Here is a 243,793-nt window from a genome sequence, read left to right as displayed (position 1 = left end):
TTATTATTATTATTCGACACGCCCCTACACACACACACACACACACACACACACATACACACCCCAGTGCTTGGAACATAGTAAGCACTTTAACATACCATCATCATCATCATCATTATTATTATTATTATTATTATTATTATTATTAGACACGCCCCTACACACACACACACACACACACACACACACACCAGTTCTTGGCACATAGTAAGCGCTTAACATACCATCATTATTATTATCATTATTATTATTGGGCACGCCCCTAAACACAGACACACACACACACACACACCAGTGCTTGACACATAGTAAGCGCTTAACATACCATCATCATTACTATTATTATTATTATTATTGTTGGGCACGCCCTTACACACACACACACCCACACACACACACCAGTGCTTGGCACATAGTAAGTGCTTAACGTACCATCATTATTATTATTGGACACGCCCCTAAACACAGACACACACACACACACACACACACACCAGTGCTTGCCACATAGTAAGCACTTAACATACCATTATTATTATTGTTATTGGGCATGCCCCTACACAGACACACACACACACACACACACACACACACACACACACACACACACACACCAGTGCTTGCCAAATAGTAGGCGCTCAATACCATCATTATCCATTCATTCAATCGGTTTGAGCGCTTGCTGTGTGCAGAGCACCGTACTAAACGCATCATTATTATTATTATCATTATTATCCGACACGCCCCTACAGACACAACAGTGCTGGGCACATAGCACTTAACAAATACCGTTATTATTATTATTATTCTAGCCTGTGAGCCCGCTGTTGGGTAGGGACCGTCTCTCTGTGTTGCCAACTTGGACTTCCCAAGCGCTTAGTACAGTGCTCTGCACACAGTAGGCGCTCAATAAATACGACTGAATGAGTGAATGAATGAATGAATGAATGAATGAATATTCTCGGCGAAGGCGAGAGCCCCCATCGGCCGCCGGCGGAGTGTGAGCGCGCGCGCGCGCGGCCGCTAGGGGGCAGCAGCAACGGCGGGCCGGGCGAGCGCCGTGCGCACGCGCGCGCCCTTGGTGGGCGGGGCGGCGGCGCAGCGGATTGTGGGAGTTGTAGTGCGGAGGCCCAATCGTGGTGCGCCTGCGGGCCGCGGGCGGGACTTCAACTCCCGGCAGGCCCCGCGGAGCGTTTGGGACGTTCGGAGCGTTTTTGGACCGTTTTTGGAGCGTTTGGAGCGTCCGGACCGTTGGCCGCGGCGGCCGATGCGAAACTGGCTGGTGCTGCTGGGCCCGGCTCTGCTCGGGGCCGCGCTGCATCTCTGGCTGCGGCCCCGACCCGCACCCCCAGGTGAGGCCTCGAGCAATCCGTCAATCAATCAATCAATCAATCAGTCGTATTTATTGAGCGCCTACCGTGTGCAGAGCACTGGACTAAGCGCTTGGGAAGTCCAAGTGGGCAACATCTAGAGACAGTCCCTACCCAACAGCGGGCTCACAGTCTAGAAAGGGGAGACAGGAACAAAACCAAACATATTCACAAAATAAATAGAATAGATAGGTACATGTAAAATAAATAGATAGAGTAATAACTATGTACAAACATATCTACAGGGGCTGTGGGGGAGGGAAGGAGGTAATCAATATCAATCAATCGTATTTATTGAGCGCCTACTGTGTGCAGAGCACTGGACTAAGCGCTTGGGAAGTCCAAGTTGGCAACAAGGAGAGACGGTCCCTACCTGACAGCGGGCTCACAGTCTAGAAGGGGGAGACAGACAACAAAACCAAGCATTTTAACAAGATAAAACAAATAGAATCAATCAGTCGTATTTCTTGAGCGCCTACTGAGCACTGCACTAAGCACTTGGGAAGTCCAAGTTGGCAACATCTAGAGACGGCCCCTACCCAGCAGCGGGCTCACAGTCTAGAAGGGGGAAACAGACAACAAAACAAAACAAATTAACAAGATAAAATAAATAGAATCAATCGATCGATCGTATTTATTGAGCGCTTACTGTGTGCAGAACACTAAACTAAGCGCTTGGGAAGTCCAAGTTGGCAACATCTAGAGACAGTCCCTACCCAACAGCGGGCTCACAGTCTAGAAGGGGGAGACAGACAATAGAACAAGACATATTAACAAAATAAAATAAATAGAATAGATATGTACATGTAAAGTATAGAAATAAATAGAGTAATAACCATGTACAAATATATATACAGGTGCTGTGGGGAAGGGAAGGAGGTAAGACGGGGGGGGGGGGTTGGAGAGGGGGACGAGGGGGAGAGGAAGGAAGGGGCTCAGTCTGGGAAGGCCTCTTGGAGGAGGTGAGCAATCAATCATTCGTATTTATTGAGCGCTTACCGTGTGCAGAGCACTGTACTGAGCGCTTGGGAAGTCCAAGTTGGCAACATTTAGAGCCGGTCCCTACCCAACAGCGGGCTCACAGTCTAGAAGGGGGAGACAGACAACAAAACCAAACATATTCACAAAATAAAATAAATAGAAAAGATATGTACATGTAAAATAAATAAATAGAGTAATAACTATGTACAAACATATTTACTATGTGCAAAGCACTGTTCTAAGCACTGGGGAGTTTACAAGGTGATCAGGTTGTCCCACGTAGTGCTTGGCATGTAGTAAATACAGCACTTAGAACAGTGATTTGCACATAGTAAGCACTTAATAAATGCCATTATTATTATTACTTAATGTTAAAAAAAAGAGACCCGAGTTGTAATCCCAGGTCTGACGCTGGCCACCTGCTTCACCTAGAGTAACTTCTCCGGACCTCAGTTTCCTTCTCTGAAAAATGGGGTGAAACAAGAAGCAGCGTGGTTCAGTGAAAAGAGCCCGGGCTTTGGAGTCGGAGGTCATGGGTTCAAATCCCAGCTCCGTCAATTGTCAGCTGGGTGACTGGGCAAGTCACTTCACTTCTCTCATCCTCAGTGACCTCATCAGTAAAATGGGGATGAAGACTGTGAGCCCCCCATGGGACAACCTGATCACCTTGTAACCTCCCCAGCACTTAGAACAGTGCTGCGCACATAGTAAGCGCTTAACAAATCCCATCATTATTATTATGAGAAGCAGCGTGGCTCAGTGGAAAGAGCCCCGGCTTTGGAGTCAGAGGTCATGGGTTCAAATCCTGGCTCCGCCCACTCTCAGCTGCGTGACTTTGGGCAAGTCACTTCACTTCTCTGGGCCTCAGTTACCTCATCTGGAAAATGGGGATTAAAACTGTGAGCCCCCTGTGGGACAACCTGATCACCTTGGAACCTCCCCAGCACTTAGAACGGTGCTTTGCACATAGTAAGCGCTTAATAAATGCCATTATTATTATTATTATTATTACTATACTAAGCACTGGGGTAGATATAAATTAATCGGATTGGACACAGTCCCTGTCCATCAAGGAGCTGGTGGCTCAGTGGAAAGAGCCCGGGCTTTGGAGTCAGAGGTCATGGGTTCGAATCCCGGCTCCACCACGCGTCTGCTGTGTGACCTTGGGCAAGTCACTTCACTTCTCTGGGCCTCAGTTCCCTCATCTGTAAAACAGGGGTGAAGACTGTAAGCCCCATGTGGGACAATTTGATTACCTTGTATCCACCCCAGCGCTTAGAACAGTGCTTGGCACGTAGTAAGCGCTTAACAAATACCAACATTATTATTACTAAATCCCCGTTTTACAGATGAGGTAACTGTGGCCCAGAGAATGAATAAATGCTATTTTAAGAAAATAAAAGAGATGACGAGCCCCGCGGGGCGGGGACCGCGTCTGCCCTGCCAATCTTCCAGCTCACCTCAGGGCTTAAGCGCGGAGTATTTATTTATTTATTTAGATAAACATATCTATTCTATTTATTTTATTTTGTTAGTACGTTTGGTTTTGTTCTCTGTCTCCCCCTTTTAGACCGTGAGCCCACTGTTGGGTAGGGACTGTCTCTAGATGTTGCCAATTTGTACTTCCCAAGCGCTTAGTCCAGTGCTCCGCACACAGTAAGCGCTCAATAAATACGATTGATGATGATGAGGAGGAGGAGTAAGGGTTGTGAAGAAATGGCAGGACGGTAGATACCGTCGTCTAGACCGTGAGCCCACTGTTGGGTAGGGACCGTCTCGATACGTCGTCAACTTGGGCTTCCCAATAATAATAATAGTAATAATTTATTAAGCGCTTACTATGTGCAAAGCACTGTTCTTAAGCGCTCAGTAATAATAATAATGGCATTTGTTAAGCGCTTACTATGTGCGAAGCACTGTTCTTAAGCGCTCAGTAATAATAATAATAATAATGGCATTTGTTAAGCGCTTACTATGTGCGAAGCACTGTTCTAAGCGCTGGGGGGGGGGGGATACAAGGTGATGAGGTTGTCCCACGCGGGGCTCACAGTCTTAATCCCCATTTTCCAGATGAGGGAACTGAGGCTCAGAGAAGGTCACCCAGCTGAGAAGTGGCGGAGCCGGGATTCGAACCCCCCAAGCCCGGGCTCTTCCCACTGAGCCACGCTGCTTCCGTACAGTTCAGTTCAGTACCGTTCAGTACAGTGCTCCGCACACAGTAAGCGCTCAGTAAAGACGATGGAGTGAACGGATGGAAACCAGGGCGGGAGAGGCGAGCGTCAGTCCCGCGTTCCCGCGGTCCGTGTCGTCGGCAGGTGGGCCGGCCGAGGCGCGGCGGGGGGCGTCCAGCCAAGTGGACGTCGTGGTGGGCGTGCTGTCCGCCCGGCACCACCGCGACCTGCGCGCCGTCATCAGGGACACCTGGCTCAACCACCTGAACCACCACCCGGCCTTCCATCGGCGGTAAGTGGCGTCACCTTCTCCTCACCGCTCTGCCCTCGTCATCATCATCAGTCGTATTTATTGAGCGCTTACGGTGTGCAGGGCACCGGACTAAGCGCTTGGGAAGTCCAAGTTGGCAACGTATAGAGACGGTCCCTACCCAACAGCGGGCTCACGGTCTAAAGGACTAAAACGCCCTTCAGTCATTCGCCCCTTCCGTCGTATTTATTGAGCGCTTCCCCTGTGCTGAGCGCTGGGAAAGTCCAAGTCGGCGACATCGAGAGCCGGTCCCTGCCCCACAGCGGACTCACGGGCTAGAAGGGGAAGCCGGACCACGGAGCAAAACGTAGTCAGAAAATAAAATAAATCGAAGAAATATGTACAGATAAATAGAGTAATAAATACGTACATACATGTATACGTAGTACAGTGCTCTGCACATAGTATGCTCAATAAATACGATTGATGATGATTGATGATATACATATATACAGATGTTGTGTATGTACAAGTAAAATAAATAGAGTAATAAATACATACAAACATATACAGATGTGGGGAGGGAAAATAAAATAAATAGAGTAATAAATACGTACAAACATATATACAGATGTGGGGAGGGGAAGGAGGGGGCTCAGTGTGGGAAGGCCTCCTGGAGGTGGTGCGCGCTCAGTAATAATAATAATAATAATAATGGTATTTGTCCCCCCTCCATCCCACCGTCTTACCTCCTTCCCTTCCCCACAGCACCTGTATATATGGATATATGTTTGTACATATTTATTACTCTATTTATTAGAGAAGCAGCGTGGCTCAGTGGAAAGAGCACGGGCTTTGGAGTCAGAGGTCATGGGTTCGAATGCCGCTCCGCCACATCTCTGCTGTGTGACCTTGGGCAAGTCACTTCTCTGAGCCTCAGTTCCCTCATCTGTAAAATGGGGATTAAGACTGTGAGCCCCACGTGGGACAACCTGATTACCTTGTATCTACCCCAGTGCTTAGAACAGTGCTTTGCACATAGTAAGTGCTTAACAGGCGCCATCATTATTATTATTATTTATTTATTTATTTTACTTGTACATATCTATTCTATTATATGTTTGTTTTTGTTCTGTCTCCCCCTTCTCAACTGTGAGCCCACTGTTGGGTAGGGGCTGTCTCTATATGTTGCCAACTTGTACTTCCCAAGCGCTTAGTACAGTGCTCTGCACACAGTAAGCGCTCAATAAATACGATTGATTGAATGAGGTAAGGTGGGGGGGGATGGAGAGGGGGAGGAGGGGGAGAGTCCAGTGCTCTGCACACAGTAAGCGCTCAATAAATACGATTGAATGAATGAATGAACCCCCCCCCCAAAAAAAAGAAGCGCGTGGTTAATATTTAATCGATCTCTCAGCGTGCTTGTGAAGTTCATCATTGGGGCGCACGGCTGTGAGGTGCCCGTGGAAGACCGAGAGGACCCTTATTCCTGCCGCCTGCTGAACATCACCGACCCAGGTGAGACCCCCCCACGGCACCCCCGCAGGGGCCGCCCTCCCCCCGTCGCTTCCCATGTTGCCAACTTGGACTTCCCAAGCGCTTAGTCCAGTGCTCTGCACACAGTAAGCGCTCAATAAATACGATGGATTGATGCTCCCCGGACGGGGCCGACCCATCCAACCCGTCCCGCGCCCGCTGGCGCTCAGAAAGCGGCGCCTGGCCCTCTCCCTCCGGGAGAACGGCGAGGAAGCGACGGCCGGGCCGGGCCGGGCGGCCGACCAGAGAAGCAGCGTGGCCCAGTGGGAAGCGCCTGGGCTTTGAAGTCAGAGGTCCTGGGTTCAAATCCCAGCTCCGCCACTTGTCCGCTGGGTGACTTTAGGCAAGTCACTTCACTTCTCTGGGCCTCAGTGACCTCATCTGGAAAATGGGGATGAAGACCGTGAGCCCCCCGTGGGACAACCTGACTGAGCCCCTTCCTTCCTCTCCCCCTCGTCCCCCTCTCCATCCCCCCCATCTTACCTCCTTCCCTTCCCCACAGCACCTGTATATATGGATATATGTTTGTACAGATTTATTACTCTATTTATTTATTTTACTTGTACATGTCTATTCTATTTATTTTATTTTGTTAGTATGTTTGGTTTTGTTCTCTGTCTCCCCCTTTTAGACTGTGAGCCCACTGTTGGGTAGGGACTGTCTCTATATGTTGCCAGCTTGTAATCAATCAATCAATCAATCAGTCGTATTTCTTGAGCGCTTACTATGTGCAGAGCACTGTACTAAGCGCTTGGCAAGTACAAATTGGCAATACATAGAGACAGTCCCTACCCAACAGTGGGCTCACAGTCTAAAAGGCTGTACTTGTACTTCCCAAGCGCTTAGTACAGTGCTCTGCACATAGTAAGCGCTCAATAAATACGATCGATGATGATGATGATGACAACCTGATCACCTTGTAACCTCCCCAGCGCTTAGAACAGTGCTTTGCACACCGTAAGCGCTTGATAAATGCTATCATTATTATTATTATTCTTTCCACCCCCGACCTCAGCCTGTCCGTCGCCCCGCCGGGTGGAGCGAAAGTTTTCCGGCGCATCCCGGGAGGATGAATCTCCCGGAAACGGCTGTGCCCGAGTGGCACGCGTGCGTGCGCGTGTGTGTGTGTGAGAGTATTCTCCCCGACTCCCGCCACGTACCCAAAATCCTGGCGTTTTCAGCCAGTTTATGTGGAAATGAGCTGAAACGCACCGAAAATATTCCGCGGGCCCGAATAGGCCTGGACCGTCGATATCTCCGCCCAAGCTCCACGCTCGTAGAGGAGCAGCGTGGCTCAGTGGAAAGAGCCCGGGCTTTGGCCTCAGAGGTCGTGGGTTCAAATCCCGGCTCCGCCAGACTCACGGTCTCAATTGCCCCTGCCTCAGTGGATGTAGAATGGGCCTGGCTTGGGTTCGGATCCGAACTTCACCAATTGTCAGCTGGGTGGCCCCAAGTAAATCAATTAACTTTTCGACTGTGAGCCCACTGTTGGGTAGGGACCGTCTCTAGATGTTGCCAATCTGGACTTCCCAAGCGCTTAGTCCAGTGCTCTGCACGTAGTAAGCGCTCAATAAATACGATTGATGATAATTCACTTCTCTGTGCCTCAGTTTCTCATCTGCAAAATGGGAATTGAGACAGAAAGCGAGCCCTTGTGTGGAACGGGGACTGTATCCAGCCCAATGAACCTGCATGTACCCTGGAGCATAGTATGCACTTAGCAAAGACCATAAAAAAAGGGTTCTTAACACGCTCCTGGATTTAAGCAAGGGACTACCTCAGCCTGAGCCGGGATTTGGGCCAGTCACTTCCCTTCTCCGGGCCTCAGTTCCCTCATCTGTCAAATGGGGATGAAGCCTGGGAACCCCCGTGGGACAACCTTGTAGCCCCCCCCCGCTCCCCAGCGCTTTGCACATAGCGCTTAATAAATGCCATCGTTATTTTAGAGGTGGTTAATTGGGCGCCTTCCCTCGGGCGGCCTCCCGCCAGTTTTGAACCAGGAAATCGAGGCCTTCGGCCTCCCCGAAGAAACCGCGTCGGAGGAGCGGGGGGACCGTGTGGTGAGCGTCAGCTTCCGCGTCCTCTACCCCATCGTCATCAGCAGCCTGGGGGTCTTCTACGACGCCGGGGAGGCCGGGTTCCGGAGGAATATCACCGTCAAGTTGTACCAGGCCGAGCAGGAGGTGAGGCCCGTCGGCTGGCGTGGCGCGGGCCGGGAGGGGGGTCCCCGTCGGGGCTCAGGTAGAGACTCAATCGTATTTATTGAGCGCTTACTGGGTGCAGAGCACTGGACTAAGCGCTTGGGAAGTACGAGTTGGCAACATATAGAGACGGTCCCTACCCAACAGTGGGCTAGAGACTCGGCGGCCGCGGGGCCCCGGAGGATGCCCACCGACCCCAAGCCGGGAGCCCTTCACTGGGAAGCAGCGCGACTCAGTGGAAAGAGCCCAGGCTTTGGAGTCAGAGGTCACGGGTTCAAATCCCGGCCCCGCCACTTGTCAGCTGGGTGACTTTGGCCAAGTCCCTTCTCCGCTCCCTCATCTGTCAAATGGGGATGAAGACTGTGAGCCCCCCGTGGGACAACCCGATCACCTTGGAACCTCCCCAGCGCTTAGAACGGCGCTTTGCACGTAGTAAGCGCTTAATAAATGCCATCGTCATTACTATTATTATTATACAGTGATCCAAATCCTCCAAGAAATCCTGCTGCTGAGCTGAAGTTTGGGCAAGTCACTTAACTTCTCTGTGCCTCAGTTTCCTCACCTGTAAAATGAGGATTAAGACTGTGAGCCCCCTGGGGGACACCCTGATCACCTTGTTACCTCCCCAGCGCTTAGAACGGTGCTCTGCACATAGTAAGCGCTTAATAAATGCCATCATTATTATTATTATTATTTTTATTCTCTGTTCCCTCATCTGGAAAGTGGGGATGAAAACTGTGAGCCCCCCGTGGGACAACCTCATCACCTTCTAACCTCTGCAGCGCTTAGAATGGTGCTTTGCACATAGTAAGCGCTTAATAAATGCCATTATTATAATTATAATTATTATTATTATTATTATTATTATTATTATTCTCTGTTCCCTCATCTGGAAAGTGGGGGTGAAGACTGGGAGCCCCCCGTGGGACAACCTCATCACCTTGTAACCTCCACAGCGCTTAGAACGGTGCTTTGCACATAGTAAGCGCTTAATAAATGCCATCATTATCATTATTATTATTATTATTCTCTGTTCCCTCATCTGGAAAGTGGGGATGAAGACTGGGAGCCCCCCGTGGGACAACCTCATCACCTTGTAACCTCCACAGCGCTTAGAACAGTGCTTTGCACGTAGTAAGCGCTTAATAAATGCCATTATTATTATTATTATTCTCTGTTCCCTCATCTGGAAAGTTTGGATGAAGATTGTGAGCCCCCCGTGGGACAACCTCATCACCTTGTAACCTCCCCAGTGCTTAGAACAATGCTTGGCACATAGTAAGTGCTTAATAAATGCCATTATTATTATTATTATTATTATTATTCTCTGTTCCCTCATCTGGAAAGTGGGGATGAAGACTGGGAGCCCCCCGTGGGACAACCTCATCACCTTGTAACCTCCACAGTGCTTAGAACAGTGCTTTGCACGTAGTAAGCGCTTAATAAATGCCATTATTACTACTATTATTCTCTGTTCCCTCATCTGGAAAGTTTAGATGAAGACTGTGAGCCCCCCGTGGGACAACCTCATCACCTTGTAACCTCCCCAGCGCTTAGAACAGTGCTTTGCACATAGTAAGCGCTTAATAAACGCCATCACCATCATCATTATTGGAGACTGGGAGCCCCCCGTGGGACAACCTGATCACTTTGTAACCTCCCCAGCGCTTAGGATGGTACTTTGCACATAGTAAGTGCTTAATAAATGCCATCATCCTTACTATTATTATTAACTGCAGGGCCCACAGTGGTATTTAGTGAGCGCTTGCCGAGTTCAGAGCACTTGGGAGAGTTAGCAGACGCATTTTCCTGCCCGCAAAAAGCTTACGGTGCAGAGGATGATACCGGGAGAGGTTCCTGGGTTGGGGTGGCTGGGGGGGCCTCCCCTCCCGGCTCCCCCCGACCCGCGGCCGCGTTTGACTTGTGAGCCCGCTGTTGGGTAGGGACCGTCTCTATATGTTGCCAACTTGTCCTTTCCAAGCGCTTAGTCCAGTGCTCTGCACACAGTGAGCGCTCAATAAATAGGATTGATTGATTGGGGTTGTCCACACAGGAGGCTCTGCTCAGCGCCCGCTTCAGCCCTCCCAGCTGCGGCGTCCAGGTGAACCGGCTGTGGTACAAGCCCGTGGAGCAGTTCATCCTGCCCGAGGTACGTCCCGCTCCCGTGGCTTCTCCCGCGGCCCGGAACCGGGGGAAGCGCAGATCCCGGGAAGGGTGGTGCTCCCGGGAGGGTCACCCCCAGCCCGAGGCCCATCGGCCGTCGTCCCGCCAGTAGCCGAGGGCCCGAAGCGCTCTGTCGGAGGCGGGCGGCCGGTTGGGCCGGGATTCTCCCGGCGACCCGCTCCCTTAGCTCGGTAGAGTCCTTACTGCGGGATCAAGGTACATTTGGAAGAATGTACTCATCATCATCATCATCAATCGTATTTATTGAGCGCTTACTGTGTGCAGAGCACTGGACTAAGCGTTTGGGAAGTACAAGTTGGCAACATATCAACCTGTATGTATACACAAAGCACTGTTCTAAGCGCTGGGGGGGGATACAAGGTGATCGGGTTGTCCCACAGGGGGCTCTCAGTCTTAATCCTCCTCATCATCATCATCAATCGTATTTATTGAGCGCTTACTATGTGCAGAGCACTGTACTAAGCGCTTGGGAAGTACAAATTGGATTTTACAGATGAGGGAACTGAGGCCTAGAGAATAGTAATAATAATAATGATGGCATTTATTAAGCGTTTACTGTGTGCAAAGCACTGTTCTAAGCGCTGGGGAGGATACAAGGTGATCAGGTTGTCCCCTGGAGGGCTCACAGTCTTCCCCATTTTGCAGATGAGGGAACTGAGGCCCAGAGAATAATAATAATAATAATAATGATGGCATTTAAGCGTTTACTGTGTGCAAAGCCCTGTTCTAAGCGTTGGGGAGGATACAAGGTGATCAGGTTGTCCCCTGGAGGGCTCACAATCTTCCCCATTTTACAGATGAGGGAACTGAGGGACAGAGAGGTGAGGTAACTTGCCCAGAGTCACACAGCTGACAATTTGCGGAGCTGGGATTTGAACCCATGACCTCTGACTCCAAATAATAATGATGATGGCATTTATCAAGCGCTTACTGTGTGCAAAGCACTGTTCTAAGCGTTGGGGAGGATACAAGGTGATCAGGTTGTCTCACTTGGGGCTCACAGTCTTCATCCCCATTTTACAGATGAGGGAACTGAGGCCCAGAGAAGCTAAGTGACTTGCCCAAAGTCACACAGCTGACATGTGGCTGATATATACCTGTATACGTGTTTGTACGTATTTATTACTCTATTTGTACATATTTATTCTATTTATTTTATTTTGTTAATGTGTTTTGTTTCATTGTCCGTCTCCCCCTTCTAGCCCGTGAGCCCGCTGTCGGGTAGGGACTGTCTCTATATGTTGCCGACTTGGACTTCCCAAGCGCTTAGTACAGTGCTGTGCACACAGGAAGTGCTCAATAAATACAATTGAATGAATGAATGAATGATAATATAATATATAACATAATATATGATAATGATAATGTAATATGTGATCATAATATAATATATGATAATGTAATATATACTATATTGTAATAATATATAATATATAATAATATAATATATTGTAATATATAATAATGGTGATGATATATAATAATAATATATATATTGTGGAGGACACTCTCCTCTTCCCCCCCGCAGCCCACAATCTCCCTAACAATATTCTAACCGAAACACGGAGTAAACATCTGCATTGTGGAAGAACTTAGCGTGCTTACCCTTCGAGGACTTAGAAACCCGCGGGAAAAAGGAAAGGCTAAAAAAAAGAACCAGCCCCTCGGGTATTTGATTTATTAAGAGACGTGTATTTGCGCCAAGTACGCAATAGCTTCGTCCAACCGATCGGTTTCGTTAGAGGTCTTAAGAACTTAGTGTGCTTACCCTTCGAGGACTTAGAGACCAGCGGGAAAAAAGAAAGGCTAAAAAAAAAGAACCAGCCCCTCGGGTATTTGATTTATTAAGAGACGTGTATTTGCTCCAAGTCCACAATAGCTTCGTCCAACCGATCCGTTTCGTTAGCGGCCTTTAGAAAACCCAGCGTCATTTCAGATCTTCCCTCGGGCCGTCGTCCTTATTGTGAGCGAAATGTACAAAGGGAGCGCTTCAAACAAGATGAGCAACACGTGTTGTTCCGTTTTAATTTATCTGCTGCCAGGAAGCCTTAACTGCGTGTGATATTATTTATTTATTTATTTTACTTGTCCATACCTATTCTATTTATTTTATTTTGTTAGTATGTTTGGTTTTGTCTCCCCCCTTTTAGACCGTGAGCCCACTGTTGGGTAGGGACTGTCTCTAGACGTTGCCAATTTGGACTCCCCAAGCGCTTAGTCCAGTGCTCTGCACACAGTAAGCGCTCAATAAATACGACTGATGGATTGATTAATGCTGTTCCGTTTTAATTTATCTGCTGCCAGGAAGCCTTAACTGCATGTGATATTATTTATTTATTTATTTTACTTGTCCATACCTATTCTATTTATTTTATTTTGTTAGTATGTTTGGTTTTGTTTCCCCCCTTTTAGACCGTGAGCCCACTGTTGGGTAGGGACTGTCTCTAGACGTTGCCAATTTGGACTCCCCAAGCGCTTAGTCCAGTGCTCTGCACCCAGTAAGCGCTCAATAAATACGACTGATTGATTGATTAATGCTGTTCCGTTTTAATTTATCTGCTGCCAGGAAGCCTTAACTGCGTGTGATTTTATTTATTTATTTATTTTACTTGTCCATATCTATTCTATTTATTTTATTTTGTTAGTATGTTTGGTTTTGTCTCCCCCTTTTAGACTGTGAGCCCACTGTTGGGTAGGGACTTGTCTCTAGATGTTGCCAATTTGGACTCCCCAAGCGCTTAGTCCAGTGCTCTGCACACAGTAAGCGCTCAATAAATACGATTGATTGATTAATGCTGTTCCGTTTTAATTTATCTGCTGCCAGGAAGCCTTAACTGCGTGTGATATTATTTATTTATTAATTTAACTTGTCCATACCTATTCATTTTATTTTGTTAGTAAGTTTGGTTTTGTCTCCCCCCTTTTAGACCGTGAGCCCACCGTTGGGTAGGGACTGTCTCTAGATGTTGCCAATTTGTACTCCCCAAGCGCTTAGTCCAGTGCTCTGCACACAGTAAGCGCTCAATAAATACGATTGATTGATTGATTAATGCTGTTCCGTTTTAATTTATCTGCTGCCAGGAAGCCTTAACTGCGTGTGATATTATTTATTTATTTATTTTACTGGTCCGTATCTATTCTATTTATTTTCTTTTGTTAGTATGTTTGGTTTTGTCTCCCCCGTTTTAGACCGTGAGCCCACTGTTGGGTAGGGACCGTCTCTAGATGTTGCCAATTTGGACTCCCCAAGCGCTTAGTCCAGTGCTCTGCACACAGTAAGCGCTCGATAAATGCGACTGATTGATTGATTAATGCTGTTCCGTTTTAATTTATCTGCTGCCAGGAAGCCTTAACTGCGTGTGATATTATTTATTTATTAATTTTACTTGTCCATATCTATTCTATTTATTTTATTTTGTTAGTATGTTTGGTTTTGTCTCCCCCCTTTTAGACTGTGAGCCCACTGTTGGGTAGGGACTGTCTCTAGACGTTGCCAATTTGGACTCCCCAAGCACTTAGTCCAGTGCTCTGCACACAGTAAGCGCTCAATAAATACGACTGATGGATTGATTAATGCTGTTCCGTTTTAATTTATCTGCTGCCAGGAAGCCTTAACTGCGTGTGATATTATTTATTTATTTATTTTACTTGTCCATACCTATTCTATTTATTTTATTTTGTTAGTATGTTTGGTTTTGTCTCCCCCGTTTTAGACCGTGAGCCCACTGTTGGGTAGGGACTGTCTCTAGATGTTGCCAATTTGGACTCCCCAAGCGCTTAGTCCAGTGCTCTGCACACAGTAAGCGCTCAACAAATACGATTGATTGATTGATTGATTAACCCGATGAAGAGAAATCCTGACTCGAAAGGTAGTCGCCGTCTTCGAGAGCTAAAGCAACGGAGCGATACCCCCGTTTCTTCTTTCAAACAGAGTTTCGAGGGCATAATTGTGTGGGAGAGCCAGGACCTGCGTGGCCTCGTGTCTAAAAACCTTCACAGAGTGACCGTGAACGATGGGGGAGGCGTGCTCAGGGTCAACACAGTAAGTCATCTTTTCGGGAGATTTTTGCCGATTTTTAACTTGCTCGTGCTGGTATTTATAATACTAATAATAATAACAATAATGTACTTATTATTGGTACTTATGAGAAGCAGCGTGGCTCAGTGGAAAGAGCCCGGGCTTTGGAGTCAGAGGTCATGGGTTCAAATCCCGGCTCTGCCACTTGTCAGCTGTGTGACTTTGGGCAAGTCACTTCTCTGGGCCTCAGTTCCCTCATCTGGAAAATGGGGATGAAGACCGTGAGCCCCACATGGGACAACCTGATCACCTTGTAACCTCTCCAGCGCTTAGAACAGTGCTTTGCACATAGTAAGCGCTTAATAAATGCCATTATTATTATTATTATTATTATTATTACTTGTTAAGCACTTACTGTGTGCCAAGCACTGTTCCAGAACCTGCGATAGATACAACTTAATCAGGTTGGACACAGTCCCTGGCCCACGTGGGGCCCACAATCTCCATCCCCATTTTCCAGATGAGGGAACTGAGGCCCCAGGGAAGTGAATTAATACTATAATTATTATATTATAATTAATCGTTATAATTATTAATATATTCATTATTTATTTATTGTTCCTATTTATTATTAAGCATGAGCTACGGGGCCAAGCACTGTCAAACACTGGAGTAGAATCAAGTGAATCAGACCATTCATTCATTCATTCAATTGTATTTATTGAGCGCTTTCTGTGTGCATTCATTCATTCAATCGTATTTATTGAGCGCTTACTCTGTGCAGAGCGCTGTACTAAGCGCTTGGGAAGTCCAAGTTGGCAACATATAGAGACGGCCCCTACCCAACAGTGGGTCACAGGGGCCTCCAGTCTAAGAGGGCGGGAGAAGCGGGGATCCTTCCCTCATTTTACAGATAAGGAAACAGGCTCAGAGAGGCTCAGTGATTTGCCCGCAGTCACACAGCAGATAAACCAATCAGTCAGGGACACTTGAGTGCGTTGCCCGTAGTAAGCGCTTAACAAATACCATCATTAAGTGCGTACCATCTCTGTCTCCCCCTTCTAGACTGTGAGCCCGCCGTTGGGTAGGGACCGTCTCTAGATGTTGCCAACTTGGACATCCCAAGCGCTTAGGACAGTGCTCGGCACACAGTAAGCGCTCAATAAATACGATTGATCGGCGGTGCACTGTACTGAACGTTTGGGAGAGTCCAACGCGACGGGGTAACGGACACATTCCCTGCCCACAACAAGCCCGCGCGGGGACTGGAGTCCAGCACGCCTGACTGTCAGCAGCCCAGGCTTTGAATTCGCCCTCGGACGGCTTCGGCAAGATGAGGTCCCGTGCCCGCTCCCCACAGCCCGGAGGGGCGGGAATGTGAGCTGGCAAGGTGTCGCTCAGGAAGCGTATCCACTGTATCCCTCCCTGTTGCCTCCCAAGGCTCCCGCCAAGTTGGTGGGCGACAACCAAACAGTAGTTTGGGGCCCGCGGCCTCATCCCCCGTGGTTTTTTCTCCCCCACAGGCCGGGGAAGGGGCTTTGCCGCACGAATTCCTGGAAGGCGTGGAGGGCGTAGCGGGCGGTTTCATCTACACCATTCAGGGTAGGTTCATGGCGATAGGTGGGCCTGCTTTGCCCCGGGGAGGTGGAGGGCCGTGGTCTTTTGGGGACCCCAGAGGGGACGACAAACAGGCGTCGCTCGCTTCTTTCTCCTGCTGTGGCCGGGCTGAGGCGAGGAGGCCGAGGGACGAGGCCAGCTTCCCCCGCCGCTTCCCCTCCGGCCACGCAGAAAGCGGAGCGTGATTCGGAACGATTCCTTGGCGCCCCGAAGAGAAAGGCCCCGGCCGAAACGCCGACAGCGGGCTCACAGTCTAGAAGGGGGAGACGGAGAACAAAACCAAACACAGTCACAAAATAAAATACGTAGAAAAGATATGTACATGTAAAATAAATAGAGTAATAACTATGTACGAACATATTTACTATGTGCAAAGCACTGTTCTAAGCGCTGGGGAGTTTACAAGGCGATCAGGTTGCCCCACGTAGTGCCTGGCATGTAGTAAATACAGCGCTTAGAACAGTGATTTGCACACAGTAAACACTTAATAAACGCCACTATTATTATTACTTCACAACGTTAAAAAAAAAAGAGACCCGAGTTGTAATCCCAGGTCTGCCGCTGGCCACCTGCTTCACCTGGAGTAACTTCTCCGGACCTCAGTTTCCTTCTCTGAAAAATGGGGTGAAACGAGAAGCAGCGTGGCTCTGTGAAAAGTGCCCGGGCTTTGGAGTCGGAGGTCATGGGTTCAAATGCCGGCTCTGCCAGTTGTCAGCTGGGTGACTTTGGGCAAGTCACTTCACTTCTCTCATCCTCAGTGACCTCATCAGTAAAATGGGGATGAAGACTGAGCCCCCCATGGGACAACCTGATCACCTTGTAACCTCCCCAGCGCTTAGAACAGTGCTTTGCACCTAGTAAGCGCTTAATAAATGCCATTATTATTATTATTATTACTATGTGCCAAGCTCTTAACAGATCCCATCATTATTATTATGAGAAGCAGCGTGGCTCAGTGGAAAGAGCCCCGGCTTTGGAGTCAGAGGTCACGGGTTCAAATCCCGGCCTTAAGGACGGCGTCCGTTTCGGAGGGAGTCGGTTGGCGTCGGGGTGGAGGTGGGGAGAGGACGGCTGAGGCAGTCCCCGTCCTCTGGGAGACTCGGGGGAGAGAAATGCCCCCGGCGGAATCGGCCTCGACGCCGTGGGCGGACGGACCGGCCGTTGAGCGTCACCGTGGGGCCCAGCGTGGAACGGGGTGGCGGGAAGAGGCGAGGGACATTCCCGTTTTCAAGCACCCTGAGGGGCGGCTGGCGCCGGAGGGGCCTGTCCGAGGGAGCCGAAGAAGTAGTTCCCCCCCAACCCGGACTCGCTTCACCACAACCGGACCGGAGCCGTCAGGGGACGGTCCGCGAGGCGGGCCGGCGGCTTCCCAGGGAGCTCGGCCGTGTCCTTTGCAGACGGGGACGCCCTCCTGCAGAACCTCCGCACGCGGCCGGAGAGGTTCCTCCGCCACGTCGCCGGGCTCCGGGAGGAGGACGCCCTGTTGAGGGCAGAGAGCGCCGCGTACGGCGACATCGTGTTCGTGGACATCGTCGACACCTACAGAAACGTGCCCGCGAAGCTGCTCCACTTCTACAGGTGGTGAGTGAGACGGGGTGGGGCTCCGGCCCCCTCCCCTCGTCCTCCTCCTCTCCGAGGGGGCTCTCCCAGGCGGCGGCCGGGCGGCCGGGGGCCCGCTTGGGCTTGGTTTCCTACCTGTTCGGCCAACAGGACCGTTCAGACGGCCAGCTTCGACCTGTTACTGAAGACGGACGACGACTGCTACATAGACTTGGAGGCCGTGTTCAACAGGATCGCCCACAAGCATCTGCGGCGGCCAAATCTCTGGTGGGGAAAGTGAGTCGGGGTCGTGGTGGGGTAATAATAATAATTACGGCATTTGTCAAGAAGTGCTTTACTATGTGCACAGCACCGTTGTAAGCGCTGGGGAGGATACAAGGTGATCAGGTTGTCCCACTTGGGGCTCACAGTCTTAATCCCCACTTTACAGACGAGGGAACTGAGGCACAGAGAATCAATCAATCAATCAATCAATCGTATTTATTGAGCGCTTACTATGTGCAGAGCACTGTACTAAGCGCTTGGGAAGTACAAATTGGCAACACATAGAGACAGTCCCTACCCAACAGTGGGCTCACAGTCTAAAAGGGGGAGACAGAGAACAGAATCAAACATACCAACAAAATAAAATAAATAGGATAGAAATGTACAAGTAAAATAAATAAATAAATAAATAAATAAATAAATAAATAAATAAATAGAGTAATAAATATGTACAACCTTGCCCTAGCAGCGGAGCCGGGGTTAGAACCCGTATCTCCCCTTCGCCTCTCACGCGCATCGGCGGACGCGTTTCCTTTGGCGTGACCGCGAGGGCACGCGTCGGCCCCCTCTTCCCACCGGGACGTAACGGGATCGTCCGGCCGCCCTCCAGTTTCAGGCTGAACTGGGCGGTTGACCGGACGGGGAAGTGGCAGGAACTTGAATATCCCAGTCCCGCTTACCCGGCCTTCGCCTGCGGCTCCGGCTACGTGATCTCCAGAGACATCGTCCAGTGGCTGGCCGCCAACGCCGAGAGGCTGAAGACTTACCAGGTAACGAGCGGGGGCTTCCGGAGGGCGGGCCCCCGCTCGCTCCCCCGTCGCAGCTGGCGGCCGAGGAGCCGACGACTCCTCTCACCGAACGATTTGTTAGGCGTTTACGGCGCGCCGGGCAACCCCGTGCGGTCTCCTTTCCAGGGGAGCGGGGGCCGAGGGGGGTTTTTGCGTCGGACGCTTGGGGGATGCCGGTCGAGCTTCCTCCCTCCTTCCCGTCACTTCCCATTCCGGCGTGGCCCAGTGGGAAGAGCCCGGGCTTTGGAGTCAAAGGTCGTGGGCTCGAATCCCGGCTCCGCCCCATGTCTGCTGTGTGACCTTGGGCAAGTCACTTCTCTGAGCCTCAGTTCCCTCATCTGTAAAATGGGGATTAAAACTGTGAGCCCCACGTGGGACAACTTGGTCACCTTGTATCCCCCCAGCGCTTAGAACGGTGCTTTGCACATAGTAAGCGCTTAACAAATGCCATCATCATCATCATCATGTCTGCTGTGTGACCTTGGGCAAGTCACTTCTCTGAGCCTCAGTTCCCTCATCTGTAAAATGGGGATTAAAACTGTGAGCCCCACGTGGGACAACTTGATCACCTTGTATCCCCCCAGCGCTTAGAACGGTGCTGTGCACATAGTAAGCGCTTAACAAATGCCATCATCACCCTCCTCCTACTCCTTTAGCCCGAACAAGGGCTCAAAAGAGCAGTAAAGGTTGGGGAGGAGGGGGGTCCCCGGCCCCACAAGTGGGGTCTGGGGGCTTCTCTGCCCGCGCTGATTTTGCCGTCTGATGTTGTGCCTCCGTGGCCAGGGGGAGGACGTGAGCATGGGCATCTGGATGGCAGCCCTGGGCCCAAAGAGATTCCAGGTGAGCCGCTGCCGCGGGGACGGGGCCCCGAGACCACCCCCGGCTGGCGGAGGGAGGGTCTCCCGCTTGGTGGCTTTCCTCGGGAAGAAGCCGAGACGGAGGGTCGGGGCCCCCTCGGCTGCAGCCGTCGCTTTGGAAGATAACTTCCAGCGGGGGTCCATTTTGGCCCAGTTAGTGGGCCTCCGACCCAACGTGGTAGGGCGACTTTTTTAATTGGGTCTCCGCTCTCTTTTAACCCACGGCAAACCGTTTCTCTTTCCCGGCCTCGTCGCAGGCCTTCCCCCCCCCCCCCGACTCCACTTGGCCTTCCGCGAGCCGCCCCCGTTGGGGCAGCCGAGCTTAGGGCGGGTGGGGCTTCTCTGTCCCCCTGTTCCCCGCCAGGACGGCCTGTGGCTCTGTGAGAAGACCTGCGAACCGGGCATGCTGTCCTCCCCTCAGTACAGCCCCCGGGAACTGGCCGAGCTGTGGAGGCTCAAGGAGTCGTGCGGAGATCCCTGTCGGTGCGGGGCCGGGTGACCCCCACCGCGGGTCGGCGGCCCGCTTGGCGCCCGAGCGGACGTCCCCTCGTTCGGGCCGATGGCTACGGCGGCGTCCTGGCTTTTCTCCTGGCTTGGCGCTAGTTTGCAAACGCCAAACGGTTTTCTCTCCCACGCGACCTTAACGAGCCACTCGCACGCGGTGACTGCCGGCAGAGTCGAGGGGCGCGGGGGGACTCCGGTCGGCGACGCGGAAATGCACTCAACGCAAGCGCGGGCCCCGGGAGGGGCGGGCGGCCCTGAGCTCGATTTCACCCCAAGCGCGTCCGCGGGCCGAGTGAAGTAAGGACTCGCCTGAGGCGGGGTTGGAAGTGGGGAATAACCCTCAAAGGTGACCTCTGGGGAAGGCGAGGTCAAGGCGGGAGGAAAAGTGAACAGAACCGAACTCCTCCTCTGTGCGGACGGGGCCGGGGGCCGCGGCCGGCCACGCGCACCGGGCTCCCGGCCGCGTGACGGGGAGAGGCCGAGCCGCACCGTATACCAAAAAATCCCGGCAGGTAGCAAGCTTTTATTAAAGCAGCGAGGCCCCCCCCCGCGACACACGTTCGGAGGCGGGTGGCGAAAGTCACCGGGGGCACGGCCGCGCGTCCCGATCCGGGGGCGCGGGTTCCTCGACGGGCCTGTTACCACCGCACTAGTAAACGGTCTCCGTTTTCCACAGAGTAGAACTGTAAGGGCTGCTGGTCACTTTCTAGTTGGATTTCTCGGCCTTCCATCTAGAGAGACGGAGGCAGGCGCTTAACGCGTGCGGTTCCTCGGCGGAGCCCGGCCCCTCCGCGCCCAACTTAGGCGTTGGGGAGCGGCCACTGGGTACCAGTTGCCAGCCTCACGGTGGAGGAGAGGTGTTCATTTCAGTGCCCGGTCTGCCGTCCCTCACGGGCTTAACCGAATCCCCGCCGTACCAAATGTGGGTTCTTCCCCTACCTTGGGACTTTCATAAGAGAGCCTCAGTTCCGATCCGGGGACTTTGAAGAGGCGGGACAGCAACCCTTTCACTTTCTGAACCGTCATGGAATCTGTGAAGCGGCAAGAAAAAACCTTTTGGTTTCAAGTCTCGGCCAGGGCAGCAGCAGGTGCTCCCATCAGTGGTGTTTTTTACAGTGAAAATATTCTTCAAGTATCGCTACCGTACGCAAGCGTGGGTTTGGTTCTGGGTTTTTGTTTTTTTGTTTTTTAAACCGCAAACCACCACCGTGGCTCGACGTCTGCCGCGGTCCCCGGCAGCGCCGGGCGACCTGCGTCGGACTGGTGGGAGAAAAGCTTATCTGGGACGCGAGACGTTTCCGAAAAGTTAGTCCGGACGTCGGTCGGGGCGGGGAAACCGATCCGATGTCGTGACCTAAGTGACCTTTTGAGATTTTGAATACGTATCAGCCGGGGGTGGGGGAAAGAGAGGCCCAGGGAGGTCTTTTTCTGGCACAGAAGGGTCAGTTCGACCTCAGACCCGCACCGTAGCGAGTCCCCCAGCCAACTAGTTCCGCCCCGATGACGGAAGGGCTAGCCGTGCGTGGGACGTGCCGAACGAGCCCAGGGGAGCCCCGGGAAAGACGGGGTTTGCTCCAGAAACGGCCGTTCCAAAGAGGGAGAAGAGCCTGGGAAGGACGAGCCTGGTGGCACCGCAATAGGGTGGTGGTCCTGCGATATCATCACAAGGTGGGCAAACCCTATTTTTCTACCCAGAGGTCATTTTTGTACAGACCGGTCTGTGGTTTTTATGCAACTTGTGATAATAAATGTGCTCTCTATTTTAGAATAGCCACGGGCTGGTCACTTGCATCCGATTCCAACTCACTTCCCTGCGGGGGGTTGGTCGGGGGCGGCGGGAGTCGGGTGGGGGGTCTTAACTACGTCCACCGCTACAGCCAGGCCGGCCAGTCACACCCCGGGGGGCTGGACATTCGCTTGGCCTGGGTTTAAGGCCAAGGGAAAAAAGCGGTGGGCCCCGGCCTAGAGAAGCAGCATCGTTTAGCGGATTGTACACGGGCCCGGGGATCGGAAGGTCATGGGTGCTAATCCCGGCTCCACCACCTACCTGCTGTGTGACCTCAGGCAAGTCACTTCACTTCTCTAGGCCTCAGTTCCCTCGTCTGTAAAAGGGGGATCGAGCCCCGCGTGGGACGGGGACTGTGTTCGAACCTGAGTAGCTTCTACCTTCCCCGTTCTAGACCGTGAGCCCGCTGTCGGGTAGGGACCGTCTCTATATATTGCCAACTTGCTCTGCCCACAGTAAGCGCTCAATAAATACGATCTTTTAGACTGTGAGTCCACTGTTGGGTAGGGACTGTCTCTATATGTTGCCAACTTGGACTTCCCAAGCGCTTAGTACAGTGCTCTGCACATAGTAAGCGCTCAATAAATACGATTGATGATGATGATACAATCGAATGAATGAATATCGACCCCAGCGCTTAGCACGGCGCCTGGCACGCTTTAAGGGCTTATCAAATGCCACCATTCGTGTTATCGTTGGGCTCCGTTTGGAAGAGCGTCCTCGGTGAGCGGCGGAGGGCTGGGCCCGGGACCCTGGCCGTTCTCCTCGCGGAGAGGCCGGGAACCGCCGCCTCGTTGACCGATCACCTTGTATCCCCCCCCGGCGCTTAGAACAGTGCTTTGCACATAGTAAGCGCTTAACAAATGCCATTATTGTTGTTGTTGTTGTGAAGTGGTGGGGTGGGGAGCGGGGAAGGGGCTTCCTTACCCGGGAGTTGCTTCTGGATGAGTTTTTGAGCCGGTCGGTCGGGACACTTTATGGTCAGAGCTGCAGGAGAGAGGAACAGGAGTCACCGGGCAGAGTCTCGGGCCCGAGCACCGTTGCCCGGGGGAAGCCCGTTTGGCCCGCGACCCTAAGGTGGGGGGCCCGCAGCTCTTTCCTCGCCAACAGAGGAAAAGACAGGAGAGAGAGAGAGGGGCGGCGGGCGGGTGGGGACGGGCCGACGTCTAGCTCGGGCTTCCGGTGCCCGCCGGACGCCTTCCGTTCGTTTTCGAACTTCTTCCGACAGTCAAGCTCCGCTCCCTCCCAGCTCTGCCACCTGTCTGCTCTGTGACCTTGAGCGAGTCACTTCACTTCTCTGGGCCTCAGTTCCCTCATCTGTAAAGTGGGGATTGAGACTGAGCCCCTTCCTTCCTCTCGCCCTCGCCCCCCTCTCCATCCCCCCCATCTTACCTCCTTCCCTTCCCCACAGCACCTGTATATATGTATACATGTTTGTACATATTGCTTGTACATATCTATTCTATTTATTTTGTTAGTATGTTTGGTTTTGTTCTCTCTCTCCCCCTTTTAGACAGTGAGCCCACTGTTGGGTAGGGACTGTCTCTAGTTGTTGCCGATTTGGACTTCCCAAGCGCTCAGTCCAGTGCTCTGCACATAGTAAGCGCTCGATAAATACGATTGATGATGATGATTGATGACATCCCGATTACCCTGTATCCCCCCGCAGTGCTTCGGACATAGTAAGCGCTTAACAAATGCCATCATTATTATTATTATCATCCAGGAACAGCCACCTTGGGTTTCAGAAGACTTCCCAAGCCCCCCCCCGCCCACCCCTGTCCCATCTAGAGCCCCTTCCAGACTCCAGAGAAGGCGGCCTGGACAGCTGCCGGAGCAGGGAAGCCTCCCACGCACTTTGAATCCCCTTCACCGCTCGGCTTTAGTCAGAACGAGCCGAAGGGAGCCCAAGGGCGGCCGCCCCGACCCGGTGCCGGCGAGCGGCACGCCCCGGGGAGCGAAAGCCTTACTTAGCAACTGGTTTTTCAGCATGAACGGCTGTTGGACTTTCAGCTCCCCGTCTTCGGGCGGCCCGTATCCTGGAGAAGGAGAAAGGCGGACGAAAAGCAGGTGAGGCCACGGGTAAGAGAGAGGAAATCGGCGGCTGGGGCTGCCCGGAGCCAAGGTTTGGTCTGGTCTGCTCTCGCTACCGCTTAATGCCCAGACGGAGGGGCGCCGGGGGAATCGCCAGGCCTCAGTGGGAGCGGGAGGTGGGCTGGGTGCTCGCGGGTGGCGAGGACAAGTCATCGAGGGGGTAAAGGGGCGGCAGGCAGCCTAAGGGGGATCCGTTGGCCCGGGGTAGCCCCAGAGCGGGCACACTAGACCCACCGCCCAAGGGCCACGTGCTGGCAGGAGGTAGTGGGGAGGTCACGCGCGGCTCCGTACTGCCCCTCCGGCAGGGAGACTGGCTGGGGGCGACCGGGCTCTGATAACAATAATAATAAGAAGGATGGCATGTGTTAAGCGCTTACTATGTGCCAAGCACATAGGAACATCCCCCTTCTAGCCTGTGAGCCCGCCGTTGGGTAGGGACCGCCTCTAGATGTTGCCAACTTGGACTTCCCAAGCACTTAGCACGGTGCTCTGCACACAGTGAGCGCTCAGTAAATACGATTGAACGAGTGAAAGCACTTTTCTAAGCGCTGGGGGGATACAAGGTGATCAAGTCGTCCCACGTGGGGCTCACAGTCTTAATCCCCATTTTCCAGATGAGGGAACTGGGGCTCAGGGAAGTGAAGTGACTTGCCCAAGGTCACACAGCAGATGTGGCGGAGCTGGGGTTCGAACCCACGACCTCTGACTCCCAAGCCCGGGCTCTTTCCACTGAGCCACGCTGCTTTTCTAAATAATAATGGCATTTGTTAAGTGCTTACTGTGTGCAAAGCACCGTTCTAAGCGCTGGGGAGGTTACAAGGTGGATCTGGTTGTCCCACGGGGGGCTCACAGTCTTTCATTCATTCATTCAATCGTATTTATTGAGCGCTTACTGTGTGCAGAGCACTGTACTAAGCGCTTGGGAAGTCCAAGTTGGCAACATATAGAGACAGTCCCTCCCCAACAGCGGGCTCGCAGTCTAGAAGTCTTAATTCCCATTTTCCAGATGGGGTAACTGAGGCCCAGAGAAGTGAAGTGGCTCGCCCAAAGTCACCCAGCTGACGATTGGCGGAGCCGGGGCTGGAACCCCTGACCTCTGACCCCCAAGCCCGGGCTCTTTCCACCGAGCCACGCTGCTTCTATAATAATAATAATGGCATTTATTAAGCGCTTACTATGTGCAAAGCACTGTTCTAAGCGCTGGGGGGGGGGATACAAGGTGATCATGTTGTCCCACGTGGGGCTCCCAGTCTTCATCCCCGTTTTACAGATGAGGGAACTGAGGCTCGGAGAAGTGAAGTGACTTGCCCCAGGTCGCACAGCTGGCAATTGGCGGAGCCGGGATTCGAACCCGTGACCTCGGACTCCAAAGCCCGGGCTCCTTCCACTGAGCCGCGCTGCTTCTCTCATGGCCTACTCACTCCGGCAGAGGAGTTGGTATCGGGGGTGGGCGGCCAGGAACTCGGCGCTGGGCTTGTCTAGCTCGGGCTGCTGGTGCCCGCCGGACGCCTTCCAGTCGTTTCCGAACTTCTTCCGATAGTCAAGCTCCGCTCCCTGCCGTTCCTCGGGCAAGATCTGACGGTGCGGGAGGTGGAAAATCAATCAATCGATCGTATTTATTGAGCGCTTACCGTGTGCAGAGCACTGCGCTAAGCGCTTAAAGCACTGTTCTAAGCGCCGGGGTGTGGGGGGGGGAAGCAGCGTGGCTCAGTGGAAAGAGCCCGGGCTTTGGGTCAGAGGTCATGGGTTGGAACGTGTCTGCTGTGTGACCTTGGGCAAGTCACTTCTCTGAGCCTCAGTTCCCTCATCTGGAAAATGGGATTAAGACTGTGAGCCCCACGTGGGACAACCTGATCGCCTTGTATCCCCCCCCAGCGCTTAGAACAGTGCTTTGCACATAGTAAGCGCTTAACAAATGCCAACATTATTATTACAATTATTCTTTTAGACTGTGAGCCCACTGTTGGGTAGGGACTGCCTCTATATGTTGCCAATTTGTACTTCCCAAGCGCTTAGTACAGTGCTCTGCACATAGTAAGCGCTCAATAAATATGATTGATGATGATGATGATGATGATTACAAGGTGATCAGGCTGTCCCGCGCGGGGCTCCCAGTCATCACCCCCATTTTCCAGGTGAGGTCACTGAGGCTCTGGGAAGCGAAGCGACTTGCCCGAGCGGAGCCGGGATTGGAACCCGTGACCTCCGACTCCAAAGGCCGGCGCTTAGTCCAGTGCTCTGCACAGAGTAAGCGCTCAATAAATACGATTGATGAACGAATTGAGCCCCGTTGCTTCTCTGGAGGAAAGACAGCGGAGGCCGGGGGGCCGCCGGATGCCCCGTCGAGCCCCAAACCCGGGCCGAACGAGCGAAGGGGGGGGGGGGTGGGGGGCGTCTCCCCCAGTCCGCTCACCTCGCACTTGTTGAGCACCTTGAGGCGGCCGATCTTGGCGATGATGAGCTGGCGCACGGTCCGCGGCTCCTCGCTTCCTTCCGTCAGAGGGGTCCGGGTGCACGTCAGGGACTGCAGCCTCCCCAGTTTGTCCAGCTCGTCGATGAACGACCACTGGGCCGGCCCGCACCGGGGCACGGACAGCCGTGTCGGGATGCGGGGCGGCCGGCCGGGCGCGAGGGGAGGGTAATACGTTGCCCCCCAAACCGCCCGCGCCCCACCCCGGACAACAAAGCGCTCCACTCCAGCCTGTTGCCAACTTGCGCTTCCCAAGCGCTTAGTACAGTGCTCTGCACCCAGGAAGCGCTGTCTTCCTGTGAGAATGGGTTCCGTGTGTTTACCATCAAGCGCTCAGTACAGTGCTCTGCACATAGTAAGCGCTCAATAAATCTCTATATGTTGCCAATTTGTACTTCCCAAGCGCTTAGTACAGTGCTCTGCACATAGTAAGCGCTCAATAAATACAATTGATGATGATGATACGATTGATGATGGAGGAGAGTAGTAATATTACAATAATAATTGTACTTGTTAAGCCCTTACTATGTACCAAACACTGTTCTATTTTCTGGGGGTAGATACAAGTTAATTCCCAGACTGAGCCCCCTCCTTTTTCTCCCCCTTCTACCATCCCTCCCATCTTACCTCCTTCCCTTCCCCACAGCACCTGTCTATATGTATATATGTTTGTACAGATTTATTACTCTATTTATTTATTTTACTTGTACCTATCTATTCTATTTATTTTCTTTTGTTAGTACGTTTGGTTTTGTTCTCTGTCTCCCCCCTTTTAGACTGTGAGCCCACTGTTGGGTAGGGACTGTCTCTAGATGTTGCCAACTTGGACTTCCCAAGCGCTTAGTACAGTGCTCTGCACCCGGTAAGCGCTCAATAAATACGATTGATGATGATGATGATGATGATCCCCCCCGCCTTACCTCCTTCCCCTCTCCACAGCACCTGTATATATGTATATATGATTGTGCATATTTATTACGCTGTTTATTTTACTTGTACATATCTATTCTATTTATTTTATTTTGTTAGTATGTTTGGTTTTGTTCTCTGTCTCCCCCTTCTAGACTGGGAGCCCGCTGTTGGGTAGGGACCGTCTCGAGATGTTGCCAACTTGGACTTCCCAAGCGCTTAGTACAGTGCTCTGCACACAGTAAGCGCTCATAAATACGATTGACTGACTGAATGAATGAATACAATTGAATGAATGACTCCGGAGGACTCTAGGTAGGGGGGGCGACGTCAGCTGACTCGACAGCCCCCGCAGATGCCGGATCTTCCCCGGGTCCGGCTGGGAAACTTGCCAGTGGGGAGGGAGAGGGAGAACGGGGAGGGGCTGGATAATAATTATTATTATAATTATTATTGTAATTATTATTATATATAATATTATTATTACGGTAATAATAAAATAATATATTATACGATGGTGTATTATATTTTAATAGTAATATTATTATTACTATGATGATATTACAATTATCATAGTAATAATAATAATAATAATGTTGGTATTTGTTAAGAGCTTACTATGTGCAAAGCACTGTTCTAAGCGCTGGGGGGAACACAAGGAAATGAGGTTGTCCCATGTGGGGCTCCCAGTCTTAATCCCCATTTTACAGCTGAGGGAACTGAGGCCCAGAGAAGTGAAGTGACTTGCCCAAGGTCACACAGCAGACGTGGGGGAGGCGGGATTCGAACCCACGACCTCTGACTCCCAAGCCCACACTCTTCCGACTGAGCCACGCTGCTTTACGGTGGCCTGTATTAAGCGCTTACTCCGTGCAAAGCATTCATTCAGTCGTATTTATTGATTAGCGCGATAAATCGTATTATTGCAGGCGCTGGGGAGGCTACAAGGTGATGAGGTTGTCCCACGTGGGGCTCGCAGTCTTAATCCCCATTTTGCAGATGAGGTAACTGAGGCCCAGAGAAGTGACTTGCCCGAAGTCACCCAGCTGACAAGTGGAGGGGCCGGGATTTGAACCCGCAACCTCCGACTCCAAAGCCCGGGCTCTTTCCACTGAGCCGCGCTGCTTCCTCTCTGAAACCCGGGACGCCGGCTCGCTCGGTTGTCGGGGCCATTGCCGCCCCGCACCCGGGCACCCCGCTGCACACCTGTGCCATCGGGCCACTTCAATCAATCAGTCGTATTTATTGAGCGCTTACTGGGTGCAGAGCACTGTACTAAGCGCTTGGGAAGTCCAAGTTGGCAACATATGGAGACGGTCCCTACCCGACAGCGGGCTCGCAGTCTAAAAGGGGGCTCCCGCTTGCCACCCGCCCACCGCGACGACGGAGCTGCTCTGCAAGGACCACTCACCTGGGTTATCCGGTTGCCGCTGACGACCAGGTACTGCAGGGAGGGGAACATGGCGGTGCGGCCCCCTGGGGGAGGCGGATCCGTTAACGGGCCGGACGAGAATCAATCAATCAATCAATCAATCGTATTTATTGAGCGCTTACTGTGTGCAGAGCACTGGACTGAGCGCTTGGGAAGCCCAAGTTGGCAACATCTAGAGACGGTCCCTACCCACCAGCGGGCTCCCAGTCTAAACGGGGGAGACGGAGAACGAAACCAAACATACTAACAGAATAAAATAACTAGAATAGAGAAGCAGCGTGGCTCAGTGAAAAGAGCCCGGGCTTTGGAGTCAGAGGTCACGGGTTCAGATTCCGGCTCCGCCAGCTGTCAGCTGGGTGACTTCGGGCAAGTCACTTCACTTCTCTGGGCCTCAGTTCCCTCATCGGTAAAATGGGGATTAAAACAGGGACAACCTGATCACCTTGTATCTCCCCAGCGCTTAGAACGAGTGCTTTGCGCATAGTAAGCGCTTAACAAATACCATCATCATTATTATTATATGTACAATTAAATTAAAATAAATAAACTCACACCCGAAACGCGGCCGGCGTGGGCGGAGATCACGTACCGATTCCGGCGTCGGGAAAGTGAAGGGAGGACAGGCCTGTGTTGGACAAGAGCAGCTGTTCCAGCCTGAAATGTGGAAAGGGAGATTGGGCACTTTGCCTTAGTTTCCTCATCTCTTCTAGACTGTGAGCCCGCTGTCGGGTAGGGACCGTCTCTCTATGTTGCCAACTTGGACTTCCCAAGCGCTTAGTCCAGTGCTCTGCACACAGTGAGCGCTCAATAAATACGATGGAATGAATGAATCTGCAAAATGGGGATGAAACACCCGTTCTCCCTTCCTTCCTCCCGCCCTGGGAGCCCCTTGCGGGACGGAGACTGCGTCTGACCTAATTACCCCGCATCCACCTCTACTGCCCGGTACAATGCTTAGCATAGATCAAGCACTTAACATTACGGTGACAAAAATAATTATGATTAATCAATCAGTCAATCAATCGTATTTATTGAGCGCTTACTGTGTGCAGAGCACTGGACTAAGCGCTTGGGAAGTCCAAGTTGGCAACATATAGAGACAGTCCCTACCCAACAGTGGGCTCACAGTCTAGAAGGGGGAGACAGAGAACAAAACCAAACATACTAACAAAATAAAATAAATAGAATAGATATGTACAAGTAAAATAAATAAATAGGGTAATAAATATGTACAGACATATATACATCTATACAGGTGCTGTGGGGAAGGGAAGGAGGTAAGATGAGGGGGATGGAGAGGGGGACGAGGGCGAGAGGAAGGAAGGGGGATAATAATGATGATAATTGTGGAACCTGTATAATAATAATAATAATGATGGCATTTATTAAGCGCTTACTACGTGCCAAGCACTGTTCTAAGTGCTGGAGAGGTTACAAGGTGATCAGGTTGTCCCACGGGGGGCTCACAGTCTTCATCCCCATTTTCCAGATGAGGGAACTGAGGCACAGAGAAGTGAAGTGACTCGCCCAAAGTCACACAACTGACAGTTGGCAGAGACGGGATTTATTAAGCGCTTACTATGTGCAAAGCAGTGTTCTAAGTGCTGGAGAGGTTACAAGGTGATCAGGTTGTCCCAGGTGGGGCTCACAGTCTTCATCCCCATTTTCCAGATGAGGTAACTGAGGCCCAGAGAAGTGAAGTGACTTGCCCAAAGTCACACAACTGACAATTGGTGGAGCCGGGATTTATTAAGCCCTTACTATGTGCAAAGCACTGTTCTAATAATAATAATAATAATGATGGCATTTACTAAGCGCTTACTATGTGCAAAGCACTGTTCTAAGCGCTGGAGAGGTTACAAGGTGAGCAGGTTGTTCCATGTGGGGCGCCCAGTCTTCATCCCCATTTTCCAGATGAGGTAACTGAGGCACAGAGAAGTGAAGTGACTTGCCCAAAGTCACACAGCTGACGATTGGCGGAGCCAGGATTTGAACCCATGACCTGACTCCCAAGCCCGGGCTCTTTCCACTGAGCCACGCTGCTTCTCTATTTAAAGCACTTACTGTACGTTAAGAACTGTTCTAATACGAGATAATTGGGTGGGACACTGCCCCTGGCCCACGTGGGGTTCATAATGCCATCATAATGCCATCATTATTATTGTAATTATCTGTAAAATGGAGATTAACACTGTGAGCCCCATGAGGGACAACCTGATCACCTTGTAACCTCTCCGGCGCTTAGAACAGTGCTTTGCACATAGTAAGCGCTTAATAAATGCCATCATCATTATTATTATCATCTGTAAAATGGAGATCAACACTGTGAGCCCCATGTGGGACAACCTGACCACCTTGTAATCTCTCCGGCGCTTAGAACAGTGCTTTGCGCATAGTAAGCGCTTAATAAATGCCATCATTATTATTATTATTATCTGTAAAATGGAGATTAACACTGTGAGCCCCCAGTGGGACAACCTGGTCACCCTGTAATCTCTCCGGCGCTTAGAACAGTGCTTTGCGCATAGTAAGCGCTTAATAAATGCCATCATCATTATTATTATTATCTGTGAAATGGAGATTAACACTGTGAGCCCCCATGTGGGACAACCTGACCACCTTGTAACCTCTCCAGCGCTTAGAACAGTGCTTTGCACATAGTAAGCGCTTAATAAATGCCATCATTATTATTATTATTATCTGTAAAATGGAGATTAGCACTGTGAGCCCCATGTGGGACAACCTGACCACCTTGTAACCTCTCCAGTGCTTAGAATAGTGCTTTGCACATAGTAAGCGCTTAATAAATGCCATCATTATTATTATCTGTAAAATGGAGATTAACACGGTGAGCCCCATGTGGCTTATCCAACCCAATTAGCCTGTATCTACCCCAGCGTTTAGTACAGTGTCTGGCACTGTCTCCCCCTTTTAGACTCCCCCTTTTAGACTGCGAGCCCACTGTTGGGTAGGGACTGTCTCTATATGTTGCCAATTTGTACTTCCCAAGCGCTTAGTACAGTGCTCTGCACATAGTAAGTGCTCAACAAATACGATTGATGATGATGATGGCCATCTCTATATGTTGCCAACTTGTACTTCCCAAGTGCTTAGTCCAGTGCTCTGCACATGGTAAGCGCTCAATAAATACGATTGATTGATTGATTGGCATATAGTAAAGCGCTTAAATACCATTTTTTTTTTTTTTTAAAAAAAGGCCCACATCACTCTGTACTCTGGATTAATCGCTCAATCTGTCATCTTGCTGGGTTCCCGGTGTCTCCATCTCCCGCTCCCTTTCTCAGGCTCCTTGGATTTCCCGGTTCCCGCTCGCTCCGTTTCATCCCAAGCCGGCAGAGGACATTTTAAACCGCCATCTCGGGCTGCCAGAGGGAGCCGAGAAGCCGGCCGGGGAAATGCCCCTCCGTTCTTCGAGTCGCACGGGCATCGCGGACGCCGTCCCATGCGGAGGGGCCCGGGCTGCCCCCGACTCAGCCGGCGCTTACCCGGGGAGGGAGGCGAGGAACCGCAGGTGATTTTCATCGACGAGCGGGTTGTCGGACAAGTCGAGCAGCCACAGCGTCTGCAGCACGTCGGGGGGTCTACGGGGTGGGGGGAGACAACGGGGTGCCGCCCTCCTTCAGGCCACGGGTCACCCGAGGCGGTGGCAAAGGTGGCATTCGCCTCGGAGCGGTCAGGGGAAGCTCTCGGGAGCCCCGCCGGATGACTGGGCACGATGGCGTTGGGGCGGCGCGTGGAGGTTGGCACCGAGGGCTCAGGGCTTGGCCGCGGTTACCAGGCCCCCACCCCGCCCGGCGGGCAACGGGCCGGGCGCTTCCCCCCGTGGCCGTGCTCCGTCCGGCCCGGGCCCCGACGGCCCGCTGCCCGAGGACGGAGGAGCAAGCGTGGCGGGGCGAGATGGGCGTCCGACGACGGGGGCCGCCTCGCGTCCCCCCCTCGCCCCTCACCTGGAGGTAACGGCGAGGTCGTTGGCGGCGAGGTACAGCTCCTCCAGCACTGGCCAGCCCGAAGCACACCGCATGGCCTGGTGACAAAGGACAGGCCCCCTCAGGCCCCAGGGCCCCGCCCCGGCCGCCGGCGTCCGCCCAAAGCCACCGTCTCAAGTCCTTCCGCCTCGCCGGTCGGGGAGCGAGGCGGAATGGAGAATCTCTGGCCGAGGCTGCCCTCTCCGTCCCACGGGAGGCTTTAGATGCCCACAGGTGAGCGGGCGAGACGGCAGAGCCATTATGAGGACGGGACACGTGTGAATGAAACCCCCATCTTACCTCCTTCCCTTCCCCACAGCACCTGTATATATGTATATATGGTTGTACATATTTATTACTCCATTTTACTTGTACATATCTATCCTATTTATTTTATTTTGTTGGTATGTTTGGTTTCGTTCTCTGTCTCCCCCTTTTAGACTGTGAGCCCCCTGTTGGGTAGGGACTGTCTCTATGTGTTGCCAATTTGTACTTCCCAAGCGCTTAGTACAGTGCTCTGCACACAGTAAGCGCTCAATAAATACGATTGATGATGCTGAGGAGGGCACCCTGAGGCTCGGGGTGGAGTGCCAGCCTCCTGAGCGGCCTGGGACGGGCACAGCCCCCTACTGTGGTCTGGTCTGTACGGAAGCACTGAGGGTCCCCATTCATCATCAGTCGTATTTATTGAGTGCTTACTGCGTGCAGAGCACTGTACTAAGCGCTTGGGAAGTACAAGTTCAACTTCCAGTTGCCCGCCTTCTTCCTCCGAGGCGAGAGTCGGGACTCACCGTGGGCCGCTTCCTGCCAGGGGTCCCCGACTCTCCTGCTTCCCAGTTTTCCCACCACCGCGGCAGGAAGAGGAAGGCGCTCCGGGGCACCGTGCTTAGCACGTAACTTGCTCCCATGAGGTCACTCCCCGGGGTTCAAGAGGAGGCCCAAGGAGCTTCACTCTGCTGCTCTCTTTGAAGCAACGGGCCTCCATCCTGACCGGCGAGAAGAGTAGCCGCTGCGGGGCTGGGGACGGCGGGGAACCTCTCAACGCCCCCTCTCCTTGCTTCTCCCCAAGGCTGTTCCATACTGGACTTTCTCCGTTTCCACTCTAAGCACCAGTGACACCGTGGCCGCATCGGACTACGCCCGCCTCCTGATGATACCACTCCCGCGATCCCTCGGGAACGTCACCCCGGTTCTCCCATCTGCCGGCTGACCCCACCTGATACCTGGAGTCTAACACCGAGCAGAGAGAGGGGGGCTGAACTGGTGACCTCACTTGGTTTCACTTCACTGGACACGTGAACGGGCACCCCCGGACTTCAGCTGCCGGCTCCCCCAAGGAACTCAACGAACTCGGTTCCGTACTCAACGGGACAAGGAGCGAAGAACGTTACCTCGGCCCAGGTTATCCCCGTCCGATTGAGAACTAAGACCTTCAGCGCAGAAAACGTCCCGGGGGACGGCCGTGCATCGTCGGGGGGGAATCTCAGTTTGTTTTCACTGCCCGGAAAGAAGACACAGAACCGTCATCCCGTGGGCAAGCCCGCGGTCTGCTGCCCTGCCCTGTCAAATCACTGACTGACCGCTTTGGTTAAGACTCTGGTGGGCCCCGGGTACGAGGCTCGGCAGGAGAGTTTCGACCCCCCCTTGCCAACCCTTAGGCTTCAGGAACGGACTCCCGAGCCTGGCGGTCTCGGACCACGCTGACAGGGCTGTCTCCGACCCGCCCGGGCCCCATCTGCCCGGGTTTCGGGGAACGGGACTCGAACTCACGGACAGCCGCGCCCGCACTGAAAAATCCCATCCCTTCCCCGATGGCTCGGGCTAGAGATCGGTGCCGCCGCAGCGGGGAGCTGCCTTTTCCGAAATACGGCTCCTGGGATTTTCCCAAATCCACAGGCATCACGACAGCAGCCCGATAACCTGGGATTGACCCCAGCTGACGCTCAGCCCACGGTAATAAGCGCTGACTGGGTGTCACGATTCCCAAGAAGCAAAATCGTCATACGCAGGAGAACCCGGGGTGAATTGCCTGGCGGGTTGAACCACGTGCCTTAAAGGTAAACGTTCATCCTGGTATACCCCCCTCTCCTTCCAGGGGCAGCCTAGGAACATCCTCCACTTAGCCAGTGAGCCCAGGAGGAGAGGAGAGGCCGGCTCCAGTTCCAAGCTTACCTGAGATTGAGAACCTCCAGGTCCGTGAGTTGGTCGGCAATGCGTGTCACTTCGCCCCAGGATGACAGCAGGTTTCTGGACAGATCGATCTTGCTAATGTCTGAGGGTGGGCGTTAAGGATCCTGAAGAGCCAGGAGGCCCGAGCCGTGTGTTTAGTAGGTGAAAGGACCCCGGGGAGCCCCGTCTGCGTGGGACGGAACCCGTGAGAAAGGGCTGAAACTATCGGAAAAAGCTTCGGTGTTCGGTCGGGAGCCAGCGTAACCTGGAAGAAAGAGTCCAGGGCTGGAAGGCGCGTTCTGGCTCGGTCGCTTGCTCGTGTCGCTCGTCTTGACCGAGTCTCGGTTTCTTCGACCGAAAACAGGGATGAAATACCTGTTGTCTCTCCCTCTTGGAGTCTGTCGGGGACAGGGGCTACATCTGACCTTGCCTCCGCCCCAGTGAGCCCCGGATACCACCACCACCACCATCATCGCTTTTATCGTAATCGCAAATGGTCACTGAGCTGAGTAGGAGTCCCGCATCACCCTTCAGGGTCCATCCCCTCAGAAGGGGGTCAGGTTGTACTTCCCAAGCGCTTAGTACAGTGCTCTGCACACAGTACGCACTCAGTAAATACGATTGAGAGCTTCCGAAAGCGCGTCGGCCCATCTCCCGTTCACGGCACCTGGCGCTGTCGTCTCGGTGGCCCGTTTTCCGAGCCTCTCCAAGCTTCTACTGGGAAAGAGCGGCTCCCTTCTGCAGTGCGCTGCACCGGGATGGTTCATCTCCTGGCTGTGCGTACCACGTCCTTCCGGCCGTGAGACGCCGTCGGCCGCTGGGAGGGTCGCGGAAAGCGCCGGCCCCACTCGGTCGGTCGGTCGAGCGTTTTTATTGAGCACCGAACAACAAAGTTGTGCTCCGGTGCTCTGTCCAGTGGCAGCCCCCTCTCCCCCCACACACCAGGAGGAAGAGGAGGAGAATGGAGGCGACAGCCCCCGAAAGGAGGAGAATTGGGTCAGAAGGCATTTAAAAGCCGTAAACCTACTTACTTGGGCATTATTTGCACTTTTGATTCAACTGTTCCGGGAAGAACGTACAGGAAGAAGCGCGTTAAACTCCCCCCCCAACAAACCTCCATTTCCCCATTAGTTCTGAAAGGCCAAAGCAGAGCTAGAGCTCAATAATGTCTCATTGCAAGTGCCTATAAAAAAAGGATACTAGGACACATCTTTGTGATTTCTCCTTTTGGGCCCGCACAACTCACTGCATAGCCACACACAGAGACCTCCTGCAATCTGTTCAGCTGACTGCAGGAAACACAAGATTCGTTACAATTCCTGGGTAACGGGCACGGTGCTCGGATCAGTCCATCCCTTACCGTCCTCTTTCACGGGAGTAGCCGGGGAGGGGAGACGAGCCCGCCTCCGGGCCAAAATGACCCCCGACCTAATTTCACAGGTGGGGAAGGGGGAGAACCGGGAGGAGACTCGATCGATCGGGGGTATTTACTGAGCGTGCGGCCAGAAGATGAGTTAACCCTTAACCAGGGTCCCAAAGAACGGCTTGGCTGTGGGGCTGGGGATAAAGGTGGGCTGCCTCAAGGTCACCAGCCCGAGAAGAGCGCGATCGCTTAGTGCGCCGATCACGTGCCGCTTCTCTGTTTCGCACTTGCGAAGCGCTCAGAACAGCGCACTGCATCCCGTGGGCCCTCCGTCAATATTGCTCCTACTTTATCTCCGCTTGAAAATGCAGTTTATTGGGTGAACGCCAGTGAAAAGCCAAGAAGAAGCCTCAAAATGTACCCCCTTAACTCAACCGGGGTCCGTCTAAAACATCCGGGATAAAATGCCTGCGCTTCCTCGTCGGCTCCCGCTGATCCGGGAATTTGTACAAGGGTCCGGGAGCGCCGAATTATAGAAATCCGTTCTCCCTGGGCTCTTCCCCCTCACCTTTGTCGTTTTTTAACAGACTCGAAGCCGATTGTTTCCACGGGTCTGTTTCCGATGACCAGGGCCTGTTCTCTTCCGACATCCTCCTCTTCGTCCTCCAGGACATACCGGTTCTTAATGGCCGTGAGAAAGTCTACCCCAAAATTTGCCTTATTCGGACGGATAAAGGACCCGCCTGTAGGGTTCCTGGAAAAAAAAAAAAAATTCAAAAGCCGAATGAGAAATATGACGTTATTTCACCTTTCGTGCCCCGGACAACGCTGTGAGGATTGGCGGCACGGGGAGGATAATTTAGGAAAGCGAGAGTCAACGTTAGACCCCGGTGGATAAAAGAGTGCTCTTGAAGTTTGGAGCAACTGAATATTCAAATAGCTAATAATAACAGCCCTAAAAGTGGTATCTGTTAAGCGCTTACTGTGTGCCAGGCACTGTACTAAGCGCTGGGGTGGATACAAGCAAATCGGGTTGGTATCCTGCTATTTTCATCCATTTTCCTCTGGCGGTAAGGGGGATACCGGCCGTCGCTGAGGAAGCTTTCCGACTGAAGAGTTCCGTTGGGCACAATACAGTGTCAACGAGTTCGGCGCGAATCAGTACATCTTCTTGACTAATTATTAAGTTGCACACCGTTGTGATCTTTGTAACTTGAACGGCGGGATAACTGGGGGACCAGAGTGCTTTCTTCACAAATTCCAAACCTTCTCAAAATTCGCCCAGGTGGCATCTTGCGCCTCTGAAGATTTTCGTTCCTTAGACCGTGGCTCTGCCAAACAGTTCTGAAAACTGGAGCGGGTCCTGATTATCCTCCCTCTACCCCAGCGCTCAGCGCAGTGCTCGGCCCGTGATCGGCGCTGAGTAAAAACAGCCCAGCCATGGTTGGGAAGGGAAAGCCGTATATGAAATCTGAAATATTTACAGGACTGTATATCTACACCAAAAGGGCTTATGATTTCTGCCTAAATCAGAGATCCACCCTGCGTCTAAATATCTACAATATGCCCTTCTCCCAAAACAATGGGGACTTTCTTAATAATGATGGCATTTTATTCATTCATTCACTCAATCGTATTTATTGAGCGCTTACTGTGTGCAGAGCACTGTACTAAGCACAGCGCTTACTATGTACCAAGCACTGTTGTAATGCTGGAGAGGTTACAAGGTGATCAGGTTGTCCCACAGGGGGCTCACAGTCTTAATCCCCATTTTACAGATGAGGGAACTGAGGCACAGAGAAGTTGACTGACTTGCCCAAAGTCACACAGCTGACAATAGGCACAGCCGGGATTTGAACCCGCGAACTCTGACTCCAAAGCCCGGGCTCTTTCCACCGAGCCACGCTGCTTCTCTCCTTGCACAGATGACAAAGGTAGTTCAGAACCTGGGATTACCTGCATTTAAAATATACGGTTCCTTCGTGGCTACCGTCATGCTTTCCTCTTTGAGGGTTGTCCCACTCTACTCCTAACCAGACGCCTAGGAGAAAAGAAAAACGGGCTCATAAACAACGACACCGATTCTTTCTTTCCCTTCCTTCCATTAAGAAAGGTCACAGCCCTGTTTCTTGTGAGGACAAGACTGCCCCGAGGTAACGATTGAGAAGCGGACCCAAAAGCAAATTTAGCTTAAACACCTAAAGGCACAGCGGATTGGCTCGAATATCAAACTGAGTGCGCAGCAGTCCATCGATGGTATTAAGTGCTTACTATTAGTACAGTGCTCTGCACACAGTAAGCGCTCAATAAATACAATTGAATTTAGTCTTTTAGACTGTGAGCCCACTGTTGGGTAGGGACTGTCTCTATGTGTTGCCAATTTGTACTTCCCAAGTGCTTAGTACAGTGCTCTGCACATAGTAAGCGCTCAATAAATACGATTGATTGATTGATTGATTGAATGAATGTGTAGCGCACTGTACTACGCACTTGGAAGAGTACAATACAATGGAATTTGGAAGACGCGTTCCCTGCCCGGAACGAGCTTACAGCTTGGAGCAACTGTACTGAGCGCTTGGGAGCGTTTAACAAAAGGAAGGCTCACTTCTCCCACCTCCAAGGACCTTACAACTGACGGGGGGAGATAGACTCTTGGCTTTTTTATAAAATGAAGCCGCTAATGCTTCCCCCCTCCCGCGCCAACCCGTCACCTCCTCTAGGCTCCCTTCTCCCAGATATTCCTCCTCCCTCCCAACGGTCTCCTGAGAATCTCCCATCTGGTCTTCAAATCCAACCCCTCTACCTGTGACTTCACCCTCATCCTCTCTCACCTCTTAAAAAGGGTTGTTCAATCAGTCAATCAATCAGTCGTGTTTATTGAGCGCTTACTTTGTGCAGAGCACTGTACTAAGCACTTGGGAAGTACAAATTGGCAACATATAGAGACAGTCCTTACCCAACAGTGGGCTCACAGTCTAAAAGTTCCCACTTCAACCTCTCCCCACCAGCCCTGACTCCTTCCTCTCTACTTCCAAACATGCCCAAGTCTTCCTTTCCACTTGAGAAAAAACAACTCAGGGTCCCCTCCCAGCCTCCCACCTCCTTTTTCCATCTACGCTCCTTATTTGGGCTTCACCCTGGAATAGCCTTTAATGGTATGCTGGGCTGACAGGGCAAGCAATGCGTAAAAGTGCTTACAAAACTGTTAAAATAAGCAAATTGATACTATAAAATGATACATTGACACACACATATATACACATATGTGCTAACGAGGGTGTACAAGTACTTGCAGAACTGTTGAAATGAGTCAACTGATATATAAAGTAATATATACGTGCTAAAGAGAGTACAGATGTACTTGCAAAACTGTTTAAGTAAATTGATAAAGTAATATATATGTGTGCTAAGGAGAGTGTAGATGTACTTGCAAAACTGTTGAAATAAGTAAATCGATATATAAAGGAATATATATATATATGTGCTAAGGAGAGTGTACAAGTACTTACAAAACTGTTGAAATAAGTAAATCGATTATATAAAGTAATATATATATGTGTGCTAAGGAGAGTGTACAGGTACTTACAAAACTGTTGAAATAAGTATATCGATATATAAAGTAACATATATATGTGCTAAGGACAGTGCAGATGTACTTGCAAAACTGCTGAAATAAGTAAATCGATCTATAAAGGAATATATATATATATATATATGTGCTAAGGAGAGTGTACAAGTACTTACAAAACTGTTGAAATAAGTAAATCGATATATAAAGTAATATATATATGTGTGCTAAGGAGAGTGTACAAGTACTTACAAAACTGTTGAAATAAGTAAATCGATAAAGGAGAGTGTACAAGTACTTACAAAACTGTTGAAATAAGTAAATCGATCTATAAAGTAATATATATATATATATATATGTGCTAAGGAGAGTGTACAAGTACTTAGAAAACTGTTGAAATAAGTAAATCGAGATATATATATACATATATATATGTATATATATATGCTAAGGAGAGTGTACAAGTACTTAGAAAACTGTTGAAATAAGTAAATCGATATATAAAGTAATATATATATGTGTGCTAAGGAGAGTGTACAAGTACTTACAAAACTGTTGAAATAAGTAAATCGATATATAAAGTAATATATATATGTGTGCTAAGGAGAGTGTACAAGTACTTACAAAACTGTTGAAATAAGTAAATCGATATATAAAGTAATATATATGTATATATGTGCTAAGGAGGGTGTTAAAAAGTTCACCCCTGTAGAGAAGGCTGAAAAGATACAGCCCTTTGGGGATGGGAGGAAGGGATGGATCCCTTTTAGACTGTGAGCCCACTGTTGGGTAGGGACTGTCTCTATATGTTGCCAACTTGTACTTCCCAAGCGCTTAGTACAGTGCTCTGCACACAGTAAGTGCTCAATAAATACGATTGATTGATTGATTGATCTGGGAGGGATCAGGCGGAAAGAACCACTGGGATCTGGTGGCAGGCTGAAAAGTGAGAATTAGAAGACGGGATTCCGGACCGCAGGGAGTTTACAGTCTGTCAGGGGAAGCACCCTCAAAATAAATCAGGAGGAGGAAAACAACGGAGAGATACAATTACCTCTCCATTTTTGTAAGAAGGACTTTTGTGATACTGTTCTTGACAAATTTTGGAGACTTACATATTTTTGAACTATGGGAATAATAATAATAATAAAGATGGCATTTATTAAGCGCTTACTACGTGCAAAGCACTGTTCTAGGGGCTGGGGAGGTTACAAGGTGATCAGGTTGTCCCACGGGGGCGGGGGTGCTCACAATCTTATTCCCCATTTTACAGATGAGGGAACTGAGGCCCAGAGCAGTGAAGTGACCTGCCCAAAGTCACCCAGCTGACAATTGGCAGAGCCGGAATTCGAACCCATGAACTCTGACTCCAAAGCCCGGGCTCTTTCCACTGAGCCACGTATTGATAAGTTTTCAGCTGGGCAACCTAGCTTCCACAAAGACCAGTGAAAGGTTGTGGGCCCAAGATATCTGTGAGCCCGCTGTTGGGTCGGGACTGTCTCTATATGTTGCCAAATTGTACTTCCCAAGCGCTTAGTACAGTGCCCTGCACACAGTAAGCGCTCAATAAATACGACTGAATGAATGATGAATCTGGCTTCAGCCCTGCCCGCACAGGCAGAAACATCTTCTGCCCCCCAGAAAGCCTCACCTCCCTTCCTTTCTTTCCAATTTCTCCTTCTGATCCCAACTCCTGCCTTTTCCCTCCTCTGGCAGCCATTATTCCAGCACATTCCACCATCGCGGTGTTTTACAAGAAAATGGCAAATGAGTGGGGTCCAAAGTCCAGAGTTTTATAGCGTTTTGACAACCTGATCACCTTGTATCCCCCCCAGCGCTTAGAACAGTGCTTTGCACACAGTAAGCGTTAATACATTTCATTATTATTATTATTATTATCATCCTCCCTCTTACTGGAGCACTTTGGCATTTTCACACCTGTCTGTCAGTGAATTCTGTTTATCGAGTGCTTACCGTGCGCAGAGCACTGCACTGGGCGCTTGGGAGAGTCCAATATAACGGACACATTCCCTGCCTACGACAAGCTTACAGTCTAGAGGGGGAGGCAGGCATTAATACAAATAAATACATTATGATATGTACGTTAAGTGCTGTGGCCAGACTGAGCCCCTTCCTTCCTCTCCCCCTCTCCATCCCCCCCATCTTACCTCCTTCCCTTCCCCAAAGCACCTGTATATATGTTTGTACATATTTATTACTCTATTTATTTACTTTACTTGTAGATGTCTATTCTATTTATTTTATTTTGTTAGTATGTTTGGTTTTGTTCTCTGTCTCCCCCCTTTAGACTGTGAGCCCACTGTTGGGTAGGGACTGTCTCTATATGTTGCCAACTTGGACTTCCCAAGCGCTAAGTACAGCGCTCTGCACACAGTAAGCGCTCAATAAATACGATTGATGATGATGACGATTTATTACTCTATTTATTTACTTTACTTGTAGATATCTATTCTATTTATTTTATTTTGTTAGTATGTTTGGTTTCGTTCTCTGTCTCCCCCTTTTAGACTGTGAGCCCACTGTTGGGTAGGGACTGTCTCTGTATGTTGCCAACTTGTACTTCCCAAGCGCTTAGTACAGCGCTCTGCACACAGTAAGCGCTCAATAAATATGATTGATTGATTGATTGTGGGGCTGCGATGGAGAATGAACCAACGGAGCAGGTCGGGGGACGCAGAAGGGAGTGGAAGGAAAGGAAAAGCCCTTCTCCCTCCGCTTGGTAAGTTATTTTGTGTCTCTCTTCCTGGTCGGATTGGAAGCCACTTGAGGACAGGGATCTTAACTTTTTCTCCCGTTGTCTCCCAAGCGCTTGGTTTGGCGTCCTGCACATGGATCGATTACGAGGCTCCCGTTGAAACACTACCTGCCGTGGGAGGGACGCTGCCGACGTAGCGCACGGTTGCAAGATCTCCGCTGACATCGATTCGTCGGCCCACAGCGTCGGCGGGTAGCGAGTCGCTCATGGCCAAGGTACCGGCATCCAAAACGTCGAAGGACCTAGGAGGAAAACGGCACTGGTGGAAGGGTTCTGCTGAATGCCTGACAAGTTCATTCATTCCATCGTATTTATTGAGCGCTGCCTGTGTGCAGAGCACTGGACTAAGCGCTTGGGAAGTCCAAGTCGGCAACATCTAGACTGTGAGCCCGCTGTTGGGTAGGGACCGTCTCTCTATGTTGCCAGCTTGGACTTCCCAAGCGCTTAGTCCAGTGCTCTGCACACAGTAAGCGCTCAATAAATACGACTGAATGAATGAATACAAACAGGACCGAATGGTCAGGGCCCGGCTCTGGTCCTCAACATCCGGGGCTCTGCGAGGCCCAGCCTGTTGTCAAGGCTGAGGGAAGAAGGGGCACCTCTCCCCCAAACACACAATCACACACACCCCAATCTATATGTTGCCAATTTGTACTTCCCAAGCGCTTAGTCCAGTGCTCTGCACACAGTAAGCGCTCAATAAATACGACTGAATGAATGAATACAAACAGGACCAAATGGTCAGGGCCCGGCTCTGGCCCTCAACATCCGGGGCACCTCTCCCCCAAACACACAGTCACACACACCCCAATCTATATGTTGCCAACTTGGACTTCCCAAGCGCTTAGTCCAGTGCTCTGCACACAGTAAGCACTCAATAAATACGACTGAATGAATGAATGAATACAAACAGGACCGAATGGTCAGGGCCCGGCTTTGGCCCTCAACATCCGGGGCTTAGCGAGGCCCAGCCTGTTGTCAAGGCTGAGGGAAGAAGGGGCACCTCTCCCCCAAACACACAATCACACACACCCCAATCCATATGTTGCCAACTTGGACTTCCCAAGCGCTTAGTCCAGTGCTCTGCACACAGTAAGCGCTCAATAAATATGACTGAATGAATGAATACAAACAGGACCGAATGGTCAGGGCCGGCTCTGGCCCTCAACATCCGGGGCACCTCTCCCCCAAACACACAGTCACACACACCCCAATCTATATGTTGCCAACTTGGACTTCCCAAGCGCTTAGTCCAGTGCTCTGCACACAGTAAGCGCTCAATAAATACGACTGAATGAATGAATACAAACAGGACCGAATGGTCAGGGCCCGGCTTTGGCCCTCAACATCCGGGGCTTAGCGAGGCCCAGCCTGTTGTCAAGGCTGAGGGAAGAAGGGGCACCTCTCCCCCAAGCACACAATCACACACACCCCAATCTATATGTTGCCAACTTGGACTTTCCAAGCGCTTAGTACAGTGCTCTGCACACAGTAAGCGCTCAATAAATACGCCTGAATGAATGACTACAAACAGGACCGAATGGTCAGGGCCCGGCTCTGGCCCTCAACATCCGGGGCTTAGCGAGGCCCAGCCTGTTGTCAAGGCTAAGGGAAGAAGGGGCACCTCTCCCACAAAAACACAATCACACACAGACACACACAATCACACACTAAGGGTGCGGACCCCTTGTATGATGAGGAGAAAGGATGGTGTCTCCTCACAATTTCCCTCCTTCTCCTCCTCTTCCTCCTCAGCTGCTCGACGGCCAAGCGCTCCAGGCCCCGGGGGCGCCAACTGCGCAGGCGCCGGCGAGCGGGGCGTTGTGGGTAATGTAGTTCGGCCCGACTCGGAGGCCCTGCTTTTGCGCACGGCCCGCGCCGCCTGCCCGTCGGTTGCTATGGAAACCGGAGGCGGAGGGATGGAGAGGCAGGAAGAGGCCTACGTCCTCCCTCCGCACATCCGCCAAGCTAGCTCTCTTCCTCCCTTCATTCATTCATTCAATCGTATTTGTTGAGCGCTTACTGTGTGCAGAGCACTGAACTAAGCGCTTGGTAAGTCCAAGTTGGCAACATCTAGAGACGGTCCCTACCCAACAGTGGACTCACAGCCTAGAAGGGGGAGACCCTTCAAAGCCCTACTGAGAGCTCACCTCCTCCAGGAGGCCTTCCCACACTGAGCCCCCTCCTTCCTCTCCCCCTTCTCCCCCTCCCCATCCCCCTGCCTTACCTCCTTCCCCTCCGCACAGCATCTATATGTATATAATAATAATAATGATGGCATTTGTTAAGTGCTTACTATGTGCAGAGCACTGTTCTAAGCGCTGGGGTAGATACAAGGTGATCACGTTGTCCCACGTGGGGCTCACAATCTTAATCCCCATTTTACTGATGAGGGAACTGAGGCACAGAGAAGTTAAGTGACTTGCCCAAGGTCACACAGCAGACATGTGGCAGAGCTGGGATTCGAACCCATGACCTCTGACTCCAAACCCCGGGCTCTTTCCACTGAGCCACGCTGTACGGATTCATTACTCTATTTATTTTATTTTGTGAATACTTTTTGTTTTGTTGTCTGTCTCCCCCTTCTAGACTGTGAGTCCGCTGTCGGGTAGGGACCATCTCTATATGTTGCCAACTTGTACTTCCCAAGCGCTTAGTACAGTGCTCTGCACACAGTAAGTGCTCAATAAAGATCACAAGGCAGACAAGTGGCAGAGCGGGATTAGAACCCAGGTCCTTCCTACTCCCAGGCCTGGATTCTATCCACTACTTGTACATATTGACTCTTCTATTTATTTTATTTTGTTACTATGTGTTGTTTTGTTGTCTGTCTCCCCCTTCTAGACTGTGAGCCCGCTGCTGGGTAGGGACTGTCTCTAGATATTGCCAACTTGGACTTTCCAAGCGCTTAGTCCAGTGTGCTGCACACAGTAAGCGCTCAATAAATATGACTGAATGAATGAATGAAATACGATTGAGTGAATGAAATGCGATTGAAAGAATGAATGAAATACAATTCAATGAATGAATGAATGAATGAAGTATGATTAATGAATGAATGAATGAAGTATGATTAATGAATGAATGAATGAAGTATGATTGAATGAATGAATGAAATACGATTGAATGAATGAATGAAGTATGATTGAATGAATGAATGAATGAAGTATGATTGAATGAATGAATGAAATACGATTGAATGAATGAATGAAGTATGATCGAATGAATGAATGAATGAATGAAATACGATCGAATGAATGAACGAATGAAATACGATTGAATGAATGAATGAAATACGATTGAATGAATGAATGAATGAAATACGAATGAATGAATGAAATACGATCGAATGAATGAATGAATGAAATACGTTGAATGAATGCGCTTGCGCGGCGCGGCCTGCTTTTGCACACGGCCCGCGCCGCCTGCCCGCCGGTTGCTATGGAAACCGGAGGAAGCGGCGAAGGGATGGAGCGGCAGGAAGAGGGCGCCGTGTGCGCCTGCGCGGCGCGGCCTAGGACGCGCGGGCCAGAGAGGCGCCTCCTTCACTCCATCATTTTGTGAGCGTCTACTACGAGTGGGGCGCGCAATTTAAGCCCTCGGGTGAGTACAATGGAGGCTAAAAGACCCTGGCCCTGCCCGCGAGGCGTGGCTAAGTGGAAAGAGCCCGGGCTTTGGACTCAGAGGTCATGAGTTTCAAGACTCTCTCCCCCTTCCCATCTGACTTACCCCCTTTCCCTCTTATTGAAGGCACACCTCCTCCGAGAAATCTTCCCTCACTAAGCCCTCATTTCCTCTTCTCCCATTCCCTTCTGCATCACCCTTGCACTTGGATTGGCAACCTTTACGATGATGGTATTTGTCAAGTGCTCATGGGTTCAAATCCTGACTCCACCAATTGTCAGCTGCGTGACTTTGGGCAAGTCATTTCACTTCTCTGTGCCTCAGTGACCTCATCTGTAAAATGGGGACGAAGACTGTGAGCCCCCCATGGGACACCCTGATCACCTTGTAACCTCCCCAGTGCTTAGAACAGTGCTTTGCACATAGTAAGCGCTTAATAAATGCCATTATTATTATTATTAAGTGCTGCAGCTCCTTGTCAGGGAAGCAGCGTGGCACAGTGGATAGAGCACGCGTCTGGGAGGAGGTCATGGGTTCTAATTCGACTCCGCCGTGGGGCCTGGGGCATGTCAGTTAACTTCTCCAGGCCTCAGTTACCTCATCTGTAAAGTGGAGATTAAGGCTGTGAGCCCCATGCGGGACAGGGGCTATGCCCAGTCCCATTACCTTGTATCCACCCCAGCACATAGTAAGCGCTTAACAAATACCATCATTATCACTATTAATAATAATGATAGTATTTACTAAGCGCTTACTAATCAATCAATCAATCAATTGTATTTATTGAGCGCTTACTGTGTGCAGAGCACTGTACTAAGCGCTTGGGAAGTACAAGTTGGCAACATATAAAGACAGTCCCTACCCAACAGTGGGCTCACACTCTAAAAGTGGGCTCACAGCCTACTATGTGCAAAGCACTGTTCTAAGCGCTGGGGTGGTTAACAAGGTGATCAGGTTGTCCCACGGGGGGCTCACAGTCTTCATCCCCATTTTACAGATGAGGGAACTGAGGCCCAGAGAAGTGAAGTGACTCACCCAAAGTCACCCAGCTGACAATGGGTGGAGCCGGGACTTGAACCCATGACCCCTGACTCCAAAGCCCAGGCTCTTTCCACTGAGCCACGCTGCTTCTCCTATTGAATTATTTCCACTCTCTTTGAATACTGCTATCTTTTTTTTATGCTCCCAACTCGTTCCAGTGCTCGTGCAACTGACCTTTTTTTCTTTTACGGTATTTGGTGGGCACTTACTATGTGCCAAGGATGGTACTAAGCGCTGGGAAAGATCCAAGTTAGCCCCGATTACAAACTTCCACTGCAACATAGTCTCCTTTTCCATTCTTCGGGAAGCTCAAGGCTTTTGAAAACGGCGGGGAGGAGAGGAAGAGAAAAGCTGGGGACAAAAATCAATCAATCAATTGTATTTATTGAGCGCTTACTGTGTGCAGAGCACTGTACTAGGCACTTGGGAAGTACAAGTTGGCAACACAAATACCAAGAAGGGCGAGGATCTAGGTTTTCTGCTAAAAAAAAAAAAGATTAACTTTCCCAACTTGTTCGAGGCGTAAAAAGAAAAGGTTAAAAATGTTCAGGATGACATTTCTACTCTTAATACGCGTTTGACTGTTGATAGGAAATTATAAAGCAGGTATAGTAATAGGCAAGATGAATAAATTCGGGCCGGAAATGTTTTTGTGGCCGATTACGGTTGATTGATTGATTAGCTAAACTGCTGAGAAGGCAATGAGATCCGAAATTGATACATCATCCGGAAGGACTGAAAAAAGTCAAGGATTTAGAACAGAGAAATCGACTCTGAGAACTTAGTCCAGTGCTCTGCACACGGTAAGCGCTCAATAAATACGATTGATTGATTGATTGAGAACTGAGGGCTTTTGATCCTTTTTTCGGACGGCTTTCGGAAAGAATATTTATCTAGACGGAGTGTGGAATTGGTCTCTCTGTAGCTGAGAAGTGAGGAGATAATTTCCGTGAAGTCGTTCGGCGGATGCTATCCATCAGTGGACGCGTCCTTTGGAATTGATTGTGAAAACCTTAATTCCTGCCCGTTGTTGGGTGGGGATTGTCTGTATCTCTTGCCGAATTGTACTTTCCCAGCGCTTAGTACAGCAGTAAGCGCTCAGTAAATATGGATGAATGAACCACAAATGAATTGGATATCGGACCCCTTATTACAGTGCTGTTGTTTTGTACTCTCCCAAGCGCTCAATAGAGTGTCTGCCCACAGTAAGTGCTCGATAGATGATGATGATGATGGCATTTATTAAGGGCTTACTACGTGCAAAGCACCATTCTAAGCACTGGCGAGGTTACAAGGTGATCAGGTTGTCCCACGGGGAGCTCACAGTCTTAATCCCCATTTTACAGACGAGGGATCTGAGGCCCAGAGAAGTTAAGTGACTTGCCCAAAGTCACACAGCTAAGTGGCGGAGCCGGGATTTGAACCCATGATCTCTGACTCCAGAGCCCGTGCTCTTTCCACTGAGCCACGCTGCTTCTCATAAATGCTACTGATAGACCGATTTGTACTTCTGAGTAAAGAACAGAGGGTCGTAGCTGTGGGCAGGGAATGTGTCTACCAACTCTGTTGCACTGTGCTCTCCCAAGCGCTTAGTACAGTGCTCTGCTACACAGGAAGTGCTCAATTAATTCAGTTGATTGCTGCAGATAGCTTAAATTAGAGCAGGTGCTTGAGACCCCTGTGTTCTGTATTAAGCGGGTGAATACCTTTTATTAAGTTGTATATATGTATATATGTATATATATGTATGTATATATGTATATATATATATGTATATATGTCACCTGTATATATGTATATATGGTTGTACATATTTATTACTCTATTTATTGATTTATTTATTTTACTTGTACATTTCTATCCTATTTATTTTATTTTGTTGGTATGTTTGGTTCTGTTCTCTCTCTCCCCCTTTTAGACTGTGAGCCCACTGTTGGGTAGGGACTGTCTCTATGTGTTGCCAATTTGTACTTCCCAAGCGCTTAGTACAGTGCTCTGCACATAGTAAGCGCTCAATAAATACGATTGATTGATTGATTGATTGATTAAGTTAAAGAACGTCGGATTGATTCTCCCATATTTTGCAGCATGAACCTTTTAAAGATTGTGTGGGCAAGGGAAAAATCTTAGGGGGAAATGGAATTATTTCAAACGCTTGATACAGTGCTCTCCACTTAGTAGGCGCTCAATAAGTACTGTTGACTGACTGACTGAATTCCCGCCTGATGTAAATCACCTCTTCTTCCCAATACCTTTATTCTACCCCATTGTCTGATTCAATTAATCCTTCACCTGAGAGAAAATTCGACTCGCTATTTATTTTCCCGTTCCATGGGTTATCGTGCTCCATTCTTCATCCAGCGCTTAGAACAGTGCTTTGCACATAGTAAGCGCTTAACAAATACCATTATTATTATTATTATTCATCGTTTTTTAAGTTTCTTTAAATAAATCTCCCCAAGTCCAACCACTTTGGGAGGTTTGCGTGGATTATTTTCATTTGTTTCCTGAATCCTTAGGGCCACCTTGATTTTTAAATCTCCCAAGCAGTGCTACTGCCACCCCCTCGGTCTGCCCGTCATCATCAATCGTATTTATTGAGCGCTTACTGTGTGCAGAGCACTGTACTAAGCGCTTGAAGGGCCGTCTACCTCAGCGAGGGGCAGGAGGCCGGGCCCCCGATTCCGGGGTAGTTTTGGCCGCAGCTGGGGTCTTGAAGCCACCGACGGGCTCTAGATCTGCCCTTGCTGTTGCCCCGCAACTCCCTGGCTCCTTGTTCCATCAGAGAAACGGAGCCTGGGCTTTGGAGTCAGAAGTCATGGGTTCAAATCCCGGCTCCGCCAATTGTCAGCTGGGTGACTTTGGGCGAGTCACTTCACTTCTCCGGGCCTCAGTTCCCTCATCTGGAAAATGGGGATGAAGACTGTGAGCCCCAAGTGGGACAACCTGATCACCCTGTATCCTCCCCAGCACTTAGAACAGTGCTTTGCACATAGTAAGCGCTATCCCCCCCCGCCTTACCTCCTTCCCTTCCCCACAGCACCTGTATATATGTATATATGTTTGTACGTATTTTTTTACTCTATTTAATTTATTTGTACCTATCTATTCTATTTATTTTATTTTGTTAGTATGTTTGGTTTTGTTCTCCGTCTCCCCCTTTTAGACTGTGAGCCCACTGTTGGGTAGGGACTGTCTCTATATGTTGCCAATTTGTACTTCCCAAGTGCTTAGTACAGTGCTCTGCACATAGTAAGCGCTCAATAAATACGATTGATGATGATATGTTTGTACGGATTTATTACTCTATTTTACTTGTACATATCTATTCTATTTATTTTAATATGTTTTGTTTTGTTCTCTGTCTCCCCCTTCTAGACTGTGAGCCCGCTGTTGGGTAGGGACCGTCCCTCTATGCTGCCAACTCGGACTTCCCAAGCGCTTAGTCCAGTGCTCTGCACACAGTAAGCGCTCAATAAATACGATTGATTGATTATTAGTATCAGCCACGGGGCCGGTTTCCTATTTTCAGAGGCGGGGCCTTGGTTTCTACCGGCTGGACGGAGAGCGATTCTAGGTTCGGGGGACGGGGACCGGAGAGATTGCTGGGAGTCCAAAGTCAGACCGAGGGGCTTATTATCCGAGGTCGGACCCTCTGGATCTTTGTGCTTTCTTAATTAACAGCCATCTTGGGGCACGCTGACATTTGGCCGAAATCCCACTCCGAAATCCCCCAATCCCAAAGCTCTGGGGTTGCAGAAGCGATGGGCGACGGCGCAGCCAATTTGACCCGGCAGCCTGGGAGTCGAAACCCACGATCTAGGCTCAGCTCCGTTGCCTGACCCCCGTGCAACCGTCCGTGAGCTATCATCATCATCATCATCAATCGTATTTATTGAGCGCTTACTGTGTGCAGAGCACTGGACTAAGCGCTTGGGAAGTCCAAATTGGCAACATCTAGAGACAGTCCCTGCCCAACAGTGGGCTCACAGTCTAAAAGGGGGAGACAGAGAACTATCCCTCTGTGCCTCAGTTTCCTCATCTGAAAGTGCGGCCAACGTTCCTGTTCTTCCTTTCAGAATGTGAGGCCCGGGTGGAATAGAAACGGTGTCTGCTTTGTTTACCTTTATTGTAATATCATCATCATCATCATCAATCGCATTTATTGAGCGCTTACTATCCGTCTCCCCCACTAAACTGTAAGCTCCTTGAGGGCGGGAATCACGTCTACCAACTCCACTGCTCTCTCCCAAATGCTCAGTTCAGTGCTCTGCGTCCAGTAAGTGTCCATCGATTGGTTATCTCTCTACCCCAGTATCTAACAAAATGACTGTGAGCCCACTGTTGGGTAGGGACCGCCTCTATATGTTGCCAACTTGTACTTCCCAAGCGCTTAGTACAGTGCTCTGCACACGGTAAGCGCTCAATAAATATGATTGATGACGATTGATGATGCTTGACCGATAGTAAGCATTCGGTTATTGATTCAATGGTATTTGAACGCTTACTCTGTATGGAGCACTGTGCTAATGATGATGATGATGGCATTTATTAAGCGCTTACTACGTGCAAAGCACTGTTCTAAGCGCTGGGGGAAATCCAAGGTGATCAGGTTGTCCCACGGGGGGCTCCCAGTCTTCATCCCCATTTTACAGATGAGGGAACTGAGGCCCAGAGAAGTGAAGCGACTTGCGCAAAGTCACACAGCTGACAAGTGGCGGAGCGGGGATTTGAACCCATGACCTCTGACTCCAAAGCCCAGGCTCTTTCCATTCATTCAATCGTATTTATTGAGCGCTTACTGTGTGCAGAGCACTGTACTAAGCGCTTGGGAAGTACAAGAGAAGCAGCGTGGCTCAGTGGAAAGAGCACGGGCCTTGGACTCAGAGGTCATGGGTTCGAATCCCGACACCGCCCACTGTTGGGTAGGGACTGTCTCTATATGTTGCCAATTTGTACTTCCCAAGCGCTTAGTACAGTGCTCTGCACATAGTAAGCGCTCAATAAATACGATTGATGATGATGTCTGCTGTGTGACCTTGGGCAAATCACTTCACTCCTCTGAGCCTCAGTTACCCCATCTCTAAAATGGGGTTTAAGACCACACTGCTTCTCTAAGCGCTTGGGAGAGTACGTATAAGAATAAACAGACACGTTCCCTGCCCACAGCGAGCTTACGGTCTAGAGGGGGGTTTATATAAGTGCTCTGTATATACCATCTTTCGCATGGTAATTGTTGAGCACTTAGAATACATCAAGCACTGGGGCAGATGCGAGTTTTATTAGGTGGGACGCAGTTCGTGTCCCGTATGGGGCTCACGGTCTAAATTGGAGGGAGGAAATGGGGAAAATCCCCATTTTACAGATGAGGCAGTGGAGGCCCAGAGAGGTGAAGTGACTTGCCCAAGCCCACAGAGCAAACAGCCTGCAGGGCTGGGATTTGAACCCAGATCCCCCCGACTCCAGGCCCGTGCCCTTTCCCCCCACACCACGCCGCTTCTCTTATTTTTACTTCCGTGTGCACTCAAAGCTAATTCCAGTTCCGGCCGGGCAAAGAACACGCCGACCAAGCATCCAAGCTGGGAACTGACGGTGACAACCGGGACTTTAATTGTGATTTCTGCAAAGCTGTGGAAGCCGAGGCCATTAGCCAGATACCGTGGGAAATCAGCAAGCTTTTAAAAAACGTGGATTCAGTCTACGAGCCTCAGCTTCCGTAACGTGGCTACCGCTACGAGTAGACACAGAGTGGGAGAGAGGGCGTGCCCAAGGATGACGATTCCCCCGACATCGGTCGTCTAACTGCTTCGTTGTTATAACAACGGACGGTTCGGACACCTTAGGGCCACTTAGGTGGTTTCTGACTTTGCTTGGTGGGGACGGGGAGGGAGCGGGGCTGCCGTTTTCCCCGGATCCGATGGGTCCGATTCTACTCTATCGTCCTCTCCCACGGTAGGCGCTCAATGAATAGCCCCCCGCCCGCCGATCAGAACCGTTTACGGGCCAGAGCGGAGGTCGACGAAGGAGCCCCGCCGCCGCCCGCGTCGGGAGCAGGCTAGTTTCCGTCGTCCTCTCGGAACATCTCGCTCAGGTGCCGGATCAGAGCCACCAGCTCCGGGTTCCCGCCGAGGGCCTCGATTTGTTTATAAGCCTCCGATTCCAGCGCCTTCAGCGTCTGCCGGGTGTACTCGAAGGAGCCCGCGTCCTCCAGGTAGTGGACGCAGTACTTTTTGATGTCTACGTTTTCCGTCCTTTGGCGCAGGATGTTCTGCACCTGGGTGCTCTCCGGGCGGGACCAGATGGCGTGGATGGTGGGGAACGAGAACTTGCCCTCCGTCAGGTCTTCGCAGAAGCTTTTGTTCTCGCTGTACTCCTTGGAGTGGAGGTTGGCGTAGTCGTCTCGGATTTGGAAGAAGAGGCCGAGGGTGTCGAGGAGCGGCTTCAGGTCCTCTTTGTAGCTGGAGAACAGCTGCATGAGCCCCACCGCCAAGCCGAAGAGGCCGCCCGTCTTCTGCAGCACCATGGCCCTGTACTCCTCTTCGGTGGGGCACGTGTAATTATCCCGCCAGTAAATATCCAGCCCTTGGCCCTGGTGGAGTTCCAGGAGCTGGCGCGTGAAGAGTCTCACGGCGTCGGGGTGGTTGAGCGTCAGGACCTTCTCGAGGCCCAGGAAATAGACGTAGTTGGCGGAATTGATCACGGACGGGATGCCGTAGATGCTGTGGGCCACGGGGAAGCCCCGGCGTAGCTTGGAGTTGTCTTCGATGTCGTCGATGAGTAAGCTGGCGTTGTGCAACATCTCCGTCACTTCGATGATCACCTGTTGGGAAGAAAGGGAACGCCGGGCACGGCGCGGCGCCGTGTTTTGAACTTCCCGTCGGCTCGCGACGCGTCCCCCGCCCACAGGTGAGAACGGACGTCTAGCCGGAGTATCGAGGGCCCGGGTGGCTACTGGAGAAGCGTAACGAAGGAAGGCACGGTCGGGGCTTCGAAGAGCCACTCCACACTGGAGCTAGGTGCTAAGCACGGGGGTAGATATTTAGACTGTAAGCCCCATCTAGGTTCTAACATATCCACCCTAATAATAATAATAATGATGGCGTTTATTAAGCACTTGCTATGTGCAAAGCACTGTTCTGAGCGCTGGGGCGGTTACAAGGTGATCAGGTTGTCCCACGGGGGGCTCACGGTCTTAATCCCCATTTTACAGATGAGGTATCTGAGGCACCGAGAAGTTCATTCATTCATTCATTCAGTCGTATTTATTGAGCACCTGCCGTGTGCAGAGCACTGTACTAAGCGCTTGGGCAGTACAAGTTGGCAACATAGTGACTTGCCCAAAGTCACACAGCTGACAGTTGGCGGTGCCGGGGTTTGAACCCATGACCTCTGACTCCAAAGCCACTGAGCCACGCTGCTTTTATAGGCAGCTGGAGCGGAGAGCGATATTTGGAATTTGTGGAGCCGAGGACTGAACGTAGAAAACCATAGAGCTCTTCACAGCCGTTCCCACGAGCACCACAATACCTGTTTCTTGTCTTCTGGAACATTCAGCCAGTGATCGAAGGCCTGGGAAAGTTTGGTTCTCACTTGTTTTCCTGAAATGACATTATGAAATTCCTCCATCAGCTAAGAATCATTTTATTTCCCCCCCTCCAAAAGTCCTGAAACAAGTGTTTATAATCTGTCGGTTCTTCAGCAGCGCTTCTCACCGCAGACACGTCCCATTTTGCAGTCGGACCATTTTGGCTTACCGTTCATTGTCCAACAGTGGATTCCTTGGCTGGTGATCGGTAAATAATACTGTTACGATCCCCGCCTACGGGGATTTGCGATAGAGGAGGAAAGGGATCAAACAGAAAAGAAAACAACCCAAACTTTCAATCCTCAAACCTCTTTCCACCATCTTCAGTAACAACGGGTTCCCCCAAGTTCTATCATCATCATCATCATCAATCGTATTTATTGAGCGCTTACTATGTGCAGAGCACTGTACTAAGCGCTTGGGAAGTCCAAATTGGCAACATCTAGAGACAGTCCCTACCCAACAGTGGGCTCACAGTCTAAAAGCGGGAGACAGAGAACAAAACCAAACATACTAACAAAATAAAACAGAATAGATATGTAGAAATAAATTAAATAGAGTAAAAAAATATGTACAAACATATATACAGGTGCTGTGGGGAAGGGAGGGAGGTAAGATGGGGGGATGGAGAGGGGGACAAGTTCTAGATCCTGGGAGGCCTTGTTTCCTTCTTCACTGCCCCTCTGCTGCTGTAGGGTGTGAGGATTAGGCTGAGTTCGAGAGGATGTGGGTTTGGGATGGAGAGGGGCCCGAGGGCTAGTGGGAAGAGCCCGGGCTTGGGAATCGGAGATCCCGCGTTCCCATCCCAGCTCTGCCGCTCGCTTCCTGGGTGGGATTCTCTGGGCCTCATCTGTAAAGCTGGTTCTGTTCTCCCGCCTACGTAGACTGTGGAAAATCTCACGTGGGACCGGGACTGCACCCGACCCGACTGCATTGCGTCTAACAAATTGCTTAACAAATACCGTTATTATCATCACCCTCTTTGGGCAAGTCGCTTCTCTGAACCTCAGTTCCCTCATCTGCAAAATGGGGGAACTGAGGTTCAGCGAAGTTCAGGGTAATCAGGGTTGTCCCACGTGGGGCTTACAGTCTTCATCCTCATCTGCAAAACGGGGGAACTGAGGTTCAGCGAAGTTCAGGGTAATCAAGGTTGTCCCACGTCATCATCATCAGCATCAATCGTATTTATTGAGCGCTTACTGTGTGCAGAGCACTGTACTAAGCGCTTGGGAAGTACAAGCTGGCAACATATAGAGATGGTCCCTACCCAACAGTGGGCTCACAGTCTAAAAGGGGGAGACAGAGAACAAAACCAAATGTACTAACAAAATAAAATAAATAGAATAGATAGGTACAAGTAAAATAGAGTAATAAATATGTACAAACATATTTACATATATACAGGTGCTGTGGGGAAGGGAAGGAGGTAAGATGGGGTGATGGAGAGGGGGAACAACCTTGATTACCCTGTATCCCCCCCAGCGCTTAAAACAGTGCACATAGTAAGCGCTTAACAAATACCAACGTTATTATTATTATTATTATCTACACCCTCTCAAGTTTTCCTCTGGAAACACTCAATCATATTTATTGAGCGCTTACTGTGTGCAGAGCACTGTACTATAACTATAACTTTTAGACTGTGAGCCCACTGTTGGGTAGGGACTGTCTCTATATGTTGCCAATTTGTACTTCCCAAGCGCTTAGTACAGTGCTCTGCACATAGTAAGCGCTCAATAAATACGATTGATGATGATGATGATAACTAAACAGCGACTCTAAACTTGGTTTCTTTTTAATCAGCCAAAAAACAAAAGCCGCCACCAATTTTCTATTTGCACTTATTGTTTTACTCCGGCGGCGTTCCCGATCAAAGGCGAGGAGAAAGTTCAAAAGAGCATTCCCGGTCCTTTTCAATAATAGCTTCTTTTTTTTTTTTGGCCCGTCATCTGCTTTAATCACAGTTTTCTTTAGTCGTAATTAGGCTGCCCTGGAAAGGTTATTAACGAAAAGGACAGAGGGAGAGTCCCAGCTGGGCCCTCGGCTTGCTCCGCAGAACTTGGCTGAGCAAAACACTCTTGACGGCCGCACGTGTTTGGAAGAAAAACAAGCCCCGCTCCCAAAATGCCAGCTCCCCTGCCGCTTCCGTACTGAAAAAGTTCCGTACTGAAAAGTTCTCCCCCTTTTAATAATAATAATAATGATGGCATTTATTAAGCGCTTACTATGTGCAAAGCACTGTTCTAAGCGCTGGGGAAGTTACAAGGTGATCAGGTTGTCCCATGGGGGCTCCCAGTCTTCATCCCCATTTTACAGATGAGGGGACTGAGGCCCAGAGAAGTTAAGTGACTGGCCCAGAGTCACACAGCTGACACTTGGTGGAGCCGGAATTTGAACCCATGACCTCTGACTCCAAAGCCCGGGCTCTTTTCCACTAAGCCACGCTGCTTCTCTTTTAGACTGTGAGCCCACTGTTGGGTAGGGACCGTCTCTATATGTTGCCAACTTGGACTTCCCAAGCGCTTAGTACAGTGCTCTGCACACAGTAAGCGCTCAATAAATACGATTGATTGATTGATTGATTGAAGGCTTGTACGCTGTGCTTGTGGCTCCGTTGCCGAGCCGTTTCTGCCCGGCTTCCAGGAGAAAATGCCCAGTTTGGGCCCTAAGGGATCAATTCCACCGTATCTGAGAAGAAAAGTAGAGGGCACGCAACCTGCCAAGCCAATCTGGAGGGAGCGGGGAGCCGGGTGGATCTGGGTTCCAATTCTGCCTCCTCCGCTCGTCTGCGGTGTGACCCTGGGAAAAGCCACCTGGCTTCCCCGGGCCTCAGTCACCTCATCTGTAAAATGGGGGTGAAGACTGTGAAGTCATGGAGAAAGGGACGTTGGGTAGGGACTGTCTCTATGTGTTGCCAATTTGTACTTCCCAAGCGCTTAGTACAGTGCTCTGCACATAGTAAGCGCTCAATAAATACGATTGATGGTGATGATTACGTATAGATCCGTGCGCCGTCAACCGAAGTTGCCGTTTGTGGAGTGACCAAGCTGTTGGATGGTATTTAAAGACTGGGTCCAAATGATGTTTACTACCCTAGAGAAGCAGCGTGGCTCAGTGGAAAGAACCCGGGCTTTGGAGTCAGAGGTCATGGGTTCAAATCCCGGCTCCGCCAATTGTCAGCTGGGTGACTTTGGGAAAGTCACTTAACTTCTCTGGGCCTCGGTTACCTCCTCTGGAAAATGGGGATTAAGACTATGAGCCCCCCGTGGGACAGCCTGATCACCTTGTAACCACCCTAGCGCTTAGAACAGTGCTTTGCACATAGTAAGCGCCTAACAAATACCATTATTATTATTATTATTATTATTATTATTATTATTATTATTATTATTACCCTAAGTGCCAAATTCTGCTTCATTGGTATTACTAGTAAATTGAACATTCGCCCCAACCTTTCTCAAAGCAATTTTTTTCCGAGGTCATAAGTGAGAGTGGGGGGTCATCTGAGGACACTAATGGGGTCACAGAGAGTTCATAGGGTCATCTGAGGACACGAGTGGGGTCACAGAGAGTTCACGGGGTCATTTGAGGTGAAATTGGACATTGAGCTGCTTCCTGAAAATTTTCCCAATTTAATAAGTGAAAGGGGGGGGGGGGGGCATCTGAGGACACAAATGGGGTCACGGAGAGTTCATGGGGTCATCTGAGGACACGAGTGGGGTCACAGAGAGGTCATGGGGGTCATCTGAGGTGAAATTGGACATTGAGCTGCTTCCTGAAAATTTTCCCAATTTACTAAGTGAAAGTGGGGTCATCCGAGGACACAAATGGGGTCACGGAGAGTTCATGGGGTCATCTGATGACATGAGTGGGGTCACGGAGAGTTCATGGGTCATTTGAGGTCAAATGGGACATTAAATGGGTTTCTGAAATTTTTCTCAATTTCAAAAGTAAAAATGGGGTCATCTGAGGACACAAATGAGGTCATGGAGAGTTTGTGGGGTCATCTGAGGACACGAGTGGGGTCACGGAGAGTTCACGGGGTCATTTGAGGTCAAACGGGACATTAAATGGGTCTCTGAAATTTTTCTCAATTTCAAAAGTAAAAATGGGGTCGTCTGAGGACACAAATGAGGTCATGGAGAGTTCATGGGTCATCTGAGGACACAAGTGGGGTCACGGAGAGTTCATGGTGTCATTATTTATTTTACTTGTACATATTTACTATTCTATTTATTTTGTTAATGATGTGCATCTAGCTTTATTTCTATTTATTCTGATGACTTGACACCTGTCCACGTTTTGTTTCGTTGTCTGTCTCCCCCTCCTAGACTGTGAGCCTCTCTATGTGTTGCCGACTTGTACTTCCCAAGCGCTTAGCACAGTGCTCTGCGCACAGTAAGCGCTCAATAAATACGATTGAACAAATACCAAAAAAACCCCCAAAAGACCTCCCTCATCCCCCCGAATGTCTGCGCGTAGGTGCTACACTGGGGCTTCTCCACCCGAGGAGTTTGCAGTGTGACTCCAAAGGTCCGCGCGGTCTCTGCTAAAAGTGGGATTTCCCCAGCAGCCGACCGGGATTTACCCCTAAACCCGGATGGGACGGTGAAGAAACTCCATTCCCTTTGGCAGACGCCCAAGGAGATTCCAAAACCAGCCCTGCCAGCTCCGGGAATCTAGGAACTGCTCTCTTTCCCTTGTCAGTGAGGCAAGTAGGAAAATACGGGAGTATCCGGGATTTTCCATCACTGACGTCAACCCCCCCCGCTCCCCCCAACTTCATTAGTGAGGCCGAGTGTCCTGTGTAAACAAGAAATTCTGCTTCCGATCTCGCTTCCATTTCCCTGTGAGGCAAACAATGTAGATTATTTTGTGGCGAACTGTTAGTAATTGTGGGGTTACTATTTAACTGCTGTTTCGCCAACGAGATTTAGCCCTGGAGATGAATGAACTGTGTCAGATATTAAAAATAGCCTTCAGATGAGGGTAGTGTACAAAAAAGATGAAAAAAAAAAAAGACCCCAGCAGCCAGTAGCATCTAGAACAGCTTGTTTTGGTTTAGACTTCTAAAAATAAAGGCTGCATTTTTGAGGAACTGACCGAAGGCCCTCCTTCTATCAATCAATCGTATTTATTGAGCGCTTACTGTGAGCAGAGCGCTGTACTAAGCGCTTGGGAAGTACAAGTTGGCAACATATAGAGACAGTCCCTACCCAACAGTGGGCTCACAGTCTAGACATAAAGCTACAGCGTGGCTCAGTGGAAAGAGCCCGGGCTTTGGAGTCAGAGGTCGTGGGTTCAAATCCCGGCTCCGCCAATTGTCAGCTGGGTGACTTTGGGCAAGTCACTTCTCTGGGCCTCAGTGACCTCATCTGTAAAATGGGGGTTAAGGCTGTGAGCCCCCTGTGGGACAACCTGATCACCTTGTAACCTCCCCAGCGCTTAGAACAGTGCTTTGCACATAGTAAGCGCTTAATAAATACGATTGATGATGATGATGATGATGATGATAAATGCCATCGTCATTATTACTGTTATTATTACAAAACAATGTAGGTGTTGAGCTAGTAATTTTTAAGAACCAGGAATCATCCAGCTTTGACAAAACGGTCAGAAGAAAAGGGTAAGAGAGCACCCAGCTCATAATCGCTACTTGTAAATATGTTTAATAATAATAATAATAATAATGTATTTATTAAGCGCTTACTATGTGCAAAGCACTGTTCTAAGCACTGGGGAGGTTGCAAGGTGATCAGGTTGCCCCACGGGGGGCTCACAGTCTTCATCCTCATTTTCCAGATGAGGTCACTGAGGCCCAGAGAAGTGAAGTGACTTGCCCAAAGTCATAAAACTGACAATTGGCAGAGCTGGGTTTATTAAGCGCTTACTATGTGCAAAGCACTGTTATAATAATAATAATAATAATAATAATAATAATAATAATGGCATTTATTAAGCACGCACTATGTGCAAAGCACTGTTCTAAGCACTGGGGAGGTTACAAGGTGATCAGGTTGTCCCACGTGGGGCTCACCGTCTTAATCCCCATTTTACAGATGAGGGAACTGAGGCACAGAGAAGTGAAGTGATTTTCCCAAAGTCATAAAACTGACAATTGGCAGAGCTGGTTTTATTAAGCGCTTACTATGTGCAAAGCACTGTTTTAAAAATAATAATAATAATAATAATGGCATTTATTAAGCGCTTACTATGTGCAAAGCACCGTTGTAAGCGCTGTGGAGGTTACAAGGTGGTCAGGTTCTCCCATGGGGGGCTCACAGTCTTAATCCCCATTTTCCAGATGAGGTCACTGAGGCTTAGAGAAGTGAAGTGACTTGCCCAAAGTCACACAACTGACAATTGGCAGAGCCGGGTTTATTAAGCGCTTACTATGTGCAAAGCACTGTTTTAATAATAATAATGATAATAATGGCATTTGTTAAGCGCTTACTATGTGCAAAGCACCGTTCTAAGCGCTGGGGAGGTTACAAGGTGATCAGGTTGTCCCACGGGGGGCTCACAGTCTTCATCCCCATTTTCCAGATGAGGTCACTGAGGCTCAGAGAAGTGAATTGACTTGCCCGAAGTCACACAGCTGACAAGTGGCGGAGCCGGGATTTGAACCCATGACCTCCGACTCCAAAGCCCTTATTCTTTCCACTGAGCCACGCTGTTCAATGCCTGTCTCCCTTTAGGCACCTTCTGGGCAGCGAGTGTGTCCGATTTTCGTTCTGAACTGCCCAAGGGCTTGGTACGGGACACTGGACTCAGTAGGTGCTCAACAAGTGCTATTTCTAGGACGCTCTTTCCCATTGTACAGGACAACCATCACACTTGCCCCGATCTCTAGCAGCAAAAGTAAGATGCAGGAGCCCAGCTGGATCTGTGCAGGACACCTGGGCAGCGCTGAGCGGGAATCGGCGGGTTCTAACCCCAGCTCTTCCACCTGCCTGCTGAGTGACCTCGGGCAAGTCACTTCACTGTGCCTCAGTTCCCTCATCTGCGGAATGGGGATTCAGTACGCGTCTGCCCTCCTACTTCGACTGTGATCCCCTCCCGGGGCCTTATTATCTAAGGAGAAGCAGCGTAGCTCATTCATTCATTCAGTCGCATTTGTTAAGCGCTTACTGTGTGCAGAGCACTGTACTAAGCGCTTGGGAAGTACAAGTTGGCAACGTATTTCAGCATTTCATCATCATCATCATCAATCGTATTTATTGAGCGCTTACTATGTGCAGAGCACTGTACTAAGCGCTTGGGAAGTATAAATTGGCAACATCTAGAGACAGTCCCTACCCAACAGTGGGCTCACAGTCTAAAAGGGGGAGACAGAGAACAAAACCAAACATACTAACAAAATAAAATAAATATATTAATTTCAGTAGCGGTCCTGATTGGGTGAGGTGGACGCCACTCTCCAGAAGACAAGGAACGATGAGCGTGTGAAGGGATCGGGGCAATAGAATAATACACAGAAAGGATGAATTAAGGCCCAAGAAATAGCGTGGCCTAATAGAAACACCACCGGCCTGGGAGTCCGGGGATCTGGGTCCTAATCCCAGCTTCACCCCTTACGTGCTGTGGGCGTTCCAGATCTTACCCCATCTTTGAATATTTCATTTATACTCATGCCAATCGTTCCTCACTCCCCTGAGATGAGGGTAACAGTGAACTTTAAACACTTACTATCAATGCCTGTATATACGTATATATGTTTGTACGTATTTATTACTCTATGAATTTTACTTGTCCATATTTATTCTACTTATTTTACTTTGTTAATAGGTTTTGTTTTGTTCTCTGTCTCCCCCTTCTAGACTGTGAGCCCGCTGTTGGGTAGGGACCGTCTCTAGATGTTGCCGACTTGGATTTCCCAAGCGCTTAGTACAGCGCTCTGCACACAGTAAGTGCTCAATAAATACGATTGAATGAATGAATGAATATGGGTGCTCAATAAATACGATTGAATGAATATAGAGACGGTCCCTACCCAACAGCGGGCTCACAGTCTGGAAGGGGGAGCCAGACGGACAACAAAACAAAACGCTCAGTGGAAAGAGCCCGGGCTTCGGAGGCAGAGGTCATGGGTTCAAATCCCGGCTCTGCCAACTGTCAGCTGGGTGACTTGGGGCAAGTCACTTCATCACCATCATCATCAATCGTATTCATCGAGCGCTTACTGTGTGCAGAGCACTGTACTAAGCACTTCACTTCTCTGGGCCTCAGTCTGGCAAATGGGGATTAAGACTGTGAGCCCCCCGTGGGACAACCTGATCCATCCATCATCATCAATCAATCAATCAATCGTATTTATTGAGCGCTTACTATGTGCAGAGCACTGTACTAAGTGCTTGGGAAGTACAAATTGGCATCACATAGAGACAGTCCCTACCCAACAGTGGGCTCACAGTCTAAAAGGGGGAGACAGAGAACAGAACCAAACATACCAACAAAATAAGTAGGATAGAAATGTACAAGTAAAATAAATAAATAAATAAATAAATAAATAGAGTAATAAATATGTACAACCATATATACATATATATCAATCGTATTTATTGAGCGCTTACTGTGTGCAGAGCACTGGACTAAGCGCTTGGGAAGTCCAAGTTGGCAACATATAGAGACGGTCCCTACCCAACAGTGGGCTCACAGTCTAAAAGATCACCTGATCACCTTGTAACCTCCCCAGCGCTTAGAACAGTGCTTGGCACATAGTCAGCGCTTAATAAATGCCATTATTATTATCATTATTATTATTATTATCTCAATCCCAGCGCTTGGCACGGAGTTAAGTGCTTGAATATCACAACTACTGTTCTAATTATTAGCCTCAGAGGCTCTGCCAGCATGGTCATCATAGGCAATTCTTTTGGGGGGGCGGGGAAAAAGAAAGGGGGGCTTTGGGAGTGTTTTGCATTCGGGTCCCCCCTCTCCTTGGGACCCCAGACCGCAGCCCCCCAACACAAAGCACAACGCACAAAGCCCGACTGGTCAGCCAGCTGATGACAGTCGCCGAAAATATGTTTGTACATATTTATTACTCTATTTATTTTACTTGTACATATCTATTCTATTTATTTTATTTTGTTAGTATGTTTGGTTTTTGTCTCCCCCTTTTAGACTGTGAGCCCACTGTTGGGTAGGGACAGTCTCTAGATGTTGCCCACTTGGACTTCCCAAGCGCTTAGTACAGCGCCCTGCACACAGTCAGCGCGCAATAAATACGACTGATCGACGGATTGATTGATTGATTGAAAACCGGCTCCGTGCGGGAGGTAAGGTGCTACGGCGGGAGGTACCTGGTAACTGAAGTAAGTACTTGTAGGGCTCTAGGAGAATTCGTTCTGACGCTTCTTGGGTGACTTCCATTCTTCCTAGAGTGCCAAAAAGCCGATCTGTTAAAAGAAGGACACCTGGTTAGACACCCGAACCAGGACGGGAGCTGGGTGGGAAGTAGGTGGGAAAATAAATGAAAGAACTTTTCAGGAGCGAGAGACATCTTGCGACCTTCTAAAGGTAACCCTGGGGGTCATCTAAAAGAAAAAAAAAAACCCCAGCTGCCATCATCATCATCAATCGTATTTATTGAGCGCTTACTATGTGCAGAGCACTGTACTAAGCGCTTGGGAAGTACAAATTGGCAACACATAGAGACAGTCCCTACCCGACAGTGGGCTCACAGTCTAAAAGGGGGATGCCATGAAAACATCGATCTGGCTAAGTGTGTTCTCTATTCATTCAATCGTATTTATTGAGCGCTTACTTCTTTAGGCTAGAATCCCCCCCATCTTACCTCCTTCCCTTCCCCACAGCACCTGTATATATGTATATATGTTTGTACATATTTATTACTCTATTTATTTATTTATTTATTTTATTTGTACATGTCTATTCATTTTATTTTGTTAGTATGTTTGGTTTTGTTCTCTGTCTCCCCCTTTTAGACTGTGAGCCCACTGTTGGGTAGGGACTGTCTCTATATGTTGCCAATTTGTACTTCCCAAGCGCTTAGTACAGTGCTCTGCACATAGTAAGCGCTCAATAAATACGATTGATGATTGATGGTGATGATTTATTTATTTATTTTACTTGTACATATCTATTCTATTTATTTTATTTTGTTAGTATGTTTGGTTTTTGTCTCCCCCTTTTAGACTGTGAGCCCACTGTTGGGTAGGGACTGTCTCTATATGTTGCCAGTTTGTACTTCCCAAGCACTTAGTACAGTGCTCTGCACACAGTAAGCGCTCAATAAATACGATTGATTGATTGATCAAATGACACCTGGATTTTTTTTTTTTTTTTTTGCTGAATCCGGCTTTTTTGCTTCCTAGGACTTTATTCATAGCCAAATCAATCATCTTCAAGATTAAACAGGGCTTTTCAAACATGTCGCTCCACAAAAGCTGCTCTTCCACTACCAAAAAATTGAATTAGGCTTACTAAGAATTAAGTGTATTATCTATGTAACAAATTGACCGACACAGTTGCCCCCACGTGCTCGGGAAAGAAAAGGAAGTATCTTTTTAAATAAGAAAAACCAATGCTAATAATGCACCGCAGTGTTTCCTCCTCCTAATTCAGATTCTCCAGTGTGAATCACGGAATTGTTTAAGTGCAATTATTTTATTTAATCACACTGCACTTCAGCAGTGGTTTTTGTTGTCCTTTTGCGTTTCCACATTTTCTCCCATGTGCTTTATCTTTATAAAGGTGGTTTATTTTTCCTTATTAACTTTTTTCTGTCCTTGGCTGCAATCCTTGGTCTCCCCCAGATACCCAACTCAACCGGCTTTCTTACAGGAATAAGTTTCGGGCTAAGAAATTAAGCTTTGTTTGTCCCTGAGCTTCCAGATTTCCCTTGCCCATGGATCATGTCTTCAAAATCTCTAGATTTGTTGTATATCTAACTAGAGCAGTAGTGAAGCTGCATGGCTTAGTGGAAAGCTATATATATATATATACATACATATATGTGTATATATGTATATATGTTTGTACATATTTATTACTCTATTTATTTTACTTGTACATATCTATTCTATTTATTTTATTTTGTTAGTATGTTTGGTTTTGTTCTCTGTCTCCCCCTTTTAGACTGTGAGCCCACTGTTGGGTAGGGACTGTCTCTATATGTTGCCAACTTGGACTTCCCAAGCACTTAGTACAGTGCTCTGCACACAGTAAGCGCTCAATAAATACGATTGATTGCTTGATTGATTGATTGAAAGAGCCCGGGCTGGGGAATCAGAGGTTGCGGGTTCTAATCCCGGCTCCGCCACTTATCAGCTGTGTGACTTTGGGCAAGTCACTTCACTTCTCTGTGCCTCAGTTCCCTCATCTGTAAGACGGGAATTAAGACTGTGAGCCCCACATGGGACAACCTGATCACCTTGTATCTACCCCTGTGCTTAGAACAGTGCTTGGCACGTAGTAAGCGCTTAACAAATGCCATTATTATTTATTATTATTATTATTATTAGCATTCCCTGTTTTTCAAGCAAGGATGTTTGACAGCCAGCTATTTTTTTCTGATCAATCGTATTTATTTATTTCTGATCCTCTCCATTTTGACCACTAACTTGTCCCTTCATACTAACCTCAAGTATCTGCATCTCTATTGTTTTCCCACAAGGCATCTACCCCCATTCCTTTTCCCTCAGGACTATTCCCTTTGGCAGCTTAGTCTTATCTGGAAAATGGGGATTGAAACTGTGAGCCGCCCGTGGGACAACCTGATCACCTTGTAACCTCCCTAGCGCTTGGAACAGTGCTTTGCACATAGTAAGCGCTTAACAAATACCATCATTATTATTATTATTATATATTTGTACATATTTATTACTCTATTTTATTTGTACATATTTATTCTATTTATTTTATTTTGTTAATATGTTTTGTTGTTTGTCTCCCCCTTCTAGACTGTGAGCCCACTGTTGGGTAGGGACCGTCTCTAGATGTTGCCAACTTGTACTTCCTAAGCGCTTAGTCCAGTGCTCTGCACACAGTAAGTGCTCAATAAATACGATTGATTGAATGAATGAATTTCCTTGTTTCATCCAGTCCTGACTCCTCCCCTACCTACATATTATATATGTAACAAATTGACCGATACAGTTGCCCCCACGTGCTCGGGAAAGGAAAGGAAGTATCTTTTTAAATAAGAAAAACCAATGCTAATAATGCACTGCATTGTTTCAATCAATCAATCAATCGTATTTATTGAGCGTTTACTGTGTGCAGAGTGTTTCCTCTTCCTAATTCAGATTCCCCAGTGTGAATCACGGAATCACGAAAGAGAAGCGGCGAGGCTCAGTGGAAAGAGCCCGGGCTTTGGAGTCAGAGGTCATGGGTTCAAATCCCGGCTCTGCCAACTGTCAGCTGTGGGACTTTGGGCAAGTCACTTCACTTCTCTGAGCCTCAGTTCCCTCATCTGCAAAAATGGGGATTAAGACTGTGAGCCCCATGTGGGACAACTTGATCACACTGTATCCCCCCCCAGCGCTTAGAACAGTGCTTTGCACATAGTAAGCGCTTAACAAATGCCATCATCATCATTATACAGTTTCCCTGTGTGAATAATGGATCGAAGGTTTTGTTCTCTGCCTCTAAACCATCATCAGTGGTGTCTAATGAGCACTGACTGTGTGCTGAACATTGAGTAAGCACTTGGGAGAGTATCACGCAACAGAATAATAATAATAATAATAATAACAATAACAATAATAATAATGATGATGGCATTTGCGTGGCTCAGTGGAAAGAGCATGGGCTTTGGAGTCAGAGGTCGTGGGTTCGAATCCTGACTCCGCCACATGTCTGCTGTGTGACCTTGGGCAAGTCACTTCACTTCTCTGAGCCTCAGTTCCCTCATCTGTAAAATGGGGATTGACTGTGAGCCCCATGTGGGACAACTTGATCACGCTGTATCCCCCCCAGCGCTTAGAACAGTGCTTTGCACATAGGAAGCGCTTAACAAATGCCATCATCATCATTATACAGTTTCCCTGTGTGAATAATGGATCGAAGGTTTTGTTCTCTGCCTCTAAACCATCATCAGTGGTGTCTAATGAGCACTGACTGTGTGCCGAACATTGAGTAAGCACTTGGGAGAGTATCACGCAACAGAATAATAATAATAATAATGATAATAATAATAATAATGATGGCATTTGCATGGCTCACTGGAAAGAGCATGGGCTTTGGAGTCAGAGGTCGTGGGTTCGAATCCTGACTCCACCACAAGTCTGCTGTGTGACCTTGGGCAAGTCACTTCACTTCTCTGAGCCTCAGTTCCCTCATCTGTAAAATGGGGATTGACTGTGAGCCCCATGTGGGACAACTTGATCACGCTGTATCCCCCCCAGCGCTTAGAACAGTGCTTTGCACATAGGAAGCGCTTAACAAATGCCATCATCATCATTATACAGTTTCCCTGTGTGAATAATGGATCGAAGGTTTTGTTCTCTGCCTCTAAACCATCGTCAGTGGTGTCTAATGAGCACTGACTGTGTGCCGAACAGTGAGTAAGCACTTGGGAGAGTATCACGCAACAGAATAATAATAATAATGATAATAATAATAATGATGGCATTTGCGTGGCTCAGTGGAAAGAGCATGGGCTTTGGAGTCAGAGGTCGTGGGTTCGAATCCCAGCTCCGCCACGTCTGCTGTGTGATCTTAGGCAAGTCACTTCACTTCTCTGCGCCTCAGTTCCCTCATCTGTAAAATGGGGATTGACTGTGAGCCCCACGTGGGACAGCCTGATCACGTTATATCCCCCCAGCGCCTAGAACAGTGCTTTGCGCATAGTAAGCGCTTAACAAATAAGTACTGGGGAGGTTACAAGGTAATCTGGTTGTCCCATGGGGGCTCACAGTCTTCATCCCCATTTTCCCGATGAGGGAACTGAGGCCCAGAGAAGTGAAGTGACTTGCCCAAAGTCCCACAGCTGACAATTGGCGGAGCCGGGATTTGAACCCACGACCACTGACTCCAAAGCCCGGGCCCTTTCCACTGAGCCACGCTGCTTCGACGGTCTTCGTCGAGCGCTTACCGTGTGCCGGTCCCTGTCCTAAGCGCCGGGGTAGATGGGAAGTGATGGAGTTGGGCCCAATCCCTGTCCCCCATTTTCCAGATGAGGGGACTGAGGCTTGGCCCAGGGTCACGGGCACTGGAGCCAACGGTAATTAAGGAAGGTTTTCCGAGCACTCGGCCCACAGTAGGCCCTTAATAATAATGATAATAATAATAATAATAATAATAATAATAATAATAATAATAATGGCATTTATTGGCATTTTTTAAGCACTTACTATGTGCAAAGCCCACAGTAGGCCCTCAATAATAATAATAATAATAATGGCATTTATTAAGCGCTTCCTATGTTCAAAGCACCGTTCTAAGCGCTGGGGAGGTTACAAGGTGATCAGGTTAGCGTGGCTCAGTGGAAAGAGCCCATGCTTGGGAGTCCGAGGTCATGGGTTCCAATCCCGGCTCTGCCACATGTGCGCTGGGTGACTTTGGGCAAGTCACTTCACTTCTCTGAGCCTCAGTTTCCTCATCTGTCAAATGGGGATTAAGACTGTGAGCCCCGTGTGGGTCCAACTGATCACCTTGTATCCCCCCCCCAGCGCTTAGAACAGTGCTTTGCACATAGTAAGCGCTTAACAAATGCCGTCATTAATTAATCAGGTTGTCCCACGCGGGGCTCCCAGTCTTCATCCCCATTTTACAGCTGAGGGAACCGAGGCACAGAGAAGCAGCGTGGCTCAGTGGAAAGAGCCCGGGCTTTGGAGTCAGAGGTCATGGGTTCAAATCTACCAATTGTCAGCTGGGTGACTTTGGGCAAGTCACTTCACTTCTCTGAGCCTCAGTTCCCTCATCTGTCAAATGGGGATGAAGACTGTGAGCCCCCCGTGGGACAGCCTTGATCATCTTGGAACCTCCCCAGTGCTGAGCACGGTGCTTGGCACATAGTAAGTGCTTAATAAATGTCATTGTTATTATTATTATTATTATTGTTGTTAGGTGACTGACCCAAAGTCACAAGAAATCACAATTGTCCACTGTGTGACTTTGGGCAAGTCACTTCACTTCCCTGGCCCTCAGTTCCCTCATCTGTCAAATGGGGATGAAGACCGGGAGCCCCCCGTGGAACCTCCCCAGCGCTTAGAGCGGTGCTTTGCACATAGTAGGCGCTTAATAAATGCCATTATTATCATTATTATTATTCTCTGGGCCTCAGTTCCCTCATCTGTCCAATGGGGATGAAGACTATGGAACCTCCTCAGCGCTTAGAGCGGTGCTTTGCACACAGTAGGCGCTTCATAAATGCCATTATTATCATTATTATTACTCTCTGGGCCTCAGTTCCCTCGTCTGTCAAATGGGGATGGAGACTATGGAACCTCCCCAGCGCTTAGAGCGGTGCTTTGCACATAGTAGGCGCTTAATAAATGCCATTATTATCATTATTATTATTCTCTGGGCCTCAGTTCCCTCATCTGTCAAATGGGGATGAAGACCGGGCACCCCTGTGGAACCTCCCCAGCACTTAGAGCGGTGCTTTGTACATAGTAGGCGCTTAATAAATGCCAGTATTATTATTATTATTATTATTCTCTGGGCCTCAGTTCCCTCATCTGTCAAATGGGGATGAAGACCGGGAGCCCCCTGTGGAACCTCCCCAGCGCTTAGAGCGGTGCTTTGTACATAGTAGGCGCTTAATAAATGCCAGTATTATTATTATTATTATTATTCTCTGGGCCTCAGTTCCCTCATCTGTCAAATGGGGATGAAGACCGGGAGCCCCCTGTGGAACCTCCCCAGCGCTTAGAGCGGTGCTTTGCACATAGTCGGTGCTTAATAAATACCATCATTATTATTATTATTATTATTCTCTGGGCCTCAGTTCCCTCATCTGTCAAATGGGGATGAAGACTATGGAACCTCCTCAGCGCTTAGCGTGGTGCTTTGCACACAGTAGGCGCTTCATAAATGCCATTATTATCATTATTGTATTCTCTGGGCCTCAGTTCCCTCATCTGTCAAATGGGGATGAAGACCGTGAGCCCCCCGTGGAACCTCCCCAGCGCTTAGAGTGGTGTTTTGCACATAGCAGGCGCTTCATAAATGCCATCATTATTATTATTATTATTCTGTGGGCCTCAGTTCCCTCATCTGTCAAATGGGAATGAAGACCGGGGGCCCCCCGTGGAACCTCCTCAGGCTTAGAGCGGTGCTTTGCACACAGTAGGCGCTTCATAAATTCCATTATTATTATTATTATTATTCTCTGGGCCTCAGTTCCCTCATCCGTCAAATGGGGATGAAGACTATGGAACCTCCCCAGCGCTTACAGCGGTGCTTTGCACATAGTAGGCGCTTCATAAATGCCATTATTATCATTATTATTACTCTCTGGGCCTCAGTTCCCTCGTCTGTCAAATGGGGATGGAGACTATGGAACCTCCCCAGCGCTTAGAGCGGTGCTTTGCACATAGTAGGCGCTTCATAAATGCCATTATTATTATTCTCTGGGCCTCAGTTCCCTCATCTGTCAAATGGGGATGGAGACTATGGAACCTCCCCAGCTCTTAGAGCGGTGCTTTGCACATAGTAGGCGCTTCATAAATGCCATTATTATTATTATTAATAATAATAATAAAGTAGGCCCGAATGAAAGGCTCCACCTTAAGTCGCGCCCCTGAGGCGAGCCGGTCCTTCCCCCCCGCCTCCATCATCACCAAGGTTCAACATCCGGGTCTTTGTCCTCTGATGAAGATAGTAATAATGATGGCATTTATTAAGCGCCTACTATGTGCAAAGCACTGTTCTAAGCGCCCACTATGTGCAAGGCCCCGTTTGCCACCTCCTCCTCCTCCCTCAGGCGCCCCCCCCCCCCTCACCATCCGGGTCCTTCGCTGGCCGCCGCCGCCGCCGCCGGTTCCCGATGGCAACCCGCCCCCCCCCCGCGGCTCCGCCTTGTTGGTTTCGCCCAAAGCCCCGCCCTTTTCAGCCGCCGGCGACGCCGCATTACTCGGGGCCGCGAAAATGCGCCATCCCCATCGCACTGCGCAGGCGCGGCCCCCCCACCGACTCCGCGGCCGCGCGGGGCATCTCGGGAGTTGAAGTCCGGGCGCCTGTAGGCGGCGCCCGGCTCGAGCGGGGGCCGGACTCCATTTCCCGGCGGGCGCTGCGGCGCCACTTTCTGTTTCCATGGGAGGGGAGGGAGGGGGGGGAAGATGGCGGCGGGGTTGGCGTGCCGGGAGCCAATGGGGGGCGGGCCCGGGGGGGCGGCGGCCAATCAGAGGGCGGCTGGCGGCCGGGGAGGGGAGGGGGAAGGGGAGGGCGATGGTTGCCCGTCAGGCGAGTGCGGAGTGAGGCGCTGAGGCGGGCCGGCCCTGAGGGAGCTGGCCGGGCCCCGACGGCCGCCCGCCCGTCCCCGTTGTCCGTCCCGTCGTGTCCGGCCTCCTCCGGCCCGTCCGTGACCCCCCCCGCAACCCCACGGCCACGGGAGCCCGGACCCCAGACAAAGGTACCAGACGCCTTCGCGGCAGCCTCGGCCTCCTCCTCGGCCTTGTCGTCGTGTGGTGCCGCTGGAGCCTGAGGAGGACCACCACCACCACCACCACCACCACCACCACCACCGCGACGACGGGGCCGAGGGGGGAGGACGGGGCCTCTACAGATCTGCTGTTTTATTTTTATTTGATTTGGTTGATATGTTTGGTTCGGCCGATGTTGCCAACTTGGACTTCCCAAGCGCTTAGTCCGGCGCTCTGCACACCGTAAGCGTTCAGTAAAGACGAATGAATGAGTGAATGAATGAGTGAAAGGAGGGAGGACGGGGCTTGTACATAGGTATTATTCTATTTATTTTATTGGGTTAATATGTTTTGTTTTGTCGTGTGGCTCCCCCTTCTAGACTGTGAGCCCGCTGTTGGGGAGGGCCCGGCTCTAGATGTTGCCGACTTGGGCTTCCCAAGCGCTTAGTACGGTGCTGTGCACGCAGGAAGCGCTCAGTAAAGACGATTGAATGAATGAATGAATAACCGTCTCTATATGTTGCCAACTTGGACTTCCCAAGCGCTTAGTCCAGTGCTGTGCACACTGTAAGCGTTCAATAAAGACGAATGAATGAATGAATGACTGTCTCTATATGTTGCCAACTTGGACTTCCCAAGCGCTTAGTCCGGTGCTCTGCACACTGTAAGCGTTCAATAAAGACGAATGAATGAATGAATGAATGAAAGGAGGGAGGACGGGGCTTCTACATGTGTACTATTTATTTTTGTTAATATGTTTTGTTTGGTCGTGTGTGGCTCCCCCTTCTAGAGTGGGAGCCCGCTGTTGGGGAGGGCCCGGCTCTAGATGTTGCCCACTTGGGCTTCCCAAGCGCTTAGTACGGTGCTGTGCACGCAGGAAGCGCTCAGTAAATACGATTGAATGAATGAATGAATAACCGTCTCTATATGTTGCCAACTTGGACTTCCCAAGCGCTTAGTCCAGTGCTGTGCACACTGTAAGCGCTTAGTAAATACGATTGAATGAATCAATGACTGTCTCTATATGTTGCCAACTTGGACTTCCCAAGCGCTTAGTCCGGTGCTCTGCACAGTGTAAGCGCTCAGTAAAGACGATTGAATGAATGAAAGGAGGGAGGACGGGGCTAGTACCTATGTATTTTCTATTTATTTTATTTTGTTAGTTAATTTGTTTTGTTTGGTCGTGTGGCTCCCCCTTCTAGAGTGGGAGCCCTCTGTTGGGGTGGGACCGGCTCTAGATGTTGCCCACTTGGGCTTCCCAAGCGCTTAGTACGGTGCTCTGCACGCTGTAAGCGTTCAATAAAGACGAATGAATGAATGAGTGAATGAATGAATGAAAGGAGGGAGGACGGGGCTTCTGCATGTGTACTATTTATTTTTGTTAATATGTTTTGTCGTGTGGCTCCTCCTTCTAGAGTGGGAGCCCGCAGTTGGGGAGAGCCCGGCTGTAGATGTTGCCCACTTGGGCTTCCCAAGCGCTTAGTACGGTGCTGTGCACGCTGTAAGCGCTCAGTAAATACGATTGAATGAATGAATGGATAACCGTCTCTATATGTTGCCAACTTGGACTTCCCAAGCGCTTAGTACAGTGCTGTGCACACTGTAAGCGCTTAGTAAATACGATTGAATGAATCAATGACTGTCTCTATATGTTGCCAACTTGGACTTCCCAAGCGCTTAGTCCGGTGCTCTGCACAGTGTAAGCGCTCAGTAAAGACGATTGAATGAATGAAAGGAGGGAGGACGGGGCTTGTACCTATGTATTTTCTATTTATTTTATTTTGTTAGTTAATATGTTTTGTTTGGTCGTGTGGCTCCCCCTTCTAGAGTGGGAGCCCTCTGTTGGGGTGGGACCGGCTCTAGATGTTGCCCACTTGGGCTTCCCAAGCGCTTAGTACGGTGCTCTGCACGCTGTAAGCGTTCAATAAAGACGAATGAATGAATGAGTGAATGAATGAATGAAAGGAGGGAGGACGGGGCTTCTGCATGTGTACTGTTTATTTTTGTTAATATGTTTTGTCGTGTGGCTCCTCCTTCTAGAGTGGGAGCCCGCAGTTGGGGAGGGCCCGGCTCTAGATGTTGCCCATTTGGGCTTCCCAAGCGCTTAGTACGGTGCTGTGCACGCTGTAAGCGCTCAGTAAATACGATTGAATGAATGAGTGAATGAATGAATGAATGAAAGGAGGGAGGACGGGGCTTCTACAGATGTACTGTTTTGTTTTATTTGGTTAATATGTTTTGTTTGGTCATGTGTGGCTTCCCCTTCTAGAGTGGGAGCCCGCTGTTGGGGAGGGCCCGGCTCTAGATGTTGCCCACTTGGGCTTCCCAAGCGCTTAGTACGGTGCTGTGCACGCAGGAAGCGCTCAGTAAATACGATTGACTGAATGAATGAATAACCGTCTCTACATGTTGCTAACTTGCGCTCAGTACAGTGCTCTGCACATTGTAAGCGCTCAGTAAAGACGAATGAATGAATGACCGTCTCTATATGTTGCCAAGTTGCGCTTAGTCCAGTGCTCTGCACACTGTAAGTGCTCAATAAAGACGAATGAATGAATGAATGAAAGGAGGGAGGACGGGGCTTGTACATATGTATTTTCTGTTTATTTTGTTTTGTTTTGTCGTGTGGCTCCCCCTTTTAGACTTTGAGCCCGCTGTTGGGGAGGGACCGGCTCTAGATGTTGCCCACTTGGGCTTCCCAAGCGCTTAGTACGGTGCTGTGCACGCAGGAAGCGCTCAGTAAATACGATTGAATGAATGACTGAATGAATGAATGAAAGGAGGGAGGACGGGGCTTCTACAGATGTACTGTTTTGTTTTATTTGGTTAATCTGTTTTGTTTGGTCGTATGGCTCCCCCTTCTAGAGTGGGAGCCCGCCGTCGCGTAGGGACCGGCTCTAGATGTTGCCCATTTGGGCTTCCCAAGCGCTTAGTACGGTGCTGTGCACGCTGTAAGCGCTCAGTAAATACGATTGAATGAATGAATGAATAACCGTCTCTGTATGTTGCCAACTTGGGCTTAGTACAGTGCTCTGCACACTGTAAGCGCTCAATAAGGATGATTGAATGAATGGCCGTCTCTATATGTTGCCAGCTTGCGCTTAGTCCAGTGCTCTGCACACTGTAAGCGCTCAATAAAGACGATTGAATGAATGAATGAAAGGAGGGAGGACGGGGCTTGTACAGATGTACTATTCTATTTTATTTGGTTAATATGTTTGGTTTGGTCGTGTGGCTCCCCCTTCTAGACTTTGAGCCCGCTGTTGGGGAGGGACCGGCTCTGGATGTTGTCCACTTGGGCTTCCCAAGCGCTTAGTACGGTGCTGTGCACACTGTAAGCGCTCAGTAAATACGATTGAATGAATGAATGAACGAATGAACGAAAGGAGGGAGGACGGGGCTTGTACATGTGTACTGTTTATTTTTGTTAATATGTTTTGCCGTGTGGCTCCCCCTTCTAGAGTGGGAGCCCGCCGTTGGGGAGGGACCGGCTCTAGATGTTGCCAACTTGGACTTCCCAAGCGCTGAGTCCAGTGCTTTGCACACAATAAGCGCTCAGTAAATACGATTGAATGAATGAGTGAATGAAAGGCAGGAGGACGGGGCTTGTACATATGTACTATTCTTTTTATTTTATTTTGTTAATATGTTTTGTTTTGCCATCTGGCTCCCCCTTCTAGACCAGGAGCCCGCTGTTGGGTAGGGATCGGGTCTAGATGTTGCTGACTTGGGCTTCCCAAGTGCTTAGTACAGTGCTCTGCACGCAGTAAGCTCTCAATAAATATGAATGAAAGGAGGGAGGACAGGGCTTCGTCCCCAACGTTGCCCCCCCCCCCCCCCCCCCAAGCAGGACCGGCCACCTGGGCTCCTGACAGAAATGGTGTCCTCGGGAGGGGGGTGCCCCCCCCATAAAAATGGGGGAGCACGGGGGGCCGGCTGACCAGACTTTTGTTTCCCTCAGGTGCAGGGGAAGCCGGCCTTTGCCTGGGCAGAGCACACCCAACGTCGTCATGAAGGTAAAAGACATTATCGTCATCATAAATTTAAAAAGGGGGGAGGGATCATCTGCACGGGGGTCGAGGTGCCCCCTCTGGGTGCCCCCCAGAGGAAGGGAATTGGGGGGACCCCCCTCTTGGTTGGGGAAAGGTACGGAATTGAGGGGACCACGTCCCCTCGGTTGGGGAAAGATGTGGAGAATTGGGGGGATTTCTCCCCCTCGGTTGTGGAAAGATGTGGAGAATTGGGGGGATTCCCCCGTCGGTTGGGGAAAGATGCAGAGAATTGGGAGGACCACCCACCCTCTTGGTTGGGGAAATATGTGGAGAATTGGGTGTCCACCCCCCTTGGTTGGGGAATGATGTGGAGAATTGGGGGGGATTCTCCCTGTCGGTTGCGGAAAGATGTGGAGAATTGGGGGGATCCCCCCTCGGGTGTGGAAAGATGCAGAGAATTGGGGGACCCCCCCTCGGTTGGTGAAAGATGCGGAGAATTGGGGGGACCCCCCTTCGGTTGGGGAAAGATGCGGAGAATTGTGGGGACCACCCCCCTCGGGTGTGGAAAGATGCAGGGAATTGGGGGGACCCCCCTCGCATGTGGAAAGATGCAGGGAATTGGGGGGACCTCTCGGTTGGGGAAAGATGCGGAGAATTGGGGGGACCCCCTCGGTTGGGGAAAGATGCAGAGAATTGGGGGGACTACTCGGTTGGGGAAAGATGCGGAGAATTGGGGGGATCGCTCCCCTCGGTTGGGGAAAGATGCAGGTAATTTGGGGGACCCCCCTTGGTTGGGGAAAGATGCTGTTGTGTGGGAAACTCCAAACCCGGGGTGTTTGGGAGTTTTGGAGTTGCTTATTGTGCGGGATCGTGGGCCGATGGCAGGGCCCCCTGAGGATTGTGGCTGTCTGCGTAGGGACCTCAACGGTTGTTTTTATCCCCCCTCCCCCTTTCCAACAGCGGCCTAAACCATTACGTCCTTGCAAGTGTCAAAGCGGATGAAATATTTGGAAGTTAAGGCCGGCGGCGAGGGTATCAATCGGTATCGATTTAAAGCCAATTTTCTGTAGGGGGGGATCGAATCGTGAAGCAACCGTTGTCAATTCCCCCCCCCCCCCCCCCCCCGCCAAAGAATCTCTATTGATTAACAATAGTCTCTCGGAGGTGCCGAGACCTCTGCGTCCCCCTGGATTTCGAGAGACTTTGGAGAGATTTCTAGATGTGAGCCCGTTGTTGGCGGGGGAGCTTCTCTATATGTTGCCGATTTGTACTTCCCAAGCGCCTAGTCCAGTGCTCCGCACACTGTAAGCGCTCAATAAATACGATGGAATGACTGAATGAATGTGGTCCGGACAGCTGCCTCCTCCTCGGTCGTTGTGTTTTTCAAGCGTCCGCATTTTCAGTCAACAGCGAGGTCGCTTTCCACCAGGCTTTCTGATTGAAAACCTGGGAACTCATCATCCTCGGTGACCGATGCGACTCGGGCAGGACTTTAACCCGCGACAGATATCTGCGGATAAGTAAAATGGAGAGGGAGGCCAAAAAAAGAAAGGAACCGTAACAGACCGGTTGTACGGGGTGAAAAGAGAGCCGCGAAAGCCGGCTCCTTCGCCTTTGCGGTTCGGCAGAGATGTTTTCCGACTGCTGCCGCGGATTTGGGGGCCCACCTGCTCGAAATGGAAAAGGGAGTTTGAATTCCGGCACGTCAGGGATTCAACCGGTGGTACCGGGCTGCTAATCGTCGTTCCAGGCTGAAGATATTCAGCCGTGGTCCAGTAACTCCGCCGCTTCCATTTGCTTCTCATAACGCAGCCCACTCTGGTGCTTTGGCACGTGACGCTGAATTGCCAGCTGCTCCGGGCGAGTGATTCTGAACTGGCCGTACTTGTTTCGGTTCTGTTGGAAAGGCATCCGGTCGGTCTGCAACTTTTTGCATTAGAAGGGCAGTGCACGGATACTGGGGAAAGTGAAAGTCTGCGGCCACGGAGTTCTGATGATTGCCTAGCACGTTGAAATGGAAATGTGAAGTCTCCGTCTTTTTAATAATAATAATAATGATGGTATTGGTCTTGGAATGCTGTGTCCTTGAGTGGAAAGATGTTTTACATCCTCCCCCCCCTAAACTGCCATTCCTCCTCCTCCTCCTCCTAATCCAATTTAAAAAAAATGTCCAGTAGCATTGATGGCTTTTGAACAGCGCTTAGAACAGTGCTTTGCACATAGTAAGCACTTAATAAATGCCATCATTATTATTATTTTGAAGTGGGCCGCCTTTTCAGCCTAGGATGCGATTGGTTCAAATCCCAGTCGGGGTTGTACAAAAGAGGAAATTAAATTCATTGGGAATGCTGTACGGTAGACCTCCAGAAGAACAACTTGTCTTTACTTCATTCCGTGTACATAGACCTGATGAAATATGTAACTCAGACCCCTGATTTTTTTTTTCAATGGTCTGAGCGATTTATTTCGGGTTATTCAGGCCAGAACGCGAACAAATTACCAAAATGTATTTGAAAACTGACTATTCTAATTTTATTTTCTCGGCGGCCATCCTCCAAATTAGAAATCTCCCCAAAACGTTGGTGTTTTTTATGGAACATTTTCACCGAATTCAGTGTATGAAGAACTCTAAGTCGTCATTACCTGGGCTCAGCGTGCGTTGGCTTAGTCACCGGCCAAAAAAAAAAGGATACCCTTTCCGAAGTTCTCTTCCTGCCTGTATTTGGACCATCTGTTTGTTTTCGTTCGTCTTTTCCCCAAATGCTTCCTACTGCTGCATTTGCTAATTACAGAGCGGATTCAGAGGGGCAGTCTGCTCGGGACCGTCTCTATATGTTGCCAACTTGTACTTCCCAAGCGCTTAGTCCAGTGCTCTGCACACAGTAAGCGCTCAATAAATGCAATTGAGTGAATGAATGAGTGAATTTTTGTAGTCCCCGTTGAGAGGAGCCCGCCCCGCACGCGTTGCTCCTGACGGGAGACTCCGGGGTCGCCAGTAGCGGGGCTACTTGCTGGCCGTCGGGAGTCTCTGACCAGTCGGTCTCTCCGGGCCCTTTCCCCCGAGCCGGGGGAAGCAGGGAGAGAGATCCGGCCAACGGAAAGTGGACGGTGGAAGGAGCGGGTTGCCGGTCGGGGCTTGCTTGGACCCCTCTAGACTGTGAGCTCGTTGCGGGCAGGGAACGCGTCTGTTGTATTGTTCGATTGCAACAGTAATAATAATAATGGCATTTATTAAGCGCTTACTATGTGCAAAGCACTGCTCCAAGCGCTGGGGAGGTTACAAGGTGATCAGGTTGTCCCACGGGGGGGGTTCACAGTCTTAACCCCCATTTTACAGATGAGGTCACTGAGGCCCAGAGAAGTGAAGTGACTGCCCAAAGTCACCCAGTTGGCGGAGCCGGGATTTGAACCCACAACCTCTGACTCCAAAGCCCGGGCTGTTTGCACTGAGCCACGCTGCTTCCCAAGCGCTAAGTCCGGCGCTCAGCACACAGTCAGTGCTCAATAAATACGATTGGCTGACTGACCCGACAAGGGGGCTGGGGACAGGTCAGCAATCAATCAATCAATCAATCAATCAATCGTATTTATTGAGCGCTTACTGTGTGCAGAGCACTGGACTAAGCGCTTGGGAAGTCCAAGTTGGCAACATACAGAGACAGTCCCTACCCAACAGTGGGCTCACAGTCTAAAAGGGGGAGACAGAGAACAGAACCAAACATAGCAACAAAATAAAAAGGATGGGGGCCCACTGTTGGGTAGGGACCGTCTCTATATGTTGCCAACTTGTGCTTCCCAAGCGCTTAGTACAGTGCTCTGCACACAGTAAGCGCTCAATAAATACAATTGAATGCATGATGGGGGCCCTACTTTCCAGGGGCCTTGGCCAGCAGGCCTACAGCCTTCCTCCCCAAGTTTCCCGGACATCCCTTAAACCGGATGGGGCTTTGCGACGAGTTAGACCGTCGGACTGTCATAAACATAGTAAGCGTGGCGTACGGTTCATTCAGTCATATTTATTCAAATACATACGATATTCAGTCGTATGTATTGTATTGTAGTAGCAGCGTGGCTCAGTGGAAAGAGCACGGGCTTTGGAGTCAGAGGTCACGGGTTCGAATCCCAGCTCCACCACATGTCTGCTGTGTGACCTTGGGCAAGTCAGTTAACTTCTCTGAGCCTCAGTTACCTCATCTGTAAAATGGGGATGATTACTGTGAGCCCCACGTGGGACAACCTGATCACCTTGGAACCTCCCTGGTGCTTAGAACAGTGCTGTGCACATAGTAAGCGCTTAATAAATGCCATTATTATTATTATTATTGAGCACTTACTGTGCGCAGAGCACTGTACTAAGCGCTTGGGAAGTACAGGTTGGCAGCATATGAACAACACCACATGTTGCTGGCAACAACATATCCCGGCTGTTCCCGGGAACCAGTCCCCGTCTTAATGTTCTCAAATTGTGGAACTTTTCCCGTCCCCCAGTTTGCTCCCGGTTGAAACGCCTCATTCCACAAAAACAGGTCAGAGTTACAATGGAGGTGTGTTCCTTCCGTCCGCTTCTCTAATTTTTGTGGTGCGTCAGTGATGTCTTCAGGTGTTTGAAAATGTCGTGTCACTCGTTGATCGATAGCGAGATCGTATACGAGAGATTGTACTGTCCTCCGGCTGTAACGACGCAAGGTCATAAGGTGAGAGAGTTATCGGACATTAAAGTTGAAAGAAAAGAGCCGAGTGAAGCGGAGACATGAGTTAGGGAAATGCTTTTGTGTTTTCGACTTCCAAAACACTTTTAAGAGGCCTTTAGCTGTCTTTTCCGTTGAAAGTAGGAGCAGGCTCCTAGGAATAATCCCAGGAGTTCCCTAAGGGAATGAAGTCCTAATACAATAACAATAATAATGGTATTTATTAAGCGCTTACTATGTGCAAAGCACTCGTTCGAAGCACTGGGGAGGTTACACGGTGATCGGGTTGTCCCTCGTGGGGCTCACAGTCTTAATCCCCATTTTACAGATGAGGGAACTGAGGCCCAGAGAAGTGAAGTGACTTGCCCAGAGTCCCACAGCTGACAATTGGCGGAGCTGGGATTTGAACCCATGACCTCTGACTCCAAAGCCCGGCCCCTTTCCACTGAGCCACGCTGCTTCTCAACACAGTACAATACAAACCGGTATACACTCCATCTTGTAGTTGTGTTGTGAGAGAGCCGAATGAATGAAGGAGAAAGGAGACCAACTGCTTTTGACACCTGTAACACAAAAGCAGTTTGAAGACGAAAGCCTTCGTTACGCAGACCAGACTCATATTTTTCCTTTTTATCCCCTCTCTTAATGAACCACCGGCCTCCTTATTAGCCACGATAATGGAAAAGGGGGAAGTCATGGTGAAACCCACAGATAAAATCCCTGAATTTCATTGTAGCCCTTAACCTCAGCTTCGGTCTACCTCCTTTCCCGTGGTACGTTTGGCGGAGTGAATTAATTTAAGATTGTTCTCTCCCCTAGCCAAGCCCACTTTCTGGTAGCGTGCTAAGAAACTGGAAAATAGTCACAAGATCAGTGGTGGGAGAGATGAGGAAGGAGTAAGAGGGCTGCACAGTGCTCTGCACATAGTAAGCGCATGGTAAATACGATTAATTGAATGGGTAAAGCACAGTAAGCAAGAGTTAGCTGCAGTGAAGAGCTGGGAGTACGTTTTTTTGTTTTGTTTTATTATTATTATTATTATTAATTTATAATAATAAATATATGATAAATAGTATTTATTAATAATAATAAACAATGAATTATGAATATATAGTTTATAATAATAAATTATAAATAATAATAGTATTTGTTAAGCGCTTACTATGTGCAAAGCACTGTTCTAAACGCTGGGGAGGTTACAAGGTGATCAGGTTGTTCCACAGGGAGCTCGCTCACAGTCTTAATCCCCATTTTACAGATGAGGTAACTGAGGCACAGAGAAGTTAAGTGACTTGCCCGAATTCATTCATTCATTCAGTCGTATTTATTGAGCGCTTACTGTGTGCAGAGCACTGTACTAAGCGCTTGGGAAGTCCAAGTTGGCAACATATAGAGGCGGTCCCTGCCCAACAGTGGGCTCACAGTCTAGAAGGGGGAGACAGAGAACAAAACAAAACATATTAACAGAATAAAATAAATAGAATAAATATGTACAAGTAAAATAAATCAATAAATAGAGTAATAAATCCGTACAAACATATATACATATATACAGGTGCTGTGGGGAAGGGAAGGAGGTAAGGGGGGGGGGATGGAGACGGGGAGGAGGGGGAAGTCACACAGCTGACAGTTTTTTTTTTAATGGCACTTATTAAGCGCTTACTATGTGCAGAGCACTGTTCTAAGCACTGGGGAGGTTCCAAGGTGATCAGGTTGGCCCACAGGGGGCTCACAGTCTTAATCCCCATTTTACAGATGAGGTAACTGAGGCACAGAGAAGTTACGTGACCTTCCCAAAGCCACACAGCTGACAGTTGGCGGAGCGGGGATTTGAACCCATGACCTCTGACTCCAAAGCCCGGGCTCTTTCCACTGAGCCACGTTTTTGAAAATATAGGTAGCCAGTGTGGGGTGAAGAGAGAATTTCATAAATGCAGATTATTTCTTATCATGCCTTTCCCCCAAATCTTCAGCTTCTCAATTACCGACTGTGAGCAAAAGTGATACTTTTTTAAAAGTTCTGGGAATAAAGATCCATGATGATGATAAAGACCCAAGCGCTTAGTACAGTGCTCTGCACACAGTAAGCGCTCAGTAAATACGACTGAATGAATGAATGATGGTTCATGGAAAAACTTTTTACACGAAAGAAGGATGATGAAAATGGCTGCATAAAAAATGTATAGTAAATGAACTTTTTATAATCATTTTACGCGTTGTTTACAAATTCTTCATTCATTTTCACTTTTTGTTAATTCTAAGGCAGCTACCCTGGCCAAACCGACCCGATATAAAATTTAACTGTTATCTCGCATTCGGAAGCTGAAACGTAATGATTCCGGAAGCGTCAAGGGCTCTGAATTAGTGGCAGGACATGCAAAAAATCTTCAATATAGCATTGTTCCCGTCGGTTACCACCCCATGTTTTGCTCATGGGGAGGAATGGAAAATTTTCTCCTCAAACTGGCTCTCCACTGTTTGGCTTTTCCTTTCCTACTAAGGGCATTGTACTGAGCTTTTTCAACATCTGTTAGATTGCTCCATTTATTTTACTTGTACATATTTATTCTGTTTATTTTATTTTGTTAATATGTTTTGTTTTGTTGGCCATCTCCCCCTTCTAGACTGTGAGCCCGCTGTTGGGTAGGGACCGGCTCCAGATGTTGCCAACTTGGACTTCCCAAGCGCTTGGTCCAGTGCTCTGCACACAGTAAGCGCTCAATAAATACGATTGAATGAATGAATGTACTGTACTAAGTGCTTGGGAAAGTACAGTACAAAATAAACAGTGACATCCCTCATCTGCCAAATGGGGATTCAAAACCTCATCTCCCTCCTACTTAGACTGTGAGTCCCCCGTGTCATTCAGTCAGTTGTATTTATTTAGCGCTTACCATGTGCAGAGCACTGTACTAAGTGCTTGGGAAAGTACAGTACAAAATAAACTGTGACATCCCTCATCTGCCAAATGGGGATTCAAAACCTCGTCTCCCTCCTACTTAGACTGTGAGTCCCCTGTGTCATTCAGTCAGTCATATTGATTAAGTCAGTCGTATTTATTAAGCGCTTACCGTGTGCAGAGCACTGTACTAAGTGCTTGGGAAAGCACAGTACAAAATAAACAGTGACATCCCTCATCTGCAGAATGGGGATTCAATATCTCTTCTCCCTCCTACTTAGACTGTGAGTCCCCTGTGTCATTTAATCAGTCATATTTATTAAGCGCTTACTGTGTGCAGAGCACTGTACTAAGTGCTTGGGAAAGTACAGTACAAAATAAACAGTGACATCCCTCATCTGCCAAATGGGGATTCAATACCTCTTCTCCCTCCTACTTAATAATAATTATCATTATTATTATTACAGTGCCTGACCCAGAGTAGACACGTAACTAATGCCACAGTTATTACCGTTATTTTGTCTACTCACTGTTGTATTCACCCAAGCACTTAGTACAGTGCTCAGCATACAGTAGTCACTCAGTAAATACTCTGATCAGTAAAGTGTGGAGTGACTACTATTTATTTTATTTTGTTAATATGTTTTGTTGCCTGTCTCATCATCATCATCATCATCAATCGTATTTATTGAGCGCTTACTATGTGCAGAGCACTGTACTAAGCGCTTGGGAAGTACAAATTGGCAACATATAGAGACAGTCCCTACCCAACAGTGGGCTCACAGTCTAAAAGGGGGAAGCAGAGAACAAAACCAAACATACTAACAAAATAAAATAAATAGAATAGATATGTACAAGTAAAATAAATAAATAAATAGAGTAATAAATATGTACAAACATATATACATATATGTTTGTACATATATGTACATCTCCCCCTTCTAGATTGTGAGCCCGCTGTTGGGTAGGGGCCGTCTCTATATGTTGCCAACTTGGACTTCCCAAGCGCTTAGTCCAGTGCTCTGCACACAGTAAGCGCTCAGTAAATGCGATTGAATGAATGAATGAATGAAAAGTGCTGAGCCCTATTGGGTATTGTCGTTGTGGTATTTGTTAAGCACTTACTATGTGCCAGGCACTGTACTAGAACAGTGCTTTGTACATAGTAAGCGCTTAATAAATGCCATTATTATTATAATTACTAAGTTCTGGGGATAGATACAAGAAGTTAATCAAGTTGGACACAGCCCCCGTCCCACATGGGGCTCCCAGTCTTAATCCTCATTTTACCGACAAGGCACAGGGAAGGGAAGTGACTTGTCTAAGGTCACACAGCAGAGAAGTGGCAGAGCTGGCATTAGAGCCCAGGTCCTTCTGACTCCTTCTGACTTCTGCTTCTCTTATAAGAACTCTCCCGAGGGAACTGAGGAAATGTTAAAACATTGCACACCAGTCTCAAACTACAGTGAATCCTGGATACGTACATAAGTGTTCGGGGGATGAATATCAAGTGCTTAACGGGTTTAGATAATAATAGTAATAATAATGGTATTTGTTAAGCGCCATGTGCAAAGCACTGTTCTAAGCACTTGGGGGGGATACAAGGTGATCAGGTTGTCCCACATGTCTTAATCCCCATTTTCCAGAGGAGGTAACTGAGGCACAGAGAAGTGAAATGACTTGCCCAAAGTCACCCAGCTAACAATTAGCGGAGCCGGGATTTGAACCCAGGACCTCCGGCTCTAAAGCCCGGGCTCTTTCCACTGCTTCTCTGTCCAAGTGCATATGCAATGCGGGAGAGAGAGAGGGAGTAAAAAGGAATACCGTCGACTGAAGGAGCGGAGATTTGGGTGATATGGCCTGAAAGCACTTTCTTGAACACCTACATGGCTACAAAAGAGCAACTGAAGAACTGAGGCGTATGAAACCCAACCAGATGATCTTAAGAAAGGAAATCATCCTCCACGGACTAAATTACGCCTTCAGAATTGCTGTTCTTTTTAGTTGGAAATTGAAACCGCAACTGGGACACGGTCAAAATGGGTCTTAGGTTTGCGAGGAAAGCAGTGGCTTCGTTTTTCTTTGGTCCCCTGGTTTGGCCGCACCTACAGAGATACTTCAGGCCGGACGTTCGGTGTAACTGCCGACTAAAGGACAATAAAAGTGGAACCTGAAGAACTCGCAGCTTATGTGTAAAAGAGCCAAATAGTCCTGCTGGCATCTTGAAGGTTCTGCTTGGTTGTGAAATGCCCGAGGAAATCATCATCATCATCATCAATCGTATTTATTGAGCACTTACTATGTGCAGAGCACTGTACTAAGCGCTTGGGAAGTACAAATTGGCAACATATAGAGACAGTCCCTACCCAACAGTGGGCTCACAGTCTAAAATCCGCCAGTAGCTTCGGTGGAGAAAGGAACAAGTTGTAAGCTGCGGCGCCTGGGGGAAAAGAAGGCGGGCTAGGCCTCTTATGGATCCGTTCTGCCTTAAAATGTACACTTTTAATAATAGTAATAATAATAATGGCATTTATTAAGCGCTTACTATGTGCAAAGCACTGTTCTAAGCGCTGGGGAGGTTACAAGGTGATCAGGTTGCCTCACAGGGGGCTCCCAATCTCAATCCCCATTTTACAGATGAGGTAACTGAGGCCCAGAGAAGTTAAAAGTGACTTGCCCAAAGTCACACAGCCGACTGTTGGCAGAGCCGGGATTTGAACCCGTGACCTCTGACTCCCAAGCCCGGGCTCTTTCCGTTGAGCCACTCCGCTCCTCTTTTCACTCGAAAAGCCCCAAGGTGCAAGTTCAAAGGAATCTTTAAACTCGCTTAATGCCAACATTAGCGGTTGTAGCACGTTAAAATAATTGGGAGCGTCATAAAATATCTAGGGAGAGTCGCGAGATTCGTAAGCCGGTTTCGGGGGGGTGGGTTTTTCATTTGGGCCCCCAGATCGAAGAAGCCGGGGTCTTCTCGTGAGGGCAGAAGCGGTCCCGGAAAGCTCCGGTCGTTAGCAGACGTGGTAGGAGTTGAGGGGGCCTGGTTGGTGTTAAAATTAACGGACAGAAAGAAGGGGCTAAAAGTTATTTCTCGCTTTTCTTTTGAATTCAAGCCGGTTGTTTTGAATTTTTTTTTTTCCCCCAAGTACCCTTCCAAGTGCCGGGGTAGATACACTTCTCTGGGCCTCAGTTACCTCCTTCCCTTCCCCACAGCACCTGTATATATGTATATATGCTTGTACATATTTATTACTCTATTTATTTTACTTGTACATATCTATTCTATTTATTTTATTTTGTTAGTATGTTTGGTTTGGTTCTCTGTCTCCCCCTTTTAGACCGTGAGCCCACTGTTGGGTAGGGACTGTCTCTAGATGTTGCCAATTTGGACTTCCCAAGCGCTTAGTACAGTGCTCTGCACATAGTGAGCGCTCAATAAATACGATTGATGATGATGATGATGATCTGTAAAATGGGGATTAAGACTGTGAGCCCCCCCCGTGGGACAACCTGATCACCTTGTAACCTCCCCAGCGCTTAGAACAGTGCTTTTAAGCACTTAATAAATGCCATCATTATTATACAGGGTTATCAGGTTAGACGCAATCCCTGCCCCACGTGGGGCTCACGGGCTAGGCGGGAAGGAATAGAATCTAACCCCCATTTTATAGATCAGGAAACTGAGGCGCAGAGAAGTGAAGTGACTTGCCTAAGGTCACACAGCTGACTAGTGGCAGAGCTGGGACTGGAACCCAGGTCCTGTTACTCCCCCGAGTTAGTGGGAAGCTGAATGGCACAATGAAACAAGAATAATATTAGAGTTGTTTCTGGGGAGGGAGGGAATGGAGAAGTGAAATAAAAGGTGTGGGCATCGTGCTATGTTCATTCATTCATTGTCGTATTTATTCAATCAATCAATCGTATTTATGGAGCGCTTACTGTGTGCAGAGCACTGTACTAAGCGCTTGGGAAGTCCAAGTTGGCAACATATAGAGACGGTCCCTACCCAACAGTGGGCTCACAGTCTAGAAGGGGGAGACAGAAAACAAAACATATTAACAAAATAAAATAAATGGAATAGGTATGTACAAGTAAAATAAATAGAGTAATAAATATGTACAAACATATATACATTTATACAGGTATATATGGGGCCCAGAGAAGTGAAGTGACTTGCCCAAAGTCACACAGCTGACAAGTGGCGGAGCTGGGATTTGAACCCATGACCTCTGACTCCAAAGCCCGGGCTCTTTCCACTGAGCCACACTGCTTCTCTCACCCTGTAACCTCCCCAGCTCTTAGAACAGTGCTTTGCACATAGTAACTGCTTAATAAATGCCATTATTATTATTATTATCCAGCGCTTAGAACAATGCTTTGCATATAGTAAGCACTTAACAAATACCATCATCATTATTATTATTATTAACTTATACCCCAGCGCTTCCCACGCTTGGGAAGCAGCGGGGCTCAGTGGAAGGAGCCCGGGCTTTGGAGTCAGAGGTCATGGGTTCAAATCCTGGCTCCGCCAATTGCCAGCTCTGTGACTTTGGGCAAGTCGCTTCACATCTCTGGGCCCTAGTTCCCTCATCTGGAAAATGGGGATTAAGGCTGTGAGCCCCCCCATGGGACAACCTGATCACCTTGTAACCTCCCCAGCTCTTAGAACAGTGCTTTGCACATAGTAGGCGCTTAATAAATGCCATTATTATTAGTAGTAGTAGTAGTACAGCGCCTGGCATATAGTAACCATGTAACAAATACCATTTTAACGGGGGGAAAAAGCCCTTATTTTCTCTTCTCCCCGTCCCTTCTGTGTTGCCCTTGCAGTAGGATTTGCACCCCTCCCTCAGCCCCACAGCCCTTATGTCCATTTCTAACTTATTTTTATTAATTCCTCTCTCTCCCCCACTAGACTGTAAGCTCGTCGTGGCCAGGGCGCTGACGCACTATAATAATAATAATCAATCAATCGTATTTATTGAGCGCTTACTGTGTGCAGAGCACTGTATTAAGCGCTTGGGAAGTCCAAGTTGGCAACACCTAGAGACGGTCCCTGCCCAACAATGGGCTCACAGTCTAAAAGGGGGAGACAGAGAACAAAACCAAACATACTAACATACAAACATACTAACAAAATAACTAACAAAATAAATAAATAAAATAAATAAATAAATAATAACAATGATGGCATTTGTTAAGCGCTTACTATGTGCAAAGCACCGTTCTAATACTAACCAAGACTGCCAAAAAAACCCCCCAAAAAGCCCAGTCTCCCAGCGCTGTTAGTATGTAGTCTCCCAAACGTTTGGCACAGTGCTACGCACACAAGCGCTCAGTAAATACAGTTGATCGGGCCTTGGTTCAAGTGGAAGCCGTCTGGGGGAAGCGGGACGCAAACTAGCGTTTTTAGTTACCTCGAGTTGATACGTTCTTTGTTTATAGCCCTCTGAATTTCTCAATCCCTTGAGTGTAGTAGCCGAGTTAATTGCCAGTTATGTATTCACTATTAAAACGCCCATATTACATTTTAGAGAAAGATGAAAACCACACAGTCGTAAACCATTATAATTTGAGATCCTATTGCATAATTGTTTGTGGTGTGGAACTGAAAGCACACTTCCAGTACATACCGTATTTGTAAGGTGCAGGTGATAGTATTTACTAAGCGCTTACTGTGTGCCGACATATATTGTATATATGTTTGTATTTATTACTCTATTTATTTTACTTGTACATATCTATTCTATTTATTTTATTTTGTTAGTATGTTTGGTTTTGTTCTCTGTCTCCCCGTTTTAGACTGTGAGCCCCCTGTTGGGTAGGGACTGTCTCTATATGTTGCCAATTTGTACTTCCCAAACGCTTAGTACAGTGCTCTGCACATAGTAAGCGCTCAATAAATACAATTGATGATGATGATGATGGTGCCAACCACTTTACTAAGCGCCTGGGCAAGAATACCCAGGTGAGAATTAGGTGCAACAAAGAACCTCTCTTAAGTATTATTACTCTGTTTATTTTATTTGTACATATTTATTCTATTTGTTTTATTTTGTTACTGTGTTTTGTTCTCTGTCTCCCCCTTCTAGACTGTGAGCCCACTGTTGGGTAGGGACTGTCTCTATATGTTGCCAACTCGTACTTCCCAAGCGCTTAGTACAGTGCTCTGCACACAGTAAGTGCTCAATAAATACGATTGATTGATTGATTGATTGATTAAGCAGTTCCAAGGAGCAACTTGAGAACTAACGGCAAAATCACGTTTGCTCACAACCGTGATTAATAATAATAATAATAATAATAGTGATGGGATTTGTTAAGCGCTTATTATATGCAAAGCACTGTTCGAAGCTGCTGGGGAGGTTAAAAGGTGATCAGGTTGTCCCTCGGGGGGCCTCACAATTTTAATCCCCATTTTCCAGATGAGATAACTGAGGCATACAGAAGCTGTGACCTGCCCAAAGTCACCCAGCTGACAGTTGGCGGAGCCGGGATTTGAACCCGTGAGCTCTGACTCCAAAGCCCGGGCTCTTTCCACTGAGCCACGCTGCTTCTCTATAATAATAATGTTGGTATTTGTTAAACGCTTACTATGTGCACTGTTCTAAGTGCTGGGGTCGATACAAGGTAATCAGGTTATCCCATGTGGGGCTCACAGTCTTCATCCCCATTTGACAGATGAGGGAACTGAGTCCCAGAGAAGTGAAGTGACTTGCCCAAGGTCACACAGCTGACAAGTGGCGGAGCCGGGATTAGAACCCATGACAGCGCTTACTGTGGGCAGAGCACTGTACTAAGCGCTTGGGAAGTAGGGAAGCAGCGTGGCTCAGCGGAAAGAGCCCGGGCTTTGAAGTCAGAGGTCATCGGTTCAAATCCCGGCTCTGCCACTTGTCAGCTGTGTGACTTTGGGTAAGTCACTTCACTTCTCTAGGCCTCAGTTACCTCCTCTGTAAAATGGGGATTAAGACTGTGAGCCCCATGTGGGACAACCTGATCACCTTGTAAATTCCCCAGCGCTTAGGACAGTGCTTTGCACATAGTAAGCACTTAATAAATACCATCATTATTATTATAATTGTTATTATTCTGGCTCCCCAGCTCGTGCTCTTTCCACTGAGCCACTCTGCTGTGAGCCCCTCGTGGGACAACTTTTGATCACCTTGTAACCTCCCCAGCACTTAGAACAGTGTTTTGCACATGGTAAGCGCTTAATAAATGCCTTCATTATTATTATTACCCCAGCACTTAGTACAGTGCCTGGCACGTAGTAAGTGCTTAACAAATGCCGCAGAAAAAAGGCAGCTTTTGGAGAGGGAGCAGGAGGACTGATGGACAGTGACAGGGAGAGATGGAGCAGGAGGGCAAGGCCAAGAGCGACCAGATGTAACCTCCCCAGCGCTTAGAACAGTGCTTTGCACATAGTAAGCACTTAATAACTGCCATTATTGTTATTATTATTATTAGATGTGGGCCCTGCTCATTACTCTGCTTCCGCACTGGGGGGGAAGAACACTTTTTGCAGTTGATCCCCCATAGCAAGTACCGATTTTCATGAGGTCATAAAGGCTACTTTTTTCATTCATTCATTCATTCATTCAATCGTATTGAGTGCTTACTGTGTGCACAGCACTGTACTAAGCGGTTGGGAAGTACAAGTTGGCAACATATAGAGCCGGTCCCTACCCAACAATGGGCTCACAGTCTAGAAGGGGGAGACGACAGACAACAAAACAAAACATAGTAACAAAATAAAATAAATAGAATAAATATGTACAAACAAAATAGAGTAATAAATAAGTACAAACATATATACAGGTGCCGGGGGAGGAGAAGGAGGTAAGGGGGGGGATTCATTCGATCGTATTTATTGAGCTCCCACTGTGTGCAGAGCACACATTCAACTTGCCTTGTGGTCGTCCTGGGGGAGAAAGGATGTAGAACTTTTTTGAAACGTTGAGTGCCATGTTATTGCTGACTTTTTAAAAGTGGTTTTAAAATAAGGAAAAAAGCGAAATATACCTGCCTTTTAAGGGGGGATAAAAGGGGCTTTGTCACGAAAACCTCTTCCCCCTTCTAGACTGTGAGCCCACTGTTGGGTAGGGACCGTCTCTATATGTTGCCAACTTGGACTTCCCAAGCGCTTAGTACAGTGCTCTGCACACAGTAAACGCTCAATAAATACGATTGATTGATTGGGCAGCCGCGTGAGCCGTCGCTCACCGTTTCTGGACTATAATCCAGAACTGTATTTTTATGGACAAAGTATGGAAGAGCGTCTCCCTCAGACCCACTCAGAGATGCAGTCTCACCACCGGCCGCTCATCTTTGGACCTCGAGGTCCATTCGACATCTTTCCTGAATCATAAAATCCAAGATTAGGAGCGGCATGGCTGAGTGGCCGGAGCCCGGGCCTCGGAGTCAGGCGGACCTGGGTTCAAACTCTGGCTCGGCCGCTTGTCTGCTGCGTGACCTTGAGGAAGTCACTTCACTCCTCTGGGCCTCAGTTCCCTCATCTGGAAAATGGGAATTAAGAGTGTGAGTCCCGGGTCTGACCTGATTACTTTGTATTTACCCCAGCGCTTAGAACAGCGCTTGACACATAACATTTTTAAATGCTATCATCGAGATTGGTCTCTGCTGTTTGTTCTCACCCGTCCTCATCCCATCCTTGGAGCAGACCCGGGTTGCCGCTTTTCTTTGGGTTCTTCCCCCACGACCACTGTATACAGCCGAGAAAAAAAAAACCACTGCTTTCTGGAGTCCTTGGGATAATAATAATAATAATAATAATAATAATAATAATAATAATAATAATAATCAACCACTGCTTGCTGGAGTCCTTGGGATAATAATAATGATAATAATAATAATAATAAACCACTGCTTGCTGGAGTCCTTGGGATAATAATAATAATAATAATAATAATAATAATGGTATTAATCAATCAATTGTATTTATTGAGCGCTTACTGTGTGCAGAGCACTGTACTAAGTGCTTGGGAAGTACAAGTTGGCTTACTATGTGCAAAGCACTGTTCTGAGCACTGGGGAGTGCTCTGCACATAGTAAGCGCTCAATAAATACGATTGATGATGATGGGGAGGTTACGAGGGAATCAGGTTGTCCCACGGGGGGGTGCTCACAGTTTGAATCCCCATTTTCCAGATGAGGTAACTGAGGCCCGGAGCAGTGAAGTGACTTGCCCAAAGTCACCCAGCCGGCAGTTGGCGGAGTCGGGATTTGAACCCACGACCTCCGCCTCCAAAGCCCGGGCTCTTTCCACGGAGCCGGATCGCAGCGTTGGAAGGGTGGACTTTCAACCGAGAGATGCTTCCGTTGAGAAGCTGTGAGCTGTTTGAGGGCGGCCCGTGGGGCGGAGGAGGAGAAACTGTTTAGATACCTAGGCGTTGTCAGCAGGTGATGCACCGTGAAAACAGCAGCCGCTTCTATCCCAAACTTCCTCCTGGTGATATTTTCCAGGAACCGTGACCATTTGTGGTTTCTAAGGGATCCCAAGGCATTAAGAGACCAGGTGTTGGCCCGGCATTCCTGGCTGGACTCCAGGTTTTGTCGCTAAATCCCGCCTACTGAGCTCTTCTGATGCCCCTCCGGGCTAATCCTGGCTTTGCTCCCCATGCAGTTGTTGTTTGATTTGGGGCTTTCATCATCATCATCATCATCATCAATCGTATTTATTGAGCGCTTACTATGTGCAGAGCACTGTACTAAGCGCTTGGGAAGTCCAAGTTGGCAACCTATAGAGACAGTCCCTACCCAACGGTGGGCTCACAGTCTAAAAGGGGGAGACAGAGAACAAAGCCAAACATACTAACAAAATAAAATAAATAGAATAGCTATGTACAAGTAAAATTAATAAATAAATAAAATCAGGGTTACAGATAAAGCCAGAACCCAAACAATTAGACTTGTTGTTGGCAATATGCCTTGAGGGATGTTGGTGGTAAAGGCCCCTGTCTTTAGAGAAGCAACGTGGCTCAGTGGAAAGAGCCCGGGCTTTGGAGTCAGAGGTCATGGGTTCAAATCCCAGCCCCGCCGATTGTCTGCTGTGTGACTTTGGGCAAGTCACTTCACTTCTCTGGGCCTCAGTTCCCTCATCTGTAAAATGGGGATGAAGACCGTGAGCCCCACATGGGACAACCTGATCACCTTGTATCCTTCCCAGCGCTTAGAACAGTGCTTTGCACAGAAGTGCTTAATAAATCCCATCATTGTTACTATTATAAAAGGAGTTGTGCAAGGAGAACAGACTCGCTTTCATTATTGCAGTTGCCGCAGATCTGCCCCCGAGATCGCTCCAGTTGTTGCGTGGTATTTGGTGAGCACCTAAAATGTGCCCAAGCGCTGGGGTAGGTACAGGGTGATCAGGTCAGCCCCATTCTCAGTCCCACACGGGGCTCCCGGACTAAATAAGTCGTAATTCTATTTATTTTATTTTGTTAGTATGTTTGGTTTTGTTCTCTGTCTCCCCCTTTTAGACTGTGAGCCCGCTGTTGGGTAAGAGAAGCAGCGTGGCTCAGTGGAAGGAGCCCGGGCTTTGGAGTCAGAGGTCATGGGTTCAAACCCTGGCTCTGCCAATTGTCAGCTGTGTGACTTTGGGCAAGTCACTTAACTTCTCTGTGCCTCAGTTACCCTATCTGTAAAATGGGGGTTAAGACTGTGAGCCTCACATGGGACAACCTGATCAACTTGTATCTACCCCAGTGCGTAGAACAGTGCTTTGCACATAGTAAGCGCTTAACAAATGCCAACATTATTATTATTATTAGGGACTGTCTCTATATGTTGCCAACTTGGACTTCCCAAACGCTTAGTACAGTGCTCTGCACACAGTAAGCGCTCAGTAAGTACGATTGATGATAGAGAGAACAGGTTTTGAAATCCCCATTTTACAGCCGAGGAAACAGAGGCACAGAGAAGTGAAGCAGCGTGGCTCAGTGGAAATCAATCAATCAATCAATCGCATTTATTGAGCGCTTACTGTGTGCAGAGCACTGGACTAAGCGCTTGGGAAGTACAAGTTGGCAACATATAGAGACAGTCCCTACCCAACAGTGGGCTCACAAGAGCCCGGACTTTGGAGTCAGAGGTCATGGGTTCAAATCCCGGCTCCACCAACTGTCAGCTGTGACCTTGGGCAAGTCACTTCACTTCTCTGGGCCTCAGTTCCCTCATCTGTAAAATGGGGATGAAGACTGTGAGCCCCCCGTGGGACAACCTGATCACCTTGTATCCCCCCCAGAGCTTAGAACAGTGCTTTGCACATAGTAAGTGCTTAATAAATGCCATCATCATTATTATTATTAAGTCACTTAACTTCTCTGGGCCTCAGTTCCCTCATCTGTAAAATGGGGATGAAGACTTTGAGCCCCCCATGGGACAACCTGATCACCTTGCAACCTCCCCAGCGCTTAGAACATAGTAAGAGCTTAATAAATGCCATTATTATTATTATTAAGTGATTCGCCCAGTGTCACATTCATTCATTCATTCATTCAATCATATTTATTGAGCGCTTACTGTGTGCAGAGCACTGTACTAAGCGCTTGGGAAGTACAAGGCGGCAACATATAGAGACGATCCCTACCCAACAGTGGGTTCACAGTCTAGAAGGGGGAGACAGACAACAAAACAAAACATATTAACAAAATAAAATAAATAGAATGAATATGTGCAAGTAAAATAAATAGAGTAATAAATATGTACAAACATATGTACATATATACAGGTATTTTTAGAGGATGGGGGGATGGAGAAGTCACCCAACAGGCTCGTGGCAGAGCCGGGATTAGAACCCAGGGCCTCTGACTCCCAGCCCCGTGCACTTTCCGCTAGGCCACGCTGCTTTATACTATAAAAAGGCTGCCGGAGAAAATGTTTTTCCACCTTCCCCAGAAGGATATACTTGCTTAGTGCTTAGTGCTTAGTACAGTGCTCTGCACACAGTAAGCGCTCAATAAATACGATTGATGATGATGATGTGGATGTGTCTTTTCCCGGCCTACGCTTTTAAGCCAATTGAAATATTGATCTCGAGCTATCTTGTCTGTGTACTTTGCCCTTCCCTTGGCTAGGGCAGGAAAGGAGACCAGTCTGACATGGTTGATAATAAACTGTCCTCTTCGTAGGTAAGGTTCTCCTTTCTCTCTCTCGTGTTTCCAGGGAGCCTTAAACATTTACAAAGCCTTCCAGGGTATTTTTTGATTTTTGATGATGGTATTTTGATCATGATTTTTGATCAAGGCCCTGCTGAGAGCTCACCTCCTCCAGGAGGCCTTCCCAGACTGAGCCCCTTCCCTCCTCTCCCCCTCGTCCCCCTCTCCATCCCCCCCATCTTACCTCCTTCCCTTCCTCACAGCACCTGTATATATGGATATATGTTTGTACATATTTATTACTCTATTTTACTTGTACATATCTATTCTATTTATTTTATTTTGTTAGTATGTTTGGTTTTGTTCTCTGTCTCCCCCTTCTAGACTGTGAGCCCACTGTTCAGTAGGGACTGTCTCTATATGTTGCCAATTTGTACTTCCCAAGCACTTAGTACAGTGCTCTGCACATAGTAAGCGCTCAATAAATACAATTGATGATGATGATGATGGTATTTTTGATCATGGTATTTTTGATCGTGGTATTTTTAAAGCACTTACTATGTGCAAAGCACTGTTCTAAACGCTGGGGAGGTTACAAGGTGATCAGGTTGTCCCACATGGGGCTCACAGTGTTAATCCCCATTTTACAGATGAGGGAACAGGCCCAGAGAAGTTAAGTGACTTAATAATAATGATGGCATTTATTAAGCACTTACTATGTGCAAAGCACTGTTCTAAGCGCTGGGGAGGTTACAACGTGATCAGGTTGTCCCACGTGGGGCTCACAGTGTTAATCCCCATTTTACAGGTGAGGGAACAGGCCCAGAGAAGTTACGTGACTTAATTATAATAATAATGATGGCATTTATTAAGCGCTTACTATGTGCAAAGCACTATTCTAACTGCTGGGGAGGTTACAAGGTGATCAGGTTGTCCCACAGAGGGCTCACAGTCTTCATCCCCATTTACAGATGAGGTAACTGAGGCCCAGAGAAGTTGTGACTTAATAATAATGATGGCATTTATTAAGCACTTACTATGTGCAAAGCACTGTTCTAAGCGCTGGGGAGGTTACAAGGTGATCAGGTTGTCCCACAGAGGGCTCACAGTCTTAATCCCCATTTACAGATGAGGTAACTGAGGCACAGAGAAGTTAAGTGACTTAATAATAATAATAATAATGATGGCATTTATTAAGCATTTACTGTGTGCAAAGCACTGTTCTAACTGCTGGGGATGTTGCAAGGTGATCAGGTTGTCCCACGGGGGGCTCACAGTCTTAATCCCCATTTACAGATGAGGTAACTGAGGCCCAGAGAAGTGAAATGACTTGCCCAAAGTCACACAGCTGACACTTGGCCGAGTTGGGATTTGAACCCATGACCTCTGACTCCAAAGCCCGGGCTCTTTCCACCGCGCCACGCTGCTTCTAGTTTTTGTGAACGTTAATAACTTCTGGCGGCCCAGAAGGACACTATGCCCAAACCCTCGCAAAGTAACTGAATAACTAGATCATCCATCCCGCTACCGCCTCTCCTTCACGGTTTGTGGGTCGTTTTATAAAAATTTTGGCCCCGCACATCTTTAGGGGTTTCATCGCGCCGATTTTCCTCAGCGTATTAGCTGGCGTAGCAAATCACCATCATCATCTATCGTATTTATTGAGCGCTTACTGTGTGCAGAGCACTGGACTAATCAATCAATCAATCAATCGTATTTATTGAGCGCTTACTATGTGCAGAGCACTGAACTAAGTGCTTGGGAAGTACAAATTGGCAACACATAGAGACAGAGCGCTTGGGAAGTCCAAATTGGCAACATCTAGAGACAGTCCCTACCCAACAGCGGGCTCACAGTCTAAAAGGGGAGACAGAGAACAAAACCAAACATACTAACAAAATAAAATAAATAGAATAGAGATGTACAAGCAAAATAAATAAATAAATAGAGTAATAAATATGTACAAACATAGCAAATGTCCTCGTGCCCAACTTCTAAACTGTCGGACCTCACGCCTGCTTCTCCGGGGCCGTTCGCCTTCCTCAAAATTGCCATGCCAAATTCCCGTCGCTACCGTCGACTGGATCAAACGCTGCATTTCCCACGGACTTTCTCCACTGCCACCCCAGCTCCGTGATTCCCCCAGTCAGGCGGTGGCGTCCATCAAGTGCATCACGTTATTTCTACGGTCTGGTCAGGGTCACCGGTCGGAGACTGAACAGTTCTGGGCCTTTGGGCCTCCTCTGGGAGCAGGACTGTATATATGTTTGTACCCTCCCTCCCTTCCCCACAGCACCTGTATATATGTTTGTACATATTTTTTTACTCTATTTATTTATTTAATTTATTTCTACATATCTATTCTATTTTATTTTGTTAGTATGTTTGGTTTTGTTCTCTGTCTCCCCCTTTTAGACTGTGAGCCCACTGTTGGGTAGGGACTGTCTCTATATGTTGCCAATTTGGACTTCCCAAGCGCTTAGTACAGTGCTCTGCACATAGTAAGCGCTCAATAAATACGATTGATGATGATGATGATATTTATTACTCTATTTAACTTGTACATATCTATTCTATTTATTTTATTTTGTTAGTATGTTTGGTTTTGTTCTCGGTCTCCCCCTTTTAGACTGTGAGCCCAATGTTGGGTAGGGACTGTCTCTATATGTTGCCAATTTGGACTTCCCAAGCGCTTAGTCCAGTGCTCTGCACATAGTAAGCGCTCAATAAATAGGATTGATTGATTGATTGATTGATTGTCTGGCCCGCAGACCAGCGCCGGACGTCGGCTTGCCCTCTCTGCGGCCCCACCGCGGCTCCCGGCAGGAGCGGACACGCGGCTCCTTACTCCGGGAAGGACGGAGCGGTTGGGGGGAGAGGGTTGGCTTCTCCTCCTCCCCTGAACCATCCGAGTCGGGGCCCCGCGAAGCGTTCACCTCGGCCGTTTTAAAATCCAGTTTAAGAAAGGGACCGGTCCTGTCTCACCTCATGGTGCTTCTAGCCTGTGAGCCCACTGTTGGGTAGGGACCGTCTCTATATGTCGCCAACTTGGACTTCCCAAGCGCTTAGTACGGTGCTGTGCACACAGTAAGCGCCTAATAAATACGATCGACTGAGAAGGAGCTTGACACGGCCGCTGACGGGTTACCCTGGAGACGGCGGGCAGGATCAGGGGTAGGATGGGGAGATCAGGGAGGGGAAAGGGAAGAGAGGGATTGATTCTAGGAAGACACTTTGGAAAGCTAATTTCAGCCGTGTGCGTTTAAAACCCTGCACAGCATTAGAAGAAACCTCCGAAGCTGCCCTTTGAAAAATTTCCCAGCGGCTTAAAGTTTTCTTACGACCGCTCGTAACGTTCACAGATGCCCCGTGCGTGGACTGAAGTGTGTTTTTTATAGCAGACTAAATAAACCACTGATGTTTTTATAAATAAATAAACCCTTCCCAGACTGAGCCCCTTCCTTCCTCTCCCCCTCGTCTCCCTCTCCATCCCCCCCATCTTACCTCCTTCCCTTCCCCACAGCACCTGTATATATGTATATATGTTTGTACATATTTTTTACTCTATTTATTTATTTATTTTATTTGTACATATCTGTTCTATTTATTTTATTTTGTTAGTATGTTTGGTTTTGTTCTCTGTCTCCCCCTTTTAGACTGTGAGCCCACTGTTGGGTAGGGACTGTCTCTCTATGTTGCCAATTTGTACTTCCCAAGCGCTTAGTACTGTGCTCTGCACATAGTAAGCGCTCAATAAATACAATTGATGATGATGATGATGATGTTTTTGCATCATTTGGGAGCAGATCTTCTTCTGACCGTATATTAGGCAGGCGGTAAAACGTTTGTTGGGGGATCATCAATCGTATTTATTGAGATCAATAAATGGGATGGGGATGGGGAGATATTAACAGTTGCCCCTACATGTCGTGGACGCGTGTTCGGTGTTAGCGTGTCTCTGTAAGGGCTGTCCACGGAATGGTTATTTAGATGGTTGGGCGATGGAGCACGGAATTTGTAGGGCCGGTAGCAATTCTATGAGTATTAACTGTATTGGCACTGATTTTTGTATAGTCAAACGTGTTATTTGAAGCCTGATAGTTTAATCAATCAATCAATCAATCGTATTTATCGAGCGTTTACTGTGTGCAGAGCACTGTACTAAGTGCTTGGGAAGTACAAGTTGTTAACCAAAAAGCCCTCCATGATAATAGTAATAATTATGTATTCTTTAAGCACTTATTCTGTGCCAAACACTGTTCTAAGCATTGGGGTGGTTAAAAAGTTAATCAGGTTGGACACACTCCCTGTCTCACACTGGGCTCACATTCTGAATTCCCAGTTCTTACAGATGAGGTAACTGAGGCACAGAGAAGTTAAGTGAGTTGCCCGGGGTCACTCAGCAGACATGTGGAGGAGCTGGGATTAGAACCCAGGCCCTTCTGACTCCGTGCTGCTTAACTTTAGTCAAAATTCAAAGTAAACCAGGAATTAAGAAACATTAGCATAGCTGTGCAAAGGTCCTTTTTTTACAATTTTCAATCTTTCAAAACTCAAATTAGTTCACCATCTACTTTCGAATTTATAAACAATGCATCTAGTGGGTGGGCAGCCCTTCTGACTCCGTGCTGCTTAACTTTAGTCAAAATTCAAAGTAAACCAGGAATTAAGAAACATTAGCATAGCTGTGCAAAGGTACTTTTTTTTACAATTTTCAGTCTTTCAAAACTTAAATTAGTTCACCATCTACTTTTGAATTTATAAACAATGCATCTAGTGGGTGTGCAGTCCTTCTGACTCCGTGCTGCTTAACTTTAGTCAAAATTCAAAGTAAACCAGAAATTAAGAAACATCAGCATAGCTGTGTAATAAATGTACTTTTTTTTACAATTTTCAATCTTTCAAAACTCAAATTAGTTCACCATCTACTTTCGAATTTATAAACAATGCATCTAGTGGGTGTGCAGCCCTTCTGACTCCATGCTGCTTAACTTTAGTCAAAATTCAAAGTAAACCAGGAATTGAGACACTAGCATAGCTGTGCAAAGGTCCTTTTTTTACAATTTTCAGTCTTTCAAAACTCAAATTAGTTCACCATCTACTTTCGATTTTATAAACAATGCATCTAGTGGGTGTGCAGCCCTTCTGACTCCGTGCTGCTTAACTTTAGTCAAAATTCAAAGTAAACCAGGAATTAAGAAACACTAGCATAGCTGTGTAAAGGAACTTTTTTTTACAATTTTCAGTCTTTCACAACTCAAATTAGTTCACCATCTACTTTCGAATTTATAAACAATGCATCTAGTGGGTGGGCAGTTTAATTGCCCGAATAGATTGCTCGTGCTCTGTGTCGTATTTTCAAGTTATATAAAAATTTTACTAGCCTTTAGCCTGATGTATTTGAGGCCTGTTGATGTTCTAATATTTACCTACTGGTATAGTTATTGGTATACCTGTTCATATGAGAGTTCATAAATTCCACTTTTTACCATGTTCAGGAATCTAATTATAGACTAATGAACTGACCGCTTTTCATCAGACAAGCGGCAAAGGAGACCTGAAACTTTTCTATTAATTGTAGCGGTAGCAGTAAAGTTATCTGAGCATCACTAGGTTCATTGCACTGTAGCCAAGAGCTCGGGAAAGTACACTAGAAGTATAATAATTCATTCATTCAATCGTATTTATTGAGCGCTTACTGTGTGCAGAGCACTGTACTAAGCGCTTGGGAAGTACAGGTTGATGGTATTTGTTAAGTGCTTACTACTGTGCCAAGCACCGTTCTAAGCACTGGGGTGGGTATAATAATAATAATAATAATAATAATAATAATAATAATAATGATGATGATGATGATGGCATTTACTGAACACTGTTCTAAGCACTGGGGAGGTACAGGGTGATCATCTTGTCATTCATTCATTCACTCAGTCGTATTTATTGAGCGCTTACTGCGTGCAGAGCACTGTACTAAGTGCTTGGGAAGTACAGGTTGATGGTATTTGTTAAGCACTTACTACTGTGCCAAGCACCGTTCTAAGCACTGGGGTGAGTATAATAATAATAATAATGATGATAATGACATTTATTAAACACTGTTCTAAGCACTGGGGAGATACAGGGTGATCATGTTGTCATTCATTCATTCATTCAATCGTATTTATTGAGCGCTTACTGTGTGCAGAGCACTGGACCAAGCGCTTGGGAAGTCCAGGTTGGCAACATATAGAGACGGTCCCTACCCAACAGAGGGCTCACAGTCTAGAAGAGAGGGCTTCCCCCGCCAAAAAATGGGCTTACCCGGAAAATTTCCATTATTTTTTCACCTTAGATGTCATATAAATAAAAAAAAAAAACATTTTTTTTTTTCGTTTTTTCCAGTTTTTCCCGAGCTTTTCTCAGGTTCTTTTTTTCAAATCTTTTTCGTTTTTTTCCCGTTTTTTTTTTCACCTTCCATGTCATATAATTACCCCCCCTCCGCCACATGGGGCTCACGGTCTTCATCCCCATTTTCCAGACGAGGGAACTGAGGCCCAGAGAAGTGAAGTGACTTGCCCAGAGTCACCCAGCTGACAGTTGGCGGAGCCGGGATTTGAACCCATGACCTCCTGACTCCCAGCACCGGGCCTTGTCCATGACACCGCATCCCTGGCCCACAAGGAGCTCCCCCTTAAGAGAAGCAGCATGGCTCAATAGAAGGAGCACGGGCTTGGGAGTCAGAGGTCATGGGTTCAAATCCCAGCTCCGCCAGTTGTCAGCTGTGTGACCTTGGGCAAGTCACTTAACTTCTCTGGGCCTCAGTTACCTCATCCGTAAAGTGGGGATGAAGACTGTGAGCCCCACATGGGACAACTTGATCACCTTGTATCCTCCCCAGCGCTTAGAACAGTGCTTTGCACATAGTAAGCGCTTAACAAATGCCATCATTATTAGTCAGCGCTTTGAACAGTGCTTTGCACATAGTAAGCGCTTAACAAATGCCATCATCATTATTATTATTATTATTATTAACCAGGGAGGCGGGCCTAAAAAATAGTTAAAATTGGTGTGATCAAAATCAGTTGGTGGTATAATAGTTCATTATACCACCTAAGTGGTAGAGGGAGGTAGAAATAATTCAGGAGGACTGGAGGTGGGAGATAGGTCGCCAAGTCCCCGGGCTGCCGAAAGGGAGAAATACAGACATTTTTCGACGAGCAGTTTTTGTTTACTCCAGTTGAATTAGAGGAAAACCTTGCCTCCGGAAGAGTGGGTGGAATAAAGCCACCCCTCCAGGCCGGCAAGGCCGTGTCCGAGCATTTTTCTGTCCACCAAATCGTCATCCGGCCCCGATTCTCCATCCTCTCCGTGCCCCTTTCCTGTTCTCTTCCCCCACCCTTCGCCAGCCCAGTGGGGCGGGAAAGGGGAGCAGCAGTGTGGACGGCTTCTGGGCTCCTTCCTTCCTTCAATCATATTTATTGAGCGCTTACTGTGTGCAGAGCACTGGACTGGCCCTGCTGAGAGCTCACCTCCTCCAGGAGGCCTTCCCAGACTGAGCCCCTTCCTTCCTGTCCCCCTCTCCATCCCCCCATCTTACCTCCTTCCCTTCCCCACAGCACCTGTATATATGTATATATGCTTGTACATATTTATTACTCCATTTATTTATTTTATTTGTACGTAGCTATTCTATTTATTTTATTTTGTTAGTATGTTTGGTTTTGTTCTCTGTCTCCCCCTTTGAGACTGTGAGCCCACTGTTGGGTAGGGACTGTCTCTAGATGTTGCCAACTTGGACTTCCCAAGCGCTTAGTACAGTGCCCTGCACATAGTAAGCGCTCAATAAATACGATTGATGATGATGATGATGGACTAAGCGTTCCCTCACCCGTTCAGAACACGCCTGCCCAGCTGAGGATGGACAAGGGCACTCTGGAGGGCAAGCGGGCGGATGGGCAGGAAGAAGCCCCGGGGGCCGGGGCTCTGTGCGACAGTTATAATAATAATAATAATGGCATTTATTAAGCGCTTACTATGTGCAAAGCACTGTTCTGAGCGCTGGGGAGGCCACGACGCGATCAGGTTGGCCCACGTGGGGCTCACAGTCTTCATCCCCATTTTTTGGTTGAGGTAACTGAGGCCCAGAGCAGTGAAGTGACTGGCCCAGAGTCACACAGCTGACCATTGACAGAGCCGGGATTTGAACCCATGGCCTCTGACTCCAAAGCCCGGGCTCTTTCCACTGAGCCGCCCATCGGAGCCGCTTTCCAAGAAGCGGCGAGGGGTGGCCTGCCCACATTTCTCTCATTTATTTCTTTGACCGAATGTCGGGTTGCCATGGTAATAGATGCTAGAGAAATACACAGAATCAGCTCCCGGGGGACGGGGGCGGCAAATCTGGCAACCGGGTTTTGTTGGCTTTTTTAGACCTCGCCCAGTTATTTTGCCCAGGTTACCGAGAGCTCTCTACCTCCTGAATTGAAGCGATGAAGACTGTTGCCAATTTGGACTTCCCAAGCGCTTAGTACAGTGCTCTGCACACAGTAAGCGCTCAATAAATACGATGGATGATGATGAAGAGCCAGGAGCACGTAGCTCGATTCCACTTCGTAGCCCCTGATTCAGTCCGTCCAGCGTCAGCAATTCATTTAAAAGAAAGATATATTTTGTTGCTCTTTAAACCTTGGCTTCTAGGTTTCCATTTCCCTGGGTTTGATACGAGCCTCCGCTCTTTATCTTCAAATTATTCAAGGCCGCACTGGGACACAGTCTAAAGAGAGAAGGCAACGAGAAACCACGGGCCCCTTTTATCCTGATTTGAGGAGAAACGATGTAGCCAACTTGGGTGCAAGGGTAGAACGGGTGTCCTAATAATAAAAATAATAATAATGGCATTTGTTAAGCGCTTACTATGTGCAAAGCACTGTTCTAAGCGCTGGAGGGGGATACACCTTTATTTTATTTTGTTAATATGTTTTGTCGTCCGTCTCCCCCTTCTAGACTGTGAGCCCACTGTTGGGTAGGGACCGTCTCTACATCTTGCCAACGTGTACTTCCCAAGCGCTTAGTACAGTGCTCTGCACACAGTAAGTGCTCAATAAATGCGATTGATTGATTGATTGATTGATACACGGTGATCAGATTGTCCCACGGGGGGCTCACAGTCAATCCCCATTTCTAAATGAGGCCCAGAGAAGTGAAGTGACTTGCCCAAAGTCACCCCGCTGACCATTGGCGGAGCCGGGATTTGAACCCATGACCTCTGACTCCAAAGCCCGGGCGCTTTCCACTGCTTCTCTACTTCTCAAAGGGTCCTAGCAGCCTTTGGGAGTGGTCATCATCATCAGTCGTATTTATTGAGCGCTTACTGTGTGCAGAGCACTGGACTAAGCGCTTGGGAAGTCCAAGTTGGCAACATCTAGAGACAGTCCCTACCCAGCAGTGGGCTCACAGTCTAAAAGGGGGAGACAGAGAACAAAAGCAAACATACTAACAAAATAAAATAAATAGAATAGATATGTACAAGTAAAATAAAGTAACAAGTATGTACAAACATATATACATATATACAGGTGCTTGTTGGGCTGGTCATCATCATCATCATCATCAATCATATTTATTGAGTGCTTACTATGTATTTTGGTCCGGGAGTCAATCAATCAATCAATCAGTCCTGTTTATTGAGCGCTTACTGTGTGCAGAGCACTGTACTAAGCACTTGGGAAGTACAAATTGGCAACATATAGAGACAGTCCCTACCCAACAGTGGGCTCACAGTCTAAAAAGGGGAGACAGAGAACAAAACCAAACATACTAACAAAACAAAATAAATAGAATAGATATGTACAAATAAAATAAATAAATAGAGTAAAAAATATGTACAAACATATATCCATATATACAGGTGCTGTGGGGAAGGGAAGGAGGTAAGATGGGGGGGATGGAGAGGGGGACGAGGGGGAGAGGAAGCAAGGGGCTCAGTCTGGGAAGGCCTCCTGGAGGAGGTGAGCTCTCAGCAGGGCCTTGAATGGTCATTATTCATTCATTCCTTCAATCGTATTTATTGAGTGTTTACTGTGGTCCTGGCTCTCAGTCAGCGGGAGAAGCCGTAGAGGTCTGCGGAGGCCTCTACTAAGTCAGATTTGAGCGCTTACTGCGTGCAGGGTACTGTACTAAGCGCTCGGGAGAGTACAGTGTAGCAGACGCATTCCCTGCCCACAATATCCCTGGTCAACAGAGCGGGACTTGGGCTTCCCCTCGGAGACGAGGGGGAAGTGGGATTTTCGTGCATTGGGTGTTGCCCACCGTACTTCCAAAGGAGCTGCCGAGCGGAAACGGAGCCGGCCCGGAAAGCTGATGAAAGGAGACCGGAGGCTGCCGGCGCTGATAGATGCTTTCAGATGGTTGGGGCCTCGATTACAGCCTTCTTTAAATAATAATAATAATAATAATAATGGCACTTATTAAGCGCTTCCTATGCGCAAAGCACTGTTCTAAGTGCTGGGGAGGTTACAGGGTGATCAGTTTGTCCCATCGGAGGCTTACAGTCCTAATCCCCATTTTACAGATAACTGAGGCACAGAAAAGTGACTTGCCCAAAGTCAGCCAGCTGACAATTGGCGGAGCTGGGATTTGAACCCATGACCTCTGACACCAAAGCCCGGGCTCCTTCCACTGAGCCACGCTGCTTCTCTTGAAAATGACTCTAATTGGGAGGGAGCTCATTCAGTTGTATTTATTGAGTCCTTTATATAATAATAATAATGATGATGGCATTTATTAAGCACTTCCTATGCACAAAGCACTGTTCTAAGCGCTGGGGAGGTTACAAGGTGATCAGGTTGTCCCATCGGAGGCTCACGGTCTTCATCCCCATTTTACAGAGGTGGTAACTGAGGCCCAGAGAAGTGAAGTGGCTTGCCCAGAGTCACCCAGCTGACAAGTGGCGGAGCTGGGATTTGAACCCGTGACCTCCGACTCCAAAGCCCAGGCTCTTTCCACTGAGCCACGCTGCTTCTCTTTAAAATGACTCTAATTGGGAAGGAGCTCGTTCAATTGTATTTATTGAGTCCCTTATATAATAATAATAATAATGATGATGGCATTTATTAAGCACTTGCTATGTGCAAAGCGCTGGGGAGGTTACAAGGTTATCAGTTTGCCCCATCGGGGGTCTCACAGTCTTAATCCCCGTTTTACAGATGTTATAACTGAGGCCCAGAGAAGTGAAGTGACTTGCCCAAAGTCACCCAGCTGACAATTGGCGGAGCCGGGATTTGAACCCGTGACCTCCGACTCCAAAGCCCGGGCTCTTTCCACTGAGCCACGCTGCTTCTCTTGAAAATGACTCTAATTGGGAGGGAGCTCATTCAATTGTATTTATTGAGTCCTTTATATAATAATAATAATAATGATGGCATTTATGGAGCCGGGATTTGAACCCATGACCTACGACTCCAAAGCCCGGGCTCTTTCCACCGAGCCACGCTGCTTCTCAATGTTCGGTGGTGTTCTGCGTTCGCCAGCACTTACTCCGGTGCCTGGCTTAACGAATACCATCATCGTTCACCCTTTTCCCCAGGATTATCCTCTCCCGGCCCAAGGCAGCTTGGAAAAATGGCTCAAGGAGAATCCTTGTTGGAAAAGTTTTGAAAAAGAGGAGGCATTTTCAGTGGGGGTGAAATAGTTTGAAAGACGGCCTGCCGCACGGTTTCCGCGCACACAGCCGTTCTCCCAGTCGTGCTTTCCCGTCTCTTCATTTTCCCATCTCTTCCCCAGAATTTCCCCTTTGAGCTGGAAGAGAAGCAGCGATCCCGTCCCCCCCGTGCTGGGTTTTCCTTCCTCTCTCCTTCCCGCAGGGAAAACTGATGTTCTCTCTGTTGCCGTTTGAGACGTTTATAGTAATGGCATTTATTAAGTGCTTACTATGTGCAAAGCACTGTTCTAAGCACTGATGCTCCTGTTGTTTGTGGATCTTTGGCTTCCCAACGGGAAGGTTGGCGCTGCCACTTAACACTTACGCACTTTCCCCAGGCCTGGCGACTTAAAGGTAGCCTTGTGTGGCAATAATCAATCAATCAATCAATCAGTCGTATTTATTGAGCGCTTACTATGTGCAGAGCACTGTACTAAGCGCTTGGGAAGTACAAATTGGCAACATATACAGTCCCTACCCAACGGTGGGCTCACAGTCTAAAATGAATCAATCAATCAATCATATTTATTGAGCGCTTACTATGTGCAGAGCACTGTACTAAGCACTTGGGAAGTACAAATTGGCAGCATCTAGAGACAGTCCCTACCCAACAGTGGGCTCACAGTCTAAAATCAATCAATCAATCAATCATATTTATTGAGCGCTTACTATGTGCAGAGCACTGTACTAAGCACTTGGGAAGTACAAATTGGCAACATCTAGAGACAGTCCCTACCCAACATTGGGCTCACAGTCTAAATGGGGGAGACAGAGAAAAAAAAAAAAAACCAAACATACTAACAAAATAAAATAAATAGAATAGATATGTACAAGTAAAATAATTAAATAAATAAATAGAGTAATAAATCTGTACAAACATATATACATATATACAGGTGCTGTGGGTAAGGGAAGGAGGTAAGATGGGGGGACGGAGAGGGGGACGAGGGGGAGAAGAAGGAAGGGGCTCAGTCTGGAAAGGCCTCCTGTTACACAAGAAATGTGTGTAACACTAGCAGTTGAGGCTCGGAAAATCGAAACAATTTAAATAAACTCTGCAGAGACGTGGCGGTGGGCTAGCGGATAGAGCACGGGCCTGAGTGTCAAAAGGACTTTGGTTTTAATCCTGGCTCCTCCGCTTGTCTGCTGTGTGAAAGGACTTTGGTTTTAATCAATCAATCAATCAATCGTATTTATTGAGCGCTTACTGTGTGCAGAGCACTGTACTAAGTGCTTGGGAAGTACAAGTCGGCACCATATAGAGACAGTCCCTACCCAACAGTGGGCTCACAGTCTCCACTGGTCTGCGGCGTGACCTTAGGCGTGTCACCTCTCTGGGCCTCAGTTCCCTCACCTGGAAAATAATGGTGATGGGATTTGTGAAGCGCTCACTGTGCGCCAAGCACTGTGGGGGACACACGGCGATCAGGTTGTCCCACGTGGGGCTCACAGCCTTCACCCCCATCTTACAGGTGAGGGAACTGAGGCCCAGAGAAGTGACTTGCCCAAAGCCACGCAGCCGATAAGTGGCGGAGCCGGGATTCGAACCCGTGACCTCTGACGCCAAAGCCCATGCTCTTTCCACTGAGCCAGGCTGCTTCTCGGTAGTGACCGTCCGTGTGGAAATTGCAATACAGGCTGTCATTCATTCAGTAGTATTTATTGAGCGCTGCAATACGGACTGCGATTCATTCATTCAGTCGTATTTATTGAGCGCTTACTGTGCGCGGAGCACTGTACTAAGCGCACGGGAAGTCCAAGTCGGCACCATATAGAGACGGCCCCTACCCGACAACGGGCTCACAGTCTAGAAAGGGGAGACGGACGACAAAACATTTAGACGGGTGGGATAATCCAGTTTAATTCTGTTCATCTCCTAACGTGGCTTTTCTTCATGGAACTTTCAGCAGCGACAAGGCAGTACTTTGATTTTTAATCCGTATTTTCTCCCTTCCTCTCGTAGCGTCAAAGACAGTAATCTCCGACTGGCGGGTTAAGACGTTTAATATTTCGTTTACGAGGAGAGCACCCTGAGCGCGCAGAGCAACCGAGGGTGCCCGGGGCTTCTTCATTCTTGAAGGAATGTCTAAACCAGGAGTAGCTGTAACTCTTAAGTCAGTGTCCTTTACCTTTCGGCTGTGGGAAAAAACATGGGAACTGCAGGATTTCCCAAGTACTAAAATTAGGAATTTTTAAAAAAGACTGTAAGTAAATTTGGGTTCATATAGGTAATCTTTAAAGTAGAGAATAAAATGTTGGCATCCTCCAGTGCCCTACTCTGCCATCATTTAAGTATCTCTGCAGGTTACATCCTTACGCATCTCCTCCTCCCCACAGCACCTGTATATATGTATATGTGTTTGTACATATTTATTACTCTATATTTATTTATTTTACCTGTACATATCTATTCTATTTATTTTATTTTGTTAGTATGTTTGGTTTTGTTCTCTGTCTCTGCCTTTTAGACCGTGAGCCCACTGTTGGGTAGGGACTGTCTCTAGATGTTGCCAATTTGTACTTCCCAAGCGCTTAGTACAGTGCTCTGCACATAGTAAGTGCTCAATAAATACGATTGATGATGATGGTATGTGTTTGTATTTATTACTGTGCTTATTTTATCTCTGCCATCATTTAAGTATCTCTACAGGTTACGTCCTTACGCATCTCCTCCTCCCCACAGCACCTGTATATATGTATATGTGTTTGTACATATTTATTACTCTATTTATTTATTTATTTATTTTACTTGTACTTATCTATTCTATTTATTTTATTTTGTTAGTATGTTTGGTTTTGTTTTCTGTCTCCCCCTTTTAGACTGTGAGCCCACTGTTGGGTAGGGACTGTCTCTATATGTTGCCAATTTGTACTTCCCAAGCGCTCAGTACAGTGCTCTGCACATAGTAAGCGCTCAATAAATACGATTGATTGATTGATTGATGTTTGTACGTATTTATTACTCTATTTATTTATTTATTTATTTTACTTGTACATATCTATTCTATTTATTTTATTTTGTTAGTATGTTTGGTTTTGTTCTCTGTCTCCCCCTTTCAGACTGTGAGCCCACTGTTGGGTAGGGACTGTCTCTATATGTTGCCAATTTGTACTTCCCAAGCGCTTAGTACAGTGCTCTGCACATAGTAAGTGCTCAATAAATACGATTGATGATGATATGTGTTTGTATGTATTTATTACTGTATTTATTTTATCTTTGCCATCATTTAAGTATCTCCGCAGGTTACGTCCTTACGCATCTCCTCCTCCCCACAGCACCTGTACATAAGTGTTTGTATGTATTTATTACTCTATTTTATTTGTACATATTTATTCTATTTTTTTTATTTTGTTGATATGTTTTGTTTTGTTCTCTGTCCCCCCCTTCTAGACTGTGAGCCCGCTGTTGGGTAGGGACCGGCTCTAGATGTTGCCGACTTGGACTTCCCAAGCGCTTAGTACAGTGCTCTGCACACAGTAAGCGCTCAATAAATGCGATTGAATGAATGAATGAATGAGTATTTGGGTTTGTCAGGATGGAGAATTATGGCCAGATTTCTTCGGTGTAGGAGGCAGAATATTTGTGGGGGTCGAAGTATGAACATTCTTGGCTTCTAGACTGCGAGCCCGCCGTTGGGTAGGGACCGTCTCTATATGTTGTCAACTTGGACTTCCCAAGCGCTTAGTCCAGTGCTCTCATCATCATCATCAATCGTATTTATTAATAATATAATAATAATAATAATGACGGCATTTATTAAGCGCTTACTATGTGCAAAGCACTGTTCTAAGCGCCGGGGAAGTTACAAGGCGATCAGGTTGTCCCTCAGGGGGCTCACAGTCTTAATCCCCATTTTACAGATGAGGTCACTGAGGCACAGAGAAGTTAAGTGACTTGCCCAAAGTCACCCAGCTGACAATTGGCAGAGCCGGGATTTGAACCCATGACCTCTGACTCCAAAGCCCGGGCTCTTTCCGCTGAGCCACGCTGCTTCTCTGAGCGCTTACTGTGTGCAGAGCACTGTACTAAGCGCTTGGGAAGTACAAGTTGGCAACATATAGAGACAGTCCCTACCCAACAGTGGGCTCACAGTCTAAAGGAGGGAGACAGAGAACAAAACCAAACATACTAACAAAATAAAATAGAATAGATATGTACAAGTAAAATAAATAAATAAATAGAGTAACAAATATGTACAAACATATATGCATATATACAGGTGCTGTGGGGAAGGGAAGGAGGTAAGATGAGGGGGATGGAGAGGGGGACGAGGGGGAAGCGCTCAATAAGTACGATTGATTGATTCTCATGCCACCAGTTTGAGACCAGAATATTTGACAACATCAAAGCCAGCCCCTCAGATGTTTAGGGCAATTCAATCAATCAACCAATCAATCAATCGTATTTACTGAGCGCTTACTGTGTGCAGAGCACTGGACTAAGCGCTTGGGAAGTACAAGTTGGCAACATATAGAGAGAATTCCTACTGAGGATTTCTCCACCCCGCCTCCGCCCCGCCGCTGATTGATATTCACCCCGGCCCCTCAGGACTCGTGTGTCTAGCTTCATACTCTATTATTTCCTCTATTATTTATTATTATTATTATTATTATTTCCCCTATTTTTGATTGAACGCCTGCCTTCTGTTGTAGACGGTTCACTCACCGAGGGCAGGGATCACGTCTGCTAACCCTTGCGTGACCCTGGACAACTTCTCTGTGCCTCAGTGACTTCACCCGGAGATTGAGACCGTGAGCCCCATGTGGGATAGGGACTCTCACCGACCTGATTTGCTTGCACCCACCCAGCACTTTGTACATAATAATAATAATAATAATAATAATAATCATGATGATGATGATGGCATTTATTAAGCACTTACGTGCAAAGCACTGTTCTAAGCGCTGGGGATTTTACAAGGTGATCAGGTTGTCCCATGGGGGGCTCACAGTCTTCATCCCCATTTTACAGATGAGGTCCCGAGGCCCAGAGAAGTGAAGCGACTTGCCCAAAGCCATGGACAATAATAATAATAATTGTGGCATTTGTTAAGCGCAAGATCACACAGGCCAAGGTCATGGGTTCAAATCCCAGCTCCGCCAACTGTCGGCTGGGTGACTTGGGGCAAGTCACTTCACTTCTCTGGGCCTCAGTTCCCTCATCGGGAAGATGGGGACTAAGAATGTGAGCCCCACGTGGGGCAACCTTGTACCCTCCCCAGTGCTTAGAACAGTGCTTTGCACATAGTAAGTGCTTAACAAAATGCCATTATCATTATTATTATTATTGCCCAATCTGTTTTATTGTACTCTTCCAAGCACTCAGTACAGTGCTCTTCACAGCATCAGCATTCAGTAAGTAGGATTATTTTGACTGTGGTATTGACACCTGTCCACATGTTTTGTTTTGTTGTTTGTCTTCCCCTCCTAGCCTGTGAGCCCGTTGTTGGGTAGGGACTGTCTCTGTATGTTCCCAGCTTGTACTTCCCAAGCGCTTAGTACAGTGCTCTTCACAGCGTCAGCATTCAATAAGTAGGATTATTTGACTGTGACATTGACACCTGTCCACATGTTTTGTTTTGTTGTCTGTCTCCCCCTCCTAGCCTGTGAGCCCGTTGTTGGATAGGGACCATCTCTATATGTTGCCAGCTTGTACTTCCCAAGCGCTTAGTACAGTGCTCTTCACAGCGTCAGCGTTCAATAAGTAGGATTATCTGCCTACTGCCTAAATATGATTATCTGCCTAAATATGTGACACCTGTCCACATATTTTATTTTGTTGTCCGTCTCCCCCTTCTAGCCTGTGAGCCCGCTGTTGGGTAGGGACCGTCTCTAGATGTTGCCAACTTGGACTTCCCAAGCGCTTAGTACAGTGCTCTTCACGGTGTCAGCGTTCGATAAGTAGGATTATTTGACTGTGATGTTGACACCTGTCCACATGTTTTGTTTTGTTGTCTGTCTCCCCCTCCTAGCCTGTGAGCCCTTTATTGGGTAGGGACTGTCTCTATATGTTCCCAACTTGTACTTCCCAAGCGCTTAGTACATTGCTCTTCACAGTGTCAGTGTTCAATAAGTAGGATTATTTGACTGTGATGTTGACACCTGTCCACATGTTTTGTTTTGTTGTCTGTCTCTCCCTCCTAGCCTGTGAGCCCGTTATTGGGTAGGGACTGTCTCTATATGTTCCCAACTTGTACTTCCCAAGCGCTTAGTACAGTGCTCTTCACAGTGTCAGCGTTCAGTAAGTAGGATTATTTGACTGTGACGTTGCCACCTGTCCACATGTTTTGTTTTGTTGTCTGTCTCCCCCTCCTAGCCTGTGAGCCCGTTGTTGAATAGGGACCGTCCCTATATGTTGCCAACTTGGACTTCCCAAGCGCTTAGTACAGTGCTCTGCACAGCGTCAGCGTTCGATAAGTAGCATTATTTGACTGTGATATTGACACCTGTCCACATGTTTTGTTTTATTGTCAGTCTCCCCCTCCTAGCCTGTGAGCCCGCTGTCGGGTAGGGACCGTCTCTAGATATTGCCAACTTGGACTTCCCAAGCGCTCAGTCCAGTGCTCTGCACATAGTAAGCGCTCAATAAGTACGATTGAATGAATGTATAGGGGAGAAAATGTTTGAAGGACCTCTTTACTCCCATCCATGTCTGTCGGCAAACTTCACCGGGAGCGGTGCTGCCTTCAGATGTAAAAGACAACTATAGAATCGCACCCTTAAAAGTCTCCAAAGAATTTAATAGCTTGAGGTCATTTTCCAACAACCAAAGTCGGTGGGAAAGTTGTGGCAGTTCCTCCTTGGGGTCCGCTTTGCCTGGGAGCACGGGCCTCGGAGTGGGAAGGACCTGGCTTCTAATCCCGGCTCCACCACGTGTCCGCTGTGAGCCTTGGGCAAGTCACTTCACTTCTCTGGGCCTCAGTTACCCCTTCTGTAAAGTGGGGATTAAGACTGTGAGCCCCATGTGGGGCAGGGACTGCGTCCAACCTGTGTCCCCTCGTCCCCCTCTCCACCCCCCCCCGCCTTACCTCCTTCCCTTCCCCACAGCACCTGTATATATGTATATATGTTTGTACATATTTATTACTCTATTTATTTATTTTACTTGTACATATCTATTCTATGTATTTTATTTTGTGAATATGTTTGGTTTTGTTCTCTGTCTCCCCCTTCTAGCCTGTGAGCCCACTGTTGGGTAGGGACCGTCTCTAGATGTTGCCAACTTGGACTTCCCAAGCGCTTAGTACAGTGCTCTGCACACAGTAAGTGCTCAATAAATACAACTGATGGATTGATATATGTTTGGACGGATTTATTACTCTATTTTACTTGTACATATCTGTTCTATTTATTTTATTTTGTGAATATGTTTGGTTTTGTTCTCTGTCTCCCCCTTCTAGCCTGTGAGCCCACTGTTGGGTAGGGACCGTCTCTAGATGTTGCCGACTTGGACTTCCCAAGCGCTTAGTCCAGTGCTCTGCACACAGTAAGCGATCAATAAATACGATTGATTGATTGGTATATGTTTGGACGGATTTATTACTGTATTTATTTTACTTGTCCATATTTATTCTACTTATTTCATTTTGTTAATATGTTTGGTTTTGTTCTCTGTCTCCCCTTTCTAGACTGTGAGCCCGCTGTTGGGTAGGGACCGTCTCTATATGTTGCCGACTTGGACTTCCCAAGCGCTTAGTCCAATGCTCTGCACACAGTAAGCGCTCAATAAATATGATTGATTGATTGATATGTGTTTGGACGGATTTATTACTCTATTTTACTTGTCCATATTACTTATTTCATTTTGTTAATATGTTTGGTTTTGTTCTCTGTCTCCCCTTTCTAGACTGTGAGCCCACTGTTGGGTAGGGACTGTCTCTCTATGTTGCCAACTTGTACTACCCAAGCACTTAGTACAGTGCTCTGCACACAGTAAGTGTTCAATAAATACGATTGATTGATTGATATATGTTTGGACGGATTTATTACTCTATTTATTTTACTTGTCCATATTTATTCTACTTATTTCATTTTGTTAATATGTTTGGTTTTGTTCTCTGTCTCCCCTTTCTAGCCTGTGAGCCCACTGTTGGGTAGGGACTGTCTCTAGATGTTGCCAACTTGTACTTCCCAAGCACTTAGTCCAGTGCTCTGCACACAGTAAGCGCTTAATAAATACGATTGAATGAATGAATGAATGAATGAATGAATATATGTTGCCTGTTTGGACTTCCCAAGCGCTTAGTCCAGTGCTCTGCACACAGTAAGCGCTCAGTAAATACGAATGAATGACAAGTGGCGGAGCTGGGATTTGAACCCGTGACTTCCGACTCCAAAGCCCCGGCTCTTTCCGCCGAGCCGCGCCGCACATCAGACGCTGCCCTTGTTGCATCAGTGCGCCACACATTTCCATGGCTTTTTGGCACCGCGAAGGATTATTGTCCGGGAATTGTTGTTTTTAAAATCATTTAGGTCTGCTTTTGAGCGTTCCCGTGGGATTTAACGGCTTCGCGGGGGGATGCCCGTTCAGGGGGTTGGCCGACTGACTGGAAACCCAATTGTGTGAGCGTGGCCCAACTACCGCGCGATAGCTGTTACCTTGACAACCGGAAAGCGGTTCTGTTGGCTAAAACAAAGGAATTGTTTAATTCCCTTTTGGGCATGGGGCTGCTCTAATGGAAGCAGTGGTTCCATTGGAAGCCGCCGTGATGTTCCAGTTTATTCTTCTTCTAATAATAATAATGATGATGGCATTTATTAAGCGCTTACTATGTGCAAAGCACTGTTCTAAGCACCAGAGAGGTTACAAGGAGATCAGGTTGTCCCACGGGGGGCTCACAGTCTTCATCCCCATTCTTACAGATGAGGGAACTGAGGCACAGAGAATAATAATAATGGCATTTATGAAGCGCTTACCCTGTGCAAAGCACTGTTCTAAGCGCTGGGGAGGTTACAAGGTGATCGGTTGTACCACGGTGGGCTCACAGTCTTAATCCCCAGTTAAGGGACTTGCCCAAAGTCACACAGCTGACCGTTGGCAGAGCCGGGATTCGAACCCCTGACCCCTGACTCCAAAGCCCGGGCTCTTTCCACTGAGCCCCGCTGCTTCTAGACTGTGAGCCCGCTGTCGGGTAGGGACCGTCTCTATGTGTTGCCAACTTGGACTTCCCAAGCGCTTAGTACAGTGCTCTGCACACAGTAAGCGCTCAATAAATAGAGAAGCAGCGTGGCTCAGTGGAAAGAGGACGGGCTTTGGAGTCAGAGGTCATGGGTTCGAGTCCCGGCTCTGCCACATGTCTGCTGTGTGACCTGGGCAAATCACTTAACTTCTCTGAGCCTCAGTTACTTCATCTGTAAAATGGGGATTAAGACTGTGAGCCCCCCGTGGGACAACCTGATCACTTTGTATCCCCCCCAGTGCTTAGAACAGTGCTTCGCACATAGTAAGCGCTTAACAAATGCCATTGTTGTTAATAAATACGATTGAATGAATGAATTAGCCGGTGTCCTCGGGGAGAGCCGGCTGTCCGGATGCCGGATGTATCAGGAATCAATCAATCAATCAATCGTATTTATTGAGCGCTTACTGTGTGCAGAGCACTGTACTAAGCGCTTGGGAAGTCCAAGTTGGCAACATAGAGAGACGGTCCCTACCCAACAGTGGGCTCACAGGCTAGAAGGGGGAGACAGACCACAAAAGCAAACATATTAACCAAATAAAATAAATAGAATAGATATGTACAAGTAAAATAGAGTAATAAATCCGTCCAAACATATATCAATCAATCAATTGTATTTATTGAGCGCTTACTATGTGCAGAGCACCGGACTAAGCGCTTGGGAAGTCCAAGTCGGCAACGTCTAGAGACGGCCCCTACCCAACAGTGGGCTCGCAGTCTAGAAGGGGGAGACAGAGAACAAAACAAGGCATATTAACAAAATGAAATCAATAGAATAGATATGTACAAGTAAAATAAATAGAGTAATAAATCCGTCCAAACATATATCAATCAATCGTATTTATTGAGGGCTTACTGTGTGCAGAGCACTGTACTAAGCGCTTGGGAAGTCCAAGTTGGCAACATCTAGAGACGGTCCCTACCCGACAGTGGGCTCACAGTCTGGAAGGGGGAGACAGAGAACAAAACAAGACATATTAACAAAATAAAATCAATAGAATAGATACATACAAGCTAAATAAATAAATAAATAAATAAATAAAAGTAAGTAAATAAATAAATAAATAGAGTAATAAATATGTACAAACACTAAATAAATATGTAGGAATCTTCCTATAGGAGTAGCAGCGATCCCCTGATTATTCCCTGCTCCAGCCTAGGGTCCGGAGAGCAAGAAGAGAGTGATTTCACTTCAGAAACGGTATCCGGGCTGTAGTAAAATGCAATTCGCCATCGTTTCTTTTCCCATCCACCGGAATGACTCCGGCGTCAGGCCCGCTGTCTTTTGTACGAATGACAACTGGAGAATAGTAGGGGATTTTCGGCCCGGAACGCGCCCAGCTTTGCCAGATTGCGATTCCTTAGTCCGCACCTGTATATATGTATATATTGTTGTACATATTTATTACTCTATTTATTTATTTTACTCGTACATCTCTATTCTGTTTATTTTATTTTGTTAGTATGTTTGGTTTAGTTCTCCGTCTCCCCCTTTTAGACTGTGAGCCCGCTGTTGGGTAGGGACTGTCTCTAGATGTTGCCAATTTGGACTTCCCAAGCGCTTAGTCCAGTGCTCTGCATATAGTAAGTGCTCAATAAATACGATTGATGATGGTGATGAAGATCCTCCCCCAGCGCAGGCGGTTGGAAGAGGGCGGTGTAAAATCCTGCCCGACAAACAAACGCAGCCACGTTTTCAGTGAAAAAAGTTGTCCTTTCGTCTGAACGTTGGGTTGTGGCAGAAATTTGGGCGACCCTCTACGGATGGATGCTTTGGGCCAATAGGTTGGGTGCCCCGTTGGGCTTTTGGTCCGGGAATCAATCAGTCAATCAGTCGTATTTATTGAGCACTTACTGTGTGCAGAGCACTGTACTAAGCGCTTGGGAAGTCCAAGTTGGCAACATCTAGAGACAGTCCCTACCCAACAGTGGGCTCACAGTCTAGAAGGGGGAGACGGAGAACAAAACCAAACATAAGACATAAGTCCAGGGAGCTGGGTCCTTTTCCATTAACTGGCTTTTCCAACCTCTCAGGAATGACCTGGAATCCGGAAAAGGGCTACAGAGAAGCAGCGTGGCTCAGTAGAAATCAATTAATCAATCAATCAATCATATTTATTGAGCGCTTACTGTGTTCAGAGCACTGGACTAAAGCCCGGGAAATAATAATAATAATAATAATAATAATAATGGCATTTATCATCATCATCATCAATCATATTTATTGAGCGCTTACTATGTGCAGAGCACTGGACTAAGCACTTGGGAAGTACAAATTGGCAACATCTAGAGACAGTCCCTACCCAACAGTGGGCTCACAGTCTAAAAGGGGGAGACAGAGAACAAAACCAAACATACTAACAAGCGCTTACTCTGTGCAAAGCACTGTTCTAAGCGCTGGAGAGGTTACAAGGTGATCAGGTTGTCCCACTGGGGGCTCAGAGTCTTAATCCCCATTTTACAGATGAGGGAACTGAGGCGCAGAGAAGTGAAGTGACTTGCCCAAAGTCACACAGCTGACAAGTGGCGGAGCCGGGATTTGAACCCATGACCTCTGACTCCAAAGCCCGGGCTCTTTCCACTGAGCCACGCTGCTTCTCAATGGAAAGAGCCCAGGCTTTGGAATCAGGTGTCACGGGTTCAAATCCTGGCTCCGCCAACTGTCAGCCGGGTGACTTGTCAGCTCGTCATTGCGTGGCTCAGTGGGAAAGAGCATGGGCTTTGGAGTCAGAGGTCATGGGTTCAAATCCCGGCTCCGCCCATTAGCGGTGTAACTTTGGGCAAGTCACTTCACTTCTCTGTGCCTCAGTTCCCTCATCTGTAAAATGGGGATGGAGACTGTGAAACCCCCCCCCCCCCCCCCCCCCCCCCCGTGGGACAACCTGATCACCTTGGAACCTCTCCAGCGCTTACAACAGTGCTTTGCACATAGTCAGCGCCTAATAAATGCCATTATAAAAAAAAAACTTGTACTTCCCAAGCGCTTAGTACAGTGCTCTGCACACAGTAAGCGCTCAATAAATACGATTGATTGATTGATTGGCATCGAGCCTGCCAACAAACGTACGGAGCGATCACTTTCGAGCTCTAACAGTAGCGTCCGCTCTAAATCAATCAATCGTATTTATTGAGCGCTTACTGTGTGCAGAGCACTGTACTAAGCGCTTGGGAAGTACAAGCTGGCAACATCTAGAGACAGTCCCTACCCAGCAGTGGGCTCACAGTCTAGAAGGGGGAGGCTGAGAACAAATCCGGCGATCGGGAAAAACTTCGGGAGATCGGGAACTAAGGATATTTCTTTTTTTCTCAGGCCCTGGATGAGCCCCCGTACTTGACCGTGGGCACAGACGTCAGCGCCAAGTACCGAGGAGCTTTCTGCGAGGCCAAGATCAAGACCGCCAAGAGACTGGTCAAAGTCAAGGTGAGCCGCACCTTGGCCGAGCCCTCGGCCCCGTCGATGGAATCCATTCACAGTTGGCAGTTTTGCCCAAAGCCCCCCAGCTGACAGTTGGCGGAGCCGGGATTCGAACCCGTGACCTCTGACTCCGAAGCCCGGGCTCCTTTCCACTGAGCCACGCTGCTTCTCAGCGACGGCGGGGAAAGGGCCACGTGACGGGAGTGGGGAGCGGGATGGGGGAGGAGGTGTTTATTTTTGTGAATGCTGTGCACACAGGAAGCGCTCAATACATACGACTGAATGAATGAACCGGATCCCAAACGAATTTATACTTGTTCGCGTCGGTGTCGGAGCTCCGCAGCTTCAAGATCAATCAATCAGTCGTATTTATTGAGCGCTCACTGTGTGCAGAGCACTTGGGAAGTCCAAGTCGGCAACACATAGAGACAGTCCCTACCCAACAGCGGGCTCACAGTTTAGAAGGGGGAGACAGAGAACGAAACCAAACATACTAACAAAATAAAATCAGTAGAATAGATATGTACAAGTAAAATAAATAACTAAATAAATAAATAGAGTAATAAATCTGTACAAACATATATACATATATACAGGTGCTGTGGGGAAGGGAAAGAGGTATGATGGGGGGATGGAGAGAATAGAATAGATATGTACAAGTAAGATAAATAAATAGATAGATAGATGATAGATAGAGTGGCGGGGGGAGAGCTGCCTTATTGAGCGGTTCGGGTCACCGGACACCTTCGGTGTGGTGATTTTTTGGCCTCTGCCAGTGATAAAACCAGAGAACGGTCTTCCTCCGTTCATTAGTTCAGTGCTGTGCACACAGTAAGCGCTCAATAAATACGATTGAATGAATGAATGAATTAATAAGGACCGGAAAGAAAGTCACCGAAATCGAAGGGCAAACAACGGGAAATGAACGGCGCGCCGTTCCCAGGAGACGTGAAGCGGAAGCATCGTCTTCCGGGTGGTGAGGGGCCGGGGGAAGGAATGAGGTGGAATTTCATTGCCCTTGAGGCCGGATCACCGTGATCCCAAAATGGCCCGTTTTCGAGGTCGTTTGCTCAGGGCTCGGCTTCTCGAGGAGCGAAGCAGCCGGTGCACGTTAACTGGTGGTAAAATCGAAATGATGGGAGAGAATATCAATCAATCAATCGTATTTGATGAATTTGAGAATATTTGAGAATATGTGCTTGTTGTTACTTGTTACGTATTTGAGAATAATGGGTAATGTAATGTTCTGCTGGCCTGCGTTCGGAACTGGCGGCTGATTCCATCTTGTAAATCTTCAGGTAACGTTTCGGCACGACTCTTCGACAGCGGAAGTACAGGATGACCACATCAAGGGCCCTTTAAAGGTAATTCACTTATTTAATTAGCTAATCAAGGCGTTCCGATGTTGGCGTTGACCCATATTAGCAATATTGCGCTTGCCTAGACGGCACATTTCCACTTAACCAGCTCACCGTAGGGGCGTGAATCTTTTTAGAAGCAGCGTGGCTCGGTGGAAAGAGCCCGGGCTTTGGAGTCAGAGGTGATGGGTTCAAATCCCGGCCCCGCCGCTTGTCAGCTGGGTGACTCGGGGCAAGTCGCTTCGCGTCTCTGGGCCTCAGTGACCTCATCTGTCAAATGGTGATGAAGACCGTGAGCCCCCCCGTGGGCCAACCTGATCACCTTGTAACCTCCCCAGCGCTTAGAATTGTGCTTTGCGCATAGTAAGCGCTTAATAAATGCTATCATTATTATTATTATTAATACAGTGCCTGACCCAGAGTAGACACTTAACTAATGCCACAATCATTACCGTTATTTTGTCTACTCACCGTTGTATTCACCCAGGCACTTATTACAGTGCTTAGAACAGTGCTTTGCACATAGTAAGCGCTTAATGCCATTATTATTATTATTATTATTATGTTTTTCATTCATTCAGATTATTATGTGTTTTTCATTCATTCATTCAGTTGTATTTACTGAGCGCTTACTGTGTGCAGAGCACTGTACTAAGCACTTGGAAAATCCAAGTTGGCAACATCTAGAGACGGTCCCTACCCAACAGCGGGCTCACAGTCTAGAAGGGGGAGACAGACAACAAAGCAAAACATATTAACAAAATAAAATAAGTAGAATAAATATGGACAAGTAAAAGAAATAAATAAATAGAGTAATAAATGCGTACCAACATATATACATATTTACTTTTCTAAAAATAAAAATGTAGATAAAAGAGGATGTAGAACTTCAGTTCGTTATTTTTTTTTAACGAAACTAAACGATCTGTTTAGTACACGTTGTTCCTCCCTCCCTTCTGTCATCTGTGCACTTACATCATTAATCCCCTAAGCACTCTGATATTCCCTCCAGGGCACAGAGGAGTGAATGAATGAATGAATGATGGCACTTATTAAGCGCTTACTATGTGCAAAGCACTGTTCTAAGCGCCGGGGAGGTTCCAGGGTGATGGGGTTGTCCCACGGGGGGCTCACGGTCTCCCCCCCGCATTTGACAGATGAGGTCACTAAGTGACTCGCCCAAGGTCACACAGCGGACAGCTGGCTGAGCCGGGTCTTCCCAAGCGCTTAGTACAGTGCTCCGCCCACAGTAAGCGTTCAATAAATGCGACAGTGAACGAATGAATATGTATCTATGTTTGTACATATTTATTATTAAAGTCAGTTTACGTCAGCGCTTAGAACAGTGCTTTGCACATAGTAAGCGCTTAATAAATGCCATTATTATTATTATTATTATTCTCTGTGCCTGTTACCTCATTTGTAAAATCCACTCAAGCATATTTATTCTCGACTGTGAGCCCGCCTGTCAGGTAGGGACCATCTCTAGATGTTGCCAACTTGGACTTCCCAAGCGCTTAGTCCAGTGCTCTGCACACAGCAAGCGCTCAATAAATACGATTGATTGATTGATTGATTGATTGATGACCTTCCGCCTCCCGGCCCGTGCTCCCCCCACGACGCCGTGCTGCCTCTCCAGAGGCAGCGACTCAGATGGTGGCATCTTTAATAATAATAATAATAATGTTGGCATTTGTTAAGCGCTTACCATGTGCAAAGCACTGTTCTAAGCGCTGAGGGGGGGAACACAAGGAGATGAGGTTGTCCCATGTGGGGCCCACAGTCTTAATCCCCATTTTACAGATGAGGGAACTGAGGCACAGAGAAGTGAAGTGACTTGCCCAAGGTCACACAGCAGACATGTGGGGGAGGTGGGATGATTCTGTTTCGGTCAATCAGTGGTATTTATTGAGTGCCTCCTACGTGCTGAGCGCGTGGGAGAGTGTACTACAGCAGAATTAGCAGACGCGTTCCCTGTCCGTAGCGTTACGGTCCAGAGACGAGCTTTTTCCGTCTAACCCCGTAATCTCTGCAGGGGTGTATTCGATTATCGGCCCGGCTTTCCTTCGGACGGAGAAATGTTGTCTCGTGATGGATTTTATCATCATCATCATCAATCGTATTTATTGAGCGCTTACTATGTGCAGAGCACTGGACTAAGCGCTTGGGAAGTACAAATTGGCAACATATAGAGACAGTCCCTACCCAACAGTGGGCTCACAGTCCCAGACTGAGCCCCTTCCTTCCTCTCCCCCTCGTCCCCCTCTCCATCCCCCCCATCTTACCTCCTTCCCTTCCCCACAGCACCTGTATATATGTATATTTATTTGTACATATTTATTACTCTATTTATTGATTGATTTATTGATTTTACTTGTACATATCTATCCTATTTATTTTATTTTATTAGTATGTTTGGTTTTGTTCTCTGTCTCCCCCTTTTAGACTGTGAACCCACTGTTGGGTAGGGACTGTCTCTATGTGTTGCCAATTTGTACTTCCCAAGCGCTTAGTACAGTGCTCTGCACATAGTAAGCGCTCAATAAATGCGATTGATTGATTGATTGATTAAAAGGGGGAGACAGAGAACAAAACCGAACATACTAACAAAATAAAATAAATAGAATAGCTATGGACAAGTAAAATAAATAAATAAATAAACAGAGTAATAAATATGTACAAACATATATACATATATTCTCACGCCACTCATTTTATACACCTGAATCCCTCCTGCGTGCTCCCCACGTGCCAGAGCCGTCACCCGAATTTCTTGAACGCCTCTCGTGCGCACAACGTTCAATTAGTAGCCGTTGGACGCACTTTCTTCGGAGATTTTTCGGAGCGTTTCGTGGGCTAAGAGCTCGCTGGCTCAGATTCTCCAGTTAAATTCATTTTATTTGTTCTGCATGGCGTTTATTAAGGACTTACTCTGGAAAAAACCCCATCCCACACAGAGCTCACAGGCGCAAAGCACCTCATTCTGGGATGGAGGGGCCCAGGAAGGCCCAGCAAAGGCCTTAGATAATAATAATAATAATAATAATGGGCATTTGTTAAGCGCTTACTATGTGCAAAGCACTGTTCTAAGCGCTGGGGAGGATACAGGGTGATCAGGTTGTCCCACTGGGGGCTCACAGTCTTAACCCCCATTTTACAGGTGAGGGAACTGAGGCCCAGAGAAGTGAAGTCTGTTCTGGGTGTTCAACTCTACAGGAAGGTTCAGAGTTGGGATGACTCTGTCAACAGCTTTGTTGATACACACAGCACTTGTGTGTATTTGTACATATTTATTACTCTATTTTATTAATAATAATAATAATAATAATAATAATGGCATTTATTAAGCGCTTACTATGTGCAAAGCACTGTTCTAAGCGCAGGGAAGGTTACAAGGTGATGAGGTTGTCCCACAGAGGGCTCACAGTCTTAATCCCCATTTTACAGATGAGGGAACTGAGGCCCAGAGAAGTGAAGTCTGTTCTGGGTGTTCAACTCTACAGGGAGGTTCAGAGTTGGGATGACTCCATCAACAGCTTTGTTGATACACACAGCACTTGTGTGTATTTGTACATATTTATTACCCTATTTTATTATTATTAATAATAATAATAATGGCATTTATTAAGCGCTTACTATGTGCAAAGCACTGTTCTAAGCTCTGGGAAGGTTACAAGGTGATCAGGTTGTCCCACGGGGGGCTCACAGTCTTAATCCCCATTTTACAGATGAGGGAACTGAGGCCCAGAGCCCCCCGGGGGACAACCTGATCACCTTGTAACCTCCCCAGCGCTTAGAACGGTGCTTTGCACCTAGTAAGCGCTTAATAAATGCCATTATTGTCATTACTATTATTATGAAAAGGTAGTGCTCAGTTCATTCCATCGTATTTATCATCATCATCAGTCGTATTTATTGAGCACTTACTGTGTGCAGAGCACTGGACTAAGCGCTTGGGAAGTCCAAGCTGGCAACATCTAGATACAGTCCCTACCCAACAGTGGGGTCACAGTCTAAAAGGGGGAGACAGAGAACAAAACCAAACATACCAACAAAATAAATAGAGTAGATATGTACAAGTAAAATAAATAAATAGAGTAATAAATATGTACAAACATATATACATATATACAGGTATGTACATTTATTGAGCGCTTACTGTGTGCAGAGCACTGTACTAAGCGCTTGGGAAGTACAGGTTGGCAACTCAGCCCAGCTGAGTTTTCACAGGGTAATTCTGGGGGGTTTGGGGCAGCTGCTTACATGAATTCACACCCTTTTAAAATATGATTTTAGGTGGGCGCTGCTGTGGAAGTGAAGAACGCAGATGGAGCATATCAGGAAGCTGTCATCAATAAACTGACGGACGCAAGTTGGTACACCGTAGGTAAGCAACGTGGCTCAGTGGAAAGAGCCCGGGCTTTGGAGTCAGAGGTCATGGGTTCGAATCCCGGCTCCACCACAAGTCTGCTGTGTGACCTTGGGCAACTCACTTAACTTCTCTGAGCCTCAGTTACCTCATCTGTAAAAATGGGGATTAAGACTGTGAGCCCCACATGGGACAACTTGATCACATTGTATCCCCCCCAGCGCTTAGAAGAGTGCTTTGCACTTAGTAAGCGCTTAACAAATGTCATTATTATTATTATTATTAGGTAAGGGAATCAATTCGGGCTGGGAGAGATCCAATCAATCAATGAATCAATCAATCAATCGTATTTTTTTAATTTTTATTTTTTTAATGGCATTTATGAAGCGCTTGCTATGTGCAAAGCACTGTTCTAAGCCCTGGGGAAGATTACAAGGCGATCAGGTTGTCCCACGGTGGGGCTCACAGTCTTCATCCCCATTTGACAGATGAGGGAACTGAGGCTCAGAGAAGTGAAATGACTTACTGAGAGCTTACTGTGTGCAGAGCACTGTGCTAAGCACTTGGGAAGTCCAAGTCGGCGACATCTAGAGACGGTCCCTACCCGACAGCGGGCTCACGGTTTATAGGGACTGTCTCTATGTGTTGCCAACTTGTACTTCCCAAGCGCTTAGTACAGTGCTCTGCACACAGCAAGCGCTCAATAAATACGATTGATTGATTGATTGGTAGAAGGGGGAGAATCCAGGGCGGAGACTCAGGTTTAGCGTGCGGAAGGAGGCGGTGGTAAAAGCGCTTCCCTATTTTTACCGAGAAAATCCTACGGATCCACCGCCGGACCGATCACGGCCGGAGGTGGGGTGTGTCCGTGGCGTCATGTGGCCTGGAAAACTCGGGAAGCCATAGCCGAAGGGATGTCGTGGGTTCTAATTGTAAGCGCTTAACAAATGCCGTTATTATTATTATTATTATTATTATTATTACAATCCCGGCTCTGCCCCTTATCAGCTGTGTGGCTTGGGGCAAGTCACTTCACTTCTCTGGGCCTCAGTTCCCTCATCTGGAAAATGGGGATGAAGACCGGGAGCCCCCCGTGGGACAACCTGATCACCTTGTAACCTCCCCAGTGCTTAGAACGGTGCTTGGCACATAGTAAGCGCTTAACGAAATGCCATTATTAGTACTTATTATGTCAAAAGTGCGGGCAAGAAGGTGGAATTGGGTTCGGCTGCTTCCCGAGATTGATACAGATTAGAAGTTTGGAGCTTAGAACAGTGCTATTCATTCATTCATTCATTCGTATTTATCCGCTGCTTCCTGAGATTGATACAGATTAGAAGTCCGGAGCTTAGAGCAGTGCTTTTCATTCATTCATTCATTCATTCATATTTATTGAGCGCTTACTGTGTGCAGAGCACTGTACTAAGCGCTTGGGAAGGACAAATTGGCAACATCTAGAGACGGCCCCTACCCAACAGTGGGCTCACAGTCTAGAAGCGGGAGACAGACAACAAAAGAGTACATATTAACAAAGTAAAATAGAATAGTAAATTCATTCATTCATTCAGTCATATTTATTGAGCACTCACTGTGTGCAGAGCACTGAACTAATCGCTTGGGAAGTCCAAATTGGCAACATCTAGAGACGGCCCCTACCCAACAGCGGGCTCACAGTCTAGAAGGGGGAGACAGACAACAAAAGAGTACATATTAACAAAATAAAATAGAATGGTAAATTCGTTCATTCATTCATTCAATCGTATTTATTGAGCGCTCACTGTGTGCAGAGCCCTGGACTAAGCGCTTGGGAAAGACAAATTGGCAATATATAGAGACGGCCCCTACCCAACAGCGGGCTCACAGTCTAGATGGGGGAGACAGACAACAAAAGAGTACATGTTAACAAAATAGAATAGTAAATTCATTCATTCAGTCGTATTTATTGAGCGCTTACTGTGTGCAGAGCACTGTACTAAGCGCCTGGGAAGTACAAATTAGCAACGTACAGAGACGGTCCCTACCCGACAGCGGGCTCAAAGTCTAGCACCGAGTACTTGATCACAGGTATTCTCCAGTTGCCCCAACTGGGACCGTGACTGGCACAATTCCTGAGATTCCCGGCTTCAGAAGCAGAATTCCGGCGTCCGCGGGCCGAGTTATTCTCTAGCCCTCGAACAGCGCAGTTTGGTTTCGAAGGATCGAAATATAAATGATAATTGCTGCCTCTGTGTCCCTGGAACCGGTTATAACCCTAAAGGATCCTACCATCCGCTTTTCCCCCTTTCCGTAGTTTTCGATGACGGCGACGAGAAGACACTCAGACGCTCTTCCCTGTGCCTGAAAGGGGAAAGACATTTTGCTGAAAGCGAGGTAAGTCATCTTTTTTTAAAAAAAAAAACAACAAAAAACGATCATTTTGATCTTTTGAAACCTGGTTTAGCTCGCTTTCCAAGATAGAAATAAGCAATCAGTCGTATTTATTGAGCGCTTACTGTGTGCGGGGCATCGTCCTCAGCGCTTGGGCGAGTACAAGAGAGAGGCAGCGTGGCTCAGTGGAAAGAGCCCGGGCTTTGGAGTCAGAGGTTGTGGGTTCAAATCCCGGCTCCGCCACTTGTCAGCTGGGTGACCTTGGGCAAGTCGCTTCACTTCTCTGGGCCTCAGTGGCCTCATCTGGAAAACGGGGATGAAGACTGTGAGCCCCCCGTGGGACAACCTGATCACCTTGTAACCTCCCCAGCGCTTAGAACAGTGCCTGGCACATAGTAAGCGCTTAATACATGCCATTATTATTATTATTATATCCTTTAACGCGCTTTTCTGGTTGCAGCTCTGAGGCAGTTGTTCCCTAGCCTCCTCATAATCATAATTTAGTAGAAGAAAGGGAGCTCCCGGCCTCTTAATCCACTGGAAACGCATTAAGTGCGTTAATGTGGTTGTGACGAGGGCGGAAAATCGTGAGGCGTCAAGTATCCTTGAACAAAAAACAAGGAGCTCAGCTCTCTCTGAAAATTTCCGTCTGAAATTTAGGCAGGTATGAGGTGGTGTGTCTTTTTCATTGTGTGGCGGTGCCCGGGTTTCTCCTACCAGCATTTTGGGGAATCCTGCTTTCAAAATCCAGTTGCCTCCCTAATAATAATAGTAATGATGGCATTTATTAAGCGCTTACTATGTGCAAAGCACCGTTCTAAGCGCTGGGAGGGTTACAAGGCGATCAGGTTGTCCCTCGGGGGGCTCACAGTCTTAATCCCCATTTTCCAGATGAGGGAACTGAGGCCTAGAGAAGTGAAGGGAGGTAATAATTCACCCACGGAGATGGGCAAAGATTTCTGTTTCAGGGAGGTAATAATGAGAAGTCTACGAATCCACTGGCCAAGTGACTTGCCCAAAGTCACCCAGCTGACAGTTGGCGGAGCCGGGATTTGAACCCCTGACCTCCGACTCCAAAGCCCGGGCTCTTTCCTCTGAGCCGCGCTGCTTCTCCAAATGCCAGATGAGCTAGCTAAATAATAATAATAATAATAATAATGGCATTTGTTAAGCGCTTACTATGTGCAAAGCACTGTTCTAAGCGTGGGAGCACTGTTCTAAAAGAAATCCAACAGATGCTAGAGAAGCAGCGCGGCTCAGTGGAAAGAGCCCGGCTTTGGAGTCAGAGGTCATGGGTTCAAATCCCGACTCTGCCACTTGTCAGCTGGGTGACTTTGGGCAAGTCAAGTCACTTCTCTGGGCCTCAGTTACCTCATCTGTATAATGGGGATTAAAACTTGGGAGCCCCCCGTGGGACAACCTTGATCACCTTGTAATAATAATAATAATAATAATAATGTTGGCATTTGTTAAGCGCTTACTATGTGCAAAGCACTGTTCTAAGCGCTTGGGGGGATACAAAGTGATCAGGTTGTCCCACGTGGGGCTCACAGTCTTAATCCCCATTTTACAGATGAGGTAACTGAGGCTCAGAGAAGTTAAGTGACTTGCCCAGGGTCACACAGCAGACATGTGACAGAGCCGGAATTCGGACCCATGACCTCCCCAGCGCTTAGAACGGTGCTTTGCGCATAGTAAGCGCTTAATAAATGCTATTATTATTGTTATTATTAATTTCTGGATTGACCGACTGAATATCACCTTATGGTTAGTGGGTTTCTTTTGAAAACAAAGAGTTCTTTTCAGCTGGAGGGGAAGTAGGTGAAGAATTCACACACGGCGATGGGCAAAGATTTCTGTTTCAGGGAGGTAATAATTCACACACGGCGATGGGCAAAGATTTATGTTCCCGGGAGGTGATAATTTACACACAGAGATGGGCAAAGATTTCTGTTTCAGGGAGGTAATAATGAGAAGTCTACGAATCCACTGGCCGAGAAGGAGCTGGAAAGAACTCCAAACTTTCTTCCACGTCCTAGCCCTGGGCCTTTTCTTCTAGACTGTTATACTCCGTGTGTTGTGTATATATACCTGTATATATGTTCCTGTATATATGTATATATGTTCCTGTATATATGTTTGTACATATTTGTTACTCTATTTATTTATTTTACTTGTACATATCTATTCTATTTATTTTATTTTATTAGTATGTTTGGTTTTGTTCTCCGTCTCCCCCTTTTAGACTGTGAGCCCACTGTTGGGCAGGGACTGTCTCTATATGTTGCCAACTTGTACTTCCCAAGCTCTTAGTACAGTGCTCTGCACACAGTAAGCGCTCAATAAATATGATTGATGATGATGTGGGTATTGGGGATGTTTAGAGTGGGAAGGTAAAAAAACAAGCGTTCTAGACTTGAAGCATCTTGAAGAGAACAGTGACTTTTTTTTCGGGGAATGGCCGGGAATCCCACTCTGATAGTGGAGTGTTTCTTCTTGTACGAGATTTTTTTTTTTTCTCTCTCTCTCTCTCTCTTTAGCTCGCCAGAACACAAATCCATTCCTAGAACGAGGCGGTGGGAAATCTTGGCAAGTCCTACCGTGCTGGGTGGCTTTAATAGATTTTTATTCTCCTCCTCAGACACTAGACCAGCTCCCTCTCACCAACCCCGAGCATTTTGGCACGCCAGTCATAGGGAAGAAAACAAACCGGGGACGGCGGTCTAACCACATGTAAGTCGAACGATTTTTCTTCCCGCGGCCGGTAATTGAGCCTGCCCGTTCCTAAAACGTTTTCAGAACTCGAAAGCCCGGTGCGTTCGGGCGCGATGCGTCTGGGCCCTTTGCTCTAGCATTGGTGTTATCCAAATTAAAGGTTGTTGAAGACCGAAGGAGCTTGCCCTTCATTTTTGTAATATTAAGCGGGAGAAGACGGAAAGTCTGCAGGTTGGAAATAGTCCACCGTTCCTTAATCACTGTAATTTGCGCCAAAGGAAGAGCACGTTCCTTTTTGACCCTTTTCGAGTCTTAAATATAATGCGACTTTAATGATTTGGAGAAAATGAGGACTCTTCTAACATTGGCATCCCCATTTGGGGGCATCCAGCTTTTAAACTGTGAGCCCACTGTTGGGTAGGGATTGTCTCTATATGTTGCCAACTTGTACTTCCCAAGCGCTTAGTACAGTGCTCTGCACACAGTAAGCGCTCAGTAAATACGATTGATTGATTGATTCTGTTCATTCGAACTCCCTTACCGATGGCTTTAGCCGTAAGGTCGTTCCACTGGATTGTTTTCCCCTCCTCTTTGCCATGCTCTGAGAAAAGACTTCCGTCTTACTGAGAAAATCGCTTTCTAGCCCGGTAACATCCTTAATATGGACCTAAATCAATCCTCTTTCACACCGCTCACCTTTCGGCCTGGCCGCGCCCTCCGGGATATGACTTTCCATCTTTGAGCATCTCTCCGCCAAGGAAAGAAGCCTTTCCAAAGTAGTCCTGGGGCATTTTTCCTCTCAAGATGGGGTCGTGTCCTGAACCCAAAATATTATTAGGCCGGGTGGTAGATGCCAGAAAAACACCGTCTCTGAAAAAATGCCCAAGTGTGAATGCTTGAGAAATGAATGAATTGAAGGTTGGAAGTCAAGACCTCTAATTGTACTGCTAATAATGACTACATTGTAATAGATTTACATCTTCGGGTGTATTTCCTCAATTTAAAATTATACGTTTAAGTTCTTTCCCCCCTCCCAGCCCCGGCATTGATCCCGTACGGTAACCCTTGGAGTTTCGCATTTCATTCCACCCTTACTGCCGGTATTTTTAGCAATTCTTTCCTCCTCTCCAGTGGCATATTTTGACTGCCTCACAGCATTTCCCTTTGGAGGCATGGCCCTTTTTGAGCGGCTCTGATGTACGAACTGTAAGAAACGGCAGGACGGTGTAAAGGGCGACCCAAGATTTAGAGGACGAAAGCTAGTGGGGGAGAGCCCTTCTCTTGGCGGTTCTATTTGAAGAGAAAGTTTTCCCGAGAATTACCCAGGAGGGCGATTGTTTCTGTTTCAGCAAGGGAAGACATTCTCTTATTTTCTTCCCGCCTGAGGTTGGTTTTGCGGCTTCGCGCGGCAATTCGGAACGGGGACCAATCAATCAATCGTATTTATTGAGCGCTTACTGTGTGCAGAGCACTGTACTAAGCCCTTGGGAAGTCCAAGTTGGCAACATATAGAGACAGTCCCTTCCCAACAGTGGACTCACAGTCTAAAATGTGCCAGGCCCGAGTTTGGGTCGTTTTAACTGTGTTTCCAGCGCTGACTATGTGCAAAGCACTGTTCTAAGCGCTGGGGAGGTTACAAGGTGATCAGGTGGTCTTTTAGACCGTGAGCCCACTGTTGGGTAGGGACTGTCTCTATATGTTGCCAACTTGGACTTCCCAAGCGCTTAGTACAGTGCTCTGCACACAGTAAGCGCTCAATAAATACGATTGATTGATTGATTGATTGCCATTTCACTGCTTTATCGTGGCACCTCTGAAAATGGAGGAACTCCCACCACGTCTTAGGTCAGAGTAAAGCCCAGCATGGACTTCTAGACTGTGAGTCCACTGTTGGGTAGGGACCGTCTCTACATGTTGCCAACTTGGACTTCCCAAGCGCTTAGTACAGTGCTGTGCACACAGTAAGCACTCAATAAATACAATTCATTGATTGACTCAAGTCTGGCTTTACTAGTCCAGAACTTACTCCAGTTGGGATCTCCCAACTGAGCCCGCTGTTGGGTAGGGACCGTCTCTGTATCAATCAATCGTATTTATTGAGCGCTTACTGTGTGCAGAGCACTGTACTAAGCGCTTGGGAAGTCCAAGTTGGCAACGTATAGATATGGCCCCTACCCAACAGTGGGCTCACAGTCTAGAAGATGTTGCAAACGTGTACTTCCCAAGCGCTTAATACAGTGCACTGCACACAGTAAGCGCTCAATAAATACGATTGAACGAACAAATGAGCAGCATGGCTCAGTGGAAAGAGCCCGGGCTTTGGAGTCAGAGGTCAGGGGTTCAAATCCCGGCTCCGCCACTTAGCCGTGTGACTTCGGGCAAGTCACTTCACTTCTCTGGGGCTCAGTTCCTTCATCTGTAAAATGGGGATTAAGACTGTGAGCCCCCCATGGGACAGCCTGATCACCTTGTATCCCCCCAGTGCGTAGAACAGTGCTTTGCACATACTAAGCGCTTAACAAATGCCATCGTTATTATTATTATTATTAAGTGCTTAACAAATACCATTATTATTATTATTAATTATCATTATGTGACTTCCCCAAAGTCACCCAGCAGACAAGTGGACAGTACTTTTAAAGACAGTCAAATATCCTCAATGAGATGGTGTTTTACTTTGTAGCCCCGAAGAAGAATCCTCATCATCTTCCAGCGATGAAGATGAAGACGACCGGAAACAAATCGATGAACTACTCGGAAAAGTGGTCTGCGTGGACTACATTAGCCTGGATAAAAAGAAAGTTCCAGGATTTCCAGCGCTGGTAAGTTAATCCGATGATCTTTTAGACTGTGAGCCCACTGTTGGGTAGGGACTGTCTCTATATGTTGCCAATTTGTACTTCCCAAGCACTTAGTACAGTGCTCTGCACATAGTAAGCGCTCAATAAATACGATTGATGATGATGATGACAGGACCCGGCCCGATATCGTCAAAGAGTTGAGAGGATGAATGGTCCCCGCCTTTCTGGGCGGTCACCTTCATAAAATGTGACTTGAATTTCATCGTTTTCTGGGGAGAATTTGTAGCATCTCAAGTGGCACCGGGAATAAATCCACCTATAATTCTGCAGAAATTCACATTTCAGAAATTGTAGGTTGGAATCGGATCAATTATGTCTGCTAATGCATTAACCGTTATTTTCCGTCATGTGTATCAGTCCCGTCCTACCCAGTGCGGTGCTTTCTAGTCGTTTATCAAGGTTCATTACTTATCGAATCACTTTAGAAAATATTATAAAGTTAAGTGTAGATCACGGACCTGAAATGCACTTGAGGTACAAAAAGCAAAGCCTTGAATTATCCCCTCGTCCCCCTCTCCATCCCCCCATCTTACCTCCTTCCCTTCCCCACAGCACCTGTATATATGTATATATGTTTGTACATATTTATTACTCTATTTATTTATTTTATTTGTACACATCTATTCTATTTTATTTTGTTAGTATGTTTGGTTTTGTTCTCCGTCTCCCCCTTTTAGACTGTGAGCCCACTGTTGGGTAGGGACTGTCTCTAGATGTTGCCAAACTTGGACTTCCCAAGCGCTTAGTACAGTGCTCTGCACACAGTAAGCGCTCAATAAATATGATTGATTGATTGAAATGAGTCAGGAATGAGAATAATGTAGGAATTCGATTTGAACTCCTTGAAGACGGGGATCACGTCTGCCAACTCCGTTGTAACCGAACTCTCCCAAGCACTTAGTACAGTGCTCTGCACACAGTTAAGTGCTCATTCATTCAATCAGTCGTATTTATTGAGCGCTTACTGTGTGCAGAGCACTGGACTAAGCGCTTGGGAAGTCCAAGTTGGCAACGTATAGAGACGGTCCCTACCCAACAGCGGGCTCACAGTCTAGAAGGGGGAGACGGATGACAGAACGAAACACGTGGACAGTGTCAAGTCATCAGAATAAATAGAAATAAAGCTAGATTGATTGATTCATTCATTCAGTGGTATTTATTGAGCGCTTACCGTGTGCAGAGCACTGGACTGAGCGCTTGGGAAGTCCAAGTTGGCAACATCTAGAGACGGTCCCTACCCAACAGCGGGCTCACAGCCTAGAAGGGGGAGACGGACGACAGAGCAGAACACGTGGACAGGTGTCAAGTCACCAGAATAAATAGAAATAAAGCCAGATTGATTCATTCATTCAATCATATTTATTGAGCACTTACTGTGTGCAGAGCACTGGACTAAGCGCTTGGGAAGTCCAAGTTGGCAGCGTATAGAGACGGTCCCTACCCAACAGCGGGCTCACAGTCTAGAAGGGGGAGACGGACGACAGAATGAAACACGTGGACAGGTGTCACGTCATCAGAATAAATAGAAATAAAGCTAGATGCACATCATTAGGAAAATCAATAGAATAGTAAATATGTCCAAGTAAAATAATTAGAGTAATCAATCTGTACAAACATATATACAGAGAGAAGCAGCGTGGCTCAGTGGAAAGAGCCCGGGCTTTGGAGTCAGAGGTCAGGGGTTCAAATCCCGGCTCCGCCAATTGTCAGCTGGGTGACTTGGGGCAAGTCACTTCACTTCTCTGGGCCTCAGTTAACTCATCTGGAAAATGGGGATTAAGATTGTGAGCCCCATGTGGGACAACTTGATCGCCTTGTATCCCCCCCAGCACTTAGAACAGTGTTTTGCACATAGTAAGCGCTTAACAAATGCCATCATCATTATTATTATTATCTAGAGATGGTCCCAACCCAACGGCGGGCTCACAGTCTAGAAGGGGGAGACAGACGACAAAACAAAACGTATTAGTAAAATAAATAGAATAAGTACGTACAAACAAAATCAATCAATCAGTCGTATTTATTGAGCGCTTACTGTGTGCAGAGCACTGGACTAAGCGCTTGGGAAGTCCAAGTTGGCAACATCTAGAGACAGTCCCTACCCAACAGTGGGCTCACGGTCTAGACTCACAGTCTAGGCTCACAGGAGTAGCAGCGTGGCTCAGTGGCAAGAGCCCAGGCTTTGGAGTCTGAGGTCATGGGTTCAAATCCCGGCTCCGCCAATTGTCAGCTGGGTGACATTGGGCAAGTCACTTAACTTCTCTGTGCCGCAGTTCCCTCATCTGTAAAATGGGGATGAAGACTTTGAGTCCCACGTGGGACAACCTGATCACCTTGTAACCTCCCCAGTGCTTAGAACAGTGCTTTGCACATAGTAAGCACTTAATAAATGCCATTATTATTATTATTATTATTATTAGACGGGGAGACAGAGAACAAAACCAAACATACTGACAAAATAAAATAAATAGAATAGATATGCACAAGTAAAATAAATAAATAAATAAAGTAATAAATATGTACAAACATATATACATATATGCAGGGTAATAAATACATACAAACATAAATACATATATATAAGACTTCTAGACTCTGAGCCCGTTGTTGGGCAGGGACCGTCTCCATGCGTTGCCGACCTGTACTTCCCAAGCGCTTAGTCCAGCGCTCTGCACACAGTAAGCGCTCAATAAATGCGACTGGACGAACGGATGAATAGAAGGGGGTGTCCCTCGTTGGGATCCCGCCAACGCCCGTTTATTCTCTCACCCTTTTCCCCTCCAAAGGTGGTCTGCCCGGATTGCAGCGACGAGATTGCGGTGAAAAAGGACAACATCCTGGTCCGTTCCTTCAAGGATGGCAAATTGTAAGTAACGGAATCTATTTATTCATTTATCTATTTATTTTGCTTGTACGTAGCTATTCTGTTTGTTTTCTTTTGTTAGTATGTTTGGTTTTGTTCTCGGTCTCCCCCTTTTAGACTGTGAGCCCAATGTTGGGTAGGGACTGTCTCTATGTGTTGCCAATTTGTACTTCCCAAGCGCTTAGTACGGTGCTGTGCACATAGTAAGCGCTCAATAAATACGATTGATGATGATGACGATTGATGAATAGAGCGGAGCAAACCTCCAGCTTGCCGGGTTCAGTCCGTCGACCAGCCCGCGGTATTGGAGCGCTTACTATAAGCCACCCGAAACGTCTGAATTAGCCGTTATTTGTTGAGAAAGCACGCCGATCATTTCCCGAGGTTGTGGTGACGCCTGTTGATTAAAATAATGCTCCAATTAGGTTGCCATCATGGTTTCAAAGTGTTACGGTTTCTCCCAAGGGTAGCGTTAAGTGGTCACAAGAAAACAGCGAACGTTAATTTACCGGGGCGCCTCCTAATTCTGTTCCTTTCGCGCCTGGCTGATGTCAAAAGGGCGTCTTGAGTTTTTCGTGTCTTGTGCATTGTTAATCACTCGCGGGTAACCCGTATCTTTATCACTTTACAATCTGCGCAGCACCTCTGTCCCCCGGAAAGACGTCCAGGAAATTAGTAGCGACGCCGCGCCGAAGCCTGATGCCGTGTTAAAACTAGGTGAGACTATTTGGGGAATAAACGATGTTCCACTTGGATCCCCTTTCTGGACATTTTAAATCTTGTCATTTGCAGAGTTTTATTTCTCGAGTGACGTTTGGGGGTCGTTGAACTGAATGTGACTTGAGTCGCTTGCCTCCCTCACTCTTGGAACAGTTGTTTAAACATAAGACTCTCCTTTGGGCCGTTTTTATTTTTAAATATCCAGTTGACCTCTTTCTTTTCTTTTCTTTTCTTTTTTTTTAAATATCGTCAACATAGCCCTTTCCACTGAGCCGTGCTGCCTCGCTGTGCCTCAGTTCCCTCACCTGGAAAATGGGGATTGGGTCTGTGAGCCCCATGTGGGACAACCTGATTACCTTGTATCTCTCCCAGTGCTTAGAACGGTGCTTGGCACATAGTAAGAGCTTAACAAATACCAAATTATTATTATTATTATTATAATTACTCTTCCCACCCCTTCAAGCCTTATCGAAGCCTTATCCTAAGTGCTTAACAAATACCAAATTATTATTATTATTACTCTTCCCACCCCTTCAAGCCTTATCGAAGCCTTCTCCTGTATATATGTATATATGTCTGTACGTATTTATTACTCTATTTATTTTGCTTGTACATACCTATTCTATTTATTTTATTTTGTTAATATGTTGATTGATTAATGGAAATACAGTCATGATTCAGCACCTGTATATATGTATATATGTTTGTACGTATTTTTTGCTCTATTTTATTTGTACATATTTATTGTACTTATTTTATTCTGTTAATATGTTTTGTTTTGTTGTCTGTCTCCCCCTTCGAGACTGTGAGCCCGCTGTTGGGTAGGGACCGTCTCTATATGTTGCTGACTTGGACTTCCCAAGCGCTTCGTCCAGTGCTGTGCACACAGTAAGCGCTCAATAAATACAACTGAATGAATGAACGAATGGATGCCTTCCCCTTCCTTGAGAACTCACCCCCTCCCGCCCCCGTCTCCTCCGTAGCCTTCGACCAAGCGCTCGAGTTCCACAAAAGCCGGACTATTCCTAGCAATTGGAAGACCGAGCTGAAAGAGGACAGTTCCAGCAGTGAAGCGGAGGAGGAGGAGGAGGAAGAGGAGGATGAAAAGGAGAAAGAGGACAACAGCAGCGAAGAAGAGGCAAGTGAATCCACAGGAGCGGCCACCCGCCCGGGTGTCGGGGTGGCCTCGGTTGCGGAAGGTCTTGCATTTTCCCCTTTCACCTAGGGCTTGGCGTAAAACGATGGTGCGTATAGTGATGAAAAACCTGAGTTTGGACCACGCCGGTCGTGGAAACGGCTCCGGCAAGCTCCGGCAAGCGGGCGGTTTCCGCTATCCTTCTGTTCCCTGGTTCTGGCTGTGGTACCTAAAAGAGGAGTGACCCTACTCCGTGGCGGTTTTGGGGGGCCTTAGGGTGACTGTTCAGCCCTGCCTCTGGCAGGAGCAGTCGGCAAGACGGGAGAGGAGGCTCTGAGGTTTCACTGAATTCTCCCCCAAACTCCTCCGCACGCCTCCATCCCCGTCTGGTCCCCCCCCAGTCCCCCCAGCCACACCACCTGGAAGCTCTTGGCCGAGGAAAGGGTTGTCGAGGAGAGGAAGAAGAGGGTAAGATGGGAATAAGTGAGGGAGATGGAGCTCAAGCTCCTATGTTCTCGCAAACTGGATTTCCATTGAGGGAGGTGGAGCAGCCGTCCCTGAGCGCGTCTTGTCCGCCAAGACCGGCCCTTATCAAGTGCTCGTTAAAGAAACGCCGCTTCGATGACCCGGCTGAAGTAGAATAAGAGTTTGTTATCATCATCATCATCATCAGTCGTATTTATTGAGCGCTTACTGTGTGCAGAGCACTGGACTAAGCGCTTGGGAAGTCCAAGTTGGCAACGTATAGAGACGGTCCCTACCCAACAGTGGGCTCACAGGCTAAAAGGGGAGTTACCGGTCAGTTGGTCTCCCCGCCGCACCAGTGCAAACTCTCACCAACTCCCGGACGAAGTAGAAGTAGAATTAGTAGCAGTCCCTTAAGGTGCTCTCTTGTCCGGCCTGTTCTTTTCCGGGAAGGGGCAGGAGGACGGTCCCGGCCGCCTCACCTCGTAGCATTCTGCCGAGTTCGATTCCATAGATAAAGGATTCCGATTTTTAAGTAGTAAGCGAACGAACGGACCGATAGGTGAGCGACTGGTTATTCCCTCCACCCCCCGGGGACTCTCGTCGAAGTCAGGCAGGCCCAAAGGAGAAGATGGAGGTGTGAGATTGGCCAGGGTCCCACTGTGGTTCCCCAGGAGAAGGAATCGGGGCTATTTCTCGCTCCCCGGTCCAGATTGGAGCGCTTGGCATGTAGTAATAATAATAATAATAATAACGATGGCATTTATTAAGCGCTCACTCTGTGCAAAGCACTGTTCTAAGTGCTGGGGAGATTACAGGGTGATCAGGTTGTCCCACGGGGGGCCTACAGTCTTCATCCCCATTTTCCAAATGAGGGAACTGAGGCCTAGAGAAGTGAAGTGACTTGCCCAAAGCCACACAGCTGACAGTTGGCGGAGCCGGGATTTGAACCCCTGACCTCGGACTCCAAAGCCCGGGCTCTTTCCAATCAATCAATCAATCAATCGTATTTATTGAGCGCTTACTATGTGCAGAGCACTGGACTAAGCGCTTGGGAAGTACAAATTGGCAACATATAGAGACAGTCCCTACCCAACAGTGGGCTCACAGTCTAAAAGAAAAAAGAAAAAGAAATAATAATGGCATTTGTTAAGCACTTACTATGTGCAAAGCACTGTTCTAAGCGCTGGGGAGATTACAAGGTGATCAGGTTGTCCCACGGGGGGGCTCACAATCTTCATCCCCATTTTCCAGATGAGGGAACTGAGGCCCAGAGAAGTGAAGTGACTCGCCCAAAGCCACACAGCTGACAGTTGGCGGAGCCGGGATTTGAACCCCTGACCTCGGACTCCAAAGCCCGGGCTCTTTCCACTGAGCCCACGCTGCTTCTCTGGATTAAGCGCTTGGGAAGTCCAAGTTGGCAACATATAGAGACGGTCCCTACCCAACAGCGGGCTCGACAGTGAGCACTTAACAAATGTCATCTTTATCATTATTAATCTCCGTCAGGGGTGATAGAAGATTTAATCAAATGCATCTCTAATCCTCAAGGCTCCGAGTTTCCACCTGATGAAGGAATTGGGTTAAACCTTTCAATAGAGTGTAGTCTTTGACGTTTAGCTTAAATGGGATGCATAAATGCTTTAAAAGGTACCTTCTAGGAGTTAATTAAAAACCCCATGATTAAGGCATAACTGCATCTGGCCTGTATCACACTTGTTACTTGGTGCAATAGTGCGATGTCTTGATTTAGACGTATTCCTCTAAAGCCACCGAGGTCTTTTTTGTTGAAAAACAAAACCGATTTGAACTTCCCAGTTGCCTGGAGAGAGAGAAAAATCTAAATATATTTCAGAACTGGGCGTATTAGTGGTAGGGATTCGGCAGGTTTAAAAGGGATGCATTTAGTATTTCTTTTTAACTCCCAGCTTTTGTGCCCTAGTTGTTCCCTGAGCACCTAAAAAGTGGATTTTTAGGATCCACTAAAGTGGATACACGGTGACCTCAGTCTGCATTTAGATGTGAGACATAGTTGATTAATCGTTGTCACATTTCCCAATCCTTAGTGATCCCTTGGAAGTATTTGGAGGGTCTGAAATTGGACCAGATACCGATATGCTCAATTTTTTGATCAGTGTTTTCCTCGAACGGTACTCGACGAATGACTTTCCACGTGTTTCTGTCACTTTATTAGGCTCCTTTTAAAAGACTGCGCAAGGGATAGGCAAGCTGATTTAGTTAGGTGGTAGTGTATGAAATTGAAAATAGCTTGGCTCGACCCTCGAGCGCTTTTTTGTTCTATTTTGTTTCGATCCGGTGCATCAGTGCTTTCGAGCCGTTTTGTCTAATGGTGGTACAGTAGTAGTTTAAACGCCAGGGAGGTCCGCCTGATGTCCTTTGCCGGCCTGAGCTTGATAGGCGTGAAAATTGCCCTTCTACGCAGCCCAAGTCGGTCCCTTCCCTGATGGACGGTGAGAGGAGGTCGTCGTACGCGTCAGTTCCCTTATCAAAATCGTTCGAGAGACCGGTCTTTTCCAAAGAAAAAAAATACCCTTCCATTGATCTACTTGCAGATCTCTCTTTCAGACATTTTCTCCCGTCAAAAGTCCAGCTATCGGGAAGTGTCCCCTCTTGTTTGTCCTCGATCAACTTGGTGGTCAGAGATCCCTCTTAACCGTTCAGTTGCGGACTGTGGGTTTTTTGCGTGTGGCAAGAGGCGTGCGGATGGGGATTATTTGAGGCCGCGATGGATAATTTTGGGTTGGTGTTTTTGGTTCTCTTTGTTGGACGCCTGGCTTAAATTAGGAAGAAATAGAACCTTTTCCCGAGGAAAGAGAGAACTTCCTTCAGCAGCTGTACAAGTTTATGGAAGACAGAGGTGAGTGGTTCTTCTTGCAAGTGGGACTAGCTCTCGGCACCGTTGACCGGTAATAAATGGCTGCTGGCCCCGGGAGACGATTCTGTTTTACCGTAGTCGCGGTTCAGTCGAGAAGCGGGCCTCACACGCCATCCTCCCCTCTGAAAGTGTCGAAGGATGCCCAGATTTCAGCTCAGGTCGTCCCACAGTGCGGCAGAACGCCTTTAACGGAGATCCTCCCGATCCAGTTTGTGATCACTGGACTCTCTGTTCTTCCCTCCCGCGTCTCCCCCCGCGTTTCCCCCTCTACTGCTGCCTAAAAAGGCGAGCCTCGATCCCCTGTTAGTCTCAATTAGCAGGAGATATGCAGAGAAAGAGCCATTTCTGGACTTTTTTTTTGACCTACTTGAGGCTGATTTAATAGGTGGAGAAAGCTCACACCCAGACTTAGCATGTCCACCATCATCAATCGTATTTATTGAGCGCTTACTATGTGCAGAGCACTGTATTAATCGCTTGGGAAGTACAAATTGGCAACATATAGAGACAGTCCCTACCCAACAGTGGGCTCCCACCAGCAGACAGAGGCGGGGGGGCTAGGGAGAGGACCCTCCCCGCAGCAGGGGGAAATGAGGAGAAGAGACCTGACGTGACGGGAAGGTCGTGTCTGCCAACTTCAGCGCCGTAGCACGGTGCTCGGCACGTAGTAAGCGCTCCATAAGTACCGCACCCATCAGCTGAGTGGTTCGGCGGGCTCTGCCACCGGTCAGCGATTGCCCAGGGCTCCTGCTCCGCACCCGGTCGCTGGCTAACCAACGTCATCATCCTCATCAATCGTATTTATTGAGCGCTTACTGTGTGCAGAGCACTGTACTGAGCGCTTGGGAAGTACAACGTCCTTGGTGAAATAACAAAATGGAGCCCAAGCGGCCAATGAGCCGTGTCAATCACGCCTAGCGGGGACCCTGGGGCCGGGGGTGTAATGATAAAAAAAAATAAAAAATCGCATTACTCACTCACAAGGCTGGATTAAGAGGTTTCAGGAGCGTTGTCTTAAAATAAATCTCTAAAATACTTCATTATTATCGTCCCAATAGGCACACCTATTAATAAGCGGCCCGTTCTTGGATACCGAAACTTGAATCTCTTTAAATTATTCAGACTCGTGCAGAAGCTCGGAGGATTTGACAGCGTAAGTATTGAAGCGACGCTGAAGAGCTCGTAAATTGATTACAAAGATTTTGGAGCGCCAGAGAGAACCAGGCCAGCCTGCCGTGTAAAATCAGTCACCCCCAAATTCCCGTTTCGTTTTCGGATAATAAACCCGGATACCCGCCGTCTCCGGCTCTCACAGAGACACACACACCCAAGTTAGTTGTCGGACGAGGCTCTTCGTCCGTGTCCTAAAGCCGTCGGCAGATGTGCTGTCGACACGTTTAAGGTTGCAGTGGCATTCACGGTTTCTCCTGCGAATTATATATTATATTATAATATAATATAATATTATATTATATTATATATCATATTACTATATCATATTATTATAATATATTATATTATTATAATGTTATATTGTTCTATTATAATATTATATTGTTCTGTTATAATATATTGTTCTATTCTATTATATTATATATTATATTATATATTATTATAATATAATATTACTATATTATTCTCTGGGCCTCAGTTACCTCATCTGTAAAGTGGGGATTAAGACCGTGAGCCCCATTTGGGACAACCTGATCACCTTGTAACCTTCCCAGTGCTTTGCACATAGTAAGCGCTTAATAAATGCCATTATTATAATTATAATTATTATTATTATTATTATTATTATTATTATAAATTGCCTACTGATTCATGTTAATGCCCATCTCCCCTCTAGACTGTAAGGTCGTTAGGGACAGGGAACGTGTTTGCTGATTCTATCGTATCGCACTCTCCCGAGCGCTTAGTATCAATCAGTCAATCATTCGTATTTATTGAGCGCTTACTATGTGCAGAGCATTGTACTAAGCGCTTGGGAAGTTAGTAGACTGCTGAGCACATGGTAAGCGCTCAAAAATACCACCGATTGATCTAAATTGTGCTGGCCCATAAGTGCCAAACACATACAAATAGAAGCAGCTTAGTGGAAAGAGCCTGGGCTTTGGAGTCAGAGGTCATGGGTTCAAATCCCGGCTCCACCAACTGTCAGCTGGGTGACTTGGGGCAAGTCACTTCACTTCCCTGTGCCTCAGTTCCCTCATCTGGAAAATGGGGATGAAGACTTTGAGCCCCCCGTGGGACAACCTGATCACCTTGTAACCTCCCCAGCGCTTAGAACGGTGCTTTGCACATAGTAAGCGCTTAACAAATGCCATCATTATTGTTATTATTATTAAATACACCAATTATTATAGCAGGGCAGCAGCGTGGCTTTGTGGAAGGATCCAGGCTGTAATCCCAGCTGTTCCACTTGTCTGCCGTGTGACCCTGGGCCAGTCATTTAAGTTATCTGTGCCTCAGTTTCTTCATCTCTAAAATGGGGATTAAATCCCGCTCCCTCCGACTTAGACCGTGAGCCCCGTGTGGGACAGGAACTGTTATCATCATCATCATCAATCGTATTTATTGAGCGCTTACTGTGTGCAGAGCACTGTACTAGGCGCTTGGGAAGTACAAGTTGGCAACATATAGAGACAGTCCCTACCCAACAGTGGGCTCACAGTCTATCAATCGTATTTATTGAGCGCTTACTGTGTGCAGAGCACTGTACTAAGCGCTTGGGAAATACAAGTTGGCAACATATAGAGACAGTCCCTACCCAACAGTGGGCTCACAGTCTAAAATTTATCCAGTCTGATCACCTCGTATCTACCCCAGCGCTTAGAACAGTGCTAGATACAGAGTGCGCATTTAAGAAATACCATCAGCATTATTATTATTATTATTATTATCATTTTGCTAGGGTCCATAGAACTGTTCTGGTTATCAACATTGGGATTCTTATGGGAAAAGAAAGCATTTAAGGCGCCTCTTCTTTTATTCCCGCGTCCAGCTTCTCCACGAAAAATGATATTTCTGATGATATAACAAACATACTAGCCTGTTGGTAATAATAATAACGATGATGGCATTTATTAAGCGCTTACTGTGTGCAAAGCGCTGGATTTTGGCTGCCACTTGGCTGTTTTCCAAAAGGCAGAAGGCCTCTCCTTCAGCACGCGCGACTTTCTGGAAATTTCTCTGTGGGGCAACCGGGCCGCGGCCGTTCCACGGCCCGAATGAATCCCGGCGCCGATAAGAGCCCGGCTGCAGGATTTTTCTGCTTTTAGATTGATTTCTCAATCAATCAATCAATCAATCAATCGTATTTATTGAGCGCTTACTATGTGCAGAGCACTGTACTAAGCGCTTGGGAAGTACAAATTGGCATCACATAGAGACAGTCCCTACCCAACAGTGGGCTCACAGTCTAAAAGGGGGAGACAGAGAACAGAACCAAACATACCAACAAAATAAAATAAGTAGGATAGAAATGTACAAGTAAAATAAATAAATAAATAAATAAATAGAGTAATAAATATGTACAACCATAGATACATATATACAGGTGCTGTGGGGAAGGGAAGGAGGTAAGACGGGGGGATGGAGAGGGGGACGAGGGGGAGAGGAAAGAAGGGGCTCAGTCTGGGAAGGCCTCCTGGAGGAGGTGAGCTCTCAGCAGGGCCTTGAAGGGAGGAAGAGAGCGAGCTTGGCGGATGGGCAGAGGGATTGGGGGCATTCCAGGCCCGGGGGATGACGTGGGCCGGGGGTCGATGGCGGGACAGGAAAGAAGGGGCTCAGTCTGGGAAGGCCTCCTGGAGGAAGTGAGCTCTCAGCAGGGCCTTGAAGGGAGGAAGAGAGCGAGCTTGGCGGATGGGCAGAGGGATTGGGGGCATTCCAGGCCCGGGGGATGACGTGGGCCGGGGGTCGATGGCGGGACGGGCGAGAGTGAGGTACGGTGAGGAGATTAGTGGTGGAGGAGCGGAGGGTGCGGGCTGGGCTGGAGAAGGAGAGAAGGGAGGTGAGGTAGGAGGGGGCGAGGTGATGGACAGCCTTGAAGCCCAGGGTGAGGAGTTAGCCCCCGACGGCACGCGCGTGCTCAGGTTTTGCCGCCTTCCCCTTCGTTAACGAGAGACCTTGGATTCCCCCTGTTGTGCCACAGATCGAAAGCGGAGCGGTGTGGAAGCAAGTCTACCAGGACCTCGGGATCCCCGTGTTAAACTCGGCGGCGGGCTACAATGTTAAATGTGCATACAAAAAGTAAGTCAAGGCGTCCATCGCCCTCCTCGCGACGACGGCGCCCGCCGAGGTCGTACTTGAATTCCGGCAGATTTGGCGGGGGCCGCCCGGGCTGAAAATTTGGGTCCGATGAGGGCGGGCCACTGAATCAGTCGTAGCTTCCCTCGGGCCACCAGAGGAATCCAAAAAAAAAAAAAAAAAATAATAATAATAATAGCATTTATTAAGCGCTTACTATGTGCACAGCACCGTTCTAAGCGCTGGAAAGGCCCTCCACCCGTGAGGCAGCGTGGCTCAGTGGAAAGAGTCCGAGGTCATGGGTGCGAATCCCGGCTTCGCCGCCTGTCAGCTGTGGGACCTTGGGCAAGCCACTTCACTTCTCTGGGCCTCAGTTCCCCCATCTGGAAAATGGGATTAATAATAATAATAATAATAATAATTGGCATTTTTTAAGCGCTTACTATGTGCGTAGCACCGTTCTAAGCGCTGGGGAGGATACGGGGTGATCAGGTTGTCCCACGGGGGGCTCCCAGTCTTAATCCCCATTTTACGGATGAGGGAACTGAGACCCAGAGAAGTGAAGTGACTTGACCAAGATCACACAGCAGACATGTGGCGGTCGGAATTCAAACCCATGACCTCCAACTCCAAAGCCTGTGCTCTTTCCACTGAGCCACGCTGCTTCTCTGATTAAGACTGTGAGCCCCCCATGGGACAACCTGATCACCTTGTATCCCCCCAGCGCTTAGAACGGTGCTTTGCACATAGTAAGCGCTTAATAAATGCCGTTATTATTATTATTATTATTACTTTAATGCTGCCAAAGTGAGGTGTAATCCGCATACGCTTGATGCGATTGAGTGAATGAATGAAGGTAATCAAGTTGTCCCACGTCCCCCTTCTAGACTGTGAGCCCACTGGTGGGTAGGGACCGTCTCTAGATGTTGCCGACTTGGACTTCCCAAGCGCTCAGTACAGTGCTCTGCACACAGTAAGCGCTCAATAAATACGATTGAATGAGTGAATGAATGACTGCCCGTTTTCCGAGATTTTAACGTGAAGGTCTGAGAAGTGGGGGATTATTGGTTATTTCTGAAATTTAGAATATGTCTTAAAATGAAACTTGATTTTAATCTCTAAATAATAATAATAATAATAATAATAATAATAATGGCATTTATTAAGAGCTTACTATGTGCAAAGCACTGTTCTAAGCGCCGGGGTAGATAGACTGAGCCCCCTCCTTCCTCTCCCCATCCCCCCCGTCTTACCTCCTTCCCCTCCCCACAGCACCTGTATACATGTATATATGTTTGTACAGATTTATTACTCTATTTATTTTACTTGTACATATTTATTCTATTTATTTTATTTTGTTAATATGTTTTGTTTTGTTGTCTGTCTCCCCCTTCTAGACTGTGAGCCCACAGTTGGGTAGGGACCGTCTCTCTATGTTGCTAACTTGTACTTCCCAAGCGCTTAGTACAGTGCTTTGCACACAGTAAGCACTCAATAAATACGATTGAGTGAGAGTGAATATATTTGTATATATGTTTGTACATATTTATTACTCTATTTTACTTGTACATATTTATTCTATTTATTTTATTTTGTTAAAATGTTTGGTTTTGTTGTCTGTCTCCCCCTTTCTAGACTGTGAGCCCGCTGTTGGGTAGGGACCGTCTCTCTAGGTTGCTAACTTGTACTTCCCAAGCGCTTAGTACAGTGCTTTGCACACAGTAAGCACTCAGTAAATACGATTGAGTGAGAGTGGGTGAGTATATATGTATATATGTTTGCATATATTTATTACTCTATTTTACTTGTACATATTTATTCTTTTTATTTTATTTTGTTAATATGTTTTGTTTTGTCGTCTGTCTCCCCTTTCTAGACTGTGAGCCCGCTGTTGGGTAGGGACCGTCTCTCTATGTTGCTAACTTGTACTAATCAAGCACTTAGTACAGTGCTCTGCACACAGTAAGTGCTCAATAAATATGACTGAGAGTGAGTATATATGTATATATGTTTGTATATATTTATTACTCTATTTTACTTGTGCGTATTTATTCTATTTATTTTGTTAATATGTTTTGTTTTGTTGTCTGTCTCCCCCTTCTAGACTGTGAGCCCACTGTTGGGTAGGGACCGTCTCTCGATGTTGCTCACTTGTACTTCCCAAGCGCTTAGTACGGTGCTCTGCACACAGTAAGCGCTCAATAAATATGATTGAGTGAATGAATGTAGGTAATCAAGTTGTCCCACGTGGGGCTCACACCCTAAAATAGGTGCCTATAGAGACGGTCCCTACCCAACAACGGGCTCACTGTCTAGAAGTCTTGTATATATGTATATATGTTTGTATGTATTTATTACCCTATTTATTTTATTTGTACGTATTTATTCTATTCATTGTATTTTGTTAATATGTTTTATTTTGTCGTCTGTCTCCCCCTTCTAGACTGTGAGCCCGCCGTTGGGTAGGGACCGTCTCTCCATGTTGCCAACTTGGACTTCCCAAGCGCTTAGTCCAGTGCTGTGCACACAGTAGACGCTCAATAAATCGATTGATTGAATGAATGAATGAATGAATGAATGCCTCTGGTCTCTTTTTTTTCCAACTCTTGACACCGAACGCGTTCTCTTTTGGGGTTGACAGGTACTTATATGGCTTTGAAGAGTACTGCAGGTCAGCAAACATTGAATTTCAGATGGCGCTGCCCGAGAAGGTTTCCAACAGGCCCTGTAAGGAGTGCGAAAACGCCAAGGAGGGAAAAGTCCACGAAGAACCTGGACCGGAGGTTAAAGCCGTAAAGGCCGAGGAGGGAGCGACGGAGCCCCAAGAAACGGAGAAACCTGCCGGAGAGGAGACTGAGAGAAAAGAGAATATAAAGCCTCCTCTGGTAAACGATCTCGTGGTTACCGCCGCGCAATTCGCCCTTAGCTGCGTTCTCTAAAAAGCCTGCGGATATTCCTCTGGTCCTGTTCGTGCCCCCGAAAACCCTGCGGAGGTTCGGGATGAAGCGGGAATGTGGTTATTAAATAAAACACGCTCCAGTTTAATGTTAAATAAGTAAAGTCAGCTAGCGGGCACCTCCGTGTGCCCCTCTGGGAGCTCGTGGTTCGTCTGGTTGCGTTGTTTCTGCCCCAACACCCTTGCTTAGCACAAAGTAAGTGCTTAGAAAATACCATAATTTTCATTATTATTATTATTATTATTATTCTCACCACTATCGTTATCAAATAAAACCCAGGTGAGTGTTTAATAGGTGAGGTCAGCTAGCGGACACCTCTGTATGCCCCTCTGGAAACTCATGGTTCATCTGGTTGCATTGTTTCTGCCCCAGCACCCTTGCTTAGCATAAAGTGAGTGCTTAGAAAATACCATAATTTTCATTATTATTATTATTATTATTCCTCTCGCCACTATCGTTATCAAATAAAACACACTCCAGGTGAGTGTTTAATAGGTGAGATCAACAAGCGGACACCTCCGTGTGCCCCTCTGGGAGCTCGTGGTTCATCTGGTTGCATTGTTTCTGCCCCAGCACCCTTGCTTAGCATAAAGTGAGTGCTTAGAAAATACCATAATTTTCATTATTATTAGTATTATTATTCCTCTCATCACTATCGTTATCAAATAAAACACACTCCAGGTGAGTGTTTAATAGGTGAGGTCAGCTAGCGGACACCTCCGTGTGCCCCTCTGGGAGCTCGTGGTTCGTCTGGTTGCGTTGTTTCTGCCCACTGCCCGAGCTCGTTGCAAATATCGGAACTCTCATAATAATAATAATAATGATAATGATCGCATTTGTTATGGCTGCTTCGTGAGAAGCAGAGTGGCTCAGTGGAAGGAGCCCGGGCTTTGGAGTCAGAGGTCATGGGTTCAAGTCCCGCCTCCGCCACTTGTCAGCTGGGTGACTTTGGGCAAGTCACTTCACTTCTCTGGACCTCAGTTCGCTCATCTGGAAAATGGGGGTGAAGACTGTGAGCCCCATGTGGGACAACCTGATCACCTTGTAAGCTTCCCAGCGCTTAGAACAGTGCTTTGCACATAGTAAGCGCTTAATAAATGTCATCATTATTATTATGCGCTCGCTATGTGCAAAGCACTGTTCTAAGTGCTGGGGGGGCTACAAGGTGATCAGGTTGTCCCACACGGGGCTCACGGTCTTAATCCCCATTTGACAGACTAGCTAACTGAGGCTCAGAGAAGTTAGGTGACTTTCCCAAGGTCACAGAGCAGATGTAATAATAATGATGATGATGGCATTTATTAAGTGCGTACTATGTGCAAAGCACTGTTCTAAGCGCTTGAGGGGATACAAGGTGATCAGGTTGTCCCACACGGGGCTCACAGTCTTGATCTCCATTTGACCGATGAGCTAACTGAGGCTCAGAGAAGTGAAGTGACTTGCCCAAGGTCACACAGCAGACATAATAATAGTAATAATGGTGATGGCATTTATTAAGCGCTTACTATGTGCAAAGCACTGTTCTAAGTGCTGGGGGGGGTTACAAGGTGATCAGGTTGTCCCACACAGGGCTCACAATCTTAATCCCCATTTGACAGATGAGCTAACTGAGGCTCAGAGAAGTGAAGTGACTTGCCCAAGGTCACACAGCAGACATGTGGCAGTGCTGGGATGCGAACCCACGACCTCTGACTCCAAAGCCCGGGCTCTTTCCACTGAGCCACGCTGCTTCCCTCCGGTCACAAGGAGCGGCCTGACCCTCTGAGAGGGTGTTTCTCTTTCAAAATAATAATAATAATAATAATAATAATAATAATGGTATTTATTAAGCGCTTACTATTCGCCAGGCACCGTCCTAAGCTCTGGGGTGGGTCCAAGCGGATCGGATTAGACACAGTCCCTGCCCCACGTGGGGCTCACGGTCTCAATCCCCATTTTCCCGATGAGGTCACTGAGGCCCAGAGAAGCGAAGTGACTCGCCCAGGGTCACAGGGCAGACAGGTGGTGGAGCCAGGATTAGAACCCGTGACCTGTGCTCTTTCCAGTCCGCCCCGCTGCTTCTCGTGGACAAGTATTTGCTTTTTCGCCTCCTTGCCTCCGGCTTTATAGAGGGCCGCGAGAGCGACCGTCTCTATATGTTGCCAACTTGTACTTCCCAAGCGCTTAGTACAGCGCTCTGCACGCAATAAGCGCTCAATAAATACGATTGATTGATGGATTGAGAAGCGGTGGGCCCCGTGCAGTCGACTGAGAGAGGAGCTGGGCAGCCGCTGGGATTTTTCAGCTGGAATTCGAGTCCCCCCCGGGGCCTCTGCCCGCCTTGTTTTCCAAACGATCCGCGGAATAGAGCGAACTCCGAGAGAATTAGCCTGTCCGATAGGAAAACCACTCTCTGCCGTTGATTTACATTCCATGCCGCCTACGGTGCGCTGTAAGTTGCGCCCCGGAACAGTGGCTCGCCGTGGTCACTAACTGCCTCCGACATTCCCGTAGGGAAACAGGAAGAACGTCCCGGAACCCGGGGCTACGCAGGCCGATCGGGAGAAGGAATCGGGTAGAGAAAAGAACGAAGAGGACGAGCGCCTGGAAGAGAAAGCTGAGGAGATTTCTAAAGTAGACGAAGCCCTCGGCGCCAAGGGAGAGGCAGAGGAAGAGAAAGGAAAATCCGGGTAAGACATTTTGTCCTTGGTGGAAAGTTTAAGGAAAGCGGATGGTATTCCAGTGGTCGTCCAAGGTGGAACCTGAAGTTAACCATCGTCGCCGATGGTTTCAGGAGAGGGCGGAGGAGGGATGCAGAATGGCCAAGGGATCTAGATTTCCCCTTCCTAGTTGTAAAGGCGTCCAGCGACTCTTCCATTTGCCGGCGTGTGTGGAAAACCTGCTCTGTAGCCTTGGCGCAAGTTTCTTGCCGTGAGGACGGGCGTGCCGAGGAGCCGGGTGGGCTGCTGGATGCTTGGCCCGGCGTTCCGACGTTTTGACAGGCTGCGAAGGGAACCCCAGCCCGTTTTCCGGGAGAAGCAGGGAGCCTGGGTGCGTGGCTTGCTTGGTGATTTTTTTCTGTGCACGAATAATAGCGGAGACGGGGCATTCGCATCCCCGTGTCGTGCCCCGGTTATCTGCTAGTGATCGTCCAAGTGGTCCCTCGTCCCGAATGAGCGCGGTTGTACAATTCAAATTCCCCCTTATCACGGGGGCCGAAGGGGAGCAGAGAGAGAGAGAGTGTGTTGTCCCCCTTCCTTGGTGGGGGACAAGAATCAGAATCAGAAAACCAGCAGAAGCGACGACCTAATGCCATTTGCACATATTTATTACTCTATTTATTTATTTATTTTACTTGTACCTATCTATTCTATTTATTTTAGTGTGTTAGTATGTTTGGTTTTGTTCTCTGTCTCCCCCTTCTAGACTGTGAGCCCGCTGTTGGGTAGGGGCTGTCTCTAGATGTTGCCAGCTTGTACTTCCCAAGCGCGTAGTCCAGTGCTCTGCACACAGTAAGCGCTCAATAAATACGATTGATGGATTGATTGATCGATTCAGCTCCCTCTCCTGCCAATCCCCCATTTTCGGCTTAGCGGTAGCGGTTTGGATGTGCTGGAGTGCAGCTGAATGCTCCCTCTGTCAGACAGACACTTTGTAGTTTCCTCGGCTTCCCGTCCTGACAGCTGAAGGGCTGTTGGAGCTATTGCGAGGTAAGCGGCCCACTTCCCGGACAGCTGTGCGTTATTCAGACTGCAGACGGCAAGCTAACGCCGCGTGCGAAACCGCGCGGCCTCGAGTTATCCAAGGTTCACGTCACGGTTTTTGGCAAAAGACTGGCCCCGAACTAAACAGCAGCGCGAGACTTGCCAGGGACCGGTTCTTAAAAGCATCTACCACTTTGGAATCGGCTCTCTCACTGTAAACCATTGATAATAGCCAGGTTCTTAAAAGCATCGATCACTTTGGAATCGGGCTCTCTCACTGTCAACCATTAATAATAATAATAGTAACGGCGTTTATTAAGCGCTTACTACGTGCAAAGCACTGTTCTAAGCGCTGGGGAGGTTACAAGGTGATCAGGTTATCCCACGGGGGGGGCTCGCAATCTCAATCCCCATTTTCCAGATGAGGGAACTGAGGCCCAGAGAAGCTAAGTGACTTGCCCAGAGTCACCCAGCCGACAACTGGCGGAGCCGGGATTTGAACCCGTGACCTCCGACTCCAAAGCCCGGGCTCTTTCCACTGAGCCACGCTGCTTCTCTTCTCCGCCCGCAGCCACTTCTCCGAGCCCGGCTTGAAGGTTGTCCTTTCTCCCGAGAACTTGGCCTGCACACTGAAGGAAAGTGGTTTAAAGTTGCCGCTTAAAATGCAAAATCCTCATATAAATGGACTCAGCGGATTTTTTTCTCGCCCAAACAACGCACGATCTGAGCTTTGCCCTTGAAGTTTCCGAGGGGAAAAGACCGTTCGGCACCCTTCCTTCAGTTTCAGCTTCTTAGTGGGGCCCTAGCAGTACAGAGGAACAGAGGATGATGTCTTGAACCCATAGCCAGAGTGGTCATTGTGAAGAATCAGGCTTTCCTTGCAGCTCTCGTCAGACTTAAAAGCGAACGTGCCTTTTTTTTATCATCGTGATTCATTTGAGTGATGTGTAGCGATAAGTATATGTATTAGGAGAAGTGTGCCCCGTCTTTTGGGTCCGTTTAAGCGCAACCTTAAGCACGTTTTTCAAATCAATCAGTGTTGTTATGGCTAAACACTTTCAGAGGGTCTCATGTGCTTAAATGCTGTTCGGAACCAGATGTAATTCAGTGCCTGTTCACTTCTGTCGGAAACCGCTCAGTTTCTCCGTTCTCTGACCCTCCGCTCTCTTGTAAATGCGACTGAACTAAATTCTGGAAACTAGATAGGATGGCTGCCAAAGAGAACTCTCTCTCTCTGAGGCTACCGGGAAGTTCTCCCAATTACTGTTGGTTTGCAGCAAAATAATAGCCTTCAACCCTATAGTCATTAGCCATAGTTTCCCAGGGCTTCCTTAATCCCATTTATCCTACCCACTTTCTGGAGCCATTTTAAGGTCGCAGGCTTGGGTTCCTATTACCTGATCAGTCAGGATGCAGCGAGCTAGGGTGGGAATCTTATGTTTCCCCACAAAACACACGTGTTGTCTGGGAGAAAGCGTTTTCGACTTGAAACGCCAGCTGGTCGTGGTGATTGGCAGCCGAGCGGACGCCAGAGTAGATTTGCCATTAGCGTAGTTGCCAACTAGGTTTCAAAAAGCCCTCCTGCCTTCCCTCTGGGTTTTTTTCCCCCTCTTCCTGCTTTTGAGGCACCTTGGAGGTCGCTGATCCTCACCACAAGCTGCTTGAGAAAAACCGCGCTTCCGAAAAATCGTCAGAATGTTCTAGTCGGGCGGATGCGTCTTCAGTTTTTTGATTCCTCAAACCACCGGCGGCCCACTGATGAGTTGTCGGACAGGACCGGGACCGAGAAACTTCCTCCAGTTAGTAATGGAAAGTGGTCCTGGAAGCGGAGAGCTCCGTAAACCCGGCATTGTTCCCAGCCTGGAGGCTTCCTGGGGATTCCAAGGGATTTCTCCAGCGCGGGTGAAGGCGTGGAAAGAGAAGCAGCCGTTCGGGATGGCGGTTTGCCTCCCCGGGATCCGTTTGCACAGTCTGTCGTGGTTGTAAACGAAGACAGAAAATGACGCTCTAGGGCACATTCGTGAGTCGGTCAGGGAGTGGAGTAAAGGTAAAAATATCTCTCGAGGTCATTCGCTGTCAGAAAACGTTTCACAGACCGAAGGCCCTACGCAAATCTGCAAGGTGATTAATTTCTCTCGTTCCATTTTAGAGCATTCATTCAAGTGCGTGATGTTTCTGGGGGACAGATGCGTGGGGTTCAGTGTAGTCGGACGGGTGGGGTTTCTTTGGTTTGTTTTTTTCCTCGTTTGTACTATCATGATCTCGGTAGGAGACTTAAATGGGGAGAAGAGAGAAAGCTAAAATGTCTGTCAATAGTTTTGGTTCCAGGAATCAGATTTAGGGGGCTCTGAGCGGTTACTCTGTGTGATAAAAGGCGGATCTTGTTTTTTTTTTTTTAAATTAAAAACACCAAAACCCACCACCTCATCCCTTCTCCCTTGTTCCTTGCCTAGGTGTTTGCTCTCCAGCTTTTGAGCAGTTACTGTGTGTTACCCCCCCCACCCCCATTAACCGAGGCATTGGAACCGCTGTGGTGGGTTTCTACGGAAACAAAAATGACTGCTGTTGGGCGGCAGGTGAAAAATTAAATTTTCTCAAGTCTCGAATGTCATGTTGAAGACAAGACTTTTTTGGTAAAGCACCACGGTCGGCAGCATTTAGATGCCCTCCCTTCCTTTCTGCCATTGAAGTAGATAGCGGTTGCGTTCATCTGAAGGATTACGCACGCCCTCAGATTTCAGAAGGAGCAGCAGAGAACCCTAAAACCGCTTTCACGTTGGCAGGGGGAGATGTCGTAGGCGACTGTGGTTTGGAAAGCGTGTGAGGGAACGCGCCTGGGCTCGGCCTCTTCACCGTATCCTTCTGATGGAATTCAAGAAGGAACGAATGGCGCGGTCTGTAGAGACGCCGCATCCGGAAGACCGTAGAGGAAAGGCGAGCGTGAACTTCCTCAGATGTTACGAACCACAAAGTACAATGAACAGAACTCACCTGGGAAAGTCCCATCAAGGGACCTTTGAATAGAGGCAGTTAAAACCGTAGCCAGGCCCGAAAGCGTTGGTTTGGGAAGCTGTCGGAAGATTCTCCGTCTGTAAAATGGGTATTTGGTGGGGTTGTTTTTGGTTTGGCCATTTTTTTTTTTTGTGCTTTTTTAGTAGCGGTGAAACCGGTCTAATTGGGAGCCGAGAGTGGATTAAAGTCAGAAAACAGCAAGGGCGATTAATGAAGTGGGAAAACGTTTGAACGATTAAAAGATAGGAACGTGGATAGTCAGCCTGACTAATTTCTCAGGCCGCGGCCCGCCTTCGCTTTCTCCCGGCCGTTGATGGACGCGTTCTCTAGATGAAGTTGTTTTTGAACCTTCGCTTGCTTTTAAAGCATCGCCTTGCCCCCGACGGCCTAGGGTAGCCCTCGGCGTTGTTAGCTTTCCCGCGGCACCCCCGGCGCTTTCGTTCCGCACGGAATCCGCCGTTCCCGACGGCAGTCGCATCCACGACGTTTCTCAGTATGTGTGGGTTGGAACTGAAAAGCTTATGAAGTGTCTCTTATTAACTCTGCAATTTTTTAAACCTTTCAAGAGATGAAGCGAATAAGGAGGAAGAGGAAGATGAGGAAGAAGCAGAAGAGGAGGAGGAGGAGGAGGAGGAGGTGGAGGAGGAGGAGGAGGAAGAAGAAGAGGAAGACGTTGATGACCCCAATGAGGAAGAGGAATTTGAATGCTATCCACCAGGCATGAAAGTCCAAGTGCGGTATGGACGAGGGAAAAATCAAAAAATGTATGAAGCTAGTATTAAACATTCTGATGTCGAAGGTGGAGAGGTCCTTTACTTGGTGCATTACTGCGGATGGAATGTGAGGTAACTGAGTTTTAGCTAGTGATTACTACCTAAAAATACTTTTCTATTTTTTTAAAAAAAGTCGGGCTTGTTGCTGTTCTTTCACGGTCGTTGTACCTTAATTCATATTTGGATCTGTAGCATGTCAATATCACGTTGGGTGACTTTCTGTGGCGTTCCTAATGCTTGCGTACTACCCCTGGTGTTAAAGGAAGTTGGTGAAGTCCTGGCATGACATTTTTTTCCGGGATCCCCTAGAGTTGGCCGGCGGGACCTTTTTCGGAGCGCAGGGATGCAAGATGCTCTGGGAAGGGGAAAACGGAGATCTGAGCCTCCTTCACGTCTCCAGACCAATGACCGGCGGGCCTTCTGCTCGTATTTTTTTGCCTCTTCGACTTCAGGCCACCCAAGTCCTCTTCTTCTTCGTAATCCTCTTAAGTCATCTGTGAAGGAAGGAGTTTAGGGCCCGAGAAGGATTGAGATTTCTCCACAGTGGTCTTTGGAGCTCGGCATCAGGAATTCTTGCATTATCAGGAGCACCCCAAGTTTCTTTGGACCGTCTCCTCTAACGGCAGAGAGTTCGGTTAGCGGAGTGCGCGGCCTCCCCCAGAAGAGATAGCGGGAAGGCACTTCTCAACCAGATGCCAATCACCCCTACCCCCTAACCCCCCACCCTGCGCCGCCCCGCCTGGCAAGCGGGAGGTCGAGGCCGAGGGTCCGATTTAGCTCATTCCACCCCTCTCTCGGTTGCCGTTTTGTCCCAGTGATCCTCTCGCCCTCGGTCCTCAAAACACGCCCATCCAGAAGCCGGAGGGAACCCAGCAGGCTTCGTCGTCGTCACAGCCGAAGGGATGCTTCTTGGGATCTTCGGATCGGGATCGAGAATTTAGCTGGCGATTCGGTTGTGGCTGCAGAAGAATCATCTCAGGGAGGACTTGTCTGGGATAGGTCCCGGGGGACTCGAGTTCTTTGTTCAGACCCACCTGAAGATGCCCTCTTCCGATGCTGAGCAGGGCCGGACCTTGTCGGGAGGATCCACAGCTCCAATTTCCCTTCTACCCCAAAGCGGAGATTGGCCAACGGACTCCGGCAAAGGAAAAGATCGGAGGGCGGGCCTGTTGTCCTCATCTTCTCATTCTGAAAACCAGGCTCTCGCCCCGTCCCGCTAAACCTAAAGTCAAGAGCTTGATCTGGGATTCATTCTCCTCCTTCCAAACCAAGAAGATTGAGACAGACCTGGATATGGAAACGCCCCAGTGCCCAACCACTGATTGTCAAGTCTTACGCAGACGACTTTTTAATTCAGTGACCCGCTTCTTAAACCCAGCACGTCAGCATGTGACATAAATGAGATATTCGGACTGGGCTTGGGTGTTCCAAAATGCTGGACACCTTTAGGAGAGGATGGGGAATCGGAGGCTGTGACGAGATGCGGAGGTTTTGCAAGCATAGTGACTGGGAAAGATGGATTTATTTTCTGAAGACTGCCCTGAAATAGAAGGCTACAAAGCGTCCTCTCTGAGTCTTTGACCTTGAGCCGCGGGCTTGCTTCTGTTGCGCTCTCCCAGACGCTTAGAGCAGGGCTTTGCGCTCCTCGGTTAGGTATCGTCATAGCTTTTTACAAGAACAGGAGTATGTCAAGTTTCAAAAAGCTATCCAGCTTTATCTGTCAGTGCCCCTAATCTTGAGGCAGCCTGTCGCGTTCTCCGTTTTTAGCAGACTTGTTGGAGGCCTAAATGTATTATTTAATCTGGAGGAAATGAAAGCCAAGACCTCTCTTTCCTTTAACAAGATGCTGTAAATTTAAAGAAGGGAGCAAAGGGATTAGGTTTTTTTTTTAACTTTAAGGTATGACGGCCTCTTCCTCAGATTGTTCTGACAAAGACTGTTTCAGAATCATAGTGGGAGGGTGGGGAGGCCGTTAAAAAGCATTCTGCACCAAATTTGACAAGATTTTCTGGTACCTATAGGACTACGTTTAATCCCATACGCGAAACGTAGCTTGTAGCCCGCAGTCCTTTGTCAGTGGTTACAGGCATCAACAGATAATCAATAGCGGTGCCTTCCTAAGGCGAGGAGAGGACAGCCTGCTAAAGAAGAAATAGTCTCAAAGCAGAATCACCGGAATTGCCGTGAGGATGGGATGGATCATTTTCGATAGACTGAGATCCAGACCGCGAGAGTTCGCCGGCTAGGACGGTGGTGTTCCTCATGCAGACAGGATCTGTTAGCCCCGGAGCATCGAAAAACTAGGGTATCTCGGAGCAGTAACCACAATGAAGTCCAGCTGTTAACGCGATGATGACGGTTTAGTGACTCTGGCTGCTCCTTGTTGGCCGAAGCCAGTCTGGCGGTGGCGATTGCGGTGGAGGAGAAGGAGACCAGTCCCGTTTCCTGAGCGGACGTTTCTGATTTGGGTGTTATTTTGTTGTTGTTGTTGTTCCTTTCCCCCCGCCACATCTAGATGTCGAGGGCATACTGTCTTTGGGGCTGACGTAGGGACACTGCTGAGAGGTGCAAAGAGCCAGTGGGTTCTTTCTCGGGGAAGGCGAGGAGCGGGTCTCGAGGCTCATCCATCCATTTCTCTCACTTGACTTGTCATCACGGTGTCGCTAGAGCACAGATCTGAGGGAAAGGGGTGTCAGGCGAACTGTACCTTCCGAGCGCTTAGTACGGTGCTCTGCACACAGTAAGCGCTCAATAAATACGTTTGAATGAGTGAATGAATGGTGGGGAAGACTGTGCTCGGGTCCGGTAAGTGCAAGTCTTGCAGCCTTTCTGAAGGCCGGACGCCACGGCTGCCCCCGGACCGTAGAAACCTGATTCCCTGCTCTTTGCGGGCTCTCTCTCTCTCTCTCTCTGTTTTCCGTAAGACGGACTAGCCTTCTTAATTGGTTTTCTGCTCTTGCCCATCCGCACGTCACTTGCGAACATCTCGGCTCGTAGCAGAATCCGTGGATGCCATCCAGTTGGTCACGGCTGCCGCGGAAAGTCCAGGGCTGCCAGAAGCCGCCCTGGTGCAGGCTCAGTTTCCTTCGGTTGCGCCGACCCTTCCGAGCGGCTGATGGTGATTTTACGTGTCCTTGCGGGCGCGTACGCCCACGCCCTCCCAGAGCTCTTCCTGGATGGCCGTTTCCAAGACTTTCGATGTTGCCCGCGGGCTAGCGAGTTGGAAGAATTTCCCAGGGGATTGGAAGTATCTTCTGGACCCCTGGTTGCGTTTTCAGGCCTGGCCTCGTGGAACAGGTTGAAGAGGATCGTCTACGGCCGCCTCACCGTTGAGGAAGCGCTTAGTACAGTGCTCTCCACACAGTAAGCGCTCAGTAAATACGATTGATTGATTGAGGAAAGGGCCGGGCGGCTAGTCTTGTTGCGGGGCGTTCTGCACCATCCCCTTGGCGATGGAGGAGAGCGGTCGGCGTGGCCTTTGGCTTCATTTCTCATCGTCGGGCGGGCTGGAGTGGGCCTGCCTCTTGGGGAAGGGAAGCTCCAAGTGTTGATCTTCTTTGCCACCGGCAGTTAATGTCAATTTTAGCCCGACCCGATTGGTCGGAACCCATTCGGATGGAGAGCACCGCTCTGCCGGACCCCGGCGTTGAACTCGGCCGGCCGACGGGATCCAGAAGTCGCCCATCCCACTTCTGGCTTTAGCCCCCGTAGTCGGGAGCTCTCGTTCCGGTGGGCTTGGTCCCGCGCAAGCGCCCTCGTTCTTGACGTCTTTCGACTCGGCACCACCCTTTTTGACGCATCGGTTTCTTTGCTTAAATACCAGTGGAATACGTCAGGCGAAAGCCAGTCCGTTTCAAGTCAACTAATACCCTGATCCAGGACAGCCGGTTTTCCCAGTGACTCCACCAGTCAGGTAGGCCCCGGATGAACCACCGCCAAGGAAAATGCCCCCGTTCCGTTACGCCGCATCCGACGCTGCCCTGTTGGCCTCAGAGTGACCCGCGTCTTCAGAAGGAAGCTCCCCAGTTGGGCCACGCCGCCCTCCCCGAAACGCACAGGGAAGAACCACGGCGGAGGAGGGCCGGGCAGTTCTGAGCGGAGGCGTTTCATTTCAGATCGGGTCGGGGAAGCTCACTATCGGCAGGTTTCTCCATCTAGAGGGAGTCGGCTTCACCGAGCCCTCTGCCCTCTCTTCTCCGCGGCCTTAGCACATGGAGCATATTGGCTGTCGCAGCGCAGTTGAGGCTGCAGAGTCGAAATCTCCATTGCCGTTCACCTCACGTCGCCTGCCGCCGTTGAGTCGTCGTCTTCTGCTCCGGGCACCGTTGGCTTCTTCACGTCCGGGCGGGGCCAAGTGTCCGGATTAGATTTCTCCGGTGGGGAGGGTTACGTTTCCTGGAAACCTCCTGGATGGAAGGCCCTGTCCCGGGCTGTCCTCCGCAGCATCCACCCGGACTAAAGGCAGGTGGGGACCGGACCCCGGGAAGCGTGGGAGAGGAGCGGCAAGGTGGCCGGGAAGAAAGTTGGGCCGGGAAAACCTGGGAAAGGAGTGGCGGGGAGCCATCTGGGGCTCTGCCCTTGCTGTGAAGCCAGTACGTTTTAAACCAATCTCGGAAATGTGTAATTTTTTCACTTGGCACGGTAAATCGGCCCCATCTTCTCCATCCTCTTGTTTCGGTCATGTCATGGGGCAAAATCACTATTTTGGGGCCTTGGATTCTCGATTTGCCTCTGAAGTCAAACTTCACACTCCCTCTTGAGCAGTTTGAAAATGCTTGGCCCCTCAGGGAGATGCTTTGATTAGCTCTGGGGAGCCGTTCTCTCGGACTCCGGTGAAGCCGTAAAGATTCCGACTTCAGGCCCCGGACCGGTCCGGAAGCTCAGACGGGCAGCAGCATTAGCGATCGTCCCCAGTTCAAGAGCAATAATGGCCGATCGGCCCCTTGAGGAGGCCTTCACCCAAGAGAAGTTTACAGAGACGAGAAGGCCGAGTCGGGAGCGGCGGGGAAGGGGCCCGCGGAGTAGAGGCGATGCCGCCCCGCTGACTCTTAGGCAGGCCGCGTTCCTCTGATCCGACGAGCAGATCGGTGGCAGGAAAATTTCACCAGCTGGGAATTCGCCAGGGAATGACCTGGCTAGTCGGGGCCATCGGTCGGAACGATTTTCTTCAGTAGAGACCCAAGTAATCCATTTTCTGCCAAAGTCCGCTCGGCTTTCCGGGCGGTCCATTTCTCTGAACCTTGATTCCCTTTACTCCTATCTTGTTTCTTCAGCGAAGACTTGCCCTTTCCGTCGGTAGTAGCCGGGGCCGGGCATTGCCCCGTTGCCCTGGTTTTCCACTTGCCCGATTCGAGAGGCCGGGCCCGTCTCTCCCGAATCCCTCGTCTGCCATTCGATTCCCCACCGTGCTTCACTGTGCCTTTTCCCCTCCCGTCCACCACTTTGGTGTGGCAAACTCTGCCGCGCTTTATGCTTTTTAATTCTTTACAAAGGAGAGAGACCGTTACCATCATCGTTATTATCATCATCATATTGGTTGCGCGGTTAAAACAGTGCTGTAAGCACCGGGGTGCATCAGTCCCTGCCCCGTGTGGGGCTCACAGTCCGAGTAGGAGGAATTGAATCCCCATTTTACAGTGGAGGAAACTGAGGCCCAAAGAAGTGACTTGCCCAAGCAAGCAGTCGGCAGAGCCGGGATTAGCCTCAGACTCCCAGGCACGTGCTCTTTCCCCTAGGCCGGTCATTCATTCAGTCAATCGTATTTATTGAGCGCTTCCCGTGTGCAGAGCACTGTCCTAAGCGCTTGGGAAGTACAAGTCGATGCCGCGGGACGGCAGACGAGCGTTCAGTGGGTGGCTGTCGAATCCCGCTGGGATTTGGAGGCTCTTGGTCGATGCCCTGTTGGCGTTCTCCATCCCTTCCCGTCGTCGAAACCCTCACCCAGCCTTTCGATTGGAAAAATCGCCCTCGCCGGAGGCGCGAGCCCTCCGGGCGGCCATTCGCCCGTTGCCACCAGCCTGGGCCCGGGCGCTCACGGCATCGTGCCTCCCCGTCTCCCGTTCGGATCCGAACCTTTGCTACCCGTTCCCGCAAAGGCTTCGGAAAAGGAGACTTTTTTTACAACTTCCTTTGACACCAACTCTCTAAAACGCAATCCTTCCGGGGTTCTCGTCTCCCGAGCTCAGTCGATGGCGGGCGGGCGGGCGGGCGGGTCGGGCCCTGAGTTGCGTTTCGCCCCGCAGGTGATTTTTTCCCACCACGTCGTCCTTGTGATCCTCAGAACGCCTGTGTCGCCGCTTTGCTTACGTGACCTGACTTTCCGTTTTAGGTACGATGAGTGGATTAAAGCCGACAAGATAGTGAGACCGGCTGATAAAAACGTGCCCAAAATAAAACATCGAAAGAAAATAAAGGTACGCGCCTCCTCCTTCAGGTGACCCTCCCGTCCGCTCCCAGCCTACCTTTCTGCTCTTCGGTCCGGGGGACGGGGGTTGCCCGGGCCAAGGGAATCCTCAGATCATCTGGAAATCTCCCATTTTTGTTCCCAACCTCCCCACCCTCCAAAACTTCCAGGAAGCAGGAGAGTGGACAGACTGGGATCCCCCCTCCGTCGCCGTCCCCCAGCCTGGCCGCCGATTTGAGGCCGTGATGAGTAGACAGTGGACGAAAGTGCTGGCAGGCCAGAGGTCGTGGGTTCAAATCCCGGCTCCGCCACTTGTCAGCTGGGTGACTTGGGGCAAGTCACGTAGCTTCTCTGGGCCTCAGTTCCCTCACCTGGAAAATGGGGTTTAAGACCGTAGCCCCCCGTGATACAACCTGATCACCTTGTAACCTCCCCAGCGCTTAGAACAGTGCTTTGCACATAGTGAGCGCTTAATAAATGCCATGATGATGATGATGACAAGAAACAAAAGGGCAGGATTAGATCATTGTGGCCCCCGCTCACCTCCCCACACTGTATAATAATAATAATAATAATAATAATAATAATGGTATAACTAAAATTCGACTGTATTCTCTAAAGAGTAGGCGACATGTTTGGGTGCCGTGGAAGGCGTAGGCATATTACCATCATCATCGTCATCAATCGTATTTATTGAGCGCTTACTATGTGCAGAGCACTGTACTAAGCGCTTGGGAAGTACAAATTGGCAACATCTAGAGATAGTCCCTACCCAACAGTGGGCTCACAGTCTAAAAGGGGGAGACAGAGAACAAAACCAAACATACTAACAGAATAAAATAAATAGGATAGATATGTACAAATAAAATAAATAAATAGAGTAAAAAATATGTAGAAACATATATCCATATATACAGGTGCTGTGGGGAAGGGAAGGAGGTAAGATGGGGGGGATGGAGAGGGGGACGAGGGGGAGAGGAAGGAAGGGGCTCCTTCCACCACTTGTCAGCTGGGTGACTTGGGGCAAGTCACTTCGCTTCTCTGGGCCTCCGTTTCCTCATCTGGAAAATGGGTCTTAAGACCGTGAGCCCCCTGTGGGACAACCTGATCACCTTGTAACCTCCCCGGCGCTTAGAACAGTGCTTTGCACATAGTGAGCACTTAATAAATGCCATGATGATGATGATGACAAGAAACAAAAGGGCAGGATTAGATCATTGTGGCCCCCGCTCACCTCCCCACACTGTATAATAATAATAATAATGGTATAACTAAAATTCGACTGTATTCTCTAAAGAGCAGGCGACATATTTGGGTGCCGTGGAAGGCGGAGGCGTATTACCAGGAATGTTTTGAGACTTAAATGCCCTCTGCCCCCTTTTCCTCCATCTCCTCCTATTCAGTCGTATTTATTGAGCGCCTACTGGGTGCAGAGCGCTGGACTAAACGCTTGAAGCAGCGGAAAGAGCCCGGGCTTGGGAGTCAGAGGTCGTGGGTTCTAATCCCGGCTCCGCCACTTGTCAGCTGGGTGACTTTGGGCAAAGCACTCGACTTCTCTGGTCCTCTGTTACCTCATCTGGAAAATCGAGGTGAAGACTGTGAGCCCCATGTGGGACAACCTGATCACCTCTTATCCCCCAGCGCTTAGAACAGTGCTTTGCACATAGTAAGCGCTTAACAAACACCATTATTATTAAACCAAGGCCCTCCAGTGAGCCGAGCCTAACGCCGCCCCCGTTGATCCCCGCGGGGCAGGCCAGGTTTCCGAAGATTCCAGTTTTCCCGGCAGACTCCACTTTCCCGTCGGCTCTGCGTCCCTGGAGGGATCGGAGAGTCTCTGTTGAGATGGCCGACCTTCTGAGAGCTGAGAGAATCCCTAGGTGAGGGCTTTTACCCTCTGAAAGGAAAGTAGTACAGTGCTAAGCGCTTAGTACAGAGCTCTGCCCACAGTAAGCGCTCAATAAATCAATCAATCAATCCATCGTATTTATTGAGCGCTTACTGTGGGCAGAGCACTGTACTAAGCGCTTGGGAAGTCCAAGTTGGCAACATATAGCGACAGTCCCTAGCCAACAGTGGACTCACAGTCTAAAATCATAATAAATCATCATCATCAATCATATTTATTGAGCGCTTACTATGTGCAGAGCACTGTACTAAGCGCTTGGGAAGTACAAATTGGCAACATATAGAGACAGTCCCTACCCAACAGTGAACTCACAGTCTAAAATCATGATAAATATGATTGATTGGTAGAGTAAAAAAGCAGTTCGTTCCGATGCCATTTCACTTCTGGTAACGCTTGACACTGGAGTACAAATCCAACCTGTTTTGCCTCCTTCCTGAGGTGGTTCTGTGGTCCTCTGAAACCCCAATCAGATTTTGTAATAATAATAATAATAATGATGGTATTTGTTAAGCGCTTACTACGTGCGAAGCACTGTTCTAAGCGCTGGGGAGCTTAGAAGGTGACCAGGTTGTCCCGCGGGGGGCTCACAGTCTTCATCCCCATTTTCCAGATGAGGTATCTGAGGCCCAGAGAAGTGACTTGCCCAAAGTCCCACCGCTGACAGTTGGCGGAACCGGGATTTGAACCCGTGACCTGTGACTCCAAAGCCCGGGCTCTTTCCACCGAGTCACGCTGCTTCTCCTGGTACTTACCTGTTAAGCCAAGCCGTAAGGTTGATATAAAATAACCAGTTGGACACGATTTCCAGGCCGCCTCCTGGGTCAGCAGAGCCCTTTTTTGGGGGTCTAAATTGTACTTATTATGTGCCAGGCACTGTGCTAAGCACTGGGGTGGAGACAAGATCATCAAGTTGGACAGTCCGCGTTCCACCTGAGGCTCACGGACGTACTCCCATTTTGTAGAGGAGGGAACTGAGGCACAGAGAAGTGAAGTGACTTGCCCAGAGTCCCACCGCTGACAGTTGGCGGAACCGGGATTTGAACCCATGACCTGTGACTCCAAAGCCCGGGCTCTTTCCACCGAGTCACGCTGCTTCTCCTGGTACTTTCCTGTTAAGCCAAGCCGTAAGGTAGATATAAAATAACCAGTTGGACACGATTTCCAGGCCGCCTCCTGGGTCAGCAGAGCCCTTTTTTGGGGGGTCTAAATTGTACTTACTATGTGCCAGGCACTGTGCTAAGCACTGGGGTGGAGACAAGATCATCAAGTTGGACAGCCCGCGTTCCACCTGAGGCTCACGGACTGACTCCCATTTTGTAGAGGAGGGAACTGAGGCACAGAGAAGTGAAGTGACTTGCCCAGAGTCCCACCGCTGACAGTTGGCGGAACCGGGATTTGAACCCGTGACCTGTGACTCCAAAGCCCGGGCTCTTTCCACCGAGTCACGCTGCTTCTCCTGGTACTTTCCTGTTAAGCCAAGCCGTAAGGTAGATATAAAATAACCAGTTGGACACGATTTCCAGGCCGCCTCCTGGGTCAGCAGAGCCCCTTTTTGGGGGTCTAAATTGTACCTACTATGTGCCAGGCACTGTGCTAAGCACTGGGGTGGAGACAAGATCATCAAGTTGGACAGTCCGCGTTCCACCTGAGGCTCACGGACTGACTCCCATTTTGTAGAGGAGGGAACTGAGGCACAGAGAAGTGAAGTGACTTGCCCAGAGTCCCACCGCTGACAGTTGGCGGAACCGGGATTTGAACCCGTGACCTGTGACTCCAAAGCCCGGGCTCTTTCCACCGAGTCACGCTGCTTCTCCTGGTACTTTCCTGTTAAGCCAAGCCGTAAGGTAGATATAAAATAACCAGTTGGACACGATTTCCAGGCCGCCTCCTGGGTCAGCAGAGCCCTTTTTTGGGGGGTCTAAATTGTACTTACTATGTGCCAGGCACTGTGCTAAGCACTGGGGTGGAGACAAGATCATCAAGTTGGACAGTCCGCGTTCCACCTGAGGCTCACGGACTGACTCCCATTTTGTAGAAGGGGTAACTGAGGCACAGAGAAGTGGCTTGCCCGGGGGCACACAGCGGACCGGCGGTGGAGGCAGGATTAGAACCCAAGTCCTCTGACGCCGTGTCCCGCGCTGTTTCCCTGTCTGCAAAACGCCATCATTCATTCATTCATTGTCGTATTTATTCATTCAGTCGTATTTATTGAGCGCTTACCATGTGCAGAGCACTGTACTAAGCGCCTGGGAAGTACAAGTTAGCAACATATAGCGACGGTCCCTACCCAACAGCGGGCTCGCAGTTTTAGGGATTTTAGCACGCGGACGGGGACAATTTAGTCCCTTAATTCGGGTTCAATCAATCAATCAATCAATCAATCGTATTTATTGAGCGCTTACTATGTGCAGAGCACTGTACTAAGCGCTTGGGAAGTACAAATTGGCATCACATAGAGACAGTCCCTACCCAACAGTGGGCTCACAGTCTAAAAGGGGGAGACAGAGAACAGAACCAAACATACCAACAAAATAAAATAAGTAGGATAGAAATGTACAAGTAAAATAAATAAATAAATAAATAAATAGAGTAATAAATATGTACAACCATATATCCATATATACAGGTGCTGTGGGGAAGGGAAGGAGGTAAGACGGGGGGATGGAGAGGGGGACGAGGGGAGAGGAAAGAAGGGGTTCGCAATTATATCGTACTCTCTCCAGTGCTCAGTACGGCGCTTCGCCCACGGTAAGTGCTCAGCAAATGCCACCGCCCGATCGGCTCCGCGGCTCGGATCGCGGGGATTTAGACTTGCGTGTCTGTCCTCCCGATCCAGAATAAGATCGACAAAGAGAAAGACAAGGATGAGAAATATTCCCCGAAGAACTGCAAGCTGCGCCGCCTGTCAAAGCCACCGTTCCCAACCAGCACGCCGCCTGAGACGGGATCGAAAGCGGACGGCGCGGAAGGCCGGAGCGCCGAACCGGCCCACGTGAAGGCCATAGAAATCACGTCTATCCTGAATGGACTCCAAGGTGATCGCGGTCGCCCCTTTTTCGTCTCGTTCGGTGCTGTGATCCCATCTTATAATCGTAATAATGCTATTTATTAAGCGCTTACTAGTGATCCCACCTTATAATAATAATAATAATGGCATTTGTTAAGCGCTTACTAGTGATCCCATCGTATAATAATAATAACGGCATTTGTTAAGCGCTTACTATGTGCCAAGCGCTGTTTCCAGTAAAGCCGGGCGAATTAAGTCCGTGGTGGATGTGATTTCCGATCGAAAGCGGAAACTCCAGCCTTGCCCGGACTACGGATGCTCCCTGCCGCCCCGGCAGCCGTTGCCGCGGCAACGGGAGACGTGGGAGCGGCCGGGCTCCGGGTGAGCCGGCACGGAGACGGTCGGGAGAGAAAGCGTCACCCCCGGCGGGGGGGGAATATTGTAATTTTTGAAGGTGCCGAGCGGCCAAATTTCTAGTCTCCGCTGTCTGGGATTCGGGGCGGCACGGATTCAGTCCGTTACACGGAAAGGCTTGAGTGAATCCCGAGCCGCGGCCTCAGTGGATCGTAGACGGGGTCGGCGGAGTGGGGATGCCGCCCGGCGAAGCCCTCGGAGAAGGAGAGAAGCCGCGTGGCTCAGCGGAAAGAGCCCGGGCTTTGGAGTCCGAGGTCGTGGGTTCGAATCCCGGCTCCGCCGCAAGCCTGCTGCGTGACCCTGGGCAAGTCACTTCACTTCTCCGAGCCCTCATCTCTAAAAATGGGGATTAAGACTGTGAGCCCCGCGTGGGACGACTTGATCCCATTGTATCCCCCCGCCCAGCGCTTAGAACAGTGCTTTGCACCTAGTAAGCGCTTAACAAATACCATTGTTTTTCTGAGAAGCAGCGTGGCTCAGTGGAAGGAGCCCGGGCTTTGGAGGCAGAGGTCATGGGTTCGAATGCCGGCTCCGCCACGTGTCTGCTGTGTGACCTTGGGCAAGTCACTGAACTTCTCTGAGCCTCCGTTACCTCATCTGTAAAATGGGGATTAAGACTGGGAGCCCCACGTGGGACAGCCTGATCACTTTGTATCCCCCCAGCGCTTAGAACAGTGCTTTGCACATAGTAAGCGCTTAACAAATGCCATTATTTTTTCTGAGAAGCAGCGTGGCTCAGTGGAAAGAGCCCGGGCTTTGGAGGCAGAGGTCATGGGTTCGAATGCCGACTCCGCCACATGTCTGCTGTGTGACTTTGGGCAAGTCACTGAACTTCTCTGAGCCTCTGTTACCTCATCTGTAAAATGGGAATTAAGACTGTGAGCCCCACGTGGGACAGCCTGATCACTTTGTATCCCCCCAGCGCTTAGAACAGCGCTTTGCACCTAGTAAGCGCTTAACAAATGCCATTATTTTTTCTGAGGAGCAGCGTGGCTCAGTGGAAAGAGCCCGGGCTTTGGAGGCAGAGGTCATGGGTTCGAATGCCGACTCCGCCACATGTCTGCTGTGTGACTTTGGGCAAGTCACTGAACTTCTCTGAGCCTCTGTTACCTCATCTGTAAAATGGGAATTAAGACTGTGAGCCCCACGTGGGACAGCCTGATCACTTTGTATCCCCCCAGTGCTTAGAACAGTGCTTTGCACATAGTAAGCGCTTAACAAATGCCAACATTATTATTGTTATTAAGGAGAGGCGGGTTGTGGACGGGCTGAGGGATGGGCGGCCGGAGATCCCTCCTTGGCGTAGTTGGCAATTTTACGGTCATAAAATGAGAGCGTTTCCGATAAGGTACCCGGGGAAATCTTTGTTAGGTGATACCTGGCGGGGTGGGGGCTTGGGACGGAAATCCAGCCATCCGCGCTCCCCGCCTGGGGAGAATCCGGGGGTCCCGCTGACGGTTGCCTTTGTCTCGCCCCCAGCGTCCGAGAGCTCGGCGGAGGAGAGCGAGCGGGACGCGGAGCCGGCCCCCCAGAGAGCGGAGAGCCCCGGCAAGAAGGAGCCCCCGGGCCCCGATCCGAGCGAACCGCGGTCCAAGGAGGAGCAGGGCCCCTCCTCGGCCCCCGCAGAAAGCCAAACCCTCCCCGAGCCGGGTGGCCGCAGGGAGCCGGAAGAGTTCTCCGAGGACAGTGACTCCGAGGAGGAGGACGGAGCCTCCAAGAAGAGGAAGGACGCCAAGAGGGAGGCGGGCGATAAGGCGGCGAAGCCCCCGGCGAAGCGCGGCAAGAGGCGGTTCGGCGGCGGCGAGGACGGGGCCAAGGCGGGCTCCCCCAGCCGCAAGGACGACAGAGCCAAGGGCAAGGAGGCCCCGGGCTTGGAGCACAGCAGCAACAGCTCCTCGGAGGATGACGAGGACGAGAAAGCCAAGGTCAAGGGGACGCCCGCCAAGAAGTACAACGGCCTGGAGGAGAAGCGGAAGTCCCTGCGCGCCACCGTCTTCTACTCCGGCTTCTCCGAGGTGGCCGAGAAGAGGCTGAAGCTCCTCACCAGCTCGGACGAGCGGCCGCCCGCCAGCCGGGCCAAGGACCGCAAGGACGTCTGGTCGAGCATCCAGGGGCAGTGGCCCAAGAAGACGCTGAAGGAGCTGTTCTCCGACTCGGACACGGAGACCGCGGCCTCGCCCCCGCACGCGTCCCCGTGGGACGGCGGCGCCGCCGGGGAGGAACAGCCGGCGGCCGCGACGGCGGCGGCGGCCGGAGAAGAGGAGCGCCGCCCCGCCGGGCCCAGGCCCGGGCCCGACCCGGACCGGCCCGGCCCGCCCGGCGCGGAGGGGAAACCCGCGGAGGAGAAGGCCGTGGAGACGGGCGACAAGAAGGCGGACTTCCCCAGCAGCGGGAGCAACTCAGTGCTCAACACCCCGCCCACCACCCCGGAGTCGCCGGCCTCGGTCACCGCGACGGAGACCGGGCGGCAGCCGGCCGCCGGGCCGGCCTCCGAGGCGCTGGCGCCCGGCCGGGAGGAGGTCCGCGGCATCAAGAGCGAGACGGACAGCACCGTCGAGGTGGACGGCGTGGCCGGGGAGCTCCACGACCTCCGGTCCGAGGGGAACGTCTCGCCGACGGGCTTCGACGCCGGCGTCGGCTCCGGGAGCGGCACCCGGCCCGAGCCGGAGCACCCGGAGAAGGGTAAGGTCGTCGTCCCCGTCCCGTCCCCCCTCCGGCCCGGGCCGCGGCCCCCCGGGTGAGCGGCGCGGCCACGGCGGCCCCTCTCTCCTCCGTCTTGCTCACCAATCAATCAATCAATCGTATTTATTGAGCGCTCACTATGTGCAGAGCACTGTACTAAGCGCTTGGGAAGTCCAAATTGGCAACACATAGAGACGGTCCCTACCCAACAGTGGGCTCACAGTCTAGAAGGGGGAGACAGAGAACAGAACCAAACATACCAACAGAATAAAATAAATAGGATAGAAATGTACAAGTAGGATAAATAAATAAACCACCACGCGATCGGGGGCCAAATCACTGGCCTCCGTCGTCTCCAGCCCCGGAAGCGCGTTCCCCACCGCCCCCGTTTCCCGGACTGGCTTTCCTCACGGAGTGAATCCGTACCGCTCGCTAAAGTGATAAAAGTTTCTCCGGCCGATGCCTAGAACCCCAGAACTGGGGCTCATTTTTGACTTATTTTGGTGGTATTAATAATAATAATAATAGTGATGGTATTTGTGAAGCGCTTACTATGTGCAAAGCACCGTTCTAAGCGCTGGGTGGTATTTATAATAATAGTAATAATAATAATGGTATTTGTTAAGCGCTTACTATGTGCAAAGCACCGTTCTAAGCGCTGGGTGGCATTTATAATAATAGTAATAATAATAATGGTATTTGTTAAGTTTCTCCAGCCGAAGCCCAGAACTGGGGCTCATTTTTGACTTATTTTGGTGGTATTAATAACAATAATAATAGTAATGGTATTTAGGCGCTTACTATGTGCAAAGCACCGTTGTAAGCGCTGGGTGGTATTTATAATAATAGTAATAATAATAATGGTATTTGTTAAGCGCTTACTATGTGCAAAGCACCGTTCTAAGCGCTGGGTGGTATTTATAATAATAGTAATAATAATAATGGTATTTGTTAAGTTTCTCCAGCCGAAGCCCAGAACCCCAGAACTGGGGCTCATTTTTGACTTATTTTGGTGGTATTAATAATAATAATAATAGTAATGGTATTTGTGAAGCGCTTACTATGTGCAAAGCACGATTCTAAGCGCTGGGTGGTATTTATAATAATAGTAATAATAATAATGGTATTTGTTAAGTTTCTCCAGCCGAAGCCCAGAACCCCAGAACTGGGGCTCATTTTTTTACTTATTTTGGTGGTATTAATAACAATAATAATAGTGATGGTATTTGTGAAGCGCTTACTATGTGCAAAGCACCGTTCTAAGCGCTGGGTGGCATTTACAATAAAATAATAATGATGGTATTTGTTAAGCGCTTACTATGTGCACTGTTCTAAGCACTGGGGAGGTTACAGAGTGATCAGGTTGTCCCACGGGGGGCTCCCAGTCTTCATCCCCATTTTACCGATGAGGTCCCTGAGGCCCAGAGAAGTGAAGTGACCCGCCCAAAGTCACCCAGCCGGCAGTTGGCGGAGCCGGGATTTGAACCCGTGGCCTCCGACTCCAAAGCCCAGGCTCTTCCCACTGAGCCACGCTGCTTCTCCTACTGGTGGCGGGCACTGTACTAAGCGCCGGGGCGGACCCAGGCTCGGCAGGTTGGGCTCCGTCCTGGTCCCCCGCGGGGCTCCCGGTGTCAGTCCCCGTTCCGCGGATGGGGTTCGTCTCACGGCGAAATCCCAGACTTGTCACCGGAGAGGGAATAAAAGTCGGAGCTCATATCAAGGCAGGCCAATTAGGGAAATGAATGATTCCCCTTCCCGTCCAATTCCCAGGGCCTAGGGAATAGATCAGCAGTGGTGTTTGACGTCACATCTGTCCAAGAGAAAGTGACAGTGTGGACGTCCGCCGCGGGAGAGGGACGGCTTAATGGGAAAGGGGCTTCCCCGTGACTCGTTACCTGCCGTCGTTTGTCGGCCTCCACTGGACCTTCAGGAGTGACCGAGGTCACCAAATCTGGACTGGGCATCATCATCATCATTATCAATCGTATTTATTGAGCGCTTACTGCGTGCAGAGCACTGGACTAAGCACTTGGGAAGTCCAAATTGGCAACATCTAGAGACAGTCCCTACCCAACAGTGGGCTCACAGTCTAAAAGGGGGAGACAAAACCAAACATACTAACAAAATAAAATAAATAGAATAGATAGGTACAAGTAAAATAAATAAACAAATAGAGTAATAAATATGTACAAACATATATACATCATCATCATCATCATCAATCGTATTTATTGAGCGCTTACTATGTGCAGAGCACTGGACTAAGCGCTTGGGAAGTCCAAATTGGTGACATCTAGAGACAGTCCCTACCCAACAGTGGGCTCACAGTCTAAAAGGGGGAGACAGAGAACAAAACCAAACGTACTAACAAAATAAAATAGAATAGATATGTAGAAATAAATTAAATAAATAAATAAATAGAGTAAAAGAAATATGTACAAACATATATACATCTATACAGGTGCTGTGGGGAAGGGAAGGAGGTAAGATTGGGGGGGATGGAGAGGGGGACGAGGGGGAGAGGAAGGAAGGGGCTGAGTGTGGGAAGGCCTCCTGGAGGAGGTGAGCTCTCAGAAGGGCCTTGAAGGGAGGAAGAGAGCTAGCTTGGCGGGTGGGCAGAGGGATTGGGGGCATTCCGGGCCCGGGGGATGACGTGGGCCGGGGGTCGATGGCGGGACGGGCGAGAACGAGGTACGGGGAGGATTTGGGGGCGGCGCTCTCTGACCCCCGTTTCTCCCTGTAGTCTGCACAGGTCAAAAAAGAGCTAAAGAAGCCCAAGGCGGAGGAAGTTCAGCCAAAAAACCGAAAAGAAACCACAAAACAGCAGTAGTCAACAACAAAAAGAAAGTCAAAGCTTGTAAGTATGCCGTCGGGGCGCCAAGCAAAGCGAGCCGGGGTCTCCTTCCCAGTCCTAGTTGGGCGGTTTGTAGTTGAGAAGCGTCGAACGTTAACTAATTTGACTCGGGGCTCGCCTTCGGCCCGCTCCAATTAATCAATCAATCAATCGTATTTATTGAGCGCTTACTATGTGCAGAGCACTGTACTAAGCGCTTGGGAAGTACAAATTGGCAACACAGATTTCAGGTGGAGTTTTACCGTCCCGTCCGTCCAACGACCGCCTCCGGTTCGTTCTCAGCCGTTCTCTGCCGTTTGTTTTGTCGTCTCGTCCCCATTTTACAGATGAGGGAACTGAGGCGCGGAGGAGTGAAGCGACTGGCCCGGGGTCACACAGCGGACAAGCGGCAGAGCCCGCCTGGATTAGAATCCAGGCCCACGTTCTAGCCACTAGGCCAATCAATCAATCAATCAATCAATCAGTCGTATTTATTGAACGCTTAATGTGTGCAGAGCACTGTACTAAGCGCTTGGGAAGTACAAGTAGGCCACACCGTCTACCCTTCCCCTTCACCCCAGGCCGGGTTTTTTAAGCACTTAGATGGAAGGGAAGGGCAGAGCAGGCTTTGTTGTCAATAAGTTGCCACGGACAAAGGGATTCCGGAGGCCAGGACCTCCCTCAGGGCTCCGTTGGGCTCTTGGGAAGAGACCAAAATGAGGGGGAGGAGGAAGAGGAAGGGGAGGGGAACCCGTAAAGGGTAATCCCACTCATCTCCATCCGGCTTCTCCCCTCAGCCGTCTCCGTGATATATATGTTTATATATATATATATATATATATATATATATATATATATATATATATATATATATATATATGTGTGTGTGTGTGTGTGTGTGTATATATATGTGTGTATATATATATATATTTATTTATTCCTTTCCCCTCCCTGATAATAATGATAATAATAATAATGATGGCATTTGTTATATATATATATATATATTTATGTATATGTATAGACACACACGCAGACACATATCGATATATATATAAACACACATATAAACATGCACATATACATATGTGTATGCATGCACATATATGCATACACATATAAACATGTACATATACATATATGCATGTGTGCGCATATATGTGCGTATAAGTTTTTATATATACACCTGCATGTATATATATATATACACACATGTATATGTGTGTATATATGTTTATATATATATATACATGCATGTATATATAAGTTTATATGTGCACATATGTGTGTATATATATAGATATGTGTTTATATATAAGTTTATATACACATATGTATATATATGTGTGTGCATATAAACATATATGTGTGTGTATATATATAAAATGGCATTTATCAAGCACTTGTGCAAAGCACTGTTCTAAGCGCCGGGGAGGTTACAAGGTGATCCAGGCTCCCAGTCTTCATCCCCATTTTCCAGATGAGGGAACTGAGGCCCAGAGAAGTGAAGTGACTTGCCCAAAGTCACCCAGCTGACAGTTGGCAGAGCCGGGATTTGAACCCATGACCTCTGACTCCAAAGCCCGGGCTCTTTCCACTGAGCCACGCTGCTCCTCTTGATGATGATGTCCTCCGAGCTGCGGGATTTTGTTCCCCGTTGTGCATTTTCCTTTCCCTCCCTCCTGTCTGTGTTGCCGGATTTCGGACTTCCCGCTCTTCCCTTTCCCCTCCCTGATCTCCCCATCCTAACCCTGATCCTGCCCGCCGTCTCCAGGGTAACCCGTTAGCGGCCGTGTCAAGCTCCTTCTCAATCAGTCAATCAATCGTATTTATTGAGCGCTTACTGTGTGCAGAGCACTGTACTAAGCGCTTGGGAAGTCCAAGTTGGCAACATCCAGAGACGGTCCCTACCCAACAGTGGGCTCACAGTCTAGAAGGGGTCAGGAATTTTTCTCTCAGGTGTCCCCTCTTCCTCTTCATCATCAATCGTATTTATTGAGCGCTTACTATGTGCAGAGCACTGTACTAAGCGCTTGGGAAGTACAAATTGGCAACATATAGAGACAATCCCTACCCAACCTCCTCCTCCGGATGAAACGATCAGCGGTGTCGATGGAGTGCTTGCCGTCGGGGAGAATGAGACTCCGCAGTCAATCGGTGGTATTTATTGAGCACTCAGGAGGCGAAGAGCACTGTAACACAACAACGGAGGCACGTTTGTTCCCCGCCCTCAGGAAGCGCACAGTCTGAGGGAAGGCCGGGAGGACATTAGAGAAGCAGCGTGGCTCAGTGGAAAGAGCCCAGGCTTTGGAGTCCGAGGTCAGGGGTTCGAATCCCGGCTCTGCCAACTGTCAGCTGGGTGACTTTGGGCAAGTTGCTTCACTTCTCTGGGCCTCAGTGACCTCATCTGGAAAATGGGGATGAAGACTCTGAGCCCCATGTGGGATAACCTGATCACCTTGTAACCTCCCCAGCGCTTAGAACGGTGCTTGGCACATAGTAAGTGCTTAATAAATGCCATTATTATTATTAGATTAAATAAATTATTGCTTTGTACGTCAGTGCAGTGGGGCAAATATCAAGTGCTCAAAGTGTCCAGATTCATTCATTCAATCATATTTATTGAGCGCTTACTGGGTGCAGAGCACTGGACTAAGCGCTTGGGAAGTCCAAGGTGGCAACATCTAGAGACGGTCCCTACCCAACAGCGGGCTCACAGTCTAGAAGGGGGAGACGGACAACAAAACAAAACATATTAACAAAATAAAATAAATAGAATAAATCTGTACAAATAAAATAAACAAATAGAGTAATAAATACATACAAACATATATACAGTTGATGATGTATGTACAAACATATATACAGGTGATGATGGTGATGATGATGGTGTTTATTAGGCGCTTACTATGTGCAAAGCACTGTTCTAAGCGAAGAAGGGCAAGAGAGGGGACAAGATAATAATAATAATAATGTTGGTATTCGTTATGCGCTTACCATGTGCCAAGCACTGTTCTAAGCGCTGGGGCAGATACAAGGTGATCAGGTTGTCCCACGCGGGGTTGCCAGTCTTCATCCCCGTTTTCCAGATGAGGGAACTAGAGAAGCGAAGTGACTCGCCCACAGTCACCCAGCTGCCAAGTGGAGGAGCCGGGATTTGAACCCGCGACCTCGGACTCCCAAGCCCGGGCTCTTTCCCCTGAGCCACGCGGCTTCTGTTTGGTGCCCTCACCGAGGGCTCTCCCTCCTCCTTTCTTTCCCCAGCCAACAGCAGCGACAGCGAGGAGCTCTCGGCCGGGGAGAGCGCGCCCAAGGCCCCGCCGGCCAAGGCGGCGGCCGCCGGGATGAAGGCCCACAGCGCCAAATCGCCCGCCAGGATCCAGTCGCCGGGGAAGTGCGGGAAGAACGGAGAGAAGGACTCCGACCTCAAGGAGCACGGCGGCCGCCTGCCCAAGATCTACAAGTGGAGCTTTCAGATGGGTAAGCGGAGCCTCCGGTCGGGATCCCGGGAGCGAGGCCGGCGGTCCGTCCTCGGCCGGCGAGAGGAGGCCGGAGAAGCCGGGCGGGTGGGACCTCGGCCGTGTGCGGAGCGCCGGTCGAAGCCCGCGGCGGAGAGGACGGAGAGCTGACGGTTTTTCCCTTTTGGGAGACAGTATGCGCTCACTGCGTGCCAGGCGCTGTGCTGAGCGCCAGGGTCGAGCCGAGCTACTCGGGTTTGACACGGTCCCCGTCCCACCCGCGGGGCTCATCATCATCATCATCATCGATCGTATTTATTGAGCGCTTACTGCGTGCAGAGCACTGGACTAAGCGCTTGGGAAGTCCAAATTGGCAACATCTAGGGACAGTCCCTACCCAACACTGGGCTCACAGTCTAAAAGGGGGAGACAGAGAACAAAACCAAACATACTAACAAAATCAAATAAATAAAATAGATATGTACAAGTAAAATAAATAAATAAATAGAGTAATAAATATGTACAAACATATATACGTATATACAGGCTCCCGGTCGTGATTTACGGCTGAGGTACGGAGAAGCGAAGTAACGCGCCGAAGGGGATGCGGCAGACTGGCGGAGTCATCATCATCATCAATCGTATTTATTGAGCGCTTACTATGTGCAGAGCACTGGACTAAGCGCTTGGGAAGTCCAAATTGGCAACATATAGGGACAGTCCCTACCCAACAGTGGGCTCACAGTCTAAAAGGGGGAGACAGAGAACAAAACCAAGCATACTGACAAAATCAAATAAATAGAATAGATATGGACAAGTAAAATAAATAAATAGAGTAATAAATCTGTACAAACATATATACATATATACAGGCTCCCGGTCGTGATTTACGGCCGAGGTACGGAGAAGCGAAGTAACGCGCCGAAGGGGACGCGGCAGACTGGCGGCGGAGTCATCATCATCATCATCATCAATCGTATTTATTGAGCGCTTACTATGTGCAGAGCACTGGACTAAGCGCTTGGGAAGTCCAAATTGGCAACATATAGGGACAGTCCCTACCCAACAGCGGGCTCACAGTCTAAAAGGGGGAGACAGAGAACAAAACCAAACATACTGACAAAATCAAATAAATAGAATAGATATGGACAAGTAAAATAAATAAATAGAGTAATAAATCTGTACAAACATATATACGTATATACAGGCTCCCGGTCGTGATTTACGGCCGAGGTACGGAGAAGCGAAGTAACGCGCCGAGGGGGACGTGGCAGACTGGCGGTGGAGTCGGAGTTAGAACCCAGGCCGCAGGGCCTCCCGGTCAATCCATCAATCAGTCGTATTTATTGAGCGCTTACTGTGTGTGGAGCACTGTAGTAAGCGCTTGGGAAGTCCAAGTTGGTAACGCATTGAGACGGTCCCTACCCAACAGTGGGCTCGCAGTCTAGAGGGGGGAGACAGACAACAAAACATAGTAACAGAATAAAATAAATAGAAATGCCAGCGTTTGCCCAAGGCGGGTCGGGTGGGGACAGCGCCGTATCCACCGTTTCCGTTGCACGGGACCCTCCCAGGCGCTTAGCACAGCGCTCCGCGCTCGGGACGCGCGATGGGTTGAAATCCCGGCCCGAGGGTTCGCCGGCCGCAGCCGCCGAAGAAACGCTTGCTAGGCGCCTTCTGCCTCTGTTCCCCCAGCTGACCTGGAGAAGCTGTCCAGCGCCGAGCGCATCGCCATCCTGCAGGAGAAACTGCAGGAAATCCGGAAGCACTACCTGTCCTTGAAATCCGAGGTGGCTTCCATCGACCGGCGGAGGAAGCGCTTAAAGAAAAAGGAGCGAGAAAGTAAGTGCCCGCGCCTCTGTCTCTAACGGGCCCGGAACCCGGGCCGAGGTTCCTTCCCGTCTCCGGTTCTCCCCGGGGCCGCCGAGCCGTTTTGGCCCCCAGAGAAGCCGTGGGAGGGGAATCCGGGCCCCGGGCCCGGGGCTTATTGAGGAGCAGGATCGGCGGCGTCTCCGGGGGGCCGCCCCGCCGAGCCGGGGCCCGGAGGAGGACCCCGGCCGGGGGGGGTCCGAGGGGCGGCGCGGATGCTCGGGGAGCGAGAGGGGCCGCGGCGGAGCCCCGCGGGCAGGACTCCGCCGCCTGAACGTCCAGCGGCGCCGTGCGACCGGACCGGGCGGCCCGGAGGGGCCCGCGCCGCGGAGGCTCCCGGCTGCTCGGAGGCCGGACTCGAGAGGATTGTACCGGACTTAGACACTGTGGCCAGGTCGCCCCCGGGGCCGCGGGGGCGGGGGGAAGACCCTGCCCCTGCCCGGTGGGTCGGCCCCGGACCCCCCCCCCCCGCCCCTCGTTCTACCAGAGTAGGATGTGGGGACCCGGCCTCTCCGCCTCAGGGCTCCTTTTCGGGGGAGACGCCGGACCCCCCTCAACCACTCCGTGTCTCTGTGCACTCCCCTCAGGTGCTGCTACCACGTCCTTGTCCTCCTCTTCCTCCTCCTCCTCCTCCTCCTCCTCCTCCTCCTCCTCCTCCCCCTCGTCCAGTTCCATCACGGCGGCCGTGATGCTGACTCTGGCGGAGCCCTCGATGGCCACGGCCCCGCAGAACGGGGTGTCGGTCGAGTGCAGGTGACAGCGGGACCCGCCGACGCACTTTGCACTTCCGGGCTGCTGAGGGCCACGTTCTCTTTTGGTTGTCGTTTGTCGTTTGTTTTTTTTTTATATATATATATATATATATATATATATATGTGTATATATATATACTGCACAGTGGCACACAAATCAGACGAGCACTATTTTCTATTTAAAGACTGTTTCTCGACGAGCTGACTCTGCACTCCAGTGCACTTTCACGAAGAAAAAAAAAAAAAGTACAAGGACCGCTTCTCCTTGAGCAATAATTGTTTCCAGCTCGGCCGGCGATCCCGGAGGCCGGCCGCCGGACCCGAGAGCCGAGGCGGCGAGGCCAGGCCGGGGGAGCGGCGGCGCTTAGCCGTCCCCGTGTCCCGTCTCCCCCACCACCACCGCCGCCGCCCCTCCGGGGTTTTGTTAAGGCCGGATCGTTGGATATTTTTCCATCCGCTGATGAAAAGCGCGAACCCGTTCTCGCCCGTACGGGCGAGTCGTCTTTTTAACCGCGAGGCGCCCCGGAGCGGCTCTGAAAAATCCAGCCCGGCCCGCGGGTCGGGAACCCGCCGTTGAACGGGATGCCCGGCCCCCGAAACCAAATAACGAAGATCCTCCCTGAAGGAAGACAGACGGTCCGGCGGCCGGCCTCCGCGGCCCCCGCGGTCGGAACGGAACCACCGTACTTTGCCATTTTTCTAGGAATCAGTATTTCTTTTTTCCGGTTCGTTTTCCGATTTCGATACGCCCGGCGGTTTGCGTGGGGAGAGCGGCCGGCCGACCCCGTCCGGCCGTACCGAGGCGACCCGTAAAGATTGTACCCAGCCCGCTGAAAGGTGTCTATTTATTCATAATGAATTATAACGGTTCTATTTTTGTGTTTTCCGGGACACGTTCCTTCCCCCGCCCCTCGAGAGGGGTCCCGTCGGGGCCGCGGACGGGGCTCGGAGGGGGGAGAACCTCGTGCAGAGCGCGATCCGTTCCGGCGCTCGCGTTTCGTCGGACCTTTGTACATCGCGGACGTGTTCGCCCGAGCTGTTGAATACCTGGCACTGTTAATACACAGTACTTTATTGTACAGGCTGTTTTACCGTTGGGAAATGTTAGTTCTGTGTCATTCTTTTGGACGGTTTGGGGGGGCGGGGGGGGGGGCCGGCATGTTTCGGTTTTCGTTTTTCCGGCGGTACCGCCCGGGAGGATTTGGGAGCCGTTTCGTCCGTAGGTGCTGCCGGGTGGGAATCCTTCCCGTTGGACTCTTCTAGGAAAAGCCTTCGTGCGCTTCACGGTCCTCCGGTCTCGGTGGAAATGGTTTCGGAGCGTCCGGATCCGTGACTGTGAAAAGAGATCCGTTGGCGGAGCGACGAAAACGGTTGCAGAGCGTTCGAATCACGGGATCGACCGTGAAGAAAGATCCGTTGGCGGAGCAACGTGGAAGGAAGAGCTCCTAGGAGAGCTGGAAAGCATCTGTCGGGCTCTGCGGGCCGCGGAGAATTCTGTAATATAGTGTACAAATGTAAGTAAAGGCGCCGAAATAAAATGCCATAGTTTGTGAATCCCTGATCGTGCCTCTAAAAGTCTGATCTGATTTTAGCGGCCCCCCCGGGAACGCCGGAGTGACCCGCTCCCGGTTGCCTGACCAGGCTTAAAATCATCACCATCATCATCGATCGTATTTATTGAGCGCTTACTATGTGCAGAGCACTGGACTGAGCGCTTGGGAAGTACAGATTGGCAACGTATAGAGACGGTCCCTACCCAACGGTGGGCTCCCGGTTTAAAATGGGCCCGCCGGCCCCCCGGGATGGAGTCGGTCTCGGCGGAGAGGAGAGAGAGCCCGGATTCGGACACGGTGGGAAGCGGAGAGAAGCAGCGTGGCTCAGTGGAAAAGAGCCCGGGCTTTGGAGTCGGAGGTCGTGGGTTCGAATCTCGGCTCCGCCACACGTCTGCCGGCGCTTCACTTCTCTGAGCCTCAGTGACCTCATCTGAAAAATGGGGATTAGGACCGTGAGCCCCACGTGGGACGACTTAATCACCTTGTATCCCCCCCCCCCCAGTGCTTAGAACAGTGCTCTGCACATAGTAAGCGCTTAACAAATGCCATTATTATTATTATTATTCTCTCACCTCTCTGTCGGGGTGAGCCCACTGTTGGGTAGGGACTGTCTCTGTATGTTGCCAATTTGTACTTCCCAAGCGCTTAGTACAGTGCTCTGCACACAGTAAGCGCTCAATAAATAACGATTGATGATGAAATAAGAGAGGGGGAGAAAGAGACCTGCCGCTTCGGGCAGGGGCCTCGCCCGGCAAAGAAAGGACCTCGGTGAATCACGTTCCTGATGATTCGGCCGCAACGACGGCCCCGATTCGGCTTCGGGACTCTTGCCGTGAGGGCGGCTGGAGTCTCTGTCTCCCCCTTTTAGACTGTGAGCCCACTGTCGGGTAGGGACCGTCTCTATATGTTGCCAACTTGGACTTCCCAAGCGCTTAGTCCAGTGCTCTGCACACAATAAGCGCTCAACAAATACGATTGAATGAATGAATATATGTTTGTACATATTCATTACTCTATTTTACTTCTATATATTTATTCTATTCATTCTATTTTGTTAATATGTTTTGTCTTGTCTGTCTCCCCCTTCTAGACTGTGAGCCCGCTGTCGGGTAGGGACCGGCTCTAGATGTTGCCGACTTGGACTTCCCAAGCGCTTAGTCCAGTGCTCTGCACACAGTAAGCGCTCAATAAATACGATTGAGTGAAAGAATGAATATATGTTTGAAGAGAAGGGACCATCATGGCGGAGCGGGTGAGTGGCCCTTCCCCTTCCCCTCAGAGGAGCAGCGTGGCTCAGTGGAAAGAGCCCGGGCTTGGGAGTCAGAGGTCGTGGGTTCGAATCCCGACTCCGCCATATCTGCTGTGTGACCTTGGGCAAGTCACTTCACTTCTCGGAGCCTCAGTTTCCTCATCTGTAAAATGGGGATGAAGACTGTGAGCCCCCCGTGGGACAACCTGATCACCTTGTATCCCCCCCCCCCAGCGCTTAGAACAGTGCCTTGCACATAGTAAGCACTTAACCAATGCCATCATCATTATTATTATTTATTATTGCATATTTATCACTCTATTTTACTTCTATATCTTTATTATATTTTGTTAATATGTTTGGTTTTATTGTCCGTCTCCCCCCTCTAGACTGTGAGCCCGCTGTCGGGTAGGGACCGTCTCTAGATGTTGCCGACTTGGACTTCCCAAGGGCTTAGTCCGGTGCTCTGCACACAGTAAGCACTCAATAAATACGATTGAATGAATGAATGAATGAATTAACATATTTATTCTATTTATTTTATTTTGTTGATACGTTTTGTTTTGCTGTCTGTCTCCCCCTTCTAGACTGTGAGCCCGCTGTCGGGTAGGGCCCGTCTCCAGATGTTGCGGACTTGGACTTCCCAAGCGCTTAGTCCAGTGCTCTGCACACAGTAAGCGCTCAGTAAGTACGATTGAATGAATGAATGACTGCAAAGGCCGGGCTCTTTCCACTGAGCCACGCTGCTTCCCTGGTATTTATTGGAAGCCTTCTCTGTGCTGGGCATTGAGAGGAGGAACCCCACCCCTCAACCATCTCAAGATACAGAAGGGGTTGGTTTCGCACTCAGGACGAGAGAGAATTGGAAGCTACACCTAACAATAATAATAATAATAATAATAATAATGGCATTTATTAAGCGCTTACTATGTGCAAAGCACTGTTCTAAGCACTGGGGAGGTTACAAGGTGATCAGCTTGGCCCACGGGGGGCTCATAGTCACAGGGGAAGGGGGCGTGGTCTGTGCGCAGCACGTGGCTCTGATTGGCGGATGCCCCCCAGGGGGCGTGGTCACGGCGCAGCTCACGCTTTTGATTGGCAGCTGCCTCGGGGGTGCGGTCATGACGCAGCGCAAGCCTTTGATTGGCTGCTGCGCGCGGCGGGGAAGAGGGGGCGTGGTCTGTGCGCAACACGTGGCTCTTATTGGCGGATGCCCCCCCCAGGGGGCGTGGTCACGGCGCCGCAAACCCCTTTGATTGGCGGCTGATCGCAGCGGGGAAGAGGGGGCGTGGTAGGTGCGCAGCACGTGGCTCTGATTGGCGGATACCCCGGGGGCGTGGTCACGGCGCAGCTCACGCTTTTGATTGGCAGCTGCCTCGGGGGCGTGGTCGCGGCGCAGCGCACTCCTTGGATTGGCGGCTGCTCGCGGCCGGGAATAGGGGGCGTGGTCTGTGCGCGGCACGTCGTTCTGATTGGCGGATGCCCCAGGGGGCGTGGTCACGGCGCCGCAAACCCCTTTGATCGGCGGCTGATCGCCGCGGGGAAGAGGGGGCGTGGTCTGTGCGCAGCACGTGGCTCTGATTGGCGGACGCCCCGGGGGCGTGGTCACGGTGCAGCTTACGCCTTTGATGGGCGGCTGGGCGGTGAGCAGGGGGCGGGGCCTCGGCGCAGCCCTTGGCTCTGATTGGCGGGACGGGGAGGAGGGGGCGGGGCCTCGGCGCTCCGGCCGCGGATTGGCTGCGGCCGCCGGAAGTGCGTCCCGCGAGGCCGTCGCGGGACCGCAGCCATGGCGGCCGAAGGAGAAGAGGAGGGACCGTTATGGCGGAGCGGGTGAGAGGCCCTTTCCCTTTCCCTTTCCCTTTCCCTTTCCCTTTCCCTTTCCCTTTCCCTTTCCCTTTCCCTTTCCCTTTCCCTTTCCCTTTCCCTTTCCCTTCCCCTTCCCCTTCCCCTTCCCCTGCCCGTCCCCGTCCCCTGCCCCTTCCCCTTTCCCTTCCCCTTTCCCTTCCCCTTTCCCTTTCCCTTTCTCTTTCTCTTTCCCTTTCCCTTCTTTCCCTTCTTTCCCTTCTTTCCCTTTCCCTTTCCCTTCTTTCCCTTTCCCTTCTTTCCCTTTCCCTTTCCCTTCTTTCCCTTTCCCTTTCTTCCCTTTCCCTTCTTTCCCTTTCCCTTTCCCTTCTTTCCCTTTCCCTTTCCCTTCTTTCCCTTTCCCTTCTTTCCCTTTCCCTTCTTTCCCTTTCCCTTTCCCTTCTTTCCCTTTCCCTTTCCCTTCTTTCCCTTTCCCTTCTTTCCCTTTCCCTTCTTTCCCTTTCCCTTCTTTCCCTTTCCCTTCTTTCCCTTTCCCTTCTTTCCCTTTCCCTTCTTTCCCTTTCCCTTTCCCTTCTTTCCCTTTCCCTTTCCCTTCTTTCCCTTTCCCTTCTTTCCCTTTCCCTTCTTTCCCTTTCCCTTTCCCTTCTTTCCCTTTCCCTTCTTTCCCTTTCCCTTCTTTCCCTTTCCCTTCTTTCCCTTTCCCTTCTTTCCCTTTCCCTTTCCCTTCTTTCCCTTTCCCTTCTTTCCCTTTCCCTTTCCCTTCTTTCCCTTTCCCTTTCCCTTCTTTCCCTTTCCCTTCTTTCCCTTTCCCTTCTTTCCCTTTCCCTTCTTTCCCTTTCCCTTCTTTCCCTTTCCCTTTCCCTTCTTTCCCTTTCCCTTTCCCTTCTTTCCCTTTCCCTTTCCCTTCTTTCCCTTTCCCTTTCCCTTCTTTCCCTTTCCCCTTCCCCTCAGAGGAGCAGCGTGGCTCAGTGGAAAGAGCCCGGGCTTGGGAATCAGAGGTCATGGGTTCAAATCCCGGCTCCACCAGTTGCCAGCTGTGTCACTTTGGGCAAGTCACTTCACTTCTCTGGGCCTCAGTTCCCTCATCCGTAAAATGGGGATGAAGACTGTGAGCCCCACGTGGGGCAACCTGATCACCTTGTAACCTCCCCAGCGCTTAGAACAGTGCTTGGCACATAGTAAGCACTTCATAAATTCATTCATTCAATCAATCGTAATTATTCAGCGCTTACTGTGTGCAGAACGCTGGGCTAAGAGCTTGGGACGTCCAAGTTGGCAACAAATGCCATCATTATTATTGTTCTCTGGGCCTCAGTGCCCTCATCTGTAATAATAATAATAATAATGTTGGCATTTGTTAAGCGCTTACTATGTGCAAATCAATCAATCATATTTATTGAGCGCTTACTATGTGCAGAGCACTGTACTAAGCGCTTGGGAAGTCCAAGTTGGCAACATATAGAGACGGTCCCTACCCAACAGTGGGCTCACAGTCTAGAAGGGGGAGACAGACAACAAAACCAAACATACTAACAAAATAAAATAAATAGAATAGATATGTACAAGTAAAATAAATAAATAGAGTAATAAATATGTACTGTTCTAAGCGCTGGGGGGATACAAAGTGATCACGTCGTCCCACGTGGGGCTCACAGTCTTAATCCCCATTTGACAGATGAGGTAACTAAGGCCCAGAGAAGTGAAGTCACTTGCCCAAGGCCACACAGCAGACATGTGGTGGGGCCAGGATTCGAACCCATGACCTCTGACTCCAAAGCCCGGGCTCTTTCCACTGAGCCACGCTGCTTCTGTACGCTGCTGCTTCTGTAAAATGGGGATGAAGACTGTGAGCCCCCCGTGGGACAACCTGTTTACTTTGTATCTCCCCCAGTGCTTGGCATGTAGTAAGCGCTTAAGATGTACCATGATTATTATTATTATTATTATTCTCTGGGCCTCAGTTCCCTCATAATAATAATGATAATGGCATTTATTAAGGGCTTCATGTGTAAAATGGGGATGAAGACTGTGAGCCCCAAGTGGGACAACCTGCTCACCTTATATAATAATAATAATAATGATAATAATGTTCTCTGGGCCTCAGTGCCCTCATCTGTAAAATGGGGATGATGTTTGTGAGCCCCATGTGGGACAACCTGATGACTTTGTATCTCCCCCAGTGCTTGGCATGTAGTAAGTGCTTAAGATGTACCATTATTATTATTATTCCCTGGGCCTCAGTTCCCTCATAATAATCATAATAATAACGGCATTTATTTAGCGCTTCATCTGTAAAATGGGGACGAAGACTGTGAGCCCCAAGTGGGACAACCTGCTCACCTTGTATAATAATAATAATCATTCATTCATTCAGTCGTATTTATGGAGTGCTTACTGTGTGCAGAGCACTGTACTCAGCGCTTGGGAAGTCCGAGTTGGCAACATCTAGAGACGGTCCCTACCCAACAGCGGGCTCACAGGCTAGAAGGGGGAGACAGACAACAAAACCAAACATAGTAACAAAATCAAATAAATAGAATAAATGTGTACAAGTAAAATAAATAAATAAAGAGTAATAAATACGTACAAACATATACAGGTAGTGATGGCATTTATTAAGCACTTACTATGTGTAAAGCACTGTTCTAAGCGCTGGGGAGGTTACAAGGTGATCAGGTTGTCCCATGGGGGGCTCACAGTTTTAGTCCTCATTTTACTGATGAGGGAACTGAGGCGCAGAGAAGTAAAGTGACTTGCCCAAAGTCACCCAGCTGTCTTCTAGACTGAGCCCACTGTTGGGTAGGGACCATCTCTATATGTTGCCAACTTGTACTTCCCAAGTGCTTAGTACAGAGCTCTGCGCACAGTAAGTGCTCAATAAATACGATTGAATCTTCTAGACCGTGAGCCCACTGTTGGGTAGGGACCGTCTCTATTTGATGCCAACTTGGACTTCCCAAGTGCTTAGTACAGTGCTCTGCACACAGTAAGCGCTCAAGAAATACGATTGAATCTTCTAGACCGTGAGCCCACTGTTGGGTAGGGACCGTCTCTAGATGTTGCCAACTTGGACTTCCCAAGCGCTTAGTCCAGTGCCCTGCGCACAGTAAGCGCTCAATAAATATGATCGAATCTTCTAGACTGTGAGCCCACTGTTGGGTAGGGACCATCTCTATATGTTCCCAACTTGGACTTCCCAAGCGCTTAGTCCAGTGCCCTGCGCACAGTAAGCGCTCAGTAAATACGATTGAATGAATGAGTGAATGAATTGGTTGAGCCGGGCTTTGAACCCACGACCACCGACTCCAAAGCCCGGGGCTCTTTCCCCTCAGCCGCGCTACTTCTATCCACCTTCAGCGCTTAGAACAGCGCTTAGCAGATACTAGTGTTATTATGATTGGGGTGTGTCCGGTTGCAGCGAGGCCGAGAGGAAGAAGAGGAGGCAGAGGAGGCCCGGCGCTGCATCATCCACAGCCCCCGGCCCGTCCGGAGAGTACCGCATCGGGCAGGTGTTGGGGAGTCTATCGGGGGCCCGGCGGGCCCGGGGCAGAGAGGGGGCCTTGGCCTCCCTCTTCCACCTGCCCCTCGCCCCGGCCCAGCCCCTCTACCTGCCCGCGCCCACGGTAAGACGGGGGACGGGGGCGTCGACCCAAGAGGCTCCGCCATACCTAGCCCCCGCTGCTGCTGCCCGGTGCTTCTTAATCTGTTTTGTTTTGTCGTCCGTCTCCCCCTTCTAACCTGTGAGCCCGCTGTCGGGTAGGGCCCGTCTCTAGATGTTGCCACCTTGGACTTATTTATTACTCTATTTATTTATTTACTTATTTATTTATTTATTTTACTTGTACATTTCTATCCTATTTATTTTATTTTGTTGGTATGTTTGGTTCTGTTCTCTGTCTCCCCCTTTTAGACTGTGAGCCCACTGTTGGGTAGGGACTGTCTCTATGTGTTGCCAATTTGGACTTCCCAAGCGCTTAGTACAGTGCTCTGCACATAGTAAGCGCTCAATAAATACGATTGATTGATTGATTGATTGGACTTCCCAAGCGCTTAGTACAGTGCTCTGCACACCGTAAGCGCTCAATAACTGCTCTTATTAATCCCAATGGAGATAGTCTCAATGACTCCCTTCAAGGCCCTGCTGAGAGCTCACCTCCTCCAGGAGGCCTTCCCAGACTGAGCCCCTTCCTTCCTCTCCCCCTCGTCCCCCTCTCCATCCCCCCCATCTTACCTCCTTCCCTGCCCCACAGCACCTGTATATATGGATATATGTTTGCACGGATTTGTTACTCTATTTATTTTGCTTGTACATATCTATTCGATTTATTTTTTTCCCCAAGCTCTCAGCACAGTGCTCTGCATTCATTCATTCATTCATTCAATCGTATTTACTGAGCGCTTACTGTGTGCAGAACACTGTACTAAGCAGTTGGGAAGTCCACACACAGTAAGCGCTCAATAAAGATGAGCGCTTCCCCCCTGCCCCCCCGCCAGACTGTGAGCCCACTGTTGGGTAGGGACCGTCTCTATATTGCCAACTTGGACTTCCCAAGCGCTTAGTGCAGTGCTCTGCACACTGTAAGCGCTCAATAAATACGATTGATTGATTGATTGAGTGAACGAATGGATGGAGTGGGGTGGGGGCGGGAGGGGGTGTTCCCGGAGCCCAGGGTGGAAGCAAAAGGAGCGGATGCCCGGGAGAAAGTGGGACAGAATGAATCCACGCTTCCGACCCTTTTGAAAGGAGGCCACCAGGAAAAGGAAAGAGGAAGAGGAGGCCGAAACCCCGACGGCCTCCGCCGGGGAGCCGGGACCGCTTCGGAAAAAAGCCAAGAAGAAAAAGAAGAAGAAGAACCCGTCCCTTGCAGACCAGAGGATAGCAGACAGGTACGGGACGTGCCCCTTTAGCTCTTAGAGCTGAGAAACAGCGGGGCCTACTGGATGGAGCGCGGGCTGGGAGTCGGAAGGACCCGGGTTCTAATCCTGCCCCTTGTCTGCTCTGTGGCCTTGAGCAAGTCACTTCACCTCTCCCTGCCTCAGTTCCTTCCTCTGAAAAATAGGGACGGAGACCGTGAGCCAAGGGACTGGGTCCGTCCTGATTTGCGTTGTATCCGTGAGAAGCGGCGTGCCTCAGTGGAAAGAGTTCTGGCTTTGGAGTCAGAGGTTGTGGGTTCAAATCCCGACTCCACCAGTAGTCAGTTGGGTGACGTTGGGCAAGTCACTTCTCTGGGCCTCAGTGACCTCATCTGGAAAATGGGGATTAAGACTGTGGGGAAACCTGATCACCTTGTAACCTCCCCAGTGCTTCTATTCTATTTATTTTATTTTGCTAATATGTTTTGTTTTGTTCTCTGTCTCCCCCTTCTAGACTGTGAGCCCACTGTTGGATAGGGACCGTCTCTCTATGTTGCCAACTTGTACTTCCCAAGCGCTTAGTACAGTGCTCTGCGCACAGTAAGCGCTCAATAAATACAATTGATTCGAACAGTGCTTTGCACATAGTAAGCGCTTAATAAATGCCATCGTTGTTATTATTACCCCCACGCTTAGTTCAGTGCCCGGCGCAGAGTCAGCACTTAACAAATGCCACCGTGGGTAATATTTCTGGGGCCGGGAAGAATCTCCTTTTCATTTTTCAGAGAAGCAGCGTGGCTCAGTGGAAAGAGCCCGGGCTTTGGAGTCAGAGGTCATGGGTTCGAATGCCGACTCCGCCACATGTCTGCTGTGTGATCTTGGGCAAGTCACTTCACTTCTGTGGGCCTCAGTTCCCTCATCTGTAAAATGGGGATTAAGGCTGTGAGCCCCACGTGGGACAACCTGATCACCCTGTATCCTCCCCTGCGCTTAGAACAGTGCTTTGCACATAGTAAGCGCTTAACAAATGCCAATTATTATTAGTATTATTATTATTTTTCCCTGTGAACGTCTGAAGAAAATTAATCCAGCCAGCAGTCACGTATTTCAGCGCCTCCTGAGCCCTCAGCACTGTACCGATCGCCTGGGAGAACCCAACCGTAGCGAGACCCAAATCCTGGCCTCTATCAATCAATCAATCAATCAATCGTATTTATTGAGCGCTTACTGTGTGCAGAGCACTGTACTAAGCGCTTGGGAAGTCCAAGTCGGCAACATACAAAGACAGCCCCTACCCAACAGTGGGCTCACGGTCTAAAAGGGGGAGACAGAGAACAAAACCAAACATACTAACAAAATAAAATAAATAGAATAGATATGTACAAGTAAAATAAATAAATAGAGCAATAAATATGTACAAACATCTATACAGGTGCTGTGGGGAAGGGAAGGAGGTAAGATGGGCATAAAGTCTAGAGGGGGCAGCCAAAAATGATTTAGAGAAGCAGCGTGGCTCAATGGAAAGAGCCCGGGCTTTGGAGTCAGAGGTCATGGGTTCAAATCCCAGCTCTGCCAGTTGTCAGCTGTGTGACTTTGGGCAAGTCACTTCACTTCTCTGGGCCTCAGTTCCCTCATCTGGAAAATGGGGATTGACTGTGAGCCCCCCGTGGGACAACCTGATCACCTTGTAACCTCCCCAGCGCTTAGAACAGTGTTTTGCACATAGTAAGCACTTAATAAATGCCGTCATTATCATTATTATTATTATTATTTAGAGAAGCAGGAGAAAGAATGAGACTATAGCAGGGAGCGGTTCAGTTGTAATAGGACGAAGAAATAGGTAACCGCCCGCACAGATTTAAAAAAGCGCAAAATGCCTGTTTCTAGAGAAGCAGGGATCCTTGAGAGAGCCGGAGACTGGAAGCTCGGTGTGGGAGGGGAACGTGTCCGTTTATTGTTGTACTCTACTCTCCCAAGCGCCTACTACAGCGCTCCGCACACGGTAAGCGCTGGGAAAATCCGATTAAACTGAATCGAACCGCAGCTGTTTTGTCTTTCGGACCCAGGGAGAGTGCCCTGGCCCGTGCCGACGACGAAGAGGAAGAAAGGGAAACCCAGGCCACGGAGAAGCGGAAAGGAGGGAGTTCTCGGGCCGGAGGGGAAGCCGGGGATGCGGGCGGCAAAGCGTCCGACTCGGAAGTGGAGCGCTTAAAGAATGACAGAACGGTCTTCGTCGGGAACTTACCCGTCTCCTGTAATAAGAAGGTGGGCGCCGGGGTCGCCTACGTGGGGTCGTCAAGACGCGGGGGGAACGAGGCTTTGCCGCAGAGAGGGATGGGGTGCGAGTTTGCCGGGAGAGGGAGGGAGGGAGAGCCCCCTTTTAATCCTCGGAAAACGCTTCTTCCTTCTCGGTGTCGGCCCATCGGGACCGAGGCGTCCGGAAGAGCCCCTAGTTCCCTCCCACCGAACTCTGCTGGGAAAATGGGCAAATCAGAGGATCATCCTCATCAATCGTGTTTATTGAGCGCTTACTGCGTGCAGAGCACTGGACTAAGCGCTTAAGAGGATTGTCCCGTGGTGGGGAAGCGAAAGGAATAAACCGCCGAGCCAGCGGCAGAGGGATTCGGGAGAACTAAGGCGAGCTCGCCGCCGTTTCGTTCGTTTAGAAACTCAAGTCGATTTTTAAGGAGTACGGGCCGATAGAATCCGTTCGATTCCGCTCCGTGGTAAGTTGGCTTCTGTCTTCATTCATTCATTTGTTCAATCGTATTTATTCGTTCGTTCAATCGTATTTCTTGATTCATTTGTTCAGTCGTATTCATTCATTCAGTCGTATTTATTGAGCGCTTACTGTGTGCAGAGCACTGGACTAAGCGCTTGGGAAGTCCATGTTGGCAACATATAGAGACGGTCCCTACCCGACAGCGGGCTCACAGGCTAGAAGGGGGAGACGGACAACAAAACAGATTAACAAAATAAAATAAATAGAATAGTAAATATGTGCAAGGTATCCAAGGAATTCATTCATTCAATCATTTATTGAGCGCTTACTGTGTGCAGAGCACTGGACTAAGCGCTTGGGAAGTCCAAGTCGGCAACATCTAGAGACGGTCCCTACCCAACAGCGGGCTCACAGTCTAGAAGGGGGAGACAGAGAACAAAACAGATTAACAAATAAATAAATAGAATAGTAAATATGTACAAGGTATCCAAGAAATTAGTTCAATTAATTGTATTTACTGAGCGCTTCCTGTGTGCCGAGCACTGTACTAAGTGCTTGGGAAGTCCAAGTCGGCAACATCTAGAGACGGTCCCTACCCGACAGCGGGCTCACAGTCTAGAAGGGGGAGACGGACAACAAAACAGATTAACAAATAAATAAATAGAATAGTAAATATGTACAAGGTATCCAAGAAATTAGTTCATTCAATTGTATTTATTGAGCGCTTCCTGTGTGCCGAGCACTGTACTAAGTGCTTGGGAAGTCCAAGTTGGCAACATATAGAGACAGTCCCTACCCAACAGCGGGCTCACAGTCTAGAAGGGGGAGACAGACAACAAAACAGATTAACAAAATAAAATAAATAGAATAGTAAATATGTACAAGGTATCCAAGAAATTAATTCATTCAATTGTATTTATTGAGCACTTACTGTGTGCAGAGCACTGTACTAAGCGCTTGGGAAGTCCAAGTTGGCAACATATTGGGACGGTCCCGACCCAACAGCGGGCTCACAGGCTAGAAGGGGGAGACAGACAACAAAACCAAACAGATTAACAAAATAAAATAAGTAGAATAGTAAACATGTACAAGGTACCCAAGGAATTCATTCATTCAATCATATTTATTGAGCGCTTACTGTGTGCAGAGCACTGTACTGCTTAGTGCTTAGAACAGTGCTTTGCACCTAGTAAGCGCTTATAAATGCCATCACTACTAAGCGCTTGGGATGTCCAAGTTGGCAACATCTAGAGACGGTCCCTACCCAGCGGCGGGCTCACAGGCTAGGAGGGGGAGACAGACAACAAAACATTAACAAAATAAAATAAATAGAATAAATATGTACAAGTAAAATAAATAAAGAGTAATAAATACGTACAAACATATGCGCAGGTGCTGTGGGGAGGGGAAGGAGGTAAGGTGGAGGAGGGGGCTATTGAGCGCTTACTGTGTGCAGAGCACTGTACTAAGCGCTTGGAAAGTACAATTCGGCAACTGATAGAGGAAATCCCTACCCAACAACGGGCTCCCAGTCTAGAAGTCTAAAATAAAACAAGTTCGGCATCGCCAGCATCAAAATGGTCAGTCAGAGATGGGAAATCCGGCCTCTGCTTTGGAGTCTTACTGAGCCCAGTAAGCGCTCAATAAATACGATTGATTGATTGATTGATTCTTCAAACAAACACAAAGGATCTGTGCAAACCCCAACTCCGGCTCCTTTCCTTGATGGCCTCATCGGGCAGAGGGTCTCGTTTGACATCGGCTGCTTCCGAGGTCGGCCCGGGAAGGGATACCAGACTTTTAACGGCGGGAATCACGAGTAGTGGCAGTAGAGCACTGTGCTAAGCGCCTGGGAGAGTACGACGTAACAGTGTCGACAGACACGGCCCCTGCCCGCCACGAGCCTACGGGCTAGTCTGTTGGAAGCGCTTGGGCGCTGCACCCAAACCTCAAAGCCCGTGGGAACCCAGAATTTGTTAACAATTGGCAAATTTTTAGAGCCCCAACCCCACATAATCAATCGTATTTATTGAGCGCTTACTGTGCGCAGAGCACTGTACTAAGCGCTTGGGAAGTCCAAGTTGGCAACATATAGAGACAGTCCCTACCCAACAGTGGGCTCACAGTCTAGAAGACATAACAGTGGAAAGAGCCCGGGCTTTGGAGTCCGAGGTCGTGGGTTCAAATCCCTGCTCCGCCGCTTGTCAGCTGCGTGACTTGGGGCAAGTCGCTTCACTTCTCTGGGCCTCAGTTCCCTCATCTGGAAAATGGGGATGAAAACTGTGACCCCCCCCCCGTGGGACAACCTGGTCACCTTGGAACCTCCCCAGCGCTTAGAACAGTGCTTTGCACACAGTAAGCGCTTCAAAAATGCCATCATTATTATTATTGTTCTCTGGGCTTCAGTTCCCTCATCTGGAAAATGGGGAAAAATGGGGATGAAAACTGTGAGCCCCCCGTGGGACAACCTGATCACCTTGGAACCTCCCCAGCGCTTAGAACAGTGCTTTGCACACAGTAAGCACTTCAAAAATGCCATCATTATTATTATTATTCTCTGGGCTTCAGTTCCCTCTTCTGGAAAATGGGGGTGAAGACTTGGGAGCCCCCCACCATGGGACAACCTAATCACCTTGTAACCTCCCCAGCGCTCAGAACAGTGTTTGGCACATAGTAAGCGCTTAATAAATGCCGTCATTATTATAATAAAAGGAAGTGAAAAACCCCCTTGTGAAATGGGCCCCAGTTGCGGGCCAAGTTTTGGATTTTATATTAACACCCGCCTCCCCCTCTAGACTGTCAGCTCGTTACGGGCTGGGAACACTTCTTCTAATTCTGCCCTACCGTACACTCCCAAGCGCTTAGTACAGTACCCATCCCGTAGTAAGTGCTCAAATACCGTCGAGGGATTGATGGAGGAAATTCCAACTTCTAGGCTTTGGGTGCCATGGGCTTCCATTCTTCCAAACTCTCACCCACGGTAGCGGTCGGCTACAGGAAAGCCAAAATGATATTTGGACCTTATAAAAAGCACTGGCACTTCATTCATTCGTATTTATTGAGCGCTTACTATGTGCAGAGCACTGTACTAAGCGCTTGGGAGTATAAATCGGCAACATATAGAGACAGTCCCTACCCAATGATGGGCTCCCAGTCTAGAGAGGAGGAACTTCCCACTATCTTAGCCGGTCCGCTAGCTGGAATTTGTGAGCTAAACAATAACTGGTTGATAGACCACCCTCAAATAATAATAATAATAATAATAATAGTGGCATTTGTTAAGCGCTGACTATGTGCAAAGCACTGTTTTAAGCTGCGGGGGTTCATTATGAACTGTTTATCACATGAAGCTAGGTCGCAGCTAATCTTCCCCTCCAAGATTTTCTTCGTCTGGGGTAAAATGAATACCAGGTTTAATCCCCGAGGGCTCAAAAAGCGGCCTTGCCGGGGTGAGCCTGCACTTCTGCTGGAAGTCATTCATCATCAATCGTATTTATTGAGCGCTTACTATGTGCAGAGCACTGTACTAAGCGCTTGGTTATCTGGCAAGAAAGTCAGAGGAGGAAAAAAAAATATGGAAAGGTACCAAGCTTTCAGAGACAGTGAGCTTTTTGTGGGCACGGATTGTCTCTGTTGTGGTACTTTCCAAGCGCTTAGTACAGCGCTGTGCACACCGAAAGCGCTCAGTACGACTGAGTGAGCTGCTGATCGTGACTTCATTGTCCTCTGAGGAATCACAGCTTTTTCACTTTCACTGCATTTTATTCTTCCCCCCCGATTGTGTTGGAACAGGCGTCTTTAACAGACTCGTTGAAACCTTTAAATCGGCTCGATGAGAGATTTTATTTATCGTTCACCGTTATTTCTGTAAACTCGCGCTTGGAAAGTGAGACGCGTGCGCTCATTTAACCTCAAGGCCTCTCTCTGTTTCTCCTTGAAAGATCCCGGCGGAGGGCATTGCCACCAAAAAGCTAGCGGCCATCAAGTAAGATCTGCTTCTCCTGCCGGCCTTGCGGAGACAGAAAGCCCGGCCTCGTTCATTCATTCATCCAGTTGCCTTTATTGAGCGCTTACTGTGTGCAGAGCACTGTACTAAGCGCTTGGGAAGTCCAAGTTGGCAACATCTAGAGGCGGTCCCTGCCCAACAGCGGGCTCACGGTCTAGAAAATGGCCTCGACGTATTCTGTGTTCCGCGGCCCTTTGCCTAGTAGTTTGGCCGCTTTTACGCGTCCAGTGGCCATTGACCGTAGGCTGGGTTTGCCCTCTGGTCTGTAGTGAGGGAGCCCAAACAGTTTATTCATTCATTCAATCGTATTTATTGAGCGCTTACTATGTGCAGAGCACTGGACTAAGCGCTTGGGAAGTCCAAGTTGGCAACATCTAGAGACGGTCCCTACCCGACAGCGGGCTCACAGGCTAGAAGGGGGAGACAGACAATGTTCATTCATTCATTCAGTCATATTTACTGAGCGCTTACTGTGTGCAGAGCACTGGACTAAGCGCTTGGGAAGTCCAAGTCGGCAACATCTAGAGCCGGTCCCTACCCGACAGCGGGCTCACGGTCTAGAAGGGGGAGACAGACAACATTCATTCATTCATTCAATCGTATTTACTGAGCGCTTACTGTGTGCAGAGCACTGGACTAAGCGCTTGGGAAGTCCAAGTTGGCAACATCTAGAGACCGTCCCTACCCGACAGTGGGCTCGCAGTCTAGAAGGGGGAGACGGACAACAAAACATATTAATCAATCAATCAGTCGTATTTATTGAGCGCTTACTGTGTGCAGAGCACTGTACTAAGCGCTTGGGAAGTACAAGTTGGCAGCATATAGAGACGGTCCCTACCCAACAGTGGGCTCACAGTCTAGAAGACGTATTAACAAAATAAAATATGACAAAGTTTAGGAAAAAGCGGCGCGGCTCAATGGAAAGAGCCCGGGCTTCGGAGTCCGAGGTCATGGGTTCTAATCCCGGCTCTGCCACTTGTCAGCTGGGTGACTTTGGGCAAGTCACTTCGCTTCTCTGGGCCTCAGTTCCCTCATCTGGAAAACGGGGATGAAGACCGGGAGCCCCCCGTGGGACAACCTGATCGCCTTGTATCCTCCCCAGTGCTTAGAACAGTGCTGTGCACATAGTAAGCGCTTAACAAATGCCATCATCATTATTATTATCTACCCCAGCGCTTTAGCAGAGAAGCAGCGTGGCTCAGTGGAAAGAGCCCGGGCTTTGGAGTCAGAGGCCATGGGTTCAAATCCCGGCCCCCGCCCCTTGTCAGCTGGGTGACTTTGGGCAAGTCACTTCACTTCTCTGGGCCTCAGTGCCCTCATCTGGAAAATAGGGATTAAGACTGTGAGCCTCCCGTGGGACAACCTGATCGCCTTGCATCTCCCCCAGCGCTTAGAACAGCGCTTTGCACATAGTAAGCGCTTAATATATGCCATCATCATTATTGTTATTATTACAGTGCCTGACACATAGTAAGCGCTAAACAAATACCACAGTTATTATTGTTACTTTACAGCTGGTGAGCAAGCCGAGCCCAGATCTGCACGGGCCCAACGCTTTCCCCCCACCAGGAAAGAATAAACAGTCCGTGGCATTTATTGAGCTCTTCCTGTGTGCCGAGCACTGTACTGAGCGCCCGGGGAAAGGATCTAGAGGGAATGATTGTACAATGTGTGGTGTTAGGGGGAGCGGGAAGACGAACTGAATTTGCTCAAGTCGCTTTTTTCCACTTTTTCTCTTTCGTTCAGGCGGAAGGTCCACCCTGAACAGAAGAACATTAACGCTTACGTTGTTTTTAAGGAAGAAAGTGCCGCCACAAAAGCCCTGAAAAGGTATTTTTTTGCCCCCCGTCGTTTTTTAGCCCGACATGTGAAATAAGTTCCCAAGTCAGTTTTCATCGAGAAGAGCAAAGAGTAGAGCTAAGGGGAAATTAATAATAATAATAATAATGGCATTTATTAAGCGGCTTACTATGTGCAAAGCACTGTTCTAAGCGTAGGGGAGGTTCCAAGGTGATCAGGTTGTCCCTCGGAGGGCTCACAGTCTTAATCCCCATTTTACAGATGAGGGAACTGAGGCCCAGAGAAGTGAAGTGACTTGCCCAAAGTCACACAGCTGACAGTTAATAATAATAATAATAATAATGGCATTTATTAAGCGCTTACTATGTGCAAAGCACTGTTCTAAGCGCAGGGGAGGTTCCAAGGTGATCAGGTTGTCCCTCGGCGGGCTCTCAGTCTTAATCCCCATTTTACAGATGAGGGCACTGAGGCCTAGAGAAGTGAAGTGACTTGCCCAAAGTCACACAGCTGACAGTTAATAATAATAATAATGGCATTTATTAAGCGCTTACTTTGAGCAAAGCACTGTTCTAAGCGCAGGGGAGGTTCCAAGGTGATCAGGTTGTCCCTCGGGGGGCCTCACAGTCTTAATCCCCATTTTCCAGATGAGGGCACTGAGGCCCAGAGAAGTGAAGCGACTTGCCCAAAGTCACCCAGCTGACAGTTGGCGGAGCGGGATCTGAACCCACGACCTCTGACTCCAAAGCCGGGGCTCTTTTCCACTGAGCTCCACTGCTTCTCTACAGGGAAATTGATTTTAATAGATGTGTAGAGAAGCGGCCTGGCCTAGAGGATAGCGCCCGAGCCTGGGAGTGGGAAGGGCCTGGGTTCTAATCCCGGCTCGGCCACTCGCCTGCTGTGGGACTTGGGGCAAGTCACTTCGCTTCTCCAGGCCTCAGTTCCCTCCTCCGTAATGGGGGGGATTAAGGCTGTGAGCCCCACGTGGGGCGAGAACTGCGTCCACCCGATTTGCTTGTAACTACCTGAGCGCTCAGCACATAGCACTTAACAAATGCCACGATTGTTACTATTGTATGGGGTCCCCCCGCCACACGTACACACAAGACACACGCCCCCAGGAAGACTGCGCGGCCGCTCCGAACGTCCGCTTTCTCCCGTCTTTCCTAGAAACGGCACCCAGATCTCGGACGGCTTCCGCATCAGGGTTGACCTCGCGTCTGAGACGTCTTCTGTGAGTAATTTGAAATGTAATCATTCTTCCTTTCTTCTTCTTTTCAAACCATTCTTCTTTTTAAATGTAATCACCTGTCTATATGTATATATGTTTGTACATATTTATTACTCTATTTTACTTCTTGTACTTCCCAAGTGCTTAGTACAGTGCTCTGCACACAGTAAGCGCTCAGTAAATACGGTTGATGATGATTCTTTTTAAATGTAATCACCTGTATATATAGGCCCATGTCATCCCCCGGGCCTGGAATGCCCCCAATCCCTCTGCCCATCCGCCAAGCTCGCTCTCTTCCTCCCTTCAAGGCCCTGCTGAGAGCTCACCTCCTCCAGGAGGCCTTCCCACACTCAGCCCCTTCTTTCCTCTCCCCCTCGTCCCCCTCTCCATCCCCCCCATCTTACCTCCTTCCCTTCCCCACAGCACCTGGATATATGTATATATGTATGTACAGATTTATTACTCTATTTATTTATTTATTTATTTTACTTGTACATATCTATTCTATTTATTTTATTTTGTTAGTATGTTTGGTTTTGTCTCCCCCTTTTAGACTGTGAGCCCACTGTTGGGTAGGGACCGTCTCTATATGTTGCCGACTTGTACTTCCCAAGCGCTTAGTACAGTGCTCTGCACACAGAAAGCGCTCAATAAATACGATTGATGATGATGATGATGATATGTTTATATGTTTGTACATATTTATTACTCTATCTTGTCCATATCTATTCTATTTATTTTATTTTGTTAGTATGTTTGGTTTTGCTCTCTGTCTCCCCCTTCTAGACGGTGAGCCCGATGTTGGGTAGGGACTGTCTCTATGTGTTGCTGACTTGTACTTCCCAAGCGCTTAGTACAGTGCACTGCACACAGTAAGCGCTCAATAAATACGATTGATTGATTGATTGATTCCTGGCCCTGAAGAGGAAGAACAAATCAGGGCTCCCCTACCCCCACCCCAGAGCGCTTCTCTGGGAGGGAATCGGGGATGGGAGGTGGTGAGGGGAGAGGGGCCCTGGCCCTGAAAAGCAGTGGAAAGAGTCAGAGGTCATGGGTTCAAATCCCGGCTCCGCCAAGTGTCGGCTGTGTGACTTTGGGCAAGTCACTTCACTTCTCTGGGCCTCAGTTCCCTCATCTGGAAAATGGGGATTAAGACTGTGAGCCCCCCGTGGGACAACCTGATCACCTTTGCACATAGTAAAAGCTTAATAAATGCCATTATTATTATTATTGTAACTCCCCAGCCCCCAGAACACTGCTTTGCACATAGTAAGCGTTTAATAAATGCCATTATCATTATTATCATGATATTATTATTATATATTATTATTATTATAATGCCATTATCAGCCCCTGCTCCTCCCCACGTCCAGAAGACAGAAAGGGTCCGATGATTCCCAATCCGGGAAGCGGGTAGCTTTGATCACCTCTGACCTTTCTCTTAACCGCCTGCCTTTAATTTTTTTGTTGCAGAGGGACAAGAGATCGGTATTTGTGGGGAATCTCGCCTACAGTAAGTTTCTCAGCGCCTTCAAAATGAAGGTGTTCGAAAGTTTTTAAAGGGCACACGTCACGGGTTCTCAGCATCCGCACAGAAAAACGGTGTCTTGGGTGCTGCTCATCAGGGATGCACAAATATCACTTCCCGGGGGGCTCCAAATGGAGAGGAATAGTGCAGTCCACTCTCAACCAACGGCGTTACCCCCGGCTAATCGATTACGAGTAGATTTCTCGGGTTTGGGGCAGGGACGGGACTGTAGACGGCCGATCATCATCAATCGTATTTATTGAGCGCATAGTATGTGCAGAGCACTGTACTAAGCGCTTGGGAAGTACAAATTGGCAACATATAGAGACAGTCCCTACCCAACAGTGGGCTCACAGTCTGGTATCTTTTGCGGGGCAGGCGTGGGAAGAGTCCGCCGGCAGCAACGTCCCCAGATGGACCTATATATATGTATATATGTCTATACATATTTATACATATACATATTTGTAATAATTATTACAAAATTTATTGCCCCTTCTCTCCTTCCCTTCCCCACAGCACCTGTATATATGTATATGTGTTTGTACATATTTATTACTCTATTTATTTTACTTGTACATGTCTATTGTATTTATTTTATTTTGTTCATATGTTTGGTTTTGTTCTGTCTCCCCCTTCTAGACTGTGAGCCCACTGGTGGGTAGGGACTGTCTCTAGATGTTGCCAATTTGTACTTCCCAAGCGCTTAGTACAGTGCTCTGCACATGTAAGCGCTCAATAAATACGATTGATGATGATGATGATGATGATTTATTTTGCTTGTACATGTCTATTCTGTTTATTTTATTTTGTTAGAAAGTTTGGTTTTATTCTCTGTCTCCCCCTTTTAGACTGTGAGCCCACTGTTGGGTAGGGACTGCCTCTCTATGTTGCCAACTTGGGCTTCCCAAGCGCTTAGTCCAGTGCTCTGCACACAGTAAGCGCTCAATAAATACGACTTTTCAAGAAGAATAGTTACGGGCCTAGGAACTACGGGGCGATTATTAAGACTGTGAGACTTTTAGACTGTGAGCCCACTGTTGGGTAGGGACTGTCTCTATATGTTGCCAACTTGGACTTCCCAAGCGCTTAGTCCATCATCATCGTCATCATCACTCGTATTTATTGAGCGCTTACTGTGTGCCGAGCACTGGACTAAGCGCTTGGGAAGTGCAAGTTGGCAACATATAGAGACAGTCCCTACCCAACAGTGGGCTCACAGTCTAAAAGGGGGGAGAGTGCTCTGCACACAGTAAGCGCTCAATAAATACGATTGATGATGATAATGATGATGGACTAAGCGCTTGATTGATTGATTGATTGATTGAATTATTGGTCCTGGGAGAGACAAGTCTGCGAGTCGCTGTAGATTTCCTCTGCTTCGTAGACGGGTTCCCTTTAGCTTGACTCTCCTCCCTAAACCCGTTGGCCGGTGTTAATTAGACAGGGCAGATCTGCCCCTACCCGTAGACTGGAAGTTCTCTGTGGACAGCTATCGAACGATATCAGGCGCTTAGTATAGAGTGCTGCACACCCAGGACGTCCTCAATCCGTACTGTTGCCTGGTGGATTGAATCAATCAATCAATCAATCGTATTTATTGAGCGCTTACTATGTGCAGAGCACTGTACTAAGCGCTTGGGAAGTCCAAATTGGCAACACATAGAGACAGTCCCTACCCAACAGTGGGCTCACAGTCTAAAAGGGGGAGACAGAGAACAGAACCAAACATACCAACAAAATAAAATAAATAGGATAGAAATGTACAAGTAAAATAGAGTAATAAATATGTACAACCATATATACATCTATACGGGTGCTGTGGGGAAGGGAAGGAGGTAAGATGGGGGGATGGAGAGGGGGACGAGGGGGAGAGGAAGGAAGGGGCTCAGTCTGGGAAGGCCTCCTGGAGGAGGTGAGCTCTCAGCAGGGCCTTGAAGGGAGGAAGAGAGCTAGCTTGGCGGATGGGCAGAGGGATTGGGGGCATTCCAGGCCCGGGGGAGGACGTGGGCCGGGGGTCGACAGCGGGACAGGCGAGAACGAGGTACGGGGAGGAGATTAGCGGTGGAGGAGTGGAGGCTGCGGGCTGGGCTGGAGAAGGACAGAAGGGAGGTGAGGTTTGAAGAGACGCCATCGACTGACCGGTGTCCTCAAATAACTCTAGGGCCTGGGGGGCTGTTGGAGGGGTTCGTTACATTGTGAGCCCACTATTGGGTAGGGACCGTCTCTATATGTTGCCCACTTGTACTTCCCAAGCGCTTAGTACAGTGCTGTGCACACGGTAAGCGCTCAATAAATACGACTGATGATGATTGTGTTGAACTCACCTCTAGAAATCGAAGAGGCCTCGGTCCAGGAACACTTCTCCGACTGCGGCCAGATAATAGCCGTGCGGATCGTGCGAGACGGCGTCACCGGAGTGGGCAAGGGGTTTGGCTACGTGTTGTTTGAGGTACGTAAGGGCCGGGCCGCCTTGGTTTCCCCCCGGGAGCAGCTCCGCCACCCCGGTGCGGTCCTGCTCGAAAATATTATTGTTCTTATTATTTTGAAGGAGCAAAAGAAACGGTACAACTCTCCTCTAAACCCTTAAGCTCCCCGTGGGCGGGGAACGTGTCTGTGTGACTTTGGGCAACTCAGCTTCTCAGTTCCCTCATCTGTAAAATGGGGATGAAGACCGTGAGCCCCCCGTGGGACAACCTGATCACTTTGCAACCTCCCCAGCGCTTAGAACAGTGCTTTGCACATAGTAAGCGCTTAATAAATCATCATCATCATCATCAATCGTATTGAGCGCTTACTGTGTGCAGAGCACTGTACTAAGCGCTTGGGAAGTCCAAGTTGGCAACGTATAGAGACAGTCCCTACCCAGCAGCGGGCTCACAGTCTAGAAGGAGTAGACAGACAACAAAACCAAACATACTAACAAAATAAAATAAATAGAATAGAATAAATAAATGCCATCATCATCATCATCATCATCAATCATATTTATTGAGCGCTTCCTGTGTGCAGAGCACTGTACTAAGTGCTTGGGAAGTCCAAGTTGGCAACATCTAGAGACATTCCCTACCCAGCAGTGGGCTTACAGTCTAAAAGGGGGAGACAGAGAACAAAACCAAACATACTAACAAAATAAAATAAATAGAATAGAATAAATAAATGCCATCATCATCATCATCAACTTTTTACTGTAGTAATTGCAGTATTTACCCTTTATCGTAGCGTACCATCCTAAGCGCTTTATAGTGCTCTGCACACAGTATCAGTAAGTACGATTGACCTCTAGAATTTCAGCCGCCTCGTCGTATTCGGGGAAAAGCAGCTTTTCAATGTTTTGAAGCTCATTTGTAGAATGAAAGGCCAAATGTGTTGGCCTGCGGTCTCTCTGAACCATCCTTTTTTTCCTTTAGTAAAATGAGGATAATGTTGCCTGCCACTAAGCGTTAGAAGGGAGAGCAAATCGTGGGGTAAATGTGACCCGAAGAATAAATTTTTACTTCAGGGGATCGTGTCGTTATCATGTGCTCTGGAACAAAATAATAATAATAGTAATAATAATAATGTGTTGGCATGCAGTCTCTCTGAACCATCCTTTTTTCCTGTAGTAAAATGAGGATAATGTTGCCTGCCACTAAGCGTTAGAAGGGAGAGCAAATCGTGGGGTAAATGTGACCTGGAGAATAAATTTTTACTTCAGGGGATCGTGTCGTATCATGTGCTCTGGAACAAAATAATAATAATAGTAATAATAATAATGATGATGGTATTTGTTCAGTGCTTACTTACTATGTGCAAAGCACTGTTACAAGGTGATCAGGTTGTCCCCCGGGCTCACAGCTTCAATCCCCATTTTCCAGATGAGGGAACTGAGGCCCAGAGAAGTGAAGTGGCTTGCCCCAAGTCACACAGCTGACAGTTGGCGGAGCCAGGATTTGAACCCATGACCTCTGACTCCAAAGCCCGGGCTCTTTCCACTGAGCCACGCTGCTTCTAACTAAAGTAACTAGATTACAGGCCGTGAGAAATGTGTTGTAAATGCAAACTCGTTGATGATTATCAGGCGCTTGGTACAGTGCTCTGCACACAGTAAGCGCTCAATAAATACGATTGATTGATTGGAGAAGCAGCGTGGCTCGGTGGAAAGATCCCGGGCTTTGGAGTCAGAGGTCATGGGTTCAAGCCCCGGCTCGGCCACTTGTCAGCTGTGTGACTCTGGGCAAGTCACTTCCCTTCTCTGGGCCTCAGTTCCCTCATCTGTAAAATGGGATTAAAACTGTGAGCCCCCCTGTGGGACAACCTGATCACCTTGTAACCTCCCCAGCGCTTAGAACGGTGCTTTGCACGTAGTAAGCGCTTAATAAATGCCATCATTATTATTATTATTATTATTATTATCTTGACAGAATACAGACGCTGTGCAGCTTGCCCTGAAACTAAACAATTCGGAATTGATGGGAAGAAAACTCAGAGTTATGCGTTCGGTGAATAAAGAAAAAATAAGAGCAAGTCCAAACCCGAACGGGAAGGACTTGGCTGCGCCAGAGCAGAGATTCAGTCCTCTGAAAAAAACGGGACATTTGGAACACGCCTTTTCCGGGGAAAAAGCAGTTCCTGGGAAGAAGAGGAGGAAGAAAAAGAAGGGACAGAAAACGGGAAATCGAAAGCAAGTGGAAAAACCCAAATGACGATGCCTGGCTCGGATGCTTCAATAAAGCTGGTTTGTCGTCAGTCAATCAATCAATCGTATTTATTGAGCGCTTACTATGTGCAGAGCACTGGACTAAGCGCTTGGGAAGTACAAATTGGCAACACATAGAGACAGTCCCTACCCAACAGTGGGCTCACAGTCTAAAAGGGGTAGACAGAGAACAAAACCAAACATACCAACAAAATAAAATAAATAGGATAGAAATGTACAAGTGAAATAAATAAATAACTCCCGTCCCGCCACTCCCGTAGCGACAGATGTTGCGACGTGTCCTGGGAATCCAAAGCCGCGACCTTTTGAACGTTTTGGACGGAGCGGTGGTCCCAGGGGAGGGCGCGGGGGCGGATGTGGGTTTCTGCCAAATGGGCACAACCCCCCTCGTCTCGGTAAACTGAGCCCCTCTTCAGCTGTCCTGGGAAAGGGGCAACTGGACGTAACTCAGTGGTTGGGGAGGGGGCCGTCTGGCGGAGCTGGGGTTGTCATGGATCAAGCGCTTAGTACAGTGCTCTGCATCATCATCATCATCATCATCAATCGTATTTATTGAGCGCTTACTATGTGCAGAGCACTGGACTAAGCGCTTGGGAAGTACAAATTGGCAACATCTAGAGACAGTCCCTACCCAACAGTGGGCTCACGGTCTAAAAGGGGGAGACAGAGAACCAAACCAAACATACTAACAAAATAAAATAAATAGAATAGATATGGACAAATAAATTAGAGTAAAAAAATATGTACAAACATATATACACATATACAGGTGCTGTGGGGAAGGGAGGGAGGTAAGATGGGGGGGATGGAGAGGGGGACGAGGGGGAGAGGAAGGAAGGGGCTCAGTCTGGGAAGGCCTCCTGGAGGAGGTGAGCTCTCTGCACACAGTAAGCGCTCAATAAATAGGATCGAATGAATGAATGGGTTTGGGGTAGTGGGGATGATGGGAGAAGCAGCATGGCTCAGTGGAAAGAGCCCAGGCTTCGGGGTCAGAGGTCGTGGGTTCAAACCCCGGCTCTGCCACTTGTCAGCTGGGTGACTTTGGGCAAGTCGCTTCACTTCATCATCATCATCATCAATCGTATTTATTGAGCGCTTACTGTGTGCAGAGCACTGGACTAAGCGCTTGGGAAGGACAATTTGGCAACATATAGAGACAGTCCCTACCCAACAGTGGGCTCACAGTCACTTCTCTGGGCGGGCCTCAGTTCCCTCATCTGTAAAGTGGGGATTAAGACTGAGCCCCTTGAGGGACAACCTGATCACCTTGTAACCTCCCCAGCGCTTGCATTGCACGTAGTAAGTGCTTATTAAATGCCATCATTATTATCATTGAATAGGACGGGCTGAAGGAGCAACATATGTATATATGTTTGTACATATTTATTAGTCTGTTCATTTTACTTGTACATATTTATTCTCTTTATTTTATTTTGTTAATATGTTTTGTTTTGTTGTCTGTCTCCCCCTTCTAGACCGGGAGCCCGCTGTTGGGTAGGGACCATTACTAGATGTTGCCAACTTGTACTTCCTTGTACAGGAAGCGCTCACTAAATACGATTGAATGAATAAATGAAGGGAGGCCGGAGGGGCGCCTGCGCGTGAAGGCGTGAGAAGCAGCGTGGCTCAGTGGGAAAGAGCAGGGGCTTTGGAGTCAGAGGTCATGGGTTCGAATCCCGACTCCACCACGTGTCTGCTGTGGGACCTTGGGCAAGTCACTTCACTTCTCTGAGCCTCAGTTCCGTCATCTGTAAAATGGGGATGAATCAATCGTATTGAGCGCTTACTGTGTGCAGAGCAGTGTACTAAGCGCTTGGGAAGTACAAGATGGCAACATACGGAGACAGTCCCAACCCAACAGTGGGCTCACAGTCTGAAAGGGGGAGACAGAGAACAAAAACAAACATACTAACAGGATAAAATAAATAGAATAGACATGTACAAGTAAAATAAATAAAAATAGAGAGTAATAAATATGTACAGACATAGAGAGGCAGCGTGGCTCAATGGAAAGAGCCCGGGCTTTGGAGTCAGAGGTCATGGGTTCGAATCCCGGCTCCCCCATATGTCTGCTGTGTGACCTTGGGCAGGTCACTTCACTTCTCTGAGCCTCGGTTCCCTCATCTGTAAAATGGGGATTAAGACTGTGAGCCCCACATGGGACAAACTGATCACCTTGTACTCCCCTCAGCGCTTAGAACAGTGCTTTGCACATAGTAAGCGCTTAACAAATGCCATTATTATTGTTATATATGAAGACTGTGAGCCCCACGTGGGACAACCTGATCACCTTGTATCCCCCCAGCGCTTAGAACAGTGATTTGCACATAGTAAGCGCTTAATAAATGCCATTATTATTAACAAATTCCATCATTATTATTATTATTAAATAGGACGGGCCGTATGACTGAAGGCAGGGTGGAAGGCGGCCTGCGCGTGCGCAAAGCGCGCGGAGGCACCAGCCCCGCCCTCCCCCTCCGGCAGGCGGCGATCGCGGGGCGTGTGACGTCAGGGGGAGTCCGTCGCGGGGCGAGTGACCGAAGGCAGGGCGGAGGGAGGCCTGCGCGTGCGCAGAGCGCGCGGAGGAGCCCTTCGCGGGGCGTGTGACGTCAGCGCGAGTCCGTCGCTAGCTGAATCATCATCATCAATCGTATTTATTGAGCGCTTACTATGTGCAGAGCACTGTACTAAGCGCTTGGGAAGTCCAAGTTGGCAACATCTAGAGACAGTCCCTACCCAACATTGGGCTCACAGTGTAAAAGGGGGAGACAGAGAACAAAACCAAACATACTAACAAAATAAAATAAATAGAAGAGCTGAATGACCGAAGGCAGGGGGGAGGGCGGCCTGCGCGTGCGCAGAGGGCGCGGAGGCGCCGATCGCGGGGCGTGTGACGTCAGCACAAGTCCGTCGCGGGCTGAATGACCGAAGGGAGGCAGGAGAGCGGCCTGCGCGTGCGCAGAGCGCGCTGAGGCGGCTATCGCGGGGCGTGTGACGTCAGCGCGAGTCCGTCGCGGGCTGAATGACCGATGGGAGGGCGGGCTGCGCGTGCGCAGAGCGCGCGGAGGGGGCGATCGCGGGGCGTGTGACGTCAGCGCGAGTACGTCGCGGGCTGAGTGACCGAAGGCGGGGAGGAGGGCGGCGTGCGCAGAGCGCGCGGAGGAGCTTGTCGCGGGGCGTGTGACGTTAGCACGAGTCCGTCGCGGGCCGAATGAGCGAAGGGAGGGCGGTGGGCGGGCTGCGCGTGCGCAGAGCGCGCGGAGGCGCCGATCGCGGGGCGTGTGACGTCAGCGCGCGTCCGTCGCGGGCCAAATGACCAAAGGGAGGGCGGTGGGCGGGCTGCGCGTGCGCAGAGAGCGCGGAGGCGCCGATCGCGGGGCGTGTGACGTCAGCGCGCGTGCGTCGCGGGCCGAATGACCAAAGGGAGGGCGGAGGGCGGGCTGCGCGTGCGCAGAGCGCGCGGTGGCGCCGATCGCGGGGCATGTGACGTCAGCGCGCGGGCGTCGCGGGCCGAATGACCAGAGGGAGGGCTGCGCGTGCGCAGAGCGCGCGGAGGCGCCGATCGCGGGGCGTGTGACGTCAGCGCGCGTGCGTCGCGGGCCGAAGGAGCGAAGGGAGGGCGGGCTGCGCGTGCGCAGAGGGCGGCGGTCGCGGGCGCGTGACGTCGAAGGAAGTGCGTGTGGCGGCGCGTGTCGTCACCGGAAGCGCGGTCGTGCGGGCGGGCGGTGGGACGATGGTGGGCCGGAGCGGCGCGCTGGCGGCGGGTCTGTGCGGCGCCCTCTTCATCGGCTACTGCATCTACTTCGACCGCAAGAGGCGGAGCCAGCCAGACTTCAAGCACCGCCTCCGGCAGCGTGAGTCCTCCCCAAGACCACCCGGGATGGATTGCATTCCTTTCTCTTGACGGCATTTGCGAATAATAATATAATGATCATTTACATAATATTATTATATAATAGTAATTAATATAGTTGTTAACATTATACAATAATAATAATGGCATGTGTTAGGCGCTTACTATGTGCCAAGCACTGTTCTAAGCGCTGGGGAGGCTCCAGGGTGATCAGGTTGTCCCACGTGGGGCTCCCAGGCTTCATCCCCATTTTGCGGATGAGGTCACTGAGGCTCAGAGAAGTGAAGTGACTTGCCCAAGGTCACACAGAAGACATGTGGCGGAGCCGGGATTCGAACCCACGACCTCTGGCTCCGAAGCCCGGCCTCTTTCCACTGAGCCACGCTGCTTCTCAATAACAATAATAATGATGGCCTTTATTAAGCGCTTACTATGTGCAAAGCACTGTTCTAATCGCTGGGAGGTTACAAGGTGATCAGGTTGTCCCACGGGGGGCTCACAGTCTTCATCGCCATTTTACGGATGAGGGAACTGAGGCTCGGAGAAGTGAAGTGGCTTGCCCAAGGTCACACAGAAGACATGTGGCGGAGTCGGGATTCGAACCCACGACCTCTGGCTCCGAAGCCCGGCCTCTTTCCACTGAGCCACGCTGCTTCTCAGTAATGATGGCGTTTATCAAGCGCTTACTATGTGCCAAGCACTGTTCTAAGCGCTGGGGAGGTTCCAGGGTGATGAGGTTGTCCCACGTGGGGCTCACAGTCTTCATCCCCATTTTACAGGTGAAGGAATGGAGGCTCGGAGAAGTGAAGTGACTTGCCCAAGGTCACACAGCAGATATGTGGCGGAGCCGGGATTCGAACCCATGACCTCTGACTCCAAAGCCCGGGCTCTTTCCACTGAGCCACGCTGCTTCTCAAGCGCCTACTATATGCCAAGCACCCTTCTAAACGCTGGGAGCGGTACCAGGCGTTCAGGTTGTCCCACGTGGGGCTCCCAGTCTTCATCCCCATTTTCCAGATGAGGGAACCGAGGCCCAGAGAAGTGACTCGCCCGAAGTCACACTTTAGACACTAATAATAATAGCATTTGTTAAGCGCTTACTATGTGCAAAGCACTGTTCTAAGCGCCGGGGAGGTTACAAGGTCACCACGTTGTCCCACGTGGGGCTCACAGGCTTCATCCCCATTTTCCAGATGAGGTCACTGAGGCTCAGAGAAGTGAAGTGACTCGCCCAAGATCACCCAGCAGACTCGTGGCGGAGTCGGGATTCGAACCCAAGACCTCCGACTCCGAAGCCCGGGCTCTTTTCACTGAGCCATGCTGCTTTTCAGTCATTATAATGGCATTTATCAAGCGCTTACTATGTGCAAGGCACTGTTCTAAGCGCTGGGGAGGTTCCAGGGTGATCAGGTTGTCCCACGGGGGGCTCACCGTCTTCATCCCCATTTTCCAGATGAGGGAACCGAGGCCCAGAGAAGTGACTCGCCCGAAGTCACACTTTAGACACTAATAATAATAGCATTTGTTAAGCGCTTACTATGTGCAAAGCACTGTTCTAAGCGCTGGGGAGGTTACGAGGTGATCAGGTTGCCCCACGTGGGGCTCATAGTCTTCATCCCCATTTTACGGATGAGGGAACTGAGGCCCAGAGAAGTGAAGTGACTCGCCCAAGATCACCCAGCAGACTCGTGGCAGAGCCGGGATTAGAACCCATGACCTCCCAAGCCCGGGCTGCTGCTGCTTCTCAAGCCAGCCGTTTAAAATAATAATGGTGGTAGTTGTTGTGCCCTTATTATGTGCCGGGAACTGTACTAATTGCTGGGGTGGATACCAGCCCATCGATAATCGTGTTTATTGTAATAATAATGGTGGTAGTTGTTACGCGTTTACTCTGTGCTGGGAACTGTACTGAGCGCCGGGGTGGAGATAACCCCATCGGTAATCATGTTTATTATAATAATGATAATGGTGGTAGTTGTTACGCGTTTGTGCTGGGAACTGTACTGAGCGCCGGGGTGGAGATAACCCCATCGGTAATCATGTTTATTATAATAATGATAATGGTGGTAGTTGTTAAGCGCTTCCTGTGTGCCAGGCACTGTACTAAGCACTGGGGTGGCTACCTCCACCCCCCCCCCCCCCCCTTTTAGACTGTGAGCCCACTGTCGGGTAGGGACTGTCTCTATTTGTTGCCAATTTGTACTTCCCAAGCGCTTAGTACAGTGCTCTGCACATAGTAAGCGCTCAATAAATGCGATTGATGATGATGATGATGATGATGATGAGGCACATGGTAGCTAGGTGACTTCCCCAAGGTCACACAGCAGAGTAGAGGCGGAGCCAGGATGACTCCTGGGCCCATGCTCTTATCCACTAAGACATGCTTAGGGTTGTCTTGTCCTCTCCCGAGCGCTTAATACAGTGCTTTGCCCTCAGTCGGCGCTCAGTACAGTGCCCTGCACACAGTAAGAGCTCAATAAATACGATTGAATGAATGGATGAGACGTGGAGAAGCAGCATGGCTCAGTGGAAAGAGCCCGGGCTTTGGAGTCAGAGTTCATGGGTTCAAATCCCGGCCCCGCCAGTTGTCAGCTGGGTGACTTGGGGCGAGTCACTTCACTTCCCTGGGCCTCAGTTCCCTCATCTGGAAAATGGGGGTTAAGACTGGGAGCCCCCCGTGGGACAACCTGATCACCCTGTAACCTCCCCAGCACTTAGAACGGTGCTTTGCACATATCAATCAATCAATCGTATTTATTGAGCGCTTACTGTGTGCAGAGCACTGTACTAAGCGCTTGGGAAGTTGGCAACATATAGAGACAGTCCCTGCCCAACAGTGGGCTCACAGTCTAAAAGGGGGAAACAGAGAACAAAACCAAACGTACTAACAAAGTAAAATAAATAGAATGGATATGTACAAGTAAAATAAATAAATAGAGTAATAAATATGTACAAACATTTATACAGATATACAGGTGCTGTGGGGAAGGGAAGGAGGTAAGATGGGGGGGATGGAGAGGGGGACATAGTAAGCGCTTAATAAATGCCATCATTATTATTATTAGAGAAGCAGTGTGGCTCAGTGGAAGAGAGCCCGGGCTCTGGAGTCAGAGGTCATGGGTTCAAATCCCGGCTCCGCCAATTGTCAGCTGTGTGACTTTGGGCAAGTCACTTAACTTCTCTGTGCCTCAGTTACCTCATCTGTAAAATGGGGATGACGACTATGAGCCCCATGTGGGACAATCTGATCACCTTGTAACCTCCCCAGCGCTTAGAACAGTGCTTTGCACATAGTAAGCGCTTAATAAATGCCATCATTATTATCATTATTATTATTATGGAGACCCAGGCCTCCCCGCCAGGGGCTGGGCTTGGGCCTAGGCCCGGGTGGTGAACTCTACTTTCTTAATAATAATAGTAATAGCATTTATTAAGCACTTACTATGTGGAAAGCACTGTTCTAAGCGCTGAGATGGTTACAAAGTGATCAGGTTGTCCCACAGGGGGCTCACAGTCTTAATCCCCATTTTACAGATGAGGGAACTGAGGCCCAGTTACAGTGCTCTGCACACAGTAATTGCTCAATAAACGCGACTGAATGAAGGAATAAACGTGCCCTCCAAGCCTGCATTCCCGGGAGGCCTCGGGTCTTATCCCCTCTCCCTCCCTCCACACCCCCCGCCCTTCCTGACATTTTTTCCCCCCATTCCCTGCAACCCAGATGGATGGTTTTTCATCCCGTCTCTCGCCTCCTCACCGAGGCCCGAATCTGGTTTGCCACCCGGATTTTCCCAAATGGGCGAACTGCCGCTCCCTCCACCCGCTTAGAGACCTTGGTAGACTGGCAGGGTGAATTTGCAAAGTGGGCACGGCGACCGATCAGCGCAGGTGGATAATAATAATAATAGTGATGATGGCATTTATTAAGCGCTTACCATGTGCAAAGAGAAGCAGCATGGCTCAGTGGAAAGAGCCTGGGCTTTGGAGTCAGAGGTCATGGGTTCAAATCCCGGCTCCACCAACTGTCAGCCGTGTGACTTTGGGCAAGTCACTTCACTTCTCTGGGCCTCAGTTACCTATCTGCGAAACGGGGATAAGACTGTGAGCCCCCCGTGGGACAACCTGATCTCCTTGTAATCTCCCCAGCGCTTTGCACATAGTAAGCGCTTAACAAATGTCATCTTTCCTCTCCCCCTCGTCCCCCTCTCCATCCCCCCTTCTTACCTCCTTCCCTTCCCCACAGCACCTGTATATATGTATATATGTTTGTACAGATTTATTACTGTATTTATTTATTTATTTTACTTGTCCATATCTATTCTATTTATTTTATTTTGTTAGTATGTTTGGTTTTGTTCTCTGTCTTCCCCTTTTAGACTGTGAGCCCACTGTTGGGTAGGGACTGTCCCTAGATGTTGCCAGTTTGTACTTCCCAAGCGCTTAGTCCAGTGCTCTGCACATAGTAAGCGCTCAATAAATACGATTGATGATGATGATGATGATGATGATGCAAAGCACTGTTCTAAGCTCTGGGGAGGTTACAGGGTGATCAGGTTATCCCACGGGGGGGGCTTCACAGTCTTCCCATTTTCCAGATGAGGGAACTGAGGCCCAGAGAAGTGAAGTGGCTCGCCCCAAGTCACACAGCTGTCAGTGGGTGGAGCCGGGATTTGAACCCAGGACCTCTGACTCCAAAGCCCGGGCTCTTTCCACCGAGCCACGCTGCTTCTCTAGGAAGGGCCTTCCACAGATGGCGGAGGAAGGGCTGGGAAGAGAGGTAGCATCTTTTAGACTGTGAGCCCACTGTTGGGTAGGGACCGTCTCTAGATGTTGCCAACTTGTACTTCCCAAGCGCTTAGTACAGTGCTCTGCACACAGCAAGCGCTCAATAAATACGATTGATGATGATTTGGCCGCTCCGGACAACTAAAGTTGCACGTGGGCTTGTGGGCAGTGTTTATAAGTAACGCTTTAAGCTACCCCTGGACCGCATAGGTGATTGATTATCATTAATCATCAAACTCCACCTCTACATCGGTTAGAGAGCTGAAGGGCTGAAAATAATCATCATCATCATCATCATCATCATCAATCGTATTTATTGAGCGCTTACTGTATGCAGAGCACTGTACTAAGCGCTTGGGAAGTACAAATTGGCAACATATAGAGACAGTCCCTACCCAACAGTGGGCTCACAGTCTAAAAGTGATAGCATTTATTAAGCGCTTACTATGTGCAAAGCACTGTTTTAAGCGCCGGGGAGGTTACAGGGCAATCAGGTTGTCCCACAGGGGGCTCACAGTCTTAATCCCCATTTTACAGATGAGGGAACTGAGGCCCAGAGAAGTGAAGTGGCTTGCCCAAGGTCACCCAGCTAACAAGTGGCGGAGCCGGAATTCGAACCCATGACCTCGGACTCCAAAGCCCGGGCTCTTTCCACTGAGCCACGCTGCTTCTCTCAAAAAGACCTTGAGAGGTCACAAGCCATTCACCAGCCTTCGTAGATCGGCCCCCACCGATTCCTCCCTTCCCTCTCCCGCCCCGCCAACAGCTTTTTCCCAAATTCGTTATCCCATCCGGTGTGGGGCCGCCAGAGCGGGATGGTTTTCCCGCCAAAGCCGCCAATTTAGGGGTGAGATGGAGCCCCGGGGCCAGGGCCTGCGGCACGTGCGGCTCTGGACTTCTTTAATTGAAATTAAGCCGCAGGCTCCGTGGCTTCCCGAACTAGAACTCGGATTTTGTAAGGATTCATCCAGGGGACACGTCCGTCTCCCGACGGCACGAAGCAAAGTCGCGGCCCTCGTAACGGAGAGGGTGAAAGCGTCTCTCTCGTTAGCCCCGGATGAGTTATTTTGAGTAATTTGGAGAATGCGCGATGTGGAGATGGTGGGGAGTGGGGGAGATTTATTCAATCGCATTGATTGAGCGCTTACAATCAATCAGTCGTATTGATTGAGCGCTTACCGTGTGCAGAGCACTGGACTAAGCGCTTGGAAAGTCCAAGTTGGCAACATATAGAGACAATCAATCAATCGTATTTATTGTGCGCTTACTGTGTGCAGAGCACTGTACTAAGCGCTTGGTACCCCTCTCCATCCCCCCCATCTTACCTCTTTCCCTTCCCCACAGCACCTGTATATATGTATATATGGTTGTACATATTTATTACTTTATTTATTTTACTTGTCCATATCTATTCTATTTATTTTATTTTGTTAGTAAGTTTGGTTTTGTTCTCTGTCTCCCCCTTTTAGACTGGGAGCCCACTGTTGGGTAGGGACTGTCTCTATATGTTGCCAACTTGTACTTCCCAAGCGCTTAGTCCAGTGCTCTGCACATAGTAAGCGCTCAATAAATACGATTGATTGATTGATTGATTGATTGGAAAGTCCAAGTTGGCAACATCTAGAGACAGTCCCTACCCAACAGCGGGCTCACAGTCTAAAAGGGGGAGACACAGAACAAAACCAAACATACAAACAAAATAAAATAAATAGAATAGATATGTAGAAGTAAAATAAATAAAGAAATAGAGCTTACAGGGTGCAGAGCAGCCTGTGCCACAGGCCCTGGCCCTAGGTCTTGGGACCTTGAGCCAGTCTGGGGTTTTATTCCCGTGCAGTTTAGAGGGCGGGTTTTTGGGGGGGTTTTTTGTTGTTGTTTTTTCCCCTTTTGCTCTTTGACATGCCAGAAAGGGAGCCTCGAAGTTTGGCTTTGGGGGGCTGCTTTGGCGGGGCGCCGTCGAACCCAACAGCCCTTTGTCGGTGGCCCCTGGCCCCCCACCGAGGCAGTTGAGCCGTCACTTTCGGCCAAGATAGAGGGCTAAACCGACAACCCTTTTCCTCATCAACCTTTTGGGCCGCTCTATTTTTTACGATGATTCTCTAAGGAAATCCCACCTTTTCTCCAGAATTTTATGGAGCGAAGACTCCAGTGGCGAGCCCGCCGCCTGTTAAAGCCGGATTGAAAAATAGGTCGCGCTAAGGAGGCCGTGGTAAATGGGGCGGCCTCCTGCAGTTGCCCCTTCTCTCCTTCCCTTCCCCACAGCACCTGTATATATGTATATGTGTTTGTACATATTTATTACTCTATTTTGCTTGTACATATCTGTTGTATTTATTTTATTTTGTCCATATGTTTGGTTTTGTTCTCTGTCTCCCCCTTCTAGACTGTGAGCCCACTGTTGGGTAGGGACTGTCTCTATATGTTGCCAACTTGGACTTCTCAAGCACTTAGTACAGTGCTCTGCACACAGTAAGCACTCAATAAATACGATTGATTGATTACACCTCCTCCAGGAGGCCTTCCCAGACTGAGCCCCTTCCTTCCTCTCCCCCTCATCCCCTTCTCCATCCCCCCATCTTACCTCCTTCCCTTCCCCACAGCACCTGCATAGATGGATATGTGTTTGTATATATTTATTACTCTATTTATTTATTTTACTTGTACATTTCTATTGTATTTATTTTATTTTGTTAATATGTTTGGTTTTGTTCTCTGTCTCCCCCTTCTAGACTGTGAGCCCATTGTTGGGTAGGGACCCTCTCTATATGTTGTAAACTTGGACTTCCCAAGTGGTTAGTACAGTGCTCTGCACATAGTAAGCGCTCAATAAATACAATTGATTGATTGATTACACCTCCTCCAGGAGGCCTTCCCAGACTGAGCCCCTTCCTTCCTCTCCCCCTCGTCCCCCTCTCCATCCCCCCATCTTACCTCCTTCCCTTCCCCACAGCACCTGTATAGATGTAAATGTGTTTGTACATATTTATTACTCTATTGATTTATTTTACTTGTACATATCTATCGTATTTATTTTATTTTGTTAATATGTTTGGTTTTGTTCTCTGTCTCCCCCTTCTAGACTGTGAGCCCATTGTTGGGTAGGGACCGTCTCTATATGTTGCCAACTTGGACTTCCCAAGTGCTTAGTACAGTGCTCTGCACATAGTAAGCGCCCAATAAATACGATTGATTGATTGACTGATTACCCCGCTGCCCAAATTCTGCTCTTCTGAGCTGGTCAAACGGGGAGTTTTTCATTCATTCATTCATTCAATCGTATTTATTGAGCGCTTACTGTGTGCAGAGCACTGGACTAAGCGCTTGGGAAGTCCAAGTTGGCAACATATAGAGACGGTCCCTACCCAACAGTGGGCTCACAGTCTAGAAGACTGTCTCCCCTGGGGGCTGTAAGCCCGTTGCAGGCAGGGAATGTGTCCGTTTATTGCTGTAGCGTACTCTCCCAGGTGTTTAGTACAGTGTTCTGCACACCGTAAGCGCTCAGTAAATACCGCTGACTGATTGGAGGGGCTTCTGCTTGGGGTTGCTGCCTTGTGGTGAGAACCCCCACCCCCACCTGCAGAGATGGAGCTTGGGTCCATCACTGCCCTAATGATAATAAAGACTGTGATACTGGTTAAGCGCTTACTATGTGCCAAGCACTGTTCTGAGCGTGGGGGTAGATACAAGTTAATCAGGTTGGACACAGAGAAGCAGCGTGGCTCAGTGGAAAGAGCCCGGGCTTGGGAGTCAGAGGTCGTGGGTTCGAATCCCGGCTCCACCACTTAGCTGTGTGTGTGACTTGGGGCAAGTCACTTCACTTCTCTGGGCCTCGGATCCCTCATCTGGAAAATGGGGGTGAAGACTGTGAGCCCCCCCCCGTGGGACAACCTGATCACCTTGTAACCTCCCCAGCGCTTAGAACAGTGCTTTGCACATAGTAAGCGCTTAATAAATGCTATCGTTATTATTACCTTGTATCCCCCCCCCCCCCAGTGCTTAGAACAGTGCTTGGCACATAGTAAGCGCTTAACAAGTACCAGCGTTAGTATTATTGCACAGTCCCTGTCCCGCTTGGGGTTTTCACACGCTTAATCCCCATTTTACAGATGAGGGAACCAGAGAAGTGATGTGACTCGCCCGCGGTCACACAGCAGACGAGTGGCAGGACGGGGATTAGAACCCGCGTCCTCCGACTCCCAAGCGCGGGCTCTTCCCGAGCGTGGCTTAGCACCGTCCTGCCAACCGACCGCCGACCCGTCTTCCGAGCTGCCGACGCGCCGACAGTGGGAAAATGAAAGACTTGTGGATTTTTCTGCTTGTCGTTGCAGGAAGGAAGAAACAGAAGCTTGCCAGGGAGAGAGCCGGGCTGTCCAAGGTAATCATCATCATCAATCGTATTTATTGAGCGCTTACTATGTGCAGAGCACTGTACTAAGCGCTTGGGAAGTCCAAGTCGGCAACATATAGAGACGGTCCCTACCCAACAGTGGGCTCACAGTCTAGAAGGGGGAGACAGAACAAAACCAAACATATGAACCAAATAAAATAAATAGAATAGATATGTACAAGTAAAATAAATAGAGTAATAAATATGTACAAACACATATACATATATACAGGTGCTGTGGGGAAGGGAAGGAGAGAAGGGGCAAATTGGCAACATCTAGAGACAGTCCTTACCCAACAGTGGGCTCACAGTCTAAAAGGGGGAGACAGAGAACAGAACCAAACATACTAACAAAATAAAATAAATAGAATAGATATGTACAAATAAAATAAATAAATAAATAGAGTAAAAAAATATGTGCAGACATATATCCATATATACAGGTGCTGTGGGGAAGGGAAGGAGGGAAGATGGGGGGGATGGAGAGGGGGACGAGGGGGAGAGGAAGGAAGGGGTTCAGTCTGGGAAGGCCTCCTGGAGGAGGTGAGCTCTCAGCAGGGCCTTGAAGGTAATCCGCTGAAGCACGTGTTTCCGACAAGGAGGCTTCGCCACCCTGGGCCAAGGGGCTCCGGGGGATTTCTGATCGGGGCTCTTTTGGTGTGGGGCGACTCCCTTAATCCCGACTGCCGCTCCCTGATCTGTAGCCGCCGACCGGGAGCTGAATAAGAGAGTAAGACTCGGGAAGAAACCCCCCCCCAAGGAGAAGAACTGTTGAAAAATTAGTGATTCCTTGGATGTGATCGGTCTCACATGGGTCATTTTTCTCTAGATGTTGCCAACTTGTACTTCCCAAGCGCTTAGTCCAGTGCTCTGCGCACAGTAAGCGCTCAATAGATACGATTGATGATGATCTTTTCCCAAGATCCTGGGGGTGACGGAGAATTTTCAATCAATCAGTCGTATTTATTGAGCGCTTCCTGTGTGCAGAGCACTGGACTAAGCGCTTGGGAAGTCCAAGTTGGCAACATATAGAGACAGTTCCTACCCAACAGTGGGCTCATGGAAGCCGAGGACCCCTGGGCTGACACCTGACCACACCAAGTGTGTTGACATCTGAAAGGAGAGACGCAAAAAAGGTTCCCCGCACAAGTTTTTAGAGCCTATAAAGTTGCTGAGTGTGTTCCAATAACTATAATAATTGCGGCGTTCGTTAAGCGCTTACTGCACTGGGGTAGATACAAGCTTAGCGATGGGTTGAGGGGGGCCGGTAGCCTCGGTGTCGACTGCTTTTTTGGCCACCTGCTAAATGGAATTCATTTGGGCTTCCAGCTTCCTGACCTCAAAGATGCCGAAGCCGTTCAGAAGTTCTTCCTCGAAGAGATCCAGCTGGGCGAAGAATTGCTAGCGCAAGGTGACGGTTGTGGGAAGTTCAGAGGGCAGGGACGGAGGGAGGTTTCCCTCTGAAGCTCGCCTGGGGCCAAAATGGGGAGGGTTTGTTGGGTTTTGGGGGTTCGACAAGTCAAGCTACTAACACTTCCCTGAAGTTTGTTCCCGTGCCAGGTTTGGGGGTGCGGCAGGATGACGGGGGGGAGAGGGAGAGATTGCGGCTCAGAAGCAGCGTGGCTCGGTGGGAAGAGCCCGGGCTTTGGAGTCCGAGGTCATGGGTTCAAATCCCAACTCTGTCAGCTGTGTGACTTGGGGCAAGTCACTTCACTTCTCTGTGCCTCCGTTCCCTCGTCTGTAAAATGGGGATTAAGGCCGTGAGCCCCCCGTGGGACAACCTCATCACCTTGTAACCTCCAGAACAGTGCTCTGCACATAGTAAGCACTTAGTAAATGCCATCATCATTATTATTATTAGCTGTCAGCTGTGTGACTTTGGGCAAGTCACTTCACTTCTCTGTGCCTCCATTCCCTCATCTGTAAAATGGGGATTAAGACCGTGAGCCCCCCATGGGACAAACCTCATCACCTTGTAACCTCCAGAACAGTGCTCTGCACATAGTAAGCGCTTAATAAATGCCCTCATCATTATTATTATTAGCTGTCAGCTGTGTGACTTTGGGCAAGTCACTTCACTTCTCTGTGCCTCAGTTCCCTCATCTGCAAAATGGGGATTAAGACCGTGAGCCCCCCGTGGGACCAACCTCATCACCTTGTAACCTCCAGAACAGTGCTCTGCACATAGTAAGCGCTTAATAAATGCCATCATCATAATTATTATTAACTGTCAGCTGTGTGACTTTGGGCAAGTCACTTCACTTCTGTGCCTCAGTTCCCTCATCTGCAAAATGGGGGTTAAGACTGTGAGCCCCCCATGGGACCAACCTCATCACCTTGTAACCTCCAGAACAGTGCTCTGCACATAGTAAGCGCTTAATAAATGTGCCATCATTGTTATTATTATTGCAGACTGGTGTTGGGCATGGGGTGGCATCTGCTCCACCGTACTTAGATCCTGCACTTAGGGGGATGGTTGGGGTGGTCCTCTCCCCGCTAGGGTTTCTGCAGGGTCCGGCGGGTGTCCGTCGCTGGGGCGAGCGCCGGCGGGGTCTACTACAGTCTACAGTCTTGCCCTTGAGCCGGAGAAGCGGCCGTCCCGAACCCCTCACCTGTGTTTCAGGAGAGTATGAGAAGGGGGTCGACCACCTGACCAACGCCATCGCGGTGTGTGGGCAGCCCCAGCAGCTGCTGCAGGTCCTACAGCAGACGCTTCCCCCCCCCCGTGTTCCAGATGCTCCTCACTAAGCTCCCGACCATCAGCCAGGTGAGACCGCGGAGGCCCCTCGGGACTTGCCCCGGGGATCGTTTAGACGCCCCCCTGAGCGCTTCGGCTCCGTCGGAAGGGACGTTTGGGGAACGCACTCGGAGGACGACAGAGTGACGAGCTGTCCCGAGCGCTTTGTTCACCGCCCGCGGTAGCCGCGCGGCAGATTAACTGATCCCGACCGCGTCTTCCCGGTTTGCCGGCTCCGCGGCCCGGTCGGGCCGCCGGGATTTCCGCCTGGGGTCTGGTCTCCCCAGGAGATTGGGGGCGGGGGATCACCTGGATCGATCGATAGTAAGAGCGTTGCTGCTTTGGTTATTATTACTCTTAATTACTCTGATATTGTTACTCTACAATATTATATATTATTATTATTGCTCTATTCTGGTCTCCCCAGGAGATTGGGGGCGGGGGATCACCTGGATCGATCGATAGTAAGAACGTTGCTGCTTTGGTTATCATTACTCTTAATTACTCTAATATTGTTACTCTACAATATTATATATTATTATTATTGCTCTATTCTGGTCTCCCCAGGAGATTGGGGGCGGGGGATCACCTGGATCGATCGATAGTAAGAATGTTGCTGCTTTGGTTATCATTACTCTTAATTACTCTGATATTGTTACTCTACAATATTATATATTATTATTATTGCTCTATTCTGGTCTCCCCAGGAGATTGGGGGCGGGGGATCACCTGGATCGATCGATAGTAAGAACGTTGCTGCTTTGGTTATTATTACTCTTAATTACTCTAATATTGTTACTCTACAATATTATATATTATTATTATTGCTCTATTCTGGTCTCCCCAGGAGATTGGGGGCGGGGGATCACCTGGATCGATCGATAGTAAGAACGTTGCTGCTTTGGTTATTATTACTCTTAATTACTCTAATATTGTTACTCTACAATATTATATATTATTATTATTGCTCTATTTTACTTGTACGTATCCTGTTTATTTTATTTTGTTTGTTTTGTTTTGTTGTCTGTCTCCCCCTTCTAGACTGTGAGCCCACTGTTGGGTAGGGACCGTCTCTGTATGTTGCCAACTTGGACTTCCCAAGCGCTTAGTACAGTGCTCTGCACACAGTAAGCGCTCAATAAATACGATTGAATGAATGATAGTATTTACCGAGTGCCTACTGGGTGGGGAGCGCCATACTAAGCAATTAGGAGAGCTCGGTACGAAGGGGTCGACCGATACATTGCCGCGTGACTTCTCTGGGCCTCGGTTACCTCATCTGGAAAATGGGGGTTAAGACTGTGAGTCCCATGTGGGGCAACCTGATTGCCTTGATTCTACCCAGCGTTTAGAATCAATCAATCAATCAATCGTATTTATTGAGCGCTTACTATGTGCAGAGCACTGTACTAAGCGCTTGGGAAGTACAAACAGGCAACATATAGAGAACAGTGCTTGGCACATAATAGGCGCTTAACAAATACCTGGGACCGAGGCCGAGACGGTGGAAAGTCCCACCGGGACCTTATGGACACGGATCCCAGGCTTAGTCTGTGTTTTGGGAATGGGATTGGAGTCTGACCCCAGCATGCTCCATCCTGAGTCCAGGGAGACGGGATGGCCCAACACCCGGAGTCCTGATCTCGGATACGCGGGAGAAACCGGGCGTTCCATGGGTGATTCCCATTTGTGTCCTCCGATGCCCTAAAGGGGCCCCGAGCGCTGTACTAAGCGACCGCCGTCCCGCGTTCCTCCCCGGGTGCTTCCCAAGGGGCGGAGCGGGCAGGGCCGCGGCCCGACGGCTTTCTGACGTCAAGCTCTCGCCGCTTTTCCCCTGTCAGAGGATCGTAAGCGCACAGAGCTTGGCTGAAGACGACGTGGAGTGAGAGCCAAGCGGCCACCGCGCCGAGAACCGCCGCCAAACCCCGGCGATTCCACGCCCCGAAGATGAGCGGCCTCGGGACGGGGACGGGCGGCCCGGTGGGTCCGGCGCCCGACCCGCGGACACCCAGCAGAGTTCACTCTCACCCAGGGTGGGTCCTTGGCCTGGATTTTATTTATTGAATCCTAATGAAAAGTGTATTTTGATAGGAAAAAAAGGCTTTTCGTTTTATAAATACACTGTGTTGAGTATCTAAACATCACCTAAATACTAAAATATCCAGCTGTAACGTACGTAGGACGAAGCCACAACACCAAGTTCCCCACGCTCATTTTTGAAACCGAGCCGAGGCAATAAAAAAGGAATTCTGCGCTGTGGGTGCGTCGTGTGAATGAATGAATGAACGCCGGGGTGGCTCCCAAGGAAAGCGCTTAGTACAGTGCTCTGCACGTAGTAAGCGCTCAATAAATACGATTGATGATGAATGCCGCAAAGCCAGTAGCAGGGTGGGGTTGGCGGGGCGGTGGAGGGGAGGGTGGTGTCTTGGACGACTGTGACCTAGGCCAGAGCGGGGAGCGAGCCCCCCGTGATGATGATGATGATGATGGCATTTATTAAGCGCTTACTATGTGCAAAGCACTGTTCTAAGCGCTGGGGAGTTTACAAGGTGATCAGGTTGCCCCATGGGGGGCTCACAGTCTTACAAGTTACAAGTGGATATAGCTTTTCCGTTAAATCGGTCAACTCCACATCCTTAGTCATCTTGAAAAGATTGCCTTCTATTTGTGCCAATTAAAAAAAAAAAGAATTAACGAGAGGTGTTTCGAGTTCAAACCGGACCAGTAGGCTGTCTTTTTTCTTTTTTATGGCATTTATTAAGCGCTTACTATGTGCAAAGCACGGTTCCAAGGTGATCAGGTTGTCCCACGGGGGGCTCGCGGTCTTAATCCCCATTTTCCCGATGAGGTAACCGAGGCATAGAGAAGTGAAGTGACTTGCCCAAAGTCACCCAGCTGACAGTTGGCAGAGTCAGGATTCGAACCCATGAACTCTGACTCCAAAACCCGGGCTCTTTCCACTGAGCCACGCTGCTTCCCCTTTAAAGACCGCTTCTTTACAGTGCTGGGTCCCTCCCCACCCTGCTGATGGACCTTTTTTGTGCCTAAAGTAGGCATTATAATAATAATAATGGTATTTGTTAAGCGCTTACTATGTGCAAAGCACTGTTCTAAGCGCCCCTTTTGTTCTCTGTCTCCCCCTTCTAGACTGTGAGCCCACTGTTGGGTAGGGATGTCTCTAGATGTTGCCAACTTGGGCTTCCCAAGTGCTTAGTACAGTGCTCTGCACACAGTAAGCGCTCAAGAAATACGATTGAATGAATGAAAAGGAAAACCCCCCACCCCCCTAAAGTTTTCCTAAATCCCCTAGGATTTAGATAAGGGGCTCGGTCTTAGAAGTGGAGAGCGGGCTAGTGACAGACACGTGAAGAAAGAAAGTACGGGCTGAAACAACAGAAGGGCAAAGGAAAAGGCGGCTGTGGAGTGGAGAGCAGGTTTTGGGCCTCAGCTCAGAGTGTAATATTCATTCAATTGTATTTATTGAGCACTTACTGTGTGCAGAGCACCGGACTAAAACACTTGGAAAGTGCAATTCGGCAACAGAGAGACAATCCCAACCCATCAACCGGTTCACAGTCTAGAAGGGGGGAGACAGACAACAAAACAAGTAGACAGGCATCAGTAGCATCAATATAAATAGAATTATCGATTATATACACATCGTTAATAGATAGGATAATAAATATGTACACATTCATTCATTCAATCGTATTTATTGAGCGCTTACTGTGTGCAGAGCACTGGACTAAAGCGCTTGGAAAGGACAATTCGGCAACAGAGAGACAATCCCAACCCATCAACCGGTTCACAGTCTAGAAGGGGGGAGACAGACAACAAAACAAGTAGACAGGCATCAGTAGCATCAATATAAATAGAATTATCGATTATATACACATCGTTAATAGATAGGATAATAAATATGTACACATATTCATTCATTCAATCGTATTTATTGAGCGCTTACTGTGCAGAGCACTGGACTAAAGCGTTTGGAAAGTACAGTTCAGCAACAGAGAGACAATCCCAACCCATCAACCCGTTCACAGTCTAGAAGGGGGGAGACAGACAACAAAACAAGTAGACACTAGCATCAATATAAATAGAATTATCGATTATATACACATCGTTAATAGAATAATAAATATGTACACATTCATTCATTCAATCGTATTTATTGAGCGCTTACTGTGTGCAGAGCACTGGACTAAAGCGCTTGGAAAGTACAATTCGGCAGTAGAGATAATCCCAACCCATCAACCGGTTCACAGCCTAGAAGGGGGGAGACAGACAACAAAACAAGTAGACTAGCATCAATATAAATAGAATTATCCTTTATATACACATCGTTAATAGATAGAATAATAAATATGTACACATATTCATTCATTCAATCGTATTTATTGAGCGCTTACTGTGTGCAGAGCACCGGACTAAAGAGCTTGGAAAGTACAATTCGGCAACAGAGACAATCCCAACCCATCAACCGGTTCACAGTTTAGAAGGGGGGAGACAGACAACAAAACAAGTAGACTAGCATCAATATAAATAGAATTATCAATTATATACACATCGTTAATAGATAGAATAATAAATATGTACACATATTCATTCAATCGTATTTATTGAGCGCTTACTGTGTGCAGAGCACTGGACTAAAGCGCTTGGAAAGTGCAATTCGGCAACAGAGAGACAATCCCAACCCATCAACCGGTTCACAGTCTAGAAGGGGGGAGACAGACAACAAAACAAGTAGACAGGCATCAATAGCATCAATATAAATAGAATTATTGATTATATACACATCGTTAATAGATAGGATAATAAATATGTACACATATTCATTCATTCAATTGTATTTATTGAGCGCTTACTGTGTGCAGAGCACCGGACTAAAGAACTTGGAAAGTACAGTTCGGCAACAGAGAGACAATCCCAACCCATCAACCGGTTCACAGTCTAGAAGGGGGGAGACAGACAACAAAACAAGTAGACAGGCATCAATAGCATCAATATAAATAGAATTATCGATTATATACACATCGTTAATAGATAGGATAATAAATATGTACACATATTCATTCATTCAATCGTATTTATTGAGCGCTTACTGTGCAGAGCACCGGACTAAAGCGCTTGGAAAGTACAATTCGGCAACAGAGAGACAATTCCAACCCATCAACTGGTTCACAGTCTAGAAGGGGGGAGACAGACAACAAAACAAGTAGACACTAGCATCAATATAAATAGAATTATCGATTATATACACATCGTTAATAGAATAATAAATATGTACACATATTCATTCATTCAATCGTATTTATTGAGCGCTTACTGTGTGCAGAGCACTGGACTAAAGCGCTTGGAAAGTACAATTCGGCAACAGAGATAATCCCAACCCATCAACCGGTTCACAGCCTAGAAGGGGGGAGACAGACAACAAAACAAGTAGACTAGCATCAATATAAATAGAATTATCGATTATATACACATCGTTAATAGATAGAATAATAAATATGTACACATATTCATTCATTCAATCGTATTTATTGAGCGCTTACTGTGTGCAGAGCACCGGACTAAAGAGCTTGGAAAGTACAATTCGGCAACAGAGACAATCCCAACCCATCAACCGGTTCACAGCCTAGAAGGGGGGAGACAGACAACAAAACAAGTAGACTAGCATCAATATAAATAGAATTATCAATTATATACACATCGTTAATAGATAGAATAATAAATATGTACACATATTCATTCATTCAATCGTATTTATTGAGCGCTTACTGTGTGCAGAGCACCGGACTAAAGAGCTTGGAAAGTACAATTCGGCAACAGAGACAATCCCAACCCATCAACCGGTTCACAGTTTAGAAGGGGGGAGACAGACAACAAAACAAGTAGACTAGCATCAATATAAATAGAATTATCCTTTATATACACATCGTTAATAGATAGAATAATAAATATGTACACATATTCATTCATTCAATCGTATTTATTGAGCGCTTACTGTGTGCAGAGCACCGGACTAAAGAGCTTGGAAAGTACAATTCGGCAACAGAGACAATCCCAACCCATCAACCGGTTCACAGTTTAGAAGGGGGGAGACAGACAACAAAACAAGTAGACTAGCATCAATATAAATAGAATTATCAATTATATACACATCGTTAATATATAGAATAATAAATATGTACACATATTCATTCATTCAATCGTATTTATTGAGCGCTTACTGTGTGCAGAGCACTGGACTAAAGCGCTTGGAAAGTACAATTCGGCAACAGAGAGACAATCCCAACCCATCAACCGGTTCACAGTCTAGAAGGGGGGAAGACAGACAACAAAACAAGTAGACAGGCATCAATAGCATCAATATAAATAGAATTATCGATTATATACACATCGTTAATAGAATAATAAATATGTACACATATTCATTCATTCAGTCGTATTTATTGAGCCCTTACTGTGTGCAGGGCACTGTACTAAGCGCTTGGGAAGTACAAGTTGGCACAAATGCCAAGAGTCATAACCCTCTTTCTACATGTTGTGGAGGCGGAGGGTGTGTTGTGCCTGCTCGCATCCTTCCTGCCAAACTGGCACACGGGATCAGGGCCCCGGAGTGCTGCAGCGGCGGGGGTTTGGGTAGTGGGGTAGACAGTGAGCCTGTCCAGTGTTTCGAAGACCTCTGGCGTACCGCCATTTAATAAATGAATCAATCAATCGTATTTATTGAGCGCTTACAGTGTGCAGAGCACTGGACTAAGCGCTTGGGAAGGACAACTTTGCTAACTTGTACTTTCTCAGTCGTTCTCTGTCTCCCCCTTTTAGACTGTGAGCCCACTGTTGGGTAGGGACTGTGTCTATATGTTGCCAATTTGTACTTCCCAAGCGCTTAGTCCAGTGCTCTGCACATAGTAAGCGCTCAATAAATACGATTGATGATGAGTAAGCGCTCAATAAATATGATTGATTGATTGATTGACAAGTTGGCAACATATAGAGACAGTCCCTACCCAACAGCGGGCTCACAGTCTAGAAGGGGGAGACTGAACGAAACCAAACATACTAACAAAATAAATAGAATAGATATGTACAAGTTAAATAAATACATAAATAGAGTAATAAATATGTACAAACATATATACAGATATACAGGTGCTGTGGGGAAGGGAAGGAGGTAAGATGGGGGGATGAATGAATGAAGCCAGTGCCCTTGCTGCTAGGCCATGCTGCTTAATAATAATGATGATGATGATGATGGCATTTATTAAGCGCTTGTCATGGTGTGAAAAGGCAGCTGCTCCTGCCTAAAAAACCCATTGGTTTTCCAGCACTAGCTGGGTTGTTCTGAGGTAAAATCCCAGGAACCATGACACCCTCGCCTTCCTCCTCGCCTTGGTGCGGCAGAGCGCGGGTTTCCAACGGCGCATGCGCGGCGGCAACGTGCGTCGGCCGGCGCGAGCGGCGGTGCGCATGCGCGCCGGCCACCCAGCTGCCGGAGGGCACGTGAGACCCACGGCACGAGCGCTGGTGCGCATGCGTGGCGGCCACCCAGCTGCCGGAGGGCACATGAGACCCATGGCGCGAGCGCTATTGCGCACGCGCTCCGGCCACAGCATGGCCGGCGGCCACGTGCGCCCTGCCGAGAGAGCGCCGGTGCGCATGCGCACCTGCCACAGCATGGCCGGCGGCCACGTGCGTCCCGAGGCGCGAGCGCCGGTGCGCATGCGCAGAGCGCGCGAGCGCGCCTCACGCCTTTTCCCTCAGAGTTGAGCTTTCCTTCAGGCGGCGGACGGGATGGTTATAATAATAATAATAATAATAATAATAATAATAATAATTAAGCGCTTACTATGTGCCAAGCACTATTCTAAGCGCTGAGGGGATACAAGGTGATCAGGTTGTCCCCCGTGGGCCCCCCCCCGTCTTCATCCCCATTTGACAGATGAGGGAACTGAGGCACAGAGAATAATAATAATAATAATGATGGTATTTGTTAAGTGCTCACTACGTGCCAAGCACTGTTCTAAATGTTGAGGGGATACAAGGTGATCAGGGTGTCCCCCGTGGGGCCCCCCCGTCTTCATCCCCATTTGACAGATGAGGGAACTGAGGCACAGAGAATAATAATAATAATAATGATGGTATTTGTTAAGCACTTACTATGTGCCAAGCACTGTTCTAAGCGCTGAGGGGATATAAGGTGATCAGGGTGTCCCCCGTGGGGCTCCCCGTCTTCATCCCCCTTTGACAGATGAGAGAACTGAGGCACAGAGAATAATAATAATGGTATTTGTTAAGCACTTACTGTGTGCCAAGCACTATTCTAAGCACTGAGGGGATACAAGGTGATCAGGGTGTCCCCCGTGGGGCTTCCCGTCTTCATCCCCATTTGACAGATGAGGGAACTGAGGCACAGAGAATAATAATAATAATGATGGTATTTGTTAACCACTTACAATGTGCAAAGCACTGTTCTAAGCGCTGAGGGGATGCAAGGTGATCAGGTTGTCCCCTGTGGGGCTCCCCGTCTTCATCCCCATTTGACAGATGAGGGAACTGAGGCCCAGAGAAGTGAAGGGATTTGCCCAAAGTCACCCAGCTGACAAGAGGTGGAGCTGGGATTAATAATGATGATAGTGGTGGCAAGTGTTAAGCGCTTCCTATGTGCCAAGAACTGTTCTAAGCGCCCCGAGGGGATACAAGGTCATCAGATTGTTCCACATGGGGTTCACAGTCTTAACCCCCATTTTCCAGATGAGGTCACCGAGGCCCAGTGAAGTGACTTGCCCAAGGTCACTCAGCCGACAAGTGGCGGAGCTGGGATTAGAACCCGCCTCTTTCCACTGAGCCACGCTCCTTGCCCTCAACGATGCCCCAGGGGGTGTCCTCCTGGTCACGGGTGTGGTGTACATAGTAAGCGCTCAATAAATACTATTGATTGATTGATTGGTGAGGGACCCCGACGGGGACAACGAAGAACTTGGGGCGTGTGCCCACGGAATCTGCGGGACCACCCGGCCTTGGGCCGGAGCCCCCTCCGCCTGAGGAGAAAAATGGAGGGAAAAGGAGTGGGGGGACCTTAGCTGTGGCCCCCCACACTTGTCTGTGGAAGCGGGGCCTTTCCTGAGGCCTGGCGGGACGCCCCCGTCCACCCGCGGAGGATTCTGGGATGGCCAACCCCGAACCCAAGTCCGGCTCCGAGGACGGCCCTGTAGGCCGCACTCCACGGCGGCCCGAAGAGGAAGGGTCCTCAGTCCCTCCCCATCGCTCCGTCCACCTGGAGAAGGGTAAGTGACGCTGGGTTATCATTATTATTATTATTATTATTATTATTATTATTATTATTATTATTATGGTATTTTGTATTATCAATCAATCGTATTTATTGAGCGCTTACTGTGTGCAGAGCACTGTACTAAACGCTTGGGAAGTCCAAGTTGGCAACATGTAGAGACAGTCCCTACCCAACAGTGGGCTCACAGTCAAGGCCCTACTTCCCTTCAAGGCCCTACTGAGAGCTCACCTCCTCCAGGAGGCCTTCCCAGACTGAGCCCCTTCCTTCCTCTCCCCCTCGTCCCCCTCTCCATCCCCCCATCTTACCTCCTTCCCTTCCCCACAGCACCTGGATATATGGATATATGTTTGTACAGATTTATTACTCTATTTATTTTATTTGTACATATCTATTCTATTTATATTATTTTGTTGGTATGTTTGGTTTTGTTCTCCGTCTCCCCATTTTAGACTGGGAGCCCACTGTTGGGTAGGGACTGTCTCTCTATGTTGCCAATTTGTACTTCCCAAGCGCTTAGTACAGTGCTCTGCACATAATAAGCCCTCAATAAATACGATTGATGATGATGATGATGATGTATATATGTTTGTACTTATTTATTACTCTATTTATTTATTTATTTATTTTGCTTGTACCTATCTATTCTATTTATTTTATTTTGTTAGTATGTTTGGTTTTGTTCTCTGTCACCCCCTTCTAGACTGTGAGCCCACTGTTGGGTAGGGACTGTCTCTATATGTTGCCAGCTTGTACTTCCCAAGTGCTCAGTACAGTGCTCTGCACACAGTAAGCGCTCAATAAATATGATTGATTAATTGATTGATTGATAAAAGAGACTGGTATTATAGTAGAGAAGCAGCGTGGCTCAGCGGCCAGAGCCCGGGCTTGGGAGCAGAGGTCATGGGTTCTAATCCCGGCTCCGCCACATGTCTGCTGTGTGACCTTGGGAAAGTCACTTCACTTCTCAGCGCTTAGAACAGTGCTTCCCACATAGCGCTTAACAAATACCATTATTATTATTATTATTCTCTGAGTCTCGGTTACCTCATCTCTCAAATGGGGATGAAGACTGTGAGCCCCCCGTGGGACATCCTGATCACCTTGTAACTTCCCCAGTGTTTAGAACGGTGCTTGGCACATAGTAAGCGCTTAATAAATGCCATTATTACTATTATTATTATTGTCATCGTTTATTAAGCGCTTACTATGTGTGAAGCACTGTTCTAAGCGCTGGGGGGAAACAAGCCGATCAGGTTGTCCCACATTGGACTCACAGTCTTAATCCCCATTTTACAGATGAGGTAACTGGGGCACAGAGAATAATAATGATGGTGGCATTTGTTGAGCGCTTTCTATGTGCAAAGCACTGTTCTAAGCGCTGGGGGTATACGAGGTGATCAGGTTGTCCCAAATTGAGCTCACAGTCTTAATCCCCATTTTACAGATGAGGTAACTGAGGCACAGAGAATAATAATGAGGACACTGCTCAGCACTTGGAACAGTGCTTTCCACATAGTAAGCACTTAATAAATGCCATTGTTATTATTATCATTATTATAAGTAGATAATGGATAATAAATAAATTCTCCATATATAATATAATATAATTAGTACAGTGCTCTGCACACAGTAAGCGCTCAATAAATGCGATTGAATGAATGAAACTTGTAACCTCCCCAGCGCTTAGAACAGTGCTTTTCACATAGTAAGCAATTAATATATGCCATTATTATTATTATTATTATAAATAGATAATGGATAATAAATAAATTATCAATATATAATATAATATAATTAATACAGTGCTTTGCACACAGTAAGTGCTCAATAAATATGATTGAATGAATGAATGAAACTTGTAACCTCCCCAGCGCTTAGAACAGTGCTTTTCACATAGTAAGCACTTAATAAGTGTCATTATTATTATTATTATAAATAGATAATGGATTATAAATAAATCATCCATATATAATATAATATAATTAGTACAGTGCTCTGCACACAGTAAGCGCTCAATAAATACGATTGAATGAATGAATGAAACTTGTAACCTCCCCAGTGCTTAGAACAGTGCTTTTCACATAGTAAGCACTTAATCAATGCCACTATTATTATTATTATAAATGGATAATGGATAATAAATAAATCATCCATATATAATATAATTAGTACAGTGCTCTGCACACAGAAAGCGCTCAATAAATACGATTGAATGAATGAATGAATGAATGAACCTTGTAACCTCCCCAGCGCTTAGAACAGTGCTTTGCACATAGTAAGCACTTAATCAATGCCGTGATTATTATTATAACTAGATGATGGGTAATAAATAAATTATCCACATATAATATCAATCAATCAATCGTATTTATTGAGCGCTTACTGGGTGCAGAGCACTGGACTAAGCGCTTAACGGTTAATCAATTAGAGAGTCACATCAGGGCGACCATGTAAGATAATATGTAATGTAAGGTATATTTATAGATGATAAATGATCTATAACTAGATAATAATAATAAATAGATAGTGAATATTCCACTTCTTCATCAGCCGACTTTGAAACAATCCGGCCATCGACCTTTCCGTAAACAGCCAAAAGGTGGCACCAAGATATTGAGAGTTTGGCTGGTGTTTTTAGAGTGTGGCGCTCAGCTAAGAGCCTTTATTTAGTCACTCGAACTTACTGAGCGCCTACTGGGCGCAAAGCACTGTGCTAGGCGCTTGGGAGAGTGCGCTCCTAGAATAACAACGACGGTATTTGGGAAGCGCTTACTGTGTGAGAAGCAGTGTGGCTCAGCGATCATGGGTTCTAATCCCGGTCGGCCAGCTGTCCGCTGTGTGGCCTTGGGCAAGTCACTTCACTGCTCAGCGCTTAGAACAGTGCTTTGCACGTAGTAAGCGCTCAACAGATACCGTCATTATTATTCTCCGAGTCTCAGTTACCTCATCTGGAAAATGGGGGTGAAGACTGTGAGCCCCACGGGGGACAACGTGGTCACCTGGTATCCCCCCCATCCCCAGCGCTTAGTACAGTGCTTCTCATATAGTAAGCGCTTAACAAATGCCATCATCATCATCATTATTATTATGATTATTCATCCCCTCTCCCAGCCCCATGAGCCCACTGTTGGGTAGGGACTATCTCTGTATGTTGCCGAATTGTACTTCCCAAGCGCTTAGTCCAGTGCTCTGCACACAGTAAGCGCTCAATAAATACGATTGATCGATTGATTGATTTTTCGAAAGCACGCGAAAGAAATGCCATTCTCGAACAGGCCCGCGCGCGTCCACAAACACACACGGCTCCGCTCTGCCGAGCACTAGAGTTGGGGGAGGAGGAGCGCTTAGTACAGTGCTCTGCACATAGTAAGCGCTCAATAAATACGATTGATGAGGAGGAGGAGGAGGAGGATGGCGGCTGGGAGAGAGAGGAAGGAAAGGGGAGAAGGGTTGGGAGGCCATCTGGGAGCGAGACGGAGACTGGAGGAAACAAGGAACCAGGATCAGTGGGAGCAACTGTGGAAGTAAGGCGGGAAAGTCAGGACGACTCAGGACTGCCTGGCTTCCCAATCGAAGGGCAGGGACGGTCCCCCTTTTAGACTGTGAGCCCACTGTAGGGTAGGGACTGTCTCTAGATGTTGCCAATTTGTACTTCCCAAGCGCTTAGTACAGTGCTCTGCACATAAAGAGGCCTTCCCAGACTGAGCCCCTTCCTTCCTCTCCCCCTCGCCCCCCTCTCCATCCCCCCGCCTTACCTCCTTCCCTTCCCCACAGCACCTGTATATATGTTTGTACAGATTTATTACTCTATTTTATTTGTACATATCTGTTCTATTTATTTTATTTTGTTAGTATGTTTGCTTTTGTTCTCTGTCTCCCCCTTTTAGACTGTGAGCCCACTGTTGGGTAGGGACCGTCTCTCTATGTTGCCAATTTGTACTTCCCAAGCGCTTAGTACAGTGCTCTGCACATAAAGAGGCCTTCCCAGACTGAGCCCCTTCCTTCCTCTCCCCCTCGTCCCCCTCTTCATCCCCCCATCTTACCCCCTTCCCTTCCCCACAGCACCTGGATATATGTATATATGTTTGTACAGATTTATTACTCATTTATTTATTTATTTTACTTGTACATATCTATTCTATTTATTTTATTTTGTTAGTATGTTTGGCTTTGTTCTCCGTCTCCCCCTTTTAGACTGTGAGCCCACTGTTGGGTAGGGACTCTCTCTCTATGTTGCCAATTTGTACTTCCCAAGCGCTTAGTACAGTGCTCTGCACATAGTAAGCGCTCAATAAATACGATTGATGATGATGATGATAGTAAGTGCTCAATAAATACGATTGATGATGATGATGATGACGGTGTCTTGGACTCCCACTGTACCCCCGGGCGCCCAGCGCAGTGACACCCAGCACGGTGCCGGGGTCAGCGGGGTCTCCTGTGGCTCAGTGGAAAGAGCCCGGGCTTTGGAGTCAGAGGTCGTGGGTTCAAATCCCGGCTCTGCCAATTGTCAGCTGGGTGACTTTGGGCAAGTCACTTCTCTTCTCTGGGCCTCAGTGACCTCATCTGTAAAATGGGGATTAAGACTGTGAGCCCCCCATGGGACAACCTGGTCACCTTGTAACCTCCCCAGCGCTTAGAGCAGTGCTTTGCACTTAGTAAGCGCTTAGTAAGTACCATCATTATTATTATTATGAATGAACGAAAGGACCCAATTGGGGAAGTGCCCTGCTGACTAAAGCATCGCTAGACGTGACTCGAAGCAGCGTGGCTCCGAGGAAGGAGCCCGGGCTTTGGAGTCAGAGGCCGTGGGTTCGAATCCCAGCTCTGCCAATTGTTAGCGGGGTGACTTTGGGCAAGTCACTTCTCTGGGCCTCAGTTTCCTCATCTGGAAAATGGGGATTAAGACTGTGAGCCCCCCATGGGACAACCTGATCACCTTGTAACCTCCCCAGCGCTTAGAACAGTGCTTTGCACGTAGTAAGCGCTTAATAAATACCATCATTATTATTATTATGAATGAACGAAAGGACCCAATTGGGGAAGTGCCCTGCTGACTAAAGCATCGCTAGACGTGACTCGAAGCAGCGTGGCTCCGCGGAAGGAGCCCGGGCTTTGGAGTCAGAGGTCATGGGTTCAAATCCCGGCTCTGCCAATTGTCAGCTGGGTGACTTTGGGCGAGTCACTTCTCTGGGCCTCAGTGACTTCATCTGTCAAAAGGGGATGAAGGCTGTGAGCCCCCCCGTGGGACCACCTGATCGCCTTGTAAGCTCCCCAGCGCTTAGAACAGGGCTTGGCACATAGTAAGCGCTTAATAAGCACCGTCATTAAAGGCCCCACTACTCAGCAGCCCTGGACGTCTATTAGCTGATGCAGCCGCCACCACTTCCTCTCCCAGTTCAGCTCCGGGAATGAGGCAGAGGGCACAAGTTCAACTGAGATCCCGTCTCATCCCCTTTTAGACTGGGAGCCCACTGTTGGGTAGGGACCGTCTCTATATGTTGCCAACTTGGACTTCCCAAGCGCTTAGTACAGTGCTCTGCACACAGTAAGCGCTCAATAAATACGATTGATTGATTGATCCCACCCCCTGCCTCTCCTGATGTTCCGGAGGCCACAGCTTCCTCCTAGCCCAGGCCTGTGGGGCTTTTTCCTCCTCTTGGGACCATCGAGTCAGCGGGAAGAAAAGGAGAAAGGAAGCAGAAAAAGCGGGAAGAACCCGGGCCCAGGAATCAGAGGATCTGGCTTCTTATCCTGGCTCTGCCACTTGTCCGGAGGTGACCTGGGGCGAATCCCTTCACTGCTTCACGGGGGGAGCCTTGGACAAGTCATTCCACTTCTCTGTGCCTCAGTTACCTCATCTGTAAAATGGGGCTTAAGACCAGGAGCCCCAGGCGTAACAGGAGCTTTGTCCAGCCCAATCGTCGATCATCAATCGTATTTACTGAGCGCTTACTACGTGCAGAGCACTGGACTAAGCGCTTGGGAAGTCCAAATTGGCAACGTATCGAGGCAGTCCCTACCCGACAGTGGGCTCATGGTCTAAAAGGGGGAGATGGAGAACAAAACCAAACATACTAACAAAATAAAATAAATAGATATGTACAAGTAAAATAAATAAATAGAGTAATAAATATGTACAAACATATATACATATATACAGGCCCAATTAACTTGTATCTACCCCAGCACTTAGTAGGGTGCCTGGCCCATAGTAAGCACTTAAGAAATACCATTAAAAACCCCCCCCAAAAGAACTGAAATTGGATTCGGAGCCCTCCTTCGTGAAAATGTCACATTGGGATTGCGAACAAATCACCTCCCCTTTGTGCCTCGGTGTCTCCGTCTGTATCACGGGGGGGCCCGTTACTAATTGTCCCGTTTTAAGGTGGCGGGGGGGGCGTCTCTGATAATGATTAATAGTGGGATCAATTCAGGACTTCTCCCCCTTTTAGACTGTGAGCCCACTGTTGGGTAGGGACTGTCTCTATATGTTGCCAACTTGGACTTCCCAAACGCTTAGTCCAGTGCTCTGCACACAGTAAGCGCTCAATAAATACGATTGATGATGATGACTTCCCTTGGGCCATTCGCCGTGCTCGGCGCTAGTGAGATATAATAATAATAATAATAAAGATGGCATTTATTAAGCGCTTACTACGTGCAAAGCACTGTTCTAAGCACTGGGGAGGTTACAAGGTGATCAAGTTGTCCCACAGGGGGCTCACAGTCTTAATCCCCATTTTACAGGTGGGGAAACTGAGGCACAGAGAAGTTAAGTGACTTGCCCAGACTTCAGCTCGGCAGCAGGATTTCTTGGAGGATTTGGATCACTGTATAATAATAATAATAATAGGCCGCCGGATCAGTCACCGACCCTGTCCCACCCCGTCTAAGACGTATCATCTCCCCGTTGGACGGGTGAGGCCACGCGTGCCCAGGGAGGGTCAGTGACTTACCCAAAGTCACCCAGCGGGCCGGGAGATTAGAACCCGGGTCTCCCGAGTCATCATCATCATCAATCGTATTTACTGAGCGCTTCCTGTGTGCAGAGCGCTGTACTAAGCGCTTGGGAAGTCCAAATTGGCAACATCTAGAGACAGTCCCTACCCAACAGTGGGCTCCCAGTCTAAAAGGGGGAGACAGAGACCAAACATACTAGCAAAATAAAATAAATAGAATAGATATGTACAAATAAATTAAATAAATAAATAAATAGAGTAAAAAAATATGTACAAACATATATACATATATACAGGTGCTGTGGGGAAGGGAGGGAGGTAAGATGGGGGGATGGAGAGTCGCCGGCCCGGGGATCTTTAAACCGGGCCGCACCGCTTCCCAACTCAAGGGGACTTTATATGTTGCCAACTTGTACTTCCCAAGCGCTTAGTGCAGTGCCTTCCCCACAGCACCTGTATATATGTATATATGTTTGTACATATTTATTACTCTATTTATTTATTTATTTATTTATTTATTTTACTTGTCCATATCTATCCTATTTATTTTATTTTGTTAGTACGTTCGGTTTTGTTCTCTCTCTCCCCCTTCTAGACTGTGAGCCCACTGTTGGGTAGGGACCGTCTCTAGATGTTGCCAATTTGTACTTTCCAAGCGCTTAGTCCAGCGCTCTGCACATAGTAAGCGCTCAATAAATACGATTGATGGTGATGATGCTCTGCACACAGGAAGCGCTCAATAAATACGATTGATTGATTGATTGATTGATTGATTTAGATATTCCACGAGCATCCCGGGAGACCCGGGAGGGGCCAGAAGGGTGGCGTGCCAAGCCACCCGCCTCTTCGGGGCTGGGGGAGATCCCCCCTTCCCCGCCGCCCAACTTTAAGTTCCCCGACTTCAAGAAAAAAGAAAGGGGTTTCCCTGCCTTCTGCATCCCCCTGGCTTGTTAGAGAAGCAGCGCGGCTCGGTGGAAAGAGCCCGGGCTTCGGAGTCAGAGGTCATGGGTTCGAATCCCGACTCCACCACATGTCTGCTGTGTGACCCTGGGCAAGTCACTTAACTTCTCTGCGCCTCAGTTCCCTCACCTGTAAAATGGGGATTAAGACCGTGAGCCCCACGTGGGACAACTTGATCACCTTGTATCCAGCGCTTAGAACAGTGCTCTGCACATAGTAAGCGCTTAATAAATGCCATCATTATTATTATTACTATTATTATTGTTCCCTTTATTCCGTCCCAGCGCCACAGCGCTTGTGTCCATTATCCGCAATTTATTCATTTCCGTTAATAACGATGGCACTTATGAAGCGCTTACTGTGTGCAAAGCCCTGTTCTAAGCGCTGGGGAGGTTACAAGGTGATCAGGTTGTCCCATGGGGGGGCTCACAGTCAATCCCCATTTTCCAGATGAGGTAACCGAGGCACGGAGAAGTAAAGTGACTTGCCCAAAGTCACAAAGCTGACAATTGGCAGAGCCGGGATTTGAACCCATGGGGCCTGTTCCCCCCTCTAGACCGTAAGCCCGTTGTGGGCAGGGAATGTGTCTGTTCTATCGTTCCATCGTCCCCTCCCAAGTGCTTAGCACAGCGTCGTGCGTACAGTGAGCACTCAATAAATTCGATCCATGATTGATCGGTGAACGGAAGGCAGACGACGGACTGACCCTCTCGTTCAACCCCGTCTGCGGCTGCTTTTTTTTTTTTAATAAACTCCGGCATCCGACCGCGCCGCGGAGCGCCAGGGCTGCGTATCTGGAAAATATTTTCCGCCGTCCCAAAAAAACACACGAGATCGGAAAGGGGCCGGGAGCCGGGGGGAAAAGAAACAACCGGCTGAGAAACAGTGCGTGTCGTGGAGCGGTTTCGCCTGTGGTTTTTTTCCATTACTTCCTCAGCTCCGTCCGGGGCTGCCAAGTTTAGGAAGGCCGCGAGTCTTCAAAGGCGGCGTTCAACTCTCTGGGTTAAACTGTAACTCCAAGATCCAGGAAAATAGGGGGGGCAGAGCGGGAAAATCCTGGACCGTTTTGTGCGGATTAGCTGCCCGAGCTCTTAGGGAATGCTAACAACTTGTTGGCGTGTTTGTGGGGCCACATGGTAACACACGTGTGTGTTACGCGTACATGCGTGCCGTGGCCTTGGGGCCTCTGGGGCCGGGGGTGCCATGGGAGGCATTCATTCATTCATTCAGTCGTGTTTATTGAGCGCTTACCGTGTGCAGAGCACTGTACTAAGTGCCATACTGTCCTGTATTTATTTTATTTTGTTAATATGTTGAGTTTTGTTGTCTGTCTCCCCCTTCTAGACTGTGAACCCGCTGTTGGGTAGGGACCGTCTCTAGATGTTACCAACTTGGACTTCCCAAGCGCTTAGTACAGTGCTCTGCACACAGTAAGCGCTCAATAAATACGATTGAGTGAATGAATGAATGAATGAATGAATGAATGAATGAATACTAAGTGCTCGGTAGAGTACGGTGAGCCCACTGTTGGGTAGGGACCGTCTCTATATGTTCCCAAGCGCTTAGTACAGTGCTCTGCACACAGTAAGCGCTCAGTACATATGAATGAATGAATAAACGGACGCATTCCCTGCCCACGGTGGGCTCACAGTCTAGAGTGGGGGAGACCGACGTCAATCCAAATAAATAAATGATAGAGATGGACAGAAGTGCTCATCCCATGTTCTCATTCCATGAGAAGCAGCGTGGCTCAGTGGAAAGAGCCCGGGCTTTGGAGCCAGAGGCCGTGGGTTCAAATCCCGGCTCTGCCGATTGTCAGCTGTGTAACTTGGGGCAAGTCACTTCACTTCTCCGGGCCTCACCGAGTTAACCTATTTTGCACCCTACTTGTCGATAACAGTTACCTCATCTGTAAAATGGGGATTAAGACTGTGAGCCCCACATGGGACAACCTGGTCACCTATATGTATGTATGTTTGTATGTATTTATTACTCTATTTTATTTGTACCTATTTCTTCTATTTATTTTATTTTGTTAATATGGTTTGTTTTGTTCTCTGTCCCCCCCCCCTTCTAGACTGAGCCCACTGTTGGGTAGGGACCGGCTCTATATGTTGCCAACTTGGACTTCCCAAGCGCTTAGTACAGTGCTCTGCACACAGTAAGCGCTCAATAAATACGATTGAATGAATGAATGAATGAGTGAAATCACCTTGTAACCTCCCCAGTGCTTAGAACAGTGCTTGACACATAGTAAGCGCTTAATAAATGCCATCATTATTATTATTATTACAGAGCACTGTACTAAGCTCTTGGGAGAGGACAACAGAACAATAAACAGACACATTCCCTGCCCTCAGTGAGTTTGCAGTGTAGAAGGGGAGACCGACATTAATAATAATAAAAATAGTAGTAATGATGGCATTTATTAAGCGCTTACTATGTGCCAAGCACTGTTCTAAGCTCTGGGGGGAATACAAGGTATTCCTTACCTCCTTCCCTTCCCCACAGCACCTGTATATATGTATATATGCTTGTACATATTTATTACTCGATTTATTTATTTTACTTGTCCATATCTATTCTATTTATTTTATTTTGTTAGTATGTTTGGTTTTGTTCTCTGTCTCCCCCTTCTAGACTGTGAGCCCACTGTTGGGTAGGGACTGTCTCTATATGTTGCCAATTTGTACTTACCAAGTGCTTAGTACAGTGCTCTGCACATAGTAAGCGCTCAATAAATATGATTGATTGATTGATTGATTAATAATAATAATGATGGTATTTGTTAAGCGCTTACCATATGCAAAGCACTGTTCTAAGCACTGGGGAGGTTACAAGGCGATCAGGTTGTCCCACGGGGGGCTCCCAGTCTTAATCCCCATTTTACAGATGAGGTCACTGAGGCCCAGAGAAGTGAAGTGACTTGCCCAAAGTCACCCAGCTGACAGTTGGCGGAGCCGGGATTTGAACCCATGACCTCTGACTCCAAAGCCCGGGCTCTTTCCACTGAGCCACGCTGCTTCTCAACTTGTTGCCAACTTGTACTTCCCAAGTGCTTAGTACAGTGCTGTGCACACAGTAAGCGCTCAATAAATACGATTGATTGATTGATTGATTAATAGGATTAAAATACAGTTATGTGCTTAAGTGCTATGGGGCTGAGGGAGGAGTGAGGACAGGGTGCGATTCCAAGTGCAAAGATGACACAGAAGGGAGTGGGAGGAGAGGAAATAAAGGAGAAGTCAGGGAAGGCCTCTTGGAGGAGACGTGCCTTCGATAAGGCTTGGAAGAAGGGGAAAATAATTGTTTATTGGATTTTAAGAGGGAGGACGTTCCAGGCCGGAGGCTGGACTTCTTGGAGAAGAAGTGATGTACCTGGAGACGGGGGGCACCAGTGGAATGAGGTCTCTGAACCTGGAATTAGAAATGGTTACGTCTAAGTTTTCCCGATTTCGGAGGATCAGATCCAGGTCTGTTTCTGGGAGGAAACAGTGGGCGCCGGCGTTGCATTTGCAGTCGATGCCGGGGAAATCCGAGAAGCAACTAGCATCGGTCATAAAACACGGCCAGGGCCTCTCTGCTCCAAACCCCACAACTAAATTTGAATGATTTTGATGATCACCCGGCATTATCAGCCTTTGGAGCCCTTTACTGCCCTTTGATCACACAGCCGGCGGCGTTCCCAACCCATAAACATCTCTTTATTGGACGCATAATTTTCTCAAGCCGGCTAACCGTCGGGGCTTGCGTGCACACTGGGTTGAGTTCATTCATTCATTCATTCATTCAGTCGTATTTATTGAGCGCTTACTGCGTGCGGAGCACTGGACTAAGCGCTTGGGAAGTCCAAGTTGGCAACATCTAGAGACGGTCCCTCTGAAGAAGAGGAGAACCGGTCGGGAAGCCGAGAGGAAAATGGGCATTCGCCTCCCTGCAAATGAAACGGGAGCGAGGCCTTCCGACTCGCTGTCTCCTGGGGGGCCGCGGAGTGCGTTTCTATGAAGATGGGGATTTTAGGCATCCAAGAAACGTTTCAATATGAGGCAGCGTTTGCTCGTTTGCTCTGGTGATCGCTATTTCAATTTCGCTTTCTTCCTTCCAGTCAAAAATAAAGCACTCCCCGGAGTCCCGGATAGCGCGAGAGCCTTAATCCAGTTGTTTGAGTAAGCGCCACGGCTCTGCCCCGAAGGTGCTCACAAGCTAATGCCCCTCAGCCATCCATTCATTCATTCAGTCGTATTTATTGAGCGCTTACTGTGTGCAGAGCACCGTACTAAGCGCTTGGGAAGTACAAGTCGGCAACGAGTCGTTAGAGTCACCTCCCCTCCACTGTGAATGACTTAAAGACCAAAGTCCTTCCCAGATAGCCGGGGGAGGAGGAAGGAGCATTCATTCATTCAGTCGTATTTATTGAGCGCTTACTGTGTGCAGAGCACTGGACTAAGCGCTTGGGAAGTCCAAGTTGGCAACATATAGAGACGGTCCCTACCCGACAGCGGGCTCACAGCCTAGAAGGTGCCCAGTGGTCACACGGCAAACGAGCGGCGGAGCCAGGGATTCGAACCCAGGTCCTTCGGGCACCCTGGCCCAAGCTCTATCCACTAGGCCGTGCTGCTTCTCATTATTTATTTTAAGCACTTAATACAGCGGTCCGCACACAGTAAGCGTTCAACAGATGCAGTTGACTGTGAGCCCACTGTTGGGTAGGGACCGTCTCTATACGTTGCCAACTTGGACTTCCCAAGCGCTTAGCACAGCGCCCCGCACACAGTAAGCGCTCAATAAATCCGATTGATTGATTGATTGATTGATTGATCGATTATTATTGCAAAGCTGCTCCAAGAGAGAAAAGTCATTTGCCCTGGCCGCTCCAAGCGATCCCGTTGGCCCCTGGGGGGTCATCATCATCATCATCAATCGTATTTATTGAGCGCTTACTGTGTGCAGAGCACTGGACTAAGCGCTTGGGAAGTACAAGTTGGATGTCCAGGT

General features: G+C 48.6%; 6 protein-coding genes across 13 annotated transcripts; 4 read left to right on the top strand and 2 right to left on the bottom strand.

The window, feature by feature from the left end:
- The first annotated feature begins 1,203 nt into the window (after positions 1–1,203).
- On the top strand, positions 1,204–20,747 carry B3GALNT2 (beta-1,3-N-acetylgalactosaminyltransferase 2). Of its 2 annotated transcripts, XM_038761462.1 has the most exons (12): positions 1,227–1,352; positions 4,667–4,814; positions 6,190–6,290; positions 8,298–8,491; positions 10,563–10,658; positions 14,625–14,735; positions 16,235–16,313; positions 17,726–17,909; positions 18,039–18,164; positions 18,763–18,922; positions 19,724–19,780; positions 20,162–20,747. In XM_038761462.1, exons 1-12 carry the CDS (start codon positions 1,268–1,270, stop codon positions 20,294–20,296), a joined length of 1,476 nt encoding a protein of 491 aa, XP_038617390.1. In that variant the 5' UTR covers positions 1,227–1,267; the 3' UTR covers positions 20,297–20,747. The 2 variants fall into 2 exon arrangements, with proteins under 2 accessions (XP_038617391.1, XP_038617390.1); XM_038761463.1 differs by lacking the exons at positions 19,724–19,780; positions 20,162–20,747 and having other exon boundaries at positions 1,204–1,352; positions 17,746–18,164; positions 18,763–18,877.
- Positions 20,748–20,804: 57 nt separating this feature from the next.
- Positions 20,805–44,613, bottom strand: TBCE (tubulin folding cofactor E). Of its 3 annotated transcripts, none has more exons than XM_038761460.1 (17): positions 44,577–44,613; positions 42,963–43,096; positions 38,467–38,551; positions 37,079–37,264; positions 36,348–36,436; positions 35,151–35,250; positions 34,370–34,475; positions 32,961–33,037; positions 32,499–32,594; positions 29,582–29,646; positions 28,972–29,036; positions 26,595–26,747; positions 25,603–25,756; positions 24,058–24,126; positions 23,015–23,074; positions 21,241–21,332; positions 20,805–21,032 (listed from the first exon to the last, which is right to left on the bottom strand). In XM_038761460.1, exons 2-17 carry the CDS (start codon positions 43,060–43,062, stop codon positions 20,940–20,942), a joined length of 1,590 nt encoding a protein of 529 aa, XP_038617388.1. In that variant the 5' UTR covers positions 43,063–43,096; positions 44,577–44,613; the 3' UTR covers positions 20,805–20,939. The 3 variants fall into 3 exon arrangements, with proteins under 3 accessions (XP_038617388.1, XP_038617387.1, XP_038617389.1); XM_038761459.1 differs by having other exon boundaries at positions 44,539–44,611; XM_038761461.1 differs by lacking the exon at positions 24,058–24,126 and having other exon boundaries at positions 44,539–44,611.
- Positions 44,614–53,094: 8,481 nt separating this feature from the next.
- On the bottom strand, positions 53,095–72,050 carry GGPS1 (geranylgeranyl diphosphate synthase 1). The gene is made up of 4 exons (XM_038761443.1): positions 72,021–72,050; positions 64,410–64,505; positions 55,047–55,117; positions 53,095–54,339 (listed from the first exon to the last, which is right to left on the bottom strand). Exons 2-4 carry the CDS (start codon positions 64,477–64,479, stop codon positions 53,575–53,577), a joined length of 906 nt encoding a protein of 301 aa, XP_038617371.1. The 5' UTR covers positions 64,480–64,505; positions 72,021–72,050; the 3' UTR covers positions 53,095–53,574.
- Positions 72,051–72,548: 498 nt separating this feature from the next.
- On the top strand, positions 72,549–181,929 carry ARID4B (AT-rich interaction domain 4B). 5 transcript variants are annotated; one of them, XM_038761067.1, is made up of 24 exons: positions 72,549–72,649; positions 76,621–76,675; positions 120,515–120,625; positions 121,918–121,983; positions 126,274–126,364; positions 128,637–128,716; positions 131,355–131,446; positions 134,112–134,250; positions 137,076–137,155; positions 137,793–137,869; positions 138,856–139,010; positions 142,278–142,350; positions 143,427–143,521; positions 146,522–146,619; positions 149,258–149,501; positions 152,067–152,242; positions 156,835–157,113; positions 163,370–163,454; positions 168,190–168,388; positions 170,254–171,456; positions 174,200–174,313; positions 177,554–177,769; positions 179,443–179,589; positions 181,632–181,929. In XM_038761067.1, the coding sequence occupies exons 2-24, from the start codon at positions 76,670–76,672 to the stop codon at positions 181,871–181,873; spliced, it is 4,068 nt and encodes a 1,355-aa protein (XP_038616995.1). In that variant the 5' UTR covers positions 72,549–72,649; positions 76,621–76,669; the 3' UTR covers positions 181,874–181,929. The 5 variants fall into 5 exon arrangements, with proteins under 5 accessions (XP_038616995.1, XP_038616996.1, XP_038616998.1 ...); XM_038761068.1 differs by lacking the exon at positions 181,632–181,929 and adding an exon at positions 180,204–180,445; XM_038761070.1 differs by lacking the exon at positions 181,632–181,929 and adding an exon at positions 180,286–180,403.
- A 1,209-nt stretch (positions 181,930–183,138) lies between these two features.
- RBM34 (RNA binding motif protein 34) lies at positions 183,139–205,839 on the top strand. The gene is made up of 11 exons (XM_038761403.1): positions 183,139–183,173; positions 188,392–188,596; positions 189,718–189,860; positions 191,894–192,092; positions 192,494–192,553; positions 196,491–196,534; positions 198,302–198,385; positions 199,523–199,586; positions 201,057–201,096; positions 203,445–203,563; positions 205,515–205,839. The coding sequence occupies exons 1-11, from the start codon at positions 183,139–183,141 to the stop codon at positions 205,794–205,796; spliced, it is 1,275 nt and encodes a 424-aa protein (XP_038617331.1). The 3' UTR covers positions 205,797–205,839.
- A 3,676-nt stretch (positions 205,840–209,515) lies between these two features.
- TOMM20 (translocase of outer mitochondrial membrane 20) lies at positions 209,516–223,829 on the top strand. Its single transcript, XM_038761250.1, is given in 6 exon segments — positions 209,516–209,664; positions 218,777–218,823; positions 220,165–220,246; positions 221,459–221,550; positions 221,552–221,602; positions 223,414–223,829. Coding segments are annotated over 6 exon segments (438 nt in total). The 5' UTR covers positions 209,516–209,543; the 3' UTR covers positions 223,459–223,829.
- The last annotated feature ends 19,964 nt before the right edge of the window (positions 223,830–243,793 follow it).

The sequence above is a fragment of the Tachyglossus aculeatus genome, chromosome 19, assembly GCF_015852505.1.
Source record: "Tachyglossus aculeatus isolate mTacAcu1 chromosome 19, mTacAcu1.pri, whole genome shotgun sequence".
Classification (NCBI taxonomy): Eukaryota; Metazoa; Chordata; class Mammalia; order Monotremata; family Tachyglossidae; genus Tachyglossus; species Tachyglossus aculeatus.
The sequence above is the reverse complement of the archived record's forward strand: the minus strand, read 5'-3'. Positions and strand labels throughout refer to the sequence as shown.

What these genes read in the sequence shown, in the direction of transcription:
- B3GALNT2 (XM_038761462.1), top strand. Translation starts at nt 1,268, where the DNA reads ATGCGAAACTGGCTGGTGCTGCTGGGCCCGGCTCTGCTCGGGGCCGCG. An exon ending in TGTACCAGGCCGAGCAGGAG is followed by an intron (nt 8,492 to 10,562) that starts GTGAGGCCCGTC and finishes TTGTCCACACAG; the next exon opens with GAGGCTCTGCTCAGCGCCCG. An exon ending in CCAAATCTCTGGTGGGGAAA is followed by an intron (nt 18,165 to 18,762) that starts GTGAGTCGGGGT and finishes GCCGCCCTCCAG; the next exon opens with TTTCAGGCTGAACTGGGCGG.
- TBCE (XM_038761460.1), bottom strand. Translation starts at nt 43,062, where the DNA reads ATGAGCGACTCGCTACCCGCCGACGCTGTGGGCCGACGAATCGATGTC. An exon ending in AATCACAAAGATGTGTCCTA is followed by an intron (nt 35,251 to 36,347) that starts GTATCCTTTTTT and finishes GCCCACCCTCAG; the next exon opens with ACATTAGCAAGATCGATCTG. An exon ending in GCGGCAACCGGATAACCCAG is followed by an intron (nt 26,748 to 28,971) that starts GTGAGTGGTCCT and finishes GGGCCGGCCCAG; the next exon opens with TGGTCGTTCATCGACGAGCT.
- RBM34 (XM_038761403.1), top strand. Translation starts at nt 183,139, where the DNA reads ATGTTTGAAGAGAAGGGACCATCATGGCGGAGCGG. An exon ending in CCGTCTCCTGTAATAAGAAG is followed by an intron (nt 192,093 to 192,493) that starts GTGGGCGCCGGG and finishes TCGTTCGTTTAG; the next exon opens with AAACTCAAGTCGATTTTTAA. An exon ending in CCGTTCGATTCCGCTCCGTG is followed by an intron (nt 192,554 to 196,490) that starts GTAAGTTGGCTT and finishes TCTCCTTGAAAG; the next exon opens with ATCCCGGCGGAGGGCATTGC.
- ARID4B (XM_038761067.1), top strand. An exon ending in GACATTTTGCTGAAAGCGAG is followed by an intron (nt 128,717 to 131,354) that starts GTAAGTCATCTT and finishes TCTCCTCCTCAG; the next exon opens with ACACTAGACCAGCTCCCTCT. An exon ending in AGCTCGGAGGATTTGACAGC is followed by an intron (nt 143,522 to 146,521) that starts GTAAGTATTGAA and finishes GTTGTGCCACAG; the next exon opens with ATCGAAAGCGGAGCGGTGTG.
- GGPS1 (XM_038761443.1), bottom strand. Translation starts at nt 64,479, where the DNA reads ATGGAAGTCACCCAAGAAGCGTCAGAACGAATTCTCCTAGAGCCCTAC. An exon ending in GTACTTACTTCAGTTACCAG is followed by an intron (nt 55,118 to 64,409) that starts GTACCTCCCGCC and finishes ATGTCATTTCAG; the next exon opens with GAAAACAAGTGAGAACCAAA. An exon ending in TTCCAGAAGACAAGAAACAG is followed by an intron (nt 54,340 to 55,046) that starts GTATTGTGGTGC and finishes TCTTCCCAACAG; the next exon opens with GTGATCATCGAAGTGACGGA.